Genomic DNA, 288,358 nt, shown 5'->3' on the forward strand with positions numbered 1-288,358 from the left:
AGCAAGTGAGCACAGGGCCAGTTTGAATCAAGGAGAAAGAGGAGAGAAAAAGTCATTTTAAAGAAGGGAAGATTTGCACAGTTACAGTGCCACAGGACCGAGTCAACGTGGATAAGCAGCATCTAACGGAATATTCATAGATCTGGATTCTGAAAGGGCCAGAACAAGGGCAGACAGCAGAATATAAAATTGGATAAAGAAGAGAGTTTAACAGTACGAAAGCACTTCCCCAAGATACAGAACATAATATTATGACAAAATCTCAGGAGCCAGTGCAAATATGCTGCAAGATGGCTTTTGAATGCTTGAAGAAGTGATGGCCACACTAAGTGAAGTGGAAATGTCACATCCACCACTGTGGGGAGTGGAAGTGTTCAGAAGAAAGTGGAATGCTAGATAAGACCAAGAAATCCATCAGCAGAGTATATTATGTTGTAGGGCCTGAAGGACAATACATTTCCCATAATGATTAGCAAAATGCAACTGACAGGGGCACCAGCATCACTAACAAGCTCATTAGTGGCTCTCCTCTAAGTGAGGGCAGAATGCATGAGATGCTGTCGCAGACTTGGATTGCCTCATAGCAATGACAAAACAGATCTCTGAAATCACAGAGGTCAGGAGGTAGTGATTACTCATCAGAACTAAGATGAGCAAAATTATTTTAATGAGTAGCAGCATCGGATTGGCAACCAGGGGTACCTGACCTGCAAAGAGGTTGGAGAATGGTTAAAAAAATAAAAGTTGATAGATGGGTGATGATAGATGATAGATAGATGATACATGATAGATAGAGAGATAGAGAGATGATAGATGATAGAGATAGAAAGATAGATATAGATGATATAGATACAGATACAGATGATACAGACATAGATGATAGATATAGATATGGATGATATAAATGATACAGAAATAAATGTAGGTATAGATATAGATGTCTAGATAAAGCTAGAATATATTTATATGATAATGTAGATTAGATTAGATATAGATATAGGTACAGATATAGATAGATATAGATGATACAGATGAGAGAGAGAGAAATATATATAGCAACTGTGGAGCAAGAATGATGTGTATTCAACAAACGTAGTGCTCCATCTATAGGAAGAAATCAGGATGGAAGGTCAGGAGATAGAATGCAGCTGAGCCAACTAAAAACAATCACAATAACTTGTCCAGTTTTTTTTTTTTTTTTTTTTCCGAGGCAGCTTTCAGACTCAGAACCCAGCGATAAAAGGAGAGTTCAACTCCTCAGGAGAAAGGATCGTACAACGCCATAGCAAATGATAATGATCCAACTTATTCTTTCCCAAAGGGAAATATAGCCTTTACGAGAGTATCTGTAAAGTGGGAAAAAGTAAATATTCAGATATTTTATAGACTGTTAATAGAGGGTTAAAGCTGACATTACTACACAGGGAACAAAATATCACAGTCTGCCAATAAAGGGGTATATTAGTTTCTAATGGCTGCTATAACAAATTATTACAGTCTCGGTGCTTAAAGCAAAACAAATGTATTATTATCTTACAGTACTAGAGGTTAGAAGTCTGAAATAGGCCTCAGTGGGCTAACATCAAGATTATCGCCAGAGCTGTGTTCCTTTCTGAAGGACGTACGGGAATATCCATTTCTTTGTCTTTCCATCTTCTAGAGGCCACCCGCATTCCTCAAATGGTGACCCTCTTCTACTACCTTCAAAGCCAGCAACTCATGGCTGAATTCTCAAATCAGCCTGACCTTGCTCCATGACGTTGTCACATCTTCTCTGACTGTGACCCTCTACCTCTCTCTTCCACTTTTAAGAATTCTCATAATTACCCACCCAGGTAATCCAGGGTAACTGCCCCACCTCCAGGGCAGCAAATTAGCAGTCTTAATTTCATCTGCCACATTAATTCCCTATTACCATGTAACATAAGAGATTTACAGATTCTAGTGATTAGGACATGCATATCTTTAGGGTGTCTTTATTCTGTCCACTAGAAAGAGGTAGCATATCGATCATATCTAGTAACAGAGAAGTGTGTCTGGTCTGTTTTATGGGAGTCCAGTATGTCCATGGAACTGCTCGGTGGTCATTTTCCCGGTCTCCCAGGACATAATTGGAATAGACACCCTGTATGGTTGGCAGAACCATCACGGAATTGTCTTGGCCTGTGAGCAAAGAGTTAATGAAGTGTGCAAGTTTCCGGGGGAAAAGGCTCTGTATACCATTAACCTTAAAGGCACATGTGACTGAGTTGGGGTACACCCCCCATTGCGGCTCCATTTAATCCACTCTTTTAGCTTGTACAAATCAAATGGCTCTGGAAGATGACAGGGTACTATACAAAGTCAACCAAGTTGAAGTCCTAATAGAATCTTTTAACAGAATCTCTGTCAGTCAATATAGATGAAGCTATGTTGTGTACAGTCATTCATCTTTTCTCTTCCACTGAGAAAGAATGATCAGAAGCAGTTCGAATTCGTGTGAAAGAGACAGCAATATACACTTATATCGTTGCCTCAGAACCATGTCAACTCTCTCACCTTTGCAGAAATTTAATTCAAAAGGAGCTAGACTATATGTTCAGTCCACAAAATAACACAGTGGTCCAGTACTTTGATTTTATTGTGTTATTTGAAACAAATGAAGAATAATTATGTATAATAAAGGTATTACTGAAATGATGTGCTTCAGAGATTGAAAGATAAACCCTAAGGGCATTCAGAAGATCAAGGAAGTTTTAGGGGTTTGGGAATGCTGAAAAATTTTATCCAAATAAAAGCCAAATCACTGCATCTCAAATTTCCCTCCACTGAGAAGAAAGGGAAATTCTTGACTGATCTCTTCAGGTAGTGGCAGCAACTTATCATATACTGGGGAATATTGCTCCAACCCAATTAATGCGTGTCAAAGAAGGCTGTCAGCTTTCAGTGAGATGCAGAGAAAAGCACTTTACAGCAGGCCGAGGCTGACGTGCAAACACACTGCCTTTTGAGCCAAACAGCTTGGCAGACACTGTTATAACTGTGATGTCTGTAGTAGGATATGATGCAATTAGAAGGACATTATTTCAGAAAAAAAAAATAGAGCACAAAAGATCAGATTTGTGACTTCCATTTGATAAAATGACAACAAAATATATGAAGAAATGCTTTTCAAAGATCTAGATGTTAAAAGATGAAGTACAAAGATCCTTGAGAGGAGGGAGTCAAACAAGGTGGGACTTATAATTGCCTTAGCTTGTTGCCTTGAGAGATTTTGTATTATATATCCATCTAAAGAATCTTACATGAATATTCATAGTAACTTCACTCGTAATAGCCACAAAGTGGAAACAATGCAAATTCCAATCAACAACATTGCATGAACAAATTGTGTTATACAAACGGAATACTACTTAGCAATAAAAATAAATGATCTATCAATACACACTGCAAGATGGATGAATTCTATTATAATTGTGTTGAGTAAAAAAAAGCTGACAAAAAGAGAACAAATTCTATGACTCTATTTACATAAAATTTTAGAAATGCAAACTAATCTAAGGTGACAGAAAACAGATTAGTGGTTGCTTAAGAATGAGGGAGGCTGGGAGAAATGAGAAAGAGGAAACATAGGGAGATATGAGGAAAATTTGGGGATAAAAGAAATATTTATGATCTTGACTGTGGTGATGATGTATGTATATGTATTTCAATTATTTTTCTAAAAAAGCTACATGCTATAACTATATTTACCAAGTTAAACACTTATAAGTAGTTAGGCATCTGTTTATTCAGCATTGTAAAATAAAATGTGTGCCCCCAAGAGCCCAGATTTCTCCTTGACCACAGCTATTTCCAGAGTATCACTTCGAATGGAATGGACACTTATTCTTTATGGAGGATTTGACTTATAGCACAATGCGGGTAATAAATTAAACAATTAGTCTTTTCCAAGGGCTCTTTCAGGCTTTTATTCTGTGGTAGCTTTAGCCAGTTTATTTCTCAGAGGGCCGTCCCAACAATATGTTGCACTCCCAACAGCCCAGCCATCGATGTGTGAATCTGATGCAGAGATTCTCATGCTGCCTTCCCAGATCCTCTTCATTGGATCGGAAGCTAGCTTAGCAAACTCACCCTTCTTCTCCAGACTATTCTACATAAATGGGAGGAGAGGGTGTTGATTTGTGGAGCGAAAAAGAGAATTTGAGTAAGACTATCTCTTTTTCACTTATCTTCTAAATATCCTTCTTATTTGGTGGCTAGTGGCTTAATAATTAATGCATCATATTTGGAATGATTATTTTAGTACACTCTAACCTCTTCTATTCTGGCTTCCTTGATGGGATTCAAAGTTACACATGCAGTGTCTGACCTTAACCTAGGTAAATGAATTTTTTTCTTAAAAAAAAAATAAAAATAAAAATAAAATAATCTCAAAGAATGATTTGCATACAGAGTCGGCCACTTGCTTTATGTTTTTCAATTCTATCATGATCTCAAACAGAACTTTAGCCCCGCATTATGCTAATGCTGTATAATTGCCAGGTGACTCTGCCTCAATATTTGCACAACACAAAAATCGCTCTTCTTCCATCAGTCATGATGGTGATGTCTCCTCAAGGAAGAAACAGAATGCTATATAATTCTAGATGAAATATTACATTTCATCTAGAATTTCATTTCATCATACATTTCATCTGAATATTCATTCCGACGGCACATTGATATAGATAAATTTGATGGAACACCTTTTCCAGAAGACACCAACCTCTTTCTCACCAAAATTTCTTTATTTTGATAGATTCAATGGCATATATCTCTCTATTTAAATCAAGCTGCAATGATCTAAATCCTTAGAAGATCTCCTTGGTCATCTTTAAAAGAATATCCTACTTCTTTAGAATTTAAAGAGTATCTTGGAAACCTATTAGGAGTGTGAACCTGAAAAAAAAAATTAGTACCACTAAATTGGAATTTTCTTATTTGTGACTAATTCACAGTATTATTGTGAGATGTCGTAAGAAAACATTTTTAACTTATAACTATTGAAAAGGAAAGGGCTCTCAAATTGTGCCCCTAAATATCCATCCCTATGTTGTTTATTTGCCTAATTGGGAGCATTTATCAGCAAGGAGAAATCGGTTAATTAAGGAATACATTAAGGACAAATAATGGAATAGGTAAATATAATTAGAAAGCTTGTTGGAGTCATGGCCTCTCACTTCTATGATGATTAAATCAAGAAGAATTTGGGGTAAAGTCTGTCATAAATGTTTCGTGGCAGCTTATAGACTCTCCCCATGCCCCTGCTCCACCCGCTAGTCTCACATTCATTTATCTGACAGCAGACACTTTTTTTTTTTTATAAAGAAGAAAAATTAAAGATTTTTAAAAATCTCTTTTTGAATAAAGGTACAGCCAATCATTTGTAAATGGAATTTCTTTCGGTAATTTAGTATGTTAATATTTTAAAATAGCTAGACAGGTAACATTAAACATTATAAGTAGAATATGGTAAATGTAGCCGATGAGACAGAAATCTTCGAGTTTCCCCTTTCTTTCATTCTTTTCCAGGTTACCTTAAGGCAGAAAAGCTTGAGCACACTAGCATATATCTAATGGACATTACATTTTCCCTCTTCTTTTTGTCTTGTTCATTAATTTCAAGCAAGTCTAATTAAACACATATGTCTGATAAATTATTGCCTAAGTCCCCTCCCCCCCAAAAAATTGAAGGAAAAGTACTATGTTTATGGGAAGATTGAAGAAAATAAGCATACACACATTCACACATATAGATAGGCATGGAAAACCTACAGTCAAAACATATAGAAAACTATAAATTTCCAAGCACGATTCTAGAGCACCTGCAGAAAGAGAACCAGATTAGTGCGGCCCTTTCAGATAATCTTATTTCTATCATTGATATTATTAATGGATCACAGGAAGAAAAAAATTTGTTTTGTTTTCATAGAATAGTATATCAATTTCTCTATGGAATGAACATAGAAAAAGGAAACAGTGGTCTGCAATAAATCCTGCAACATAAATGGTTTAATTAAATTGATTTTGATGCACAGAGAATATCCCCAGGGATTTGGGATTTACCTGACCAAGTACTGACTGCTTAAATGTATTTACAGATGAATTGAATAAACATCAAGGGTGAAGAATCACTAAGTATAATAGAAACAATTAGAGTCCTAACAAAAAAACAACAACAACAAAAAAAGAATTGATTGTACGAACACCGGAGTATGGGAAACGTGGTCAGGAATAAGCACAGGGCAAAGGGGGCAGTCCCAACGCAACCCATGTTCATCAGGAGTTTTCTCCTAAACTACATAGTCTCCATCCACCCGTGTACATAGAACAAAACAGGCATACGTTAGGATGTGGGATTTAGCTTAGTCTTCAGTACACACTGTCAGAAAAATTCAAGGATATCTTGAAGAGAAACATTTTCAGACAAAAGAAAATATAAATTCTTCAAATATCTTTAAGTATCTCTGTTATTACAAAGAGAGGTTGTCTCTTGACTGGTCTTATGGACATAAATTAGAAATCATGGAACAAAAGATAAAGAAATAAAACTGGGCACCATAAGCAACAATTCAAGGGAGGATATTGGCAACTTAAAATAGAAATAAGAAATTATGCATATATGTGTCTTAGAAATAAATTGATATAACATCATATATATATATACATACATATAATATATACATATATATTGTCAGTGAAAGTAAAAGAGGACAAATAGCAAAATGGAAACAACTAAAGATCAGATCCGCAAACAGGTCCAAAAGCAGAAGGAAATAGTAGTCAGGAAAAATCTTTAAAAAAATCTTTAAAAAAAATAACATAAAGAAGTACAAATGCCACCGTCAAGGAAATAAATGACAGAACAATCAAATGAGGGAGGGAAGGAGTTATTGAGTCATAAAGTTCTTCATATATCAAAATAACATTCTTTGTCAAAACCTTTTTTTTAAATCTTCTCCTAGCCTGTAACTTCCTTATTCATTTTTTTTAAAACAGTATCGTTTGATAAGTAATTTTTTTAAGGTTTGATAAAGTTAAATTTTTAATTTAAGCCTTTTGATTTTGTTTTCGTTATTGTTTTTTGTTTTGTCTAAAATACCTTTTGTCCACTTCCAAATCCCAAAGATATTCTCCTGTGTTTCCTTCTAACATCTTTCTGTTTTTACTTTTAATATTCACATCTATACACCATTGGAAATTTATTTTGCATATGGTGGGAGAAAAAGGCCCAGAGTCACTTTTCTTTAAATATGAATAGCCATATTTTGGGGCACCATTTGTTGAAAATACTTTCATTTCCGCATTGTATTGTATTGGGGCCCTTCTAAAACTTACTTTGACCACATAAGAATGAACCTATTTCTGATCATATTTTAACATCGTAGCCAATGACATTGATGATACCTGTTATTAGTTTAGTACTTACTTTGCAGTGTTTTTTAATTTTCTACATAAACAATAAGGAAATCTGCAAATAGAGAGTGTTTTACTTCTTTGAATATGAGCTTTAAGCACATTATTTTTTTCTTTCCTTAATATAACAGTAAGAATCTTGTAAAATTGTCACAAGAAGTAAGGGGATTGGGAATTTTTACCTTCTTCTTCTGCGGTTATTCAGTGTTAACTATTGTGTATGATGTTACCTATGAGATGGTTTTATGGTTAGTATTTGGAAACAGAGAAAGACTTTTAAAAGTTTTTAGGAAGAATTTAAACACAATTATAAGCAAGAATACCTGGATATCCTTGTGCTTGAGTGTGGTTCAGAGGTCACTGGTTGCTCATCTTACTAAAATTGCAGAAAGAAAATAAACACTTGTTAAACAATAAAACCACAAAGAAACCATTTGAAAGGAATGAAATATATGTGATGTGACCTTATAAAATGACACCTTTAATCTTCATTTTAATGATCTAGTAGAGCAATTCGCTATCAATTGAATGATTTTTCTTTTTTTCTCATAGATTTTGTGAGCAATATTTTGGCTACATTGTATATTTCATATTTTATTTTTTGTTGGAAAAAAATACTGTTGTATCATTAGTAGTTGCCGAAGAATCATAGGATGATCTATATTAAAATCTATGAAACATAAAATATGAAAGATTAAATTATTATCTCTTGTACTTTGAATTAGCTGATTTATATCCAAATATCTTGTTTCTTCAACAGTATTTTCTATTTTTCTTTTCTACGCTCCATCAGCATATTAGTTAAGCTTGCATTACTCTCTTCAGTTACTTTTCACTGTGGAAATTAAAGCTATCCATGACTTTTAAAATCTCCTTATCAGTGTATATACATCAGTAAACCTCAACTGCAAGTGTCTGGAACCAAGCTAATCAAGATTAATGCATTCATTTAACAGATGGTTACAATGTTATTAAAATGCAAATGATTGGTTTCTACTAATTGTTCAACATCAGAAACAATTAATCAGGAGATTTTTTTCATTTTCTAATAGTCTTTGTAGAGTTTACCTCCAGAGATTAACATAAAAGACAAATATGTAAATTTCTCTCACTAATCCCAGAAGAGTCAATCAACTTGAAAGAAAAGTAGAATTGTGATTATATATTTATAGTAATGGGAAGAATCTTTTCAGTACTGTAATTTGCTCCTGAATTGTTTTTTACTCAGTTTAACTGATCTTCACGTAATTGTACTTACTGGAATATCTATCTATTCAAACGGAATGGGATTTGGTATTTTACATTGAGTCAAAAAAAAAAAACAATTTAACTGCTCAAATATCTAAACAGAAATGATAGTGGTTCTCCCTAGAATAGTAACATTGAGGTAAAGAATATTTCAGATACACTAATAAGGTGACGTTAAAGCACTAAGTATTTCATCCATTCATTCTTTCACTTAATAATATTCTATAGAATGACTCATTGTATCAACTTATATCTTTACTTTCAAACCCTACTATAATTGCTTTGAGAAGTAAAAAAGATGCAGAAGAATGGCTAGGATAATTGCAGTTGAATCTGACATAATAGTTTCAAGGAACAAGTAGACACTTGAAATCAACATGGAGTTTTAAAACGAATCAGTGTCATACAGTTTTACAATGAAAACTAGTACTCCTGCAAGCAGAGAGCATATGAGGGTGGGCGTTGGGTCACGTACTCTGATTCTCTCAGAAAGTCTATAACGCAGAAATCTGGATCCCCACCAGGTGGTGAGTTATTAACGTGAAATTAAAATAAGAGATTTAGACTTATTTTAAATATAATCTAAAAACAGATCGAGTCACTGAACTGACATAAAGAATCATCTTAACCTTAAAAAAAAAAATCAAACTACTTTTTCTGTGTTTCTTACTAAGCATCCATGACAGATCTTCTGATATATTCTTTGTTTAGGTGTCTAAATATTTCAAAGTAAATTTTCTCCAAAAGCCCTACAAAGATATATTTCTATAATATAATGTCTATGGATATATTTAAATTTGCATTTTGTTTTTTATGCTTATCTAGCCACTTAAACAGATACTCAAGTATCACAAAAAAACATATACTGAGTCCTTTTCACCTAGACTATCACTTTAAAATTTTAAATATTTGCATCTTCCTTTGTATTCATGGCATGTGGTATCATTTTAATTGTTTGGAAATAATGAGAAACAAAGATAGGTGGACTTATTCAGTACAGCAAGCATTGTTTCCAATAAAAGCTGAACAGTGAATGTCAAGGCTAACTGACAATAGTTCAAGTTCAGCAGAAATGGCAGATCTGTAGCCCATGAGTTAAAAATATCCCCAGCTGGTTAGTTTAACTTACACAGGATTAAACAATCAGTAATAATTAGTTGCATGCATATAAATATAAGAAATTTCAAGAAATATCTAAATTTCTGGTGTAGCTTAAAGAAGTAAACTGTTTGTCAACATTGATTCCTTGGGAACAATGTGCTGGAACCGAGTATCGGCTGCTCCGTTTATATGGTTGAGTGTCTTTAGTTATCATCACTTTATGGATTGCTTTATTAATTTTTTCTATAGACGTTTGGAATGATGAGCCACTAAATGAAAATAAGAATTTAGAACACCTAACTTATATAGCACACTTGAGTTCAAGCATGCCATAGTAAAAGCAAATTAGTATTGCTAAATAATATCATCCATTTATTTTATTTTTTTTTATTTTATTGGTTTTATAGTTTTGTTTGATATTAATATACTCTTGTTTTGGGGGGGAAATTGATGCTTACTTTAAGCCTATGGATTCTATTGAGTTTCCTGTAAACAGCACATACTTGAGCCATGTTTTGTTTTGTTTTTTAAATCCACTCTGCCAATCTTTGTTCTTCATGTAGTATATTTACACCATTTACATTTAAAGTAATTATTGCTCTCAGGGCTTAAGTACTCTATTTCATCATGTGCTTTCTCTTTGTTTCCTCTATTTTATTTCTGTTTCACTTTCTTCCATTTCCTGTGTATGCGAAACTTATTTTAGGACTCCTTGATTGATTTCTAGTATTTTGTGTGAATCTTCTTGTAGAGTTATTTTTCAGCAGTTGCTCAAGATATCTGTCTACAACAAATTACTTACCATAAGCCAGTTGGCTTAAACAACAAACATTTATTACAGAGGTTGGGAAGTCCAGGTTATCTCTGGGACTGCAGTGATAATGTTGGATCTCTTTTATTGTCCCAAATGCCCCCGAGGCTCAGTCTATTTTTATTTTTTAAAACATTTTTGTTATTGTATTTTCTAGTTCTATAATTTTTTATTATTTAGCCTATTTCTTTCCTGGAGTTTCCAGAAGGTCAGTTGTTGTTGTTATTTGTTGTTGTTGTTGTTTCAAGAGAATTTATAACTGCTTTTTTAATTGTTTTATGATAGCTACTTTAACATCCTAGTCAGGTAATTTCAACATCTGATCCATCCCAATGTTGGCAGCAGTTGATTGTCTTTATTAATTCATGTCGTGATCTTTCTGTTTTTTGGCAGAAAGGGTGATTTTTAATTATATCCTAGACATTTTAGTTGTTTTTTAAGAGGTTTGGATCTCATTTATTTTATTATTATTATGTTTTAATTTTAGCGAGCATCTACTCTTTGAAGTTTTATCATGCAGGTCATGGTCTACTTTTGTGGGCTATTGTGACAATGACAATCAATTTTGGTCTAGTTGGTGTATGTCTTGCAGCTAGTTTTGTTCATGCTACTTGAGAGGGTGGAAGCAGCTTCTCCAAGTCAGCCCAACTGTTACTTGTATGTGGGGTAAGAGTCTCCAACTCAAAAATGAGAGTGCTTCCCCAGCAGGTACCTGTTGTAGAAGAATACCCTGCTGTCTGTAGGGGACAAAGAGCTTTTTATGAGCTAGACACTTGTGGAGGTTGGATTGCACTCGCCAGTACCCTGGCTGCATAGTGTCGCTGTGTTTAGGAGGAAAGTCTCAAGTGTGATGGGGAAGAAAAGTGTTTCTGTTAGCTACTTATTGTCAGCAAAGTGTCCAAAGTAAGTCCTCTTTACTCATTCTGGTATTGTCATCAGGACACCTATTCAGTCCAGCAGATTAATGAGTCTCCTGGGTGCACATTCTATTGCTGGGTTAGGTGGCAGACATGCCAGACCTGGGTCATCTTCTTTTGTTGGTTATATTAACCTTTAGAATGCAGAAAATATTTTTAAGATGCCTTTCCATTACATTGTTCCTCCAGTCTTTGGGTCCCTAATGGATTTGCCATTTTTCCATTTGTCAGAGTTCTCTTTTGGTTGCCTCTCTCATTATTTCCAGGGCTTGCATTTGTATTTAAAGGAGAGGAGTAGAGAGAGACTAGTCTATGCCATCTCACATGGACTGGATACAGCTTTGTTTGAATATCATTTGCATACAGATACTTTTTCTCTTTTTGTGTTGTTCTGTTCATTTGGTTGTGTTGTTTTTATTTGTTTGCTTTCATTGGTTTATATCAAATCAGATTTAAATATTTTATCAATATTTAAATTGATGCTAGATACCCATAACTGTTTTTTGGATTTTTTTTTTCTTGTTTGATTATTTTGAGTTTTTAAAAAGAATTCATCTATTACTTCAATGTGAGAAACATTACATTAGATAACAGTAGATATATTAAAACCCTTGCTTTCTCAATACATTAAATCATACTACAATAACATTTTGCCGACCTAAGAGACACTTAATCTCTTTAAGGTGACTTAACATTACTTCTCAGTTCTATCAAGAAAACATTTTACAGTTGAACTCAAAAATCAATAATACTTTCCTCATTTCAAGTGTCTTTTAACTCATATTACTGGAACCATTTATTATATATAATACCATGTTTAATCTTAATGATCACTCTATGTAATAGTTTTTGTTACCCATTTTTCACAGAAGTTCAAAAAGGTTAAATAACTTCCCTGTGGTTGTACAGAGATTGATGTACATCTTTCATTTTAATAGTTTTACGTTTTTCCATGATATATTTTATAAATAAATCTATATAGGAAATTTCTTAAAGTTTGTGATTATCCCATCTTGAGAAACTTGGAAAAGAGAATAAATACCAGTTTTCTTTGTAAATAGTTATTACTATGATTTAAAAAAAGCAAGGACAATTTTTCTTCATAACATATGCCAACTATAATATTTTGCTTCCTAGTTTTAGTAATCTTGCCCTGTTAGCAAGATAACAAAGGTAAGCAGTATAGAAAGTTTTTTCCTCAATTATATGATATTGCCTCTTATCTTCAGAGACAGAAGAAGCTAATAGTAATTTTTGATTAACAGTTATTTCAGTGGACGCTCTTCATACCTACTTCAAGCTCTTTATGGCTTCTGTAACACATATTTACCAGTCTCCTCTAGTAGTAATTTTCCCTCTGGTACACCTATGTAATTTCTCCCACTAGTTATATGCTTACCAAGAATCAGCTGTGTTCATTCCCAAACCTGGCTATGCAAGTTACCCATTTTATTGCCATTATATATTTTAATTAAATGGTAGCAAACTCAGGAAGGATGTGTAAAAATAGTTAACTTCTTTAATAATGAATTTAATGCCATGTAAATATTTATAAACAAAATTAATTGCTATTGAATTAGGTATCTATAAGACAATATTAAAATACGAGAAAAAGGAACATAAGTCTATAAGATTATGCTCTTAATTGGCTTTCTAGATGCCTTTAATATATTTTTATGATACTCCAAAACCATTGAAATTATACTTTGCATTGTTGATGTGGTTTAAGCATGAAAATGAATTATATGAACCAATGAATCTGTCTTAAAAATATTTTTGAATTAAGAGACAATATTAATGTAATTGAGCATCCTTATTGAAGATACGTCATTTATTCTCTCTCATTAATTAAATTCAAAAAGTTGTCTATTTTCTTTCTGTTTTTCACTTGCATTTATTGTGTGTTCACTTGCATTAATTTTCTCTTTTTAACTATTTAATACATAATAAATTTCAATGCAATAAGTTTGATTTGCATTATTTCTATAATGCTTATTGATTAAGAACAATATCAGCCATTCTTTATATATATAATAATTTGATAAATATTCTATTTGGTATAAAGAGTATATTCCAAAAAGATGAAGTTTCAGCATCAAAAGATACATGTATTTTTTGTTTTAATACATATTAACAATTCTAACTTTCAGGAAGTACATGCCAGTTTACACTGATAGTAATTTATAAAACTGGTGATTTAGAGTTGGCATCTAATAACTTAGTGGTCAACATGGTTTGTTTCCTTTATGATTTTCTGATTCTCATTAAACCCAGCGATATTATTGAACCTCAAGACAATCAATTAAAACATTCCTGGCCTTTTGAGCCACGCTGCTCTTGCTCAGGCCTGCTCCCACATCTGGAAATGTTCTTTCTCTTCTAATAAAACTTTTCTTTTCTACTGTTAAAAAAAAAAAACAAAAACAAACAAACAAACAAAAAACCCTTTCCCTAAACTCCTCTGATATTCACCTAAACCATAAACTTGCTTTTCTTTAGTTCTTCTCTCTGTAGTCTGCATGGTTATAAAAATCTATCTATATCCAGCCAAACTATCTATTTTTTAAACTGACTCCAAATATACATCTTCCATATTTGTGCTGATAGGAATGTCTTCATATCATGAACAAAATGATACATAGAATCATATGTCAGATTATAAACTGTCGACTCCCTCCTATTGAAGGTACAGGCATCTGTGCTTATCACCTAATCAATTATCATTCAAACCATGTAGGAGCTTACTGTGCCCATCAGACACTGTGACCTTAACAAATTCCAGTTTCACCGTGTGCAACTCTGTCAAAAATCTAATTTCTCTTTTCCAAACATCTTTCCACATTTTTGTGAATGAATCATTCTTAGGTCTTCCTTGATCTCTATTCTTTCTATCGTCTCTCATTGGAAGGGGATCCACCTTCCTCCTAGCAAGGCTTAACTACAAATAAAGGTTCAACCTTAGATCCCTTGTAAAAGTTCATGAACATTTCAAATCTAAAGAATTACTCAAATATGCATATAAATTCCTCTTGTATAAAACAGATGCTGGAATTAAAAATAAATACTGGCTTCAGATATAGAACAGTTCATGGCTTACCAGATATTAACTACCACTCTCTGTCCTTCTGGTTTCAATACCCTCAAAGGATCAAAACTTCATATATGATGGAAAATAGTAGGCGAACATTGCACCACTGGAAAATATTACCTTACAATTAGAAATGTGAAATGGATTTTAAAACATAACAAGAAATAGTGAAATTAACTTACTCTAAGGAAGAATAGTTCTCCTCACTTTCCTAAATTCCCTGTTTATTTGGCCCATTAAATTGTCAATCGGGGTATGTGAAGATATCTTCATATTTAAAGATTCTATTCTAATCAGCTGAAGGATAATGTCAGAATCACTGCTCTGGAATATCAGCCAAGCCTTTCATAAGTACTTTCTTTAGCTTCTCAGCCTACAGGTTGTAGCGGATTGCTTCAAATCAGCAACACTAGAGGTAAGGACAAAAAGAAGCACGTTTTCACATTCAACATAAACTAAAATCAATCTGTTAGTCACAATCCTCCATGAACCCACTCTAATTTACCCTTCAGTGTTGTCCCATATTCCACTCATTTACCTTCAGTTTTACTCATTATACATGAAGATTTTATAAATTCTCAATTTCATACCAATGCTCATCTGTTTCTTGCCTTTTGACAACCAAGTGCCATGTGATTCATTCATGTCTTCGACACCGATTCATTTATTCTACAAGCACTTTGAATCCTTATTCGATAGTAAACACATATCCAACGAAAGAGAAAAGAACGCTAATCGATACCAACATGTCTTGCTCTCACACAGTTTCTATTACAGGCCGTGAATAGAAGTAACAAGAAAACATATCACGAGTTAAAACTAGTACAGAGAGAATTGAAATAGCATGGAAATGGCCAGGTGGCTGATTTTTATTCTTGCCAAGAACTGATTGTCTTTCACATAAGTTTGCTAGATCAAATATAGAATATTCAGTTGAATTTGAGTTTTAGATCAACATGGTTTTTTAATATGAGTAGGTCCCACATGTAATGTGGGTCATATTTGTACTTAAAATATTATTTCTTCTTACCTGAAATTCAAATTTAACTGGTATTTTTATTTGTCAAATTTGACAACCCTACTTATATATGCTCTCTTCAATGTTATGTTATTCAAGAAATGGTATTAACCTACATGCTAATAATTTTACATTTTTCTCTATTATATTACAACTGATTTTTTAGCATATTTCAAATTCGGAAACTATGTTTTACTTATTCGTGTGTTCATCAGTGTACCAAGCACGGTATCTTAGTAATAACATTTAGTAGTCCAATATATATTCTCTCATAAAAATGAAATAAAAATACAACCAAAACAAGTTTAAGTCATCCATATATTGATTATAGATGCTTCAATTTGCAGAATCTCCTGTAAGTCTGAAGAAGGGTTGTGTTTGAGGGTCTACTAGGTATTAGCACTGGGGTAGGTGGCAGGACAGAGGTTGCAAGGCAGCTTAAAGTTACACAGAGACAAAATGAATTCACTACAAGCAGCCAAAGAAAACAGAAAGCAGATTGTTATTAAAGCAATAGTAGTTTGATTATGTACTTGTAAGGGCACTAAATCAACACTCAAACTGTTTTGTTTTCATCATGTTTCCACTACTTACTACACCATGACTTAGGACACTTCGGTTACTCTACCTGGTCCTTAGAGTAATAATTTTAACATAAATTACTTGTTAAAGGGTAACACTTTGGATATACTAAATTTAATATGCTATATTACTAAAACTCACTTAATTGGTTTTGCTTTACCTTTTTTTTCAGTACGGATATTAGAAAATTCACAATTATACATATGGTCTGCATTATATGTCACACAGGACACTGCTGTTTTCATAGTGTTGAAATTTAATTCTGGAAATCATAACTCAAAGTATCTATTTTTATTTGTCTTTTAACATTTAGAAACTTTTGTTTATTTTTTTTCTTTTTTTGGTTGTTTTGATTTTCTACCTTTTCAAAGAAATAAAGCAGAAATTATAGGAACTAATTATACAATAATAAATTTATTTTCAGAATATATTTCTCATATTTATGCATAAATTACTACTAATTTGAAATTTATTTCAATACGGTAATTTACTGAAAATGTAGCAAACTAATAAAAAACCAAAAAACATGTATCAGCTATTTTAACCATCCATAATTTGCCCTCTAATATATCTGTTCCTCTGAGAAAAACATTTACATAATGCAGTTTAAATTATCATACTAAACTAAGAGGAACATTTATTCATGCTTTATTTATAATGTACTTGACACATAAATACTTTAAAATAAAGAATTCTACTATTAATAATATTTCTCTTAGTTAATAAAAGTTTGCTTAATAATCTTGTTAACATTCCTTCTGAAAATGAGAACATTATTATTTAATAATTTGTATATATTAACTATTTCATTTTCTACAAACTAAACCTCTACATGAATCTTATGATAAAATCACTAGCTGCTATGTAGCAATTATAGACAGACTTCGTGACCACAGAGTACAAATGCATCTACGCAAAGAGAATCAAGATTAGGTCCATCTTGTCTCACTTTCCAGTTTACTTCAGGCATTGGAAGAATTCAAAGATCATTTATTATTTCCCATCCCCCTCTGCTGCTGTATACATCTCATCCAGCCAAAAGCCCAGAGATATGGCCCCACTGCAACAAAAGTACTTAACATTTATGTGAGTTTAGCCTTTATTTATATTTTTTCTTTCATGTAATTAATCATTTTAGCTTCCTAACAGTTCTATCAGGGGAGTACTATTATTATCATATTACTGATAAGAAACTAAGGCACAAGAAATTTTAACTTGTCCCGTTTTAAACTTGGAATTCACAGACGTAGAACTTGAACATTGGCAGTTTGCTCAATCCTCGTGGTCCTAACCACTACATGACAGTGATTTATGGTACCATAAGTGTTATTTTGTTTGTCATTACATTTTACCTAACATCCCAAATCTTTGTGGATATTTTACGATACTCAGAATTAATAACTGTTAGTAAATTCTAATTAATTAAGATGTATCTTAATAAATATTTCAGTTACTGTCTATTCTGCATTTTATAGTTATTTCATTTAATGATAAATATACAGATAATAATCTTTATTTATGGAAGACTGTGGGTCAAAGTAGCACCAGTATTTGTTACTATACCAATAAGACCCTCATGTTTCTATCTAATTACTAGAAACATAAAATAACATTTATCATATACTGATTCTTTGGTAACGTTCTACCAGTGATTGTTTTTTTCCAGTGTATAATGTGATGTTATTTAAGTAATTTATGACTATAATTGAAATTTATAGGCCTATAATTTATTAAATATTATTTTCCTTCCTCTATCTTCTCTTCCCCTTCCTTTACATGTTAACGTAATGAGAAGTTTTATAGCTCTGTCAGAATTGTTAAAATATTTAAGTCTTTAAAATATTAATCAGGAATCATTACATATTCACTTAAAGACTTTCTGACTAAATGACATGAAGGGAAATGAAAAATGAAATATCTCCCATAAAACCATTGAAAGAAAATAAAACTGTCTATAAAAAATCTATTACATAAAATGAATCCTCACGGTCCTCTGGACTTGAACTCATCAACTTCTTCCTGATGAACATTGCTTTGTCTTTTTGAGTTAAAAAATGTATAGTTTTCAATTATGGAGTTTTAATTCACTTTAAAATTTAAATTGCTAATTAATCAACTTCAAACACTAAATTTCTGATGCATTGGGAGTTTTCTTCTCCTATCAAAAATATATATGAATAAGTATGGTAATAAAGAATATTCATTTATATTGAGATGACTATTTGACTTTAATTCCCAATTCAGATAAACTTTTCCATCAGAGAAATTTCGCATCTCTATGATTTTTTTTCTTTGTAATATTCAACCATGATGGATATCACCATGCCCCAACAGTAATCAATAAGTACTTTTCATTGCATGTGGAAAGTAAAAAATCCAAGCATGTGTTCCTTTCTGCATAGGTCATCTTGCCATTTATGATATTCTCATTTCAAAACAAACACTAGGAAGGAATGAGCACAGATATGTTAAGTGTCACATTCCTGCACTGTTTCCATCACAGATCCCGCTCAGAATAGCATCTCTTTCTCTTCCCTGGACGTCCCCATCCTCGTCTCGCTCTATAAGAAACTTTCCTCTCCCTTCAGGACACTTATTGTCATGTGGACTTATGGGATAGTTATTTTATTTATTTGTTTTTCTACCTCTCAGCCTCATGGAGGTATAATCGACATAAAATAAATTGCGCATTTAATGTGCTCGACATAAATTTTGACACACATATACACCTGTAGATCAATCAACACAATCAAGGTATTGAATATATTCATCCATTTTCCCCAAAAGTTTCCCCAAAGTTTTCCCAAGGCCCTACGGTTATAATTCCTCCCTGCTACACCCACATCCTCTCTACTGTCCCAGGTGACACTGATGAGCTTCTGTCAGTCATGTGCTTTACCTTATCATTTTATTTTATATTATATTATTTTATTTTATTATTTTCCTTTGTAGACTTCATATCACGAGACTTCGAAGTGGGTGAGCCATTGCTACTTCCAGACACCCTCTCTCTGTTCCTCTCTCCTAAATATTTAAACAGATGTCCCTTTCCTGTGTTCAACGGTGTGTTCTCAGAATCTTATGTTTATTTTAATATCTTTATATTTTCAAATGAAAAGAGTTGTTTTTGACCAAAGTTGCCAAGAGAAAGTGCATAGTTTGTTCTCGAAGCAGCATTAATTGCTTCTCTTTCCCAGACACACTGCCGTACAACTCATGAGGCATTCCTGGCCTGATCTATGCTCCTTCTCCTTCCCACGACCACGTGTATGCTGACAGTGAGAATAGGCGGCCACCATGAAAAAGGCTAAATTTCACTAGGCTCTGGCTCAGAGTGTGGAGACTGTGTTTCCCAAAATTCCAAGTAGTTTTTATTAGTCTTCACCTATTGTCTGCCCATTCATTTGAGCTATCACTCATGGGTCATCGATGTACTTTTTTACTTTTATAAGATTTCTGGTTTGGGGAAATCTCTCTGAAATTACGAGATATTACCTGTGACTCTTAGTTATCAAGCAGTGAAATTTTGTTTGCTATCCCTCCCCTTGGTATTTTAGTAGTAACCAGTGAAGAATATGACAAGTACCACTTGTCAAAGGTCATTTGAAACAATAAATCTTGAAAACAACATTATATACTATTTTTTTGTAGTGAATTGGTGCAGTTTAATCTTGTTTTACCTCTTTCAAGAGCCAAGGGACTGCACTGAAGCGTGATTTTCATAAGCCATAGGTGTTCAATTCAAATATCCACTGAGTCATACCGTTTCTATTCTATATGTGTACACTTTCTACTCATTGATTTTTACCGTGCATAGTCACAGAAATTGAGCATATCATACAAAGTATATTATATATATGAACATATAAGCAAGTTTTAAATTTTAAATATGTTCTATGAATCTTCTAATAATTAATTAACCTTTACATACATTCTCGAGGGCAAGGAATATTTTAATTATGTCAAGTAATAGAATAATTTACTCATATTTAAACATATTTTAATGTTTACATTTATAAGAAAAGATACAGCAAAAATATTCTTGTATAGTATAAATATTATTTGCATCTCTAAGAGTAATTCATTTTATTACATACCCTAGGAAAAGGACACACTAACACAAGACTTTAGATATGTCTTTGAGTATGAAACTAATTGAAATTAATAAAGAAATAATTGTCCCTCTCCCTTGCTACGTGTATTACCTAATTAAAGAATGAATAAAATGTCACAGCAAAGAGAGCGACATTTGTTTAACAAGAAATCTTTAACAATATGTCTTTTCCTATTGAACTGAGGAAAAGTTACACTGTTGAATACCCCTCATAATCTAGCAACTATGTTAGTTCACTTTTATCCTCATACCATGTGAAAAAAAGCCACACATCATTTTATACCTATTCTTTGGAAGTATAACTGTTTATTTCTCCTGAAAAATAAATAATTAAAACAAGAGTTAAGAGATAATTTCAAAAAATAATTGTATTTTATTTACTTAGCATTTTCATTGAGATTGTTAGCCAAGAGGCTTTACCTATACGTTTTACTATTAAATCTCTAATTGTATTTTATCATTCATTTATGGTCCAGATTAATTATTATACATTAAAATTTTTAACCATATCATTTCATTAAGGTCGGTGATTATCAAATTATCATTAGTAGAATATGGAGTTGTTTTTATCACAAAACTTTAAAATACGTCTTAACTTATTTTTAAGAATTGATAGTAAATTTAAATTTCATTACGATTTTTTTCTCTATCAAACATTTACTTGATTACCCAACTAAGATCAGAAGATCAGACAAATCATATGTAGAGTCATATATTGATAGTGTTTCTTAATAATCCTACAATTTTGTTCCCATCCTTAAAAAATGTAATGACTATCTCACTCCTTCCTTCATCCTGGAAGCATATGATCATCAGCTACTGCTACTTCCACAACCCTTCTTCTTTTGTTTCTCACAGCTGTGTCCTTTAAGTAAAATTTGGTACTCGTTATTTTTCAGGATTATTCCTATTAACCAATAAATACATTACCATTGCCTCTTTTTTGTTTTTATTTTTTATTTTCTCAGAACTCTCCATTTCCTACAGTTAATTACTGCTAAGGATAAATGCTTTCTATATTAACAGTTTTATTTGTTATCTTTTAGCTATTTGTTTACATTTTTTTTTCCATAGATCTTCTATATATGAACCGGATAAATAATTTGGGAGTTTTAGAAACTACAACAAAAACCATCAGTATATTTTGGAGCTAGAAATCTTTAATGGACTTGAAAAATTCAGTGAAAATAGCTGATCCTATTCTACATTTACAAACATTAAGATAGATGAATAGTTTCTGAACAGAATAATGAGTGTGGCCATAGCCTTTATTATTAGTTTATTAGCATTTTGTATTTTTCAAAGCTTTTTCATGTGTGTTTTGTTGTTAATTCTTCACAATTACCCCTTATACAAATGTTATTGTAATTTTATGATAATTTCAATGTTCTGGTAGCATGCTAATTCAGAGGCTTTCTTTTGAATCTAAGTTCATGCAGAAGCCTTCCTTTATTCACCTAAGTTGAGATGGCATTTCTTGCCTTACTAATTTCTAGACATTTAGTTTCACTTAAGAATTAAGGTAATATTATTATTATGAAAATATTCATTGGCACCACAACTAACAGATGGGAAATATAGACCCAAATCTACTTTTGCCAATAATCCCTGTATGAATCAAGTGAAGTAAAATTTCCTTGAATTGAGAAGTTTGGGTGAGAATATCTCCTTTTTTTTTTTTTTTTTTTGGTGAATGTGTGTACCAGATTTAATTAAGCTTCTCCATTTTGTTTGGCCAAGTCGCCTACACGCCTACAGTGACCTTACAGTGACGCTGTAAGCGTCACTGTAGCCCCTTCATGCAAGTGCATGCCCTAGAAAGCAGCCTACAGAGTCACAAGCAAATGTAAGTTCCTGATATGATTTCTCCAAAAACTCTTTCAATCAACAGTCTCCATTGCCTCCCAATGCTTTCCTCTTGTGTGCCCTTCGGTAAGACCCCATGGGACTTACCAAAACTCTTCTCTTTTGGTTTGAATTGACCAATCATCCTGAGCCTGGGAACCTCAAAAACCCCACCCACAGATCCTAATAAAAGCATGTGTACCAGGTCTTTCCTGCCTCCATTCTGCCCTGGCTTCCTCATGCAAAGTACTGTAGAATATCTCTCTTAGACATATGTCCTTAAACATCAACATGAAGGTTTTAAATACCCTTTCAAATGTTCTTTCCAATATCCTAAAGCAGATGAACATCTGTAATGTTCTTTCTGAATGATCACACAATGGATGGTGTAAAACCCCATCAGAAAACTCTCATAGATTCTACAGCCTACAAGAGGATCAAGCAAAGCCTTGCTGAAGAAGTGACATTAAAATTCTAAATCTATCTTGTCACAAGCTCAGAGATTCTTACGGAGGCCAGACAGTGTGTATTAATGGATTTTGCACCAGTGGCAAAAAACCCAGAGTGTTGGGGGTAAAGGTCAGAATCATAATGGAGTCCCCCTCAGCCTTGGGTAATTTTGTAACACGGGTAATAGGGCCCTATGTTATTAGATAGTTGAGTTTTTCAAGACGACTTTGATATTCGAATTGCTTATGAACAATTGCTTAACTGTTATAAGTTGGTAGCTAATTAAAACTATTTAAAATCAAAGTTCCGTCCAACAAAAGACACCAGGTAAAGCCTGTGGCTTTGGGATCTTTCTCGCAAAGAAGGATTGGGATTAGGGCCAACAAAGCCTGTATGTACCAGGAGAACAATTTCTGGCCAAAAGAATGTGTGCCAATGGCTGTGTATGGGAAATAACAAACACATTTGAAATTTTAAAAATTTATAAAATACTGTTTGACTTGCAATTGATTGATATGTCTTCATTTTTTTACTTTGAACTTTTTTTGTTGTTTCTTATAGTAATCAATATAAAACTGTGTTTTGCTATTTATCTCAATTAGAGAAACTATCTTTTAATATAGTTAATGTGGTAATTTGTCATAGTTAATTTATGTATAATATAATAATATAGTTATGGTATTAAAATTCTGTCATAACATATTTGATTTTATGTAAATAAAGGTATTAATAAAAGCCAATTCTTGTGTGTATGTGTGTGGGTGGGTGGATGTGAATTTCTAGAAGTAGTGAGTTTTATCATAGTGATGGGAGTCATTGTTTACAAATGCGAAGGGGATAATTAGTATAATTCTCTAGTATATCTATGCCCTGGTATTATTAAAACCTGTAGCTAAGAGGGGCTTAATGACGTCTCGGTTCTCCATTTTTCTCCTATCTTTACATTTTAAGGCGTATCATGCAGATCTGCCCATTGCCTTGATTTTGCAATAGGCATATTATTATCAGTACAGAAGGTTTTACTATGCAATAAGTCTTACTTCCAGAGACAGAAACTTATCCAAAGTCTCTTGCTCTGAACTTTGCTAATTTATATTCTCTCAACTCATACAAAGTTTAACACCAAAGTCATTCCACAATGATTATTTTTTCTAGCTGTAATTGCTATGGCCTTGATGAGAAAAAATGATCATTGCAGTTAAGTTGTATGTAGCCCTATTATGTTTTTGCATTCTCTCATTTAGGATAGATATTGGCGAAACCAATCTCCAGTCTGGCCTTTGGCATCTGACACTTTAAGTATTGTATGGATAATGTCTGCACTCGAGATGATGTACTCACAGCACAGCTGCTATTAGATACGGTATCACAGTTTCAATGACTCCATGAAGATACACCTGCTTGTGAATTCTGACTTCTCTTTGCAGCCTATTTTGTTAAATGTTAGACTTGAACATATCCAGTTGATTATTTGACCAAGGCTTTCGAGTGTGTCAGTAGTAGAGCCAAGGGTCACACCGTTATGATGGTCCCCAAGTTTTCACTCTTGCTTCTATCCCATACTAATACTCTAATTTTGTTCTGTTTAATTTCCCTCTATTGAATTCTTTCTAAGAGTTTCCAAATGGCATTATAATAAACTCCAAAACATTTAACAAGGCCTATGGGCTGCACGTGTGCCTTTCTGAGTCTCTTTCTCTGGTCTCGTTCCACAAATCTCTCCTCTCGCCATCTCTGCTCAGCCACGATGGATCACTTCCTGTTTGGGGAGCGTCCCACATGTTAGGCTGTATCCGAATCTTTGCATATACAGTTTCCTTTGCCTGAGAATTCTCCATTACGTAGCAGGACCTCTTATCCTGCTAAACTTAAACTCTTACGTTGCTCCTTAAACTCTTAAATTCAGCTATCCACCTTTCAGGGCTGGAGTTAAACACGGGCAAGCGGGCACTCTTAGTCCTCTGTCCTGGTTACTTTCTCCCCAATTTCACATGCTCCAGCAGTGACCGATCCCCCTTCATTTAACCTCATTGATCTATCTCTAATACTTTCAAAGTCCCAGCATATTTCTGTAATTCTGTGAAAAACAAAATGTATTTAACATTAAGATGTATGAAATCAGAATGCTATTTCCAACCAGTGTGCATGTTTATAGAAGTAGCTGGTTTTATTATAGTGGCTCCAGTTTCCCGAAATGCTCTGTCAAATAGGCATATCTTATATCTTAAGAGATATTAGAGTTAAAAAAAAAAAAAAAGCCTGCAGGGATAGTTCACAAATGTCCCTAAATAGCCTTCATATATCTTACGAGGCTGTTATTAACGGGATAGCTACTTAGTAAATGGGGAAACTGAAGCAGAAACGGAAGGTGCTAGATACATTATGCTATGAAGAACAAATGAATAAATCCGTCAAGTCCTTTATGGGACTGAACCGCCCCTCTGTGACAATTAGTTTGAGCTTGCATATGTCAAATGACTCTTGTAGCAGTGCCTTCTACCCCCTCTAATGTCAATGTCCCTGGTCCTGATGGAGTTTTTTATTTGCTTCTCTGACCTTCCTGCAAGACTGCTTGTCTCTTCGAAGCCTTTTCTTTCAAGTCAGCCTGTGGAAGCCTCTGGTGCCCTCTGCTGGCTGCAGCTAGCAAACAGGATTCGTTCTTCAGATTCCAATTACATCTCAGGACAAATAGGAAAAAGAAACAAAATCAAGAGATAGCCAATGACAATACTAAAAATGCTGTGTTTGATCCTCAAAAAGGGTATTACATTTGTCATATGAGATATTAATTCGATGTTGTTTCTTTCCCTTCGGAACATATTTGTGCCCTGCATCTATTTAGAGCAGGACTGGCATTTACCAGAAACCCATCCCCTTTAAGGACTAGATGGTTAATGGACTGTCTTTTGCTCACGCTATCCTTAAAAAATAAATTTTTTGAACGACATATTAAAAGGAAAGGCATTCCAAAAAGCTGTTACTCTAAAGGTCGAATTTCTCTTCCCATCTTTTGACCTGGTATATTCTGGCAGAAAAGGCACACCGTCCAGTAAATCTTAATAGAACAATAAGCAACTGTAACCCAGGAATCTGTGAACTGGCAGAGTTTCTGTTCGCCTGACTGAATGTAACCTACTTGCCACCAACGTGTTCCGCGTTGCCACCCAAATCGACATATATCCCTGAAACAGGCCATAGTTAATTACGAGGTCATTCTCTCTCCCCGAAGGGAAAAATGTTGCTTCTATTATCCTGGACGCACGTCTCCTCTTACGTGAATTTTCTCTCCGTACACAGGTTGGAGTCCGCAGACATTTTTTTTTTTCCTAATTCTTTTTTAATTTCTTTGGATTTTCTAAGTTTTCTGTAGCAAACAGTATTACTTTTGTGGTCAGGGGAGGAAAAAAATTCTATACCAATAAAAATTTATTCTAAAATTAAACGAGCTAAGTTAATTAATTAATTATTAATTAAGGAAAAGCCACGTGGAGTCGGAAGAATAAATGTGGCAAAGGAGAGATAGCTTCATTTTTTTTTTTCACTTCTAAAATGGGGATGATACAACACACATTACCACGTGGCTTTCGTGGTGTCAATATGTCTATCTCCCTTATTTTTTAAATTTATTTTTAAGTATACAGAAAAAATGTTTACTTTTGATGACTAGTTCAGTGAGTTATGAAAAATGCATATGGTTGTATAAGATACACAAGTTACATCGCCCTCTAAAATTTCTTCTTGCCAGCCCTTACAGTTAACCCCTCATCTCGGCCTATACTTCTGGCAATGACAGATTTGTTTTGGTCCCTTGTAGTTGTCCCTTTTCCAGAATGTCATATGATTGTAACTATAAATTATGTAACTTTTTTCATCTGATATTCTTCACTTCTTATACTTGCACTTTACATTTATCTATGTTATTGGGCATATCAATCATGTTTTTTCTTTCTATTACCAAGCAGTATCTCAGAGTATGGATGTATCACATATTATTTATCCATTCTCAAGGTTGTTTCTAGTTTTTAGTGATTAAAATAATGTTAAAATTAATACAGATTTTGTTTGAACATAAGTTTTAATTCTTTTGGCTACCTGCCTAGGAGTAGAACGAAGTGTTCATGCAATAAGTGTGTATTTAACTATAATTACCTGCCAAAGTTTTTAGCAAAGTCTGCGTAGTATTTTACATTTTACAAGAAATCTGAGATACTTCAATTGCTTTATATCCTTGCTAGTACTTATTATCTTCACATTTAAAAATAATTTAGCTATTGCAATAGTTTTATAGTGGCATTCCATTGTGGTTTTCATTAGTATTTCCCTAATTATTAATGATGTTGATCACATTTTTATGTGATTATTTGCCACCTGTATATGTTCCTAGGTGTAGTGCATGTTCAAGATTTTTATCCAATATTTATGAGGTCGTTGACTTTCTAATTGTTGATCTTTAACTGTTCTTTATATATTTGGATGCGAGTATTTTCATTTTCTTAGCATCGTCTTTTGCAAACCAAAACTTTGATGAAGTCCATTTTATCATTGCATTCTTTGATGAGTCGTGTTTTGGGTGTCATATCTAAGAACATTTTGAAAAAATATGTTACAAAGTTTTTACCAAGGTTTTTTTCTCAAAATTTTATAGTTTTATGTTCTACATGTCATTCTATGCTTCACTTTGAATTAATTATTATATAAAATATGAAGTATGCATTATTTCATCTTTCTTTGCATATGGATGTACAAATGTTCCAGACCATTTGTTGAAAGGAGTGTTTTTCGTCATTGAATTTTTTCACCTGTATCAAAAGTAAACTGACCATATTTGTTTATTTCTAACCTCTATTCTGTTGTATTTATCTATGACTTGATAATTGTAGCATTAGTGTAGGTCTTTAAATCAGGTAATTGACTCTGACAAATATATTCTTCCTTTTCACAACTACTCTGTTTATTATATTCCCTTTGCATGTTCATATCAATTTTAGAAACAGCTTGTCAAAATCTGCAAAAAAAGTCCTGCTGAGTATTTTTTTATTAAGGTTGCGTATAGGTTGTATGTAGACTAATAGATTGTCTGTATCTTTTCATTTTTTAAGTGATAACTCTAGCGATTACTAAATACACAACTAATCTTTAAAATTTGAATTCAAGTTAGCATTTTACCATTTCAAGTAAAATGTTAATTTTAAAGCCATATAGGTATCTTTTTCCTCCTCATTTTATTCTATGGTCATCATAAATATATTACATCTACATATTTTGAAATCCCTACCAGAAAGGCTTATACATTTAGCTTTTAACATTTATACTTATTTTAATTAACATGCTAAGAAAATAATCATATTTATCAAATACTCAATATTCACCTTTTTTTAAACTTCATTCTTATGGTTTAAAGTTTGCCTTCGTGATATTTTTTCTTGAACCTAAAGAATTTCTTTTAGCATTTTTTTGAGAAAGACTGTTGACAAATCTTTTCATTTTCCCTCATCTAGCTGAGAAGATCTTTATTTAACATTTATTCCTCAAGGATATTGTCGCAGAATTTAAAATTCTGGGTTGAAAGTTTGATCTTCTCAGCCTCACCCAGGCAATTTAAATACGTTATTTCAAAGTCCTCTAGACTCCATGTGTTCTCAAAGAAATTCACATCAATTTGAATTGTGATTCTCCTATGTTCCAAGTATCCTTTTTCTTTTTTTTACCCCTTTTTTGTCTTTCTGCATTCAGGATTATGTATTTTTTATCTTTGGTTTTCAGATCTTTAATTATGAAGTGCCTGGGCATGATTTATAGTTTTAAAGTTTGCTGAACTCCTTTCATCTGTATGATCATGATTTTTAAACCAAATTTGGGGAAATTTTACCATTATTTCTTCTTTTCTATTCTGAACTAATCTCATTTCCTCTTTCTTTCTAGGACTCCAAAGTAATAAATGTTAGATTTTTTTGATTGTCCCCCAAAGCTCTGAGACTCTATTTTTCCTTTTATTATTTTTTCTCTGTCCTATTAATGTATCATCAAGTTCTTTGACATTTTCATTCATCTTCTATATTCTGCTATTAAGCCTTCACAGTGAATTTTTACTTCAGATATTATATATTTCAGTTCTAACATTTCTATTTAGTTTTTTTTTTATAGTTCTATTTCTCTGATAAGAATTTTATCTTTCCTTTCAAGAGTTTTCACCTCTACCATGTGGAGCACGATTATAATACCTTATAATACTACTTTAAAATCTTTCTCAACTTGAGGCCTGTGGCTGTTAATTGGTCACATTTTTCACTTTTTATTGTGTCAAGTAATTTTGAATTAGACTTTGGACATTTTCAATATTATTTTATAGACACTTGATTCTTTTAAAATCATTTAAAGACTGCCTGTTGAAATTTCGTGGGGTTTTTTAAAATTATTTTTGTAGGCAATTAACCTGGTTAGGTTCATTCCACAAATTTGTCTTACCTTTAAATGGTGATTCCAAACAAAGTCTGGTTTTCATAGCCTTTGCTATGCTGTCTGTGCCACTCAGTGTACCTGTCATTTAGAGTTTTGCAAGGGATCTGGACTATTCTAGGAATTAGTAATTCTTTTCTGTAAAGGTTAATAGATAATATGTTAGGCTTTGTGTACCACATACAATCTCTGTTGCATAGTCTACTTTGTTGTTTGCTCACTCACTTGTTTTACAGTTCTTAAAAATATAAAAATTTATTCTTGGTTCATGGACTGTACAAAATCTGTGTATTAACTGGAAGGTTCTGTGGGATGTAGTTTTTCCAACCTGGTTTATAGAATATTTAGTCCCCGAAGCCTCTGCAGTGTTTCTTGGAGTCTGTTCTGTGAATGGCAAGTTCAAGAGTAAGCTAGAGATATTTATTGAGTCCCACAGGGAATTACAGGGTTAAGGGATTAAACTCGCCTCTCACCAGGATCTCCTTCACACTCTCTGAATTCCAGGAGGCACTGGAAGTTGATCATGAAAAAATATGACAGCAAAAAATACTATTTCATGGTTTCAATAGCTTTTGCATTGTCAGCCTTTCTAAGAAATGGGTCCATGGTGCATACATTCATCAATAGAAGGATTTTTTATGGTGTTAAACCGAATTGGGCATGAATAAGTATAACTTTTCAGATATCTAGAAGGCCATAAAATGTTAACTCATAAAAGTGTCAAAATGAGCAACATCTTATGAAAACATATATCTCAATATTATACAGCACAAAATTTCTGTAGTAGTCACCAAATAATAAAGAATTTCTACAATGTTTGCAGTTAAATTTTTCAAAATGTGTTTATATGTATAGAATCATAATTTCTTCAGTCATAACACTTTAAAGTTAGTATGCATTTTATAATTACAGAAAACATATGGAATGAGAAGTAGATGGAAAATTCAGACCATCTACTTAAAATCTGTTGCTTTGAATAACAATGAAATTAAACTTACTCCTTAAATTTCTTTATAAATCATTTTGCTTGTGGTAGATCACTAAAAAGTAACATCTTTTAAATCACAGTGGAAGCAAGAAATCCATTTATTAATTAAATAAACATTTATTAAGCATCTATTACAGTTTCTAATAAGTTAGAAACCACACAGAACTTCAAGAGAGGAAGTTGAGAATAGAGAATTATTAACTATAACAGGGAATCGGCATAACAAAAGATTTGTAAGAGACAGAAAGAGAACTCTCACATTATAGAAATAGATAGAAAGAAAAGCACTAATTCTAAGGCCTAGCTAGAATGCCTGAGGAAGAGCTACCCTAGACCTGTCATCCAGGCCATGTTGGCAGAGATGATTGTGGTTCCAAGATGACGGAACCTGGTGGAAGGCATCCTCTCTGGCCTATCCCTGGCTGCTGGTGGTTACCAGCAATCTTCAGTGGTCCTTAACCTGCAGCTTGCAAGTACTTCAGTCTCTGCTAATGTCATCACACCATGTTCTTTCTCTCCCTTTGTCTCTACCCTCTTCTTATAAGAATACCAGTCATCATATTTGAAGCAAAATCACATTGTCAACACTGAAACCCTAAAAGCAATGGGCAAGGCAGGTAAAATCTCAGTTTTATTGACAAGCACATTGAAGCCCATAGAACCACATGACTTTGTACTGCTAATAAATAAACAGGAAATGAGATCTCTGCTACAACACTCCAATTCTTTCATGTTATGTTAGTATGGACTATGAGATTGCCCTTATTTTTCTTAAATTTCACAATTAAACAATGAGTCAATTCTATCAAACAGCACATGGTATAAAAGCAATAATTGGTTTGCAAGCATAGATATAAATGTATGTGCTAAGTTTATTCTCTGTTACTTATTTTATTGGAAAACCACTTTTCCTTGGCAAGCATAGCATGAATTTATCCACCTACCTGTCATCATCATCTATTTATTTTACAAAGAAAAGGACGTCTTAAGATAATTATAGATAGAAATTGCTACACTGGAATGCATGGGTTTTAGATTTAACTTTTTAAAATTTTAGTTCAGTATAGATATATTCGTTTCCATTCTAAAAAGTATCCCAGGCTTAGTATTTCTATTTTAGTATGTTTTTATTTTATTATAAATGAAGAGAAGTTCATCTGTCCTTTAGATAGTAGCTCAGAAGCCATAGAAACCGCCTGTTTATATTACCTCTTCTCTCCTTCCTCTTCATAAACCTTTCCAACAGAATGAAGGTACATTTTAGTTTTATTAGGCCATAAAACTTGGTGCAATACATTTCATCCTTTTACGAATTGTCTTGAGAACATTTTAATTGCATTTCATTGTGCCTTGGTGTCAGATATGTTCTTTTATGACCTACTCTTCAAACCTCACTCATTACTCTTCTCAGTTCCTCTACTAATGAGCAATATTGTATTTCTTAAGATCTTTTGTCAGTTCCAAAGCTGTAAACATCTTTGAGTAAGTATTTTTGCTTGTGTTTGCTTGTGTTTAACCACAGACTTAAACCTCACTTCCAATTCTTTTCCTAATTCTTTTATATATCTCTATTTTTTACTATGACAAATTTCCCTTGTTTATTTTCTCTTGCCTGAAAAACTCATCTACAGTCATTTTGAAAAGTTATTCTCAATAAAATAATCTATATTAATTTGTGCAAGTTAAAGATTTGCACAAATTAATTGTACCAATTAAGATGTTACAATTCTTTGATAGTTAACACTGTGGAAATTTTGTTATTCCTGATAGAATACAAATGCAAATTAGCTTCATATAATAAACTGGTAGTTGTATATAATATGGAAATAGTGTTATTGGGGGCCAGGGTGAAGATTAAAGGTGCTTGAGAAAGGATTGAGGACAAACAGACCATAACTAAGTTCTGAAAGGCAATGGAAATCTTTGCTTATGTAGGGTAAGATAACTTATAGACAATAAAAAACTAAAGCTATGTTGTTTTTGTTATTGAAGTTGTTTCTCTTTCCTCTCCTTTTGTATCAAGCTTATAGAGGTTCTGGAAGACTTTTTTTCTTTATGTACAATTTTTTTTTTTTTATGAGGTGAAACCTGAAACTTCAGGAAGGACAGTCATGGAGCAGTGACAGAAGGAGATGTTCCCTTAGCGCTCCAGATGAGAAGCATAACTCTTCAAATAATGAACGAGGAGTCTTGAGCAATGCAGAACACCCCGATCGTCCAGGATGGAGATATGTGTGATCAATATACTTTAGAGGTAGCTGCAGAGGGAAGCCAAAGACTGGGTTATTCTGGAGATAATAATTACATACACATAGCCTCTTGACTGTGACGTCCACAGCTGAGGATTCAAGGAGACAGAAAAGCCAGGGAAAGAATTCGGTTTATATCTCTCTTCACGAAAGTGAAGGAGAAAAACTGATAAAACAAAAATTGGGACTTAGTTCATTTACTTCATGTATGTGTGTGTGTGTGTGTGTGTGTGTGTGTGTATACCTATATCTATATATCTATATTTATGTTATTTTCCTAATTTTATACATGTCTTAGAAATAGTCTTAAAAATGTGGGCGGACTGTTTAAGGCAATGACGGAATGATCGAAAATGCACAATTGTTTGTAACTGGTCACAGGGAGAACTAGTTAAAGGCTGCACAGTCAAGAGTTGGACTACTTTGCTCAACACTGTTTTACTTTAAGTACATTTAATATTTGGTTAAGTGTTAAGTCTCTCTTTCGGGTCTATTGAGAATATAAAATTGTTTAATATAATTGTTATTCTTTTATTTTTCTTTCCCACTTTTTATTAATGAGGATCCTAGTAAATGCAGAAAAGCTATACTAAAGAGATGATGTGATTTATATTAAAATTGATCTTAGTTTTCTTTAAAATCATATCAAAGTAATGTCTTTCTAGAGGAAAATAATAAAAATAGAAGACTCACATTTACTTGTATAGTATATCTTTAGTAATATAATTGTCAATATGCTGTTAGTTATACTCGTGGCTATAATATCACACTTCTACTTCAAAGAAATTGCTTGCTCGCTATGGATATTTATTTTTTTATTTTAAAATTTTAACTTTTTAATTCAACTAGAAAGCTATAAGTTAAATAAAATTTCTTTGATATTATTCTTCCACCTTTAAAAATGATGTTGTAGAAAGATAAATAAGACTCAACATTGACCTCAGAGAGACTGCAGGCCTTTAGGTTTAAAATCAGTCCACGATTACCAGAAAATAGTCTTTAAATTAAAGACAAAGTAGTATGAACACAATTTAATTTTTAAAAATGGAGACCTATTTCAAGATCATTTGGTGATTTAGTGCATCACTTAGAATAAGTATACTTGTGTATATACTGTATGTAACTTTGCTCTTAAAACAAAATCAAAGCTCACAGCATTTCATATAACTATATAATCTTTCTTTTTATAATGTTAAATAACATATAAATTTACTTTTAAATTCATTTGGTTGAATAATTCACACATCGAGTATTATTTATTATGTACCTACCATGGACCAGACACTGAGTTCAGTGCTGAGGATACTTCCAAGAAGAAATTAAATTCCCTTCTCTCTTGGAGCTCCCATTTTAAGAGAGAGAAAGAGATAATGATACAACACATTTCTAATATGCCAGGTGGAGCTGATGATATAAAGAATCATAAAGCCAAGTCAAGTGTTAGAAGTAAGGGGGAATAGAGATATGACATGAGTGTGTGTGTGTGTGTGTGTGTGTGTGTGTGTAAGATACATATTTTCACATAGCATGTCAAGGAGCAGTATCTGTGGAGCAGTCATATTTGAACAGAGAGCTGAATGACGTGACCATGCTGGCCATGACCATAACTAGGGGAAGAGTACTCTCTAGGTAGAGGGAACAGCAAGTGCAAAGGCCCTGAGACAGGAATCTATTGAATTGCATGTAGAGTATCAAGGGACCATCTGGCAAGAGCAGGGAATGTGGAAAGTGACAGGAGGTAAGTTCGGAAGATAAAGATGGGTGAAATAATAAAGATACTATGATTCAGATTAAGTGTCTTGATTTTGATTTTGGTTAATATGAATTCTATCAGATGTTTTTGAGGAGAGGACCTTTCTGGCTGTCTTGACACTAATAGACTGAAAAGTACCAAAAGAAGAAGCCAGGAGATCAATTAGAGGTCAATGCTATAGTCCAGGCAGGAGTTTGTGGTGGTTTAGACTAGTGCTGCAGTAATAGAGAAGGTAAGAAGGCAGTCAGATTTTTAACTAAATTGAAGACAGAGCCAAGTGAATTTGTTTATGCCTTGGATGTAGAGTATAAGAAAGACAGAATCATCAAAGACAACAATTACATCTTTTAGTTAAAAAACTTGAAGGATTGTTATCCATATCATAAATGAAGAATGATGGCTTTATTTCTCTAAAAAAAAAGCAAGGTGAAAATTATTGAGCTACATATCATATATATCATATATATTATTGATATATATACAATATACAAAAAACATATATACACACAATATCCAAAATGATAAAAGTTGATTATATTACATAGGAGAACTCTTTAACCTGAAATAAAATTAATAGTTATTTTTTTTCCTAAGATAAGTTAAAATAACTTATAAGGTAAATAAACTATTAGTATATCTTCACTTGATATGCCACAGGGAAAAAAAAACGCATTGGGAATCCAGGCACATATACAAAAATATTGCTTAAAGTGCTCTAAAATTATTTTGCCAATCAAACAAAATTACCCAACAATTTATAGACACTGATGGGTAGTTAAATCAAATCAGAACAGATGCATCATTCTGGAAACATAATCATACATTGCTTCTTATGTACATAATAATTGATAGTCCTAATTTGTATAATGAGATCTCAAAGATGCACAAAAAATAATTATTTTGATGATGTTGGTAACTTCAATTAAATTATAAACTACTTTAGTACTATATATCCATAAGTTTCTGAGAATAGTGTTTAAAATGAAATGCACTACCAATACTATGAATTTATTCACTGTAAAACATTTGATCTATTGTTTAAAGGTAATTCAGCTTAGCATAGCCAAAAAGAATGCATTAGGTGATTTAGAACTGTTATTTATTTCTTCTGATATTTAATGTTTGTTTTTTTTATTTGTTTATTTTAATTAATTTCTTGTTGCATTGTAACTTCAATGCCTGGCAATAATATTATTGCAACACTTTTCTCATAAATAGAGATACTAATTACAAAGAAAGAAACAGTAGTGTAATTTATGATTTACTTATAGGTAGTGGAATTTTTAAACAAAATAAAATAGTTTTATAGGTAAATATACAAAATATTATATTTTGTACATATGGTTTTTCAAAGTCCAATGTCCTAAAAGATGGAAGATCACAATACTTTTCTTTATAACTTCTTTATAACAGCAGTGGGATATTTTTTCTTCTATTTTTATGAAAACTGAAAAACAAGAAGTAATCATTTATTCATAGTTCCTGATGGCATATAGAATTTTTACTTAATATTGATTATTGATGTTAACTGTGCTCTGTGCAAGGTTTAAACTAAGGAAACAAACTAATGAATACGAGAACCTCATCTAAGAAATGGATCCATTTGACATAGGACATAGGAAATTTGACATTATCAATATATCAATTCTTTCTATCTAATCTATCATATATTTATCTATCTATATCTATCATCTATCATCTATCTATCCAGTATTGCTAATTCTAATCTTTCTTATGAAAATGTGATATGATAGGAGAAAATTATCTTTAATTGCTAATATTTTATTTAAGTTTTTATACTACCTTCTTGTTCTAAATACATTTCTTCATTCAACAATTCATAACAAACAAAACAAGCAAACAAAAAATTTGCTGAATAGCAATTTGGGGTCAGTCTAAAATGTAAGCCCAAGATTAATAATGAAGAGCAAGGTAAACTTTTCCTCTGTAATATTGAACTTCACTGTTTACAAATGCCAATATTTGTTATTATTTTAAAGAGGTTTGGAAACTGATCATTAATCAAAAGTATTTTAAAGAACCATGCTTTTCTATGCTAAAATGTTTACCAAGTATATGAAGTAGCCACCCAATGCATGTGAAGTAAAGGAATAGAGATGAAATAATTAGTGTATACAGATGCAGGGATTCTATTTAATGAGAAGACTGATAAAACAAATATTTTGACAAATTATGTTCTGCTAATATTGAGAAGATCAACCTATGAAGTGTCGGGGGAGGGGAGGTTTTATAATTGTCGGTACTTCATTCAGAATTTATGCTGAATGAAAATAATTTAAAAGATGTAAACACAATGAAAGAAAAAATAAAAGCTGGCCACTGTGATGATTAAGATTAATCAGGTAGATATAATTTTCAAATCTATTGGCTCAGATTTTTGTTTACTTGTTCTATCAATTGTTGAGATGGAGTGTTGAAATTCTAACTATAATTGTCAACATACATTTTTCTCAGGTTTTTCAGCTTTTTCTCATGTTAATACATACATATGCATTTATAATAATGCCTTATAAAATGATATTGTTAGCATTATAAATATCATTTTTATCTCTGGTATTCTGTATTGTCTTGAATTCTACTTTCTCTTTCATTAACTAAATCAGCTTTCTTATTATAGTTACTTTTGTGGTATTTATTTTTCATTCTTATACTTTACATAGTAAAATTTTCCAAACTTTTTATATTTTGCTTATAAGACCTATTCATTGATTAGAAAAACTGCCTCTGTTTCAATATAAAGAACAACTGTCTTTGTTCTTTATATTTAAAATGTTCTTCTTTTGGACAGTGTATACTTAGATCTAGATTTTTTTCATATATTCTGACAAACTGAATTTTTAGTGTAGTGTTTAGAATATTTAAATGTAATGTGTTTTTCAAATTTATAGAGTTTAAATTGACTACGTTAGTATTTGCTTTCTATTTGCCACTTCTGTTTTATTCCCTCTTTTCTTACCTTCTTTTGGATTAATTATTTGTTAATATTTTAATTTATTTCCCTTATTGAATTACTAGCTACACTTTTTTCTTTATATTCTTAGTTGTTGCTCTTCATCTACAATGTGCATTTTAAAAATCAAAATCTACCTTCAAATAATAAACATCATCATATATAACATAAGAAATATTCAGTACTTTTTTAAAAATCCATAATGCATTATTACCACTGCTTTACGCAATCTCTTGAAGAAATTAGAACATGAGAAAACAAACGTCATTACTATTAACCTATATATTTCCCATTTTGGAGGTGTTCATTTTCGGTGCTTTAAAAGATGTCATTCCGCTGTCCATTGACTCTCATTGTTTTGAATAAGAAATCAATTAACTTCCTTATTGTTTTAGAGCTGTAATTTGTCTTTTCTGGGTTGCTTTTAGGTGTTTATTCTTTATCACTGGTTTTCAGCCATTTAATTATGAAGCGTCTTTGTGTCTTTTCTTATTTCTCATTCCTCCAAGGTGTGTCAAGTTTTTCTTTCTTTCTTTTTTTTCCTTTGAATTTATGGCCTGATATTTTTCATCAGATTTGGCAATTTACAGACTTTTTTTTGTGAGTGTGCTGCACAAAAAAAGTGTTTATTTTACATAGTAAAAATTTCCAAACTTTTTATATTTTGCTTATAAGACCTATTCATTGATTAGAAAAACTACCGCTGTTTCAAAAATATCATCTGTTTTCTATATAGCCTTTAGAATGCAAATTTTATATTTAAAATTTTGATACAGTCAGAAATTATCAGATATGAATATTAACAGAGATATATGTTTATTTTACAAGTAAGAAGATGATTTCCCCAACCCCATTTTTGAAAAATCTGTTTTTCCCATCTGATTTCATATAGCGCATCTAATGAAACACATTTCTATGCATATCTCTCCTATACTAACTCTAAAGGTCTTGAATTATACCCAGGATATACTATAATTCACAAAATAAATATGTGCTAAAGAATATGCAAATCTTTCAGAGTATTTTCATTTCCTTTGAATAGATTTCTAAAACTCCTAGATTGTAATATATATGTGTGTGTGTGTGTATGTGTGTGTATATATATTTTTTGTCATATAATTTGTCACTTATATTCCCAAACTGTCTTCTAGAAAATAATAAGACTCTACATCTCTACCTGCATATATTAAGTTTCTATTTATTCACTTCACCAGCACAGGCTGGTCAGCCAATTGGTAGGTAACAATTGCCTAGTGTTTTAACTGGCACTGATTTCATTAACTGGTCTCATTATTGATGATGCCACATATTTTATTAGCTGGAACTAAATCTTTGCTGATTTGCCTTTGTTTATATTGGGGGGGAGGGGCTATTTTCCATTTGTCTGCTATCCTTCTCCTTGATTTATAAGACTTTTTCATATATTAGTAATATTAATCCTTTAGTTGTTATTTATATGGTAATTATGTGGCCTGCTTTTATTTGCTCTTCAATTAAGGTCAGTGTATTTTTTTTTCTATGTATAGCTTATTTTTGTAGTAGAAGTAATCATGCTTTCTGTGTTTGTCCAGCCATCTTCTCTTTCCTGAAGTTTGTCCCTATTACCTGCTCTTTCCTAATGAACAAGCACAGCAATGATATGGTATAGAATTGCATGTGCTCAGAACAAATTCAATGTCATATAGAGCCTCAAATAGGTATACTGTCCATTCAAAACCATAGGAAAGGTAAATTTACAGTAGAATAGAAACCATGAGGAAACAGCAAACCATGATCTTCAATTACCACAGTTCTTTATCCTTTTTCATTGAAGAAAAAGAAAGACAAGTTCCAGAGATCACCTAGCCCTTGAAAAAGATATAGTGATATCCAGACATTTAAGTTTCTCTAAGTCTGTCTCTTATTTCTGCATCTCATCTCAATAAAATGTTCCTTTGTCCTTTTATTATCTTAAATTAGAAAATTCCGTGGAAGTCTATATATTGTAGCTATAGCCACAGCCACCATGTGCATTTACAAATTTTGTGCTCTATCTAAGGGTCTGTTTAAGGAAACTGGGCACTAAATCTGTACTCTGTACAAGAGAACTCTGCACTACCACTGGGAAATGTTGGTACTTTTTTTTTTTTAAATTTACAGAAAGACGTATAAACTAGCTAGTGATGGGATTCATTAAATGAGCTCTGGTTGAAATGAAAATAAATATTAGCAATGAATCATAATGGAGTGAGAATAGTGAAAAATTCCCTGAACTGGTTTGCAAAGAATTTATTCTGTTTTGTGGTGAGAAAAGAGCTTAATAATAAATTGCTTCCATCACTTTATACCTCATGCCCAATTAAGGTGATAGATTAGTGAGATTTGTAGCCAAAGATAAGAATCTATGACTGTGTGGATCATTTATATTGGACTTCAAAATAAAAGAAAAAAAATCCTTGTATTCTCAGCTAGAAGTCTATAGGGAAAAAAAATTATGCAAAATTATAAAATTCCATTTGTCTAAAGCAGAAAGCAAAACTATTTCAGTAGGACTACTAAAATTTAAATATGGAAAGTAATGGTACTTTTTGAATAACTGTGGTCAAAATTTTTGTTGTCTTAGCTTTTTGTGACTTAAATGCCTTGATTTTTTTTTAAAGACAGAGAATCTGACAATTGGAATGGGAATGTTAGGGAGGTAAAAGAAATTCTGGCATCTTATAGGGTATTTCTCTCTACATCCAAGTTTGCACCTCTCAGCACACTCTGATCCAGTGATGTTCATTGCCATTCTGAAGCTGGGAAAGGTTGCAGACTGGGGGTGATATGCAAATGTTCCCTGCAGCTCGTCTCTATCATTAGTCTTTAAGTAGGAGCCCAACATGAGAACTCTTACATGCATAACAATGCAGGAAGATGGAGTTCTATACTGTATTGTGTCCAAGCAACAGAAGCCCACCCTCCATTTCTCTTCCATGCCAGACACCCTGTTTAGTACGGGCAGTCTAACTGTGCTGAAGATGGAGCAAGTGAATGAAAAATTGCAGGATTATACCCACTCTTGGTTTTAACATTGATTCCCAAGTATGAATCTAATAGAAATTTCATTGAAGCTTGAGGGAGACCATATTGCCAGGAGACCCCATGGTCTATTGAAAATGGGTTTCTCTGCCTATTCAAACATCTATAGTGTGAAATCTCCCTCCAGAAATCTGCCCACAGACTAAGGAAGTCAGCAGTGCTTTACCTTAAATGTCCTTCTACGGCACAAATCAGTCCCATGCGAGTGAATCTCTGATCTGTTAAACAATTGTTGAGAAGGGGTATCCTCTTAGCAGTCATTAATTGTCATGGTAGGAATTTCAGAATATAGAAATCGTTTCATTCACTGATAAGTACGTGAAAACTCTCTTCTAGTATGATGATTCACAGTTTAACTGCCACCTCATGAGTGGCTGTCCTCAACAGATGTATTACATCTGTAAGTTGCTAGACAGAAGTGGTATCTCTCTGTTCTAGAAAGAAAAGTATCATCTCAGTCTGGAGAATTCTGTGTATTCCACTTTGATTCTTTTTGTTTTTATTTGCTTGCTTATTACTGTAGTTCTATTTTTCATCACTGTTACACATAAATCATGTTGACATTATTTAATCAACAGATAAAGATGTGAGAATTGTGTATGTTTGATCCTGATTATAAGAGCATTTCTCTTAGGCATTGTGGAATCTGAAAGAAATGATCCCGTGGCATCAAATCCGCATGCACTAGAGAGATGAGATGCTGTGATCCCTCCCATTTTGAAAGTCTGACTGCTCTAATGACTACCTATGTCGGAGTTGGTCAGGAGGACAGGGACTTTTGGGACTCGATGTATAAATGTAAAGTTATATGTTCCCGGAGGGAAAAATGTGAAACATAGTATATATGTTTGAAGGTATTTTATATTAGTTAGCTTTGCATTTGGCTGCATATATCAAACCCAAATATAGTTTGCAGTTTGCTTAACAAATAGGATTTATTTGAAACCAATGTCCAGTGGTAGCTAGTTTCAGGATGATATAGCTACTCAAGAAATCATCAAAGATCTAGGTTTCTAGCTTTATTCTCTGTCATATTTTTTCATCCGGAAAAAAGAAAAAATAACAGCAACAAAAACAAACTTACTTCCTAGAAGTACCATTTAGTACACTTCTGTTTCCTTTTTACTTGGTAATATGCAATTAACATGTCATGTGCTCATCACTCTCTGCAAAGGACTTTAGAAAGATAAATTTATGGTCATCGCTACCCCACACAATATTAGAATTTGTTTACTATAGTAAAAGAGAAGACAGGATGTTGTTTAGAAGATTAGCAGTGTTTGTCACATTTCTCAAAAAGAATCTCTTCACTGTGCAAACTCTTCAGCAATAGACATTGCAGAAAGCATTATTTTAGGAGGTCAGATACTACTTAATATGAGGAAGAACATACAAATGTTTCAACAAACGTTTCAAAGGAGTAAAATTATGAGAGATAGAAGCTTTAATGCAGAAGGGTATATGGAGTAGAAATGTTTGGAAACCAGAAATGGGAAACCATATCATGCCCGAGAAAGAGGGAGAGAGAATCACTGCAGCATGCATTTTCAGTTGTACATGTTGTTAACCTTTGCGATATCACCTTATCAACATTATTTATAATATTCTTCTTCAATTAGCAATAATTTTGAAAATGGAAATCTTAAAACTGAATTCTCCTTCACAAAAATTAACTCAAGATAGATTAAAGATTTGAATGTAAAATGCGAAACTATGAAATTATTACAAAATAACATAGGAGAAAATCTAGATGACCTTTGGTATGGTGAGGATTTTTTAGGTATACCAAAGAAACAGTCCATAAAAGAAATAAATGATACACTGGACTTCATTAAAATAAAATTTAAAAAAAAAACTGACAACACCAAATGCTGGTGAGGATGTGGGGCAGCAGGAGCTCTCATGCATCACCGGTGAGAATGCAAAATATTAAGGCCACTTTGGAAGACGGTTTGGAAATTTCTTATAAAATAAACATACTCTTACTCTATGATCTAGCATTATCTACAGGAGTCCAAAATGTATGTCCACACACAAACCTGCACAGAGATGTTTATAACAGCTTTATTCAAAATTTCCAAAACATAGAAGCAACTCAAACATCCTTAAGGAGGTGAATAGATAAGCTGTGTTACATCCAGACAGTGCAATATAATTCAGTGCTAAAAAGAAATGAACTATCAAGCCATGAAAAGACATGGAGAAACTTTAAGTGCATACTACCAAGTAAAAGAAGCCAATCTGAGAAGTCTACACTATAGAGGCATTAAAAAGATCAGTGATTCACACAGGCCTGGCAGGAGAAGAGGAGATGCAGAATTAATAAGCAGAGCAGAGAGGATGTTTAGAGCAGTGAAAATACTCTGTATAGTACAGTGATGGATACATGTCATTATGCCTTCCTCTAAACCCAGAGAAGGTACAGCAAGAGTGAACCTTTAGGCAAACTATGCACTTTGGATGATAATCATATGTCAATATAGGTTCACCAATTTAACATCTATACTCTGGTGGGGGATGTTGATAATGGGAGAAGCTATCATGTGTGGGGTCAGTAGTTGTATCTTCTCCTTAATTTTGCCATTAACCTAAATTTGCTCTAAAAAAATAAAGTCTTAAAAAAATGAATTCTCCCTTAAAGGAAAAAGGCATGTATTTCCATTTATTCGCATCTTTCTTTTAATCCCTAAGTAAAAATTTACGGTTTTTAAGAATAACTTTGGTCTTGCACATTCTTCAAAAAGCTTTTAGTTTAAGTGATATTTTTCTATAAAATATTTTAAATCATTATTACCATTAGAGTAGAGATTTTATGCTGCTCACCAAAATTCATTTCTCGTATTCCTGTGCAGACATACTACCTTCCCAGACTCATTTCCTGTCCTATACAATAAACATTACCCAAGCATGTACATTATTGCTCAGTCTTCACTTAATTCTTTGGCTTTTTCCCTGCGAATAAGCAAGCTCAAAAATGTAATCTGTTCCTCTTCAATCCAGTGGTGTATTTTCCTATTATTTTTTTGTTAGATTCTGATTGCACTCTATTTCAAATCTTAAATGAAAGTGAGAAAAATGACAATCCTTGTGAATTCCCAATTTTAGTGGAAATGTATGTTTATGCATCAAGATCGTCAGATATTGGTTAGAGATTACTGTTCTATATGATGTTAAGAAAATATCCTTCTATTTACAATTTTTAAGATGTATGTAATGAATTCATAAAATGTATTTTAAAAGTATATATTGTTATATATATTGTTATACATATTCCCAAATTCATAAAATGTATTTTAAAAGTATATATTGTTATATATATGAGAGAATATGTAGAATAATCTATCTCTAATGTGCATCTACCTATTTATCTATTTATTTATGTGTTTTATATTCTAATACTTATAAGGGAAATCCTTAAATATAACCTCATATATATACATATTTTGACTGTTGTTAGGCACATACAGATTGTGGATTGCTATGTTTTCTTAGAGAATTGACCTCTTTATAATTAAGACCCTCTTTTCCATGATAATTTACCTAGCTCTGAAGCCTGCTCTGTATGAAATTAATATAGTTACTTCGAGCTTTCCTTTGATTAGAGTTAGCATGGTATATCTTTCTCCATTCATTTACTTATACATATGTAAAGTGGGTTTCTTGTAGACAACATATAGCTAGGTCTTGTTTTTTGATCTATTCTGACAATTTGTGTCTTTTCACTGATATCATCAAATTTTGAAATTCTGTTATTATTGTTTCAAATATTACTTCATTCCTTTCTTCTCCTTCTCAGTGTCCCATTATGCATATGTAATACCTTTTTTGTAGCTGTCACCTTTTTTGGATATCCATTTCCATATTTTTTTAGTTTTTTTTTTCTCTTTGCCTTTAAGTTTTGGTAGTTTCTATTGACAAATCTTCAAACTCAGATTCTTTCCTCAGCATTATCCAGTCTTATAACGATTCTTCATTTCTTTTGTTTTTTATTTCTATCATTTCTCTTTGATTCTGTCTTAGATTTTCCAGCTCCCTGCTTATATTACTCCTATGTTCTTGCATGTTGTCTAATTTTCCCATTAGAGCCCTTAGCATATTAAACAGGGTTATTTTCAGTTCCTAGTCTGATAATTTCAATATCCTTGTCATGTTCAAGTATGATTCTGATGTTTGCTCCGTCTCTTAAAACCATGTTGTTTGTACTTCAGTATGCCTTGTTTGTTATTTTTTCTTAACAGCTGTATATAATGTACTGGACAAAAAGAACTCTGGTAAATAAGCTTTTAGTGGTGTGGTTGTAAGGTACGTCAGAAAGAAAAGCATTCCATAGTTCTTTGAGTGCTCCTGTGCTCCTGTGATGTGACCTCAAAATTCCTTCTCCCCGCCACCTTCAGGGCCTTCAGGTGGGACAGAATGGTGAGAGGGGATTGAAGCTGGGTTTTTCCCTTTCCCCCAGGCTAGTCAAGTTCTGATAAAACCCTTTAAGTCAGGCTCTGGTAAAAAGAGGTTCTCTTAGGGCAAAACTTGCTAGGAATAACATACTCTGGACATGTTGGAAAATGTCCGCTTTTTCCCTCCCCCTGTCGGATGCACGAGGATTTCTCGCTTGGCTTCTGGAGGTAAAACTCACCAAAGGGTGGGAAACTCCTAGTAAGAGTGGGCTTCCTTGAGGGTTTTAATTCTCAGACTTGTCCAGAGTTTTACAGCAATCCTACAATTACAGATGAGGTTTTCCTACCCAGTTTTGTTTCTCACAGAGGTTTTTGGCTCATGGGTTTGTGCTCCAGTATGTTGTGATCCTCTGTATCTGCGTGTCTATTTCTCTAATTCTTTGGGTAACCGTTTGCCCTGCGATCTCAATTCTCTTAATAGATCTGAGAATAGTCGTTGATTTTCAGTTTGTTCAGATTTTACTGTTAAGATGGAATGATGACTTTCAAGATCTTTACATTCCGGATAAGAAACTGGAAGTCTATTTTTTTTAACTGAATCTCTATAGCATAAATATATTTTGTAAAGGTCCACAGTATAGAAGTCGATGAGTATGTCTTAAAAAAAAAATACGTTCTCTCATATTCCTAGGTAAAACGTGCATTAAAAAACCTCAGTAAGATATATCACAAAACACAAATAAAACACTGATATCCCTTAATACACTAACAACTTCTTTAAAAGCTACTATCTTACTCTGCTACAAGCATAGACGCAGGGAAGTATTTTTAAAATGTAATTCTTGAGATTTAAAACTTTCACCTTGGCCAAGTTTTAATTCAAGTGTTCACAATTTCCATACACTTTAACTTAATCCAGCAATTGTTCTGGCTATAATACACAAGCACTCAAACATTGACACATACACAAACACACACAATGATGGTTAAGTTTTAAACTTAGGTTATCTTAGTTTGACATTAGTTTAATGATATTGAGATTCTAAAATGATAAATCAAAACTTATTCATATGCACATTATTTAATTTTAAATGCAGATACATAATTAAATGCTAGTAATTTAAAATACCCAGCAAATTAATGTTACCTATAATGTCTCTAATTAAATGATTAGGTAATAGCACATTCTAAATGTGATGATGTGCAAAGGGTAAAGCAAGTTGGATTAGCATCTGGGAAGAGACATGGTAGCAAATATTGATCTGTTTAGCGTAGTTATTGAACATTATGCCAGTTACACTCCAAAAAAATAAGGTAATAATTATAATATTTTGCCTATAAGCAAAATATTTAACTGATCAAACACAAAAAGTGAGGGGGGGTGGTTATTGAAGCTCTTTTGGGTAAAGCACATCCCCCCCCCCACATCCTCTCTCTCATACAGTGTTTCTTTTTCACAGGTTATTTCTCCACTGACTTTTCCCGTTTCTTTTCTCTATTGATTAGTTTGTCTTTCATTTTGTTCTGTATATCTTTCTTCTATCTAGTATCTGCTTACTCATAATGTTTTCTTATAAACATAACTTATCATGGCCTTTCATGAAACCGACTCGAGAATTTGCCTTTTTTTCCTCTACATTCTTTCACGTCCAGGTCTATTGTTGAAAGTATCATTCAACTCATGTTTTCCAGTTTAAATTTATGGGCACAAGAATATAATTTATCCAGATTAATTTTTATGCTCAGTTACATCATATATTTTGTTAGTCTATGTAATTTGCTAATGAATCGCAATTCGACTATGGTCAGATCAGCTATATTCACAATCATCATGGCATCCGACTCCTCAGGTAACAGATTATGATGGGTTGGACTAAAATTTTGCCAGAAGAGATGGAACAAAGTGGAAGTGATACCTGCTGTAATGATGTAACACTGGCAAGACTTGAAAGATTGGTCAATTGATGATGACTTACAATTTTCTTTCTCTCTCTCTCTCTCTCTCTCTCTCTCTCTCTCTCTCTTATAACCTGACATATGGAAGTGTCTTCTACTAGCAACTCAAGCACAAGAATAGATTTGGTTTATGCAGTCAAAATAGTTTATAGACTTGCAAAATTTGTGATCCTATTAGACATGCAAATTGACCTGCTTAGAAGATAGATGTCAATGTAAAAAAAAAAAAAATCAAACTTGTAGCAAATTTTTATGAGTTTATTTGAGCCAAACTGATGACACATTCTAGGAAGCAAAATCTCAATGGATTGTGAGAAAATGCTCCAGAGAATGGCAGTTTTGCAGCTTATTTTATACATTGGAATCAAAGGAGGAGACACGAGAAAGACAACATGAAATCCACTGATGGTAGATTAAAGAGGTGGGAGAACATATAGCAGGGAACTCTCTAGTATTGGATGAAAAATGAAATAGAGAAACACGTACTGCTTTTATATTCATGGGTACAGGATAGTTAATAATTAACATAGCACATAGAGATGGTATGAGAGGCTCAAGACAGCAATGAGGGGTACTGTGGTCTTGTGCTCTATGCCAGAGGTTGTGCCTTTGAGAGGTAGGAAAAGAAAATTACTCTGACATTGCAGAGATGTGTTATCCTAAATGCATAAGAACAATGAACTGGGCTCAATTAAGGTACAGATTGACCTTCACTAAGGAAGCTATAGCCTGGGACATGACTTCCTGCTGTGATCTGCCCTCTTAGGAATTTGGGATCAGACCATCCTATGTGGTTACTTTTTGTCTCTGAGTTTGTCAGGTCTGCCATGTGGCCCCCTGAGTTTGTCAGGTTTATTGCATAGCTCCCTTTTTCTTCACAAAGATATCTCAGATATGTAGAGATTTCAGATATGAATTTGAAGTCAGGAGCATACGGTTTTATTTGAAATCATGGGTAGAGATAAATAGGAAGAGTTAGAAATATTTTTCAAAATGCAAAAACAAGCCATAGAGGACCCATAAATTTATAGAGAAGAATATTCAGCACAAGAGACTGAGACTAAATGCCCACTGAATTCAAAAGGAAACTAAGAATGCAAAGAAAGAGAAAACAGACATCCATGATTAAAACTTCTAGAATTTATAATGTAATACAAATAAAATATTCTTTATTAAAATAGGTAACATAGAGGTCATTGATGACCATGTAATATGTAGACTTTTGGAGGAGTGAGGTAATCAGATTCCAATGTGTTAAAACATGGACTAAAAGTGAAGAAGTAGAGATAACGCAAGAGAGCAAACTCAAAAGTTTTGCTGTGAAGGGGAGCACACAAAAAAAAGATGAGTTTATATTTGATATTTTTGGCTGCTAGTAACAGAAAAGCCAACTAGAAGAAGCTTAATTTAAAGAAAATTTAAAAAAGCTTAAATATCAAGGGAAACATGATTATGAAACAAGAAACCTAGAAAGAGGGTATCTACAGAGTGGTAAATTAGTGATTCAAACATCTGAGACTTTAATTCTTTATAGCTCTGCCCAGATAATCTCAATAGGTAAGCTACTCTCTCTGTATCTGCTGATAGCTTGTGGCACCTCGAAGTATATCGCGTCTCTATACAGTCATGGCTCTTCCAACTCTTTTACAAAACCAAGTAACTGTTCTGAGACATTTCAGGGTAGACTTTGCTTCATGTTGATTGACCAGATCTGCACAATATGTCTAATTCTAAATTAGTCTGTTCAAAGGAACAGGAGTGCTTGATTGTTAGATTTTTTTTTTTTTCACTTTGTAGGCTGCCTGTTAATTGGTAGCATGCTTCCAAGCTAATAAGATTAATATATTTATTGATTTTCTAATTGACTCAAGGTTCTGAGGATACTTAGATGGAAAGTTCCTGACATCATGGAGCATCTATTAGGAAGTGGAACAAGCAATATATTTATATATAAAAATAATTTAAATTTTAAAAGTGCTATGGAGGAAAATAAAACATTACGATGTGATAGATAACTCCTAGGATAGAAGACAGAGGTTGCTTTAGCTGGAATAGTTTTGAAAAGTCTCATTAATGAGGTAATATTTGATCTGAAATCAAAATCATGAGGAGCAAGTATTTATAAAAAGAACTAAGAAGAGAACATTTGAAGAGTAGGAACAAACAATAAATTTGAAAGTGTTAAGATGGATCATAAAAATTTGAGTATATAAACAAAACATAGAAAGAAGATCATTGAGCTGGTATGTAAAGACTAAAATGAAGCATTGCAGGAGATGACATTAGACAGGTAGACAGTGGTTAGGACCTGTGGGTTCTGTTAGAAAATAGAGAGGAATTTAAAAGTTATTCTGGTTAAAATGAGAAACTATTCACAGGTTTTAAGCATGAGGATGTTATGTCATTACCTAATTTTTTAAGATATCACTCTATTTTGTTGACATTGGATTGTAGAGGGTAAGAGTGATTGGTGAGATCTGGTTAAGAGGCTGTAGAAGTTCTCCAAGAGAGATGGTGATGTCTTGACCTAGGTAGATGGTAATGAAAGAGTGAGATCTTAACTGTCCTCAGAATATATTTGAATAATATTGCAAGACTTACTGATATTGTATTTTGGATGTTAGAAAATGTTTATAATTATATATGATCCCTAGATTTTGGTGTTGGGCAACAAGACAGTTAATAATTACCTTACTAGACAATTGAATGCTTGGAAAAGAAGACGTTTGGAAAAGGTGGATAGAAATTATCTGTTTGAATAAGAAATTGGTAACGTTGGTGAAAATGAAGACTATAGAAGGATTCAAACTATTTATAAGATCAAGGAAAATGTTTTCTAGATAGTGAATTCAATGATACTTCTACATAATTAATTGGGAGGAGTAGAAAGTTTGAGGAGAGAAGAGAAAATTCAATTTTGTTACCCCAGAAAATCAAAATATAACTTGCTAAGCCATCCAGTTAAAAACTGCCAAGGTAGGGTACAGTCATGTGAAGTTTGTGTTCAACTTAAAGCAGATTCAGTACGCAACATTCTGTTCTTTTAGGTCACATGCAAAAAAAAGGGCAGATATTTATGATCAACTGGTACTGAAGTGTTACCTGTTATTTAGGCCAAAGGAAGAGAAACAGGAATTATATATATTTAGAAAGGAGCAATTTAAAGATGGAGTATGGGGATTAAACTAGAAAAGTAAGTTTAAACTAGAAGCAAGTGAGTGAATAAGGTATATGTAAACGGTGAGATGAGATCAAGACGGTCAATTGATTAGAAGCCTCATCAAGTTTCAATAGTTATACCAATAAGTATACAAGAGCTGGGAGGCTGGAAAAATAAGAGACAGAAGTTGATGAATAACATATTTGAAATAAGTTTTCAGAAATAATTGTCCTCAGTCAAAATGTACAAGCTGATGACAAAAAGGATGACACCAACCTAAAGAGTCGCTTTGATTTGTTTTGGTTAAACAAATCTACAAGAAATTTTAATTTTAATTCTTTTAGACTATTCTGTTTGTCACAGTTCCCACAATTTCCCTTGGCCGTAGGCCCATTTTACCTATATTATGTCTTACCTGACATATTCCTGAAATCATCTGAAAGTGAGCTGTTGCCTAAGGCATGGCTATGAGAATAAATGAAAAAAGTAAGGCTGAAAATTAAAAAAAACAACAACAACAACAAAAAATGAGGTTCCGAGGTATTTGGGTCATGCAATGGATTCTGAATCTTTGAGAGCTTTGACAGAAATAGGAGTGAATAGAAAGACAAATCAATATTTAAATTATCCATGGATGAGTGAAAATTAATGGAATTCTGTAGGTGACAATTTTGAGATAGGGAGAGGACTGTAGTTGAATAATAAAAGCTGCAAAGGGCAGGAAGTTTTACTCTCATGTTCCAACTTCTGTCCTTTCGGTACATGGAATATAAGAGAGACAAGCTCCTCTTGAGTTGGTAGCAATCAGATTAAAGAAATCAGCTATATCTTTCATAATAAAAATACATATATATGCATATATTATATATGTATATATTATGTATGTATTATATATGTATATATACATATATAATGTATTATATATATAATATATGTATATACGGGTTCTTTTAGGTAGTAGTGAGATGTCACTTAAAGAAAGGAGATGAAATGGATATATTTAAAAATGGTTTAGGATCCACTTTTAGCAAACAGAGAGAATTTGAGGCAGACAGCCCATAGTTCGTTAAAGAAGTATAGGGAAATGCATGGTGAAAGAGAGGACAAAACCTATGAGGAGGAGAGTTTAAGTAATAAAGAATGAATAAGAAGTAATAAAGAATGAGTACACTTCAGGAAGTAATTGAAGTGTATAGGTATGATATAGTGAGTTGTGATCATTACCAAGAAGAAGCAGGGCAAAGTGGTTTATCATGATTAGGGCAAAGATTACACTTAGCAGTCATGTAGCTTGCGTTATTGACTGCTTCCTCAACTTCTCAGTGGAGTACAGATAAAGGAGGAGTTTAATCAGTCATAGCATCGGAGGAAAGGAATAAAGTCCAACATAAAATTTGGATTGAATTTGCCTGTCGAATGACAAACTCTTAAATCAGATTAAAGAAATCAGCTATATGTTTCATAATAAAAATACATCAACTCAAAGGTAAAGCAAAGAAGAAAGGGCATGGGATGGTCACATATATATCAGATAAATGCAAATAAATCTGTGAGGTTTGCAAAACCAATATCCAGTAAAGAGGAAGAAGAGACAGCTACCTTTAAAGAAAAGCCCAGGAGTGTTTTTACTAACCAAATTTCCATATCCTGAGAAAGCTGGATCAGCTATAAATCTTAATGAACCAAATATAATAGTAATAAGTTACATAAAGAGAAACTCTTAAACTACAAATACAAGGTTACAAAATAGCAACATAATGGATGATTTTGATATACATCTTTCAAAGGCGATTGGTGATGTAAATCTAATTGAAAAATCATGTATGAGTTTTAAATAGCATGACCGAGTTTTATTAAGTAACATTGTCTAGAACATTGGACCTTTTTTAGATGCTCCATACTTACCGTGCTTGAAAGAGTTTACAAAAAGAGAAATTTTATTATTCTCTTGGAGAATATAAACTACCACAGTACGTTTAGAAAATAATCTGACAAGGAACATACCCACTTACAGGCTCCCAATTACATTCTGAAGGTTTTATACCTATTGTATAAGGCACAGAATTTAAAGTGAAATCCACGTGCGTATTAATTAAAGCAATATTGTAATTGCAATGAGAGATAGAAACTATCATAACGGAGGGATGTTTAAAATATTATTGAATACCATGCAGCCATCTTAAGAATTAAAGGAATGTGATGGTTACTCAATCAAGGAAGATTGACTTTGGAAGAATTTCAAAATATTTTCAGGAAAAATGAAACACATTTTAGACTAATATGATTACTATGTTCTAATTTTTAAATTTAGAAACGGTTTCTCTGGGAATGTGTGTTTCAGTGACACATTTATAAAAGCATAACATTTTGGTCAATGCATACCAAACTTGTGTTTGCCTCAGGGAGTTATCATTGGAGGTGGTAAGTAAAAGACTGAAACTTTAGAGGCTGTAGACAGAATGAAGACGACAACGCAACAGGTGTGGCCCACCCAAGGCGAAACAGTACTCACAGACTATTGATTTAAGCATGAGCTCAATGCCTGCAAAGCAGGGAATCTAGCCTCCTTCTAAGCTACCTTCAAGCCCAAGATTCCAAGGCATTACATAAAAGGCAGACTTACTTTAAGAATTCTTATGTTAAGAATAAACCTGTAACAATGCTAAGAAACAAGTAGAGTTCTCAGTATAAAAAAAATTATGTAGTGACATATATTCTATACTTCATAAAACTGATATCTCAGTATGATGTTTACCTCTTTTTCAGCTAATACACTTTGGTAGATAAAAGAAAGCAAGTATAACTTTAAATTTTTGCAATACAAACTTGGGTTTTAGCTTCAAGAGGAATAGAAATTTTAAAGGTAAATAAAATCACTTTTAGAAATTGAATGATGGAATAGCAACCAATTAAAATTTGATGACAGATAATTTTTTAAATATTGAAAAACATAATTCGTGATTTGGAATGCTTTTAGCCTACCAAGCAATATTATTACAGCTTTACATATATTAAATTATTTAATTCCTATAACTCCCTGTGGAAAAGCTGAGGCATACAAAGCTCGTCACTTTGCCTGGGGTCACGTGTGCCCTAAATGGAGCCAGCAGTTCCAAATGTCATGTAACAAAGCAAACACACTCATAATCACCAAGAAATGTTAATAGTTTAAATAAAACACCTTCGAGATTTCTTAAAACAATGGCAAGGAAGTTTATAACTGGCAAAAGAAGTACCTATATTTAAGTAATAAAGAATGAATAAGAAGTAATAAAGAATGAGTACACTTCAGGAAGTAATTGAAGTGTATAGGTATGATATAGTGAGTTGTGATCATTACCAATGATCACAAATCATACAAATGTAAAATAAAGTATAATTCAACAAAATGATATAAAAAGGGAGAAAGTGATCTCATCATAAAGCTTACACTCCATCAATGAGGTTCAACAGCTGTTAATTTTTAGTAATAACACAATAGAAGCTCAATGTGCAAAAGGCCAAATTTGAACATCAGATGAGTTAATAGTAATTGTAATAATCATTAAATGCATTATTTTAGAAATTGTAAAATAAATCACCTACATTTACATAAAGAACTAAAAAACCAATACATTGAAACAAAATAAAGTACAAGACAGGCGATAAAGTTAAATTCAGAAATTCGTATAATTAAAAGAAATAAACATTATTTAAAAATATATATAATATAGATAAACCACAATTTTCAAAACAAAATATATTTCCTCAGTCCTATGTTCTTCTTTACCTGATTGATTTTTGTAGAATTTTTCACATTACAACAATTACATATATTTAATTTTTTTATATTTGGGTTTATTTCTATATTTCACTATTGAAATGTTAAACTTTATGTGTATATGTGTGCATGAACATTTACTGATGTATTCCATTGCCTAGAACAGTGCCTGGCATGCAATAAGCATTTAACAAATATTTTAGGAATAAATAATTACTTGCAGTATGATAGAATATAAGAAATAAATATAAAAAAGGTATCTATGTACAATATATCTTTATATTTATGTACAACAGAAAAAAAATGTCTGGAATAAAACTTATCAGTTAACACAGATTTCATCTGATGAAAAGTACTGAATTTTTAGTGAGTTAAAAAGAGATATATCGTTTACTCATATTCTTTTGAAGACTGAGTTGTAGTACTCTTCAAAAGTCTTAGGATCAAGACAGGCAAAGAAAGACCAAGGAACACCCTCAGAATGTAATAAACTAAAGAAATTACACTCTAAAAGAAATAAGGTATCCTGGATTGGATCCTGGAAACAAAAAAGAGTATTAGGAGCAAAGAAGGTAGAATCTGAATAAAGTTTGTAGTAGAGGCAATAGCAGTGCAACAAAGCTAATTTCTTAGTTTTGAGAATCGCACCATAGTTATAAGATGTTCACTTCAGGAGGAGCTAAGAGGAGAAGTACAGGAGCTCCCTCTACTATCTGTGCAACTCTTCAATCAGCATAAACTTATTTCAAGATAAAAAGTTAAAAGAACATTTCAAACGACAGAAAAATCTCTGGCCCAACGGCTTCGCTGGTGAATGCTACCAAACATTTAATGAATAAATAATACTAGTGCTACACAAACTGATTAAGAAATTAGAAGAGAAAATAACACTTCTCAACTCATGTTGTGAAGTAAGTATTCCTATGGGACCAAGATCAAACAAGACATTGGCAATAGAGAAAATGACTCATCAGTATCCCTAATAAATATAGACAGATAAACAAATAAGAATATGACATCTTTATCAAAGTATTAGTAAATAAAATTCATCAGTATATGCATGTAAATGTATACATTAACAAGTTGGTTTAATTCCCAGCATGCAGTGTTGGCTTATCATTGAAAACAATCAATTAATGTAAGTCACCCAATCAATAGACTGAAAATGAAAAACCATATGACCTTCAAAATAGATGCAGAAAAATAGACATTTGAATAAATTCAGCACCCATCCATGATAAAAGTAATAACAAAATAAGAATATAAACGAACAAGCTTAACTTGAGAAAGGAAATCTATAAATAACCTACAGCTACAATTATATTTTGAGATAAATGCGATGTCTCTTTTTTTGCCTCTTATGACAATATATCTTTGTTTTCTATCTCCCACTGACTCTTCATTTTTATTTTTGACATTCTCCATCAAGTGACACAGGTTTAGGGACATAAATTCATATTTTTTCTATTCAATCCTAATTGCACTACTCAATTGTGCCTTGTACAATAGGTATATAATCATACTATTACAAAGATTAATTTTTACCTTTTCAATTACGGCATTAGCCATTTGTCAAAGCATTTTAGAAGAGAATGTAAACGCAATAATTCTTAATGATTTAAAACTTAGAAAAAAATTGGCGTGCAGAGGCTGGGAGATAATGCTGCAGAAACCAATAAAATAAAAATAAAGGCATACATTTCTTCATCTTCCATAATGGGAACAAATAAGACATTGTTTAAAATTGATGGATTAGTAAAAACAACTTTACATATACCATTTAAACTTACTGAGATAACTAATAAAACAGCTAAAAATAATAATGTCACACTTGCCGTTGCTGGCAACGAAGTGAAACATACTTCTGAGGAATTAGATTTTGAGATAAATTTTTTCTTTCAGCAAAGGTCGCCAATAGATAATGCTTAAAGTTGGTAACTTAAGAAGCAAAGATGTTCACTCATTGAATCACAGGAGAGAAAAATGGTCTAAGATAATAGTGAAACAGACTTTGAGTTTTCAAGTTCTACTCTCATATTGTTTGAAATAATTATGCATAAGCACACAAGCATGCATGAATATACACATGAAGAGGGAACAGAGAAGAGAAATAAGAGTCAGCTTCTAATATATTTAATTTAATTTAACTTGTGCTCTTTTGTGGAATTTAGATTGCTTTTTATCCCATTGAAAAAAATTTTTTCCTAAAGCCGTATGCATGCTCTGTGTGTTTGTGTACATATGGATGTGTTTGTGGGTGTTCTGGGAATTCAATTCTCTGGAATTTCATAAAGTCTCTGACATGGCAAAGGTGATCAGTTCATGAATATAAACACAGTTAAAACATTTAGACTTTGTCCTCTCTGCTGGCTTAAAAACTATGACTGCCAGACATATTTAAAGTATCTGTAATGACACTGATCATCTATCTATTCAACAGAATACAGGGACCATCTTTAAAAGAGATATTGCTGCACACTTTCAGTTCAATTTTTCAATTAAAACTTTGTATAAATGTTCTATATATGATTTTGCTTTGACAGTTTATATAGTCTAACAGTTATCTTCCGTTAATAGTCTAGATAGTTTCTGCTAAGTGTGAAATAATGTTTATGTGAATCTATATGCCTGGAGATACTCTTTATTTTCTAAGTTAGGTTAGATGAGGATTTCCGACAGCTATATTTCAGTCTTAATAGTTTTGTTCTTTGACTTAGCAGTCTTTTCTCCCAGTCTTTAGTATTACACAAAATTTCCAACATATATGCACCAATTCCTTTGGTCATTATATTTTAATAGAAATATTCACTAGCTTTTGAACTGTTAGCTCAGGTTTGTTTTTTCAAAAGCAAGTTTGTAATATTGTTTAAAGAAATGTTTTTATTTGTTATTTTTAAAAGCATTAACAAATTTATTCTTACTTTTGAGGAGTCTCTGAGCAGATCTAAATATTTTGTTTTGTTTCGGAAAAGCAATTATTATCGTACACCATATCAAACAAAGAATTATCATTGCATTTTCTGATCTTTCACATTGAAAGAATCACAAATGATACCCTGTTTTCTTTTCCAAATTCAACAAAGTCTGGTTAAATTTATTTCATGAAAATGCTGTTGTTTTCTTAAAGGATACAAAACACTGTATAAAAACATAACATCCAGGGTCCAGGAGAACAGACACATAAACGAAACCACTTTCAGCTATAACAGTAGTGATAATCACACTTTGGTTTTGCAATAAAATATTCTGCAAAATCTAATAAACTGAGCAGACTACATTTGTATGAAATGATCATATTTCAATATGAAGGTATCTCAGGATGCCTCGGAAAGAAACAGGTTCATGTAAAGATATTTATGTCACGGATTCTCGAAGACCCTCAATGCTAACTAGGCAAGCAGGATGACAGCTGCCTGGTGAGTTGTACTTTACTGAACAGACAGGGAAAAGTCCCCAGATCTGAGCTTCATAATACACTGTATATCTAATCCATACTTTCAAAATTGACCTTGCAGACTCATAAATAAAAACAAACAAACAAAAAAATGTGCAAGAGTACCCCCTACATCCCAGAGGATTCGGGAGAGAAAGGGTGAGGAAGAGAGGGATTCAGGAAGCAGTATACATGAAAACTGAGGAAAAGAAAATTTAATACATCAAAATGATCTAACTCTGGAAAGACTATCTCTGGACATGCACCTTTCCCCTTTGAAAGACTGCTGGATTTTAGTCTTGGTTCTTAGAGACAAATGCCTTTTTTGAGGTTCAGTTTTGGGTGCCTTATTTTAATAACGTCTTTGTGATCATCTCTTAAATATGTTTTTCAAATTTTTCTTCTATTCCATTTTGTAGTACTTTGTCAAGTGTCTGTTATTTTTTGCCTTTTGTTTTTGTTTCTTTAGTCTGATTAATATATTTTATTATATGTTGGCACTAGCTAGAGGTCTCATACTGCCCCCACTCTCATTATTACTTAGTTTATGTGGAAATTTTTTTGTTTGTTTTTGTTTTTTAGGATCTGCTATATTCCAAAAATTACCCTGAGATACTGACTAAGAATCTACGTTACAGCAAATGTACATTGAACTTTGTTGTTTTCCTTAGAATGTTCTCACAAAGACAATTATCCTCCCTGGGGAATTCTTTTCCCTTTCAAATGCTCCATTTGCCTTTGATTAAAAACTCTGTAAATCCAAGGCAAAAGCTATGAAATGTAGCTCCCCAATATAGGGACACGTCAACAAGTTGAGGAAGGATGCTGAGAGCTGGCTCACACCTCTACAGATCTTAGCTAAGATATGGATGCTCCCATTCTCCAATTCTCCAATTGTCATCAGCAGAGTATTATAGAAAAACATCTTCCCTATCAGATTCAGAGTATAAGTATGGATGGAAGAAAAATAATGTGTGCCAATCAGCCATCTGTCAGCTAAAAAAACAGTAAAAATAATATAAGCGACCTGGCTTACAGAACTTCAGCAAAAGACCAATAAACATTTGGTATCATGAATTTTCTGAAGTAGTGTTGCCAATGTAGCTTATTTTATCATTGGAGGTAAGCTTTTATTTTGTAGACCAAATATTGTGTGTGTGTGTGTGTGTGTGTGTGTGTGAGAATTTTTCTAGGTTAAACATAGATATATGAAGAAGGTCAAAGGAAAAATTAAGCCTCCACCTCTCCACCACAAACAAAAAAGCAAAAAGATGCCTTAGAAAAAGTTTCTAGCTGTTTTTGAAACATGGGAATGATTTTGAGTAGAGGTTAGATTTTCATGAAGTCTGTTTTAGATGTCTTTCCTTCCAGCCTATATTGGAATCTCATTTCTTTAGGAAGTCCCTGATTTTCTGAATTTTTGAGGTATATGAACAGAAATGTTTAAACTTTCTTCAAGAGCTGATGTATGGGACAACATCAGGCAACCACCAACACTCAAATTAAAAAATAATTTGCACAATCGATATATTCCCTTTATTTTACTTTTCTTCATTTTGAACTGTATATCATTCAACTAAGATTCACTTTATTATTTTTACCATATTACTGTGAAGTAAAAGTTTTTATAGATATTTCTTTCTTTAATATTCTTGCATCTAGCTAAATTCGATTCAAATGAAACGTGTATCATATATTAGATTCAACAATCGTTGCAACGGTCTTTTCATTCTCTGTGCTATATTAAAAATTATATTTTTCACAAAGTAATTGCTATTCTATTCAGAGTTTCTGACCATTTTATTGTTATGAAGTTTTTTTTTTCAATTATAAAACTAGTTACAGTATTTCAGTTGTGTAACTAGGAATACCTGTGCTCACAGAGATATCAAAGGGTTGTATTGATTATAATTCTTAAATTGAAACATTGACATAATTAAGCTACAGCATCCTTAAAACACTGAAGTCTAATAAAGGACAATTGATGTAGTAAGTATAAATGCACTATTAAGTTTTATAAAGGTTTTATATTAATTACACAACAGTGATTAAAAAACTAAGACCTAATAGTGAAATAATTATTTTTGTCTCTCTAAACTAAAATAACAAGTGTGTAACATCAATTTTCTCTTCTCAAAGAAATAATTCCACACATGTAAATTATCCAAAAATGTAGTTCCCATCTTCCTAAACTTGTAGTCTATCTTCTCTCAAGATTTTAAAGAATGTTAAGGAAAATTAATATCAGTTCGAAGAGAGGAATTATTATACAAAATCTTCTGTCTGTGTGCTATTTCACATTATTGTGGTCTGGTAGGAATCATTGGTGACTTTGATACACTTCGTGCTCTCATTTGCAAAAAAAAAAAATGTTGTTGTAACCAACTAAGCAAAATTGTTTGCACATTTGGATACTTGAGTATTACAAAACACAACTTGCTAATTTATTTAAAATGTATTAATTGTTTTCTGCATGAATTTATATTTATTAACATTATGATAAACTTCTGCTAAGAAGAATGTTTGAGCAGAAGTAGGGCCCAGAAAAAATTTTTGTTTTGTTTTTGTTTTGACAACTAATGTGAAACATACACCAATTGGTGATAATCTCAGTAACAACTTTGCTGCTTTTCCTATTAGAATCAATCATTTAATAGTATCCAAAGAACTATTCATTTGAATCTATATTTCTTACTCAAATTCTAGATATTACAAAACGAAGCCCATAATCTCCTGGACAAGCCTGCCAACCACACCAGGCCACATAAGCCATATAAAACAAAATATATAAGCACCTGTAAAGAGAAATATGGACACTAAAGGCGGCTCCTTAGTACAGAACCTTCACCAAGAGCATAGGAATTGAACCGATTTGAGTATAAGTATCCATCATTCCAGTTCTCAGTCTCCCCTGACTGCTAGTTCAGTGGAAGACAATTCAAGTTAGAGTAAGCAGCTTCAAGCACCAAATCTGAAAAGTAGTTCCTTAAGTAAGAGGTGATGGAGTCCAGAGGTCAGACACCCTCATTCTTGTCAAGGCCCAACACAGTGCTCCAGTGATTAGTCTCTCCTTAGCATCAACAGTTGTCCTCACTCGACCAAGTTGTCCACATCAGCTTTTCAAACATGTTTTACTATCTCACAAATTAAGAAAAAAATATTCCTTCTGACTCTACATCTGTCAGCTTACCACACCATTTTTCCATACCTCTTTACAGCCAAGTAGCATGCAACAGTTCTAAATAGCTGTTGTGCACATTTCTTCTCTTTTAAGTTTTCTTGAATTCACTTCAATCAAAAGTGCGTTTTTCAATCTCGCCAATAATCTCCAGAACTGTATCTAATGTTCAATTGAATTGTATTTAATGTTCAATTCTTAATCCCTATCTTATTGAAATGATCAGTAGTTTATGAATCATTAACTGCTTCCTTCTAGAGTTTTTCCACCCCGTCCCCCCACTGGACTCCTGGGATGGCACATGCTTTGGGTTGTGTTCTGCCCTCAGTGGGCCATACTCCCCATTCTTTTTTCAGGTGTCTTCTCACCTTTCCAAATTCTAAAGATAAGAATTCCCCAGGATATAGTCTTTAGCCCCCTTCTCATTTCTAGTTACATTCAACCCTATGGCTTTCAAAATCATCTATATCTTCTTCCATCAACTCTATCCTACTTTACAGACTCAGCTACCTAATACTTTTCACCACTAATAGACAGCTCATATAAATGACAATAAAATTTCTGCTTTCCTTCCAAAATTACTAATTTCACAATATTTTCCCTCTTAGTATATGGCATTGCCTGTCTACAAATTCTTAAAATAAGTCTTGGTTTCTATATTAAACTGCCAACCCATAGGCAGTACCTCACCCAATGTCTACCTTCAAAATATATACAGAAGGTAACTATTTCTTATCAGTTCTCAGCACCTTCACTGCTACTATCCTGAACCAAGCCTCTGTCATATCTCTCTTAGAGTCCTGCAAACATTTCTCCCCATGTTTCATATTTGCTTCTCTATATTTTATTATCAATGTGCCAGCCAGAATGGCCCATTTAAAACCAGTTAGTTCTTCAATCAACCCCACAGTGGTTTCCAATGGGACTAAGAATAAGACACGATGCCCTTAAAATGACCTCAAAAGCCTAACTTCTTATACCTCATACCATTCAAATTCCTCCACTGTTCACTCTGCTGCAGCCATAGTGGGCAAAGAGTTTCTCACAAAAGTCTTTTGCATTTGTGATTCTTGCCTCCTGAAATTTTCTTTCTCAAGAGTCTTTTGTTCATCTCATATCTACTTTCAAGTCTCTGCTAACTTCACCTTAGAGACTTTCCCTAATCAATCTATATTAAACAACACTCACATAGTCAGGATTCTTACAGTCACATACAAACATCATTCCTTAGGCAGCTATGTATAAATGGTATGCTTTCTTTGAATACTATGTGTTTCTCTGTGCTTTGATTTTCTCAGTTACTAAAATATCATAAAAATTTCTCTCATTTAGCTGTTATAGATCAAATTCATTATTTTAGTGGTTGCATAATATTTCACAGTATAGATATATTAAAACATATTTAGACAATTCATACATATTCATTTTATTTCCATTATATTACTACATTATAAACATGCTTATATTAATTCCTATGTTATGTATAGATTGCAACATCACATGGTGGAAATAAAGAGAACTTATACATTAATAATCATATTATTGCCAGATCTCAAAGGCTGTGAAAACTCACATTTGATCTGTAGTCTGAATGAGAAGCTACCTGCTTTGACCACCCACTCCTGAGATCTCAGCACAGTGAAAGGTTTCTGTTTGCTTGCTTGCTTGTTTCTCACTCAGGTAACACTCAGATGAAAGTCAGGCTCTCCTGGGATGCTCTCTGAGCTGCTTCTTTATGTGATTCTGCCCTCTCAGAGAACTTCTTTCCAGTGAAGCATCTGAAAGTGATAAATGCTGTTTGGTTCATTCCATAAACAAAAACAAAATCATGGTCAGCCTAACTGCAAGGAAGGTTGGGAATATAGGGGAACATAAGGAAATTGATGGGCCACTTTCTATGAAAATCCAAGCTTAAATATGCTTACATATGTTAAAAACAAAAAGAAGAAAAAAGACACAGAGAACAGATTAAAAATCAGTCATTAGAGTTAGAGAATGAAGGGCTATCTCTAAGATATATGGCATAATAATTGAAGTCTTTATTAAACGCAAGTTTCTTACCAAATGATGAAAACACGAATGCCTTGATAGAAAAAGTAGCAAAATCCATGAATAATATATGCACAACAGTATTACACTTAGGTTGAAAAAGATAAAAATTAATTACTAATTACTATTACCAACTACTATCAGTGCAATTACCAACTACTCTTAATTACCTAATTAATACCCACTACTCGTGAATCAGCTTTAAAAACATGAGCAAGACTTATGAAGAGAAATAGATATGAGAAGCTGGATTAAAGGGGGATGAAGAAAGGACATAGTCAGAAAAGATCTTTTAATCTACCTAATAATTAGGGGGAAAGCAGAAGGAAGAGAGTTTATAAGGCGAAGTATGAAGTAGAGTTTCAAGAGAATATGTTGAGTGAGAAGCTCTAGAGGGGCTACATGATGAGATTTCACACAGGTATCTCCAGGCAAAATGGTGCCCATCAGCCAAGAGCAATTCTGTAAGCAGAGTGCAACTGTGAGCCATTGTCAGCTAACTCTACAGCAGCTGGAATATGCATGCACAGGCTCAGTGGCAGCGTCCACACTTGAGATAACTTAAAGGGAAGGTCTATGACAATCAGACTCACACAAATCAAAGGCATTAGCCAAAAACATATTTTACAAATAATGTCTAGGATACAAGCAATCAAGAGGCCCAGGAGACGTAGAGAGAAATCCAGGAGAATCCAGACAGCTCCCCAGATCATTTCTCTATCAGACACTTGTCAATTGCTGAGAATGAGAATGAGTCACTAAATGAGGATAACAGGCACCTTTCAGGAGGAATCGCTTTAGATTATGAACCAATTTTATTTTATATCCAGATATTTACATTGTTCATCTAACATTTTCCCTGGAACAATTCCCTATAAATCCACAGATTCTAAGTTCATTTACCATAAGCAATTGTAACCCAGACACATCTGGCCAAAAGCATCCTTTGCATAAGGATTCATCTCTGTGCAAAGTCAATAGTTTACGTATCAGAACTTCTATTATCAGCATATTTACACGAAGATAAGACTATGGCATCTGCCTTCTTTCTTGGAGAGAAAGAGCTTGCAAGATATCTGCTTTCCAACCTAACTACATATATATACATACCTTCATCAATAGCAGAATTTATAAACTGTATTCTCAATTATAAAAGTTTTAGCCATTGAAAATGAAGAAATTTTGCATGCAGTCACATATTTAAGTCTCTCAGAAAATTTTAAACACACAAAGTAAGACATTGAAGAAAACCTATACTATCATTAAATTAAATTAAAGTTCCAAAACAGAGGAAACAAAACTATAAACAACAGCAAGGGAATGGATACCATCAAAGTTAGCTTAATGGTTACTTCTGAAAAGGAAAGTATATAAAGAGATTGGGTGCGGGAACACAGAGCTTTCTGGGAGACTGGCCACATTTTAACAGTGTGGTTTAGAGTTATTTTTATCCAGCACATACATGCTTCTGCACTTTCTGTGAGCTTGGTCTCACAATGAAGTAAAACAAAATCAGAAACAAAACAACAAAACTTAAAACATGGGGTGTTTATTCCCCACATCTTCCACCAACAACCTTTCTTGGAATTTGACATCGCTATTATGGTTGTTGCCTTTCCTTCAACACTCTCTACATTTCCAAACTTAATGTTCTTTTCTATTTAAAAAAAGTGAACTTTTTTTTTAAAAAAGTGAACTTTTCTATTTAAAAACAGTTTGCCCAGCACATCACAGCGGTGTGCTCATTTTGCTTTTAAAATATTCATAGGAGGCAATATAGCCTTTTTCTCTTGATTATAAATAAATTTCAATGACAACAAGTTGTCTCAAATTTTGTCACATAACTAATGGAGGAATAGATCAAGACAGTACTACTTGAGAAATAACACGTTTTTGACCCTGTCTTAGACGCCTTGGGCTGCTATAACAAATACCACCGACTATGTAGCTTAAACAATGGACATTTATTTTTCATAGTCCTGAAACTGTGAAGTCCAAGCTCAAGGTACCATTGAGTCCATTCCTGGTGAAAGCCCACTTCCTGTTCTGCAGAAGGACACTTTCTTGCTGTAGCCTCACAGAGTTCAGAGATTATTCTCATTCATGTCTTTTATCCTATTAATGAGGGCTGCACTCCCATGTCCTAATAACTTTTCAAAGGCCCCGCCTCCACATATATCACATTGGGGGTTAGGGCTTCAACATATGGATTTGGGGTGAGAAACAAACATTGAGTCCATAGCACATAGTAATCTCTGTTGTAGTTTCAGAAAAGAATTGAAAACTTTTGAAATTAAAAACACATTTTTGAAAAATCAACTAATATAGGTATTTTTCATAATTAAGTATATTTGCCTATATAGTATTCAATTAATATATATCTCATGGTTTTAGGGGAATCAAAATAGGATCTTTATACAATACAATATTTCTTGGACTGGTCATTTTTGATAGAAGCACTTTAAAATAATTTTTTGAAAGAATTAAAAACTTTAGTATCAGTTTTCAAAATGTCCTTCAGATTTTCTGTCGTATTCTGAAAGATTTTTGTTGGTAATTTCTAAATCATATTTAAATATAAAATATTGATGCTATGTTACCATAATAGCTCAATTTCTGAGAACAATCCATATGGTTAAAATGCTTTTACTTTGAAGAAATAAAATAAAATATTGGCAACTCCCTATTTAGAAATTAGTAGCATTATTACAACTTAAATCAGTTTAATTCCTTGAAAATTCAATTGTATTTTATAAAAGAAAAATACTACTGGAGGTGGAAATCTGAATAAAGAATGGACTTCGGCTAATGTGAATATATCGGTACTGGTTTTTTAATGGTAATATATGCACCACACTAATGGAAAATGTTAATAATAGCCTAAACTTGGTGTGTGGTGTGTGGAAACTCTTTATGCTGCCTGCACACTTTTTCTGTAAATCTAAAATAAAGTTTATTTTAAAAATACCATTAGAGGTCATTGCACCACGAAGTCAACCAGTATTTTAAAACATGTAATACATGGGAGGTCAGCTATTAGTCACTTTCCATTATGTACTGTCCCACACTGAAATGGGTGGTATCTGGAACATGGAAGGATCTTAAAATGATTCAAAGATGTAGTTATGCCTTTCAAGAATATTTGGCCTGAGATCAAGGAGAGCGAAATTAAAAGCCCCCCTCCCCACCAAAAAAAATGTAGCTTGGCACTTCTAAGAGTCATTTTCTGAATTAAAGACAGCTTCTCCTTTTAAAGGTTTAAAAAAATCTTGGCAATTGATATTGACATCTGGATCCGTGAAAAATATAACACCAAAGAATTTGCTATACCTTTCAACCTAAAAATTCTGTTTACCCAAAATAATACTATGGCTGATATTGACAAAAGATATACTTAGGTAAGTTATTGTACAAAATATCTTATTTAAATTAAATTTGTAATTGTGTACATCAGCTAATAGGTATTGCTATTGATGCTTTTATGAATGCTATCGTAATGAGATTCTTAAAAACATTTTAAGTTGCTTTTTCACTTGTAAACAAGCATATCGTATATGTTGGCTCTAATGGTTGATTTTTTCAAATGTAATTATGAATTCATAAAAAAGTATAACAGGAACATATCTTATCTGTGGGAAGAAAATATTGCTCTTAGTAAGTAGGTGTTGATAATATGTAGACTTTTCTAAGCATTGTGTAAGTGGTGTTTTCTCAAAGTGGGCTTCAAAGAACAGTTTCAGGGCATGCAACCAGAGAGAAGAGGAATTTATTGAAAGAGAGTTTGGGTAAAGAGAGGGGAACTGAGCAATGTCATGTAGGTCAGTAGGAAATGAACTGACATATATGATAGAAAACCCAATTTTGAAGTGTGCTTTGCTAGGCTGTGCAGAACGACCACTGGATAAATACAACCCTTCAATAAAGCTGTGTTGCAAACAACAGCTCGTGTTAGGGATATGCCTCATTAGGCATCGGAGGTAAAGAGGTAGTGGCTTTACCAGTTGAGCAGGACAGCAGCTATAGCAGCAGAGAACAATTAGAATCCAAGTGACAGTAGGTAAACAAGTTGTGGGATGGGTTTTGACGGAAGCACATATCAGGTAAATGCTCTTCCAAGAGTTCCTAGATTGGTTAGAAATTTTTCAAGCTGAAATATGAGTGCAAGGAATGATGAAGATAGAGAAGAAGTCTGTTTGACTTCTCAGGTTTGTGAGTTTCTAGAACTTGTAATGTGGTTATTGAAATAAAGGATGATACAAGTAATTCGAAACTCATTGGTTAAAAGCATAAGGTGAGAAATACAATATAGGTAACTTTCAATTATATAGACCCTCACAGGACAGATAATGTAATATCATCCAGCATGGAAGTTTCATTAAGAAGAGTACTTACGCTCGCCATTGTTTTGTTTTGAAATTTTAGATCTTCAAAACATTTGTTTATTTTCTCACTCGTACTTCTTCACAGTCTCTTAAAAGAGAAAACTAGTACTTATAACGATTTATCATAAAATTACTAAGAACTAGGCACTGTTATTCATTCCATATTTACCATGTTTTTCAATTTTAGGCATATATACTAATCTCATTGATTGATGCTGAAATTCCCACATCCACATTTTCCTGCTTTTTTTTCATCCTATGTCTTTAAATATAATATTAGGAAATTTAGAGTAATGAAGATGATGATATACACATAAAATATATAGACAATTCATATGCAATAAGGGATCTATAGCTATTAAATGAAATAGGTTTGATACCAGATAATACTATTTTATTATATTTTGGGATGTGGATTCAGAATGCATGCAGCTTAATACAGAATTCTAAATTTAATTCATTTTCTTTTCGACTTTCTATGCAGTTCCTCTAAAGAATAGAGAACGATTCTCAAAGCAGTTCAGACAATGACTAAACTGGAATTCTTGTCAGCACAAATTTAACGATATTTAACGATATTCTCCTTTCAACATTGGCTTAATACATTTTAACGGCCTTATATAAATTGCTTCCAGAAATTTACACCAAATATAAATAACTCTACTTCCCACGTAAAGATTTCTGTGTTTAAATATGTGTATGTTATCCATATAGCAAGGTGGAAAACGAATATGAAAAAACAATATATCAAAGTTATAATAAAAATTTAAGGTTAGCAAATGTGGAAATTCTAAGAAAAATACATTATTGCATACTTGCTGGGGGCCTGGGATAAAAAAAATAACCTTTTATTTTAAGCTCACATCTTATTAAATAAGTATACTTTAGCCCATTTAACAACAAAATTTGTGACCTCCTTCGCAATAGGTAAAATCCAATTTCCTTTCCAGTCAACAAAGTATTACATCAAATGTGTTTCTTCCCACTCTGTTGCTCTCCTTTATGACTTGGAGTTCATAAAGCAATTCCCTCTCTGTAGAAGAAAATAAACAAGCAAATGGCAGCACTTAAGGAGCCCTAGGCATAACACCTAGAATAATCTGCAATATAACATTTATCAAGCAATAGTAAGTTACAAAACATTTGAGAAATTTGTTTCTGGAGGGAGTTGAGAGAGCTCATTTGAATCCACTTTGTCTCATAAAGGAAACATTGTGTTCATAAAACCACAGGAACATTAGGAAAACAGCTGTTTCCTTTCAAAATAGAGCAGCCACATCAGCTATAAATTTCACCAAAGGTATAGCTTAATCAAGTATCCCATGTTATGCAAAATACAATCCAGTCCATAATTTCCAAATAGAAGATATTACAACTTTATATTTTCTTATCACAATAAAACCTGTTACATGTTCACAAAGATTTGCCATTTTTAAGTAACATTTCACTTTATTAATTTATTTATTTTATAAATTGTGCAAATGACATTACTCATTACTTGTGAAAACACGTTGTGAAGAATCTTATGTCTGTTGTTGCTCACATCAGTAGTTGTATGGTCTTGACCCTATGCCAGGATTTTAGATCTATAATCTTGCTTTCATCCATACTTTGATGTGCTACGTTCTAGAGAAAAACATAAATGAAAATGATAGCTCATCATTTACTTACTAACTTACTAAATAAAATATTTAGCATTCAAAAATACATATTAGGTATACACTATATCCTGGACATTATACTAGGGGTTGATGGATATGAAGAATTATTTTGGGTCTAGAAGTCATAACGATGTAGAACTTGAAGACTTTTTACATCTCCAACATCATAAATCCTTCCAGTCCTTAAAAAAGCAATCCAGTGCTCTGCAACTACTTATTCAAGTTGAACGCATATTATGTATCAGGCATTGTGTTATGCAAGAAAGAGAGAGAGGATGATAAAAATCAGGCTCCCAATCTACTTGTGTATCAGTCGTGGTTCACCAGAGAAACAGCCAATAGGATATAGCCATCCTTCAGCTAAATCTCTTTATAAATCTAGTGTGTGTTCTTGCATACCTGTAAGGGCTCCAATTCAATTAATGGGGATTTGCAGTGGCGATGAGAAGTTCAAGTGGTCTTGTGGGGCCCGGAGGCATATTTAAGGAATTTTTGTTGTATTTCTCCATTACTGAAGGTGTAATCTTCCTATTTTCTACCCGGCTGCCCTTCCCATCCGCTCAGTGTAAGAATAAATTTTCCCAATTTTCTTGTAGTCAACACGTGGAGATCTCCTCCCCACTCCCACCCCCTTCCCGCTGCTCCAGCTGAAACAGTGTAGAAGCTCAGGACGAGAAAGAGGAAGGAATCATGGCTTTAAAGATTTGCTGCTGAAACTCCGGGAAGCCATTTCCCAGGAGAATAGCGCCACCTGCCTGATGAAGCCCCCCAATACAATGAAAAAAATTTTAAAAGACAGCTATCACTTGCTTTATTGAAACTGAGCCTCTCTGACTCTTCGAGTCAATTTAGGAGTGAGTCGACTCAGATTCAACAGCTAACAAGGTAAGGGCCCACTCGTGTTCAGTGGGAAGTGGAAATTCTATATTCATGAGCACAGCCAACCTGGATAGAGCATCATCTCAGTTTACATGGAAAATGGCAGCTTCGTCTTTTGGGAAGCTTTAACCCTCACTCTGCAGAACCACTAGCTCGATGATTTAGAGATTATCCTAAACAGTTGGGCCTAGTGGACTGATGGCTTGGTTAAGGTAAAAGCTGCTAGTGTCATCTGGGTGGTGGCAGCAATCCAGCCTCAATGGGAACCCTGGAAGGCCAACCACTAAGGGCCCGTCAACACAGTGGCATGAATGACGTCGCTACTCTCCCCTGCCTGAGACGACGCTCCTAAGCACCTGCCAGGTTCCAGTACTAAGACCTGGACTGTGACCAAGGGCACAACCACCTGGTCTGCCTTTTGGAACAGTACAGATCAGCGGTTCTGAACACTTTTCTTTGTCACGATCACAACAGTCTGAGTCACTCACCGATGATGCGGATGAGACCAGCTGGAACCAGCTTGCTGATCAAGCCTGTGTGGGCCGCTGCTGCAATGGTTCCGTCATCACACCATGCGAGGCACCATGTCCCCCTCACAGACTGGGCAAAAGTAAAGGACTCCATGTTTCTGATGCGAAGCCACCACTGTAAGCCAGACTTGTGACTCCTGCAGCAAGTTGGCTCGTTTTTCTTGTGGCAAGTGAGGCCACGTCACCTGGGGCATTGTCTTCACTGGCTCTTGGCAAATTGACTATAACAGATTGAATCAAGTTTAACAACAAATCCCAAACTGGAGTGACCTGTGCCCCTTTAGGTTATATGTTTTTATATGGAGCAAGTGGTCCATGGACTGTTTCCACTGGGGAGGCCAGGTGCTTATTGGGCCATTTTTCCTTCCCTGTCATTATCGGCAAATACACTAAAGATCAGCAGATCACTCAAACGCTCTTCCTTGGGTCACGATGAATATAGATTGACCTCACATTATCTTGATTGCTTGAAGTAAGAACTACTGGTATCCCTTTAACTTAGTACAGTGATAGAGACCCTGAGGGCAGGAGAGGGGAGTATTTGAAATCAATGCTGCTGCTTGCAGTCCTGTTGATAGCAGCTCTTAACTTCAGAATGAGATGAATTAGTCCCAGCCTCTGTGTGCCCCTCAAAACTGAGAAGTTAAGGCATTAAAACTACCCTTCTTATATTACTAATATGTAAGTATAATTGTCTATGCGTATGTTTTTACTTAGATGCTTGTAGGGTTCTCTCTTTATCTCTGGATTTTAAAAATTCACAGTATTTATTATGTAGCTTTGGGGTATTTTCTCCTGTATCAGTGAATCCTTTCATCTCCAAATTCAGGGCTCTAAATTATTTTTCTATAAAATATATGATTATTTTTCAGTACAGTCTGCCTGAATTCTTCTTGCTGGACCTTTTATTCCATTTTGCGCACTTATAATTATTCATTTCATCATCTTCTTTATCTCATACTTTTGTTTATAGAAGAGGAACTCCGGTGTTTGAACTCGATGCCACCAGCTTACCCTGCTGTGATATTAATTTGTCTCTTTAGTGCTTTTGGCACACATTTAAGTTCCAAGGTTGCATTTTGACTTTTCTAACAAATACTGTACCCCACAGGGATTTTGAGATGGTTAAATAATTAATATATCTGAAAACGTTTTAATACAGTTATTTCAATTTTTATCATTAATAGCACCTTTTTATTTCTTTATATTACAAATTCTCCCCATTCGTATATCTTTAATCTCAGTAAAAGAATTCACGCTTCCAATTTTCTTCTCTTGTTTTTTTGCAATATACATTTACCTGATTCTTATAATAAGATAAATGTAAAGTCTACGAAAGTTCTATTTATCATCCTTTAAAGTATCTTTCTCTGCAGTGAGAATTATGCTTCATTTTAACTTACTGTTATGCTGTGTTTTTGTTTCATGTTTTGAAATCAGTGTATTTCTTTTTCATTCTAGAAGCAGAAACACCCAAAGTGTGGTTTTTGTTCATGATCTATATTTGCGGAGTCCCGTTGAATAACAACAGAGCACAGATATTTATAATTTAGGTCTCAGATTTGACCCACTCTTTTGTGAAAACCTCACTGACTCACTTAAATTGAGATATGTGCCCCAAAAATGTGCTTCTGAACACTGTGCATTTGCACTATTAAAGCCTTCCTGAGAGTTTATTGTAATTGTTTGATTACTATCATTCTATAACATGAATTACGCTGAAACGACAGGAGCTGTGCTTGTTCCAGTCAACATTCCAGCCCCCAGGCTTACTACACTGACTGGGCTATCGCAAGCCCTCTGACTGCCCTGTGAAAATGGTGCAACTGCCTTGAATCGAAAAGAATGGAATTTGTTTGATGTGGTAGCTAAGAAAGTCTTAGATAAGAGGACTCTATGAAGAGGAATTTTATTTCTGCTCATTGTCATATGGGTGTGTGGTGGGGGGTGGGTAAGGGAGCTTAAACGAGGACCAGATTTCTCTCAGTTTTGTTCAACCTGTCCTTTAAATGGAGAGAATGAAATGAATCTCGAGGTGGATGTTCTTACCTGCCTTTTGGAGCGCCCCCACTTTCACTGTCCTTCACCCCTATAAATAACGAGTTAGGGAGGTTGTGACATGACCTCTTCTCAATTCTAGTTAGAACATATGGATTTGTTGTTACTGTTATTTTTACTCAACGCCTTCCCTCCTTTCTCCATCAGAGTAACCGGCCCAACCAAATCCTTCTATATCCTGCATCTTTTCCCATTACTCACATATACACAATGCAACTAATTTTATGAATGCACATTTTCTACTTTACAAAAATTGTATAATAATAACTAATTATATCATGCATACATTGCCACATCTTGCTTTTCTCATTTAAAAATACATTTTATTCATAAATTCTATCCCTTTTCACTCTTGCAAACTGGTCCTTTCTTTTCTGTGCTTATTCTTCTTGAAGACCTTGATAAATGGAGCCAATAGGAATTAACTCCTACTGCTACTATACTACCGCCTACCTTGTCCCTAAAGCTACAAGGCAATAAGGAGGAATGATAAGTACTAATAAAATGTAATGTGATTTACCCCCCACCATAAATATTTGTATTCTGTCCTAAAGGCCTTTTTGGTCAATGGTAACATCGAAAGTCCTCATTATTCTAAATTTATTATCTAGCAAGACAAATCTTTTTTCATCGTATTTTCTTTTGAAGTATTTTTGATTGTTTTCCAACATAGGTTGTCTATATGAAATTGAAATCATTAATGAATTTAAAATTTGAGATGCTCTATAGGATAGCATCAAAAATATTTACTACTACTAATTCATATAATTATTATTGAATATTTTATTTACATTAAATTTTCAAAATTATGGTATAGATTTTTTCTTGTTCGGATCTTCTGTTAAAAGTTTCAGTAAGATTCAATACTTTTTTAAAAGTCCAGTAGCTTTACTATTGAATTTAACTCTAAACATTTTAGAAATTGTTTGTAATTTTGTAATGAGATCATTTTTATAGTTCATATGAGTTCATCATTTTCAACACAAAAAATTGTAATATTTGTATATCTATCTATATTTTTCAGCTACCTTACCAAATGCTCATGATTTTTCTGGTGTTTTAGTGTAATTTATCAGAAAATGGATTGCCTCAAAAGCAAATTTAACTTAGCAAAAATTAATGATTGCATCTATTATTTTTTAAAGCTTTTAAACCACTTATTTGATTTTATCATCTTATTTTATCCATCAATATTTCCAAAGTAATCATAAATAATTATGATGTAAGGAATTCCTTTTTCTCTCATTTATGAAAAAAAATGTTATTTGAATTGTGGAATGATCCCATGCCGGCTTTAAAAGTAAACCCCCTCCCTTTTTCTATCGAGTGATGTATACTTTCTAGTCCCTCTGATTTGTTTTAGCCAAGAGTTGTGCTTTGGACAATGAGAAGTGAGTGGACACAATTGAAGTAGAAGCTTTAAATGAGATGGTGCGGTGGTTTGCCTTGTCCTTTTGCAGGCTTGTGAGTAAGAATCCACTGCCCCTTCAAACCGAGCTTGGGGTGAATTCAATTGTTGTAGACCTGAACTCAAGAGAAACGGAACCAATGAGATATATATATCCCAGATATATTTCATATATATTATTATTTAAGATATTATGCACACACACACATGCATACATATAGGATGCATAGAGGAGAGAGGTGAAGGATGAAGACAGAGAAAGGAATATAGAGATTTACTGTGAAGATTTGGTTCATGAGATTATGCTGGCAAGTCTGAAATTTATAGGGCAGGCCAGAGGGCTAGGAACTCAAGGAAGATTTCTCTGACAGTTTTAAGGCAGAAATCCTTTTTTGGGAAATTTTAGTCTTTGCTCTTTAAGCTCTCAAATGATTGAATGAGGCCACCCGCATTATGGAGGGTAATCTGTTTGACTTAAAGTCAACTGATTGCAAATGTTGATCACATCTATAAATACCTTCACAGTAAATCTAGACTAGTGTTGATCAAATAACCATAGTCTATCCAAGTTAACACATAAAATTAACTATCACAGTAGGAAAATAATTGTGGTTGTTGGAAGCCACTGAGATTTGAAGTGGATTTTAATAAAGCATTAATATTGCAAGAGGAGCCTAATTATAATGTCTAGAAATATTATATGTAATGTATTTCTTCTATCTCTATGCCACTTAAAACTATTATTAAGAATAGTTCCTGGACATTCCTTTTACATGTCTTTATTGGATCACAACTTTTTTAAATCATTAATTTAATGATATAATAACTTATTTTGATAATTTTTCTAATATTGACTCTATTCTTCCAATCTAAAAAAAAAATTAGATTGTAATAATTCTGACACTCTACCTGATTTCATTTGATAATAATTTATTTCCAATTTTAATATATATCTATAATTTAAATGATTTATCATTTCCCATTTTAATGATATGTATTAGGTTTTGGTATAAAGTCTTTCAATCTATATAAAATGAATGTTTCTGAGGGTAATTAAGTAAAATCGCCTTTTCAAAGATTAGGTAGATCTCAGTTGTGAAACCATGATTTATAAGTTAGTATTAATTTATCTAGTAATTAGTCCAGTAAAGCCTTATATTTCTTTTTAAAAAATTATTTTTTTATTTTTTATTAGTTTCAAGTATACAGTACATTAGTTAGATGTTTATATAATTTATGAAATGATCCCCCTGAATACTCTGCTTCCCTCTTGCTCTCTACCTAACCATTACATTACTGCCGACTGCATTCCCTATGCTGTGCTCTCCATCCCTATGACCATCTATCAACGACTTCTTTAACCCTTCACCTCTTTCTCTCAGCCCCCCAATCCCACTCCCTGCTGGCCGTCTCCTGATTGTCCTCTATATTCATGGATCTGTTTTAGAGTCATTTGTTATTTCTGTTCCTTAGATTCCACATATCAGTGAAATCATATGGTATTTTTCTTTCTCTGTCTGACCTATTTAGCTCAGCATAATCACCTCGAGGTCCAGCCATGTCTTTGCAAATGATAGGATTTCATTTTTTTGTTGTTGTTTATGGCTGAGTAATGTTCCATGGTAGATGAGAACCATAATAACTTTATCCAACCATCTGTTGATGAGCATTTAGTTGCTTCCTTATCTTAAGCCTTATACTTATTTAATAATCCAGTCATTTTTGCTGGACTATGGTGTCACCGATTTCACTGGTTCTTAAGTTTGTTTCCACAGATTCACGTGTAGTAAACTCTATCGGTATGATTTAATCAATCATTTCTCTGCTTTTGGATATATATTCTTTCTCATTCTCAATGTAATTTACTTTTATATTATGTTTAGCTTTATTTTAATGATTCTTCCCCAGTTAATTTTGGTTTCTATTGAGTTTTTTAATGTAAAAGATATGAAAGATTATTCTATTTTTCAGAATCTTTCTCCTCCTTTCAATCCCTATCAGAGAATGTAGTTTTTCTGCCCTAGTCCTGAGAATTTTAATACATCCAGATAAATAATGTGTATATCACTGGTCACATCCTCAGGCCTGACCATGCAATTTGTTTGGCTAGTAACAGCTGAGTGGAAAGTACAAGCAAATGCTTTAAATGCAGTTGTGTGGTTGTTGCTTCCCCTGGGCTGTGAGAATGGCTCTCTCCACGTAGTTATTGATAACTCAGCCTGAGTCCCCCAGACTCACTCTACTTCTTCTGGAGAAGAGCCACAGCCAATGCAGTCCTCATATAACATAAGCGAGAAAGAGATCTTTAATGGAAGTCACTAAGATTTTAGCCTTATATGTTGGTCCAGCAAAGCTGGCTATTACAAGATGAGGATTTACTCCAATTATGTTCAGTCAGTTTTGAATATGAAGGACTTTAAAACGTTTTCAAGTGAGTGGTCCATCAGTTTTGTTTCTAAGTATACTCTCTTTCATTTACTTTTCTGAAGATTGTAATTATAGAAGTATTTCCTTTTTGTATACAGGAGGTAAACATTATTTATGAGAGTCTTCCTTATATAGAAGTAATTCAAATTTTTTTTACCATATTTTTATAATTTATTTCTGTTTATTGAATTTATGGCAATGGTTGTAGCTTTGAAATATGTACTTTTTAAAAAACTTTAAGACTTCCCTTAGAGCTAATTAAATGATGTATTTTGTAAATGTATCTCAGATACCAATAATATATATAACATATTCAACATGAACACAATGCAAAATCAGATATTTATGTGAGTGAAGTTTTATTACAGTATCCAATTTCTATATGTTCTCATTTATTTACTTCTACTAGACCTTTCTAATTCTGAAAGAGATATATTACACTCCCTTAATATGATTCTACTTTCATCAAGTTCTCTTTGCATTTCTAATAGATTAAGTTTTATGTTTAGAATGCTAAGTGGTTTGGTGCTTATAGTTTTATGAGAAATGTCTCTTTCAAACAAATTATCTTTTATCATTACGCAAAATACTTTAAGAGCTTTTAACCTTAGAAAAACATTTTCATTTCCCCTTTCCCCAGCTCACCTATCATACTTAATTTTTTCTAAAAATGATGTTGTACTATTTATAATAGTTTATCTTTGTCCTTTTTGTTTTTTTGCTCTATAAATACTTCATGTCAACAATTTTGCTTAGCCTTAATAGTACAAAATTTCAAGCACATTATCACTGGATTAACTACATATAAAGTGTCATCACTCACTTCTTTTCTTCTTTCATTTTTTTCTCCTCTTAACATATCTATTTGAGTCCCTTACAGTTGCTCAGAGCATTTTCTGAAGTATTTTTCATAGATGAGATAACTAAAATTGAAAGTCTAATTTTTCTTTCAACTAAACAGGTAAATGATAATTTATCTGCTGATAAATTTCTGTGCTCCTTTTTGCCCAGTCATCTACTGACATTTTTAAACTACCAATTTTAATATATTTATTTGAAATATAAATAAATTGTTTCATCTATTTGGAAGCTTCTAATTTAAAAATAATGCTTAAAATTCAAAAATCATGGGAGATTGTCAGTCTGGCCCTCATCACCAAGACACACACACACACACACACACACACACACACACACACACACACACATGCACACTCAAAATTTATTCTCTTTTTTCCTAGAACTTCTTTTCTAGCTTTTCTGGTAACTAGGCTGAACCAAGTTTCTGCCAATGGAGCATGTTTGGAAAGCTTCAGTTTACACACTTAGGAAGAAAATTGTTGCCCATGATTTTTTCCTTCTTCCCATGAGCTGGAACATGGAAAGGGTGGCAGCTATGCTGATGAGGACAGCTTCCTCGAGGATGCTGATAAGCACAAGACAGCAGAAACAGGCTTCCTGATGTATCTCATGAAGCAGACTTTCTCTTACAGATTATATTAGTCAGATTGGTATATGAGAGAGGAATGAACTATATTATTTAACTTTTCTGCTTTGTTGTGGGGGGTCGGATGAGGTGAGTGGGATGTATTCTTCTTCAAAGTGTGTTCTGTGGCCCAATGAAGGTCCCAAAAGTACTTTCAGGGTTTTTGTGAGGTCAAGCCACTTTTCAAAATAATACTAAGATGTCACTTGTCTTGAACAATGGAGTTTAAAAGTGTTGTCAACAGACATTATAGGTTGTGATTTTATTGTTCATTGCTATGTACTCACAAGGGAAAACAAAAGGGCCAGTTTCACTCAAGAATGTTCTTGGGGAAACAAAAACAATTATTAATGCTATCAAACTTTGACCTTTGTGTATATATCTTTTAAATATTCTTTGTGAAGACATAGGAAATATGCATGAAACATTTCTACTACATATTGATATAATTGTTATCTCCAGCAAAAATACTTATATGATTATGTGAGCTCTCAGCTGAACTAGCTCTTTTTTTCATAGAACATAATTTTTAATTGAAAGAATGACTGAAAGGCAAACTATGGTTATTTAAACATAAATATTTAGCAAAGAGAAAACAAATGACAGCATTTATTGATGATAAAATTTGAGCTTTCAGGAGAAAATTAGAATTTTGGAAAACTTTTGTCCCCTGTGTAAGCTGACAGTTTCTCAATAGCCAAAAATATTTTAAAGATAAATGCATGTGTGAGTGTGTGTGTGTGTGTGTGTGTTGTTGTTGTTGTTGTTGTTGTTGTTGTTGTTGTTAGTGTGTAACTGTTTGGAAGATCCACAGTTAGGCAATATTTTCCAAAGGATCAATGCATCATGTTTCAAGTCTGTGCATGGATAAAAAATCTATTCTAAGTGCAAGATAGATCAATGGATTTTAATGTAAAAGAGTACAAAAAGTTTATTGATATAGATTTAGATTCAACATAGCAGCTAACCTTTAAAAAATTATTGCTCACAGAATTTTGATGCAGTGACAAAAAGGAATATCAACAATTATCTGAAAAGGTTTAAAACTTCTCACTTTTCCAAATATATATCTGTGTGAAGTCAAATTTCTTTTCATGTGCTTCAACCAAAACAATGTATCACAACAGACTGAATGTAGAAGCAGGCATGAAATCAGCTATCTTTCGGTAAGCCGAAATTAAAGGGATCAGCAAAAATATGAAATAACATCTTTCTTCTGCTAACTTACTTTTTTGGAAAAATATAGATTTTTTCACTAAAATATGTTTTTATGTCAACGTGTACTAAATTGTATTAGTTTATTTTAAATAAACTAATAAATATGTTTTTTAAGCTCCATTTTATTTTCTAAAACAATGAATGTGTGTAAATAGATATAAAGCACATAAAGAAAAGCTCTTTTGAGTCATTAATGGTGTTTAAGAATGTAAATGGTTTCTGAATCCTGAACTATTAGTTTGCCAAAACCAGTATGTTTGAGAATGGCTTACCTAATCTTTATCAAAAATAACACAAATATTTTTCGAGATAATTCTAAATATGTTCCATTTGTCATCAACAGTTACAGAAGTTAGTGAGCCTATGCAAAACGACTCAAATGTGCCAGGGATTTTTTTCCTTTCTCACCTTGTTTAATTATTGCCACTATATCATCTGTTCGCTTTTCTCCTCGAACAACTCCTGTAATCCCTCATTAATTCCATCTTGCTTTTGTTTTATTTTTGATGATTTGAGATATTTGTTTTAACTGTACTGCATTTCAACATTTTTTTTAAATTCAGTACTATGATTTTTGTATATTTATTGATTTATTTTAAAATTAAAAAATAATTATTGGGTTGCAAAGTGTATATTTATGTTCTAAGGAAATATCCCCATGTGTTCTCTTGATTTAGTGGACTCGGTCGATTGTTCTGTCATCAATCTGCTCACCAATTCCTACTTCACTTGGCTCTTTCTACTCTCCACTGGTACTTTATCCTTCTCTCCCTTGTCAGTGGATTTTCTTAGGTGAGTTGATACTTTGCCTACTCTTGGCTTATTGCATTCTGGGAATTTAGTGCAACATGTTGGTATTTCATTGAAAGGCAGCATTTCCTTATGTGTTAGGAGTTGAGCTCCCGTGGAACAGTCATGTGCCAACCTTGCCAGTTTTCAGTATTTGTTTAGAGCTATTGGAGACATCTTCTCCACTCTAACTGTCCTCGCTTTTTGCTGAACTTAATTCTGCCCTCAGATATTGCAAAAAATTTAGCCCAGAGTATTTCCAGAGCTTAAAAGACACAATAGGACTTCCTAAGACTATAATATATGTCAAGAGAAGGTGCTGCACTTTTTTCTCACAGAGGAGTCCAGCTCTCTCTGAGAACCATGAACTTATAATTCTCACCTCAGGCCTCTCCCCGTCGACAGTCCTGGGATCAGGCAAAGACTGGGTTAGAAGAGATCCAGTTTTTGGTTTATTCTTGTACCTGCCTGGGATTTCTGAAAAATCCGGGGCTTTCAATTTTTAGGCACTGCTTTGCTCGAGAGAACTCTATGTTCACATCTTTGATCCATAATGGTGAAAATCCCAAAAAGTCTTTAACAGCAAAACCTGACCTAGTGAGAAGATGTCCAGGGTCCAGGGTAGAACTACATACATGTTTGAGGACATCTCTCTCCCATGGTTTTATTCAATGGAAATTACATGCCTTTGTAAAATTTGAAAATTTCTAAATTTTCCAATATTCTTGACCCATTTAATGTTGTGCTTCTGTACTCGGTGTCCTTGTTGTTCTCTTTGATGATTGGCTCTGAGCTGTGGCTTCTCCTTTTCAAATACCCTCCTCCAGCCACATTTGATGGGAAAGCATATGCCCCTCTTTGATGTAAGACTGACTTTAAATTGGCCTTCGTTACTCAAAGCATTCATTTGTAATTTTATGCTTGCTACTTAGACTTGAGAAAGAGTTTTCTTTTCAAGCCACTGAGTCCCTCAAATCATGGACTTTATTATGTTTTACTTCTGCTCACCATCACAGGTCGATAGGGAGCTTTGCTTATTGTTGGCACTCAGACACTCAGGTTAGCACCATCTTCAAGATTACTGGCTGCCATGCCAAGAAAACAAGGGGACACTGTAAGAGCTCCCACCAGTGGGTGAGTAAATACTCTAGTCAGTTCACAAGTATTGGCCTGAGTTGGGAATGTGGCCTCACCAAAGCCCACGGGAACCAAGAGTACATGAAACATTTGCCCAGAAAGGAAGCAACTGAAAATATTAGATGAAAGGCATTAATGAGTACCTCAGAGGATAATCAAATATGTCCTACTGATTCTGAAAGGCAGAGAATTGATGAGGAAGGAATTTTACATATTAAGCTCATTCAAGCATTTGTGAATGTGAAGATATACACTATCAGCATAATTATCACCATCTAAAACTCATAGTGTATAATAGATATTTATTAGATAACTTAATGTAAAGTGTGATGCTAAAGATAGGATGATACATTATAATCCTCATTTTAAATTATTAGATAAAAGTCTTTACTCACAACAACCTGTTTAAGCACCAAGGTGAAATTTACGTAATTTCTGCTAATGATATGGCTGGATGCTGTGCAACATCTGTTGTTTATAAGTTTCAACCACCTATTGGGTAACTTGTAAATTCTCACACAGATTATAAACTATATCATTAAGATGTAGGAGAATAAACAATTTAATTGAATAAATTAGTATCGTTTAAGTTAGAAAATTATATCATTCATTATCTATATTAAATCTTAAATAATTAACCCTCTCAAGAAAACTTGCATTAAAGTGAACCTTGCAGCTACCACATTGGCTCTCCAGCTGAATAATTAAACAAAAAATTTCCAAAGTTCAACCTGCAACACATTAAATAAATCAAATGAACCAATTTTATTGTTCTTACAATGTGAATTTTCTCATGAAAAGAAAAATCAAGCATCTTCATTACTTTCTGAAAAATACTTTTCTTTGATTCCTAGCATTTTTTCCAGCTCTCTTCACAGAATGATTATTAGCTTCCTTTGAATGATTATACATAATATAATCTACCAGCATCAAAACCAGTTTCTAGAAATGGCATAATATGAGTACAAATTCTTTCTATAGAAGCAATAATTGGCAAAACACCTATTATTTTTCTTAATCTAAAGATACATTTATAAGATACTTTTCTTAGAAATCTTGGAAAGAAGGAATACAATCAACATTATAAACATATAATCACATTCCATTATGTCCAATTATATAACAAGAACATTGCACTGATAACTATATTTAAAATTGAGTGCATAGTAATTTAGAACTACTATTAATAGAAATGCTACTTTTCTGTCAATTGTTTTCTAAAGATAAAACAGATTTATTTCCAAAAGTTAACACATTTATTTTCTAATATAGTGACATAATTTGATTTATGAAGTATACCAATTAAAAAAGTATCCAGTATATGATGAACATGCCACATGACCTTCTGAAAATCCTCCAATTACTTCCTGCAAATCTTTGCACCATATAAGCCCTACTTCATGACCCAGATTACCTTGTACCTATTATGTACTCTCTCTGGGGCTCAATTTTACTGATCTTCATTCATATTTTTACTACTTTGCATGTTTGCTCAAGTTATAAGAGTGTTGGCATTTGCTGTTTTCATTGCATCAAACTCTCCCTGACCCTGTTTGCCTAATTACATTTTAGTAGACGATTCACTGTTTTTGAACTTTTTCATTCCCAGTTCTCTGGGAGACATAGTCCAGAATTCCACCAGGAATCACCTATTTACTTATCCTCAGTCTATGTGGTTTAGATGATGTTGCACCCCACTCCACAGTAGAAGCACGTGTCCCTAAAGTGACTAGTCATCATGATTGCATCCCTCTAGTCCTGCAAAGACTGTTGCAGGGATGGAAGTATGACCTAAGTTGGTTCAATTAGAATAATTTTCAGGAATTTTATGAGAGTGCCTAGGACTTAACATCATGATGCCAGGGGGTCAGTGGACGCAGAAGAGCTACCTGGGAAGGAAGCTAACTGGAAAAACGCAGATGGAAAAAATGTAAATATTCAAACCTAACAGACTTGTTTGGGCCTTGGATCCATGCAGCCATACCATTGTGCCATATTGTTCTCACCCAATTATCACTAGTGCCACTGGCATATGCTAAGCAATTAATGTAGTTGCATTGATTTCACAAATGAGTATCAAAATTGTTAAAATGTTTAAATATACTTATGCTTTGTACAGACATCCTCCACAGCCTGAATTATTATTTAAGCAATCAATTCATTCATTCACCAACAAATTTTCACTGTGAGACTACTGTATGCTCAGCAATTAGCATACAGTAGTGATGCAGTGATGGGCCAGACTCTGACAATTTGTTTACAATGTAGTTAAGGAAGACAGAGCAGCAAGCCAGGTGAGTGCTATGAAGACACACAGAATGACATGGAAGGGAATGTTAATCTGGTCTGTGTGATGAGAGGATGATGGAGGTAGGAAAACCTCCAGGCACTTAAACTAAAACCTAAAAATGGAAGGATTGAGAGGGAGCAGAGTGGGTCCTCTATGAACTGTCTATGGGAAGTCTGAGAGGAAGGATGGCTGCAGAGGAGAAAAACAAGAGAGAGTATAAATGACAGGGGGAAGATTTACAGAAGTTAGCACATGCAGGGGTTTCTAAGATACATTAAATTTTCTGGATTTTAGCCTAAATGCAAAGAATTTTATAAAATAGTTTAAGAACGGAATTTTTAATGATAAGTTTTGAGAAGAATGAATTAATGAATGGACAATAGTGAGACATATTACGAGAGTGCTGTAAGAAAATCATATTAGGTTTATTCGAACTATACTTTTGGCCTATTGCAATGGTTTGGTCCACAGATGACATTTCAGTAATGTTCGCATAAATGAATGTTTCTGAGTTTATTTTATGAGGGACATATTTAGTAGTGAAATGTAAGACATATTTGGTATTTCGTAAGTGATATGAAGTGAAAAAGAATGGAGAAATAAATATTTCCAGATTTCAAGTATAAACACGTTGTTTCCATTTACTACAAAAAAAAAAAACACTTATAAAATTTGAAGGGAGGGAGTTATGGAGAGATGATAATTTTATAATTATTCTTTAAAAATGGCACTTAGAGAGCCATTTTAACTTTGGAGCACCACCAAAAATTAATAGTTTAAGAGATCCAAAATGTTTCCTCGAACAGTTTACTTTCCTAATTTTTGTAAATTATACATAATTTACATAATCTATCACTAAATTTCATTGTGTTGACAACATACTAAAGTGAAATTCTGAAATTTTATTCAGTGCATATTAAGTAAACTCATTTACCTGATACAATAAACTATGTCACTTTGTCTTCAAACATTTAGTGTTCATTTCAAGGCCAGGTAGAGGAGTGAGCCAAATAGAAAGTATTCAGTAAGACAACAAATGATTATGAGATATCATATGACAAATACAGATTGTACGTACAGATAGAAATCTGAAGTGAGAATGAAGATTTTGGTCCATAATGTTAAGTACTGAGAGATTTACCCATAGAATAATGAACAGGCTTAGAACTCACCAATACAGAAGAACACAGTGAAAACTGTAAACAAAACTTCTAGTCATGTCTTGAAAGGTAAGTCACAGATCTGTTGTGTGTGCTTCTTTTTCACAGAAACGACATAAAATTAGGAATACACACACACACACACACACACACACACACACACACTGCTGACCGCTATCAGTGTTGCTCCTGGATGGCTACCCCCTGGATGGTCTAGAGGCAGAATGAGCTGTGGGCCTCCATACATGGCCACTATTTGATATTTTCTCCTTTATTTCAGGTCTTCATGCAAATTCTGCCTTCCACATCACAACACATTCACCTTACATGTAACATGATATTTTAGACAGCTCATTACCTGATCTTCTTGCTCTTCCTGCTCTCTCCCTGCTGTTCACCAGATTTGCCAGCCAGATTCTACTTCAAAGCCTATGTACCTATTTTTTTTCTTCACCCTGGAACATTCTATGTCCAGATATAAGCACAGCTCATAATATTCTTTTATTTAAATTTCTGCTCAAATGTCACCTGACTGGAAAATACTTCCTCTCTGATGTGGATACTCGGGACAAAGGCGTGATTAATGCCCCGGTGGGATAGAACAGGAAAGTGTGAGATTTCATCATGCTACTCAAGAAGAGAACGCAATTTAAAACTTATGAATTGTTTATTTCTGGAATTCTCCATGTAAAATTTTCAGGCCATGGTTGACTGTAGGTAACTGAAACCACAGATAAAAGAAAACTATTATAAAAAGATCTTACCCTCCCCCCAAAAAATTAATGAAGCCTATTTTTACTCTTGGTACATGATTATTAAAAACATAAAAAGCAATCTTATTGAGTAAATCCTGGTTTCTCAGCAGATATACATGAAAGTAATTTGTCTTAATTACTGTGTCTAAAAATGATTTGTTGAAATCAAGATTTATGTGCAAACACAGCCTTAGTTACATATTCTTACAGAAAGTGTAATACAGATTATAAGTAAACCACAAATTACAGAAAAAAAGTATTATTTTTAAGAACTAAAGGAAATTTTATGATTTTATTTTCAGTAATATAGTTATTTTAGATTAAAACAAATCATCTAGTAATCACTCCTTTTTAAATTACTTCTCTGTGACAGCATACATGTTATTGTACATGTCAATTTAAGCAAATATAATTCTATTTAGGGTTTATATTATAATACATCTCCAATAAGATATGTGCCTATCACAGTCCTATTAAGAAATTCTCCATTTACTAAAAATGAAGATGCTCATGAAAATAATGTTTGCTTAAAAATGTACAGCATAACTCTCCAGAAATTCTGGTATGCACACATCTGACCACCTTTAAAAAATTGCGCTTATAAACCTTCACTGCTATAAATAATGTAAAAGATATACTCAAAAAAAAAAAAAAGAATGCCAGGAATGTAAGTATAAGGATATTTATTACAGTATTTTTAACAATTTAAAACAAAACCTGACAATGAATAAACTGTCAAAAACAGGGATTTGATAAATTGTCATTCCAAAAAGTGTAATGAAACATTTTACTTTTAGAAGGAATATGGCATATTCACAGAGCTGACGTAAAGAGCATCACAAAATATATTAAGTCAAGAAGTACAGAACCAAAAAGTAGTATACTGAAAGTTTACAAAGCAAATGCAAACGGTGATTATCCCTGGGGTTGTGGACTGGGAGTCTAATGAGTTCAAGAGATATTTACTTTGCACATATATCTAAAACATGTACTGCCTTTATTAAAATATTAGCAAGGGTAATTGTTATTAGAAAATTCAGAATGTTTTGGGGGTAGGAAAGAGGAGGATGTGTGGTTGGGAATCTGTACACAGGCCCACATGTTCTTAAAGTTCCTGAAAAAGTCCTGTCGCTTAACCTGAGTGGTTATTATGCATTCAGTTATTGTTTAACAGTTATCCTGAAAAATGTGAATACATTGTTATACTCTCTCATATGTGTGTGCATATGACATGTTTCACAAAATAAAACTTTATAAAATGCAAACTTTTATAAAACAAGTTACTATATTTCATCTGCATATCTATATGCTATTTAAAAACTGAGTTTATCTATCACTAAATTTTCTGCCCCCAAAAATGTTAGTAGTGAAGTTTCTCTTGACTTTATTTTTTTAAGTTAATTCATTACAAATTCTGCGTCTGTACTCTAAAAGATATAATTTCTATCACTGAAATATTGTCACATTTTATCCTTAAAATATAGTTTGCTGTGAATATAATTATTACAATTTGAAAAAGCTCTAAGATAAGCTTAAAATCTATACATATATTTTGCCTCTTCTTATACTTCATTTTCTCTGTGCTTTGAGCCCTATTTACAAATATATATATATTTTTATATGCTCATATTCCTGTGATTTGAGCACTTTTTACATATATATCTATATATTACAAATATTTCTGTGCTTTGAGCCGTATTTACAAATATATATTTTAGGTACATATTCATTAAAATTTAAATTCCACTACTGGTTTGATGCTAAATATTTAGTTTACCTCTGGTTCTCCCCACATTCAGAATTTTTAGATGTTATTCTGAACATTAGTTATTGCCTTCTCATTCAGGTTATCTGGGGACACTGTTACAAACTCAGCACTTTGAATTTTCTTTATCACGTACTGTTCCTGGCCTCAAGTTAAGTTTTTCTGCACATCCTGGGTTCTATTATAGCATCTAATCTTTTTTCAAAATTGGTATGAAACTAACATGTGAGCTGACTTAAGGAAAATGTTTTATTGAAATTACCAAGGATAAGAGATGAAATTTCCTGTGTTTAGAAGGACCTAAAATATGGGTTCACTACATTATGACAAAAGATACTTACTAGCTATATATAGACATTATATGTTCGTCATGCTCTAGTGCCTTCCTGAACATAAAGGAAAACTACATTGCCAAGCTTCCTCTACTATTTGATTTTGGAGCCTTGTTCCTGAGTTCTGGTCAATGGAATGCAAAAAGATGCAATCCCCTTCTCCCCTGCCATGCAACCAAAGAAGCTACATTTTTATTACAGCAAGCATAGGCACATAGACAATAGAAGGTACTCAGACCCTAGATCACTGCCTGGAGGAGAGGTGTGGGCAAAAACTGGTTTTCTTACATCACACAGTGAGGTGAGTGAAGCATATACCTTTATTTTATTAAGCTGCTGATATTCCAGTGTGACTGGTGACTTTCATAGAACCCACTTTCCTCTATCCAATACAGAAATAGGTATCTTGAAGAGAAATACTGGTATTAAAAAAAAAAAAGTCTTGAAATGTGAGGAATAATGAGGAAGCTGATTTCAGAGCCTTAAAACTTGATTTTTGATTTAGTAGTAAATATTTGGTAAAACTCTTACCTGCAGTAGCCTAGAAATATTGCAAGAGCAAAGAGCCAGTGAAATAATTGGCCAGTGTAAATGAGAGAAAATAGTGTTCAGAAATGTGAAGATTTGTAGGATAGGGGGGCGGGGAAAATGCTTTTAGACCCCAGACAGTGAGGGATTGGATTTAAAAAGACTTTGACAATAAAAGCCCAGTAAAAAAAAAGGGTGGGCTAGGATAAAGATCACATTTAAAGTGAAACTTCCTACCTATTTTATTTTTTTCCAATTGTTTCTAGGCGTCTTCCATTAGTTTGAGATAAAGAAATGTGAAAGTGAGAAAAAAAAAAAGTAGTTTTTAGAGTTACGTCACAAAAAGAACTTTTGGACAGGACAGTATTTGAAATCAAAGATATACAAAGCCAAGTTTTTGAGGTGACTCTTTATACATATACATGTATAATATACATGTATATACATAGCTATGTAATATCTATCTATATATCTATACCTATATCATCATCTATCTATACCTATGTCTATATCTATCCTTTTAAAGCATAGGACCTTTCCTCTCCTTAAAAAAAATCTTACATTGCTTGATATTTACTGAAATTCTCAGTGGGATTTGGCCGTGGGATTGGTGGATAGAGGAATAAAGACAAAATCATGATATCAAAGTAGATTTTCAATCTTAGCAAAACCCTCATAAAAGGTTAAAGGAACTAAGCAACTATAATAACAAAGCAGAAAAACTCAAGGTAATATCTTTTTTAAAAAAAGTGACAAGTATTCTCATAAAGTTCAAAATCAAAGAAGCCAGGCTACATTTGGCAAAAATGCTAACATGTTATCAGGAACTGTGTGGGATGAAACAGAAGTCAGCAAAACCACAGATCATCCTGAGAGCCAAGGAACTCAAAAATCCCTAACAAAAAGGGAAATCTTTATCCACAATAGAAACCTGGTGGGATGACTTTAGAACAAGAGCTAAAATTGGGAAGAGATGGATAAAATTTGAAGGATTGGAGGATAGCTTAGGAAGGGCTCACTCATGAAAGTAAAGAGCCCAAGCTCTGTTGCAGAGCAGAAATTATCAACGATGAGGGCAAACCATTGGGAGAAGAATCCAAATGGTGAAGGACAGAAAGACTAGGGGCAAAGGTAAGAGGGGATTCAAACACATGATGGGAAGAGGAATAGAAGATAAGGTCTCAGAAAATAGAAGCATATTTTTAAAACACTCTTTGATGACAACGAAATAGAGAACTTTAGAATCATGAAACTAGAATCATGAACATTTATCCTAGCCCACCCCCAGCCACCTACATAGAATGTGCAGAAAGTCATTGTGTTCCAACATAAGATATGAGTAAGGTACCATTGAAGCTTACCCAAAGATCAAAAGGGAAGAAATAGGTTGATTAGTTGAGTGACATTCCAATAGACATGAAGGCACTAGAAAGACATGGTCACAAAGCATACAAACCAAAAATATAATACTTCAAACTAAGCTAATAAAAATCAAGAATGCAATAGAAAATATGAAAGAATAGTATAATCAGAATTAGAGAAACTCAAATATAAATTATTAGGCAAAAATGAAAACATGAAAAAGAAACTGACAAAGGGAAAGAATTAGAATTCGGTAGGAAAGAATCAGAAAGAGAAGGAAAAAATGTGAGAAAGAAAATTAAGCTAAAAGTAATGCAGAAGTGAATAGAGAGTAAAGAGATTTGAGAGACAATGAAGGATGTAGAAAATATAGCCAGAGAAAATTCAACAATGGGGACAACACAAAAAAAAACTGAAGCAATGAAAAATAACAAAGACTACTATCTATACTTAAAATAAACTTTCTTTATTAAAAAGTATGTTTAAGCTTATATATTTAAAATGAATACATACTATGTATCTAGGGAAAGCATCCCATAATAAGAACTCTGATGTGTTCTTATAAAACCACTAACCTTAAAAAAATGTAAAAAGAAAGTATCATTGGGCATCCAGACAACAAAGCCAAAATTATCGAGGAAGGAAATAAAATCATGCAGGTAATGAGGTGTTTTAAGTTGTCTGAAAGTACTGAAAGGGAAATGTGAAGGGTGGGTATGTAAACCATAAAACACGTCCTACACACATGTGCTTAAAGAGAATACTCTTAGAAATTACACATTGGAATAGAGACATTCACAACTTATTGATATATTTTTCCTGTAAGATTAATGCTAGAATTTTAACCAAGTTTCAAGTATAAAAAACACTTTTATTTTTTATAGATTACGATTATTTTAAATTTACATCTGTGTCATTTAATGTATCTCTCAGCTATAAAATTCTGGCAAAATAAAAACTTTTTTGTCTCACCCTATCCACCTCTAAAATACTTATAAGATGTCATTATAACATCGTGAGTTATATTTATCAGATTTTCAATGCGCTGCAAGCCGCTCTAAAAATAATGGTGCTTAATTATAAGGCCTCATGATATTAATTACGTGAAATTGATACTTAACTACTTTCCCTCTAAAAGATCATTAGGGTATGAAAGAAGAAACTGTGCTAAATATTAACCTTAATCCTGATGGAAAAATGTTTATAATCTAATTAATGTAGTAAGGTTGTCAGTTGCACATGAGGCAATGACAGTGGCTTAAGTCCCCAAACGAGTGGTGGCAGACACCTCCCACCATTAATATCCCATCAACTTTCAACAGTCATTATATCCATATTTTTTCCTTTAAAAATCAAAGGTTAAAACAAAAGGCTGCATGAATTGTTTTTGAAAATATAAATAGCTAATCTATTAGGAAAAAACTTTATCAAAGAAAATCTATAAACAAGATGGAATATTATATTTTTATTCTGAAAAAAAATCAGTCCTAGGACAGTGAGCAGTCAATAAAACAAAATATTTCAAAATGTAAATAGCCACTAAATGTTATTTTTTAAAGGTCAGAGAGAAATTAGTCTTTATTAAATTGGTTTCAGTGAGTACTATTATGATGAGGAATATCATAAAACCAGTAAAATGTGAGATAATTGATATGGGGAAGTGTACTTTTTTATGTATGTGCTTTTTAATATTTATTGGGGTAACAATTGGTTGATAAACTTATATGGGATTCAATAATATACCATATGTATATTGCATTGTGCGTTCACCACTCAAAGTCAATTTTCCTTCAATAGTAACTTTTATAGTAAAAGAAGATGTTTGTTTCTATTCAATAAAACAAGAACACAGAAAAAGCTTTTATGGATGTCCATAGGGAAAATGATACAAAAGGATCAAATTTAAGAAAATCTAGCAAATGGAATAATATCTGTGAAAGTGATTTGTGGTCTTAAGAAGACAATTTAATGGGTACCCAAGGTAGATATGTATGAAGTAACAAAAATACTGGTTCTCCTTTCGTATGAGACGTGTACAACTAAAATATAAATTTTACCAAAAGTACCAAAAGCATATTAAGCAAACAAAATATTTTAAAATACTCTCAAGCTTGGGAGCAATATAAACCTTAGATTTCTTGCTAAGTAGAAATCAAGTAAACTAAACAAGAACATATTAGTTTGTCAAAGTTGCCCAGGATCAGAAGTTAATATATCCTATATTTTGAAAATACAGGATTAACTGCTTTCACATTCATCCTAAAACAATGGAAAATGAATCATAAGAACTATTATAAGAAAGTGAAAATAAAACATTATGATATCTACCAACCAACTTATCCTCTACTATCACTCTGACTAAATGAAATACACTTGATAACACACACACATACACACACACATATATTATCCCTCGTGTCCAACTGGCACTTATTTTTATATAGAATGAAGAAAATTTTACAAGTACTTACATCTTATCCACCAGGAGTGATGCACAATTTATCAAAAAGCATAAAGTTTCAATATCAAAAGGTCAACTTAAAACTAAGAGAAAGAAGAGCATCACAAAAATAATGTTTTAGATATATGTATATTTATTACGTACATTTTATGCAAATAAATGGAGCATTTGAATCAAGAAAAATGTTAAGAGTAAAAATGTGCCTGATTGCTTTGGAAGTTTAATATAGAAATGCTTGAAAATTTTTTTAGAATTTAGAATTCTATCTAAACACCTCTGATAAACTGCCCTGGCAAAACTCACCTTCTACTGCATATACCAGTTTTATATTATGATTTCTTTTTTGTTGTTTTTTACCTTTGTCATGTCATTTTTTTAAATTAAATTTATTGAGGTGACATTGTTTAGTAAAATTATCTAGGTTTCACGTGTACAGTTCAATAATATGTCATTTTATATTTCATTGTGTGTTCACCACCCAAAATTGGATCTCCTTCCATCACCCTATATTTGATCCCCTTTACCCTTATCCACCTCCCCACTTCCCCTCTTCCCTCTGGTAACCACTAAACTGTTGTCTTTGCCTTTTGAGTTTTTGTTTGTCTTGTTCATTTGTTGTTTTCAGCTTTATATCCCACATATGAGTGAAATCATATCTTTCTCAATTTTTTTCTGTGACTTATTTTGCTTAGCATGATTATCTTAAGATCCATTCATGTTCTCACAAATAATAATATTTTATCTTATCTTGTGGCTGAGTAACACTCTATCGTATATACATACTACCTCTTCTTTAGCTAGTCTTCTATCAAAAAGCATTTCGATTGTTTCCATGTCTTGGCCACCGTGAATAATGCTTCAGTGAACATTAGGGTGCATATATCTTTATGGATAAATGTTTTCAAATTTTGGGGGTAGATACCTAAAGAGGGATTACTGGGTCATATCGTAATTCTATTATTAGTTTTTTGAGGTACGGCCATTATTTTCTATAGTAGCAGTACCAATTTACATTCCCATCAGCCCACAGCCTCTCTAACACTTGTCACTTGTCCTGTTGATGGTAGCCATTCTAACAAGCGTGAGGTGGTATCTCATTGTGATTTTGATTTACATTTCCCTAGTAGTGAACTTGAGCATCTTCTCGTATGTCTGTTTGCCATTTGTATGTCTTCTTGGGAGAAGTGTCTGTTCAGATCCTCTGCTCATTTTTCAATTGGATTGTTTGTTTTTCTGTTGTTGAGTTGAATGAGTTCTTTATATTTTTTGGATATCAGCCCCTTATTAGAAGTGTTCCCATTCAGTTGGTTGCCTCTTTGTTTTATTGATGGTTTCTCTTGCTATGCAGAAGCCTTTTAGCCTGATATTGTCTCATTCATTTATTTTTGATTTTACTTCCCTTACCTTTGAGGTCAAATTTATAAAATCCTCTTTTAAACCAAGGTCCATGAGGTTAGTGCAAATGTTTTTTTTTCTATGTATTTTATTGTTTCAAGCCTTATATTCAGGTCTTTGATCCATTTTGAGTTAATTTTGGTGTTTGATGACATATAGCAGCCTAGTTTTATTCTTTTGCATGTGGCTTTCTATTTTCCCCAGCACCATTTCTATAGCGATTAAACGGTTTTTCTAAGGGTTCCTCAATCCATGCTTATAAATCTGCATGAAATAAGAAAACAAGATAGGTGGAAACGTTAAAAGTGACAATTTTCACAAGCAAATGTATAGCTTTTAGCCACATATTTCCATTTGTTAAATTTCAAATATTTAAAGGAAAACATAAATGGGATCTATATTTTAGAGAATCAGAATATAGGAGATAAATCATTATGTGATGAATTGGGAACTTCCTTATTTTATAGAATTTGAGTAAAAACAAATGACAGATAAAAATACATTTATTATATTGACATTGATGAGGTTGTTTAATGACTATCTCACAAACAAGTTCTTGCCTATATCTTCATTCAGGAGTGTCATAAAAATATAGAGTAGTTCATAGACTCTAATTATACTGTGATCTATCAACTCAGTTTAAAGACCAGATATTATTATAAAATATACATGATTGGCAGCACTTGTATGCACGCAAACATCTTTACCATACTATCTCGTAAAGCATTGCACTTTTATCGTAATTAATATAAAACAATTATTCCATTCCACATAGCATTACTAATTAATTATGAAACTCTTGGTAAAAATCAATATGAAAGAATATGTTTTGAAATAGTGGTTATATAGTGGAGCAGGTTGAGAAGCCACATCCCATTGTCTTTAGCAACACTGAGTGTTGTACCTGCCTTTGGTATGATTGTGACCAAAATGCCTCACATATATTTTCACTTTTTGTGTGTTTTGTTTAGAAATTGCTTTCCCTGACATTTAATAGCATTAAGAGCCGTGGCTCTGAAAACTTGAGATTCAGGGACAGAATCAGGAAAGTGTGACTGGATATGGATGACTAATTCACACAAAGGCAGGGTCGCGCAAGCTCCTTTGAATCTGTTTGGAATTTGAAAACTTTTATTGTGAAGGCAGCATCGAAGCCTGAGGATCCAGGAAGACTGACTGCATAGTATGTGATACTAAAGCAGTGCCCATATGTGGCAATTTTACTTACAATTTAATAGAAATTCTGGTCTGAGAAAATGTCATACCAGAGACATTATTTTTGTATCTAAGTCAAAATTTCAGAGATGCAAACGTGAAGTCAAATATTTATTAATTCCTCATTCACTCACACATGTAAAAAAAAAATCAAGCAACTTCCTTAGCAATGGGATACCAAAGAAGAATGCTGCTCTTTATCATCTTTAATAATATTCTTTGAAATTTTGCTAGTCCTAAGGGAAATTGATCTCTGTGGCAAGTCTCAGTTCGCTTCAAGCAGTAGCAGACACTACAAGGTGCTGCAGATACCCCATCAGAAATGAAGTCTCATTTCCCCAGCTATTGAGAGTGCCGTCAGCAAACAGCCCTGATTTATTTCCCCTCTTGAAATTGCCTGATTGGCAGTCTGTGTCCAGTGTCTGCCTAGTCATATGCTATGTATAAAATCCTATGCAAGTATTAGTCTAGTTTCACAGGTGACTAGTTTCTAATCTCTAACTCCATCATAGATCATTATTGAAGGCCATTTTAGTCTCACAGTGCCTGTGAGGTTATCTGGGGTCTGTCACTCTAGGGCAGCCCAACATCTCCCAGGATCCTCTTCTGTTTCCTTATGCTCCTGTACACAGGTTTTCATTCTTGACCATCTTGGCCCATGAACTAATACCTATCTCAAATGCTCCTTCCCAAGTACAATACTCGTGATAAACCCAGTTCGTCTATATCAGTAGATAGTCCCCTCCAACAGCTCCTCTCCCCGTGTATTTGGCCCTAACTACCTATTTTGCTTCCTTTGAGTCACCTTTGCTAGACAAATAGAACAGTGATAGTAGAGTAACACAAATGAGCATCATGTCTCTCCCACTTATTCAGAACATAAACTCCAAGGAACTGCAAATTCATGTGCAACCAATCATGGGAAAGAATTCAGGACCTGGATTTAAGCTGTGTGGGTTACAGTCCTCATAGAATCTGCACATGGGGTGTTATGAGAGTGTTAAATTAAATGTGTTAAACACCTCGGACATGGTAAGTGCCCGTTAGAGTGAAAGTTGCCCCCATTTGTTTATGACTTTCCCATTTTTACCACTGAAAGACCCCTGACTGGGAAACTTCTCAGTCACAGGGAAACTGGGACAGTTGATCATCCCATTGCCAAAACACACTAGCCATTATTATTAAGTATATAAAAGCCAGAGCAGTGACTGAAAATTTTGTTGCCTGTGGCAGCTTTCACTGAAGGTAGCTCAAACATATTTTGAAAGCTCATGTGATAGATCACACGAGATGTTATTTAAAAACATGAGTCTTCTCACGGCTTCCTGTTCTCACTTATTATTCTTGAACTGGAAGTATAACTTCTCATTCCGGTTTTTAAATTGTGCATATTTTAAATGTTAATGGCTCAATGTCCCTGGGCTCCCTAACTTTTGAGGCTCATCTCAACCATAGTTATCACCCCATTTAGAAAGTTTTCCACTACAACTTTCTGCCACACTGGGTGTATTTCTCCTCAGAAAGACACTGAAGAAATGTGAAAACCTATATCTGCGAGCAATTCATCTGTGTGTGAAGTTATATATATTTATAATACTGACTGCAAATGAAAAGACATTTCCCTTAGAAAAAATAAGCCATACAATTCTTTCTCAAATTTAAGTATTTGAAATGGTTTTATTTTACATTAAAAAATTTATTTTATAATTACTCTTAGGAATTTTTCTCACTGTATAGATTTATGCTTTGGCAAACATTCCACCTATACTTCTACCCCCCAAAATTATTTCTGGCTTCTCAGCAGCATTCACATCATGATTTGTCTCTCTTTTGAAATTTTAGAGTCATTCTAAACTCATAATACCAATTTAAGCATGAAGAAAATACATCCTTGAAACTCAGATGATGTGAAGAAGTCCAAACTAGTCCACGTAAAGAAACAGCATAGAGAAAACCACGTGGAGAGGAATTAAGGTGCCCAGTTGACAGCCTGGACCACAGTACATGTGAGTAAGTAAGCCTCCAAATGATTTGGACCCCTGCCTTTGCTTCCTTTAACTGAGGCTATGGAAATCACAAAGCAGAGGGAGGACACTTCCATGGCATCCTTTTGAATTCCCGGCATACAGAATTTGTGAGCACAGTAATTGTTAAATGTCATTTCATTTGAGGTAATTTATTAGGCGTCTATAGTACCAGGGAAAAAAACCTCAAAAAGATATTCAATGAAATAAGCAAGAAACCAAACAGTAAATATGATTCTGGTATAGGCAAAACTAGTCTATGGTCTATAAAATCAGAATGTTTGCTTGCATGGGGGCAGTTACTATAAGGAGCATGAGGGAAGTGTCTTGAGTAATGAAAATAGCTTATGTCTTGTTTGTGGTGGTGGTTACATATATATTCATTTTTTAGAACTCATCAAACTGTATCCTTAAATCTATTAAATCAACTGATAGTAATTATAACTCAATAAAAAGTAGTGAGAGTTAAAGATTGGGACTTGCATTTCTAATGATAGCAAGACAGACTAAAAAATATCACCAGATGAAAGTCATTCACATTAAACACTCAGATATAGTTGATTTACCTATTTTTAATTTTTCCTAAAACCTTAATACTATATAATCCAAGTTAGTTAAATAACACAGCTATAGGAAGCTTCTGTTTCTGCTCAAAGTACATATATCCAAATGCTATGGCAAGTGTTCACAATTGTATGCGTTTCTGCTATAGCTAGCACATAGACTTGCTGTTTTGGATTGTTTTTGTTTTGGGCCTAAAATAATTTATAAATTTTAGAAATGTATTTCCAACATTTAAAAAGTTAAGAAACGTCACGTACAATTTTGATTTCCCCCTTGGTTAAGCAAATTTTGTGACATCGTGTCCTCATTCTTAGTAACGACAATTAGCTGTATGTGTGTTATGTGCAGTTGAGCCAGCTTCAATGCCCAGTAACCCTAAGAACGAGTGATGTCCACAGTGCTCTGTCCTCACCAGCCCTGCTCAGCTCATGCCGATGGCTTCTTTTACAGAGTCAATCCATCTCCTATCTGGTCTCCCTCTTTTCTCGCTGCCTCTTTCTTTCCCAGCATTATTAACTTTTCCAAAAAATCCTGCCTTTCATAAGGAAAAGAAAACAAGTGTCTTCTCTTTAGGGAAAGTCTATTCCCTTTAGTTCAATAGTGCATTGAATGCATTCATTTTCCTTTCCTTTCTGGCCTTGGAGGCGTTGTGAGTTGGCTTCCTTTGTCCTAGGCTTTCCATGTGCCCTGAAGAAACATCACCACGTGTATTGCTTAGATACCAATGCGCATTCTTCGAGTAAGGATTGAACCCTAGGACACTGAAACAGCAAGCATTGCATCTGCTCTTATGTAAAAATGAGGAAGAGATGGTACTTCACTCTGCCAGAATTTTTTTTAAAAAGAAAGAAAAGACCCTGGAACTGCAAAATTTTAACCTGAACGATATCAAGATTTCAGATTTATAATTCTTCCTGTGATGGGTCCTTAATTTCAGATTTTTCCATTTTTCATCTCAAATCCTTTCAAGAATGAGATGTGCTAAAATGTTGTAAAAATTAAAACATCTGTGACCTTTCTTGTCTTAAAGCAATTTTCTCTTTGATTTCTCTGTGATATAATAGACTTGATAAGATTCAGTATTCTAAACAAGGCTTTATCCATTTCACTGTGCTTTATTTTTCAAAACTCTTCCCTGATTTAAAACAGAAAAAAAAAAATGACTTAAGAATGTTTGCTATAAAACGATACCAATGTCATTGCCTGCTATCACATTCAGAATGTCACATGTTTGGGAGGCAAATTGGCCTGATTCCATATGTCATACCAGTAGTGTACCATTAAAAGGTCCACTTGGCGAACACCTTACCTGTTGCATTCAACATTTATTCAAGAAATACTTGATTGCACATCTATGAGGTAACAGAGTATCAGAAGCACAGGAGAGAGAAGAGTGAGCAGGACAGGTTCCATTCTCTTCATAGACTACAGTCGGTAGTTAAAACTATGAGTTTTTAAGGTATTAAGTATTTCACATCTAAGTTCTCACCTTTCAAGCTTTCCTGTTGATACTGATGAAGTGTTTTTGTAGTGTAGTTCACTACAGGTTCTTCAAAGACATGTCAAAGGCTACAATCCTTTGATAAACCTCAAAGCTGATGCTTTAAACTGAAGAGTCAGTGACTTGGAAATGAAGTTATATATATTTTTTAAATCTCTTAACTTTTTTTTCCTACAGAATATTTTTAAATATTATGTAACAAGATACCAGGGGCAAACATAAATAAACAAAATTTTATTTTTCATCTCGAAAACCAAAATTTAGATATTTGTGTCTGATATTGCTATGCTAATTCTAAATTTTCAATCAAAGCATTAATATAAGAGCAAATAAATAAAATGAATGTCTATAGGCTGGAAAAATGTATAATTTTATAAAATTATAATTAAGTATGGTGAGTTAAATTTTAAAAATCAAACCTTGCATTCAACAACAGTGGTTCTACCCAAACTATAAAATGTTATATCCTCTTTGCCAGTATTCAGTGCTAGTTCTGATTCTGCTTGTAGTGAAATTTGAATAACCACGGACAACGAATTTAACAAATTCGGAGAGATAAAAATGTATATTTGGTGAAGAAGTTTTTGTCATATAAATCTTGAATTCTAGTCTTTAAAAATAATTCTGTCCTCATGAAGATAAATTTAAAAAGAAGCTATGTATAACATGTGTATATCTATAATCTTAAATTTTATATAATGGGAGTGAAATATTATTTTTCTATTTAATTTTATACTTTGACAATGGATCAAGAATACTTGGTGAAATTCAAGTACCAGTACTCAGGAAGAATAGTCACTATCAAATAAACTATCCTCTCCCTAGAGATCAGAAGTCTATTCCTGTCTTGTGCAATGACAAAGCTAAAAGGTAGCATGACAATCACATTACATCCTTTGATGGCTGATGAACCTATCTCAGACACCTAGATGTTTGTGGGGAGTTTTTTTTAGTTGTTTTTTTGATAATTTTATGAACACTGTTTCTAACAGGTTAAGATTTAAAATCTTATGACTCAGTCGTTTATTCAGATAACAAAATTAATTTTGGAATTAACTGTTTTTGGAGAACTCACATTTGTAGAAAGAAGAGTAGCATTTTTTTACTCATTGGAAAGGTCATGAAAAGCAGGAGCAGCTTGACTCTTCAGTTGTATCCAAGTGCTTTTCCTGGAACGAAAAATTTTCGAAGTTAACGCAGGTAGCGTGAAGCACTATACTCAAATAGCAATTCTCCAAATTTCCAATTTTCTTTATGATTTCACATATTCACAGAATAAAAGCAAAGACAAAAATCTTTTTTACTCTATTTCCATTTAAATGGGACCTTTTGAGATTGAACTTCATTTTAAAAAAATTCTCAAGCAAAAATGTGGAATGTAGGACTCTTGGCTGTTTTTTTTTTTTTTAAAGTTGTAACTCATTTCAAACTGAACTTCATAGTTTTCTCAAATGCTGGAAAACTCATTTAACTATGTTGTATGTGAACTTGTCAACAGATTTGAGAAAAGCAATTTTAGGTGACAGAATGAGAAAGCACTAAGGGGGAAAAAAACAATCTTTTAAAATGCAATCTCTGTTAAGATGCATTTTTATTCCCTGTAATGTTACCCTTTGATGTACATATAATTCCTAAGGTAGTCAATTAAAAGATTAAAAGAGCTCCTGGCCACATTATGAATTATAATTATTTGAGCAATCTGGTGCTCAGGTAGGTAAAAGGCTATATCTGAAAAATAGTTTGAAAAGAATGATGTTAGTACAGAGGGAAGTCAAAATATGTTTTTCCTGTTGAACTCAACACTGCAACATAATTTCCTAAGTATTTTGTCTTCCGGTGTCAGCTCTTTGAGCCACAGGTTACTGACGTTTAAATTTTTTCAGAAAAACTCTGAGGATAAGTATACCCATTCCTATTTAAAGTCACACCACAGATAAGAATCTTAGTCTATAAAAACAATCTGCCCATAAGTGCTTAACAGACATCCCTTTAGAAAAAGCTTCAAAGCGTTTTCTCCTGCTTTCAAAATCAACTGTAACAGTTCCAATCTGACCCTTTTCAAACATGATTGCCTTTTGTGCATTTTCTCTCGTTAGTGGGCACCTAGCGGTCACCGGCATCCAACCCGCAGCCAGTGGACACTCCTCTCTTTCAGGTTTACAAGTATCACTTTCGTCGTAAAAACTTTACCAGCAACAACGAATACCTCATCCCTCTGGCAAATCCTCCCATTCTACCTAAGAATATTTCGTTTGGAAGTTAAAGGTACTTTCCCAGTTAAATGTAAGGCTTTTATATCCAAAAATTCAATTTAATATTCTTGATTACATACTCGGTTCACAACTTCTACTAATTCAGTATGAGATGTTAAACAATAATCCTCCTAGTAAAAACCATGATAGACACAAATCGTTCAATGAACACCAAGAAAATTTACTATGGAATAGAATAAAGCACAAGTAATTAAATTTTATTAGAAATGCATGAAAATATTTTAGACTTAGCATGTTACAATGCAAAATACAATGTCCAAATCTGTTCTATTTGTTTATTCAACAAATGTTTATTAAAACCTGCTTCATAAAGATTAAATTAGTCCTTGAGGTAGATACTTAGATAATTTTCAAATAATTCCAACCTGAAATACCAGTCTCTGAAATGATAATTTAGCCTTAGATTTAATTAACTTTATAGTAAGCATAATTATTTCTGAAATGTTATATATGAACCTAAAATGATGATTGTTGATATCTTCTTAATTCAAATAATATTTATTGATCATTGTTAAAAACTACATATATATATATCACATGTATATGATATGCATGTCACATATGCTTTATATAATATATTTAGATATATAACATTTCCTCAATATCTCATATAATATTTTGTAACTTTATTCAATAGACAGAATGATCTATAGGTTCTTAGGCTTTATTATTAATAAGAATTATATAAACTTAATAAAAAATAAATCTTTTCAAGGTGTCTCAAAAAAAATTTAAAAAGAATTATATGGGTATGTTCTTTTAAATTCAGATTTCAGAACTCCATCCACAGAAGCTTTGATTTAATAGGACTGATTCAAAGCCTAGAAATCTGCAGTTTGATAAATACTCCACATAGTTTACATGAATAACACAGATTAACATCAGTTTAAGAAGCCACTGGATTAAGTGTCCTCATTCTGATTTCAGTCTTCAATCAAGATTTAATGAATAAACCTACATCTCTCGGCTCAAAAGACCTTAGGCAACTCTACCACCCATACAGCTGTTCTTTTCATGCTTTGTCAAAATGAACTATATAAGCAATTTAAGAATTTTTTAAATAGGCATTGTTGACCAAATTATAGACTTTTCTTGGAAGAGGACAATAAATTATGTTCTGATATTTATAGAATACATGTTTTATAATAATTTATGATAGATCCAGGACATTATTTCAGTAGTTAATGTCTCTGAATACTATAAAAACAGAAATAAAGGTCAATATACTCTTTTATGAGGTCTTACTTCATTTGGATATACTTGGTGACAGCTGAATCACTTTGCCTCCATGGCAGAAGCATTTATCCTCCTTAGTCCTTGCCTCCCTGCAGAGATTTCTTTCACTTCATAAGATAGGATGACTCCAGTCTCAATGACTCCCTGGATTTCTGACATATTTGGTGGCCTGAATGCTCTTCTAGAGATATATACCAAAATCAGATAACTTGACCCTACGTGATTTTCAAAGGACTAACATGATAAATCCCCTGGTGCTATAATTTATCTAGACAAGGGAATAAACATGTGGTAAATAAACTCATATTATGTGAGAACAAGAAGCAAGAAAATGGTACATAAAGTTCCCCTTTCCTCTTTCCGCTCTCTAGTTCAAAGTGGATAAACACTTGTACACTTTAAGAAGAGAGACACATCATGACCATGGGTTTTGTTCTCTGAGTCTCTAGCTTGTCCTAACAATATGGGAACTGAAAATCAACAGATGCTGCTCACAGCTCATCTATTATCTATTAATTTCTATTGAAGATTTTGTCTTCCGATCTCTAAAACACTAATAAAATGGCTGAAAAATATTTATTTAATTTAATAATTATAATATATAATGTATATGTGTGTATTTAAAACAGACAGGTTGAATAGGGAATATAACCATTGAGTTATTTGGTTACGTCCGTTACACCCATTTTTTATTAACTATTTGGTTGTTTTTGTTACACCCAAGTCTTGGAGGTGGTCTTTTCAAATATAAAAGAGATTCAGGTCTGCAAAGTCAAATGTTTTTACTAGCATTCCTGCTGGGCAACACTGCTATATTTTTGTTCTTTATAGATGTATTGCCTCTGGAAGAAGTAATTTCAGAAGCAACACTAAAGTGCTACAACTTTAAAAATTTCTTCTTGTGTTTTGTTTTAGAGAAAAGAATATGAAAATCAGTGCTACCATCAAGTATCACTTTTGTCCACCCATAGGAAATTCATCGTGAACAAGTATGCCTCCAGATATGTCAGACTTCTAAGTTCATGTAGCTCCTCCCCGTGGCTTCCGAATCTGTCACAATTTAGAAAGTAGCACCACCGAATTGCATTCAGCCCAAAAGAATAACACAGTGTCTGCGGTGCAGACGTAGCTGGCCTACGGTCCAACTCCATTTCTACACTTAGAAATTCTGTAATTTTGAGTATCTGATATTTACTCTTCTCATCAGTTAATAGAGATAATTATGTTGCCCAACTCAGCAGGATGCTGTGAAAAATGAATTTGAAAATGTGCACAGATGCATGTTAATTTTTAAACAATTCCTTTATCATCTATAAGTATCTGTACCATCTATCCATCTATATCTGTATCAGTGCAGATGCTATGGAGAGAGACGCTCCAAAAGTATTCTTCACACATGTACTAAGAGTTTATGGACAAGATCAGAATATCTTCTCTTTTTTTTCACTATGGCCATGGCCGCTTCAGAAGAACAAATATCTGTACCATGAACCAAGCGAAGGTCTCACTCTTCTGAAAAGGCAGCAGAGGTTAGCACTGTCTTAACAGCTACGTGACAACATACCTCAGGAGAGTCTGGTGGCCACTGCAACACTGCCATGAGCAGGCTCGTGCAGTCTCCCGGAGGCAGAGGAGTCTCTCACAAGAGAGAAAATCACACGCCTCTTTTTTTTTCCTTTTCGACTTTCTTTTTTCTCCTGGAATAATCTTGTAAAATATTTGCATTCTTTTTCGGAGACGATCCAAGTTAGAGCAGTTACAGAAAGTGTCGTCTGCTCAACATCAGCAACATAATACACACTTAAGCTAAAATCAGCTAAAAGCGAGACAGAGCAAACACTTCATTCATTTCTCTTCATAGAGATAATAGATTATAAATTGTTTTGTGTTTCTGAACTAGGGAGAAAACACTTAAGAGCTTTTAGTCATTTTCCTTTATGATACATAAAATACGTTAAGCAATGCCCAAGCATGATTGCTGACTTTCTCTGACACATAGGCAGAGGACATAAAACAATAATAATGGGCTCTGTTGTTTAATTTTCTGGGAAATAAACTAACTAATTTAGGTTAATCCTAAATTAGTTTCAAATAGATGCATAAGACTGCATACTTTAGAACATGTCTGGAGTAAAATAACTCATTTCAAAGATTTATTTCAAAGTGTTATGCCTAGGACTACATATTATAAAATATATCTGGAGTAAAATAATTTCCTCAAAACTATGTACAGTATCATTCCTAGCTTTTTTGGTTCTAATGAGCTAGCATACAGAATTTTAATATTAAACAATTGATGTAATGTAACTATCAAGTTAATAATTTACTTCAAATTATGCCAAGCAGCACTTCATATATTTTGGGTTCTATTAGAACAAATGTTATCAATTTAATATACTTTTTAATAAAGTATAATATTATATCCAAATTTTGGTACATATAGTAATAATCTAATAAAAAGACAAAGGTATATAAAATTCTAAGAGAGGTAACAGGGAAGTAATATTGGCCTCAAGGGGAAGTTGAATGACTTGGCTAGTATAGCACAGGAAGTAATTACTGACAAAATTTTGGCCCTTGTATGATTATCATAATAAAGTCCATAACTGCTACCATACCATCCCACTTATAACCAAGTACTACTACTCAGTCCACTAGTGGAATTAATTTTACTATAAATTTAATACATATTTCATAGAAGATATTAATAGATAAGGATCATTTATGGCAATGTATTTTAATGCTAAATTTTCTGTAACATTATATTTTGATAATTTCCATTATTTTTTAGCATTCTTGAGCTATTGAGCTACTGTTTAAATCTTAAAATCTTATAGAAAGTAGTATAAAATTTATAATTTTGTACAAAATTTTGGCAGGACAATGAATATTTTTAAGTATCATGAGGAAAGCTAAGCAATACATTTTAAATATAAATCACGAAGAGGAAAATCACAATTTTTATCATATTTACCAGCTCTCTTTCCTCACTTGGGGATATTTAATATTTTCTGGCCAATTAACTGTATGTAAGGGGATGTAGTGAATAAAATGGTCAGGATAGCTCAATATCTGGTCCATCTTTTCTTTATTCCCTCCTTCCCTACACTGAAGACTTTTAGCGGGGGCGGGGGGGGTAGATGTTTAGAGTAATTGTGTCTGGATACAAAGATCCTTGATTCCTGGGTTAAAACTACCCAGAAGAAACCAGTCAAAGAATATTCGTGTGTGTATAAATATATATGTATTTTACATATATATATTTATATAGATAGATATGTAGATATATAGATATAGATATAGATAAAATAGGTATATATAATATATACAGTAATCACTACACAAGTGCTCCTTTACTTATGATAGGGTTACACCCTGATAAACTTATTTTGAGCTGAAAATACTGTAAGTCGAAAATGCATTTAATACACCTAATCTATCAAACGTCATAGCTTAGCCTATCCTACCTTAAATGTGCTCAGAACATCTACCTTAGCTTACAGGAGGACAAAATCATGTACCACAAAGTCTTTTTCAAATTAAAGTGTTGAATATATCATGTGATTTTTTATTATCACAAAGTAGAAAAATGATAGGTTTGACCATTGTAGGTAGGGCACTGTCTCTTTATATCTATCGGTCTATCTGTCTATCTATCTATCTATCTATCTATCTATCTATCTATCTATCTATCATATAGTTATCATCTATTATGTTGTGCTACTGAGATTCTGCAGTTAGCCTACCAGAGTAATACAAAATTTTTAAAAGTGTGAAGAATACCTGGACCATGGGATGAGGCCAGCACATAGCAAGCATTCAGTTAACACCAACTATTTTTATTATTACTAATGGACAAAATAAAAAATTTTAATTGGAACTCTCACTATACAAACTAGACAGAAAAGGAAGATATTAAAAATAATAGTATTAAGGGAAGAATGCAGGAATTGAGAACATCTTGCCCAGGAGAGCATTCAAAGGAGCATTGTGAGGAAGATTTCAAAAAATGAACTTGTGTTTTATGTTTCTAAAAATGAGAAGATTGGGACCACACAGAAGGTACTTGTTGGCTGAGAGTTTTATAGAAATCTAAGGTAGTGATGATTAAAAATTATAAAGAAATATTTAATAGCAACATAAAATTTAAGTCTAAAGAGAATTTTCTGAAGAAAAAGGACCATAGAGTAAACTTGCTATTTCTTTAAACATCTTGTTTTTAACTAAATATTACATTATATAAGGCAGGCTTCTTTCTCATAAGTTCATAAACAAGGTTTTCTTTAATAACAAACCTTTACATAGATAATGACAGAGAACCAGACCCTAAATTTTTTCACCATTTATTAAGCTCTATTGATCAACTTGAGTTTCTATGGTAGTTTAATTGGGACTTGCATTATGTTAAACATTTAATGGTATTCAAAAATATACCACAATAAAAATGTATGAATTATGTGTTTCGTTACCTTAATTAATTACTTTTATTTAAGAGATATCCATTTTACTCTCTGTTCAATTAAAGTTGGGACATTAAAATATTTTGAAATTGAAGCAATTGAAAATATCTGTATTTCAGCTTTGTTAGTATGAATATAAGAACAGAAAAAGACAGTACAGCAGACTTACAGTGACATCTACTGAACAACCAAATTCTCCCTTTAGCATTAAATATAAAAGGAGAAAGTATTTCCATTTGAAAAACAGATGAATATGAGTTTTCTTGAGTTTCTAAACAGATTTAAAATATGAGATTTAAAATCAGACAACTAGATATTTCTTATTTAACGTAACAGTACAGCTAGATCAACAAAAATCTTGACTCCGTTAACACATCACGAAATATAAATTATTGCCAAAGTGTGTTGCCAATTTTCCCTACTCATGATCTTCCATTCTACAAAAGAAAACATAGCTTTAAGGATAAAAAGGATTTCTTATAGCAGAAGCTGCTGAAAATGAGCAGTGCATATATAAAAGTCTCAAGAAAGTTCGAGAAAAGAATAAGACATAGGAGTCATTTATGAGAGCAAGCAAGATGAGAAGATTTCTGATAAAAAAATGGATTTAGAAATTGTTCATAATATATATATATATTAGCTATATTAATAAATTAATACCAGATAAGTAGATGACATGGTCAATGACTAGTAAAAAATATTAAATATTTTTAATACTAGCAAAATATATAGACTAATAAAAACTTTTAAATAATATTGCATTAAGTAATTTTCTTACTATATATTTGAGTTCAATCACTCAAGTATTCCCCAGAGATGGGTATATGTTAGTTTAGCTGGCAAGGAAACCATGGTGGCATGAGCTTAAGCAGCCAGCTTCATATCACAAGGTGGGATAAGGTTATAAAACTTCAAAGATCAAATGTGCAAAATCTAAGGAACAAAAAGAGCGAACTAATCAAAAACAGCCTTATAAATATAGAGGGCAATCTGGTGACGGCCAGAGGCAGCGGGGGATGGGTTGGGGAGCTGGAAGAAAGGGGTGAAAGGTTAAACAAATACAAATTAATAGTTGATAAATGGTCACAGGGATGGAGAGCACAGCATAGGGAATGCAGTCAGCAGTAACGTATTGGCTAGATGGAGAGCCAGAGGAGAGAAAGAGCAATCGGGGCGACCATTTCATAAATTATATAAATGTCTAACCAATGTACTGTATACTTGAAACTATAATAAAATAAAATAATAAAACAATACAATACAATATAATACAATACAATACAATACAATACAATACAATACAATACAATACAATACAATACAATACAATACAATACAATAGATCGACTCCAGTGCTCTTTACAACACCCAGCTTCCGTTTAGAGGAAATACTACATTCCTTAAAGGCTGAGGACACTAACAACATTTGGCATGTATCAAAAATAGAGCTTTTAGAAATCATGACTTAAAATAGTATGTCGTGGCCTTGGGGCAATTGCCTGCATTATTTAATTGGAAAATAAAACCACCACTTTTTTTTTTTTAATTTCTTTTATGTATAATTGATTTTTTTCTATAATATTATCTTAAATATTTAATGCTTCTTTAAACATTTTGTTGGAACATATTGGTTTTTGGTTTGTGTTTATGATTATAAATTATGGAAGCAATTATGTGAGGAAACAGCCAAATTCTGTTTATGATACTTTCACCATTCTTGTCAATAAAGAACAGATGCTTTTAAGAAAAACTTTGTATCAGTAATATCGAAGTCTTAATGACACAGAACAGTTCTTTTTAAATTTGTTTGAAGGTAAGTAGAAAAAGAATTGATCTTCACGTAATGTTCTTAACCAACATAAAATATTAGTGTAGATGCTTGCTCTAACACACTCAGGATGCTGCTGCCTGTGTGTTGATAAAACGCTTTTAAAAATTCTGGCACCAATTAAAGTTCATTGTGAATTTCATCACTAGACGATAAAATGCTCTATCCTTATGATATAGTAGGTAAAATTAAATGTGTTCTTTTTTTTTCATCAGCAAGCAAGTTTCCAAACAGGATGTCTGAATCAAACTTGTTTGTGAGGTTTACTCTTCCTCATGGCTTATATTTTCCTCTCTAGTACACTCGTTTTCAGGAACAGATTAAATACAACATAAATGTCTATGATGTGGATGTTGATAATGGTGATAATGGTGAAAACTGATGACTCCTATAAGGAACATAGCCCATGCACTGCAATCAAAAAAAAGAAAAAAGAAAAAGAAAAATGTAGAAAAGAAAGAAATGGAAGATTACAAACTATCTCTTCCAAATTGCCAGATTACATAATATTTTTCTAAGATGTACACTGCATACCACTCTACTAACAAACAAAATCGTGTGATTTTAAAATACATTTTACACTTTTAAATAGTATGAATAATGTGATGGTATCTGATTACCCCACTTGTACATGATATATCTTAATTTAGCAATCCTACCTATTTCATGAGAATCTTCTCTGTCTCCATTTACCCTAAAGAGTTTAAAAAGAAAAATTCCTCCTTAAAGCATATTTAATTTTTAATAATTTTAATTTCAAAAATGCATAAATGAGTGAATTCAAGACTAAATAAATTAATTAGCAAACACATACTTCTCAACACATTTTAAAATCGAGAGAAATAGAGTGCAATATTATCAAGAAGAAACGATGGTGGGTTTCCACAAAAGGCATATGTATATCTCTTATATACAGTTCTCTTTCTTCTAACCTTGCTAGGAATTCAAGCTAGGAATCCTGGAATACTCACTCATGTTTCATTTCCAAAATATTAGATTTTTAATGTGCAGAAAGCAAGAATAGAAATCCATGCCTACTATATGCCTTCAGATAGTTGAGGTATTTTTGCACGATTTATAAGGTGGTAAGATGGGCCACAAAATCTGAGTAACTAAGACAAAATTGAGCAGTTGGTAAGAGGGGAAATCTGGAATCCAGGTAAAATAAAATATTCAAAACCACAAACTTATTTAAGTGATTTTCCTCTAACTCAACTTTGTCTCTAGGAAAAGAGAAAATATTAGTTTCAGTCAACTGCAGGATACCTGGGTCCAACTCCTGGCCTCTCCTCTTTTCCCCCAAGATCAGCGTAAATTTCTAAGTGTGGTTGTAATGTCATAGCATGAGCTAGGCAACTGAGGGTGTGATGTGACTCTAGGAGTAATAGTGACTGTCTACTCTGAGTGGCCATGTCTTATTGGATAACTAAAACCATAAGTTACAATTTCTACAGCCCCTACTCTATGCCAGACACCCTTCTATATACTTTATTTATGTATTACTTAATCATCCCCCGATTTTATATCTAAGGGACCTGAGGCACAAAAAGTTAAGTCATTTGCCTACCATTCTACAACTAGAGCTGGGAGTATGGCTTTGTATGCTGAATTCAATCACTAGACTGTACTGCCTCTGCAGGCTCTCAAGATGAAAAGTTTTATCAGTCCTTGGGTGTGGATGTATTCATGTTGGCATCACAGAGGCATCTCTGCCCACCCCACCCCCTCTGTCTCTAACCCCATTATTGTCCCTTAGGAAGATCATAAGAGTCCTTCAGTTCACTCAATGTTGTATTTGTGTGCGTGTGTGTGCGCTTGTGTGTGTGTTGGGGGTGGGTAGGAGAAAGGATTGGTGACTGTGCCTCAACAGATATTCTTTCTAGATCCGTTTTACAAATGGGCTAAACTTTATTGAAGCTTAATAGCCAACATCTCTAGTTGACAATATCCCGCAGAGAAGTGGGTTGTAACAGAGTTAAAGATTCACAAGGGCTGAAAGAACAACAGCAAATACTTTATAATGTCCCATCACCACAATAAGGGTAAAAATAACAAAATACTGTATTCTGTACTGAGAGAGTTTCAGGGACTTCAGGTCCAAATCTTTACCTTCTAATTATTTGTGATTGCTAGAATATTTCACAGGTGTTCTATAAAAGTATCTACATTTTGCCCTCTCCCCATCAAACACCAACATGCTTCTTCTTCTTTTTTTTTTTTTCACTGCAATGATGATCTCTGAAATGTCATATATGAGGCTTCTCTTTAGTTCAGCTCTTTAACGTACTACAACATCACTATGATGGTTTAGATAAAATACTATCCTGTCCAATTTATGTTACCTTCTTTTCTCAGGAATCATTCTCCATTTTTTAAGCTTTATTTGATGTTGTTCCTTTGTATTTCTCATTCTTTATTATAACCTCCAATATGCAAAAAAAGAAAAAAGAAAATCGCTTCCTGGAGTCCCAGAAAACTGGGGGAAAGTTCAAATTGAGTGGCACATACAGTGGTGTACTCCGATCACATACAAGCAGCACTAAATTGGAGTGATTATGAGCACTCTGCTAAGAGCCACTGGGGAAAAGATGTGTAGAGAAGGTGTGGAAGCAAAGAAAGGAAAATTTTTGATTGGGTATAATTTAAAGCCTAGTTTATGATTGGTTGTCTGTAGCGTTTTTATTTTATTTTTTATCTTGTAAACTTTTAGCATTTTATTTTATTTTAGAAGTATTCACAGGCTTAGATTTGTGGTTGCTTACACAGCCAACCATGCCATGAGAGCCACTTCTTTCTGATGGCCTTCTTGTTTCATTAACTCAAAATGGCTATAACATCTTAATTCTGTGGTGGCAAAATAGCCCTGATTTACATGTACAATGAAAAAAAAAAAAAGCAAAGCCTCACACCACATGTTAAAACAAATAGTTCATACGTGCACGCAAACACATTTAATGCATTTAATAGTGTTTCAACTAATCTTTCGACTACAGTGTCAGATATAGTTAAAGAGGTCAACCTCATCTAAATGACCCCAGCCCACATATGTATTCTCTTTTATGGATCCCAGAGTCCACATATCAGGCGAACAATGTCCCTCTTCACTTTGGGGTAAAGCAACTCAGATGTTAGTGGGTGGGAGCCAGACCAGTGGGAAGAGGAACACCAGTTCTGAACACAGTAGCAGATTTTTTTCTGTCATTATAACAGATCATCGAACAGCTTTTATACACAAATGGAACCAACTTACATTTCACAGCATACATATAGTTTTAGTAATATTTTTCATATCAATTAAATCAAAATCTCATACTCCTTTAGGAAGTGCTGAGGGTATAAACATGCAGAATTTTCTTCCCCCCAATCTACAGTCATTTAGTTTCAGAATAGAAGACATTCTTGCTTGCTGATAACAAGTCTTAGGAAGATATTAGACAAATACCCATTGCTTGATTAAGCTACCACAAACAAAGATCTTTCTTTGAATAGAGTATTTCCTAAGAACGGTAAAACATTGTTCAGCTTTAAGATTTAAATAACCCTGAACATTCATTTGAAATGATAAGCAATTTAGAATTTGTGTGTGGTTTTGCATTTTACAGCATGGGACCGTGAAGTTCAGATAGCCCAGGAGCAGCAGAAGGTAGGACTAATCCAGGCCCTTGCATTTCAAGTCCTGCCTTTTTGGCCTTTAAAAAATGTCACGTGTGAGGAAGAGATGTGGTTCTCACAGACCTAAGCCAGCGGGCAGCACATTTTCCTCCAGCAGTCCAGGGGCACGGTGGCTCCGTTTTCACAGGCTGAATGCAGATGAGGCGGACGGTCTGCCTTCCGCTTTGTTTCTAAGCGCTGAGCGATTTCATGCACTTACCCTTTCTTTTCTGCCTGTCTGGTTTCCATGGCAATGCAGGCCTCTTGGAAAAAAGCAAAGCCTCGCACCTCATGCGCAGGCAGCGGGTGTTATTTTTGGAGTCAACTGAGCAGTGAACGCATCCCGAAATGTCAGTATGAACAGGCCCCAGCAGGGGCGGGCAAGGATGCAGATGGAGGGTACAACATCCAATTGTCCTATTATAGAAAGAACTTCACCTCCAGCGGGGTTACAGCTTACCTGTCATTCCATAAGAAATACAAGATTTATCTTGGTAAACATTAATCTAGACAGAGAGGGGAAAAAAAACATAACATAGGGCAAGAATTCAAACAGGTTTTTGTGGCTTCGCTAAATATTTATTTAATATGTGCTCAGTAATTATAGGGATGTAGCTTTTACTCAAGTCAGGCTTTAAATAAAATTTTTATAAACTTTATATCTATCTACTTCTCCACCAGAAAAGATAATTTCATGAAAAACTTTCCCTAATAGTAGTTAAAATCTATTTCTCCTTTCATATACTCTCCCTTTCAAAATAAAATAAAACTCGAAAATAATTTAAGGGGAAATATTTTTTTATTAAAAAGAGATAATTGAAAAAAAATGATTATGGTATATAATGAGAAAACAAATTTGTATTTCTCTGAATTAGATACTGATTACTGATAAACTAATTTTAGTACCTACTCCTCAGTTTTAATTCTTGATATGTTCATAGCTCTACATTACAATTGATTTTATTCCTATCAGAATTTTTAAAACCTCACATGAAATCATGGGCTTTTAAGAACTTCTCAAATATAAAATGTTAATTATAAAAGGATTGGTTAATTGCACAATTAAATTAATACTCTGTGCAAGGCAAAATTCAAAGAACTGTGCAAAGCAAAAATTTTTTAACGTTTTCCCTCTTCAATTTGCTCACCATCAAACGTTACGTAAACATAAGAAATAATACATCACATATAAAGTACTGTAGGATAAACAAATCAGTGTATATTGGGGAAAATTTTTCTAAAGCCTTGCTTATGTTCATGGAGGGGAGTGGAAGGCAAAAAAAAAAAAAAATTGAGAAAAAACATAATTTGGCCCGAACACAAAAGTCAAAAATGTATATCCACACAAATCATTTTTAAAACTTTGTTTTGTATTTCCAGGAAAAAGGAAGGCAACATTTGCAAATGAAACAAACAAAAACTAAATAAATAGCTTAGACCCCAAGAGAAGGGAAGAAAAGAAACTTTTCTTATGAATTAGTGGTAAAAGTTTTGGTTTAACCATAAGACAATGAGAAAATAAAATTGTGACAACAAATGAATTTTAATACTTTATTGGCTACAAACTACAATAAACATATCATCTTTCCAGCTTTATTGAGATATAATTGACATGTAACATCGTGTAAGTTACAATAAACATATAATGTAAGTTATAGAGCAATTGTAATAAATTTCAACTAAGAATAGCATCTTGAGATTAGTTTTAAATATTTTTATTCTTAATAAGAAATGTGCATGCTTTTGATTTCACACATTCCTCAAAACTGTGCTTCTTTCTTTAAAATATAAAATCTCATCTCAAGTATCTAGAGATAGAAACAAATGCAATTTTCCAAAATCAGCACTGCCCATCACTAATCATGGCCCTTACAATTTGATATTATAGAGATTATTTGGGACTGAGAATGAATAACACGTTAAAAATGCCACTGGTGATTCAAATCCTATCTCAGAAAAATGTATAGGTACATAATATTCATACAACTAAAAATGTAAGTGATTTTTATGATTTTGTGCCATTGTCTTTTAAGTCTTCTGCTCAGATTTAATCATACATAAATAACAGGAAAATGCTCCATTGAATAAGTATTGCTGTATTCAGAGTTCAGATAATGAAGCCTACAGAACTACTCTAGTAAGCTGTTAATTCCATTCTTACCTTGTGCAAAATTTTCTGTTTGTGCTCCCATTATACTATCTTGTACTTCTCTGTTCACAATTTGTTTATTGCTTGTCTGTGCATGTACCTAACTGACAACTAAGGCAGAAAGAAATGAGGTTTCCAGACATTGAGTCGTTCCTTTACATGTGGATCTTTCTGGACAGTACACTCACCCACCTTAATTTTTCAAGTGCTTGCTATTGAATAGAGCGAAGTTTTGAAAATGCCCTGCCACATATGGCACACAGCTCTGTCTTTCATTTTCGCCTTACCTAACAGGATAGAAATTGAGTTTGGTGAGTCTTATACTTAGTGAATTTATGTTAGTTTCTAATGATCACTCCTTTTCTTTGTGAGTGTTCCAATACTTCCAAATACCTTGTTTAGTAATTAGCTTGGAAATTTTGCCTGAGAATGACACAATCATTTTGCAACTTGCTAACATCTCTACCAGTCTGCACAATTTGAATCTTACTGAGACTGACTTAGTGATGACAGCCCTGGATTCCTGGAAAGGTCACTCTACTATGTGTTGGGCTCTAGGAGCAAGTCCGAAATCCACGTCTGGAAAGTAAATGCAAAGATGTCAATCAACTGGCTACCTAATAACCATTGAGATTCTGGAGTTAGGCTGCGGAATGTACTACAGTCTGTTTTATGAATTCTTAAAGGTGCCCGGCTTGTGTACAACTGAAGATTTGCAGATACTTTAATTTAATCTTGATATTGTCAGAAAGACAGGCTAAGGACACATCACATGCTCTACATTTATATAAATGGGATTGCCGGCATATCTTGAAACTTGACAGCTCCAACCATTACATAATAACTTCTTTGTCTGGGCACTCTTAAACTACTTTAAAAGGTGGAGCACAGAGGATTTTTAGGGTAGTACAAGTACTCTGCATGACATTATAAAGGTAGATTCATGCCATTACATATTTGTCAAAACCCACAGAATGCACAATACCAAGGGTGACCCCTAATGTAAATTATAGACTTTGGGTGATTGTGATGTGTCGGTGTAAGCCCTCGATTGTAACAAACATACCACTCTGGTGGGGAATGTTGATAATGGAAGAGGCTGCATATGAGAAATCTCTGCTTTCATTCAGTTTTGCTGTATACCTACAACTGTTCAAAAAAATATATATATATATATATATTTAAATTGTTTTATATCACTTATAAAATATATATTATTTCTCCATAGAGAATCGCGATCATGGAACCAGGCATCAAGTTTTATTCATTTCTTTGATGAAATCTGCTATATCTACACTTGCTAATAAAAGATTCACAGTAATTGTTTTTGAATAAGAACTCTTTCCTCCAAGCCAGTTTTGTGACTTGTAGTCTAATTATTGTTTATAAAGCTCATAGTCAAAACACTAGGCTGTGGGTACACAAGATATTTTATTCATCTGATTCTTTGTCCTCCAACTGTTGAATTTCAATTCAAGTATCTTCCTTATGCTAATTTATCAGTAACGATTATGTCTATTAACTCACAAAGAAGCATTTTGGAGATACGCAGTTTAAGAAAGATAGATCATATTTATCAGAGATAACAAAACCTGAGTTTCTACTCACAGTCAGTGTTTGATTTTCATTCTCAAGGTCACCTCATGTTTCAACATGGCTGCTGAAGTTCCTGCCATCAAGTTCATCTTTCAGGCCAAAAGAAGTAATTTTAAAAACCTCCTTCTAAAGAAACGAGCATTTCCAGAAGCCACATAAATATCATCTGCTTAGATTTTATTATCCAGAATTTAATAATATGGCCATACCAATTTGCAAAGAGGACAAGAAATATTATCTCGTCCTCCTTGCAAACATGACTCTAAACATCAGAGCTCTGCTACTAAGGAGGAAAGGGGACTTGGTATTGGGTTAGCCATAGCAGTCGGTGCCTCACCAGTCCTCAGTCATATCTGAGAATCTCTCAAAGGCTGGTCCATGAACATCCACGACACTTGCCTCTGCTCTTCCGGATTCCTTCTTGCTGAAGTCTGATATCCTGGAAACCCCTCCCTGGCACCATCATGCCTTTTATTGTGCCATCACAATGTGAACCTCACCACCAAACCCCAAGCGTGCTGTATCCAGTTAGTCCTGAAAGCCAACTCATTTTCCAAGTTCCACAGCAGATCTTATGTCTAAGCTGTACTGCATGAGTAGTCTCGCCCTAAATGAATGCAGCTGGTTTGTAATCTGGACAAAAGCTAAACTTTTTATGCCTCAGGTCTTGGAAACTTATGCAACTCTGAACATACGTGATCCCCCTTCTCCTCAAAGGCTCCACCAGAGCCTCAGAAACTAGATGCTTCTCTTCAGTGAGGCCCCTTCTCTACTTTCCTCCTCAAGCCCCATGTTACCAAAAGAAAGCACATCTCAAAAATGCCAGTGCTCTCGGTTTCTGATAGGATATCCCACTGGGAACGCTTCCTGGTTTTGTTTTCTATAGAATATAAATGAGTAAGTGATTCCTTCCATTCTGTGTGTGCTTTAGTCACAGAAGTTTTCTTACAGGTCATAAAAGCAAACTCTGTAAGTAAATACGTTCCACTATGTGTTAAAAGTTCAAACATCAAATTGGAAGGAGATTGCCATATGATTAGACTAGATTTTGGAGTCAGATTTAAACAAAGACAGCGAATACATTTTATTGATAAACGGGCAATTAGAGAAACACGAAAATAAATGTGAGAACCGGATAATATGTTCTTTTTTAGATGTTTAAGGTTTTTAATTATCACGTTTAATCTCATAGGGCATTTCTTAGTCATATTAATGAGTCACGTATACATGTTAGCATGTCGAGAATTACTTGTTTATTATTGTGGAGAAACCCACCGACTGACTTGATTCCTTCGAGCCAAATTTTTAACACTACCTCATGTCAGCAAAAGGATTGTGAAGATAAATAGAGTTAGAGAAATAACTACAGTAGAAACAGAATAACCTTTATATTTAGGGAGAGGAACTCTGGAGCCAAACTACCTGAATTCAAAGGGCCACCCAAACTGTCACCAGGCTCTGTGATTCTGGGAAAGGTAATTAATTCAGCTCTATGTACTTCACTTTCTCAATCTAGCAAGGAGAAATAATAACATTACATAACTTCTGAATTATTATCCATAGATATTTTAAAGCAGCACCTAGTATACAGTAAGTGTTATATATGTGTTAGCTATTATTGTGATTAACTTGAAAATTTTTCAGAGTACAACAAAAATGTTGTGAATTGACACATTAGCAGAACACTGGAGTCAATGACATTTTTACCTCATAGAATGTATCAAAGATACCCCAGTTAGAATCTGTTTTTCCCAAATTATAAAACATTAACAGGCACCTGCCCCCTCAAACAAAATCTTATGAAAATATGAAGAAACTAGCATGCATCGATATCAAATATCTTCTCTGTGCCTGACACTTAGGGCCACCATATGGCACAACTAACTACACAGACCATAACTCATCATGTGCTACTATATGAGATGAGTGCCAAGAGTGCCATTAATATAGACCCCAAGATAACGGGTACCCTGCAAGAGTTGTGCAACACAAGAGTTGTGGGTATCATGCCAGCAACCTACATTATACAAGTTTGCTGGTGAGGAAACATCCTCTGAGCTCAGATCACTTGCCCAGTTTAGTATAGCAGCTGAGCCGCACCATCTCTTCAATGTCAGCTACAGTAAGTCTCTACTCAACCTAACCTATATGCCATAATGGTGCACCTATATAGTATACTAAACATAAGAACTTGTAGGTGGACTTTTATATTCAGAGTTCCTGGCTAGGCCAGATAGGGTCTCTTGAACTTCTGGAAGTGTCCACAAAACCAAAATACCCCCATCACCTTTCCTGACTGGGAAAAGCTCTTTCAGATACAACTGAGATCTACTGAAAGAGAAAACTGAGTAATTTGTGAGTCATTCCAGGACAAAAGCTACTCATCTCAGGCCGAATTCAAATGAGGGGAGGAAATAGAGGGGCAGCCTAGGGCTTCAGCGTCATGCTGTCTGTGCCTTTTGTGCCTCTTGATGCTTTCAGAGTCTGTTTTCTTTTCTGATAGATCCTGTGTTTAATGAGCGAATCACCTGGCTATTGAGTAGGCAGGCCCTAATAAATCATACTTTGTGCTAAATTCTGGGTGGAGGGAAGAGAATAGGATCATTTTATCTTAATGTAAGGTCATATCAAATTGTGTAAAGAATAGTTAAGAAAATAATGAACCAATATAGGCACATATAGATGGATTTTTCATTCCCTTATATTAGTCAGAACAGGCTACATTATTATAAGAACATATTCCCCAAATCCTAGGGGCTTAACCTAATGAACGTTTATTTTTGGCTGATTCAAAGCCCTCTTTACATCAAGGCTTCAGATCTCCCTGCCTCAACAAAATGATTCAAGCGAATTGAGGCCCCAACATGCCATAGCTACAACATCTGGAATATGTGGCATCCTGGATCAATGCAATAGAGTAAAAAAGTATGGACAGCTCCCATGCTGGGATGAAATGATTCAGACCCAAAATGCCAAGGCCATTGCTAGTTATATAGCCTTGCCTAATCATAAGATAATTACGAATAGCAATCTTGCCTAGAGCAAGAGAATAAGATATTAGTGAGCATCAGAATTGCCTACCCACACCTTTTCGTGATCAAGGATTGAGTAAACATTTTATACATTACATACTTTCCTCTAGTTAAACTTACATAGTACAAATTGGAAAAACGTTGCTTTCAGAACAATTTTCATTGTGTTATGATGGATTATTGTGATTCTATTAAAGAACCACTAAAGCCTGTACACAGTTCTGTAAATTCATCTGGGTTTTGTTTGTTTTTAATTCAAGCACAGTATATTTTTTCTACCGCAGTAAGGTATAGTGAAACACTTTTTAATATGTTCTTATTCCTCTTCTATTTTTAAGTGTGCTCTTACTTATTTTTCAGAAAAAAATATTTGCTTCATAATGAGTCCCAATATGTGTGTATGCACAGGTAAGTATACCTGTAACCAGAGCTCTATTTAGTAATTTCTAATTTGTTTTATTGGCTCTCAGAAAACTACGGATAACTGGGGCAATTCCTACCTAGTAAATCATGACCATCTACGACCACTGTGCTGACTATAATTATTATATTGTAATTATGCTACATGTTGGTTTTTATTCCAAAATATATATTGTTGAGTTTAAAATGCACATTTGACTGAACTAAAAGCAGAAATCTCTTTAAACATTTTGAACAGTGTTATGAAATTATTTTCACTGCTTCTAACAAATTGAATTATCTAGGAAGAGCCAGGAGTCCATGAAGGGCGAACTGACTGACGTTGAAGCTGACTCACCGACCAAGCGCTCCTACATTGTAGGAAAAAGATGCGAAGCCCCAACCAGTCACTGAACTGGATGGGATGTGAATGAACAACCATACAGATTGAAAGTAGGTCACAGGTAGCCAGAATCCAAAGTCAGTCGGACAAAATCTTACTCTGAGCATCATCAGGTATGTTAGTAAGGCCAAGTCTGTGCTCACAGTTCCCATCCAGTCTGTGCCTTACCTCAGGGATGAAGTGATGGGTGAGTGCTTTATGCACATCTGCAATGGGCTGTGTATAATATCTTGCTTTTATTCTAAAGGAAAACTGTGGAGACAGTAGAAAGATCAATGTTTACCAAAATGGTTGGGTGGAGGATGACCAGATAGATTACAAATGATTTTTAGGGCAATGAAACTATTTTATGTAATACTATAATGGTGGCTACGTGTCATTATACATTTGTCCAAACTCACAGAATGTACGCCACCAAGAGAGAACCCTAATATAAGCTATAGACTTTGATAATGATGTGTCAGTGTAGGTTCATCGATTATAACAAATATCTCACTCTAGTTGGGAGATACTGATGATGTGGGAGGCTGTGCATACGTGGAGGCCAAGGGCCTGTGGGAGATATCTATCTGTACCTTCCTCTCAGTTTTGCTGTAAACCTAAAACGGCTTTAAAAGATAAAGTGTTATAAAAATAAAAAAATTTCAACCAGTTTAAAAAATGCCTAATCTAAGAAAAAATATGATTAAACTATTTCCTAACTATATTATAGGTATTAAAGACAATTATGAAATTTAACTAAATTTTTAATTATTCTTTAACCTAGAGCATGTGATAATGACAAACATCATATATATTTAGTTCATGATGTAATTTATGTTTGCCTTGTATGTCCATTCTAAAAATATGAAGTTGTTCAACTTATTAATATAAATTATGTCATTTCATATAGGCACATGATAGGATACACATCATGAAATATATTTTTGTGAAGACAGTATTTAAAAGTGTTTTCTTTTTTTTCTAGGTTGATGTTAATATCAATCAAAAAAAAATTCTCAAGTAAATTACTTAAAAACAGTTCAGAGGGCAGTATTTATAAGTAATTACAGATAGTATTTCCATGATGTTCATGTTGGATATATTATGTTATGCTTTTGCGGTCATTCTGGCCTACTGGCCCGGAATACAAAAAAATAAAGTTTAAAATTAAAATAAAATAAATAAAATAAAATAAAATAAAATAAAATAAAATAAAATAAAATAAAATAGAATAAACAATAAAATAACCAAGTGACCACAAGATGGCAGCATTACATAAAAGACAATGCAAATGAAAAAAATTTACTTTGGGGTAAATGCTGCTAATGTATATGCCTTAATTTCATCTGATCAAAAGAAAAATAGCAAAAGAAATCGCTTCTCTAGTAAATACTTAATAGAAATGGATCAGTAGGTCATATACCATTGCATTTTGCACATTTTGAAGTAAAAATAGCATATTATTTAACCATAATTTCAGGAGCATAGACCTCTCCCCAAAAGGAAACTTTGCAAAGGCCTAAAGAGTTTCCCTTCCTTAAATAAATGAGACATGTCAAAGCGAAAGCAAAGTAGAGAGGTTACGCGTACTCAGACACATTGTTTATATCCACACACATAACAAGCAATATACAGGGAACTATAAATGAAGTCTGAGAATTTCTGTATCACCATGCTCAAAGACTATCTCTACTATTTATTGAAATACTCAATCACGTCGAACTTTAAATATGGATTTATTTGAATCAATTTAAAAGTTATATGACAAAATAGGAAAATTATGTCAGTTTGTTATGAGTTCTGAATAATTTTGTGACTACATAGTCTATTGAATTAAAATTTTAAATCTCAAAGTTTAGGAAAAAATATCTTTTACTATGGGATATTCTAATATATTTTACCCATAAAGTTGGAAACACTTTACTGTGTGAGGAAGTACTTGAAAATATAAGGTCACTGATTGTGATTTGTTTAAGTGAAAATAATGCATGCCTCTTCCTCTTTATATAGTTCAGCAGTGTAAGCCCAAACATCAGCTCATCTGAACATTAGAATTCATTCATTCTTATAGCTGACGATTTATCTGAAACACTTTGATTTCAATTCTCTTGTTTCAAAATCTCTCTAAATGCACTAGTCGATTTTCCTAACTTTGCCATCGAAATTCTAAATAGAAAGTAATAGTAATAATAATAATAATAATTATTATTATTATTATTATTATTATTTTGATTATATGTTGTCTGTGCTTTGAAATTATTCAATGATTACCAAACAAAACTAGCCACAATATTTGAATTTGATGTAAATATGTACTGACCCTAAGTCGCAAATTAAAAATTTTAAATAAAGCATGCATAATGTATTATAATAAGTTCTCAACTTATTTTTTTACTATTTGAGAGACATTTTAAATGAAATGTGCATAATATCATCTTATAATAAGTTCACAATACTGTCTTATAGAAAATTTCCAACTTTGGTTTTTTCTTTGTCCAAAGTGTTATAGACAAGAGAAATGTTTATAACGATCAACTAATTGATTTCACATTCCATCATGTTATTATGCCAGGTCATAATATATTCTAATATACTCTAGTATTATATCTTTACTATCATCTTATTATCACAACACAGCTTATCCCTCTGCTCTTTATCTCCCTGCTTAGTTGGTTATTTCCTCTCCACCTACCACTCTGAAAACATTTTCTCTGTAACACCAATTTTGTCATTGTTTTTTTTGTTTTAAGATGATTTTAATAAACAAGGGGATCTCTCTAATGGGATTTCTACTCCATAATTTATTCATTCAGCAAATGTTTAACTAGGACCTATGTTTCCTGCTCCGAACTTAGTGCTGAGAGAAAACAATGAGCAAGACATGGATCTTTCTAACCTTTTGGTTAGTGGGGACCCAAATATAGATATGTGCATCGCTGTACATACCTACTGTGATAGGACAGGGTGCTCTGGGGTCACCTGGTCCTCCACAGTGCAAACTAGAGAGGTGGCGTGCAGTGTCAGGAAAGGCCTTCAAAGCCATGCTGAGAATCAGTAATTTTCTCCTGAGGGGACCGGCCATCTCAGTGGAATGTTCCAGCAGAGGAGGAAGTGTTCACCAAAGCACACTGGTTCTTCCTTCTCAAGTCCCCTGTCCCTTCCATGCTAGTCTCTGTTCTTTCTAAAGTGGAATGTTTCTAATGCACAGCTAAGCAAGTTAATTCCTAGTTTCGAGGTCTTTCAGGAAAGTGACCCAGATCTATTACCCTGTTACTTTCTTTTCTAGACCTAGCCTCTCTTACAGCTCCTCTCTCTCTTGCTCTCCAAGCAGGATGCATTCTATTTACCAGCTGCTTTATCAGCAGTTTCCAGCTGGTATCTCACTGCCTCATCCCCTCCCGCCTTTGTGTGTAAATTTGCTCTCTCAGCCTGAAATTCATTCTCCCCACTCCTTTGGATTTCTGTCTCTAGGACAATTCCCTTTGTTGAACTCTAATCACTCCACGTTTTCTGCTCTAGTATAGTGCAAACACTCCGCATTACACACTAACCAGTGTTATAATCATCCATTTTCTTATCTGCTGGTACCCTCCTCCTGAGGACAGGGGCGTGTCTTGTACTCAGTATCACACCAAGGTGACTGAATGAGAGAGTTGAATGGTAAAGTGCTGAACAGAAGAAACAGAGGCCTCTTCTCTGCTCTGTTAACCTGTATGATGGGGATTTGTCTGTACAAAGACGCTCTGCCCGCCAAGAATTCAATCTAGGTAGTGTCGGCCTATGTCTGTACTTCTGTAATTATTTTACTCTTTTGTTGTATCATGTTGCTTTTATTTTAGAAAAATTATTTTAAAAAAGGAAAGAGGAGATAAGATGATACATGTTTGGATATTTCCTTTGTAATTTGGTGTCCGAGATAATCTTAAACTCCGAATACCTGTGGATGTTGCAGAAAGCACAATTACAGATAACACTGAGAAAGGAAAGTGTTCTTTGCAACATGGCTGAGGAAAGGGGACGTGAAAGTGTCCGGCACCATCTCAAGGCCACGTTGTCGCTTCTAGACCTTGGTAATGTGTGGAGTTAACACCTCTTAGACACAGCGGGAAGATGAGATGGAGGGCAACTTTCACTTACGCCCTGATCTTTGCTCTTGATGTTTGAAACTTTCATGTATGAGAAAGAAGCTGGGGAAAAAAATCTACCAAATTTAAAACCCAAAAAAGATTTATCGAATAACTTAAATCCACCTTTAGTGCAAACAGCCTATTTCTGGGGAGAGCTACAAAAAAGAAGAAAGGAAGGAAGGAAGGAAGGAAGGAAGGAAGGAAGGCTGAAGGAAGGAAGGAAGAAGGTAGGAAGGAAGGAAGAATAATAAAGGAAGGAAGGAAGGAAGGAAGGAAGGAAGGAAGGAAGGAAGGGGAAGGAAGAAAGAAAGAAAGGAAAGAAAGAAAGAAAGAAAGAAAGAAAGAAAGAAAGAAAAGAAGAAAGAAAGAAAAGAAAGAAAGAAAGAAAGAAAGAAAGAAAAAGAAAATCCCATTTAGATTTGCAAAAGTAAAACAGACAGGAGAAAAAAAAACAGCGAAAAATCTGGGAACCTGTGTCTAAACTCTTTTATGCGATGATGCAGAATGGTTCTATATTGATATTGAAAGTCGTGTCTCTAGTCTGCACGGACTTTGGAGAAATGTGTTGAAATGTGTTCTTTTAGTTTACTTTTTTTTTAAGTTATGATGTAGACTGTGCTGTTCCTGTAAACGGTTGTTTGTGTAGGAATATAGCTGCTGTCATGAACAAATAGATGCCCATAGGATCAGGAGCTGAGACACCATGTAGAAGACAGGCACGATGTGCCGCAGGATGAGCTCGCGCTGAAGCAGAAAGAGTTCGCCCACCCCGCGCCGGCAGAGCCAAACACTAGACACCAAGAATTGCAGTGGAGAAATAGTGGCTATCTTATTGATGAATGGCGCCACTCAGGAGAATAAAAAGCCAGTGCTCAAAAGCCCAAACTTCTCGATGGCGTTTAGGTTACAGATTCTACAGGGCGAAGTCACAGGACCCCGTGGGTGAGGGGCGAGGGGCCGCGCTGGGAGCTGATTGGCCAGAGGTGAGGTGAGGGTAGTGAATCATTTCTTCAGGTCTGAGGCGTTTTGCACTATCTCTCTGTCCTGTCTCATGGGAAAGTAGCCAGAGGGTCGTTCCACCTTAGGGCTCAGGAGCTAAAACATAACTTAAGACAAAACGTTATCTTCAGCCTGCCAGAGGTCCCTGCCCTGTGACCATTAGGTCCCTGCTGTTGTGTTCTGCTCCCTCCAAGGCTGCTGATCACTGGGGGAAAGGCTGGGGCTCTGAGGGGCGTAGAGAGAGAGAGGGATGTGATTTCTATAGCTAGGGATTAAAACAAAATGTAATCCAAGTCATAAAGACCGTCAGTGCCAGAATGGCAAGAACCAAAGTGCTCAAACTAGTACACCGTCTAAGACAACCGAGGGTATTCAATTCCGAGGAACCCATGCTTTTAGAACATTTTTAATTTAAAGTGGTGTTAGTAAGTAGCAGAAGAGTGTCTTTCGTAATCCTGTCCTGTCTTTGAGCCCTGCAGGGGTTGACTCGTTGGAGTCACAGATAGGAACACAGCTCTGTGAGGAAGGGTTGACTCTGACTTGCTGGGAGGGGGTGAGGTCTGTACTTAAGGATGGTTCTCAGACATCGTGGGGAGAGGCAGATTCTGGGGAAGGAAATGGAACTTGGCGGGGAGGCTTAGGGTGGGCGCATCCTAAGCTGAGGAGGGGAGAGGGAGGAAAAGTCATCGTGTTGTTCCTTTATGCCTTTTTCTCCTGAACCTGGGCTCTGAAGACTTTAGAAATGTGAAGTCCCTGGCTGAGCGGTAGACTAAAAAAAGCCTTATGTCTCAGACTGTAACCTTATGAGTGGCGGACAAGGCTGGTTAGTAGCAAAGAAGTCTGCAAAGCAGAGGTAGCTTAGAGGCAGTCTCGAGTGTCTGTCTCTGTGTTATGATTCTCTAAATCATTGATCAAATTTTGCCAACAGCATGATTGGACTCTGTGCTGTAGGGAACTGAAGGAAAGTTAGAACAGGGATTGTTTCAATCTGGAACCACAGCAGTCAAGGGGTGAACCAGACGTTCGCAGGCCAAATTGTGAGAGGCAGCTGCCACCTGAGGGTGTGTCTGCGATCCTGCCCCTGAAGAAAAAAAAATTGTGGATGCTTCAAAGACAAGTACTGGCCCAGCCCAGCCCAGCAGCACCTTGATTTGATTCAGGAAGATTCCTGGGAGATTAAAAAATCCTCTAAAGTTTTCATATCTGCTTCTTGACTGTTCTAAAATAAGTCCCAAGGTCTTTTAATTCGGTCAGTAATTAAAGAATTAAACAGCACATGAAGCATTTTACCCGCATAAGTGATATATATGTAACTGACTAAAAGTGATCACAAAAGAACAGCCATGTAACTACCATTCGATCTAGAAAAAAGGATATCTCCACATACTTTAAAGTGTCTCGTGGTCCTCGCTTGATTATATCTATCTTCTTCCTCTCCCCCCGCCCCAAGGAAAATACTCTTATCTTTAAAATCATCTCTTATTGAGAGAATACATATTAATTCTCTTATTCTTCGTTTTAAATATCAGTAGTAATCACAATATGTTTTTTTTTGTTTTGTCACGCATTAATGAGAATTTTCCCCTAACTTCAACATACATCCAATTTCAAAGGGTAGGAAAAAAATAATATCCCTCATACACAAAGAGCATATTCTTTTCTACTATACCTTATAACCACGGACACCTTCAGAATTGCAAACGCGAAACTTAATTTCAAATTTTAGTGTGCTGATGATACGTTCCATAGTACTGATATCACTTGATAAAGGTGAGCAGAACTACGCTTTTATCTACTTTTTGATTTTCCTTTTTCATTAGCTTCTTAAGCCCCTGATTCTTTTCAAATGATATTCTATCAAATTCAGAAAATGGAATAAAATTGGCAGCTGAAGGAAATAAGGGTAGAGGAAAACGTCAGTGAGAGTAAGGAATCGGCTGGCTACATTTAAGTAATCTCATCTCGTGGTATTCATTAATTCGCTCACAAAATTTTACTGAGATTTTACCATGTGCCGGGAACTCTGTGCATTAAAAAATATAGTCCAGTTTCTACATTCCTTGAAAGAAATGAATAATGGAAGAGCTTTATTGTCTCGAAAACATCAAGGATGGTTTATACTGATCTTTATATATCGACCCTAGATCTAGAATTGAATACTGTTGTGGGCTGAATTTTGTCCCACTAAAATCTATATCTTGAAGTCTCAGCTTCCAGTACTTTAGAATATAACCATTTTGGCCAATAATGTCTGTAAACAAGTGCTTATGTTAAAATGAAGGCCTTAGGGCGGGCCCTAATCCAGCATAACTAGTGTCCTTGTAAGAAGACAAAAAGCCCCCAGGGATGTATGCACACAGAGAAAAGGTCATCTATAAGCTAAGGAGAGAGACCTCAGGAGACACCAAACCTGCCAATATCTTGAACTTATCCTTCTAGACTCCAGAACTGTGGGAAAATAAATTTCTGCTATTTAAGCCACCTAGATGTGATATTCTATTATGGCAGCCCTGGCAAACTAATACAAATAACTAGTGACAGCCATTTCATAAAATACTTTATATAATTTAGATTACTGTCAACAAATTTAAAAATGTGCTCTTATTATTCGTTTTTTTAAACGATTTTTGTTACTCTCCATAAATTTAAATTTTACCTTTGAATGTAGTATTTTAGCTACATCAACAGCAGGGGGCAAACATGTGCTGAGCCTCTGTTTCTCGTTTGTTAAGCATGGACTCTGCTGTAACCAAATGACCATCATGCGCTTACATTCGTGTGTTCTCTGAAACAAAGCATAGGCAGAAGCTTAGACTGCTAAGACAGGAAAGTGGATGTGTACATCAGAAATGAGAGTCCGCCTCACATGAATCTTCTCTTTCCATTCACTGTCAGACATAATAGGAGCCTTGGTCTCTTTGTTCTCTAAAGGATCCATCTATTCTCTGCGTTTGTAAGCCAGCTTTTAAAAATGAATTTGCAGGCACAACACCATCTTGCATTCGTCAACCTTGACATTTGAACACATTTTATTGAAAAGCATTCAAAATGTATTTTTATATAATAAAATACAAAACTCTTCATATTCGACAATTTAATATTCAGTTAATATTTCAAGGTTTTTGTGGTTTTTTGGTGATGGTGGTTAGAAATGGCAGCAGAACACCAACAAATTTCCCCATCTCCTTGCTTTTGAACCCCATATTCCAGGATTGTTTTTCAAAAATTGTTGTCAAATCATGACATCTGTACAACCAGCATTGTAAAGGATATATATTGACTTTGGTTTCTACTTTTATTTCTCAACAAAAGGAAGAGTATCGACGTCTCTCAAATCAGCATTGGTCATAAGTCAAGTTTTGAACAAAAATTATGTCATTAGAAGCCAATTGTCTGTTGGCACAGATTTCAAGATATTTGCCTCATTTCTCAAGGCACAAAATCACAGTTTTATACTAATGTACATGCAGCTCTTCTGGATTGTCATTCTCTGTGGCCAGGTTACATATGAGTCCGTATGTGTCCACGTATATGTAGTAAGCTTAGGAGTATTAACATAGTGGGTAAGCAATTAAGTGTCCATGAAAATTACAGGAAAGTATTGTATTAGAGTAGAAAACTAAGCAACACACTGCACACTGGTCCTGGTAGCCTCCACTGATAAAAACATAGCTTATTAAAACTCTACAGGATTCCAGAGAGTCCAGCTACAGTTTAAAATGATTGGTTTATTGCCTGCTCACTTTTAAGACACTAAAGACAATCTGGGGGTGGGGGAAGAGTTCACATGGGGATTTACTTCCGTCACCCACAGAAGGGGGCGGGTGGAAATTTCAGGCAGCCTTGCTTATGAGTGGGTGCAGAACTGGAGCTTCACTTGTCAAGAGAGATCAGATCTATTCAAGGGCCGAGAGGAGAAATGAGGAGAAATGGTAAGACACTGAGTGGGGCTGAGGACAGCCTTGCTGTCCCCGAATTCAAATCCCAGGAGTCACCTGCATGCCTTCTGTCCACCAGGGAACAGGCTCAGCACAGACATCTCACTGATGCTAGAAACAGTGGCCACCGCAACACCGAATGCTGGAGGTTGGCTGGGATACAAGAGCACCCCTAGTTGAGTCTCTGACTTTCCTGTCCTTCAGATGAGTAACGGCTAATATTCAAGTTCAATGTATGTCATTAACTCGGGTGCACAGGAACCCTGTTTCAGTGCGGCTCTGTTAAATCAAGAGCTCTGTGTGAATCTTGCAATTCTGTCTTTAGAGCTGAATTTCCATTGCAGTGAATTTTCAGTTGAACAAAACTTTAAAGAGTTTTGTATCTGTTTAGATTTAGAAAGAAAAAGTAGAAATTGCAGCCTCGGCTCTTTTCTTTACTTGATACCTAGAAAGATATCTCCTCTCTCTCTCTCTCTCTCTCTCTCTCTCTCTCTCTCTCTCTTTCTCTCTCTCTCTCCCCTTCCCTCCCCAACCCTTTGTTTGCTGGCTCAATTAATAATTTAGTGTTTTAAATCATGGGAATTGTTATACTGAAGGCAGAAATCATGGAAACGCTGTAAATTAACTGTTTAAAAGGAAAGAGCACACATGCACATCTGTAAACATTTTTTCTACTTTACTTCTACTGCCAAAACAAATACAATGTCACATTCTCAACAGAAAACACTACTGAATTTTTTTTTAAGTTTCAGCATACAAAATTGTCCCATATTACAATGTTTGACCGAACAACAGAACTGAGGTTGTAATACTATATAAGAAACTACTACGATCTTCACGGGCTCTGAGAATTTCTCAGCATTAGCAAATTAAATCCTCACCACAAACTTATGAGGTAGATATTGTCATCATTAGTTTACAAATAAGGCATAAAGGGTAATATATGCGAGGTCACAGGGTTGGATAGCTAAAGAGTAAACCCATGCGCTTTCTCTAAACCAAGTGTCTTTCTGAGGCCACAGACAATGTTTGCAAACCTAATGTAGCACTGTGTCCCACAGATTACTGTAATTGTTTACGTTTCCAATAGTATCTGCATATCAAGTTTCTGTAAAATCTGTTTTTATCTCTACGATTCCCTTTTACTTATTTGAATATCTGTTAGGAATCTTAATATGAGGATATTAAGTTGTACTTGTTTTTGTTATGTTCTTCTAAAGATGTGATTTAAAAAAAAAAGTCTGCTATGACCATTCAGATCAGGAAAGGGCAACATTCAAAGATATACTCATAAATGATAGTGTTACATATTTTAATGGGAGAAATAGAATTTCTTTTTTAAAAATTTCCATTCTATTCTATAAATTCCCTCTTTGTGAACCCTTAAATATTTTAAACCATTAAGAAAGTGCCCCCCATTTTATATTTTAATAAGTAAATATTGCTTTAACTTTATTTGGGTCAACCTTCTATCCAATGTGTTATCACTTTCGAGAATTAGTACATTATGATAACTCCTGGCTGCAGAACAGTAATTTCAAATCTGCAGAAAATAAACAATGGTGGTGGTGGCGGGGGTGGGGAGGGGGATTGGCATCTCTGAGTGTCCAGATTAATTTAAAGTTTTACTTTAGATATCACCTGAGGTCATTCCTTTCCTTCAATACAGGCAATAAGGTATTTTATGATCTAGAAAACACAATTCTCAAAAAACCAACGAATCTGATACAATTAAGACTGGTTTAATCCATCTATACCTGGGCAGACACAAGAGCTTTCAGGTGGTGCTTAAGATACCGATTTGGGGGTATATATTCATAAGGACACAGAGATTTTTTTTATTAAAACCTAGAGTCAAAATGAATAATCCATATTAAAATTAGTAAATGGATGCTCAGATGTAAACTCTTGAAATTCAATGAGGAACGAAGGCCACTCAGGTCAGAGTGTCCTTTGATGGAGATATTGTCCACTTCCTTGCCAACAACACTGTCTTAAATGGACCTTGCTGAGAGACAAGGGGGATCATTCAATGCCACCTACACATGTGCTATCAAGTGATGCAGCTTTCTTACAAGTTTAAGGGAAGTAGTGTGCAATGGAAACTTCAGAGTAATTTGCTTAAAAATTTATCACCCCCTCAGAGTTACCTAAAAGGGAATTGGAATTCTTTCATTCCTTCATGCCCTTACCTTGAGTTGGGGACATAGACATGGGTGTGGTGACTCTTAATGCCAATGTGTTTATCGAAAAGAGGGAGAGAATATTGACACAAAATTTGGATATGGAAAGTACAGAGCAGATATAGTTTATATTCTACAAGAATAACTACCTAAACTGAGAAATAAACTATGCAGTGACAATCAAATATCTTGGTTCTCAGCCATGACTACGCATTAAAATCACCTGAAATGATTTTTTTAAAAAATTCCCATTTTTGAGCCCTGGTACTAAGGATTCTGATCCATTTAGTCTTGAGTGGAGCCTGAGATTTAATATGTAAATTTTAAATTATCTTGTTAATGTGCTGCCGGAAACGAGAATCACTGCTCACACTTCTTGATAAACTGTTGAGACCATGATACCACTACAGTTTGCAGGATAAACCGACAAGATTTTATTTTCTCTTCCTAATCATTTTAATACTGTTCAAGAGGAGACCACAGGTCCAAAATGGAGTCACTTGTGCTAAAGCCCATGACATTGAATGTATGCTTAACACCTGATTTTTTCCAGGAATATAATCTTAATTGTTCGGTCTGGAATTTTCTGGCCAATACCAATAAAGCCATGTCACCTATGCCCTCTCCTTCTCTCAAGACAATATGCTCAATGAAATACATGCCCAGGGGAAGGTGACCTTGCTTGAAACGATCTTTTCTTTTGCTAATAAATTTCGTGTTCTGTCCATTTTCTGCCTATGAAAGCCGCCTCACCTTCTCAAGGCTCCTCTCTGCTTGCCAGATGGGATGCTGCCTGATTCATAAATCATTCGATAAAGCCAATTAGTGCTTTAAATTTACTCGATTGAATTTTTTGTTCCTTAATAATATGTTTTCCCCTCTTCCAGATCAACTTGTAAAATGAGGGAAAGAGGATTTATGTTGAATATTATGAAATGCATTTTTTCCCTTGTCTTTCTCTTTTTTGAACAAGATTAACACCTGTGGAGGAAGCACATCCTCTTTTGCACCATTATCTATCTTTCATTGGTTAAAAGATTCTGAGGATCAAAAATGATAATCTACTTCTCCATAGTACAGAACAAAACCTTGAGCAAAATAAATATTCATTACTTGAAAGTATAATTCAATTCCCATTTTGTTACAAATGGAAAATACTTCTTGGGAGGTAGCCTTAAATAGGCAGCTTTTGCAAAAATGTAGATCCTGTTAGAAGAGAAAAACAGATTCCAGAGGCTTAAGGGATCTGCCAGGATTGCTATGCAATCCAGAAAGGAAAGGAAAAAAAAAAAAAACAACACTATTATAATATTAACACAATCTTAAACTTCAGTTTTGAAATTAGATATATGTTTTCCGCATTCTTTTCAAGCATTTCAAGTTGCCATAGGCTATCAGGAATCACCTCACACCAGGCTGTTTATGAATCCACGATGCTATTCAAAAGTTTAGAACAGGCCCTAAAAGTTCGCACTGTTAAATTACATTTATATGCTAAAAGTATCCAAATAGAGTACATTTATACAAACTGAAAACTGACCCACGGTTGGAATGATGCTGGCTATTTATAATAGTAACACAGTTATTGGTAGAATGAATATCCTCTGTCTACTTTCATGCTCATAACCGCAAACGCCACACTGAAGCATTCATTCAAAGAGCTAGCAGATGAAGCCCCTGCGACTCTTCCCAACTTCCTCAGGTGTTCTTTCGAGCCTTCTGTCCTCCCTTAGGGACACTTCCCTAATGTGGAGCTTTCTAAATCCCCCATAGCCCTAGCCGAGAGTAATGAATTTCTGCATATACCTTGTTATGAGGCTGTTCGTGTAACATAAGAATTCCAGAAAACGAGGAGATGTGTTGGAAGTGTACAAATTGCTGCCTACAAAATTAACTCACGTTACATTGTCTTTGGCTGAATTTTTATAGTCAATGTGATTAACTCTTACTGGAGTTATAGTCAACGTTATAGGCATGACACAAAGGAACAAGAAAAATAAAGTCTCGGTATTACTTTTAAATCCAAGTAACTTTGTGCACTGCCATGAAGGAGCAAGCTTCAAGAAGGGAGCGAGCTTCAGGTCCTTTAGTGTTTGTATGGGCTCCGTTTAAGGCCCAGGGAGACACCGCAGCAGTGTGTGCTGCAGCCATGAGCTTTTTGTAAGTTTACAAGGGTGCAATGAATTTTAACTGCACTGTATAAAGTCCATTTTATCCTGTCATTTAACTCTCCTCATTTGCTTTCATTTTTCCCCACCTGTGCCGTGCTGTTGGAATGACCGCAAGTATTAATGAAATCCTACAAACGAGAGGCTGAAATGGGGGCGTGCTTAGTTTAGGTTTCGCAGAGTATATTTACATGGGTCACAGTCGCTTTGGGCAGAGTTGATTTATTGCTTGACTTCCTAGTGTGTTAGGGCTTCATGCATATGCCTGTGGTCCCCATGCCAACTCACTTTGCACAGGCGCATGCAGGCGCTGGCTCAGAGGACACCTGTGAATGAAACATACACCACAGCCCCTGGCATCGAATGCATGAGGACTCTCAGGAGCAGCAAGGCTTGGGATGGATGGAGTCAGATGGCAGCCAGTGGAAAATTCCTCCTGTCATCGGCAACGTAAAAATGTAATGGTGGTTTAGTTTCTCAACAAAACCTAGTCAAAACAGAAGTTCGCTCCCCTTAGAAATCTATTTTGAAATATCGTGCATGGAAGAATGTGCTAGACATTTTAAAAAATATTTTTGATGGGAATATTGCAAAACAGAATTAATTGGAATTCCTGTAAGTATTGTGAAACCTGCCACACACTTGAAAACAGCTCACAGGTGTAAAATGAAAAGAAAAGTTTAATAGAGATTCCCTTAAATTGGCAATTTTAAAATTATATATGACGTTTTCAATAAAAAGGTGTGAAGGTGAAAATTCCTAAACTAGCAGTAATAAAAATTAAATGGTGAACATGTATAATACATGATAATTATCATACAGAAAGGTTATAACAGAGTTTCAAGCCAAACTATTAGGGGGGAAAAGTGTAGAGAGGTCAGGCAGAGATTAATAAAATATTACAGTATTTTTCTGGATTTAATGATTCTTTTGTCCATCAGCTTATTACAAATTGTAATGCCTATTCCTTTTCTCATTTGCTTCCACAAATCCTGAATCTAACCACGTATTAGAGGTAGTATTGTTGTTCTTGTTATTTTATAATGAGAAAACCCAGTTCGGACAATGAAAACTGTCAGTGTGGAGCTCTGGGTCTCAAAACCATTTTTACTTGAAAAAGAAATGACTTTTATGAGAAAATTAAAATTCCAAATTAAAATGCTATGTTACATAATTAATTTGTTTCTGACATGATTTTATTTAGACAGCTCGACTGGTGCCAAATGAGATAAAATGGGAAGATGGCAATAACCCCAAGCAAAAGTTACCAGAAATATATTTATTCTTCAAGGCTACAAGTTGTAGAAAATAATATGACTGTATTACCTTCTGTTATTCAGGAATCTAGTCTTGAAGCCAGGGCCTCTACGTCCTCTAAGCTGAGGGAGGAATAAGGGCATCTAGGTGTGATCTTTCCACATGTTTATTTAGACTCAGAGAAATGGAATGAAGTTAATCAGAAAAGAGAAGTTAGTGAGCCAAGATCTAGTGAAAAATACGCATAATGTTGTCCCAAGTCCCCTGTATGTGGGCAGGGAGTGCCAGGTATGTGCCAGAGAACTCCAGACGGGGAATGAATAGCATTAGCTGGGAAAATTTCTAAAACTGAGCTCCTCAAATGAGAAGCCACATGAGCCTGGGCCCCAAGGATATAGGAGGAAGAGAGCAAGAGCTCATCGGGTTCTTGTGTTGTAAGGCTACAACCTTTTTTGGAAGTGACAGAGGAATTGTCTTTGGTTGGGACAAAGCAGAATTTATGCAAGGTATGATAGTGACAACTTTCTTGCCATAGTGCAGAATTACTGCAGTCATAGAACATTCCATGAAAAATAAAATGCCCTACTATTTATAGCCCCCCAAAATTTGGTAAACTGAAGCAAATACATTCCTGAATCTGGCATGGGTTGAAGCACATGTCACATGTCACAGACAGTTACCCCACCCAGATGCAAGCAGTAAGCCTCTATCTGTTCAACTTGTTTTTATTTTGGAGAAAACATCTGCCAGATGTGGAAATCTAACTGGGCCATGTCCACAAAGATACCTGGAAAAAATTTATTTTGTGTTTCTTTGCTCTGTGTGTGTGTGTGTGTGGTTTTATTTTTGTTTTGTTTTTTTTGAGAACTTACTTAAAGGATTAAATAACCACTTCAGAAAATAAAACAGTGTGCAATACACAATGGCAGCACTCGTTTTTGCTACCTAATAACTCAGCTAAGACATACATGTAAACCATACACAAAATTTATGTAATAAGGAAGAGTGTGATTAATCAATTATTGTATAGAACCATATGAAATTGCTAACATTCAATTGTTTTTGACCTACGAAAAATGGCAATTCTTTATGGTTTGATTTAAAAAAACAAAAAACAAAAAACCTACAATGTTTGCTTCAAAATGATAAACTGAACACACTCTGCAACTTCTCTATTCCTATAAATCTGTAGCAACAACAGTAAAGTATAAAAACACCTATATACAACCACACATGTGTATGTTCATGAAGTTGAACTAGCAAACAAGAAGTAGAATTTGTCATATAAAACACAATACAGAAGAGAGAAACAGCAGCTTAGAGTTGACAGCCAAATACAGCACTAAGCATGAGCACAGTCGCAAAGGGATTCAATGGGTAGAGGAGATAAATGTGGAATATCAGGGAAACTTCATGGGTCATACAACAGATGGATAGGTTCTGCCTTTGATCCAGGAAGTAGCAGCAAGGGTTCCTGCAGCAGAAGGATAACGCATTGTCCCTGACGAGTGGGGGGCCAAGGGAGTAAGAAAAGTGTTCACTCCTGGAAAAAATCCTGCTAAGGTACTTCATTTGTGGCATGCTCTCAGACTATTACATCTCAGACTATTATATCTCAGGCAAGGATGTTAAAAATAACTATAGCTCCCAAATTGTCCCACAGGTGGATACATAAGAGATAATGGACAGTCTCACTACAGAAATAAGCGCATGGTCAGTAACCAACAGATATTTAGGCAAAGCTGACGATGTCACATACAGACAAGAAGTTCAACAAGCAGGAGAACCCACATTCTAAAAAAATTAATGGAACCAACAAAATAGGACATTGAGTTCAGAATAAGTAATATCTTCAGAAAGATAATGAAGATGTCACATTCAAGAAACAAGATAAGGCTGCCAATAAAAACTAATGTAGGTATTGTATATCAAACTTTACATATACACATCCATTACCGATAACTTTTTAAGCTTAGTAAATGGTCTAAATAAGTGAATAAGAATAAAAAGAACTATCAGCTAGAAGATCGAGCTGAGTAATTTTCTCAGAATGTAATGCAAAAATGATAAAGAGAAGGAAAAGAAAAAAAAGAAAAAATGAGTCAGATGAAGCATGCTCAGAAGTCCCTGCATCTCTTTCCTAATGGAATTAAAGAGAAATGGAGAGAGAGAAGTATTTTAAAAAAGAATTGTAAGCAAGAATTATGAGCACTTAGATTAAAAGGGTTCACTTAGTCTTTTAATTCTCTTAATTTCTTTCATATAGCAAATATTTTGATTTATAAATATACATATACATATACATATTTCCTTTATTTAAAACAAAAGTACATAAAATCTAGAATATTTGGTGTAAATGTCTTGTTACTAAACTTAAAAATTAAAAAAAAAGACCAATAATTTTTTTTTTTAGTTTGGTGGAAAGGAGCTTTTTTTAATTTTTTTAGTGGAAACATTAGTGAAAAGATACATATTAGATTGAAAATCTACAAGCTGGGAGGATGTAGTCATAAAAAATATGTATATGGTGAGTAGGGCTTACAAGCAGAAGTGACCTTTTATTTAATCATAGAGAACATGTTGATCTCTTTGCATGAAAAGGCAATACAAGTTAAAAGATCCATAGCTTTATCCATAACTACTGTTTCATGGAAAAAAACAAGTAACACCTGAGATAATTTAGGTATATACGTACTTTTGCAAATAATATAGTGACAGCTTCTTGCCATCCCATACCACCTAGTTCTACTGCTACAAAGAGAAAGCTGTGCTGTGCATCCGAAATTAAATAGCAAGGTGACCTTGGCCAAATTTTCAGAGAACTAGAAGGATGTCCTAGTACTCTAAGTAGAAATCCAAATCATGTACATTTCCAAACTTTTGAACTTTTTTGATATTTAAAAATGCATTGTTCTAAAAAATCCAGTAGATGGCATAAATACCCCTACTTTCCAGGTGTTGCCTAGCATTAGTAATCAAGAGAAGGATGCTGTAGCTTTCCAGACAGAAGGAGGAGGGGTGAGATGCTCTCAGACGCTGCTGAAAAAGCTGCTATAGGTCTAGATTTGGAAATAGGCCTCAGCTTTTGTAAACACAAATGATTGTCAGGATACGCTTGTTGTTGGTAACCAGAGATTTTATAGGAAAGGAATTAAGAGTTACTGCTATCCTTATATATGTATATATCTTAAACAATATTAACTATTTTTATACACATGTATAATTTTGAAAACCAGAATGATGAATATGGCATAGTCTCATTAGACTCATGACAATTATTTGCTGCAGGCTTGCAAATAACTGATAATTAAGTAACTCAGTTGACACAGGATGAAAGGCAATTATAGTTGACTTGGGAAAGAATTTTTGTTTTGGCCCAAAGACATTGTCCAGGTTCATGACGATTTCTTACATAAGAAATTATCAAACAGATCACATAATTTTAGCTGGCCTCATCTACTTGGGTTTTCCTTAGTCATGTAGCTCCACCATCTCATAGCATCTAAATATCTGAATCCTTTTTAGACTATAATTCTAACTCTTCATACCATGCTATCTACTCTAAAAAAATATTTACAGTCAATGTAATAAGCAATGGTTTCCGTAGGAGACATCTTTTTTTGTGTGTGTTCATAAAAATGTCCACACACACACACACACACACACACACACCATTGGATCACTTCTGTATCAGTTTTAGATGCCAAAGATTTGAATAAGAAGAAATTTATTTCTTCTACAGCAAAAAGTCAGACATAGACTCTTCTTGGATTGATTCAATATTTAATGATGCCATTGTTTCCACTGTTCCAATTTGTACGCAGCTATCCTCATGGTCTCGGGTGGCTGTAGCTTCTCCAGAAGTGGCCTGTTCACATAGCTCAGTGTCGGAATGTTCCTCCCTTTCCGTTAATGAAGAAAATTTTCTAAAAAAGCCCTCATTAGATGCTTCTTTACATTTCACTGTCTAAGGCTAGATGTGGTATGTGAGAACACCTAAACCATCAGATTTTGCTTAAACTAAATAATATTTATTTCTGGTGATGGGCTGAACCCCTATGGCAACTGTGTCATAAAAGATGCAGGGCAGTTAAGCTGTCAACCACTTGGCAACTTCTTCTATATTCAGGTCTCAAGTCACGTAGTGCCACTTTAATGAGGCCACCCCAGACCACCCAGATGGCGAGCATTGCATCTCCATTCCCGTCACTGTTGCCATCATGCTCTTGTCTCTCATATCTGACTTCTTTACTCTAAGAACCTCTTTACTGTTTCAAAAATCTGTCTCTCTACCCCTCCCCTTCCCCTGCTATAAAGGAAGATCTATTAAAGATGCCGCCTGTCACCACCACTTCCCCTGTGCCCAGCATGCTCCTTCACGCACAGTAGATGTAATTATTTGAGAAATTATGGATGGATGTAAATATTAATAGAGGCGTTCTGATTTTTACAGGCTCCTTTTTTTTTAAAAAAAAAACATTATAGCAGAAATTAATTAGGAAGGATCTTTTCTCTTGGAACTTGGTTCTGACATGGGATGAAGATTATTCTGGAATTTAATAAATACCAGAGAACAGTAGTACTGGAAAGAGAAGCTGGGAGGTAGTGGCTGGCCATAGAAAGAATGTCCATTAGGAGGCTAGGATTATCTGAGCCATAGCTGGAGAAACAGGAAGATTTTCTCAGCTAATGAAAAAGTATACCTGGAAATGATGAGCATTTGGGTTTAGTAAAAAAAGTAACCTTCCTGTGAAGTTGCTCCTGGCTTCATCACTTAGGGGCTGTGCTACATTGGGCAAATCGGGCATTTTCTACGAACCTCAGTAGCGCCATCTGTAAAACACAGATTTTCAGGGTCTATGAGAATGAACACAGAGTTGGGGTCAAAGCTCTGAGTTGGAATGCTTACTCCAGCAATGGTAGCTTCTTTTCTTCTTTAACTGTACACAAATTTCTTGGCTTCTCTGAACTTTGGCTGTTTTAAGTGTTAAATAGATATTTAGCATACCAAATAAAACAATGAGTTCTGTTCCGGGCGATTGTGTTTGGCCATGTGGAGCCAACTTTCTCAAATTTTAAAAGTAGGTAAGTAATTCATCAAACACACACACACACACACACACACACACACACACGGAAATAAAACGGGGAAAAAAATACTCTGAGATTTTTCTAGTCCATAGTTTCCTCATTGAAGTATAACTGATAAGATGTTTGGGAGAGAATTTATTAGTAAGGGGGAATGGAATCATCATAAATATTTGTAGAAAGAATGAAATGGAAATTGGTGGACTTATAAAAGAAAACATGGCTATTAAAAGGTAATCTAAGTCTAGTTATATAAATAAATTACAGCAATGTAGATCGAACTAACTTGGTCTTTTTAAACCTCTTTTGATGACCTTTGAGCAATGTTTGAGAACGAGATATACATCCTGGAGGCTTAAATGTCGTAAATATCATTGCTAGCAGGTAATGGGTTCTACTCTGTTCAGGTCACAGCATACCTGGAATGCTTTAAAAGGAACAAAGATGAACTAGATCTTGTGACAGCCAGGTCATTTTGTCTAGAACACAAATTAGTATTTCTTTCTAAGATGTTGCAGTTATATTTCCAAAGGTGGCTTCACAAATATATGTATTCCATCCCTCCTGCTCTCTTCACAGTGGGACATGTTCTCTACTCTATCAAAGGGTAGGATCTGTGTTGCCTGCCATTGAAGCTGCATGGACCTTTTGTAACGTCCTTGACTAATAGTATGAGGTGAAACTGATGCTTTATGACTTCAGAGAGATCAGAAAGGGTGAGACGTCTCCTACCTTTCTCTGTCTCTCTGTCTCTGTCTGACTGTCTGTCTCTCTCTTTCTCTCTCTCTTTCTCTTTCTCTTTCTCCCTGTCTGTCTCTCTGCCTTTCGCTACCACCCTAGTCTCAAGTCAGAGAAAAAGACCAGGAAAAGAGCTCTCACCAGAAATTAAATCGGTTGGCACCTTAATCTTGGACAGTCCAAGCTTCAGAACCATGAAAAAATAATTATCCGTTGTTTAAGCCACCCAAGCTGTGGTATTTTGTGATAGCAGCCGTAGCAAACCAAGACGGGGACTAAAGTTAATTAAAGGCCTACCACATGTGAAATAACTTCATTTAATTGTTATAACAGACCGATAAAAGAAATCTTTTCACATATGAAGAAAATAAAATGCATAAAGATTAATTAATCGACTGTGGTTCAATTAATGCAAACAGCATAGAGAAAATATAAAGCTAAGTTGAAGCTCCAAATTCAATTTTTTTCTCTGTACGAGCTGCCTCTAGGAGTTTTAATGAGCCTAGGAAAGTATAAAACATTTCTTTAAGATATAAATATGTGACTTTCCTCTGTTGGTTCATATGCGGAAAGTTTCAAGAGCCCATTACTTTTACCCTAACACCCAAACAATCTAGATAAGCAACAAATAGTGCTTTTAAAAACTCAACACAGATCTGAAAATGCAAATCTAAATAAAGCAAGTGACAGAAAGGAAGAAATCCTTTAAGGAGACACTTACCAGCAGTGCTTTCTTCCCCAGGAGAACTGCAGAAGGAGGAAGAATCTTTTCTAGACAGAGACTAGACGAAACTAGCCAACCATTCACAGAACAATGAATGGCTGGCATGACAGATCAGAATCCCAAGGGACCTAGCCTCGACGAGAGGGCACCTACCCGCCAACTCTTTCTCGTGGACTTTCCTTGAGGTCTGCAGGGAGTAAGCCAAAATCTGCGGGCTGGGGAAAAGGGCTGAGAAAGAGTCACTCTGAGCAGTGCAGAGTGAGCCTATATGCAAAGCAACCACCTCCAGAAGCTGTGGGGGAAGGCAGAGTGCAATGTGGAGAGACATGGAAGTCCAAGAAAGGAGGCATCAGAATTCAGTGGAGGAGATGAAGCTACAGGATAAAAACCTTCAAAGAGTTCATGAGGAAATGTCCGTGTAGGTAAAGGGAAAGTCATCAGATTTATAGACTGAAATCACTTTTGAAACATGTACATACAGGGAGACTGCAGAAAGGCAGTACGTGTGCTGAGCACACGTACACTGGTAACTGTATCATCTGAGTTCAAGGCCCAGCATCCTTGCTTTGTATCTAAGGTGGCAATGGGACCCAGCTGCTCTGCCTTCGGGTCGTTAAAAGTCAGTAACATGAAGCTAAATTTTCAAATGGACTTTATGTTCCAGCACATAAGCTTTTTTTGAAATTGTTTATGCTTTTGGACAAAGAGCTAGAATAAAGGACTTTAATCAAACAGTTACAAAATTCGTAAAGTTTTAATATATTTCTTGTGAATGTAGTATACCATGACAAAGCATACAGCAGAAGTCCACTTATGAATTTTTATATCATTTCTCTTCCCATTTCTATAAATCTGACTGGGAACACAATCGTCAGGGTTATATCACGGGTAATTTTTTATCTGAGGGATTTTTTTGAGTATAATTAAAGGAATTACCCCCAAAGTTTGCATTGTCCCAAAGTATATATTTTACAGCTGCTGAGTTGTTGAAAAATAGATACACTGGCGTCTGATTCATTGCCTTCAGTTTCTAAGAGTAAATTTCATTACGTCATAATTAGGTACTATCAAGTTTTACAAATAGGATGCATCACAGTTAGGTGTTTTTCCGTCCTTCCAGAAAGGCAACTGAATAAATGTGGTAGAAGAATAGAACGAAATCAATTCATGAGGATACTTAGGACAGAAGACAGCAGCAGGTGATAGAAAGTGGTAAGGTAGTACGGCAAGACAAACTATCGCTTGGTTGAGCACAGATGCAGGAAAAGGACTGAAGAGAGAGAAGCTTTTCCTCTTTGGAGGACAAGTGTCAATGAATCGCCAGACTGGGAGTGAGCAGGAAGTGAGAAGCTAAAAGGTTGTCTGTGCAACATCTCCTCCAGCTCTGGTCTGCATTCCAACATAGGCAGCAGACCGATTCCCCCAGGGCAAAACTAGATAACCCACCCCAAATTCTCCAGACACTAAAAATCTGTCTGGGAAAGGCTATGACTTGGAAAATACCATGTGAGCGCTTTCGATCTAAATCAGAAGTCATTTTTTACATTAGAGAACTTTCTTTGATTATCACTTTCTATCATTCCTCTCTGTTCTCCCTTTCTGGAATTAATATTAAACAAATATGGCAGCTTCTGTATACATCCTCTAGCCTTTCTCTCTGTCTGTCTCTCTCTATTTTTCTTAAGGGTTTAGGTTTTCTTTTAGGGGTTGTTTTATTCACTTTTTCTTTATTTGACTTCTAAGCAAATTACTCAACTCTATCATCATGATAATCCTTCTACCATATCTTTTCTGGTATGGAGCATTTTGATTTAGTTGTTATAATTGTCGCTATCAGTAATGTATAGAAATTTTTTGATTTATACATTAGTTTGTTATTTTTAGGAGTTTCTCATTTTAGAAGTGTGATATTGACTAGAGTTTCTTCTAGTATAAAGCACAGATTTTTAGAAGTTTTCTATTTCTTGCAGTAGCTCTTTTTATCCCTCTACACGTGATCACTTATTCTTTTCAAAAAGTCCTTGACCCTTGATCTGTTTATATGTCATTATTAAAAATCTAAATCTGTATTGGAAAATGGGATGGATTTCCTTTGCTGCTACACTGCTCAGTGTCACCTGGTGGTCCTACCAGTTGGTTTCAGGCTGCAGTGAGCAGCCTGGCCTGTGAGGCTGGTCAGAATCTCCCTAAGATTTGGCGGGGATCTGGCTTTAGGTGAGAAAATGCTCCTACTTTATTGTGGCAGGAAATTACCTGAGATCTTCCTCTGTTTCTCTTTCTGGCTTCAATTTCTCATGTTGAAAGTAGCAGGTGACCTACTTTATGTATAGACCTGCTTTTATAGCTCTACCTAGGGCAGACACTGATGATTGGTGTCTGAGCCTGGACTCTAGACAATCGTTCTAAAGTCTTCTGTCATGATCTCTCTCTCTGGCCAATAGAACACACTATCTTAGGTCATGCTGTCTCTAATTAAAGGCTGAATAAGTACACATATCTCATATTGCTCTGCAGGTTTCAGGTTCAGCGTTTGAATTACTTTTTCTTTCTATCTTTTAGACATCCTTCTGATACCCATATTGGTTTTGTAGTGGCTATAGATTATCTCTTATTTTTATAGTTATTTTATTTTTATTGGGTAATGAAGAAAGATGTACTCATCAGCTACTAAATCCGATGTCCAAATTCCATCTTCAAAATTTACACTCACCTGCCTCTAATGGAAAATCAATCAAAATAAAAATGATAGAAAAAACCCAAATGTATTGATGAATATGAGAATTATGATAGATATGCCCTTGGCTTTTGACTAGAAAATTGGATTATATGTTGAATGGAGATTGTTGTGATGGGGCAGGAGTAAAGGAGGTAGATGGACAGATTTCTAAAAATAGTCATTTACTGTGGTAAAAAAGCATTAGGCTATACTGTTGCAGCTCAACTCTACAGGGCCTTAAGAGAAATAAAAATAATAATATTCCATCACGACATCCTTTATCATCCAAAAACTCATATAATAAGCCATTTCCACATTTTTTACATATAAATTAATTTACAAGAGTTTCAAAAAAAACCTCATTTTACAATTAATTAATCATGAATTATAGAACTTCAAAATAGAGTATTTATTTATAAGATTCTTTAAGAATCATAGTAACCCCAGCGCTACTCTTTGATGTTTCTCTCTCTTTTTTTATGCTGGGATCTTGGACTGTTTCATTGCTTTTCATTGTTGACCAAACTACTAGTATTTTATTCAGAAAGTTGATATAAACTGAACATAGACTTTTAACTTATTTTAGGTAAAATCCAAATATCTTTTATCAATCAAGATTTACAAAACAACATTTTTCAACTCTTTGTTCCTTGTTTCAGAATGTTTCTGCTAGATTATTTTCATCCATACACTAGCTTATTTTAATTGGATTCTTAGAGTGTATACATTCTAAATATAATACCCATAATAGTGACCTCAGTCTCCAGCATTCAATATTGTATCTCTTTGTTCTCTACCACAGTGAGAATTACAGTATCATTTTCAAATTTATAAACGTATCTGTATTTTTGTTTGTATTTGATATTCTTAATGCTGTTACTCTATCTTCTCCTTCTTACTTCTTTCTCCTGCGAATGAGAGGAATATCTGGAAGAATCACAATAAGTTCTATCCAGTCCAAAAATGCCAGTCTAGACCACAAGGTTCTCGCCTTAAAACATGACTCTGCCACTTCTGAGCCACTTCTCTTACATTGTAAATTTTTGGTAACCGTAACACAAACAAAAAAAAACCTTTACACTTTATTACCTAATTCACTAAAGAGTCTTATATTATCACCACTTTGTTCCATATTTAAATCTAAGCACACGTCTTTCCTTTACTGGCTCACACAATAGATAGATTGTGTTATTCCATGAAGCCTCCTCCATCAAATTCTGTACTCACAGTAATTGTCTTTGCCAACAATTTCATTTTCTGCATTTTCCCTTGTGTAATGTCCTCACAATTGTGTGCGGTTCATTGCTCTATCCAAATGGCTTTCAAGCTAAACACATGCCTCAAATTCACTTAAGCACTTGGGCAGCATGAGAATTACCTATTACTTAGGGTACTTTCACAGACCTCATTTCTATTAGTGAGATAATTTTGCCCTAATCAGAGAAAAAAAAAATGGTATAAGGTTGCTATGTGTGTGAGTTCAAAACAAATAGCAATGTATCCCGAACATTTAAATCAGTTTCTGCCAGTGTAGTCAGAGCTTTGGAAATTGAGTTAAAGTTGGTTTAATTTAAGTATACTTCTTTCACTTTGATCTTCATGCATCTCTTAATTTTCCCTTCCCCATTTTATTTATTTATTTATGACAAGCACATAGGAAATGTATATTTTAGTGATTATTTTTAAATGTTCTATAATTGTTATAATGTCTAAAATTATGGACATTATGACATCGGACTGTTCCATATGTAAAAAAATACCTAAAATGTTGATATGAAATATTCATATTTTACTACCTCTGAGCCAAGGAATAAAAATCAGGATGATGAAGACATGTTAAAATACTTACATTTTCAACATTAAAAATGTCTATCGAACAAATATTTAGAGGAAATGAAGAAATAGAAATTTTAAAGAAGCATTCATTGATTATCTTCAGTAAAAAAAATAAACATTTTTATTCTCACCAAAAGAGAATTAAAAATTATATTTGTCTAGAACCCCTCTATCCAGATTTAACCTCCAATTACATTCATACTTCTCTCTCTCTCTCTCTCTCTCTCTCTTCCATCTCTCTCTCCAGCACTCCAGTAGAGTTTTTCTCTTACAGAATGCTTTATGTCTTTTACTTATTCCATTAATAAACAAATGTGAAAAACTTTCCTTGATGTTATTCTTTTATAAATGAATACATACTATTTCATTCTTCTAAATAGATATTAATTTCTACCACTGGATATTTACATTTAGGAAAGAGATTTCCGGTTGTGCCTGAGTATCCTTTCCCCACCCCCATTCTTATATGATGAAGAATTTTTTAGCTGCATATGTCCATGCTGTGGCTCCTTCCTAATTCCTGTGTTATGGATGTAGAATTCACCACGTAGGTGAGCACACCCTCTTAGAGATGGTTGAGTGCCCGTCTTGACAGAACCTGAAACCCTGGAAAATTTTAAGGGCAGAGTAATTCTATCAGAACTAAATTTTCCAGTGCAAATATTTTTAAGGAAACCTTCATCTGTGAAGGCACTCCATATCAACCTAATCCAAATTGGACGATAGTTAGGAGGGTCCACCTTCCTGTCTTGCTCTCATTTTAATGCTATCAGAAATTCTCATAGGAAAGCAATGACTCACCTTTGCATTCCGATGGTCCAAGATATTTACCTTCTTCTGTCACTGATAGGAAGTTCTCACATCATCCGTTTCTTCACATCTTATACTCAACTCTTGCTCTGACTAGAAAGGACAGACCTTCCTCCTTAAGTACCCAACACTTTCGCTCAGCCTCTGGGTAGAAGCAGTAAAAATTCAGCAGAGTGGCCTGAGCTGCTTGGTAATGGAGTTCTTTCACAGTGGTCTGGGACTTGGGCTTCAGCAAATTTAAATACTGACTCACTCTACATTCCAAAACAATCCTTCTCAATATTCAGGGAGTGTGGCTTTGTCTAGCTAAAAGCTACCAGACTATTTCTGGACATTATCTACAGATAGGTTTCATTTTTTCCTTCTTTGATTCCTCTTAGTCTCCTCTCCAGACTCCAGCCCATTGGTGATGCCATTATATTTTTGGAACCTATTTGTGGACCCATTCCAGTTCTTTTCAGTGGGCTTCCATGAGTCTAGTATAAATACTAACTATAACTGGATATCTGCTTAGGTGGCCTCAGGCATTCTATAGAGGTTAAAAAAATTATCTTTCCCTCTCCAAAAGAGAAACTTCAGAGATGCATTGGTCACACCCCTGGACCAATAGATATATGTGTGTATATATATATATCCTGTTAAAGATGTACCAGGCCTGTGTCTCACACATAATGCCTGGGTGTGCAAAAATGTTATTTAATTTATCCCTAACTTAAGTGTAACTACGATTCTGAGTTCACAACTCGATCTGAATTAAAGAACATAAATAAGGGCATTCCAAACATACCAGGTTCTCTCTGCCTAATTCTATTTGTGGATAACGTGACTAAAATGCCCATGATTATCTACTGTTCTCTTATTCCTTAAGAAATAGGACTCGGGAGTTAAATTTTGATATGCTGACTGCCCATCTAAAGGTTACATTAGAGCCTCTTTCGCAGTTGAGCGTGTATAAATGTTGTTAGGCATTTGAATAAATTTCGGCAGGATGCGTGAGAGTAACGTGTGTGATCCCTGAGCCATCTCTTTCAGTTAATGTCCAAGTTGATAATGTCACGTAACATCAACCAGTGACACTCGCTACATTCCCTTCACAGTGAACTTCACTTTCTTCTCCACCAGGCCTCGGACAGGAATGCCGTCTTCCTCTTCCCTTCCTATTGCCACCATCTCCTTTTCCAGGAAAACGCTGCTACGTTTTTCTCATGTCTTATTGTCATGAAATCCCTAATGGTGCTCCCTGCTTTCAACATTTTACCAGAGAAAAGCAAGAGTCTGTGTTTGGAGACCCCGTTTTCATGAAGAATCCTCTTCATGAAGAATTTTCATAAAGAATTCTCTTTTTTTTTTTTTTTGTCTTTTTTCAGGTTTGTCCTGAGAGAGTCTGAAGGACAAAGATGCAACCCTGCTCCCTCTCGTTCTTTTCTTAAAACTATCAGGCTCCTCATATTGGAGCTTGTTGATGCCACATTTAATACATGGCTGGTGGGAGCAGAATGTGAAGATGACAGATGTCAGGATTTCAGAGTTATATACATTCTCTAATCTTTTTTGACTCATATTTTGTACAGTATCTGTGACCTAACATTTCAAAAATTTCACCTTCTCTTCCCCTCTAGAAGGACGTGTACAGGGTGGTTTTGAGGAAACAAAAATGCCTTCTCATTCCACAAGTCATTAGACTGTCACAAATTATTTCGTCATGCCATGTCGAAACAATGTGACATGGTAAATTAAAAAGGAAAGAAAGAAAGGAGATGATTAACGTGTAATGTCCCCACTATAACTCCAGCCACTGGCTGAAGGAAAGTGGTTTGCTTCCTTTGTTTCCCCTCATTGTGTGTCTCTGTGTGTCTCTCCCCTGTTCCGTTTCTCCAACTATGGGCCCCACTTCTGAGCATGTGCTCCCCTGTCTGCCGCAGAAATGCCTGCCTCATCAGCAGACAGAGAGGAAGCATGAGGTAGAAGAGCTAGAAACAGGAGAAAAGCACTTAATGAAAGAAGGCGCGTCTATTCGCATAGTACAGTTGAGGGAAAGGAAAACAGGAAGAGGAAGAAAGAGAAACTGCTTGAGCTGAGAATGGAGAAAGAACATTTTGAGAAGAAAATTAGAGGCTCACAAGCATTGTTGATATGTTATATGAGAAGACTCACTGGGATAGTTATTCATTTATCTCTTAAACTTATTCTGAATGATGCAAGGTAAAGATTTGAAGATGATGAGAAGGAGGAGGAGGAGAAGGGGCAGGAGGAGGAGTTTACTTTGGAGTGATTGAGAAGTATTTCTTCAAATGGAGATCAAAGTGAGGCCTATTAATTGTGAGTCTGGCATTCATTTGGTCTGCTTGAAGACTTCCATTTGGGTTTTGGGTATGAAGGTGTAACTTTTAGTTCTGCTTTCTCAGATCAAGATCATCATATTAAACTTAAACTAGCTCCCTTAGAAATGTATCTAGATTCTCACCACTTTTTACTATCTCTTCTATTTTCCCTTCCACCCTCAATCAAGATTTTTCACCTCATTTTTAGATTATTGCTATGGATTGACAACTGGCCCACATTACTTCCTGCCTTGCTTTCATAAATGTATTCTCCAAAGAATTAATAATCTTTTTTGAATACATAAACCAGAACATGTTATTAACCTTCAGAAAGCTCTGCAGTAGCTTCCCATTTCACTCAGAAAAGAATCCAATGATTCGTATAATGACCTGCGAGACCCTGCATGATTTACACGCTGACATTATGGCTTTTTCTCCTACACTCTGACTCTCACACATGACCCCTCATCCACAGTGGACTTTCTGCTTTTTTTCAGTTCCTCAAGAATGCGTTATTAGCCTCAGGGACTTCTGGCTTGCTATTTCCTCTGTCTGGAATTTTCACTTATTGTGCACCCAAGAAGATAAAGATCCTTTTTCTCACTTTTTTCAAGTCTCTGTTTAAATGTCAAACTACCAAGGAGAGTTTTCACGCCTACCTTATTAAAATAACAAGCTCACTTTCTCTCTATATTCTTAATTCTGCATACCTAGTATTATTTTTTTCTTCATAGCACTTATCATTGTCTGACCTATTGTATAGACATTCTTTTTTCTTTCATTTGTTTTTTATCTCCTACAAATAGAATGTAAGCTTTATGAATCTTGTTCTTTTCTAAATATCCTGCGCCTAAGAAATTCCTGGCACCATTTGTTCAGTGAGTGAATGAACAAATGCCATATCTTGAGAAAAGAGTGCAAAATAGTTTGAGCCATGTAGCATTCAGAATATAATATAAAGTCTATGGATAAATCCTGGGTAGATAGTGACAAAAGCAGCATAATTTCTGAAAATTCTTAATCTTTCAATTAAAAAAAAAAAAGATAAAATAAGTTGGCTAGCAAGATCAAAAAACCCGAAGATGACATCTACAGTAAAACTAGTGGTGATATATGGCTTGGAAGGGACAAAGCGAGGTGGCTGTAAGATTCATGTGCTATGGTATATGTGCATGAGGAAGCAGGGCAAAGCAGAGGTATCTAATGGATGCAAGATGAGAAACCTCCTGTACTAGGCACACAGACATCTTTGAGAACAGCAGCTGAAAATAGGAAGGGTTTCAGGAGAATCCAGTTGGAAGATGGAATACAAGGGGATCATAATTAGTTCTGAAAGTAGTCTGGGCTCTGGTCACTTTTAAACTAACAATCTGAAGCTTTCTTCCAAAATAAAGTCCAGTATTGAAGGGAAAACACTATGTAAAATATTCAGGACAAAGGAAACAGATGATACAGATGACAGTGATGGAGGAATCAGAGAAGGCAGACCTCAGAAAATAAGGAGTAGACGTGGAAAAGTTATCTTGTTCCTTTCCTCCCTTCTAAACATACCGAAAAGCTTATTTCACTTAAAATCTTTAACAAAACTAATTGCGATTAAATTCTATATACAAATGTCAGGCATAATAAATAATGAAAACACCTCAAAAAGATAAAACCACAAAGCAAAAATTATGACCTAAATTTCAAAATTAGTTAAAAACATTTTAAAAAATAATGGAAACTATGAAAGAATAACATAATTCAGATTTTTTTCAAATTGTTATTCATTCATAGTTTCCAGCATGTTCATAGTGTCCTTGAATAATGGCTGAAGGCATGTGTAATTTTTAAATATTTGTTCCATCATTTAAACTAAAAAATAAGTTCACATTTTTTAAAAAACTCAAAACGAAGAGTTTAATCTAAAGAGTGAGCTCAGAAAAGAAGAAACAAAACAGGAAAAATTAAGAGAAAAGAAAATACTTCAAAACTCAAGACAAAAATTAGAAAGAGCACAAGAGCAAATATAATGTATACCATTTTTGTAAGATAAAAGACAACTTTTAAAAATTTTAAATAAACTAAGAAGAATAAAAGTGGAAGTAGATTCCAGATAAAATAATAGATGCAAAAGAAAGGCAAAAAAAGAAATCAACATACATTTAACACAAGTCCAAAAATATAAAACCAAAACAATGGAGCAGACTCATACTAAAAACTATTATTCAATAGAATATTCATAAAATAATAAAAATAAATGTTAAACTAAATATTTAAAGACTGACTATATAACTAAAAATTTTCCGAATCTTACTTTAATAAAGTTCATATTTTTAAAATGATCCACTATAGATTCAAATAAATGGAGACATATTACATAATATGAATAGGAAGATTCAATATTGTCAAGATGTCAGTTCTTCTCAAATTGATCTATAGATTCGACAATTTCAAACAAAATCCCAGCAAATTATTTTGTGAATAGCAATAGCTGACTTTAAAGTTTACATGGAAAGGCAAAAGATCCACAATAGTCAACTCAATCTTGAAGAAGAACAAAGTGGGAGGATTGACATTCTTCAACTTCTACATTTATTATAAAATTACAGACAGTGTTGCATTGGCGAAATACCCCTCCCCACACACAAATATAGTCAACTGATTTTTGACAAAAGATAAAAGTAACTTGAAGGAAAAAAAAAGTGTTGTTAGAACAAATGGTGCTGGAAAATGGATATCCACATGCAAAATAAACAACTAGATAAATAAATAAATCTGGACACAGACCTTATATGCTTTACAAAAATGAACTCGAAATAAACCACAGACAAATATACAATGTACAGCTATAAAACTCTTAGAAGATATATAGGAGAAAATATAGATGACCTTGAGTTTGAGGAAACTTTCAGATACAACATAAAAAGCACAAACCAAAATAGGAAGAAATTCTGAGATGAATTTTTTTAATTAAAAACTTCTGCTCTATGAAAGACTGTAAGAGAATGAGAAGACAAGCCACAGACTCAGAGAAAATCTTTGCAAAACACGTATCTATTAAAGGACAGTATCTAAACATATAAAGAACTCTTAAAAAGTTAACAACGAGAAAACAAACAACTCAATTTAAAAAAGGACAAAAGAAAGATGTGAACAAATACTTTGTCAAAGAGACATACAGATGGAAATTAAGTGTATTAAAAGATATTCAACATCATACGTCATTAGGAAATTTACAAAACGAAGCAGCAGTAAGATGCTACTACGCAGCTATTAAAATGACTAAAATCCCAAGCAGTGACGACACCAAATACTGTGAGGATATGGAGTGACAGGAACTCTTGTTAATTGCTGGTGGGAATGAAAAATGATGCAGCCGCTTTGGAAGACAACTGGGGAGTTTCTTACAAAACCAAACATGCTCTTACCCTGTGATTCAGGAAACATGCTCTTTGGTTTTTTTCAAAGGAGTTGAAAACGTATGTCAACCCAAAAACCTACACATGGATGTTTACAGCAGCTTTATTCATAACTACCAAAACTTGGAAGCAACCAAGATGTCCTTGAGTATGTGAATTGATAACATGTTGTGCATCTAGACAGTGGAATATTATTTAGGACTAAAAAGAAATGGGCCAATGAGCCGTGAAAAGATCTGAAGGAAACATATTTACTAAGTTAAAGAAGCCAATCTAAAAAGGATGCATGTGTGATTTCTACTACATGACATTCTAGAAATCATAAAACTATGTAGACAGTAAAAAGATCAGTGTTGATCAGGCATTGGAGAATAGGGTAGATAAATAGGTGCCGCATAGATTTTTACAGCGTGAAACTACTCTGTATGATACTATAATGGTGTTTACACGTCATTAGAAATTTGTCAAAGTCCTTAGAATGTACAACACCAAGAGTGAACCTTGATGTAAATTTGGACTTTGGGTAATTATGATGTGTCAATGTAGGTTCATCAACTGTAATAAATGTACATAGTACCCTGGGGGAGGATATTGATAATGAGGAAGGCATTGTGGAGACAGGGAAATCTTTGTGGAGACAGGGGTATATGGGAAATCTTTGTACCTTCTACTCGATTTTGCTTTGAACTTAAAGCTACAACTAATAATTTGCATTAATGTATTACATTTGCTATAACTGATGAGTAAATGTTGATATATTATTATTACATTAGCCTTCACTCTTTGTGTTGTACATTATATGAGTATTGACAAATGTATCATGACATGTACCCACCATTATAGTATGATACACAATAGTTTTACTGCCCTAAAAATCCTCTTTGCCTTGTCTGTTCATGTCTCTCTCCCTCTCTCTCCACTGATCTTTTTACTGTCTTCATAGTTTTGTCTTTTCTAAAATGTCATATATTTGGAATCTTACAGTAGGCAGCCTTTTCAGATTGGCTTCTTTCACTTACCAATATGCATTTAAAGTTCTTGCATATATTTTCATGCCAAAAGTAACTTGCAAATAAAAAACACAACTACCTCAATGTTTTGCCATGAAGAAAACAGAAAAGCTGGTGGACAAGGGATCTCAGGTAGGTGAAAAATGAAGGTCATTGCCATTCACTTATCTTGGTCATTAATCTTTGAGCCTTGCTGCATATCAAGTTCCATCCTAACTGAAGACATTGATATGCACAGTGATTAGGTGAGGTAAATATGGGAAAAAGAAAAAAAAATACTATCATTAATTGTTTCAATAAACTAAGTCTTACCAGGGACTACCACATTTCAGTTCTTTCTGGAAGAACTACAGTTAACTAAAATATGGCTCCAGCTCCAGTAACTGAATGTAAGTTATATTTAATAGGCTGGCAGTTGGGTTCTGTGTTAATCATCATGGAAACAAGATGCATCCAATCACTGGGCAAAATTTATGAGACAGTTATTGCTGTATCTGTCAAATCTCATGCATAAAGACAAATTTAAGTTGAAATATGCCTTCAATGGGATATATGCTTTTAGAGGGGATATATGAATATGCATGTATGGAAAGAAGACAAAGTAAGATGTTATTATAAGACTTAAAGTATGTTAGTGCAGATATTTTTAATTATCTTTAAATTAGGCCGAATTTGTTTATGGCAATTAGAATTGACACTAGTCAATCAATTATTCCCACATAGGGGCTTTGAAGCAAGGTCACCAAAATATATATTATATCCTGCTATGTGAAATGATGTCCACAGCTCCTTACTACATTATGTCTCACATAGCTCCTTATCTTCAAATATTTCTGAAATAAAAATGAGACTTCTAAAATATTTGGCGTTCAGTGGGCATCTGTATGCTGATAACTCAAATGGGTGTAAATGTCCAGTGGAGAACTTAAAACGAAAAAACTCACATAACTTTATACTAACACTTTATATTTCATCTCTAAATCCGACTAAGAAAAATACTGCAATAGAAGAAGACCACGTGATTGCTGGTGGACTTTGGACTTAGTAGTTAAATCAGTGCTGTAAGCTGTTGGGATTTTATTGCCACTGTATTCAGTGGATGGAGACTTTTTCCCAAAATGCATAAAATAAAAGGTCAAAGGGTAAAAAAGTCAGTGAAAATACAGTGGAGAGTTGCAGCATTTTTGAGTTTATACATTTTATCAATTTTTTTATTTTGTAATAGAATAAAATAAATAAAGTCACATGGCGATAAAAAATTTTAAAGGGATAATTCTAATATGAACGTGAATGTTTAAGGTCGCATTTCTCCCTTGTGCTCCTGGAAATTTAAGGGAAAAAATAACAAAAAATACGCCATTTTAAATGTTGACAAAACTAGAAATAAATTCAAAATTAATGGCAAGACTGCAAGAGTCAGTTGAGTCTCTACAGGAGACATACAGTAGGGAGAGCTGAGGGAGAAAAACAGTATCAAGAGATTTCTGATATATTTACTGAAGGTGAAACAGCACAGTGTAAAAAGTATATGACGTGTCAATGAAGTGGGTGTGGGAAGTGGAGTGAATAATAGAAACATCCTTCGAGCCAGTATATTTTACAAATACAGAAGAGGTGATGCCGTGCAAGTTCTATTTTTAGAATCCAGCCTGTCTCTGAAGAGAAAGAGGAAGAGATCATTAACATTTTCTGCTCCTTACTCTATCACAAGAAACTCCAACAACTAGCCGATCTAGAAACCCTGTCCATTTAGTAATGAAAAGTAAAAGGAGTTGGTAAACATCTATATAAAAATATTTTATTAATAAGGAAAAGAGTGAAAGAGTGAATTAACAGATAAAGAACGACATGTTGCCATGTAGGAAAAGACAATTGAAATTACATTTTTTCCCCCATGAAATAGAAAGTAATCAATTCTAAAATATAAAAACACAAGTAAAAATGCAAGAATTCATGAAAGAGTTAGAAGACAGCAGAAGTAGTTGAATTTGAGCTAGCAGAACTCAGAAAAGTAGTATGAAAAAAAGAAAAATTATCACAGAAATAAAGTAAAATTGGAGTGATCACAGATGAAAAGGCGTTAAGGAAAGCACGATAAGAAATATATAAGCTAAAAAAGACAAAAGTAAATAAAATGTGTTGGAAATAAATTTTTCCTTTTAAATTTGACAGGAAATTATAGATATAAATCACAAAGTTGATTCAATGGATGTATAATTGGAATTCCTGAAATTAAGTTCAACTATTATAAAAAACAAATATTTTTCATTCAGGAACATTTTCTAAAATAAAAGATGCCTTGAAATACCACAGAAAAGCATCCAGTATTTCAGGAAAAATTGATCCCAACTTGTGAACACTGGGCTACGCATTATTTAAATTACCGACAGAGCTTCAGAATTAAAATGAAAAGTCTAATGGACAACCAAGCAAAATTATCAAGCCACATTTAAAAGGAGAGAAAAAAATCAGGCTCTGAAAACTCCGTAGTAAAATTCAAGAACAGATAACAAATGGTGTGATAGTTATAAGATTGTTAACAAATTAAAGTGTGAGCCGAGGACAAACTTAATATTTCTCAAAAACAAATGCTATAGTTGAATAGTTTTGAACATTCAAGGTTTTCTTTGGGGGGAGCTACTAAAGAACAACTGCAGTCAATCCAAGCTTTTTTGATGAAACTATAAGAAAATTTGGTGCCAACAGATCTGCACTATGGAAAATGCAAAAGGAAGTTCTTCATACAGAAGAAAATAACACCAGATGGAATCTTGGAAAAAATAGCTCCAGAAATAGCAAGTTTGTGTGGAAGGATAAAAAAGATTTTTCTTATTTTAAAATTTATTTAAAAGATAAATGAAAGTTTAAAGCAAAATAATAACGACGTATGTATTTATATCATGTGTAAACTAAAACGTAATATAAAAATCATACAAAGGTGTGAGGGGGTAAATGGAGGTACAATAATGTATAGTATTTATATTATATGTGAAGAGCTATGTTATTATTTGAAGATAGAGTATGATGTGATGAAATGCATATTATTCACATGACAGCATCCACTAAAAATTAAAACAGAAGGCTTTTAATAGGCAATATTGAAGATTAAATAGAATATTAGAACATACTCAATATAAATCCAAAGAAGACAAGAAAAGACAGGAATAAAGGAAAATCAATCAGAGAGAATACAAATAAACAGATGGTGTATTGAAATCCAACAGTATGATACTTAACATTAAGTATAAATGGACTAAACACTCCAATTAAAAGATAGACTTTTTCAAACTAGATTAAAAAGCAAAATCCAACTACACACTGTCTAAAAGAGCTCCCTTTAAATTTAGAGACCAAGATAGATTATAATAAAAAGAAAAATATGGTATTTAAAATTAGTCATAATAAATCCATATAGTTATATTAATAGCTGGAAAAACAGACTCAAAACATACTATTATCATAGATATTGAGGGAAATTTCATCGTAATAAGTTAATTATTAATCAAGAAGATATAATAGTCCTAAATGTTTATTTACGAACTTAATAGCAGAGTTTAAAATACATCAAGTGAAAAATGACAGAGATAAACACACAATAAACAAATCCATGATTTTAGGTGGAGACCTCAACACTCCTCAGCAACTGATAGAATGTATAGACAACATAGATATGGAATGCTCAGCACCATTAAACTGCTGGGATTAATGGGGATTTACAGAATGCTCCATACGATGATTTCAGAATAAATACTTTTCAAATCCACATGGTATGTTCGCCAAGATAGACAATAATCAGGGTAATAAAATAACTTTCAACTAATTTAAAAGTTCAATATTGCACAAAACAGGTTCTCTGACCACAATGAAATAAAAATAATTAAATAAAGATATTTGGAAAAACCTCAAGTTATTTGGATATTAAATAACACTTCTATATTATTATGCTCTACACTTGAAATATTATTGATATGCAGTGCTTGTATATCAATAATATTTCAATAAAACTGGGGAGCGATAAATAACACTTCTAAATAAAATAGAAAGAAGAAATAGCGTGGGGAATGTTAATATATTTTGAACCAAATGAAAATTAAAATGCAACTTATTAAAAATTATGGGTTGCAGTACTTTGCAACAAATATTTAGCTTTAAACATTTATATTATATAAAGCAAAGTCTAAGGTCAATCATCTAATTTGCCATCCTAAGACACTAGAAACTGAAAGCCAAAATATATCTAATGTAAGATGGGAGGAAAGAAATTAAAAATAAGATTACAGTCAATAAAAGAATAAATGAAAAAGAATAGAAAAGCCAATAAAATGAAAACTAGTTCTTTGAAATGCATTAGAAAATAGATAAATAGCTACTTATTAAGATAAAAGAGAGAATACATACATTACTGATATCAGAAATGATAGAATGTGACTATAGACATTAAATTATTATAAAGATTTACTAAGAACTTTCTACTAATAAATTAAATGCACTTGTCCATTGTTGCTCAGTTTATATGAGCTAAATATGTGATGTAACTTAGATGTTTAATTTCATAGCTTATGCTCCTAATCATTATGCTAATTGTTGCCAAGTTCATTACTTTCTTTTTAACATTTTCGAATGCTTTATGATTCAGAGAATGGCTGAAATGGTAGGAAACTTAGATATTACCCTTTCTAATTCTTTATTTTGCTTATGTATAACCATAGCTTCTATATAGTAATTTACATTATCTTTAAATAATAAAACAATTAGAAAATTATTCAAGTCCCATATCATTTATTCATCATCCCAAGTTTAGATCTTTCTGCCAAAATGAAAAAGACTTGAAGTCAGTGGGATAGAGAGAAGCAAAGAGAGCAGAAGGGACAAAATATGAGAATTATCTAATATTAGAACTGAACCCTTTTTTATTTTAGAAATTTATCATTAAATTAATGTTTACAACTTTCGGATTCAAAGAGGACACTAAAGATAGTCTGTGTCCTACAGCAATATCCAAAATGTAGTAATAAATTTATCTTAGTACAGGCCATCTGACTCATTTCAGTGGCCCCATTAAAATCATTGATTTTTAGGACACATAAATGAATGAATAGCTTGTGTCCATTTAATCATGACCTAAATTGACTAATTTATTTACTTTCCTCCTCTGGACAGAAACATTGTTTTCTCTCTCATATCTGTCCCTCAATAAGTTAACTAGAACTAATAAGTACTCCTCACATCAGAAGATTTAATTAGAACAAGAATATCAACTGATAGAGGAAGTGCTAATACACAGAGAAATCTAGGCAGCTGTATCGTCTACCTTACAATGCACAGCGTGTTAGTTTAAAATCCAATTGAGCAACCAATAAGTGCTGTTATAGTTGCTGTGATGCAAACACTGCATAAAATGAGCTTGTAGGAGAGAGCTTTTACCAACAATTAGTCACACCGTATGATTAGATACCACAAGTGTTCTAAAATGCCACACGTGTTGAAAACGAGATTATTTTTCAAGAGAGGAAACTGAATATCCTCATGTAAAGATTATTGTTTATATGGAGCGTCTTATGAACGTCATGTCCATCATACAAGACGTCATGAAGAAATGAAGCACCGGGCAATAAGCTGAAGTATTAATATTATATATAGGCATGCATATACAAGGGTATGTGTGTACACACATCTAAGTTTAAGGAAGTGAACAACTCAGTAGAAAAATAAGCAATGATTTTGAATAGGCAATTTAATGAAAAAGAAATAAAATTAACTGATATATTTATGAAAAATGCTTAACCTCATTAATAATGAATTGCAAAGGGAAAAGAACATAAACTATTACTTTTGCTTTTTAATTGTTAAAACTTGAAATGCCTGAAATAAGCCAGTGTTGGTGGGATCACAGGAAACCAGACAAATTCCACTGTGGAAGAGAATCTAAAACAGTATTTTTTAGACCAATTTAGAATCTGGTATTTATCAACATCTTCTATAAGGTATTTGATAAGACATGTGATAATCTGTTAAAATGAGCACTTTGAGAGAGAAATTAGTGGCAAGCATTCAGGTGGAAGAAATTTTTTTAATTCCTCACCTTCTACATTTTACCTTAAAAATATAATAGTATGGTACATGCAATATAATGGTTTATGAGAAAAAATATATATTTGGTCATTGGGATGATCAAACATATATTTCGCTTATATGATATTTTGGTCATTGTCCAAAGTTCTTGGCTTACAGTTCCAAAACCCTTGGAATTTTCTAAGTGTTGAGAGTGATAAAGCTGTCTCTTTTTTTAGGTTAATAAGGTGGCTTTTGGAAGGCACTTGAGGATAGGGGATGCTTTCTAGAGGAGCCAACCTTGTCATTAGAGGATTGGAACTTTTAGTCCAAACCCCTGATCTCTGTGGAGGGGAAGAGCCTGGAGATCAATTAGCAATGGCCAGTGATTGACTCAATCATGCCTACGTGTGAAGCCTCCATAAAAATTCAAAAAAGAATGGGTTTCATCCATTCTGTTGGTGAACATGTGTCAATGTAGGGACAGTGGTGGGCTGGCGATTATTTCAACAGCTTGTTGAATGTGTGGGAAAACCCACCTCACACATACACACATTGAAATTGGGTCCAAAAACCCAATTAGTGACCAAAAATAAAGATAAATGCACTATAGGAGTGAACATTTTCTGAAAATTGTAATTTAAACAATTTTTCAAGATGAAAAAAATGTCATTTTTTTATTTTGTAAATTTTAATAATCAAATATTGGGATTTTTTAGAGCAGCATGTAGCTCTAGTGTACCCATGCATAGAAACACGAAATTATAACTTTAAGCCATTTCCTAAGACAGAATGTGAATTATAAGAAATAAAGACTTATAATACAAAATAAACACATAGCTGGATATGCACTGTTACACTATGTCATAGCCAACCATACATTATATTATAATATGCTTTCATAATATACAATGCCTTAGTTCATGTCTCTGAGAAGATGTTAACTTTCCAGAGAGTGCTATTCTGTAGCTGGTAAGAATGCAGATTCCAAATTTCTTAAGGAAAGGGTTAGAACTTTGGCTCCCTCATTTACAAACCGAGTCACTCTGAGTGATCTGCTGATAGCGGCTTTGCCCTTGCTTTTTCTTCTATCCGAAATGCTCTTACTTAATTAGAGCCATGGTTCTCTTCTTCACTTGACTCAAATCTTTACTGGGATATGAGTACATTAGAGCTGTCACCCCCAATCACATGTTAAATATAGCAACATCGACTTTTCTGTTATTAACCACTATTCTTTACTCTGCCTAAAATTTCCTCTTAATCCTTACCAAGGCCTAGAAAAGGTGTTTATTTTTATGGTCGATCTACCCTGCTAGACTGCAAAGGCCATGACCTTAGGGATTATGCATGTCTTTGTTCACTGAACGAGATAGTCAAAGAAGCAGACATTCAATAACTATTTGCTGAATACATGAGTGAATGAGAAGTAAACAGTTCTGAGTTTCACTTTTCTCATTTATAAAATCAGAATAATAACTACTTCCTGTGGTTGTTTCAAAGATATTTAAATACTATTAAATGTTTAGCACGGTTTCTAGTACATAGTAATCACTAAACATGTGATTGAAAATCTTATTTCTTATGTTGGTTTTCTACAATTTCAGTGATTTTTCCTTTTGAAGAAACTAATGAAAATGATTTTTAATGCTCCCTTAAGGCCACTATTTTCCCTAAGTTTATTGCTTATGTAATTTGATTTCATAAATCTTTGTTTTCAAATTTTTAATTACAGTAGGTCCTCATTAGAAAATTATACTAAAAGGCATTTGGGGGAATAAAGTTTAAAAGGCTATAGTATAAAGCTCTTTATTCAGTGCTTTTATCAGAATTAAAGATTGTAGTGACTTAAGGATACAGACTGTTTATATAAACAATGCATATATTTCCTTATATGAACAGTAGAATCATTTTGTACCAAATGACAGAAATTACTCCAAAGTACATACAACAGTAGGCTCACTTTTTCTCAAGTAGAAGAGTAGGTTTACAACATGTAAAGTTTGGCGAAGCTTGTTATATCAGATCTTGTTACATTATTGGATATCTTCAATGTTTGTGATAATATTTCTTCCTTAAGAATTGTCATTATGGTTAAAATGATCAAAATACAAATATTTGTTGTTACATTTAAGATGCTGGGAAATGTTCAAGGACAGCTGCATCTTTCTGGAATTCGTTTCAATAAAAATCAGATAGTGGTAAAGGAACTTAAGCGTAATCGCATACCTAAAGGATATTGGCCTTTACATCATTCTGTGTTCCAGTAAGTGAACTTTGAGAGTTAGGCCACCCTAGAGAGGCTTTAAAACCTCAGGCTGACTCTAACTTTGCAAAGTCATTTCCTTTCAGTCCTGGTCTCTTCATCTATCTATGTCCACTCCTTTATGTCTTGCTCTTAGGGCTCCATGAATGGAACAGTCAGTTCTGCAAAGCTACCAGCAAACACTAGTTAAAATTTTGGGAATTTCTTGAGTGATTCATTAATGTATATTGTCAAGGCAAATAACTTGTAAAAGCAGGTTTTCTGTTGCGAAATTTAAGTGGCAGTTTAGATAAATAATATTTTTCTTCTAAGGAATACTTAAAAATGTACTTCCTCTTTTATGTTTTCATATTAGTCATATTACATTAGTTAGAATTATTCTCTTCTGTTAATTCTTATAGTATTTAAATTCATGCATCAATCATATGGAAGATTAGAAACACTGCTTCTTTTGTCTTTCTAGTCCTAATTATTATATTGGATCAATAAATCTTTGTAAACAAATTGAAGAGAATGTAAAATATATTTATCCGTTCAAAGTCAAAAATTGAAAAGGAGTTCCTTTGAAGCTAATATTGACAGAATTTACAAATCTTATCACAATCTTAAAGATAGTCAGATTTCTTGAAACTTGGAATTAAACATTGTCTCATGATTGAGTATCAAATACTCATTTTAAAAAACCAGTTTCTTATAAATCTGACAGGAAATATTTACCTGAACATTTTAATCATCCTATTAGTTCTTGGTAAAACTTTATGGCAAAAAGCAGGATAGGAAAATATTATGAGTGAAATCCCTCCAGTTTCAATGGCTTAAAAAAAGATTTTTAGCCCTTGTATTTTGGCACTCCAGAGCATATTTCTCATCACTAGGAGGAGTGAAAGGCAGCAAACCTTAGCTCATGAGGAAGAACCACAGCCTGCTAGACGAGAAGCTTTCGAGAAATACTATAAATCTGATGGGGCAGAGTGAATAAATGTAATGTCTTGTGGTTTGGAGGAGAAATGGGGTTTTCACATTGGGCAAGCCAATTAACTGAGGTCCAGGTGACTAAGCCCTCCTCTGGTGGGTTCCAGGTTCGGAAAGACACAGTGTTCCTTAAAGGGACATGGTCAGGCAGCGGGCAGTGAGAGAGTTCAGTTCTCAGGTCCCCAGCATTGTACACCGTTCTTTTCATTTCCACACGTTCTTTTCATTTGCTGACAAGCAAGCTCTAAAAGATGTGCTTTTGTAACAAAGAATGTAGAAAGGTTTCTTCTGATTACTGTGAAAGCTAAAGCTTTTACCATTTCAGGAGATTTTTATGGACTTCTTAAACTCTGATGTTTTGCCATGAGCATTTAGTTTCCCTTCACATCCTAAAAAATATTCTGATTTTCCCTTTCACTCAAGAGGATTATTCATACCTTTTCCCAAATCTTGATTCTGCCTATAAGTACATGTATGAGAAGAGGAAGTAATTTAGGGGAAAAAATTTAGTTGCTCTCCTAAGGTGATAAATAGGGGTGCACGTATGTGTGCAATCTAATTTCTGGCCTCTCTCCTATGTTCTTTGATTGGTTGTCTGACTACACAGAGTGCATTTTTCATTATAATCTGGAGTCAACCACATTTGTTCCCTTGCCAGAAGTCACAAGTGAAGATCATAAAATACTAGAACCCACCATTTTTATTGCTTTGCCCGTCCTATATTCCTACCTATTTCCCATAATCACAAAGGAGGCAACTTTCTATCATGTATCTCTTTCTTTTCCTTGATGTTTTGCATTAATGTGACATGTGTATTTCTAAGTATTTCATGGGATATTGAGGATAATAATTAATCATTATCACATAGCAATCATCATAATGGAAAAGGCTCTGTGTGCATATCAGTTTTTCTTTTCTTCTCTTTTTTCTTTTTCTTTCTTTTCTTCTTTTCTGTTCCTTTCTTTTCCATGCCTTTCCTTTTTTTTCTTTTTTTTTTTTTTTTTTTTTTTTGGTTCTACAATTCAGTTACTTGTATGACTGGAAGAAGTATCTTCCAAAATCTGTGACTTTTAAACAGCCATCAGAATCAAATCTTTCCAAAGCCTTAATGCGCATAGGCAAGATCTCTAACTTTAAAGATTCTAACAGATGTTCTTATTTTCACATAATATGATAGACTTTACAATTTTATTTTATATGTCCTAAATTATTTTTCCAGCTGAGTGAGAGCATGATCATTATGCTCAAGGGATGAACTAAATGGATCGGTTTCAAGTCCAATCCATTTAGTCTTCCTTTAATATATTTTATGTTCCTTCCAACAAATCTCTTTTTTTATATATTTATGAAATGCCTTATTATTTACAGTCTCTAAGACTTCCAGTTGCTCTTGGGTGTTTAAGAATACGTTTTAATTACTTATTATAGATATGTTATCTCTTGATTAAAGTTATCTTAACAAGAGAAAATTTGCTGAACATATGTCTTTGGAAAGAAAATAAAGATTTATTTTTCTCTATTGAAGTTACATAAAATTTTGTTTTTCTGTATAAAATTAACATAATATAGTACTTTTCTACTCTTGTTCATTCAGTCATAAAGCCTTACATCCATGGTCACACTGATTTGATCAAATGGTTATCTTCTACCCCAAATCAGGGATATCGGGGACCTCTTCAGCTTTATTTCAACCTGGATTAGAAGTGTTACTCTTTACTCTCTTCTAGTGGAAAAATTCCAAGTATGTGAGTCTGGATTTACATATAGCTATAACTCTGTCGCAGGAATAGATTCCAGAAGGAGAGGCAGAAGAGTCTTTGGAGTTGAATTCATGAACATCCTTGCTCCTTGCAGTGGCTTGAAACAAAAAGATTAATATTATACACAAGCAAATTTCAAATGGTCTTTTGTCCCTTTTAACCAAAGAATTCTACAAAATATAAACTAAAAACTATTGAGATAAGAAAGTTAGATATTTTTCATCTTTAGAAAGATATACTAAAGATTTTTTTTTATTCCTACTTTTTTTTCTAAAGAAACAAAATAGTTATTGGTGTATAGGTGCATTCTACAAATAGTTACCAGTATTCCCCAAAACTGTCAAGGTCACAAAAAAAGGAATCAAGAAACTGTCATAGTCAAGTGGAGCCTGTGGAAACATGATGACTCAATGTAATGTGGTATCTTGGATGAGATCCCAGAATGGAGAAAGGATATTAGGTAAAAACTAAGGAACACTGAATAATCTATGGAATTTAATCAATAATAATGCATCAATGCTCATTAATTTTGACAAATGTAACATGCTAATGTATAATATTATTAATAGGGGCAACTGGGTATGGGGTATATAGGAACACTCTGTACTATTTTCTCAATTTTTCTATAAACTTAAAACTATTCTAATTGTTTAAAGTTTATTTTTAAGTCATTATTAATGTGTAAAGTATATTATAAAAAGACATTATTATCACAGAGCCTGGAGAGAATCCCTTGCAAAGGGGCTCAACTCAGAGTAATACTCATGCAATATTGATTCTAGCATCGGAAAGTTCTCACCTGTCCCCTGTTTTTTCCTATATTTGACAGTAGGCATTCCTAGTGTTACCTTGTTCTGTCTGGCTTTGGCTTCAGCTTTATTATTGTTGCTGTTGGTTTCAGAATCCAGTCATGACTCTAAGGCCTGGGATGGCCTATGGATGAGTAGTTCTCAGTATCTCTCTTACCCAATATTGCCAGCCTCTTAACTATCTGATTTCCTGACATAAACGTTGATTTTAGAAATAAGCATTCCCTGAGTTTCCTAGATGCTAAAAATAATCTGAGATTTTAAAATGCCAAGACTATGTTGATTCTGCGTATAAGAGTTATCTAAAATCGCCAAATTATAGTGGGTTAAATGATTGCAAGACAGTATTACAGAAATATAATAAGACCCACTGTTTCCATCATCTATTTTTCTAAGTATATCTTTGGTGCTTTATCATTTAATTTATTGTTTGATTGAAGAAATATTTTTGTGAATGTAACATCTATGTATATATGTGTGTGTGCATGTGCTATATAAATGCATTATATATGAAATATAAATATGTATGTTTATAAACTAATTAAAGTAGCCTATCCTTGCCATCTTTTAGAGGTGTTTTTCTCACCACACTTTTACCATAATATTGAAGTAGTTCTTTATGTGATCAACATGTATATGGGGAATTCGAGCTTCCGGTTACTGCAAAGTCCTCAAAGTGTGCAGTGATTTCATGTCCTGGAGTGTTGAAAAAAATGTAACTCAAAAATTCTTTTACAAATATACCCCTTAATTTAAATTAACTCAGCAACCTCTGTTGTATATTAGACATTAACTTTCCATAATGTGAACTATGGAGAAGGTTCACATAGAGTAATGAAAGGCATAACTGTTTGACAACTTTAAGTAAAGTTGTATAAATTTTTTTTATATTCAGTATAAATTAGTATAACAGAATTCCTTAAGAGAATTCTCTACGGCATTAGTTAAAAATGATGTTTAATTTAATTTTTTTGTTGTTGTTTTTGAAATCTTTTTTTTATTAAGTTTATTAGGGTGACATTGGTTAATAAAGTTATATAAGTTTCAAGTGAATAATTCAATAAAAACATCATCTGTATTGTGTGTTCACCACCCAAAGTCAAATTTAATTTAATTTTTGTACATTAATAGTTTGCATGTGTAAAATTATTAAGGAGACTGTAAATCAAATAAGATGATTTATTTAAGATGTTTTAGGTTTATTGAAAAATTGAGCAGAAAGTATAGAGAGAACTCTCATATACTGTCTATCCTCTTCACAGACACATTATTATTAACATCTTGTTTTAGTTTGGACATTTGTTACAATTGAATTATTATTATTAACTAAAGTTCATACTTTACATTACGGGTCACTCTTTGTGTTGTACATTCTATAGTTTTGACAAATGTATCCACCATTACAATATCATAAAAAATTAGTTTTACTGCCCTAAAATTCTGGGCTCCACATGTTCATTCCTCCCTTCCTCTCTCCCCTTGAACATCTGGCAACCGCTGATCTTTTTAATGTCTCCTAGTTTTACTTTTTTCAGAATGTCGTATAATTGAAATCAGAGAGTGTGCAGACTTTTCAGATTGACTTCTTTCACTTAACAACATACATTTAAGGTTCCTTCATGTACGTTTGTGGCGTGATAGCTCAATTTTATTTTATCACTGAATAATATTCTATTTCTCAGATGTAGCACAGTTTAGTACTTCAGTTTCATGTACATCAGGTGGTTTGATTTTGGCCCTTAGGTCACTGAATCATCCAGTTTGCACATTTTCTAATGTGGTCTGTCTAATTTACTGATGTTTTCTTTGGCAGTGTCTAATCTGCTCTTAAGCCCATCTAGTAAACTTTTTACTTTAATTAATTTAATTTTATGCATTTAAATTTGTTCCTTTTAAGAGTTTCCATTTCTCTTCTCAATATTTTTATGATTTTATTTTAATTCTTGAACACGATAATAAAGCTGTACTTAAGTCTTTTCTAATAGGGTCATCTCTGTCATTTCTGCATCCATTTCTATTTATGTATTTTTTTCCTAGTCATGGTCCCATTTTACTGCTTTCTTTAAGTTCTAGTAAACATGTGAACGTTATCATTTGGATGTTTGGATTTTTTTGTTGTCTTTTAAATATTATTAAATATGTTTTGATAGACAGTTAAATTACAGATCAGCCTGATCTTTCCAAGTATATTTTAAGTTGTTGATTTTTATTTTATTTTATTTATTTTATTTTTGGAGGACCTAGAGCAATCATTATTTGAGAACTATTTAGCCCTAGTACTAAAATATAACTATTCTGATGTCTTTCATGAGTACCTTAGGTATTCCTGAGGTCTCTCTACTCTGTCTGGTTAGAAATGAAATATATTTCAGTAGTTTGTGAGTTCTGGGAATTGCTCAGCTTACAATTCCTTGGGAATTGTTCTTTGCCAACCCAGACTTATAAAGATTTGTGCTTGCTTCAGATGGTATCCCAGTAGTTTAGCACAACTCGGACCATTTTTTGTTTTGTTAGTACCTCATTTTGACGTTTTTCTTTTAGATGTATAGAGTTTCATCTGTATATATATGTGCCAACCTATCACAGGCTTTTTTAAAATTTATTTTTCATTGTTTGGGTGTATTTTTCCTATGATTCAATTTGTCGTGTGTGTGTGTGTGTGTGTGTGTGTGTGTGTTTAATGGATCATGCTTTAGGTACAAGTTTAAGAATCTTTTCCTAGAATCTATATCCTGAAGATAGTCTCCCTTTTTTTTTATTTTTTACTTTTCTAAAATTTATAGGATTTTATGTGTTATATTTTAGTGTGATTGATTTTGAGTTATTTTTTATAATTTGTGAGCATAGGTTAAAATTCATTTTTTATGCCTATTGCTGTTCATTTCCTTCAGTATTTGTTGAAAGCCTCTCTTCCCCCCATTCAACTGTTTTGGCGCCTTTGTGAAAAATCAGTTGGGTATATTGTTATAATAATTCTGTCAAACATGTCACTGAAAACATCACAGTTAATTTTCAGGAAATATGCAAATAAATTTACTTCTTTTTGTATTTTATTACATCTGTCATCTGTTCCATTTCACATTTATTCACATTGGCTAGCACAGTACCTGGCTAGTAATAGACACTTAGCAAATAAGTACTGAAGGATTAAATGCTTGTATCAAACAGTGATGTCTAGTCACATGGTTACCTTCTAAAATCAATCATTCATTGTATTAAGTAAATAATTGTTGTTTTTGTCATCTTTCCCAATCATCTGGCATTCATTTAATTCGTGATTAATATTTAAGATTAAGTAAAGGTCTAATGGATATTTAGATTATGTTTTACAGCTTGAACTACAATGTAAGCATCTTGGAAGTGCCAGGGTTCGGTTCTTCTTCCTACTTGTTTCCATCCATATCTCTTAAGGCTACATATTAGGCTTAATCAGACCAATTTTAAAGCTTCACTCCTCTGCCTTAAAAAGCTTTCATTTTCCTTGCTATTTCCATCATGACAGCCAATCTTACTATTCGACTTTTAAGGCTCTTCAAATTCTAGCCTCCATACACTCTAATGCTTTCTCTTGTACTAATCCACCATATAGATTAATGCTACATAAATTGTTCTTCAGATCAATCATATGTCAATTCCAAGCCCTAGGTCTCACTAGCTTCTAATAAAAAAATATATAGTCCTAATTTCTCTTTTCATTATAATCATTTTGAAATCTTACCACTCCAATTTTTATAAATTAGCAGTCTTTTTCCTCAAATTATTCCCGCAGAAACTCTTAAGCATTTCCTAGGGGTCTGTTTCAGAAATACTTCGAGATGATCCTGTTTCTCCTGTTCCAGCCTACCTATCCTGCCAAAATATCCACATTCATAGTGTTGCTGCAATTCCCAAGACCCGCTCCTGTTGGACATAGTTTTTCTCAGCATCCAACTTCCAGCGTCACCTCTTGCACCACTAAGGTATATGCCTTCTCCAAAGAAATATGGTTGTGTCATCTCTTGGCAAGTCATCCTTCCTCTAAAAATATTTACAGTACAACTGTAACCAAGTAGTACTTCTAACAATATTTCACTAACACATTATAGATTAAGAGTAGGACGTATACTACAAAAAGGTAGTTTACATATTACTTCTCTAGCCAACCCTGAACTAAGATTTGTATGCAGTTAATTTTGTACCTTGTTTTCACCTACACTTCCCTGGACAGCCTCCTCATCTTCCCACAGCAGGTTAAGTCTAGTCTAACTCTTCTTGGACTCAGATGAAGAGTGAGTTGGAGGGGGAAGGATTGTAACTGTAAAAATATATCTCTTTTAAATTATTTGTAAGGGAAATACAGCTTATACTTTTATGTTTAATTACAGGATTAAGATGTATAAAGTTAGTGAATTCAGAGGAACATATTTCATATGCCATTTAGTTGGACATTGAAAGAAACAGGTAAGAAAAGAGGAAATACCTGTAGAATTTTAGATTGATTGTTTCATTTTGTTTTGCTTTTTTTTTCTTCCCTTATGAAAGCAAGATTTATGTGAGAGCACAGTTGGAGGTAACCAAGGAAAGCAGAAAGTCTGACAGTCACCAAATCTGGTTGTCTCAGTTATAACAAATCCCCAAGAAGGTATCATGTATGAATAAAAACATATGAAAATGAAGCAAATAATTACTTGAAGCAAAGTGAATTTGCGTAATTCCATCTTGATGGAAGCTTTTGGTAGGTGTTTGGGAGTTGTTTGACTTGGACACAGAAGGGGATCTTAAGCAAAGGGTGTGGGTGGCCAATTAGTGGTGTTTACCCAACCCTTTGCTATCCTCATGTAGATCCCGCTTACTTGTTCTTCATTTCTTACTCCAGAATCAAGTTTCCCTGAAAGACTGAACACAAAACTGATCAATTCTTTGAAAGGTCAAACCCATTTTTACCCATGATAACAATTTTTTTTTGACCCCAAGAAAACTATCTAAATATATTCTGATATGGTACATTTTCTAAAGTACAGTTTTCTCTTGTTGTTTCATTCATAGTCGATTTGTTAGGCTTGCAGAGTTAGTATCTGCTTTCAGTTTCTGGTCTAGAACCCTGGAAGAAACAACAGAGTTAGAATCAGAGACTTTAGTTAAAATCTGATACCACGTTTAGCGATAAATTAATATAGACTTTCCTCAACTTAGTTGATTATTTGATTTACAAAATTGAATTTTAAATGAATTGAAAATGGTTTCATATACATGAAACTGTAGATATGTTGAATAATAAAGATTCAATTATTTTTTTTTGTCGATCTCCTAGTATATTAGTCTCAAACCGAAATATCAGTCTTCTTTTCAAAGCTTCGTAGATTAGCATTTTAAGTTTAAATTTTCTTCCAAGAAATATATATTTTATCTTATATAGAGTTATAAAATAAGGTATTTCCTTCCACATTAAAGATATAGCAAGCTACCTAATTATAACTACTATTTTTCATACTTCAGAATGCATTTAAGTCTCTTTCATATCAGTAAATATCACGAATTTTGACATTGTAAAAAATGGTAAGTTGTACATCTTTTGCAACAGCAGTTACTAGTTGTAACTTTTGTTTCGAGATCAATATAATTAGTTGCCACTTTTTAAATGGTCTTTTAGACTTTGATTGAAATTTTAGGCCAAACAACTCATTTAAAAATTAGATTCTGAATCCATGCTTTGCATACATTTTAATTTACACAGAAAAATGCTATTAAATCATTATCACTGTGATTTTAATTCTCTTTTACATATTCCTATAATTCACAATATGTTTAATGGTTGAAGTTTATCTGCAGTGAGTTGTAGGCTTTGGTCATCTTCAAATTTTTAAAATCCTTTTACTCTTTCTTCCTAAACTAAACTTTTAGAATTATACCTTGATCTTGCAGACTAGATAACTTTCTCATCATAAATATTCTTGAAATGACTATGGAGCTCTGAATAAGATCTTGTCAAAAGCAGTGAAATAACTGAACTAGACCATAAATATGAATACAGGGTGAATAAATTGTTCTACCTAATTGAAAACAATCGCTTACTAATGTATGAAGGGTATAGAATTTAACAAAAATTATGTGGATGAGAAGTACTGATTTGAAATCATTGACTTATTGACTGCTAGCAGAAACACCTGTCTATAGATAGTTGAGAACTTCTACTCTGGACCATATAAGGAATCAAAAAAAAAAAAAATGCGTCGAAAGAAACTTTCCAGCTTTGCTCAGCCCCATACTCTCTCTTCTGCATGGGAAGAGTGATATCTGATCAGATTTGAGAGAAGATCTTGAGCATGTTTTCAAGATGAACTCCTGCAGCAAGGATGTGGTGAGAAGAACAAAAATGTTGAGGTTGTCCAGTTTGATAGTCATGTTGTGGATATGTCTGTCTAATTTAGAGGTGAAATACTAGCACCTCTAATTGCATATGGATATCTTCTCCAATCAGCTTTATCAAAATAAAATGGAAATTTTATCTCTATATGTCTCTGCAATTTCATTTCTCAACTAACTTCACGACAATGTAGATATGACCAAGTTCTTAATATATTGCCTAAATAGAAAATTATTTTTTAAAAATTGTCAACATGTTTGGCAAAAATGTTCTTACTCAAGAAGTTTCCATCTCTATTCAGCATGTCTTTTGTGATTTTTTTAAATCAGTGTAAAATATATAAAATAAAGACATAGGTATAGATTTTTCTAAAGTATTATGTAACATGTAAAATATCAACATTCTCCAAGAATTGTCACTCCTATCTACACCTCGGTCCTGGCTCTGGGCATGCAATCATTGTCATATGAATTCCTTGGTTGGAATTGTATGAAATCATTAAATTATATCCTTCTTTCCAAAGTTAAAAACCTTTAAGAAATAGACACAGAAGTAAGTCAGATGGTCAAAATGTTAGCTCTATTAATCCAATAGCACATCAGAGATTGTAACTTTACCTCTGTAGAGAAATGGACTCGCCTACACTTTACCTCTGGACTACACGAATTGTAGGCCATTAGATACTGAGAATAGCCTTTCCTATGGAATTCCCAGTGGCTCTTCAATAGAACAGATTCAGGCATTTCTTCCAAATTAGATTAAATCACTCATCAGATAAGGTAATTTTTCCTTATTCCACCTAAAAAGAATATGAGGGGTATGAAGAGAAGCCAAAAGTATTTTTGTAGTGAACATCATTCATATTTCCAGGAATCTAGGAAAATGAAGGTTATTCACCAACTTGTAAATAAATTCCTGTTTTATTTTTAACGCCAGTGCTTTGAGACTGTTACTCAGTCACCTGAGTAGTTCCCTAATCATGAACTCCTGGCCAGACCTTGGCTTGCCTCCAAAAATCTAATACCTCTGTGTTATCGCCCAATTTACAGATTCCTAATCTCTCTGTAGCGACTCTGATCACTCTGGTCTGATCTAGATTTTATTTTATTTTATTAATTCCTTGACTATGTAGATCCACAGAATCTTCTGCTCCACATTGGATCGTAGTTCCTAAAGGTGACCTCTAGGCCTCTTAACTGCTATAACTCTACTTCTCTAATTTTTATTAATTTTCCTCAATGCTATTTGACTATTGATCTGTCTCTTCATAACCCAAGTCCCACCATAATATGTATTGTCCGTGTGTTAGTGTAGAGGTGTGTGTGCATGGATATGTGCATGTGTGTACATGTGTTTTCTAATTCTGTACTTTTCTCAAATTCTTATTCTGCTTTTCCTGATACTTTGTTTTCTTTATTCGACCTTTTTTAATTTTACTCTTTATTCACATTGCAGCTGAAGAGATATCAGGATAGTAAAAACTGTGTACGAATTTTGAAATTATAAGAACCTATATTCGTGTGCTACCTCCACAGACTTCAAAGATGTGTGATCTTGAACAAGCTACATACTTTAAATGTCAATACATTTATTTGAAAAAAGTTCTCACGACGGTCATAATTATTAAGTAAATTATTATAAAATGTTTAGCAAACTGTCAGGTTCAAAATGTCTACAATGTTAGATTCTTATAATTTTCCATGAATTTATGTCATTTAAATTTTTTCTCCTGTAAAAATAGAATATAATAGCTCAGTTTTTATGAATCAATGGTACATTTACCTAAACTACTTCATTTTTGTCCTGCATCATTTCATTACATTTTATTTTATTTTTATTCACTCATGCATTCATTCATTCATTCGTTCATTTCATTTTTGGATTGGTTACTTCTTATATTACTTAACATTTTCTATATTCATGCCTTATTTTCCTACATTCTCATTTCCTGTATCCTCTAGTATGAAATCCTTATAGTTAATTATATGACCATGAATGTACTAAGTTCAGTGGATTCTATGTCATAGAAATTTATTTAGATTATTTAAATAAATTAATATTTCACAAAAAATAAAAAGATGGAAAACTAAATGAATTATGTTGTAGTATTCTGCCTCATTTTTTAGGATAATTTAGGCAAACTACTTTTTTACATATTTATTGGGCCCTGGCATGAACACTAAAAAGATGGTGTTAACAGAAAAGGTTGTAATTATATACTTTTCTCTATCTTTGAGAACAGATTACCTTACATGTAAGAAAATAATTATGATAAGGTGAATTAAAGGATTTAAAAATTAGAAATGATTAATTACTCCCTAAGCAGTCAAAAGATAATACCAGAACATTATTGTGAAGCATAAGGTTAGGAAGGATACACGCTAATCTTTCAAGTAAGATTTCTAATTATGAAAATCTTGTTGTAACTTTTGAATTATGATTAACCTATTATATATGGTTATAAGATTATATGGGTAAATATTTCTGAGATCTTAAATTTCTGTTTAAATATCATATTCTCACAAGACATAAAACAGAGTTAGTATTAGTTTAAAATGGAAAATGAATATTTTCCTTTTTCTGTTTCTTTCACGCAAATTCAGTCTCATAAGGGAACCACCATCACACACAACATAATTTGGAACCAGGAAAGTTATACTGGCAATCTTCATTTATCGTATAAGTAGACACCATTTGATGAGGAATGAACAGTTTGCATAATGGTAATACTTGCTAACGTTTATTAAGTCTATGATGCAGGCTTTCTTCTAGGCATTTCATAGACCTCAACTCATTAATCCTCACAAAGATCCTCTGGCCTTGCTATTCCCATTGACAAATTTTTTAAAATTGGGGGCACTTAACACGGCCTCTGTATAGAGAAATTAGAATATATAGTTTCCAGATTTATGCAGCTCACAGTACAATGGAAGGGAAAATGAACCTGTGATTCTAATTCAGAGCAATAAATCTGATTTACACCATTCAAAGTTCTCTCTCAAACCGGAAGACGAGACAAAAAGGCTCTGCTGGCACCAATACATCTGATGAAGAAGGTTAAACCCAACATGTTAGAAACTTGGTAAACTGTGTTTCAGTTGCCCTGAGTTCTAGCAATATATCATCCAAACATCTTACAGATTTACTTCCTGTTCTGCAACATTCACATCCATTTTGGATTTTATTGCTGAGATATTTTTTTTTTCCCTCACACACACACACATACACACACAAAATGGTTTCTTTTTTCCTGCTGTACTTTCATGTAATCAACACTGACATGAATTTTTTTAATCACTTGAAGTCAGGACTTGGGAAATTTGTTCAGACTACAAATCAAAATGAATTAATCATGTATTTGTCTTGAAAGAATTTCACGAAAAATTCCAATAATTTAGAATTTAAATCTTTGCCTCCAGAAAATGAAAAAACACAATATTTTTATCACTGACAGTTCTTATCTCCTCTCTGTGGCTTTTCTCACAGGGAGAAGGAGAAAAGATGAGGGATTGGTTTTGTCAGCCTCTGAAATACAAATGAGGCTACAGGTTGAAAGGACTTTTGAGTGTCTCTATGGTTTCCCACTTTTTGTCCACAAAGGCAGACACAAATAGGTTCAAAATTTTGGTGGACGGATAAGTACATTCAATATTAGCACTTTTGAATGAGCTAAATAAAATGCTTTTATACTTCTACTCATCTCTTTTCATATATTTTCTTAGCCTTTATCAATTTAGCAGGAATTGAGTAACCTTAAACTTTAAATTTACAAGCAATGCCAAGCTGTCATTGGTGCTTCAAAAACCAGTTAAAGTTGGTACTTTGATGAATTTCTTTCTTTGCTATCTTTGCCCTAGGCAAGAGTCTTTTACCACCTGTTTGAGAAAATTAAGTGAAGCTATTAGTTTCAAAGTTAACAGCTATCTAAGTGCATTAGTATTTCAAAAACAGTGTCAAATATCTTTTAAAAACACTTTTCCTTTCGTTTTTATTTTGTTTTGTTAGTTTGAGTGTTTTTCCTAAAGTGATGCCAAATGATTATAAAAAGTTAAGGACATAAGTGTAAGTTTTTGTGAAAGGGCCCCAGAATCTCTCCTAAGTAAAATTACCATTATCTTTGATTTCTAAGTGAGGTTAGTATTCAATATAAATAGTACAATAAAAGCTTTAGAAAGATTTTTTTTCTTTGCTGTAAATATTTATACAGAAATGCAAAAAGTATTGAGAAAACAATCGTATACTTAAAGTATTTTAGTAGATAAATTAAAACTCTTTTACTCACGACACAGTGCAATAAATACAAGAAAATTTATTTTACCTTTTTAAGTGAACTAAAGCAATAGAGCATGTAAAATTCTTCCATAGTTAATAAATAATATTAACTATTATGTAATATACTATTCTCTTGGAATACAGATTACATAGATATACATATATGTGTGTTTGTGTGTGTGTGTGTGTGTGTGTGTGTGTGTGTATTTAGTCTGTTTTAATGCAGTTACTGGGGAACGAGACTGACATTAAACAGCTCATTATGAGATATGTCCATGGAAAGATTGCATAACTTCGACCCTAAATAAAGGCATTGTGATTATATTAATAGAAATGGGTCTTTTCATGTATAAGCAAAAATCCTACCCACACCTAGTATTTTATTATGCTTTTCTATATGTTTTGAGCGATTGCTGTTTATTTTCAGCCTATCTCTTATAGCCGTTTTTGTTTTCCTGCCAAGACTCTCTCCCTTCTATTGAGAAATCTGCTCTTCTACTTTTAGGGAGCTATTTATTCCTCATTACCCATTTTACTTATGCTATTAAAAGGAATTGTTATCTTCATGCATGATTCTGACCTCTCTGAAAGAGTGGTTGATCTAAGAGGAAGCATGCATACCAAGTCAGTCTATCAAGGTCCTTTCTTGGAAGTTTTGACATAAAGAAAGCTATTTTCCAGAAGATAAAGGTAGAAATAGGTAAACCCCAAGTTTCTGCCAACTAATTTCTGGCACTTTGGAGAAAGCAGCTTTGTTATTGTTGTAGTCAGTGTAGCAAGGATCCTCATAGAAAGGAAAATTTGATCATAACCGCCCCCCACCCCCCAGGACAGTTCTCCTAAGGTATAAAGACATTGTATGTATTTGTAAGTGTGTATTTTGTCATGTTGAATAAACCCTGTAAATCTGAACATGCAAAGACGTAACCTATTAATTTGATGTGCCCTTTCTATGTCTTATGTACAAGGACCTGCTATAGTGGAAGCTCTTGGTGAGTGATTCTCAGATTTTCTGGGCTGACCAGATCTCCCCAGGTCTTATGAGTGACCTTACTAACCAGTCAAGGGTCCTTAAATCTCATCCAAATCCTCTGGCCAGTAGTTCCTCAAGGAAAAGAGGATCTAGAGATTCTGTACAAAGCTTCATTTCTGCACCTAATTGTTAAAGCTAAGTAAACCATTTACTTACCTATTCTAATATTTCTGTGGAACTGGTCAATTTGCACACAAAATAACTACTTTCTATTACAGAGAATAAAGCCAATATCAAAGAGAGACAAAGATGAGTGATGGAGTGAGTCATGACTAAGCTCATGTCTTTTACAGTGTCTGCAGGTAGCTGTTTTGTCTCTATCTTTCCTACACTTGAGTGCCCTAGTTTTCTTTTTTTTTCAATGAATAACACTAGCAACTTCCCAGTTAACTTTATTTTATGCTTAGTTTGAGTTGTGTACCTTTAAAAATCAAAAGAGCCTGGATTGATAGAGAAACTATCAATAGAACTGGGACATTGCAAGTGATAGACTTTAGAATGTGAAAATGGGACATTAAAGTAAGTTTCTGAGGTATAAGACATTCAAGATTGGTAAAAGGGCATGAATGGACAACATCCTCATACATTTGTTTTCAATTTGTGCTGTTGTTTTTCTACAGTAAAACATAGTGGTCTCCAATATTTTACCTTTACTCAACCATAAGTTCAAAATACATACACATTAGCTGCTTTTTGAAACATAGCAGGTGATGCACATTTATTTTTTTTTTTCAAATTTCTAGCAACAACAGCATGAACAAAACACATCTTCTTTTTGTATGGTAGATTTTAAAGTCTGGGAAGATTTCAAGATGCATTTCAAGGAAGTTAGTTTCTCAATGTTGCCGGTAAAGATTCTTTTCCCCTGAATTAATGCCATTCACTCCTGTCGATTTAATACTCAGTTTATGATAATAAATAGTCAAATAGAAAGTAACCATTCAAGTCAGAAATGTTAGTAACTTTAAACTAATAAATTTATCTTGTACCAAAAGAGTTTCTAATCACATACTATTTTCAGCTAAGGATCGACATTAATAGAAAACTACTTCAAACACAACTGTCATCAAACAGTGCATGGAGTAAAGAAAGAATCCCAGAGATGTTATAACATAATATATTATTTTATAGACAAGAAAGCAAATGAGTTAATTGACCTGTTCAACTTTACCAGTGAAATTCATGAATGTGTTTCAAATATCCTAATCTAATTGTGTACTCATTTAATAGTTCTTGAGATTGTCACATTTTAAAAATATATTTTTAGATTCATACATATGTATATGTATATATATATTTTTTCAGAATATATATATATGCATATATATATATATATGTATCTGTATGTGTTTATATATGCATATATGGACACAGGCATATATATGTATGTATACAAACATATCTGAAAACACAACATAAAGCATAGAATGAGTGTCTTTGAAAATTGCCAGATAGGCACCAGTGTTGACAATTAGGCTGGAGAAACAGAGTAATGAAAGGAAGAGAAGCCAGGACAGATTGTCTGGAACTACAGCCAAAAGAATTATCCAATCACGGTGGTACTGCACCATTGAGCACTGGAAGAAACTGCTGGAACCATCACTAGAAACACAGGATAATGTTTTGCTAGAAATAAATCATCAGCAAAGTTTTGTTTCTTTGTGTCACTCAAGTTAGATTAAACATCCCCAGTGGGATCATTCAATTGGTCAGTGAATGTGCTGTAATGCTATACTACCCTGGTTCATGAAAAGCAGATGTGTAGCATCTATAGATTCCATAAATAAAATCAGACAATGGTATGGTCCCTAAATACAGAAAGTAGATACAGTATAAGCTCAGATTAATTTACCTCAAAGATCCACTTTGAGAATACCTCCTGATCATTTCACAAACATGTACCCACTTCTCATACTTCTGCCTCTCAAAAAAATGTCTTGCTTATCACAATTCAACTATTCCTTATAAAATTAAAAACACACAATTTCATTTGGAGACAATCCAAATCTCATCTGTGACCGCATTCACTTTCATATCTAAAATCTTGATTTATTATTCTTTTTCCTTGAATTCATCTGATCCTGTCTCTGTGTTCTATTATCTCTGAGCTCAATGATAAAGTTTACTAATTTATCTGTATATAGTATGTGCAACCTCAGCTAGACCGAGGGCTGTAAGCAGTGTCTATGCCTTTGCCCTTACATGATTCGCCTTGCGAACATTTTGCCTCTTGTAAGAAACATAGCTGTTTGGCTTCTGCTACTTAACTGTGGTTTTATTACTTTGTGTCCTCATTTCCATTTCTGAAGATTCTCATCGTCTGTAGCTCCTTTTCAGCATACGATTGAACAAACTCCATTTTGCAGCAACAATTCTACTTCCCTTGGATAGGCAGGATAGTTCACCAAATCTTTACCATAGCCCACTTTTTTTTCCCCTTTGTTTAGGTGAATTAGGAGCTTAAATTTGCCAGGTGGCAATGTTAATTCTCAATTTAATAATACCACTGTTGTTCAGCAGGTAGAAATATTTTTTTTTCCTTTGGGGGTAAAGTCTCTAATTAAGAGGGTCTCAAAGGACTGAGAAAAAATATGTTTTCATGTGGAACAATAGATGTAATAATAAGAAATATTGTTCACTGATTTCAAGCATACCCTGCACCCTATGGGATGGCATCCCCATCTCGTGAATTTTAATCTTCCAGCTATGTCTGCACCTAAATCTTCTTGAGCTACCTTACTGTTTGGTATAAAGGGAATTACTTTTATTTAATGAGATAATATTAAAAGACCAATGGGTAATGCCATGAGTATCACACTTTTCCTTATTATTTTGTTAGAAAGTAAGTTTCTTGGCAAGTAGCAAGATTGTGTGGTAAGTTCTGAGGAAATAATACATACGTGTGTAAATGAGAATAATAGAAATACAAGAGCTGTCTCATGTAGACACTTGGTGCTAGCTACAGTTTCTTCAGCCCATCAATCTGTTGCCAAGAACTGACTAGGTCCTCTTTGGTCTAATCTTAAATGTGAACAACAAGCTTTTATCAGAGGTCGTGCATGTTTGCAAACAATACAATATCTGCAGTTTAAAATAAAATTAAAACTAAAAATTAGTATGAAAGTGAAGAAAATCTGCATCGGAGCTTAAGACTATAGATTAAATGCATTTAACACACACAGTTTTTCTTTATTTCAAAAATATAACAATACTCTTACGAGAAGAGAGGCTAGCCTTTATCCTATCATAAATCACAGTGGTTTCCTAAGACTTCTAATGGTTACATTTAGAAATACGAGGAAATTGGCAATGAGATTTTCAGAAGAATTAGGATAATGTAACTTCCACTGAGTGGAAGGGGTTTTAGTGTTTCAAATTATCGCTATTTCCTGAAGACAATTTTTTTTCCTGCCAACTACTTTTAGGAGATAAGAATATTTCATAATTAATTCCCAGTGTTTCTTTGTGTGCTTCTAGTAATAGATTTTTGTACTCTAATGGGTTGAGGATTGTATTGCAAAACAAATGTAATCCACAGTTTCTATTTGTCAAAGCCTTCTCTTTGGAAACAAAAGTTTTGAGTTTAAAATTGGAAGTTATATAAATTACATCAAGAGAATAATTATTGTTTGGAAATTTCATGTCTTTGACTCTGTGTTAGTTTTTCCGGTAGGAAATTAATTCCTGTTTATATCAATTAGCCCCTGGTAAAATTGTTTTTTTTATACGTCAAACCTACCCAGAATGTTAAGTGAGGACTCGTTGTACTATTCTTCTGTCAAGGTGATATCATCGGGGGTTGATTCAATCTGTTCAGTAGTTGAGCTGGATTTTGCTTTCTTGTTGCTACCATTACTTCAGTGATTCATGAGCTTTAAAGCTTTAAACTCTTCCAACAATGTGAGGCCACTAGCTAGGCCTTTATATTGGGGTGGTATCTTAGGCTTAAGACTCAGATGAAGACTGTCTCTACCTTCTCTCCAAATCAGTGGATCTTTGCCCAGTTCTTGTGGATAAGAAGTTTACTGCGCCTTTCCCAGGGCTTAAGTCTTTCGTTTAGTATGCAAGAATATGTCAAGCAGAGGAAACAGGGTTTCCTGACTGTTTTGCCATAGCAGCCAATCACCACCTGTTTGTCTCATTCGCCAACTCATTGCTTTCAATCTTTCTTATGAGCATCTTATGGAGATCTGTTTAAAAGAGCTCACAAGCAATTGCAATGTCTCCTTGTGTCTAGGCTCTCAGTTATTCTAAACTGATATGTTTACGGGATTGGGTTGAATAGTGGCAACTGAAAATACATGTCAACATCCTAATTCCCAGAGCCTGTGAATGTTACATTGTTTGAAAAATGAATCTCAGCAGATATAAGTAAGTTAAGAGTATTGAAATAAAGAAATCATCCTTGACGATCTGAGTGAGTCCTAAATATAATGACAGGTATCCTGACAGGAGAAAAGCAGAAGTTTGAAAGAGACAGAGAGGAGAAGATATGACACAGGAGGAAACAGAGATTGAAGACAGAGGCAGAGATTGGAGTGATGCCATTACAAGCCAAGAAATGCCAAATATTGCTAGTAGCCACCAGGAGCTGAGACACAGGTGTGGAAGAGCTACTTCCTCGTAGCCTCCATAAAGAATCAAGCCTACTGACACATTTTAGACTTCTAGCTTCCGGAATTGTGAGAATAAATTTCTATCATTGTAAGGCATCGGTTTTTGGTAATTTGTTACAAAATCCCTAGAAAACTAATACACTTGCCTATAATTGGCATTGAGAAATACACAAATATGTTAACTAAATGCTTACACACTGCCGTGGTGGACATCTCTTTCTCTGTACTCCGCTAAAGGCATCTTGTTTATCTTCAGAGGTGCTCGTCACTCTTGTAATTCTGTTTACTTATAACATAGGTTTCTTTAATAAATTAAAGAAAAATTATGATATCATAGTTTATGTGCAGTTTTCATTTTGAATGATAGCATCTTTTCTTGCTGCTTCCTGTACCTAAGAGCCATTCTTTTTAATGAAATTCTCATGCATAATCTCTAAAATATCTTTAAATCAAAAAGTATATCCATGATAGATTGTAAGTTTGAATGGGAATTAATAAGATATAACAATTTTTTATTTTTTCTTTTACACTGTAAATGCAAAAATTCCAAATATATCAATCTTGTAGGGTGGCGGCGGGGGAGACAATGTGTGCTCCCACAGGAAACGATGGTGTTTATAAGCAAGTATCTGCCTTAAATATGAAAGTGTCCTTCACTGGTACACTAGAAACAATAAATTTATTACTTTACACTCTATAGCATGCTGCCTCTCATTAAATTAAGATTTCTTATAAAAAGTAACAATCTAAATACACAATAAAACAAAGTAGTTTAAGCTAGCAGTAGGTAAGATTTTGACCAATGGGATTTCATTCCCAGTATCCATACTCTGTAACTGACAAAACCAAGTAAGCTTTGGGCTGTGTGAACAGCCTTAGAGGTATGAAGACTGGAGAGCCTTAGGAACCACACTGCCAGCTACTTAAGGAGCTTTTTGCAAAGCCAAAGCATCAAACTCACAGAAGAGCCTGTGGCAATGACTCCTTTAGCACCATGCTAAGAATGGATTTTACTTCCTCTTGATAAAAATAGAAAAGAAGTGAACTAATTTCACATTTCAGGCAGATACCTTTAACATTGTTTTAAAATGTTAAGTGAACATTGCGAAATCAGGCAGATAAAGCTATAAACTGTTTTCCTGGCACTTGTTTAGAATTATCTTAATTTTGTGGCTAACAAAGTAATTTATATTTGTACATGATCTTTTACCACATTGGTATAGTTGTATGAAAAATCAGTGGATATATCACAGATTGCTTGCAGATGCATTCATTTAGTTTTAAAATAAGTTCAGTTTGACTCCTAATTTTCAGTATCAATTTAAGAAGTTAGCTTATTCCAATGAGAAACAGAAACATAAACTTTATGATTTGAACTTAATATGTACTTGTTGCCTCCAAAAGAGGGTACCAAGTTAAATAAATTTGTGATAAAAATAAGTATTTGAATATCCATATTCACTTGGGAACAACAAATGGCAAACTTATTTCATTATTAAAAAAAACTTTAAATACTCCAATAAAAGGAACTTATTACAACAAAACTTGTGCAAAAGCACAAATAGATTTTATATACCCCCAAAATTTCTCTTTTGGGAACTCATACAACCCAACAACAACAACAACAACAAAACAATCTAATTAAAAAATGAGCAAAGGATCTGAACAGACATTTCTCCCAAGAACACATACAAATATATATATATATATATATATATATATATATATATATATATATATATATATATGAAAAGATTCTCTTTTCAATTATGAAAAGATGCTCAACTTCACTAGCTATTAGGAAAGTGCAAATCAAAACCACAATGAGATACCACCACACATCTGTTAGAATGGCTATTATCAACAGAACAAGTAATAACAAGTGTTGGAGAGGTTGTGGGCAAAAAGGAACCCTTACACACTGCTGGTAGGAACATAAATTGGTACAGTCACTATGGTAAACAGTATGGAGGTTCCTCAAAAAATTAAGAATAAAATTATCATATGACCCAGCAATCCCTCTTCTGGGTATGTACCCCAAATTTTTGAAAACATTTATCTATAAAGATATATGCACCCCAATGTTCACTGTAGCATTATTCATGGTGGCCAAGACATGGAAACAAACAAAGTATCCTTTGACAGATGATTGGATAAAGAAGAGCTGCTGCATATATATAATGGAATATTACTCAGCATAAGAAAAAAAGGAAATACTCCAAAGACAATTTGTTACAACATAGGTGGATCTTGCGATTATCATGCTAAGTGAAATAAATCAAGACAAAAAAACTTTAGAATCATATGATTTCACTCATATGTGGGATATAAAACTGAAAGCAACAAACATAAATAAATAAACAAAAACTCGTAGATGAAGAAAACAGTTTGGAGGTTACCAGAGGGAAAGGGGGAAAGTGGGGAAGTAGATAAGAATAAAGGAGGTGAAATATGGTGACGGAAGGAGATTTGACAATAGTGGACACACAACACAATATACATATAGCATATTACTGAACTGTACACTTGAAACCAATATAATTATATTAATCAATGTCACACCAGTAAATTTAATTTAAAAAAGGTAAAAAAAATTTGTTTGCATATGTAAGTTAAATAAGCAAAGTACCAACAAGTTCTGAGACATAACTTAACAAATGTGTATGCCGAGCATTCAAATACTGGGTTCATGGGCTTTATTAGCTATACAGAATATAGCACTTCAGTAATTTGAATGTACCACTATACTATTCTCATCATGTATTTCTTTGTAAGTTTTCTCCCATCTTTTTTCTTTTTTTTAAAATTTTTTGTCTACAATTATACCATTAAGCACTGCTTATATCATTGTTCTAATTAAAGTTTATAGAATTCATAACCATGTTTTGTCAGATGAAAAATTGGGGTGGTGCAATAGCCACAATAGCCACCTTCTAGTTCTTAACAATCTTGAACTAGTGCTGGTCTGAGTAGACCCACAATGCTTGATTTTGGTAATTGAGACTGTCCTTTTAATACTTGTTTGTTTTTACTCTGTGTCACCAAGGCTCCCTGGCTCAACCTGATGTCAAGCATCTCACATTTAAGTACTTTTTTCATAGTCCTTATTAATATCGAATCACTCTCAATAAAGCAGATTGAAAAAGGTACTCCATTCCTAAACTGTTGAAATAAATATTTGATTGTTAAGATTTTAGCATGAAATATTACTCTCAGTTTAATATAGGAATAAAAATTTGACTTTTTAAATTTTAAAAGTTGAAGGTTTTTAAAATGAAAGCCATATAAATGTAATAGATTTAAGGTTTCTGCTATCTCATAAATTTCTTGCTCTACTTAAAAAAAAAAATCTTGTTCTGTACTTTACAAAACATATTCTTACTCCACATATAATATAATACCAGCAAGCTCCATGTGCTCTTTTAAGAATTTGACATCAATGGAAATATGCCTTACTTGCTTGTGTTTTAAGTCATATAATTTTTGTTTTATAATAGAAATATTCCAACTAAAAACATCTGAGTGAAGCAAGAGCTCCTTTTAAGTGACATTTGAACACATAAACGATTTTCGAAAAGTGCCAACAAACTTTCATCCCATACTTAGTGTCAAACACATTCACAAAAATTCTCTATGTTTCCTAGATAAAGTCATTTGTCAAAAATAGAAGTAGAATTCTTGACACTATGATTTTCTCAGCAGTTTACTTAGGAGAAATGGTTGATAACTAGGCACCCAACTCTGCTAGAGTGGCCCGAAGGACAAAGAAATGGCAGATTGATGCTGCGGAACATTGGCTGAGAAGGTGAAGCATGGCTATGTGTACTCTGAGGGTGAACTTTAAATAACAGAAAACGTTGGCAAACCGGTATACAGTGGCTCTGTTTCAAGGAAAAGGAAGGACCATCTGCGAGGCTCAACTGAAATGACAAGCTTTTGTGGCAGAGAGAGTAAATGTTCGATCCATTTGGCAGATAAATCATGTCGTGGATTGGTTTATTTAGCACCAGTTTCGCATAAACAGTACACAAGCAGAAGCAATGAACCGTTGCTAAATCCAACAAGAAATTTCATTTGAGGTTGTATCTATGCTTGAGCTTCAAATGGTCTTCATTCTCCCACTGCATCTCTTTGTCATGTTTGTCTCTGCCATGGCTGCCAAAGTATTTTGGTAGTTTAGAGAGCAGAAACGATTTAAACAACACATGTTCTCTAGTAAGAGAATAATCTGAACCATCATCATTTCAAATCTTACCTAATTACATTTTCGTAATAGAAATATATGTGTAAAGATAAAAATGTAAAGAATGCTTTACACATTTATGAAAAGAATTATTGATATATATCTATATCTACATCTACATATGATATAGATATATGGATATAGATAGATATAGAAATAGATATAACTGTGGAAGAAATGTACTTTCTTAGCATTTCATGGCATGTGCACATAGCAATTTTTAAAAGCCCTCAGCACCCTAAGCAACCAACCACCCACGGAGGGCACCCATGCATAGCTTCTTCTGCTTTCAATCTTTAAGCAAAATTTTACTTTGCACTGGTTAGTGTAATGAAATACTAGGTTCCAGTTCTGCTTGACTTTTTGTATCTATTTTATAAAATTTCGTGCTATTCTAGAGAACAAAGGCTTATTTTCTTTTTTTCAATTTTGATAAAAGAATATGAACTGTGTTTCACCTTCATTCTCTTTGTGAAGGTCAAAGGTCAATTATAATAGAGTATTAAATCAAAATTCTTTTTCCAGCATCCTGTGATCTAAAGCAATAAATTCAGCTTAACAACTTAATTAAAATTGTCTTTTGTCTTTATACAATCAGAACACTTCATATTACTTGGATTACAAGAAAGTAATACCTTTATAGAAGCAGAAAGGACTTGTTTACTCCCATTGCAAAAATCTTAAAGAAAAAGATATGTGTTCTTTGGTGTCCCCTGTATTTTGACAAGAGATTTTAAGAGAGTTTGCTTCTCTTTTCCTGTAATTGTTTAATTATTTTGTTTTATTTTTTAATCTAGAAGATTATTTAGCAATAATAAGACCTATAAAACCCTCAATTTATTACTTATGTGTTTTGCCAAACTTGAGTATCAAAATATTTACTGAATTAGGTATGATCAATTTGCACACTCTGTTTTGCATTATATAATGATTTGTATTATATAATATTTTAAATTATATACTTTGTATTTATGATATTTTGTATTATATGTTATATATTAATATGTAATACTTTGAGAACACTATAATTGAATTCAATGTGAAGTCGATAAAATGATTTGTCGAATACGGCATTATGAGATCTATGCATGAGAAAAATTTACACATTCAGCAACTCTTTTAATTTAGTGAAAAATGTTGATCCAAATACAATTAATATAATTGATTCTGCACTGGTACAGGCTAAATTCATAATTTGTTCTCATTTACCTCTTATGGTGTCCTTAGCTGATTGTAATAGACTCTTAGCTACATCATACAGATCCTCCTCCAGGACTGAAAGACTTATTCTTCAGATATTGGGAGGGCCGTGCGGACTGCCCTCAGCTATTGATCTTCAGGACTTGCCCTCTGTTGAAGAGAGCTGTCATGCCCACATTGATGCTACCCTCCAGGGGGCAGCCACCATGTAACTGGCCAATATGAAGCTATACTACCCTCTCCTTTCTCGCAAATGCCAGGCAATTCTGAAGAGCAATTCTAGCTTCAGAGCTCGCTGAGTGATCTAGGGCTTTATTGCCATGGTGCTGAAGTCTTGATTCTTCTTCTGCCAAACCTTATTTTTTTTTTCCCTTCCTTCAAGAACTGTGGAGGCTGAGAATATTATCATAGAAGATTCCTTTACTCTAATCTTTGTTTCAAGGGAACCAGTTTGTTACAAGAAAGTAAGTGTTGCAACAGGATGTTGGAGCTGAATTACTCAGCATCAGCACCACCCAAGTGACAATGAGGACCTCATCATGCGTAGCATGTGGAACATGAGAGTCTCAAGTCCCCAGATTAAAAGTTCATGCTTGTGGAATGAATTACACTGATGAATATAATAAGAAGTATAGTGGAAAGAATAATACATAATTATAACACAATGGAATTGAATGGTCCTTTTTTAGAGAGATTATTTAGGATTTAATAAAAACAAATGTGGAAGTCAAAGGGCCTCTTTTTCAGCATTTGAAGAGACTCTTACCCTCTGGAACTGGAAAGTAAAGAGAGCCAAAGACAGAACATAGAACTCAATCATATGAGCGCCAAATAAGAATAAGTTTTCAAATTAGGCAGGTCCACTATGTTGAGGCCAGCACGGTGACAGAAAAAAAAAGAGATCCTGATACAGATGATGGTGACACCTGAATTAATGCCCGTAAAAACCTTGCATTCCTCCAAACCCACCCTGTCGAGGGATAGTGAGTGATATCTTCTCTGAAGGTGATGCAGAAGACCTCACCTTGAAATAAAATGAGAGTCCCCTCAGTATCTTCTCCTACATTTCTTTGTGTTGTCATGACATACCAGGGCAAGAGAAACTCTAGACTTTTTTGGGGGGAAAAAAACTATAGCAGAAAGAGTTAGAGGACCTAAGCAATATTTGACAGCAAGAGGCTGGCAAGTGTGTATAGGATTGGATCCTAAGGGTGCAAGATCAAGGAGTGGAAAATAAAATTGGACAAGGAAGAGTTTAGCAAATTGAGAAAACTTTCCTGGTATACAGAATCTATAGTCCTGGGAAGGACCCTGAAATGTGGAGTAAATATGTTAATAGGATGGGTCAAGGCAGTTTACAGAAAATGATGGTATAAATGTCTGAACTACCATGGTAACGATAAGAGAAAGTGTCCAAAGATTTAGAGAACTGAACATGACAGTTTTTATTCTATGGAAAGCCAGGAAGTCCACATGGTGAATATAGACCCTGGAATGGGCCATAGGATATTTAATTACCACAGTAATAAGAATGCACAAGTGGTAGAGGCACCAGGACCACCGGGCACCTCAGTGTGGTGATTGTTTATAGGCAGGTCAGATGGTAGGAGATACTATCTAGAAATAAGACCCCACTAGCAATGGAGAGGTTGAAAAAATGATCGGGAGGCTGACGACAATTGCCCTAGTAAACAATTATGACCTTTTGCCCAATTTATCACTTGAACCTATTTTTAGACCTAAAATCCATTGTGTGAAAGAATGTCATGTCCTCAGGCAAAGGGCTCTGAAACACCAGAGCAAGTATATAAAATAATGCCCCAGTCTTCCCAAAGGGACTTCCGGTGTGCTACTTGAGTAGTACAGAGAGGGAAAGAGAATGTCCAGACTTTTTAAGGACAACTGGACATGCACTAAAGGTGATGTAGATTCTCTGGAATTCAAAGCCTTACCATGAATTTCTTAGAGTGAGGACACATGGAGGCCAAGTAATAAAGTTTCGATGCTAGTATATACACATGGATACACCCAGTGGTAATATCTCTCACTGCCAATGAATTGTTGAAATGGACTTTCTAGGGAGTTAGCAGAATTCCCATATTGTTTTTTGTCCTCGAAGGTAGAAGTTTCTCATTAGAAAAAGCCAATCTGAAGTCTTTGAAACTCTTCCCCATACTCTGAGAAAGATGGTAAATAAAAAACAATAGTATATCTCACCAGACTAGCAGATATTAGTATTACCTTGTATTAGTTATCTATTTTCACGCTGCAGAATTTTGTAAAAATTATTACATCTGCCTGTAAGTTTCTTTTCTTCTATTTCAACACACAAATTACTACTAGTGCCTCAAATTTAGTTCAATCCCTACTTCCTTCAAAAAGGTGTCTTATAAAGAAATCTAACAATGGGATGTGAACGCACAGTGTAAATATATATATGCCTTACTGTTAAAGTGTACAGCTGAAACATTGGATTTCATTTACCGAGTCACCATAAAATAAATAAATAAATTGTAAAATTACAAACAAAAAGTTGTCTTATACTGCTTTCATTAGATCATGTCTTCTTTTTTATGCTATCCTACTTTCACATACTTTTACTTTGTGGAACTTATCTTTCAAAATGTTTATTTTGATTAATGTGGATTCTTATATTACTAGAATATAAGCTCCATGGTGTTAACTTGTATCTCACAATGTAAGATGAATTCAATAAATATGATGAATGAATTGATTATATCTAGTCTTCCTATAATTCTAATACAGAGGATTTTACATTATTGTGTAATTGGATATATCCTGTAGAAAAAAATGTTTATCGAAAACATATTTCATAGTATTTTCTCAGGAGAAAAAAAATTTGTCTTAAAATTATCTTTGAAATAGGAAAGAGAAATTAATTTAAAACTATCCTAACAACTAAGACTACCTCCAAGAAAATTTAAATGCAGGTTAAAATATAAGTATTATATGAAACCTTATAAATATACATATGTATGAATGGATAAATGGATAAATATATTTAATATTCTAGCAGAAATTTATGTGCACTTTTATGCAACTGCAAAAATACGTAACTCTGCCTTAGCTAGGGGTGTTGGCTTGGGAAAGATTTTGAAGAAGGAAACAGCATCCAAATGAATTTTAAAGGATGAGATAAGTTTTACCTGTAAAATAAAAGAGGAAGAGCAGGAGAAAGTATCATTTACTTAGTGCAAGGCACAGTCTGAATTGCCTTCTGTACATAATCTTATTTATTATGCACAACAACTCTGTAAATTAGTCATACTTCTACTTTATAGAGACAGCAGAGAAGGAATTAATATTTTTACTATCCAACAAGTACTATGCCAGCTTGATATATGTTCTTTGTCAACACTCACAACAACACAGAAACATAGGTTTCTTTACTAATGTTTTACATATAAAAAAGCATAAGTTAAAGAGAGTATTTAGTTTGCTACAGGTGACAGCAATAGTCAAGTCAGAATTTGAATCCAATTCTGTTTATTTCTGCTTCGCTCATGTGGAAAAAGTCCTTTCAGGGTCAGAGAAAATTACTTATGAATTTAAGGAGTTAGAAACAAACTCTACCTGCTATACCTAAGATTTCTTGTGTAAATAAATATATGCTTTCTATGGGGTCTATAGAAATTAGCTACATCTTGGCATTTGGAAAAAAATATGCACTATGATGGAAAAGTGATAAAAATTATTCAAAGTCTTTATTTCACTTTTTGCAAGTGTTTTCAATTTTGTATGAGATAGAGTTAGAAAAATTGATGTAGAGAAAGATGATAGATTCAAATAGAAAATTACCCACATATTTTCAAAAAGCATGTGATTATTTTAATGTTTTTGTTTTCAAATTACAATGCATAAGATCTCTATTGAAGAGTAATGTGCAAAATAGCTTATCTATTAAATTGTGTTACTTTTTACTTTAAACTTTTATCAATATTATATGAGTTTATCTTACCATAGTCATACCCAAGCAGTTAAATGTAAGGCAAATGGAATAGCCTAATATTTAAGAACTGGGGATCGTGAATTCTAAATGACTTATTTATGAGCCATCTGGTTATAAAAACATGGTAGAATGGTCAAATGTGGTCTAAATGCATGGAAAGAAAGAATTATTCAGAAAGAAATAATTAGGTTTTATGAGTGTAATCCCAAGGCAAGATGTAAGATTTAAGTAACAGACTTTTCTTACAAGTAAACAAAAATTGTATAAATATATATTATAATACATATAATGGAATGTTATGTACATATAACAGAATATCATCATATATAATACACATATTACAGGCCTATTGCCTGACTTTGCCATTGCAAGAGACTTAGAACTATAGCATTTTATCTAGGTGATTATGAATGCAAACAGACACAGTGAGTATGACTCATTCTGGGTTCTTAATGGATGGCAGGGGAACCCAAGGGAGTACCATCTTCCATTTCTGTTATTACCACCATTAATCAATTTTCTCTCCCCATCTGTCTCATGTCTATAGTGAACATGCACAAATGCATACACAGGGTTATATGTGGGATGGGGAGAGGCATGGGGTGAAACCGTTTCAGTTTTTGTTCCATGAATTCCTAATTTAAGTACTGCTTATATATGGATAAAATAAATTTTTCTACATGTTTCCATCTAAGAATCAGTTTAAACTTGAAATAATATGTGCTATTACATTTTTGTTAAAATAACGTGCGTACATGTACCTGTGTTTAACATATTTTCCTTTTAAACTCACTTTTCATTTATTTACTTTCCAATTTGTGTGCATGGAGATAGGAAGTTAATGATAAAATATCCAAGCTATATATTTTCATTATTTATAACCAAGGCACTCTAATTTTCTTCTTAGTCATGTGGTAAATTCTTACCAACACTTTCAAAACAAATAGAAGGGACATAAATATAACAAGCCCAAAGTCTTTTTCATAATAAAAAACATGACTTTCTTGACTATAGCCAAACATAAAAATAAAAGTATTCTCCACTCTGTAATGCAAGCCAAGACAACTATGATTAAAAGTGAAATTTGGAACAACTTGAGGATATCATGGAGGCAACTTAAATAATAAGTTGGAAATATGCTACACCATAACAGTGTCAATATGTCACAAACTGTCACACTATACAGTTTCATTATGCCATTCATATTTTACTGCAATTTTTATGGTAATTCTCACCACCATCAACTTCCATAACATGGCAGGTTTACTCATCTACATGTTATGGACATCTATTTTATCTATAGCAATGAAAGCAAAAATTTATTAAAGTCTATGGAAGTTTCAGAATCTTGAGTTTTATACAACAATAATCACGAATGTCATTAATCTTTCTTCTCATCTTAATGAATTATCTTTTTGTTGCTATGCCAACAAATAATTTTACCGTCAATTGAGCAATGTAAACTTAAATAATCTGTATAACTAAATAGATGTATAGAGAAAATATTATCAATTCTCACTTAAGGAAAAATAGTTGTTTTATATATCCAAGAATCTTGAGGTGGAAAGAAACACATATATTTGCAAGTATTTATCATTATCTCCAAACGACCTTATGATTCAAATAATTTATATTAGTATGCATATATATGGTTAATATCTAATGATAAACCATAGAGATATAGTGCAGCACTTATCAATAACACTATATTCCTGTGCGTTTATTTCCTGTAGAGTATAACAAAACCATCGACAGCCCTCACTCCACTGAGTCTCTCATTTGTTTGTCCTGAGATCACTTCTTCACTCCAGGCCATAACCTTTCTAATTTTAAAACTACTGTGCAGGATAGATCTTTGATTCCTAATCATACCTACCAACTCTAGTGAGATGATAAACCTCCTTATTAAATAATGTGATAAATTATGCATATACCTCCCTAGAACCTGGGCTATAAGGGCTTTAAATAGAGTGAGAACTATTGAAGTCATGAATGTAAATTTATTTCAATAAATACTTCTTTTGTTTGCATATTATAAAGTTTATTAAACCAAGTGTCAACTGAATATAGAATATTATCATTTTCCTAGATGGTCTTGATAATTATATTTTCTTATTTAAAAGATCATGTATATTGTATACAGATAGCTTTTAGTTTCAAAATTTGAATAAAAAAGGGTTTAATCTACAAAAGAAAATAAGTCAAAGAAAGTTTGTAATGAATTTCAGAACTCTCTAAATAGATCTATTTACATTGAAGAGACACATGGGCAATTCGACAATAATATTTGAATACTTCAATACTGTTTCAATAATGGGTAGATCTGCTAAGTATAAGATTAAAAAAGAAATATTCCAACATTAGAATATACATTCTTCTCAAGTGCAAATTAAACATACTTCAGGGTAGACCATACATTAAACCATAATATAAGGCTCAATAAATTTCACAGATTGAAATAATAAAACTTATGTTCTTCTACCGCAACGTTATTAAATTAGAAATTGGTAACAGAGGAACTTTGGGGAACTTACAAATATGTTGAAATTAAACAACACACTCACTTCTAACAAAGAACTCACTTGCGAAGTCAAAGAACTCACAAAAGAATTAGAAAATACTTGAGATGAATAAAAATGAACACGACACACCAAAAACTTGTGGAATTCAGATAATGCAGTGCTTAGAGGGAAATTTATATCTATAAATGCTTATATTAAAAAACACATAAAGATCTCTAATCGATAATTTAGCTTTTCACTCTATGAAACTAACAAAAGAAGAGCAAATTGAAGTAAGCAGAAGAAAAGAAAAAAATAAAAATTGGAAAGGAAATAAATAAAACAGAAAATTAAAAACAATGGGAAAAATAAAACCAAAACTTGGCTCTTTGAAAAGCTCAACAATAAACTCCTCATTTTAAATTTAATTTCTAATTGAGGAATAGACTCTTTAATTTCTTGTTTTAAAAATTTTACGTGTGAGCTAGCAGGTGGAAAAATATGTTTTTGGATTCTTGGATTCTTGGAGCCCGAAATGGTACTCTCAAAAGCATATCGCAGAGGAAATTTATGGCTATGTAAATATAGAAAACAAAAAACATTTTGGGCGGACTGGGTTTATTTGATATCCTTAGGACCAAAGTCACAAAAACAAATTTATTCTAAATATGGAAAATAATTACCATGGGAAAGCATTAGTTATAGGGACAGTTCTACGTGTGTCTTCTCGCAGTTGGAGAGAGTAATGTGGGATGAGGCGTGCAAATGCACATAGCTGGCTGGATTACACAGCAGCTAAGAGGTAAGAGAAATAAAATTTTACACATTTTTTTATGGTTTTCTGGCTAACAAATATGAACCAGTTTTTTTCTGAAATGTTGGTAATTTTTTCATTAAACAAACATCATTACAACTATCTTTTTATTACTATTTTCCATAAATAAGATTTTTATCAATTGAGCGATGGGGAAAATCTATGTTTCCTTGGTCTTATTATTTTATCCATACTAGATTAGAGCTATAGATAGGCCTATAACTGTCAAATATTTATCAATATCACCAAAACATACTGATTGAATTAGATCAATTGCTAGTACGTAAATATTAAGGCAGAAAATTTATTTTAATGCTCTATATTCAACACCTGGGGAAGTGCTTGGCATATAGTAGGTACTCAATGAATATTGATTGAATAAATTGATGGACCCATGATGTTGGTTCAATATATATAGCACAGTGGGAATATGGTATTTAAATAAATTATCAACTAAATAATGAAGATTATCATCTAAAAGGCATAAAATATTTCAATGAGATGTAATACCCTCAGATTTGTTAGGTACTACAGACTGGTTACCGTAATTTTGTCTGAATTCATGTGTTGCATTTTATTTATTGTACCTAGCTATACGACATAAAACTATTGCCACAAACTTAGTAGCTTAAAACAACACACATTTATTATCTCACAGTTTTTTTGTGTTAGAAGCTATGGCTTAGGTGGGTTTTCTGCCTGGGGCTGTAGTCATGGTGTCACCTAGGACTGAAATTTCTATCTGGAGTCTCCTCTGGGTTAGATATTCTTTTTTGCTCACATGGTTGTGGGAAGCATTCTATTTCTTGGATGTTGGACTGAGAGCTTGTTTACTAACTGTCCTCACACTCTCAGATCCTAGAGGCCACCTGAGGTTTCTTGCCATGTGGGACTCCATAGCATGGTTGCTTGCTTCCTTCTAGCCATCAAGAGAGAGACTACAGCAATGCAATAATATCACATAATATTACAACATTCTGTATGCCAAATATGCAATTACCTTTTACATTCTACTTGTTAGAAGCAAGCCATAGGTTTCACCTGCCACTAAATGAAAGAGATCATACAGTGGTTCTAACACTACAAGGCAAGTAACATGGTGGCCGCCTTCAAAGTTTGTCCATCACATGAGTGTAGGGGAAAACCTAAATCTCCTTATAAATAGATTTCTGTGATACCGAAAGAAGAATAACAAGAGGAACCAATCATATCCATCTTAGAAGTTATAGCTTACCTTAAAGTATATATGAAAAAAAGGTTTTTAAAAAAGAATGTTGTGATAGTTAATGTCAAAATCATTAGCAAATTTGGAACTTTTAAAAGCCAAAAAGCCAAAGAATATAATTAGCCCAGAAAATGAACAACTGAAAGGTAAATAACTTGTTTACTTCATTCAGCCACTAATGACCCATTGCTCATGGACATGAAGAGACTGCTTCTCTTACAGATGCCCACTGAAAATGCAGAAATGAGTCAAGAATAAGGATTAGAAAAAGAACGTTAAGTTGCAGAGTGAAACTGTTAAGACTTAGCTAAGCCTTTAATCAGAGGAAAAAACTATTCAAGAAGAAAGGGAGGGCTCTTAGTCTCCATTAACAAAGCAGGAAAAAAATATGCTAAAAAAAAAAAAAGATGAATTAGAACCTTAGTTAGGTAGTCTCCCCAAAGTGGGAGACTTGGAATTTACAGTTAAAGGAGCCTCAGGACCTAATTAGAGAAAGAAGGCGCCCCTGTTGAGAAGTGTCTTGGCTGTGCTGAGAATGTGGGGGCCCCTCGCTGCTGCAGGCTCTCTTCTGAGGAGAAGCCGCTTTCTTCTAAGGAAAAGCCGCTCTCTTCTGAGGAGAAGCCGTTCTCTTCTAAGGCCGATCTCTGGCTTCTTTTAGATGTACAGGCAGAATGGTGACTGGCTGTGCTTTCAAGCCTGTTTGAGAATTCATGAGCATTGTGTTTCTTAAATCAAGTGATGGAAAATTCTTACAAAAAAAATATTTTGAATTTGAAAGCAATCTAAGCTGTTTGGAGGTGTTTAGTTAAAGTGACATTAAAAATGGGACCATTCATTAAACTAAGACTTCTTAAAACTAGTTACATATTTATGGATTTATAAATAGAATAAGATTTATAAACTGAACATTACTTTTTATAGAAGAGCTAAAGCTTTAAAGGTGCATTTTAATAAATTTAATATCGAATATCAATAAAATTTAAAGTAGTCTTTTATAAAGTAGTAGCTGCTGACTTTTTAACTACAGGCAGGTGATTTAAGTCATTGAAAATTACTTTAAAAGGAGCAAATCTCTCCCTGGATTAAGCCTCAATTACAAAAGAACTTTATTCAAGATTAAAAAAAATACTAGCATAACAGGAGGCATTGGATAGATACTGAAAGGTATGTATGTGTAACTTTATCTGGAGAGAATCGTCCACATTGTTTCTCTCCGTAGGCCTATAACTTTACAGAAGAAACATCATTATAACACTGCCACATGTGATAAAGTCAACGCTTAAAATATGGCTTCAGAATTACAGAAAATGTGCTTGCATATCAACATTGGGCTACTGTAGCATTGAACAGATATTTTTCCTCGAATGCATTAATCATCATATCAGAAGTAGTGCTCCCTCAGTGCCAGAATACTGGGATAAGGCTCCCAATCACAATTGCTCATTAAATAATTAAAAGTCCATTATCAACTGCAATGAGCTGTCCGACTTACTCAAGTCTGGTATGTAAGTATATTAATTAATAACTATATAGCATTAACTTTGAAAAATATAGAAAAGCTGGAACAAGAATGCCAATCTCTCTTTTTATTAAGAAACTGTGGGTTTTTAAGATCAGTTGTCTACATCACAGTTATACTTTGAAGTATCAAAAATATTTATTTTTCGATAATGGAAAATCTTCAAAGCTCCTTTATGCCAAGAGTATAATACTGTTCTCTTAATTTCTCATATAACACATTATACATTCTCCCTCCAAAAAAAAAAAAAAAAGAAAGAAAGAAAGAAAAATAAAAGAAAAGAAATGTGAAAGCACTGACTAATTTAGATTTAGATTTCTCCCCCTCACTGTTGGTTCAAAGTGTCACTAGAAATACAACAGCTACATTTTAAACACTTTTAACAGAGTTAGTTCTATGATGCCCTTCAGATTCAAACTCAATAAGATCTCCACTAAGATGTGACTACAGTAGTGACAATGAATTACAGTCTGCTTCCATGATTAAGTCCTTCCAGTGTTTTCTCAAGTGTAACCTGCTCAATGGGGTCTGCACTGACTGGGCTATTAAAAAATACACTCCACATGTGGCATTACAATCTCCCTTGTCATGCTCTTTATCATTCCAATTTTTTCCAATGCGTTTCAACTTCTAACTTAGCATATTCTTATTTGTTGTGTTTGTTGCACGTTGTCTATATACCCCAATAGAATATAAGCAAGCTCTGATCAAAGACATTTTTGTTTTGTTCATCGATCTCCCAAGTGCCTAGAACAATGCCTGGCACAAAGTAGGTTCCTAATGTTTGTTGAACAAATGAATTAAAGAAAGACCATAAAGTTCTATATAAACCCATTACTAAACAGAAATCCAATTAGCTGACATCCTCGATATTTGGGGGCAAATTATTTTTAAATAGGTTTGAAAACTAGAGTGGAGTATGGTCCTAAATCATGAGAATCCCCAGTTTTCTGAATGTAAATATTAATGAAAGATAAGATACTTTAATAAACACATATACATGAAACAAGGAAGGGTAAATTCTCTCTGTGGCTACAGGTCTATATATTCTCATCAATAAAGCAAGAGCCAACCTTGCTGCCACAGGCAGGAATTAGGAAGGAGAGATCAAGGAATTTGGGGAAGAAATTTCGTGGTTTTTTTTTAATTAACCTCCGTTTTCAAATCTCAGTGTGACTTTGGTTAGGATTTCCTTCCTGGACTCTGCAAACACTTATTTCTGGAATGGTCAGGAGGCCTAGGAATTACACTGGAGGTTGGTAATATGACCAGCTATTATTTCTAGTATTTGTGGTGGTTTTTTTTTTTTTTTAATTTGGCAGCTAAAACCTGAATGGGTTGACAATCATTTTACATACTTTAGACTTCATGTTTTAGTAAGGGAGATAATAAGAGAACTTGCAAGTCATGGTCCTTGATTTGGATCCCCAGGCTTAAGATCTTTGTCTCTCAACTACATGGCTGGTGCTCTATCCATCCTCTTAATCTTTGGTTTATCCGCTTCCGTCCTGAATTCTGTTTCTTAAAAGCCATGGTAATAGGGCAGAATAATCTGCTCCTGGTTGCCAGCCTCTCGACCACTAACAAAGTGGCCACTTTGCTCTGTTTCAGTAAAGACAGCATAGCATTTTTCTAGTTTAGAGGTTGGCAGATTTTTTTTAACGGGTCAAATAGGAAAAATTTTTGGCTTTAAGGGTTGTAAAATTTTTTCTCACAACTACTCAGTTCTGCCATAACAATACCAAAGCAGCCATTGACAACATGGAAAGAATTGGTGTGGATATGTTCCAATAAAATTGTACTGGCAATAATAGCTGGCTGGATTTGATCCCCTGATCAAACACTCTTTAGTATAAAAGTAAAGAATTTGACTTCCACCCATCTGTTCAATGCACAATAATCTCCATCTCAGTCCTTCTGGAATGTGACTAACTGGCAAAAAGACCACCCTGGCTGTCAAATTACTCCTTATGTGCCTCTCTTAGTTCTAGGAAAATCTAAGACTCTAATTATGATTTGTCTTTTTAAGAAAAAAGAGTGAAATATAGTGTTTCTCCCAGCCTGATTTGGTGTATTTGTACTAAAAACATTGTTTCTCAAATTCTTGTCACTCAAACAAAAGCTGATAAATTTCTCTATCCTAATGAATTTGATAGTTTCTATTTTGTTAATCTTATTAAAGATTTTTTGTGTTATATATGCTTATGAAAATATTTTGGTAATTAAGTGTTATAAATAAGGGTAAATATATAAATTAATATCGCTTTTAAAATTAATATCAAGTGATATAAACATTCAGCTCTCAGCTACCTAAGATTTTCTTAAATTTATATTGTTTCCCAAATCTCAAGATTTATAGTTTTTTTTAACAGTGTTAAGATTATCGGTTTATTTGTTCATCTTCTTGAAAGTGAAATTATTACAAATAAAAGTAAATCTGGTGTTCATGAATCTTAAGCAAATAAAAAAATATATATTTGAATGATTTACTTCGACATCCTCCTTAGATTGAAGAGCGTCCCTTACTGCAGGAGCTAATTGCAGAATGAAGTAGACAAAAATTACAAAATTCTGAAACCTTTTTACCTTGTTCATGGTAGATAACACGACTTGAATAAGAATTTATTTAAAGCAAGTACTATGGCACCACATAAGAGGAACTAATAACTTCCTAGGTAGGAATAAGAAATGTATTAGTACTCCACACTTATTCTTGACTCAGAAAATTCCATACATTTTAGATTGTCATTATTAGTGCATACTCCTTCTGCTGCCCCTCCCTGCCCCCCAAAAGAACCTTTCACCTATCAACTACTGTGGTCCCTGGAATTCTGTTATTGCAATTGAGTAAATGAAACCTAATTCAAATTAAGTTAAACAAAATAGGAATTGGGGGCCTTGTTAAACTGAAAAGGCCAGGGGTAAAGCTGATTTTATGCATAATTGGAATACCAGGGTTTTAATGATGTCAGAAGAATACTGTCTTTCTATGTATTTCATATTGTTCTTCAATCACACATAAAGACTTTCAGCTACAAGTAAAAACATATTCACCCTATAACAGTTCAATACATAACATATGGCATATCTCATGTGACAAGAAGAAGGCCAAAGGTAAGGTACCACTGGCCTTGGTTCAGTAGCTCAAAAATATCAGAATCAACGGCTTTGCTATTCTCTTGGTCTTTCCCTCATGACATTAAGATGGGAGACAAGCTGTAGATATTACAACCATATTCCAGGAAAAAATATAGGAGGATAAAGGTGTTTGGTGACATGACTTGTTTAAGAATATAAAAGTTTTACCAGAAGCCCCCTAGCATTTATACATTAATGTCTGGTTGGCTAGAACAATGTCACATAAATTTACTTGATGATAAAGGACATTGTGAAAGCCAGTTATTATTCAACCTTTTTAAAGGAACAGAGGCTTGGGAAAGGGTGTTCAATTAGCTAATCAATAGGCTCTAAAAATATGATATTGCTGGCCACGGCTCACATCATACCAGATTAGGTGGGAAAAAAATTTCTCTTTACCAAAGCTGACAAAAAGGCCTAGAAGGATGCTGATTGGTCAAGCTTGATTCATTTTTTAGAACTTTGAACTTATTGTTATACTCAGAGGTATGGGGTATGCTGATAAGGATCAGTTTAAGATCAACTCCAACTGAATCACACAAAATAGTTTCTATATTAGAAAGTGGGATCTAAAAGCGTAATGAGGAGCACAGAGTATATTAGTTTTCTGTTACTGTGAACAAATTATCATAATTTTAACAGTTTTAAACAACAGCTATTTATTATCTCAGGTTCATAGGTCAGGAGTTGAGGCATATCTTAGCTGAGTCCTCTGTACAGGACCTCAAAGGACTGCAATCGAGGTATTGCTTGGGGTGGCCATCTCATTTGAGGCCTGGGGCCTTCTCCCAAACTCATACAGTTGTTAGCAGAATTCACTCACTTGCAGCTGTAGAATTCAGGGTAGAATGCTTCCTCCAGGGAGGAGAAGGGTGACTGATTTGAGAGCCAGAATAATCTCTCCTTTGACTAACTTTTAATTCTATTGATTAGGGATCTTAACTGCATCTTTAAAAAATGTCTTCACCTTTACCATATTATGTTACCCATAGGGGAGTGATTTCCATCACCTTCCCAATACCAGTCCACGCTCAAATGGAGGGGCGGGGCTATACAGGACATGGATACCTGAGAATGAGAATCCTAGGAACACTCTTACAATTCTACCTATCACAGAGAACCTCCTTGTGAAAATCACCAGAGGAATATGAATGAAGAATAATGACCCTGTTTATTCAGAAGTTTACATTAGGGTTATAAAAAAAATTGAGAAATTGAGTTTATATGGTAATCTACTTCACTTCGTTATGCTTAAATGACCTAGAAAACAAGAAAGTTTCCTTAAGAATTCAATTTTCCCTAAATTATACATTTATTTTTGTAAGACTTGGTGTCTTCTGCATAACTGGTATTTCTAATGTTGATTAAACAGATTTGATATTATAATTAGTAACAGTCTATTTGTGCCTAAAGGAAAGTAAAATTGCCACAGTGTATAAATTTCAATGTAAAGAAAAAAAAACTACAATGGTTAAATGGTATTTTTTCTTATCACGAATAAGCTCAGAGATAATCCATAAGGTGGAATATACCAAAATCTAAAAAAGATTTAAAAATTTAACTTTTTTTAGTACAAAACATGCTTTTCTCAATTCTATTTTTAAACAATCACTGTTGAAATGAGTGTAGAAGTCTGAAAATATAATATTTATTGAACATAATAACCTACCACATTATAAAGATACTAAAAAAATGTATACAATATAGTGGCAGAACATTTTAATAAAGTTTTATGTCTACAGGAATTTGATGAGGGGAATAAAATTTACATTTACTCAGAAAACGGATTTTGCATCCCGAGTTTAAAATGTCCCAATTAATATATGTACTTCTGTAATATAAGTCAAATAGTTAAAAAAAACATGTATGTTGGTAAATCTACTAACCTGAGCTGAATTCCCAGATATTGGTAAGTCATCTCTGACACTCCAACAGCACTCTGCATTTGATTAGAAGCAATGTTTTTGCACTTCATTCTGAATACATAGTTTTAACCTGGTAAATACTGCTCTAACAGAGAATGGCCCTGTGTACTACTGAGGATCAAAAGCAATGCTTGTCACAGCAAAGGAAATTGAGTGGCCCGAATATGACCAGTTAATTCTAAAGCACAGATCACAAAAGGTTTTTTAACTAATAGAACAAATAAGCAAAAGAAAAAAAGTTAGAGAAGGGTTAGAAATGTCTAATAGACAACATGCATGTAAAACAAAGTATTTAAAGGTAGTCTGATCCCTTGAAAACAGAGCAAAATAGAATTCCTTCTATAGATAAGGTTTAGCAGACTTGAGAGCTTTATCCTTGTAGCTGTGTCACATCATTTATTCACTTTCAAGTCATATTCCTTTAACTGATGCAGAATTTACATATGTCCCCTCATTCAAATGTGTCATTAAGATGCAGGCTATGTTACAGGGCTTCAAAATCATGTTTAAAATCTGTCTCTGGAAAACTTAAGGAGCTAGCGACTCCACACAGGCCCTGGACACTTCCCATCAGAATATGTCTCTCATGCTCGGTGTTAGAATAAGAAATAACTTCAAAGCAGAATTGTGTCATTGTGTGAGTAAGGTCAGCTCTGTCAAGTTTATAAAAGCAAAGAAGCACACATCTGTCAACTCTAGAGAACAATGATCCTATTTTCCATTGTCATACATAACACATTCAGGAAAAGTAAGAGAAAGATGGAATTTTAATCTAAAAATCTGAAATCTTGATATAGGAAGATTTCGCTTGGGGTTAATTCATAGTATCATTAGTCTGATATAAGCGGGGTTGGGGAGGGGAGCTATATAGAACAGGAAGCAGGTTTTAACATTTATGGTAATTCTGTTTTAAAATAGTTATTTATAATATCAAATAGAGAAAATCACTTATGAGTTACAGACACAAAGAAGTCTGTGAGTTTGTGTGCCTGAATTACTGATTATCAAAAATATGAAGAAAGCTGACACTTTTGCCTAAAGTAAATGGTGATTAAACACCCTGAACTTGATGTTATCTCTTGTATGAGTTTTCTATCACTGCTGTAGCAAATGATCACAAACTGCAGCTTCAAACAATGCTCATTTATCACAGCTCTGTAGGTCCATGATCTGGGTGGGCTTGACTGGGTTCTTAGTGAAGGAAGTTACAGAGCCAAAATTTCTCCCGTAGCAGGGATGAGTTTTTACCTGGAGGCTCTGCAGGGGAGAGTGGGGAGTCTGCTTCCAAGCTTGGGATAGTGTATTTATAATTTGAAGTATACATTTGGTCTTCCTCCCTATTTCTGGCCCAGAGCTCCTAAAACCATTGGAATTTCCTAAGCAATAACAGCGATAAAGTTGTCTTTTACGTTAATAAGGTGATTTGGGGAAAGCCCCTAGGTAGCCTGAGGATGGAGGCTGGTTGCCAGGGATTCAAGGGTTTAAACTTTGAGTGACTAAAGAATTGGAAGCTTTTTATCTCCACCCACCTCCCTACCCCCTGCACCTCTGGTTGGAGAATGAGGCCGGAGGGTGAACCGATCACCGATGGCTGAGACTTTAATCAATCACACATGTATAATAAATTCTCCATAAAATTCTGAAAGGGCAGAGCACAGTTCAGAGAGCTTCTGAATTGGTGAACATGTAGAGATTGGGGACAGGAGCAAGCTCAGAGAAGGCATGGACTTCTGTGCTCTTTCCTCATACCCTGCCCTATGCATCTCTTCCATCTGGCTATTCCTGAATTATATTCTTTTATAAAGACCAATGTTTCTCTGAGTTCCGTGAGCCTCTCTTGAAAATGAGTTGGACCTGAGGAGGAGGTTGTTGGAACCTTCCATCTATAGACGGTAGGTCAGAAGCACAATGACAACCTGAACTTGCAATTGGCGTCTGTGGGGGGTAGGGGGATGGTCTTATGGGACTGAGTCTTTAACCTGTGGAATCTGACACTATCTCCAGGTGTCAGAATCAAGTACAATTTAGGACATCCAGCTGGTGTCATCTCTGACTTCTGCCATTGGCTGCTTTCAAGGGTTCGTGTGATTAAATCAGGTCCATTCAGGTAATCTATTTCAGGGTTAACTGTGCCATGCGACATAATAGAATCATAGAAGTGATAACTCTTTACATCCATAGGATCATAGGATTATGACTGAACATCTCTGGGAGGCCATTTTAGAAGTTCTCTATTTAAAGAATTAGTACTCCCAGCACGAGCTGTCCTGTTCTGTAGTCCTCAGAGTTACATTTACCTCCTAATTCTCCAGCGTCAGATACTACACCAGCTAATGCATCCCCTTCTACCAGTATCCCATCCCAGTTCCCTACTGGTGAAAGTTTTAACAATTGCATCATTACAACTTGCAATGCAACTATTCAGCATTCATCTACCATCAGTAATGGGCTCCTCATTGCTGGTAGGGTAGTGAGTGTTTCAGCAATAAAATCCCATTTTATTGTCAGATTCTTAGAACCATTCCTGGTATCAATTGTCTTAGAAGGGCTTCACTGGAAACAGAACTGAGAAGGAGATTGAATATAAAATTTTGTTGGAGAAAACTCTCAAGAGATACATTCATGAGGAAGTAAGGAAGATAGAATTGGGCAGAGGGACACGCTGATACTCATTATAGTGGCAAATGAGGTCCCAAGTGAATCTAGAACAAGTTCTGAAGCTGAGGTGGCCCTTCATGGCATGATGGCTGGGCCTCGGTATCCCTCCATCAGCCAGCTCTGGGAGGTAATTCCTTGCAGAAGTGAGTGATTTCCAGTGAGGTACCAGCTGGGAGTCACGAGGGCTGATAAGGCAGAACACTATACTATTTACTAGCAATTCAGTATTTCTAACCCTATCTTATTATTAACACTATAGTATTACTTCTGTATTTGCTAACACTGAAGTATTTAGTAACAAACACCACCATATCTACTAACACTACAGTATCTGTAGCATTCCTACCATCGAAAGGGAGAAAGTATATTCTTTGTTCAACTAGAAGATTCTTGAATTCTATTCTATATTGGATAAAATATATTTTTTTTAATTTTAAAATGCTTGTTTTATTAAAAAAAAAAACCAACAACAATGATTCCTCACACTTGGTTGCCATTAGGATAGACAAGGTACAAATAATAAAAGATATAATTTTTAAAAATTTTATTCTATCTGTTAAGAACCTGGAAATTTAAATATTTTATCTTTTCTTTAAAGTTTTTTAAATTTTAAATTTTTTCTTCTCTTTAATTCCACCTATTAAACTAAATAGGTATCACTTTCTAACCAAGTTGGTTTATTTTACGTTTAAGCTCAATGGGGCCAATGCACCAATAAAAGAAAAACTCCCAGTGCTAGCTTTAGCTCTTCCTCTGCAATGTGACCTTGAAGGGGTCATCTAACTTCATCCTTTTTTCTCATTTTTAAAATGAAAATATTGAGATAGTTAATCTTCAATGTTCTTTCCAAGCCGGAAACCATAAGCTGGATAATTGATTTCATTCTCCTTGTAAAAAATTCTTCTCCCTTGAGCTTAAATTTCACAATCTGTTTTCCCCATTTGTCATCTTCACCACTAGAGCAGCCTTGACTTGAAATATAAGGCCACCCCCAAACAAGCTGTTCTGATCTGCCATGCTGCCCACTCTCCACCCTACCACTGAAAGTGAGTGTGTGTATGCGATTGTGTGTGTCTTATTTACATATCTTGGCAACAGAAATTCAGTACATTCTTTTATTTAAAATATTAAATAGCCATAGAGAATTTAGAAGCTCCAAAATAGGAAAGCTGTCAATGAATATAAAGTTAATGTAATGTAAATATATGTTTATAAAAACATGTTTACATTAAATAGGCAAAAAGTGTTTTGTTTTGTTTTTTCCTAAAGTGGTTCACTGAGATCCGAAAAAATTGACTCATACCTTGACTTTCACTAATTTTTAGGGAATTCACTGTCTCCCAAGAGAAAGTCTTTCCTTGGCTCTGCATGTCAAAATTTTAGTATTAGAACTGGTCGCACATGGCTTTACTTTCAATCATGTGTTGCTTTCTCTTATGATTTGAAAAATGCACTTATAAAGAAGAAATAATCTCATCAGAGATGAACGCTGGTAACATTTCAATGTGCTTTTAATATTATGATGCTTTATCACAAGTTCGGTTTTTAGATTTTGTGTCATCAAATATCTGACCCTTTTGAGATATCATTATTTTAATGTGGAAATATTTTTATTATTTCAAAAAAATAGTTCTGTGATAAAATCAGATTGAGGAACATAATATCCAAGATATGGCTAGAATATAACTCTCTCTCTCTCTCTCTCTCTACACACACACACACACACACACACACACACACATTCATATAGCTGAAGGGACTTGATAGAGTTGATAGAGATTAAATCTCCACTATACTATTTATTTCAGGGGCAGAATATCATAACTGGTAAGACTACAACTTTAGAATCCGAGAACATTGGCTTCAAATTCTGGCTTTGTCACTTATGATATGTCTGATTTCTGACAAATTGCTTAACTTCACTAATTAATTTCCACATCGATGAAAAGAAAATGTATATTTCTTAAAATTTTTATCAAAATATTTATGAAGCTTATATTATAAATCCCAAGAATTAAAATGTGATCACTATGTATTTTTATCAGAGCAATAATCAAAAGAAAGCCTCATACTGATCTAGCACTTGCCAGATGACAGGCACTGTTCTAAGCTCTTTACATAAATTACCTCTATTAATCCTCACAACATTTCAATGAAGCAGTTACTCTCAGAAATAAGCCCCATTTTACAAATTAGGGAAGTGAAGAACAGAGAGGTTAAGTTATTTGCCCAAGATCACATAGCTGGTAATTGATAAAGCCAGAATTTGGATGCAGTCTGTGCCTTTAATCACTAGTCCAAATTTCAGAAATTGTGATCAATTTTATTAGCTTCATATTTGAATAAAGCTTCATATATTTAAGGTAGAAAATATGACCTAGTAAAGATGGTTTAAGTTTATCCAGTTTGATGACTAGATAAGATAAATGTAGATTTATTTGTGCTTTGCTAATCATTTTTATCTTCTGCTTTCTAAATGTTTAATGTAAATGTTCAGGTATCACATCTTAATCTAAAAGTATTATTATGCTATTAATATGTACTTTTGTGGAGATATGCCTGTATAATCATCAATTCTACATAATTGAAGCCCATATTAATAAAGGGTTGAGAGCCAAATTCTAACTTCAAGGTGTACCTTTAATGCAGGGGACATCTGTGAGTGTGAGTAGTGGTCTAAGACTTATCATTTCCTTTTGGTAGCAGCATCATCACTTTTCTTTAGGAAACTATCTCTCTCTTATTTTGAGCACATGTGGTTTAGGTGAGGCTGAGCCTACCTTCTGGACATGGAAGTGGACCTGTGAACCATAGAGTAGACACAGGATATCCTATCTTCTGCTCATTTTTGTCATAACCCTACTCCACTGACACATTAATAGGCCAGCAGACCCATGACCTAAACCACGCAGTGAGATACGTTGCTAGACATGTTGAAATTGTTCAGAGAGATGCATTTGTTTTCCTGCGTTTACCAAAATGGAAAGATGTATGCTGGAGATTTAGGAGTCCACTACTTGGAGAAGAAAGCAGAAGTCAATCCTAGAGATCTAAGATGTATGTAATAAATAATTTTTTTAATGAATATGTGATAAAATAATTAAATAAAAATAGAAAATTCTGAGCTTCCGAGTTCTGTACTTATAGTGGGGTAGAGCCATTTCAGGCAGGCACGGAGGACTTGAGGTCAGGATGCATCGCTAACTAGTATAAAGAAATCTTGTTTTCATACTTGCAATAAAGTGTACAATCTTGTGAGCTTAATTTATTGTATGCTAGACACTCACAGAAAGGTATATGTCAATCTTTCTCGGTAATTATTTGGAGAAATATTGTTTGATTTATTTGGTGTTCTAGAGACATATACTGACACGTATATTCTTAAAGTATAGTTTACCTAAGAAAATTCTGAGTACATTTTCTAACACTTGATAAATATAATTAAAATTATAACCTAAATCACACTGTGAAATTTGTAATATAGTGACAGCAGATGTGTAATGATGACTAAAAGAAAGATAATTTTGCTCATTTCCCAATGAAAGACAATAAAAATGAAATTTAAATAATTCTAAATATTTGATTACTTCAATCTATATGGCAATTTACTGCAGTTTTAGAGAGAGTAGGAACATCTAAAATAAAATGAAATTGTCATATAACCATGCTTATACAGCCTGGCAACAATTTTTATATTAAAGTAATATTTTTAATGAAAACTTGCTGTGTATGCGGTTTGTGGAAAAATATCAGTACTACATTAGAATGTGTTTCTATCCCAAAGAGATGCTCATCAATCACTTGCCTTACTCTATTCTCCTCTCACAACTGAGTGGTTTAAACTACCAATAGGATTTCACACCCTCCTAGAGCTGCTAGTCAGTCCTGCTTACGAGTGGGGAGAATTAGAACAGTGGTTCACCTGGACTAAGGGACACAGCATCTGTCCATGTTGCTGCTGTATCTGGTCTGACCTGGCCTCTGACACCAGGTACTATCCTCTACCTTACCTAGGCCACAAACCTCCTCTACCACAACAATCCCAGTTACTTGGCCCTGCCTAATTGTCTGTTAACATTTCTCTGACTTAAACTACTAAATAACCCAGTTACCTAAAGACCAGTCCTCTGGTTTGCTTTTGCTGGTGCATCCTGCAGTCCTAAACAATCACAGGACTGGAGCCTCATGTCCTACTGCCTGACTTCATCAATACTGACTGCCATCCTAGTAACTTGTTTAGTGCTTTGTAGAAAGCAGATACTTGCCAAGGAATAAGAGTATTAATTTAAATAAATGTAGATTATTTCTGATCCCAAGAAGGTCATTATCTAATGTGGAATAAAAATCTTACAAAATGAGAGGTCTGCGACAAGTATTGACTGAGAACTGTCTAATATGCAACCACCTTCTATGCTTAGTCCATGAGTTGATTCAATAAACTGACCACCATAGAAGGCTATAGTTGTAGAACAGAATATTTTAAAACTCGACATTATAAAACTAGTAATATGAAAGACAGAAATGGGAAAGGAGAAAAGGCAACAGAAATACTTCATCTAACATAGAAGCAAGTCATGACATAAAGTCTAAAGTTTATGAGTACAGGAAATAGAGAATCAAATCCACCAAGGAGATCAACCAATTTAACCAAGAGAAGAACTAAAAGTAAAAATGTCAACTAACAGAAGGATGTAGCAAAAGTTGTTTTATGCGAATGGGAGTCTTCATGTTTCATAGATGGAGGCAATAGGTATTGGTGAAAGTTGATAAATCATGAAATGGAGATATGAGCATATTATTTATACTTAGGAAGAGAATCACCAGAAAAAAAATAAAACAGAAATGTTTAAAATTGAAACCCCCTGAAGACTGAGATTGGAACAGGTTTTGCGCAAATGAAAGGAGACGTTTATTTTGTATTTTAATATCCTTCTCAACTATCATTTGGTATCAATGCATGCAGTACTTCAAAACTATCATTTGGTATCAATTCATGCAGTACTGCAGTATTACTGGGACAGTGAAGTGGGTAAAGGAGATCAAATGTAGGTAGCTGAAGGAAACTGGACTTTGTGGGGGTAATCACACAATAGAATATATAGATGTCAAATTATAATGCACTCCTGAAAATTATGTAATTGTATGAACCAATGTTATCTGATAAACTTAATTAAAAAAATATATTATTAACCTATTAAAGTAAGTTATAAAATAATTATAAAATTAAGTTATGGAAATAATCTAGGAACACAAATATCTAAATTTGAAATAAACTGCCTTGAGAAGGAAGTATTTCCAACCACTAATGTAGATATTCTCATTATTAACATTTTATAATTTGAGAAACAGAAGCTCAGAGATTTTATGTAAATTGTCCAAGGCTCAAAAAGCAACGAGAAGGATTTGCACTGATGGTCTTCCCTTCCATTCTAAATTCAAAACCTTGCTGAAAGGGAATTAAGTGAGTGGACAAGCAAAAGTGTAGCATTTCCAGCTACTATGTAGAAAGCTAGTCTTTGCTCCTCAGATTTATATAACCAGAGGATTTCTTCATCATAAAGAGAAGTTAAGATTTCAGGGGTTATTTATTCATCCACTCATTCATTCATTCATTCATTCATTTTACCACAGGGATCACCAGCAGGCAGGCCTGGGGCCTGGTCCAGTTGAGTGGAGTGGGGTTTCCCAGGAAGGCAAACAAGGTGCAGTTGGAGCCCATGGTGCACGATGCAACATTGCATGTGTGCGGGGAGCAAGTGAGAGTCCTGATGGAGGAGCAGAGAGAGGATGGGCTGGGATGTGCTGAGCATCAAGGGCGGCTCAGAGAATGGTGGAATGAGGTCCCAGGTGCTGCAGCCTTGACTACTCTTCCTAGAGGAAGCCAGATCCCCTGCGATCTCAGGAGTTCTGCTGCCGGCAGGGGAGCCCTGGTGAGGCCCACGACCCAGATTCCCTAGTCAGGCATCTGGCTCACACCACCTGTCACCCAAACTCCCGTGTGTATGGACACCTTGAGCCTTTAAATATTGAATCATTATATTGTATACTTGAAACTAATATAATCTTATATGTCACTTATGTCTCAATTAAAAATAAAAAATTTCAGAAGCCAAGTGAAGGACATATGTCCATCACAGGTGGAGTCTACGCTCATTTTCATTTTTTAAATTAAAATCCGAGTCTTCAAGAAACGTACCCAAGTTCATACAGTTATTAAGGCCTAGACCTGGCATTTAAATCCAAGTTCATATTTTTAAACAGCATTCGTACTGTCCATGTTCATCTTTGATCAATCACTTGACGAGCAGTTCTCCAACCCTTGTAGTTCCTCAAGACATACCCATGGGACCTGCTCCTAAGTGAGACTATCCTCACAGCAATATTAACGTGTTATTTCCTTATTTCATTGCATTGACATTTGTACCAATTATGCAAAAGTGATGGTGGATGAAACTTCTGACGCTTCAACCACAAATCAAAGCATAAGAACCAACGTGAACTAACAATCATCGTTTACTCCACTACTGCAGATTTTTAAGAAAAAGAAAGTTTCACTTAAGTATTCCCCTGACGAAGCAGCAAAGTTATTAGTTTAATTAAATGTCTACACCTCTGCACACATAGTTCTAATATTCCATATAAAGAAATGGAAGGTACGCCGAAAGCCCTTCCACTGTGAACTAATGATCGTGGTGAGCTCAAGGCCAAGTCCTTGGTCAACTGTCTGAGTTGTGAGCTCAGCTAGCTGCTTTTTTCATGGAACATCATTTTCCTTCAAAAACAAATGACAAACTATGGTTATTCATACTTGGCTATTTTCACCACAGATATTTTCTGAAATATTAATGAAATGAGCTGTCACTTCAAGGAAAACTGGTATTTTTTGTTGCCAATTATAACATTAGAATTTTCAAGTGAAAATCAGTTTCTGAAAATGTGTACCTACCATATAAGTTGGATGCTTCCAAATGCTTGATTAAAAGTCCTCTCTGATGAGATATTTTGATATCACATAATGAAATATGTCAACATTAGGATGATGTATATATCCCAATGAATCAATATTTTCAGAATGGTCAGTTAAATGATAGTACAAAATCACACATGAGTAGATCCATTCAAAGTGCAAGATAAACTAACCAATTTTAATTTAACAAGAGTAACAAAAGTTGATTGTGTGGCTTTAGATTCCACCTTTCAGGTAAAGTTCAACTGACAATCAAGTTTTGGTGTCATATCAAAACAAGAATACTCACACACACAAAAAAGTCTATCAAATACTCATCTCTTATCTAACTATATACTTGTCTAAGGCTAGATTTTCTTCATATACTTAAATAAACCCAACATGTTACAGTAAGTTGAATATAGAGCATATGAAAATCTGTCTTATATTAAGCCAGGTATTGAAGAGATTTTCAAAAGGTAAAATAATACCAGTCTTCTCATTTTTTTGTTTTGAATAATATGATTATTTTAATATAATTTTTTATGTCAACAGTACTGGGTTTATTGTTATTTTAAATTATTTAATAAATATAAAAATTTCTGTTTTAATTTCTAATATAGTAAATATAGATGCATATAGCGCATATAAATAAGAGATGTTTTAAGTTCTCAATAATTTTCAAGAGTGTAAGTTTTCCCGAAAAGAAGATATTTAAGGACATTACCCTGAACCATCACTTTCCTTGTTAAGCATTCCTTTCTTGTCTCCAACGGCCTCTGCTTGGTCTTTTCATACGTCTTTAAGTGGTTTCCTTGAAAATCAGTATCTGCACTTCAGACTGATATCTAATGAACATCTCAAGGTAAACATTCTCAAATTTGAAGTATTTGTTTTATTCTCTTTAAAGGTTTTCTCTTGATTTAATGGCTCCACCAATTACCCAGACAAGACAACTGGGTCATTTTTTATTCCCGTTTGTGCCCCATATCATCAGTCATTAAGTCCACTTTATTGGTATTTCTTAGGTTTATCTTCTCCTGTTTTTCCTCACAGAAACCACAACTCAGCTACTCATGATTTATTTTCTTAATATTTTTCTCCTACAAGTCTTCATTCCTTTAATTCTCTCCAGGCTGTCCACAAAACTACAACTGGTTCAATCCAAACTCTGGCTCTATTACTCGTAAGATCTATAACCTTGAGTAAGAAACTCAGCTTCTCTGTACTTCATTTTTATCATACGTTAAATGGGATGACAATGAAATCTATCTCAGGATTCATGGAAAGATTACATGAGATTAGCTCACTTGGAATAGTACCTGGCACCTAGAAAGGGTTTGCTAATTTTTATTAAAACTATCATTATTAATATTTACTTTATCAATAAAGAGCACTTATTTACACAAACATGGCAAAGTATAAAAAATCAAGGTAGTATTCCATGTATTTTCACTATTTATATTTAACATAAGGTTGGGATTGTGCCATTAAGTTATTTTATGAAGTGGATTTTCATTCATCCATTCAATAAACATTTCTTAAGCTCCCAGTTTGAGGTAGACTCTCCCTTTGACATTGAGGAGACAAAGCTTTATAAGATAGTCCCTACCACTAAGGTTTTCAATCTAGTCAAGAAAGACAAGAAGAAATTGGACAATTAACACGTTAGGTGGTAAGTGCTAACATAGACAGACGAAATGCAAAGGTAGCATCCAATGAGGAGGTGAGACAAAGGTTATTTTTTTTCCTTTAATACCTAAATTAAAAACAAAGACTTCGATCTTCATATTGTTAATTTATTCTTTATGGTAAAGAGCTAATCATAAACTGAGCTAAAATGTATCTAATATAGCAAAGTAATTTTACGGTGAAGATTTGACCTTAAAAGTAGAACTTCGTTTTGATAAATGAAATCCACAAATAATGGAAAGGCTACTTTATCCATTAATTTCAGTATTCTCCATTATCAGTGCTATTTACCATCTGTAAAATAATACCTACAAAATTTATAAAATTTTAACATGCAAAAATTATAAAATTGAGTTTTATTTCTTTTCCTGTATGTTATTTATACAGAATTAAATGTGTCAATACACACAAGGCAGACAAAAGAGGGAAAGTTTAAAAATAGATGAAGTTAATAATTAAAACCATTAAAAATTTAAGAATCTTAAAGATAATTTAGTACAAATCATTTATGTTAGAGATGAAGGCATTGAGTTCCCACATGAGCTTGGATCAATGTCACTCAGCTAGTTGGTTACAGAGCAGGAACTATAACCCAGGTGTCTAAACAGTAATGCTCATTAATTTATCCTAAAGAAAATGACAGCTGTGCAACATTTCAGACACATAAGCTTTTCTCTTATGCTCTAATGCATTCCACAGTTCAAGGTCAGTAATTAAAGGAAAACCTTTCCACCAATGCATTCATTTCTGGAGAAAATAACATAGGAGACGGGTGGCGGGGAAAGAATGGTAAAATCCCAAGGGATTAGGAATTGGTTGTATAATATTCAAGAGACTAACAAGCACAAATTTTAAATTAAGCTAAGTCAACAGAAGTGGCATTAAAATTTTAAAGAAAGAACTAGGGGATGTTTCAAATATGGATATATTTTCAAAGCTGATATAGCAACTAATTTTCATTAAAATAAATTTACAGTTTAATAATGAAAAGCGTTGAGGGTCTAGAAAGATTATCTTCTAAAATTATATAAATACTAGTATCTACAAATTAACAGGTTTTTCTTTTCTTTCCAGTTGGAAAAATGTTAATTTTCAAGCAAGTAAAACAATTTGTCTCTGATGCTCACATTCAAAAGGTAATACTTAAAAAAAAAAAAAAGTGACCTCTAATATACGTTGTTTAAGCTCATATAATAATATATTGAAAAAGATTTTTCTAGCGGTGGCTTTTTTTTTTTTTTGACATCTGAATAACTTTTACCATTTTCTTGCCTGTTAATTGGTTAGTTTATATTTTAGAAAATTGAAAAATTAGTAGGGATTTACAAGATCCTATGTATTTGCAGATCCTGTGTATTTTGTAGGGATACTGAAACACCACATAGCTTCTTTACTCAAAGGCACTCCCCAAATCCAACTTCGTGATAATTATATTCTTCATGAAAATGGCACATGACGCCTTTTTTATTTTATCACTAGTCGGTTGATGGGTAATTCTTCACATGTGATTGGTAGGATCTGGGAAAGTCTCTATAAGTAATGTGCTATGTCAAATTTGTGTTTTTATGCTACCAGTTATACAACATTATACTTAGAATTAAACTTATTTTGAAAGGTACTAGAGACCAAGAAAGTAGATCAAGCATAAAGACAAATCTGGGCTTATCCCAGGAATTTAAGGTAAAATTTACATCCCCAATAATTCAACATACTAAATTTTAAAAAAAGAAAAAAAGCTAATAAATATATAAACCTTTTAATTATATTCAACAATTTATCATATTACTCTTAAGAATCATATCACGATTTAGGAATATGAAGAATGAATTAATTATCAAAAATATGGTAAAATAGGTTTAATTTCTTAGTAAACCTGAAAATAGATTGCTTTGTATTCCGAAAGATACTTCATTTTAGCTTTGGTCATCTTTAAAAACTTAGGCTTTCAGAGGAAATGGTTACCAGCGAAGACATATCAATATATGTCTTCATTTCATTCTATATTTTCATATCCAAAAATTTCTACCATGATATTATCCTTCCACTTAACTGGGTGATTCAAAGTATACTCTGTTTATTTTCCAGTTTTATGAGTTCCTTTAAGTGGCCAAGCATCTGTGTAAAATTCACTGGATTCTGTAGGAGAGGAGTGCCCTAATATTTGTTTTATTTTTTTAGCAATGAGCATTTTATATTGAACTGTTTCTCATAACTGTATTTGTCTCAGCTTATCTCTTTGTTTTCTTTATCCATTCTTCCTATGGCCCTCCCTTTTGATTTTGTACTTCAATCCATCCATTTTTTTCTGTCCTCCATTCATTTAATTTTTTAATAAATAAATTGCAGTCTGTGGAAAACGTTAAAAATGGTAAAAACGTAGCTAAGACAAAATAACTGGCAACCATAGAATGAATAGAGTGATCACCAATAGTTTTTTTCTTTGAAAGTGACATTGAAGCCTGAAAGATGAGCAAGAGAGATAAGAATGGCAGGGCAAACCGTTTATTAAAATTTGCTAGCTTACTTCTTTGCATTGATAGTGTTTCTTAAATTTTGCTATGCTAGCCGAGGTGGCTTGCATAATGTCTTTTTCATTGTTATCTAAAGTTCCAAGAATGTTATATGTCCCTTGGTGGCTCTATGCCTCTCTTGGACTGGCCAATATTTAAGGGAAGGATTTGAATAGATAGCTTGAGTTTGTAAAATAATAAATCTTTTGTAGAGATACAGCTGCTACCAAAAATGATGAAACCAAACATCAAGAATTAGAAGCAAGTAACTTTTGTGAAAGGAATGTAAAAAAGAAAACATTGAGTTTGGCTATAGCATAATTAGGGTGGGGCGCACTAACTAGATTCTCTGGTTTTCAAAGATTTGAATGTAACAATTTTTTTTGATGTGCTATTTCAATTTTTAGTAGTAAATAAATGTGTATAGGGAATCTTAAAAAAAAAAACAGAAAGCAAATAGTTCTTTGTTGAAAGGATATTTTCTCCTCATATTGTTATTTTTATTCTGCTATTAACAGTAGTAAAACATCCTTGTAGAAAACAAGAAATATAGCAGGTAAACCAAAAAAATACATACATAAAAGTTCACCAAAGAAAAATATCATTCATATTTTAGTATATATCTTTCATGAAAATTTCCTATGATCTTCTATAGAAAATGGATGATATCGTTATAACTGCATTTTCACTTAACGATAGCTATTTGGTTTCATCATAATAAATATACATATTATCCTAATGAAATGTAGCTTTTGTTAACTAGTTTTCTATTATCATTTCCCCTCTATCTGTTTACGATTTAATAAGGCTGCAAAGAAATACACATACATATTTACACAACTCTCTGATTATTTTCTTACTAGTAGTTCTTAGATTTGGAATTTTGGATCAAGTAATGAAGTAAAAATTTTTTAAATATTAATAAAATGAATTTCAGACACTTCATAGAACCTTAAATTTTCAATTGTATGAGTTTGCTTATTTCGTCAAGTTATACTCATCATAAAATTTGTGTTTTTTTTAAATTACCAAATTGACGTGTAAATATATACTTCCAATATTGTTTAAAACTGAAGATTTTCTTTTAAAATTTCTAGTTAGTGAGAATATTTTAATGTGCTTTTGCCACTTTATGGCAACTTCCTATTTTGTAGGTTATTCATTACTTTTATTATTAATTAATATTATTACATCTTAATAAATTAAGACCATTAAACCTTTTGTGTTTTAAAATTATCTTCTGTAACTCTTTCTTCATTTAATTTCAGATATGGCATTTTTTTTACATGTTAAAGTTTTAAAATTTTTAAGTCAAATCTATAAATTTTCTTTGTTTTTTGTGTCATTTAAAAATTTTTGTAAATATTAATTTATCTAAGTCTTATTTTTTCACTTTTAACCAACATAATTTAATGAGCAATTTACATATTCCCAATGATCAAAATATTATCCTAATTATATACAAAATTTATATATGTGCATATGTATACACATGCGTTTATAAAAATAAATGCAAATATATTCATACTTTGTATTATATATACATTAAATAAATATAAATACATAATAATTTCTTACACTTATTTATCTGTCTATTCTTTGTCACTACAATAATATTTTTAACAATTAATGTTTAAAAACATGATTTATAACTCAATCAGGTAAATTTACTCTTCTTCCTTTGTTATTTAACTACTTAATGGCTCCTCTCACCCATTTATGTTGGCAAATTAATTTTAGGATAACTTTTATATGATTCTTTCTTTCACAAAAGACTTTAACTAAATGTTTCTCAGAATTGTGTTAAGAATGTAGAACTTTGGATAGAATTTACATTTTTACAAAACTGAGTCTTCCAATATGCTGATGTGGCAAGTCATTTGTTAGTTACTCAAATCATCTTTTAAAGTTCCTCAGTAATGGTGAGCATGAATGTGTGTGTTTGTGTGTGTGTGTGTGTGTGTGTGTGCGTATGTGTGTATGGAAAAATGTGTATTTATGTGTATTTATCACATGTCTTCTTAAGTTTATTCAAAGTAACTTTTCTTTCATATTATGAATAGTTTAATTCTTCCATTCTACTATCTACTTGGCTATTAATCTTAAAATATTATCGCTTCTTATAATCTACATTAATTAACATGATTGTTGAATTGATTCTCCTGAGTTTTGTACATAAACAATTATATAATCTAGAATTAGACGATATTCTTGTTATTTATGCTTTGATACTTAATTAGAAAGAAGGCTAAACTTCTTTCATAAAAATTACATAGTCTATCCATATGTGTCTAAAAGTATGAAAGACCCATCTCAGCCTGGAGCTCTGCTGAGAAACTCCCCTCGTTGCAGGGCAGGTTTTCATTCTAGAATAATCTATGGTTCTCCGTTAAAGCACAAATGGAACACGCTCTTTATGTTTCCCTTTAGCTATAAAGCCCTATATTTCTATTCTTTACAAAGTATTTCCTACACCTCCCTTCCAAATATAAATTCTCCTTTGGAACCTTAGTACAGCTTTCCTGGTCCATGACATTTATTTCACTCCTCATTGAATTCCAGGTTGGTGAACAGTGTGAGTAACGTCAGTGAAAAGCAAAATCTTTAATGACAAAACAATGTCAATTGAAATGGCTTAGGTTTCTTGTTAGTTTGTTTGATTTTCTGTCTGAGGGCCCCAGGGTACAAGAGAAGTCCTACAAAAGGAAGAGAAAAAGAAAAAAAGCATACATGTGTTTAAAATCTACGCTTCAGGCAATGCCCTGGACTTAAAATGGGTTGAAATGGCATTTGTTGGCTAATGGACAGACCTCTAAACGAAAACACGTTTGTCACCTTTAATCTGACCAGTAACAAAATCTATCACAGACTTTTTTGCTTTCCTAACCCACAAATAGGACACATTAGTGATGCCTAACAAATAAATACATTTGGAATGTGAAAATAATTAAAAATATACAAACATACACTTACAAATGCACAAATACCTCACATTATCTCCTCTTTATTGGCTGAGGGTTGCATACCTCTTTGAAAAAATATTATTAATCAATTTTTTTCAGATGGCTAAATAGTATGAGGGTTCCCTTTTCTCCACATCCTCACCAACACTTGTTCTTTGAGTTATTGATTTATTGATGATAGCTATTCTGAAAGTGTGAGGTGGTATCTCACTGTGAGGATTGCAAATTGGTACAGCCTCTATGGAAAACAGTCTGGAAGTTTCTCAAAAAATTAAAAATAGATATACTTTTTGACCCAGTAATTGCACTTCTGGGTATTTATCCAAAGAAAACCAAAGCAATAATTCGTAAAGACTTATACACCTCAATGTTCATGGCAGCAAAATTTATAATAGCCAAGATATAGAAGCAACTTAAATGCCCATTAACAGTTATGGTTCATATATACAATGGAAGATTACTCTGCCATTAAAAGAAAATGAAATCCTATTATGCGTAACAGCATGTATGGACCTAGATGTTATTATGCTGAGTGAAATAAGTCAGACAGAGAAAGATAAACACAATATGATTTCCTTTATATATGGAATCTAAGGAACAAAAAGAACAAACTAATCAAAAACAGACTCACAAATATAGAGGACAATCTGGTGAAGGCCAGAGAGGAGGGGAGTTGGGGGCCTGGGAGAGTGCAGTGAAAGGTTAAAGAAGTACAAATTAGAAGTCGATAGATGATGACGAGGATGGGGAGCATGGCATAGGGAATGCAGTGAGCAGTAATGTAATGGCTAGGTAGAGAGCCAGAGGAGAGAAAGAGCACTTAGGGGGATCATTTATATATAAATGTCTAACCAATGTACTGTGTACTTGAAACTAAAAGTAAAATAAAATTTTAAAAAAACATATATTTTTAGAACAAATAATAGTTACTTTCTTTTATAAAGACAGAGAATAGATAATATCATGAAATAGTTCACTCTGAGAAGTAGAATTTATATTTTATGTATATAAATGGAATCAAGCAATCTGTACTCTATTTTACATATGTACTTATTATTGTATATCAACCATAGCTCAATAATCTGCTTTAAAATAGATTCTATTATGTAAGACAGTAGAAAGTAAAACAAAATAATAAGTTTTATGAGAGAATAGAGAATGATGGGACGTCGTCTCTATTTTAGAAGGTAGTAACTTTTAAAACACACCTTTAATCTGTATTTAGGTACAATTTTATAGGAAATACCTCTGTGTATTTCTAAACCATATGTATAGCAACAGAATTCTGCATTTAAACATAGGAAGAAAACAGGCAATAATTTTCCTTTGGTCTAGTCTATAATTATATAATGACATCATAATAATAATAAATATGTATGTGTAAGACATATACATATGGAGAATGCTTGATGCACTTCAACAACATGGGACTTATAAGTAGGCCTCAAATTATCAAGAAAGGTGTGTACTTTCACCTGCAACTATATCTACACCTTGAATGCTTTGTACATTAAAAATTTATTTAGTTAGAGTAAAATGAAGGTAGAAAGGCTTTCAGCATCATTAATACTAAACTCATCTCAAAACCATATTTCTTATACTATGTAGAATACTACATCAGTGCCTTAACCCAAGGAATGCACACAATAGAACTAAGTTACATGTGTAAAGACTGTTCTTACTTTCATTTATGTATTTATTCAACCAAAACATTGTTAAAAATTATTATGAATCTGATATATATCGATTATGCTTCGTAGGAGAGGATAATTATATATTCATTTAAGTTCACTGCATTGTCGTAAATACTAAGATAAGATATACCACGTGCAGTAGAAGTTCCAAGACAAGAATTTACTTATTTCTTCTGGAGATTTGGACATTCATCTTTGAGGGCAATAAACCCAACAAAAAAAGAAAAATGTATATTTTTCAACAGAAATCAAAATTATTGGATTATTAATTCATAGAGTTATAAATAATACTTATTTCTATATATCTAATGACAATGTAACTGGAGAAGTGTTGAACAGACTCATTTTATGAGTAGGCAAAGCTTGAGTAAAAGATAAAAGTGAAAAAATTTCTATATATATATCAAAGAGACAAATGTCTCACTTTATTGCTTACAAAAGCCATTAATGCTATCCTGAGACATCAGAAAATACAACTTGATAAAATGTTTAATTTCAGATTGCTCACTAAATGGCAATGCCACTTAACTACTCTCCTACATACTCTACTTCTCCAAATAATTTATTATAGTTTATATCTGAAGTTTATGCTAAGGACTTTGTGCTTTGTTTGGTAAGCACTAGAAACCATTTAAATGTTCTTTGATCTAGGAAGTGATGTGATCATAACATATAGTACCTTGGGAATATTATTCCCAGAAAGATTTAAAGAATGGAATTAAAGAGAAAGAGAGAGAAGGAAACCCAGAGCGATTTGTGTTCTCTTCCAATTTATCATTTGAAGATAAATTCTCAAGTAGGCTTAGGGAAAGAGTCAGAGCTGATAAATGCATAGACTTCAGATAGAGAAAAATAGTTGTATAAGAGCAAACAGAGCAGACGTTCTTAACAGTGGCCAACTTATGGCTTTATAATCAGATTTATGGATCTAAACCCTAAAGATCTTTGATCGGTAGGTTTTGAGTATAAACATTTTTATTTAGATCTACAAAGGATTCTGATTCACAGGCAGGGTGAGAATCACTTATGTAAGAAGGGAAATGTAGAGGGCAGAAATGCAACCCTTGAAAATCATCTACGTGCATTAGGAACACTAAATTTTGTCATTAATTCTGTACACCATCCCTACATCTCAAGTTAACCAAGGATTAATCAAGTTTAAGCTACATCTAGGGACACACAACTTCTAAGTGTTGAGACAGGATTCAAATCAAAATCTGACTTTATAGTCTGTATTTTTCTGACTATTGGTGTTTCTTTGAAATTGCTTTTTCAGAGCCTGACAGTTCTGAGATCGCCTTGGGGCCATCTTGGTGGAGAGAAACTTGGTAGACCAGAAAGATACAGAATAAGAACATCTTGGAGGCTCTATCCTCTATCTTCTTATATTTCAATCACAGCATCTCTGCCATTATAAGTGGAGTTTTTAATGTAAAAGGGGGTCTGATGTCTAAAAAGAGTTTGAAAGGTACTGAGCTGACCAAGAGGAGAAAGTAGGAATAATGACAACAGACAGAGGTGTTCAGAAGACATTAGCACTATGAATGTACTGGAAGATTCTATTTTAATCAACTTAAACAAATCATGAAGAATTGAAAAATTCACAAATACTATCAACTATGAGAGTAATTGAAAAAATTGAATAAATTATTTCTAACGAAGCAATGCTATTGAAACTATTTCTCTTTTTCAGAGAAATGACATTTCTCACATTAAAATTTGTTCACAACATGCTTAAGTTTTAGGATAGAATTTTTGCTAACCTGTCATCATTCATCACAATGAGGAATCCTTAGTACTGGGATTTCAAACCGGCCCCCAGATCGAAATGGATTCCCTTGCAATGTTGAATTTGTTAGTGATTTAGAATCTAAACTGAGACAATTTTAAGAGTGACAACAAGCATGAAACATAACTGTCCCAGGCATGCAGGGATGTATAGTTATATTATCTACTTAGCTACTATGAAGGTGAAAAAAAAAAAAACAATCTGAACACTTTTATATGAATCAGGCCCTCCAGGTCACCAGTCCTTAATTTTCACCCTTTTTTACCTACCTGATTCCTGTATTATACAAAGGAAAAATACAGATAGAATATAATGAAGGCTGAAAGAATTACGTGTATGTGTATGTGCATGTGCATGTGTATGTATATGTTTTAACCTTTTCGTACCATAGTTCTTCCGCATAATAGAAAATCTTCCCTCTGCCTTTACTCACAAGGATTCTCATTCCTTTTCCCTCATCATTCCAACTCAAAATCATTTGCCTCCAAAGAAGCAGAATTCTAACTGACTATACTATCAGTTAGTATTATGACTTCCCGAATTCTCTTTTACTGGGCATAAGAAAAATAACAACATACCTGTAGCTGGTGAACAATGAGAATTATATACCAGTAGATGAATTAAACCTTGGCCAACTTCCTGCCATCTGATCTATTATACTTGCTTTTTAAGTGGAGTCTCATTAAATGCTAGGTTTGGTGAATATACTTATCATAAAACAAATGTGGTATTATTAACAAAATTGCCAGTTTAGAACACTAGTGGCACATAGAATTGTTGAGATTGCTTTATTGCCAAAACCTGTTTTGTTTTTGTTTTTTGTCATTGTTGTTTTGTTTTTGGAGTACAAAGTCACAAACAAGAGAATAAGAATGAGAATAATACATTATGGAAATCAAAACTAATTGTGATTTTAGGGGTTTGATAGATTATTTTTTAAAGGAGAGAGAAGAGCTGATGTTTTGTTTGTACAATGCTAAGATAAATTACCCATGACCTTATGTAAACTGAAAGCTTGTACTGACCTGTTGAAATAGGAAAGCTTGTAACCATGGCAACAGAGGACAAGTAAAATAGGTTTTTGCTGCAGTTATAAATAAGGTAAAGAGACCAGTAGACTTTTCCTCCCTCAATCTATGATAAAAACAACACAGAAAATAAAATCCTGCATTTTTCTGTCTACATATATATTTTTTTCTAATAATAAAATGCACATTCGTTACATTTGGGATGAAAATCTCCACAGAGGCAGACTGTGATCTACAATCCCTGTGGGAGGAAGGGAAGTTAGGGTGTGAGGATTTGAGAAATGAAGAAGAGTGAGAAAGATGCAGACGAGCATAGGCAATGTCTCTGTTTAATAATTCATTCTTTCTTGGATGCATGCCATACATAATCGCAGTCCTTAACCCAAGGTAAAGGAGACAAAATCATCAAGCTGTTTCAAATTGTTATACTGTCTCTCTCTTTTATCTAGAATAAAAAGATATTAAGTATAGTATATTTGCAACTATATCCATTCTTATGATATTATAAAATCTATGATAAATAAATATGCATACAAGGCTTCAAAACATAAACTTATGCAGGCTTAATGGAACTCTGGTTAATTCTGTTAATTCTTTTAAATAAAAATTTTCATCAAATATTTTTCAAAAATTTGAACCTCTTTCACCCGACACTTGGTGGCACTACTACTTCATAAGGCAAGTTCCTGCAACCAATTCCCAAATCTTGTTTCAAGGCTTTAAAAAACAACTTGTCTTTCATTCTGCAGTGTAACCCTTCAGTGATAAGGCCTTGAATAAATGGCGTGAGACGTTAATAATGTGCCTCTGCTCCTCTCATGGAAATTCTACTGTGACAACTGGAAAAAATAATAATAATTTGTTACAAGCACTAATTTTTATTACACTAGGTTCATAGGGATGAAAGGTGGAGAAAAGACACTTTTACAGAATAGCAATTGGGTTGATGTTATAGAGCCTACACTGATGGAATCACCTGGGATGATGGAAATATCCCATGAAACATGGAAATATCGGAAGCATATTGTCTAACATGTAGCCACTAGCCACACAGGGCAATTGAACCCTTGAAACTTAGCTAGTGCAAAGGAGAAACTAAAATTTTTAAAAATTCTTGTTAAATTCAACTTACATTCTAATAATCACAAGCGACCCAAGATTACCATGTTGGACTACACATGGACCTTGCTATGCATGGACCTATGCTGTGGCTCAAGAAAGCTGATGCGAGAAAGAGGCAGGAAGGAATGTAAAACATGGTAAGAAAGGCAATGGCAGCACCCGCTCCTCAATCGGTAGGGACAAATAAAATGAAATTAAATAAGCCAGTCTCTGATATAATAGAATTAGCTCATTTTCCTTTCCCTTGTCATCAAGAAGGAGTGAAGTGTTTTGGATTTGTTTTATTTTTCTTGTTTTGTTTTTCTTTGTTTTTCTTTCTTTTCTTGCAGTCATACATGAACTAATTAAGTTTCCTTCTAAGAATTTTTCATTTTGTGTTTTTGTTTTGTTTTGCTTTGCTTTGGGGGATTTGTTTGTTTGTTTGTTTTCACTTGAGTAATAGTTAAGGGAGAAGAAACACATTTAGCGACAGTGACTCTGAATTATGACAACCTAAGGATGGTCCCATGGAACTCAGCCCCATCCCCAGTGATTTGGACTAAAGGGCAGAAGGAAGTTTTTCCACTTAGTTCTTCTTATCCCTAAACACTTGGAAGAGATGGAGGGCACGCAGTCACTTGTAGCAGTGAGAGTGGTGACAAAGATACAGTTTGTCCCCAGAAATGAGGGCATATTTGGAAGAAGAATGAGAATGGTGACAGAGAGCTGCCACTAGTGTGCCCTGGACTAGACCATCCCTAGTTCCAGCACTAATTTCTCCCTTTGCTTTCTCATGGGGATTATTCAAGTTCTATTAATTTGCATTCTGTCTTCCTTATTAGGAATTGGGCTCTTAGACAAAAGGGGCTGGTCTTTTTGTTTTCACTTTTTTGCAACCCCTGGCCTCTAACCCTATCTCTCTGTGGCGACTCTTTTCCTATTTGGCAGAGTAGGTGAAGGGATTAAGAAAACTGAGATGTCACAAATGGAAATTCCTCTCCTACAAAGCAATGTGCCGATAATAACCTCCTAATAGTGACAATGCAATTACTCTACTGACAGTTACGGATGTGTGGGAATTACTGCCAGAGTCTTGTAGGAAATCCATTTTGGGTTCTAAATTTGAGCAACTGTATTGCTGTGATAAGAAATACTGCGGCATATCAAGAGCGACTTTACAGGTGACTGGTTATTTTTAAAAATTTTATTCTGCAGTTCCATCACTTGCATTTATAAAAATATCTTTCTGGAAAGATATTATGTTTTTCACTCATCTGCTTCCTGTTGCCTTCAGCTGGTCAAAATCTGTACTCTGTTCCTACAGACCATATGCCAAGACTACACCCCCACTTCCATCACACGAAATTTTCCTATTTCTCTTCCATTTTCTTATAAACGATCAATTCTGTTTGAAATTCATTTCTGCTTCAAAATAGGTACAGCATGGACTTGATGATTTCTTTATGTCTTCGCAATCATTTCTCATATTTTCACAGATATTTTTATTGATCATTTTCTGTCTTTATCATGTCCCCAGTCACACATCTCTAAGAATCACCAAATTTTAGATCAACATGGATTTAGAGATCCACTGGCTAAGTACTTTGTAACCTAGGATCATTTACCCTCCTGAAAAGTCAAGAAAAAAATTTTGTTTGAGAATATTTATCGGTCAGCGTCTATTGAACTGAAACCACACCAGCTACTTGAATGGAGAGAATTAATATAAGAAATTACTAACTAAGCGTAAAGTATACTAAAATATACAAAGAAAATGCTAAGTACCTATCATGGAAATTACTATAAGAAACAACCAGGAGCACTAGTGCAGGAGACAAGGTAACAATGGCAAAAACTTAGAAACTTAAAGAAGGGGCTCCTAGGAGCTGAAACTGAGACCACGCAGAAGGGCTGCGCCAGCGTCCCTGCAAGAGACTGATTCTGCCGCCATTGGCAAAGGAGCTGACTGAGTTCAGCTGCTGCTGTGGAAACAGCTACTCCTACCAGTGTGTGGAAAGGTAGCAGCGATTCCCACAAGAACGACAAGCAGACAGGAAGCAGACAGAAGAGAACGAGTCTCTCCTTCCTCCTCCAGCCCTGCAGTCTCTCTCTGATACCTTTCATTGGCAGAGCCACACAGGAAGCCAGTGCACAGGGAGGCGATCTGAGCTCCAGCTCCACGATCAGAAAGCGGAGCATAGAGGGCGGGCCTGAAGCTGAGAGACCATAGATCAAAATTGCCACAGAGTTCACATATACATACGTACATGTATATACACAAACAAATATACATACATACATGGCTATTTATCTTATAGAGAAAGAGCCCACTTTTTTAAATTAATTTCTCAATGGAATACGTGACTCCCAAATGATTAAGAATCATTGGGTCGTCAGAAAAAAACAAAAGGACCTCACTATAGCCAGCCTGGTGTCCTTTCCACTATTTTACACTGCTTCTTCCATTCCTTGGTTGGTTACACTCTCACCAACTAGGAGGCATCTTAATGCAAATTTCAAAATATCATTAGTGCTCACAACATACTAGGTGCTCAGATGTGGTAACCAAAAAAAAAAAACAAACCAAACCAAAAACAAACAAACAAAAATTGTTCATAACCTAATTGATTTTTATGTCCACGTGATTTCCAGATGTCCCAAAAGTCAAATAATGATTTTAATTATTATAAAGTCTACAACAACTTGTGTTTTGTATTTCAGCATTATTATTACACCGATACACTAAAAGCATATTGAACATAGGAATCATTTAAATAACTTGATTTATTAGAATATATTTTAAATTAGGAATTAGATAATACTCTGTTTTTTCCTACTGATAATGCCTGAAGCAAGTTCGTGGGCATGATTGTTACTCATGCCCATACAGACACTTGGGTTTATTGGATACTCAGAGGCAGGTCAGAGGAAGAGAGAGAAAGCCAAGAAAAGAGTCAAAGTTGGGAGTGTTCGACAGTTTGCATCACAAAGACCAAAACATCATATTGAAGTCTTAGATGGTATGGAAACCTTGAACTTGATATTCAGATAGGTCCAATAAATTATGTGTAGTCAATTCATAGTTGACATTCAAATGAGACCAATATGATACTGTGGAGTATTAAACAGATCTTTCTAGAAATAGATTCTCCAGGTAAGTTGTAAGTGCTGTTTTATTTTGGAATGATCTAATAATTTTAGAAATAAAGCAGATGCTGAGATGCTGGGAATAGGGTTGTCATTAAGGAGAGAGCTGGCAAGAGTTATAAAGTCTATTTGGACTCAAGAAAATGGATGCCTCATAATAGCAAGTCTCTAGTCCCAAGGTAAGTACTGTCAAAGAAAGAAAGAAAAAAGTCAAACAGAAGTGCTGTCACACAAAACAAAATAATTTAGGGCAAATTAAAGGGAATGAGTGCAACTTGGCTTTCACTCAACTGCACAGGTACTGGATATGGATTTTAGCACAGCAAGATTAACTTATCCACCACTAGCGAAGAAAGAGCTTCCAACACACAAATTAGACTGAACCTGCAGGTGACAATGAACAGAAATGGAGGACAGGACTCACAATCATAACCTCAGATCCCTAGAAAAGTAATAGCTAGACTGATAGGTAGATCTGCATATAAAATAGAGTATCTCATTAGCTGAATTCAGAAGTGAAATACCCTAGTGATTAGAATTAGAGTGTTATTTAGTTTTGCAGCATTGGGTAAATTTCTCTAAGAACATTCCTCTATCTCACAGGCAAAGTAATTCCACATGGACATCTTTTCATTTATTATGTCTAAACTCTAAGTATTCTTCGTATTATAGATACGGTGCATATATCTGTTTGCCATAGGAATCTCAGTTGCCAGATTATAAAAAGCCCCAGGGTAGGGCATATGCTTCTTTCACCTTGGAATCCTCTTTACCTGGAACTAAGCCTGGCATGCAGCAGGCATCCATACAGTTGAGTGAATTTGTTGAATATCAATCTGTTTTAAAACAGATTCAATTGAATCAAACAAGTGAAAATGCCCAGTTGATCTCAGTGATATCTCATCACTCATAGACAATAAATCCAACTAATTCAATTCTGTATTTCAAGGCTGGAAAGGGTATAAAAAGTCACCTATTTACCTGTCTTTGAAATATAGAATGTTTTTTCTTCATGTCCCTGTATATGTACATACAAATACAAATACAAAGTAAATAAAAATATATACACATACATTCTACATTTATATGTATATATGTGTTAATTCGCATTTTGTTGTGTTTTTTCATAAGTTTCAATGATTTTGGGTTTTTTTGTTTGTTAAACAGAGAAAAACTGTGCTCAAATTTATGTTTAAGAAGTCATAAAAAGTCAAAAGAAGAATTAATATTCATTAGATTTTAAGTAAATATCATAAATACCTAATTGTTTTTAGAGAAAAGACAATAGTTAATGCAGGATATTTTATTACATTATTAACCTACTATAAGATACATCTTTTTATACTCTGTACTCACTTATAAAGACTACAGACAACAGTAGTACTGTGGATCCAATGAATGAATGAGTGACAAACTAACATGTTAATGAAAATGCTACTTTAAAAGTAGAATGTCAAAAACACAGAGAACAAAAATAAAAATTAGGTAAACAATACTAACAAGTTTGGCATTTACTTAATTCCAGTTTTTTTAAATTGGAAATTTATATGCGAATTGATTATTCTTTTTGAAAGTACTGTCCCAAGCAATCTACATTATGAGCCACTTACTGTCTCATAATGTAGATTTGTCATTCATTCAAGAAGTATTTGTTGACCATCTACTAAACAATTTGACATGCAAATAAGACCAATATGATATTTTGGAATGTTAAACAGATCTTTCTAGAAATAGAGAGGCTCAGGGTAAGTTGAAGTTTCTGTTTTATTTTGGAACAACCCCATAATTTTAGGAATAAGGCATATGCTTTATTGTATGGTAATAGCGTAGTCATTAGGGAGAGAGCTGGCAAGTTAGAAAGTCTGTTTGGACTCAGGCAATTGGATTTCTCATAACAGTATTTGTCCCTTCCTCCTCAAGTTCTGTTCAATGTCACCTGCAGGCTCAGTCTAATTCATGGACAAAGTTCAATTGCGTATTGTTTTAAGTCCCTTCTTCACCAGTGGTGAATAGGTTAACCTTGCTGTGCCAAAATCCATACCGGACTCTAAGGATAAAGTGGAAAGTAAGGCTAATGAGGTTCCTGAACTCATTGAACTTTCATTTTAATGAGGGGAAATATACAATAAATCCGTTAGCTTTATATGAATTAAGCTCTACACAAATTAAGTTCTAAAAGTTATGGGCACTATGAAGGGTGCTGTAATATTGGACAAGAACTTGTATAACTCTAAGTAAGGAAGTAACAAAGGATTTGAGCTAGGAAAAAATTGGGGAGTATTTGGAAAGCCTGGATATGTTTGAAGCTTAGAGTACAACATGCGAGATGGTATAAAGTGAAGATGAAGTGAGACTGAACAGAGCATGGTAGGCAAAAAGAACAGAAATTACATTATCTGACGGATGTTTACAAATATGACTTCCAGATATTTTGTGAAGAGTAGATTAAAGAAGGATTGGGGTGGATCTAAGGATACGACATAGAAGGCCATTTTAGAAACACTGGTACAAGATGATGTGACCTTTAATAATATTCTGGCAGTAGAGATAGAAGTGATTGTTGGAATTGAAATAGATTTTGGAGATAAAACTGAGAAATGGTTAATTCATTATAGAGCTTAGAAATAATGAAAAATCAGAGTTAATTCTTGAATTTAAACTTAAATATCTGGATAAGATGATAAGGTAATACTGTGAAATAAATAGATTTAGGTATTGATAAAATAAAATGGAGATAAAAGAAGTTGAACATAAAAATTAGGAATGTCAAAGTCTGGACTGAAATACATTTAAGATTTTTTAGCATATAAAAATAGACATGATGGTAGATTTAAGAGGGAGCTATCCTAAACCCAGCCCAAGCAATTCCAACATTTAGAAGCAAAGTAATGCAAGATGCACGATCACAGAAATTTGAGAAGGGAGAGGATCATTGAATTAGTAGCTAAACAAAGGATCCATGGTGTTAAAGACTCCTGAGTGATAGATTGTTTAAAGAAAAATGAAGGTTGAGATAAGGGTAAGAGATCACAGCATATAAAAAATTGGAACCACTGAGGTCAAATGACCTTTACCACAAGTCTTGGGAGTGCAACAAAACGAGACTTTGGACCTTGTAGGTTAAAGAGTGGATGGGAAATGAAAAAGTGGGAAGAGCAAGTGAAAATAACTTTCTCGAAAATATTTTTGATGGCCATAAAGTGAAATTGTGCAGGAGTTGAAGAAGAATGTGATGGGACAAAAGAAACGCCAACTCGTTGTCCAGCACAAAGCTCTCTAGTGGCTTGCAGTGCTTATAGCTCACGTTTCACATCCAAACTATGTTTTTCAACATTTTCTCACACTATTCTTTATAGGGCCTTAAATACTGTATTAGATGTTTTTCTTCTTCTGTGCTTCTTTGAATCATCTGCCTTCACTTCTGGTTCTATATCTTAAAATACTCTCCCGCCTTCTATTTGCCTATTCTACTCCACAACTCAACTCTTATCTCCCGTCCACCATATATGTAATTTATAAAGCAGCTATTCCAGAAGCATCTTTGCCACAATGAAAAGCATTTTCAACCACAGGCACAGAAAAATTTGTATTCATTCTTATCCAATTGCTATGAGTTCCTCACTTGTAAAATAAAAACAACTATAATTTCTACCTTGTTGAATGATTATGATAAATAAAAAATATATGTAAATATTATTATGTAATGGTCCTTATATTTTTGACCCTATTTTATATTTTACCACCTTCATACGTTAACTAAAAACTGGCTTTCACTCTATGAAGCTGGGTTTCTGTTTGTTTTGTTTATTTCCATATCCCTTCATGTCACAAAGACAGAAAATACGGAAAGCGTTCTCTTGGCTCTCAGTTTCTTCTTCCAAAAAATTTCTTCCTCTAGTTCCTCTTCTAGGAGAAAAAAAATTCTGCCTCTTTGAGATATATGTTTTCAAGCATACTATCCTTCTCCTTTAATCCTGATATGTACCAACATCCTTGCCACCTCCTTAAATAGAGACTTTAACTCCTGACTCTTGGTGAGCCCAAAATCCGTGTGGGTGTCTCTATCATGTACCTCTTCTCCATCCTGCACCCCTGGATGTCAAGTAACTTTACTTCCGTTCAGTTCCAGGTTCTGCTCCTATAATTATAACATATATATATTTTATCACCATATCTTTATTTGAAATATCCAATTTCTATACCCTTACCTTTCTAACTCACTTCTTCTTATATCTACACATCAACAATGCTTTCACCTCATCAAGATATCCAAGGCAATGATCCTATCAATTTCTTACTATTAATTTCTTACATTATCTGATTTTCATGTCTCTTCTTGCCCAAGGATTATATGGTTATATTTCATGATCAATAGTTATAATTGCTCCCCCGAAGGATTCTTAATTCCCTTACCTTCTTCTTTGTCCTTTAAAACTCAGTAAAAAAACAAAACAACAACAACAACAACAACAACAACAAAACCCTGAAGAAGACCAAATATCATCCTTTCCTTTATTGCAAGAAAGTATCTGATTATTTCAAAAGAAAATCAGACAACTAGCTGAGCAGTTTCAATTTACCTGCTTGATCAAAATCATCAAAAGTGTTTCAACATTTCTTGGAAATGCTTTACTGTTTCTTTAGTATTGTCTCTTTCTTATTCTCCTTGAAAATTCTACATTTACCACCTTGTACCATCCCTTGTACACACACATTCAGTTAACGACCTTGTTTATTCTGTCTTTCCAGTTACAACAGTTAGCTTCCTTCTTCTAAGCTTGGTCAATAATGTCTCTCAGGCTCTGGGTTCCACCTTCTGTAACTTTCTTAAAGATTTCACTTTTACAATCATCTATTTTCTGGCCATTAATCTTTCTTTTCTGGATTATTCATATTGGAACCAAATATGCTATACTATGTCCTATTTTAATAAAATTCCCTCGTGTCACCATATCTTAACCTCCAGCATCTTTTTCACACCAAACCAGATCCGAACAAGAGCATTTTCTAAATACTAGATCTTCAATTTCTCACTTCCCATTCATGCTTAACTGTGACTCCACACAAATTCGTATAATAAAAGTTCGGGATATTGTGTCAAGATCTCTAGGCATCTCCATGATCTGCATGTCCCACATCCAGTGGAATTATTTTTGTTCTCACTTTCTTTGACTTCTCAATAACCTTAGACGTCATTGAATACTTATTGGAATCTTCTCTTTTGACTTTTCTGATGCCCATTTTCCTAGTTTTCCTTCTGCCTCTTCATCCTTTTCTTGGTGTTCTTTACATACTCTTCATTCTTGATCCAACATCTAAATTCGGAGGTCCTCGGCAGTTGTTCTTTGCTTTCTTATTATTTCTCTCACATAGTCTCCTCTATGATCCCATTCATTCACATGGTATCCACTCTCATTTACATCTTCATGACTCTTAAATTTAATATACCCACCCAATCCAGACATTTCAGTGAAGTTCAGACTCATATACCCAACAGCTCTTTTGTCATCTTTACCAGATTGCCTTACAGACACTTAAACATCATTATGTCCAAAGCAGAGTTCTTGATTTCTCCCTTAAATCCTAATAATATCTCTTTTTATTTTTCCTACCTGGATTATATAACATGTCCATCCAGGGAGTCATGCAAACCAGAAGCCTTAGAGTTATTTTGTTGCTTCCTTTCCCTTACTCCAACATCTCATCTATCAGCAGCCCTATTAATTATTTCTGTACAATTTGGAATCTCCCCACTTTTTCAAAGCTTTACTGTCACCTTCCCCACTCAAAATTTTATCTCTCCTTAGCCCCGCAAAAGCCTCCTTATTAGTGTGTATGGTTCTACTCTCACACCCCTTCAAATCCATTTTCCTCCCATATCAAAACGATGTTTTAAACACATATCAGATATTCTAATATTTTTTTATTTTTCAATTAGAGTTGACATTTAACTTTATTTTATATTAGATTTTATATTAGTTTCAGGTATACAGCATGTTGGTTAGACATTTATATAATTTAAGAAGTAATCCCTTTCGATTAGTCTAGTACTCACCTGGCAGTATACGCAGTTATTACAATATTATTGACTACATTCTCTATGCTGTACTTTACATCTCCATGACTATTTTGTAACTACTAATTTGTACTTCTTAATCTTTTTCACCCAGCCCCCAAAACCTCCTCCCATCTAACAACCACCTGTTTGTTCTCTATATCTATGAGTCTATTTCTGTTTTGTTTGTTCATTTATTTTATTCTTTAGATTACACATGTAAATGAAAAAATATGGTATTTGTATTTCCCTGATTGACTTATTTCATTTAGCATAATACCCTCTAGGTCCATCCATGTTGTGCAAATGGTAAGATTTCATTATTTTTTATGGCTGAGTAATATTCTATTATATATATGTACCAAATCTTCTTTATCCAATTCTCTATTAATGGACATTTACATTGCTTCCATATCTTGGCTATTGTAGACAATGCTGCATTGAACATGGAGAGTGTATATATCTTTTCGAATTAGTGTTTTGAATTTATTCAGATAAATACCCAGAAGTGGAATTCCTGGGTCATAAGGTAGTTTTATTTTTATTATTCTGAAGACCCTCCAAAATGTCTTCCATAGTGGCTATATCAATTTGCAATACCACCAACAGTGCACAAGGAGCCACATCTTCTCCAACACTTGTTTATTAGTCTATTAATGATAGCCATTCTGACAAAGGAGAAGTGATATCTCACTGTGGTTTGAATTTGCATTTCTCTGATGATTAGTGAGGTTGAACATCTTTTCATATGTCTATTGGCCATCCGTATGTCCTCTTTGGAGAAAAGTCTATTCGGGTCCTCTGCCCATTTTTTAATTAGATGTTTGTCTTTCTGGTGTTAAGTTACATGAGATATTTATAAATTTTGGATATTAATCCTTTATCAGATGTATCATTGGTGAATATCTTCTCCCATTCAATAGGTTGTCTTTACATTTTGTTGATGGTTTCTTCTGCTGTGCAAAAACATTTTAGTTTGATGTAGTCTCATTTGTCCTTTTGTTTATTTTTTCTTTTGTTTTCCTTGTCTGAAGAGATATATCAGAAAAAAAATTACTAAGAGCAATATCAGAGTTTACAGCCTATGCTTTCTTATAGCAGTTTTTTGGTTTCAGTTCTTACATTTAAGTTTTAATCCATTTTGAGTTTATTATTGTATACGACATAAGAGAGTGGTCTAGTTTGATTTTTTTGCATATATCTGTCCAGTTTTCCCAACACCATTTATTAAATAGACTGTCTTTACCTCATGGTTTATTCTTGCCTTTTTTGTCACAGATTAATTCACCATATAGGTGTGGGTTTATTCCTGGGCTTTCTATTCCATTCCATTGATCTATGTGTCCATTTTTATACCAGTACTATGCTGTTTTGATTTGTAATATAGTTTGCTTTCAGGTGGCGTGATATCTCCCACGTTGTTCTTTCTCAAAATTGCTGTGATTCCACATAAACTTCAGGATTATATGTTCTAGTTCTGTGAAAAATGCCATTGGTGTTTTGATAAGAATTACACGGATTCTAAATTGTTTTAGGTAGTATGTACATTTTAACAATGTTAATTCTTCCTATCCATGAGCACAGTATATGATTCCATTTATTTGTATCTTCTTCCATTTCCTTCTTCAATGTCTTATAATTTTTCAAATATAGATTTTTTTACCTCCTTGGTTAAATTTAATTAGATATTTTATTATTGTTGATGTAATTGTAAATGGGATTTTTTAAATTTCTTTTTTTGATAGTTCATTATTGGTGTATGAAAATGCAACTGATTTTTGAATATTTTGTATCCTGCTACTTTACTGAATTCATTTATCAGTTCTCATGGGTTTTTTTTGGTGGAATCTTTAGGATTCTCCCTAAACAATATCATATTGCAATATTCTAGTATTTAAAAGCCTTCTTTAGTTTATTAGTCCTCTAGGATAAAATAAAACTGTTGTATAGGATCTTGCTTAAATGGGGCTCAGCTTATTTCTTAGTTTATCTGGTGATGTTATCCACCCAGTTCACATCACTCCTGATGCACGGACTTTTCATCAACTTCATCAATGATCAATTCTTTCCTAACTCAAGATTTCCGCTTAAATATCCTAATCTTCTCACTTCCTTTAGGTCTCACTTCAGATGTCAACACTTTAGAGAAAACAAGGCTAATAAACTGACATGCGTTGCTAGACATCCAAGCAATAATCCATTTAGAATGATCAATTCCATGACCTAAATAGAGAATAGATTGCTTAGCTACAATTCTTTTTTTCATTTTTCAGCATATTCATCAACTTTGTGCCTTAAGACTCAACTATGCTTCCTCAAAGAAACTACACAAAACCTCCATCTGCACATCTCTTGGTAATATAATAATTTAAACCCCATTGTCAGCATGAGCACTGGCAGAATTCAGATATAGGGCAGTTCCAGGTAAAATTATGTAATAGTAATCTGGACCATCTAGGCAACTGCCTTTTAACTCAGTGCAGAGAATTTGCAGACCTCTCAAAATACATCTCAGCATATGCCAATATTTTAAATTGTTATTTATTTGATATGTCAGTGAAAGAATAAGATAAGAATTTGTAGCCAATAAGCTTTTGCCAAACCATGGCAGATAAGATCTGCCTTAACATTTGGATCTTACAGAATCAAGAAAAATGAATCTTCTTTTATATGCACTAACCCAAAGTCATTATTTGGAAAATAAAATGCTACATTATTTCACAGAATTTCAAGTCTGAGGAGGTATCGGCAAGGCGAGAGACTATGCTTGCCAATAGAAAACATAATTTCAACATATCAGATTTTAAAAAAAGAGTGAGAAACCCAAAGTGAAGAAGGATGTATATTTGAATGAGAATCTGTTCCATCTTTTAATTTTTGACAGTTAATCTCAAAAGATAGTGGCAGATAATGTGAATAAGGAATGCTACAGAGGAAATCAGTGCTCGTGATTTAAGCCTTTGATTGGGTGGTAAAGTAAGAGACTGGGACAAAGTGATTCAGGAATTTTGACAGAGCTACTCAAGGCATGCCAATAACAGCGCATGGCATGAAAAGGGATGGGGGTGGGAGGAGAAACTGATGATGTAATAGAAACACCAGACAAGCTGTCATTCCAGTGTTCTTGGCAAGGAAAACAGAGTCGATTTGATTATAATATTTTAGAGAGACTGCCCAGAAAAACAGGGGATATGAAACTTGACAGAGCTTTGTTACTCACCTGAATTGCATGGAAATGTTAAGAAATTCGATAAGAAAAATAATGTAATTATTAAAATAATAGCTAAAGTGCCAAAGAAGTTAAGTATAAAGCTGCCATTATCAGTTTCTACCCTCTAACCTCTCTTCCTCCTCTGGTTATCTCTGCTAGCAGGCTATATTTTTATAACCTCGTAAATATCACATAAATTGATTTCTGAAGTGATAGCATTACATGTAAAATTTCATTAAAACCAAATATTTCAGATAACAAACATAGTGTGACAAAAGGGGTCTGGGCAAGAGAACAGCTGGATGAAAGAGAGAAGTGACAGTTGAATAAAAATGAATTCAGCAGGAGATAGTTTGTAAAATTTTAATATGAAAGAGGAGCAAATAGAAAAACTAGAAATCAGAATGAGGACACTTTGCTACTATTTCATAATAAACAATGGTAACCAGCTGCTATTTACAATGTAGTTAATTCTATTAAAATCAATTTTTCATTACCTCTGACATTCATTTTAGCCTTTACCTGTAGCAGTCTGGCGCATGAAGACACATCAAATCTAGTTTTGTTTTTTCTGTGATTTGATATCATTAAACGTTTGAGAGTTAGATGTTATTCAGACAATGTTATAGAATTTTGCGATTAATTGTAAATGAGTTTGGGAAAAGGAACTGCCTCACTACCACAGCTTCCTAAATGACATCTATAAAAAATTCCCCAAAATTGTAACTTATTACATGAGTATCTAGCGTGTAGCAATACGTAAAAGGGTTGAACGAATAAACATTAGCAAGACTATTATTCTATAATAAACTTAATATTCGTTTTTCTTGTTTTCACTAAAGACCCCATTGAAGTTATTTTTTAAAGGCAGTTGATGCCTAAAGTGTGAGCCTGCAGTATAACCATTTAGATCCATGCTCCTTTTATTTACCGAGTAAACCATTTCACAGACATTTATATAAATAAGCTGTAGACAATGGGAAGAAAAACCATAAATATAAGAACAGATTCTTATATTTTTTATTTCTATGAGAAAAAAAAAAACTTTCTCTCTGTAACCATACATGCACAAAAAAGATAGAGAAACGGGAGAGTAATACCTTATACCTGACAGATGTAAGCAAGGTAATAGTACATTTACCCAGAATGTGAGAATTAACAGTGAGTGGTAAGGTTGCTAAAACTGTCACAGTTTTAAAAGTTTTATGGATGAGCATAAGGAAGGGTTATTTTCATTGAGATTTGAATGGGGCACTCACTTATACATTCACAGACACGGGTCTTTATATTTTACTTCTTTTCTACACTTAACCTCTCAGGAAAAACAAGTAGAGATCATGCTTTCTCTTGAAAAGTTCTGCAACATTACCTATCAAACAAAAGCTCAGAAATATTGTAAAGTTATATTTTCAAAATTTTAATCTGAGTAGTTAGTTATAATAAGTGACCTTGGGTTTATTAGATCCTGAGTCATGTGTATTAAATATATCAGAGTTTCAAAAATGATCAGGCATCTAAACACAAACCAAAACAAAACAAAACAAAATTTGAAAAATTCTGCTCTTTGGGCTTTATAATACTAATTTTGTTTTATGCCTCTTTTCAATGATTTGTTGACACTAGGTACCTACCTTACCCTATTTAAGCAGCCAGTAGAATGGACTCTTGTTTTGGCTGGCTTGCCACACTGCCCACTCTGTTAATCAATGTTGTTTTCCTCTGCAGCACTAGCTGCTCCCTCATTCCAGGACATCAGGCAGGGCTGATCAATCATACTTCCCCTGGGATGTAGACCTCAGCCTCAATCCAGTCTAATTCTCCATCAGAGTAAAACAGAATTTGTTTGAGACTCACTTCCAAAATTCTATTATTGCCTTATTATTTGTCCCAGCCACGGTCTAGCTTATCAGAGTATCCTTTAAGTCTACAAGTTCTTCATCGTTCTTCCAACATATTCACCTTTTTTCTTAAATTAACTAGAGTAGACTTTATTCAAGTTGAGCCAAAGAGCTCCAAAAAGTAACCAGTATTCTGCCTCTGACTCTTGCGACAAAATACTTTGTTATAATAGTAATTACCCTGGTTACACTGTAATAATCAATGTAGAAAATGTCCTACATCTACTGAACTTCCTTAAATGACTTTATTCTAAGTCGATGCATTATTTATATTTAGCATCTTATGTAGAACTGAATAGAATCCTTCATTTAAGTTTTAAAGGATAAAACCTAGTTCTAGAAGTCTAGCTCTGGAATAAAGAGTATATATCTAGTTTCTCTATGTTCTTTATTACATTAAAAGCTAAAATTGTACTCATCCTCAATAGTGAACAGAATGACTGGCATACTACAAATTTCAAATTGAGCCCCAAATGTATTTGAATGAATGGAAAACATTATCTGTATTTAGAAAAGATGTGTAAATCTAGGAAAAGAAAATGCAAATGTGTAAGGTATATAGTAGCTACATAGTATATTCAAAAAGAATTTCAAACAAGGTGATGCTTACTTCCATTAAAGTCATTTTTAATTTTAACAAAGAAAAGTGTTAGCATTTTATAAATATTACCTTCTGCTCTTATTCATTCATTCATTGAGTGTTGATTGAGTGTCATTATGGGCCAGACACTACTTCAGCGTGGCAGATAGAGCAGTGAACAAAGGGACAAAAATCTTCCATCTTGGAGATTATATTCTGATTAAAAATATAGTTAGCAATACTGTAAGAAAAGCAATAGTATGTTTGATCATGAAAGGTCCCAAGGGGGCCAAAGTAAGAAAGGAGATGCATGTCACAGAGAAGCCAAGAAAGGCCTCACTGAAGATCTTTTCATTAAAGATCTGAACAAAGGCAGGGACAGAGCTATGGGGATATTTAACAGAAGAGCGAAAAGCATGCATTTTATCCCTGCCTGGTTTGTTAAAATATCTCCAAGTGCTGATCAACATGACCATTTAAAAGAGCACTTCAGAGATCGCTTCTGAGAGACTAGCAAGTGCAAAGACCCTGGAGTCACAAAGAGTTTAATGTATTTGAGGAAAAAAAAGGTCCATGTGGGAACTTAGTGAGGATGGCATCTTAGTGAAACAGAAGAAAAAGTAGGGTGAGATCAAGTTGGAAAGGAAGGAACGTCTACATAGCAAAGATCCTTGGAGGTCTTATTAGAATACTATATTATATTCTAAATGAGAAGTCACACAACGATTTTAAAGCAGGGAAGTGATACAACTCCAATTAAGATTTTCAAAAAAGATGACTCTCCCTCTTTCAAGAACTGGAAATGAGTAGATGAAGAAGAAACACAACCAGTTAGAGTCTGTTTTCTTTAAGCCAGATTTGGTCAAACTCATGTGGATATGAGGTTTTGAGGAAAACTCAACGATGCCAACTTCTTTTTTGAGAAACAGCTGATATTAGTTCAACTTAAATATACAGAGAAGCTTTCTTTAACCACGTCAGTCCAGCACTAAACCATTATCAATCGAGATAGAGTATATGTACTTTTCTCAAACTCATAGTACTTATCACTATCCATTATCATCTTTTTTAGTCACTGTTTACCTTTCTTTGCCATAATGTAGGTGCCATGTGGGTGGACCTGGTCTATCATATTTATGTTTTTATTAATAGATATTGTCTTTTAGAGAAGTTTTAAGTTTACAGAAAAATTGGGCATAAAATATGAAAAGTTCCCATATATCCCTCTGCACACATGTTACATTAACATAAGACATCTCATATTGTTTGGTACATTTGTTACAATGATCAGCCAATACTGAATCAGTATTATTAGCCAAAGCTCAAAGTCTAGATTAGGGTCATTCTTTGTGTTGACATTCTATGGGTTTTGACAACTGTACAATGGCATGCAGCCACCACTACAGGATCATACAGAATCATTATACAACACTGTGTTCCACCACTTTATCTCTGCCTTCCTCTCCACAATCTCCTGGCAAACACTGACCTCTTTATCGTTTTCATAGTTTTTGTTTTTTCCAGAATGTCCAATAGTTGAAATCATATAGTATATAGCCTTTTCAGGTAAACATCTTTCATTTACCAATACTCATTTCAGGTTCCTCCATGTCTTTTTATGAATTGATAGCTCATCTATTTTCATCACTGAAAAATATTGCATTCTATGGTTGAATCACAGTTTGCCTATCCTTTCATCTATGAAGAACATCTTAGTTGCTTCCACGTTTTGATAATTGTGAATAAAACTGACATAAACATTTGCATGCTGTTTTTGTGTGAACATAAGTTTTCAACTCACTTGGGTAAATACCAAGGAGTACAATTGCTAGAAAATATGGTAAGAATACATTTAGTTTTGCAAGAAACTACAAACCGTCTTCCAGAGTTGTTTTGCATTCCTGTCAGCAACGAATGCGAGTTCCTATTGTTCCACATACTTGCTGGTTTTTGGTGTTGTGATACTTTGGGTTGTAGCCATTCCAATAGATATGAGTGGTGTCTCATTATTTTCATTCTTTTAATCTAATTATCTAGAATGATATGCATGAAGGTTTTGTGGAGGTGTGTGTGCGTGTGTGTGTGTGTGTGTGTGAAAGAGAGAAGAGAGAAAGAGAAAAGTTAACTGAAAAACTATCAGAACTAATAATGTGAAGTTTCAGATATGTTACACTCAAATCGAAAGTTTCAGTATAAACAGCAGGATACAGTAAATAGAATTATCAGAATATTGAGTACAATATTTGAGGAGGATAAAATAATATTTGAATATGTAAACAAGTACATATAGTTTTTAGATAAGACAGCTTTAGAGAATTCTCAAAATAAATTTACAAGATAAACTTTATTTGAATAAAAATTCCAAGTTCTTTTTACATTTACATAGTGATTAGAGTCGACTGGAAGACTATATCAAGGAAAATATATTTTAATGATATTATAAACTGTAAACTATAAAATAATAGTATAATGACACTATAACTTAGATAGTCTATATCAAGCAATATTGCCTTCCTTGAAGGAAAAATATCTTCATCTCATCTTTCTTATTGCTTCTTCCTCCAAGACTGAAATGGTATTCTCAGTTGCTTTTCCACAATGTCTAAGTACAATCTCACTTTATACCCATTTCTGAAGCATCTTGTTGGCATTAAAAGTATTTTGCCCCAAATATCCTTTTACTAAAGTTAAAATTAGTTAGCTTCATCCAGTTTTAAAGAGTTGTCTTTTATCAGTAACATTCCTAGTCTAAGGGACTTGTCAAATAACTTACACTTAGGATGAGTTTCTTTCTTAGCGGATGGGAAGAGAAACCCACTAGTAACAGAGATAAGATTCTGAATTTTGTGCCAGATACAGAGCTAAATGTTTTGCCTCCATTATCTGATTAAACCTTCACAATAATTCATTATCTCAGTTAATTTCTGTAATAATCCTAGTTTTTACTATCTCTTTTACGTATGAGATAATGCTTATAGAGCATAAATTGCACAGAGGCACACATACGTACTAGAAAGTGTTACAGTCAAAATATGCGATCAGGTCTGTGAACAATACTGACATTTTTTGGGAAAACAGTCCATATGATATGCAATGATATACACAGAAAAGCATTTGGACGTGAGCCTTATTCTCGCAAACTTCCCAAACGCTGCTCCCATGTATATAGCCTGTTCTGTTAATCAAGGACAGAAAATCCATTTGTAGAAATCATCTATCAAGAAGTTACATATTAAGATTATTCACCTTCTATGGATCCTTTCATACAATTCCAACAAAAGGAACATGTCACCCGCCAAAGCCTTGACCAGGCCAGGCGAACCCCAGAGCAGCTGCTTCTATTTTCTTGTTTCACATCTGTGTCTAATAATTCATGCTTGACTTTGATGTAGTCCTTGGCAAGTGAACATTTCTCCAAATCCAGGGTTTAACCCAAGAGTAAAGCTTTGTACTTTGTATTTCTAAGAACTTAACTCTTTCTCCAACTTAAACCCCTTTATTTCTCTTAATGGAATTATGTAGGACCAAAATGACTCAGCATACCCCCACATGCCGGTGTACATCATTTGTGCAGGTAATCATATGCCCATTTGTTGCTGAACATTCGTAGATACTCATAAATTTATTCTTATAACAGTTTATTCTGTTAGATCTCTCCTAACGGGTAACATTTTATGACTGTGTTCTTTTATTTGAACTATCTACTCTCATGTAAACTTCATACCATTTATAACTAGGATGTCTTCTCATTCATTTATTCACTCAGAAAACTTTTTCAAAAGCCCATAATTTCTCAGACACTGATAGGCATTGAGGATAAAAAAAAGTAAATGATTCCTATCCCTAAATCCCTGTCAAAGGGAAAATGAAAATATTAAAATTAATAATAATAACTTTTAATCAGTTACCTCAATAAACATAAAATAATAATAATAATAATAATAACAACTGTAAAATTAGAACAATAACTATCATTTCCTGCATCTACTATGTCTCAGATATGTAGTAGAGGCCAGAATTTCAACCTTCATCTTCCAGAACCCAAACATGTTTCCTCAATTCCTCCAGGCTTGGTTATCATTCAGTAAACAGTGAGAAAGTGGAGGTGCCAATTTATAGGACACCTGGGAGGGGACTCTCAAGAAAGGGAGATGGAGAGATTGAAGGAAGGTTCTCACATGTGCAGAGCATAATTTTGATCTATTTTATTCTTTCTGCACATTCATATTAATCTGTCTTTATATTTCATTGCTCTGTACTTTTATTCCCTTTTCTCAAATAAAATACAATGTTATACATACAAAAGTGTTGTAAAATATTGACAAAAATAAGGTCTTTGAAATGCCACTACAAATCTCTCTACTGTTGTCGCTATTCAGAAATTATTTTTCTTTAATTACGATTCTTGAATATTATCCTCACTGCACAGCATTTTAGCCTTTATTTCTCTGCTTTATATATAGGACATGGATAAGAAGCCTTGTCAAATCACTTGCTTTCATCTCTGACTTAGCCTTCGTCTATTGGTTTCATAAAAGAAAATCTGGGTTCTCGGTGATTGACGTCTTCTCATTTTACTCCCACGAAATATCTCTTCACTAATACTTCAGATTCAAGCTCTATGAGGTTTTCTGTGTCTGATTCAATGTTGAAACACCATAATTAGAAGAATGTCTGGCACAAAACAGGTGCTCACCCAGTGTTGGCTGGAATTAATGAAGCCTGCAGTAAATTTATTCCTGAGCACAAAATATTAACTTACCTAACGTTATGAAATATACCTTCCTGTTCATTTTGAAAATCAGAGCCACTTGTTGTTCAAGAAGGCTCTGATGCAGGAATCAGAGAGATAATCCCAGACTTGAATTACAGGTGGCACAAAAGCAGAGTAGGCAATAGAAGCCCCGACGAGAAGGACTGTAGACTTGTAGACAAGCCAGAGACATCCAGAACATTCTTCTTGCCACTAGCTGTGAGCCTTATCCTAGCAGCCACGACAGACCTCATTTCTCCCTAATTTACCCACAGGGGCATGTCAGATTTGTACTCATTTAAGCAAAGCGCTTTATTGGGATGAAGTGGAAAGGCAAGCCGTTTTCCTGAGTTTTTGACACGGGTAATTGGAATGGTCAGTCACACTGCGGCTGATGCAGGACGAGTCATGGCTTCTCTTAGGTCTTGCCTCATTTGCCTTTTTAAGGAAAGTCAGAGAGTCAAGTTGTGTTAAATCATCATCTGAATAAGGAATATAAGCACCCTGGTCTGTGACAAGGGCTGACCTTTTCAACACATCATCGGAGGTAGAGGTTTATTTCTCACTGACCTGGGGCCTTAAAAGTTGCTGAACAGGCTTGAATCTTCCTCTCTTTTTAGTACAACTGACATTGGTAACCTTGGATGCTGACACATTTTGCAAGTCATAATCATGAACAAGAAGAAGGTTATGCTTATTTTCCTGAGAAAGTGCTTAGAGAAATGGTGTTTGCCCTCTCTAGCTTATTTCTAATAGAGAAGCAATCTTCTAAAGAAAGCTCTTGCATATTTGTCCACTTGCTAGTGTCCTTCAAATTTGCAAAATCTTTGAGAGCACTGATAATGATTGGCATTCATATTTTCAGATCCTACCAGTAACTAAAAGGATATAGTTAATCTCAGCCAATAGAACAAACCAGTTTCTCACATAGCCCCTTCAAGGTTTGCAGGCTTTGGATCAGAGTAACCAATATTTACCCTCCCTTTTTAAATCTGAGACTCCAGTTCCTAAGAAGATGAAAGACAATAGAAGCTAAAGAGGATTTCTCTCTCTTATTCATCACCTCATAGTATTGGTTTGGAATGTCCATTTTTAAATTCCTTAAAATGTATTTTTTTTTCCAGCAGCCTTTAAAACCTGTTTTTATCCTGAGTAATTTTTAAAACATCAGCTCATTTTAAAATTTAGCGTGCTTGACATAATTTTTGTAGACTCATACCACAAAACTATTAGTTCTTGACTTGGAGTCCAACTTTCCATATTGCAGATGAAAACACCTGACCCACGAGCTAGTTTATCTCAGGCCCTGCAAGCTTTCTGGAGACTCCTCTGCCATCTCAGCGAACGCCTCGCTCCCAGTTGTCACCAGAAACTATAATGATACATTCTAATCTCTTCTCAGAAATGAATCCTGACAGTCTGCCCCAAGCTCTGAGATTTTAAACATCATCAGTCAATATCTTGTTAGAAATGTTCTGTTATACTATGCCTCTACCCCACCCCCTAAAAATCATCACTTGAAAAATACGGTAAGTTAGTAAAGTCAGAAAAAAAGTAATAATTATTATTTTAAATTATATAACCAAAACAGCTGTTTGAAAAAAATCATTTTATAAAACTTTGCAAACATTGGATTTTATTTTTAATATGTTCTTTTAGTCTCTTTGCATGGTTACAGATATAGTTTTGTAAATGATACTTCAAACTCAGAGGGTCCCCTTGTCGGAATTGAGAGCTTCGATGTGGTTTAATGAAACACTTTGATATTAGAGTCTCTGGTTTAACTCTCAGTGCTGCCCTTACTTATGTGTCTCCAAGCAGTACAGGCTGTATGTAAGAATTAATTCCTTTAGTTTCTCTGGACCACACGTGCTTCCGCATCCTCTTACTAGTTCACACTTGACTCTTTGTAATTAATTAAAATTTTTAATTGAATTCTTATCCGTGTCTGGCTGCATCTGACCCAGGCTAGCAAATGCTCACTTCCAGTTTCTTTTTGAAGGTGGCTGTCTTTCCTTAGATTATGACTCGCTGGTGGCTCTACATCCTCAGCTCTCTGATGACTTTAAGAAAAGTTATGAATCTGCCAATTGCCCATTTTGAGCTGGATATTGTTGTTTTTGTTGTTTTGTTGTTGCAGGAGGACTGTTCTCTCCAGCTTTCTATTTCCTGAACTGAAGTTGGAAGTCCCCGTGAATTGGAATTTTGTCATCTTTAAAAAAGTTCACTTAAAAAAAAAAAAAACAAACAAAAGAAATAAAACAAGCAATGCTTTTTCCTTTGACCATCCTTTAAACCTGGGTTTTTCTTTCCCCTCCTTTACGAGTTAAATATCTTAAGAGTTGACTATTGTTTTCATTCATGTCCACACACACACACACACACACACACACACACACACATCAACACACACCAATTCAGTTCAATCTGCTATCTGTTCAATTTTTTCACTGCAATAATCAATGTTGTCACTTTGAAATTCACTACATGCAGTGGACATTTTTCATCCTCACCTTACTTGGTCTCTTACCAACCTATGAAACTAAATGATGTCTTTCTTTATGAAACCCCCTTCCTTCAGCCTCACATTGCCAATCTTCGAGTTTCCCACCTACATCCCTGGTTACCACGTCTGAGTCTCTTCTGCAAGCCAACACTCTCCCACCAAGGCATTAAATTCTGGAGTTCCTCAAGGCTAAAGTGAAGGTCCTGTTCAATTCTATTTCATTTGCTCCTATGGTTTCAACTGCTTTCTTTACACTAAGGATTTCCAAACTTATATATTTAATCCAGGCCTCTATTCATAGGTCTCATTCATCTTTCCAGTTTTATTGAGGTAAAATTGACAAAATGGTGAGATACTTAAAGTGTACAGTGTGGTGATCTGATATACATTGTAAAAGGATTCTCCCCATTGGCTTAATAGATGCACCTCACCTAGTTACTTTTTTTTAGTGAGGACATTTAAGTTCTACTCTTAGAAAATTTCAATTATACAATACAGTGCTATTAACTGTGGTCGCCACGTTATGCATTAGATGACCTTATTCATCTTATAACTGGCAGTTCGTACCGTTTTATCATCCTCTCCCTCTTTCTCCACCTCCTCTCTCCCAGCCCACGGCAACTACTTTTCTGCTCATTGTTTCTTTCATAGCTCTCATTCTAATCAGTATTCCTGTCTGGATGAATTTCAGGCATCTGAAATTTAAAATGTCCTAAACTGAACTCATGTTCTTTCATCCTCATTCACTAATGAGCTCCCATTGAGCTGTCTTCACAAGCTAGAATCCATGTAATTATACTTAGTACATTGATGGATGACCAGATGGAGGTCTGGGCTCTGTTTGGTAGTTTATGCATGTCTTCTGGTCCTGTTCATGTCCAACACCAAATGAGCCACTTTCATTTGAGATGCTTTGTTGTTATGGCCACTCATCTTCAGAACTTAGTGGGTCTGACAGAATCTATCTTTGACCTCATAGTCATTTGCTATCTCATAGTCAAATAAGCCATTCCTACTATCAGCCACTGGCACACCAAGAGCTGGTTTTCAAATAGAGTATATTTATATGCGACAGATGATATGACTCTGTCTGAGAATTCTATAGTCTCTATGTTGTGATTCCCCCAGGCGAGGCTGGCTGTACAAGTCACACAAGCATCTTTTTTCACCATGGATATCTCTAATACGAGAGAGTAGGCCGGTTTTATTGCTCAATCAGCAGTGCTCATCATCTCACAGCCTGGATTTGGGACCCATTCCTTCTCTATCTGGGTCCAATTCGAAACTGGCAGACCATGTCATTAAGTAAATGGGTTGAAGAAGTGCAGAACATGCTGCCTTCTGAACTGAGACATGCTTACTAAGCAACAGGCTTCTATCCTGGTGGCAGGAGGTGTACAATGCAATACTGTGTGCTTTATTCAGAGAGGATGTCCCAGCATACCTCAGCCCACTGGACCCCCAAGTACATAACTTATATGGCAGGTCCGGAATCTTGGTAGGGTTTACTTCCCACATTCTTAGATTTTTGTTTTTGTTTTTGTTGGTTATTTAGCTTGTTCATTTGTTTGTTTTATCTAGGCTTTGCAAACACTGATCATGTCTTGTTTCTCATCTGGTCCAGTTCACGCGATGGCAGCAACAGAGTGGAGTGATAATGTCGTTCTGCGGAACGTTCAGATTCCTTCGAACTGTATTGTGGCAGAAAGCAAGAGAGTGGCATAGTCCATAGTCCTTGTCAATTCAGAACCAATATTCTGCAAGGTCTTAGAATTACGTCAGTACTTTGGCTGTGATGTTACAGGTCCTTCCTCATGACATTCAGCCTATTCTTCAATAAGTGGGCAAGTTCCAAGTGTGAGAATTTGTTTGGGACTATGTATGAGATCATGACTTTTAATCTGATTGTATCAATTGCCTATAAATGGAGTGTATTCTGGATCTGCTCATGGAACAAAGTCAGCGGATGAGTCTTCTGGCCTTACAGAGGATATATGCTCTAGCGATCCCATTTGGGACCCATTCCTTCATCGTTTGGCATTTCTACTTAGCGTGAGCCATTGTTTTTCAAACAGCCATCCCAGCAGCATATTAGAACCGTCATCAGATCTCCTTGCCAAGGTGTTAAATCTTATATTGCAGGAGTACTCCAATTTCCATAAATTCTCTTTTATCTAATTTAATATTCTGCATCCATTTTCCAGTATCTTAGGATTCTTTCCTGTGTATGCTGCCCCAGCTCTTACCAGCACGTTTCGGACATATTCTGCAGCTCTTTCCATGTATAATCCTTCTCTTCTCTTAGAATGATGAGATCTCCTCATTCATACTATGCTGAGATTTTACCTTTGTTCCCGGTTAGGTCGACAACAAGGGAGATAAATACTGAAGTATGAGCATTCTCTTGAAAGGCACCTGCATAACTTAAGTTCTTTTCATGCTCTTCAAGCAAGAGGGCAGGGCCAAGGTAGGTTGAGGTGAGTGAGATGCCTGAAGGAGCTCAGGGTCCTAGGGAACCCTGCTCTGGCATAAATTTAAGAGCTAATGCCTCCTTAAATTTTGTCCCCTATGTACTTCACTTGCCTCACCTTAGTCCCATCCATGCAAGAGGAGAAGCACTATCAACTCCAACTGTGTGTATATGTGTGTGTGCTTGCAAAGACGTGTGTGTGTGTGTGTGTGTGTGTGTGACTTCTGCAGACCTAATGGGTTCAGTGGAATCTAAATCAGCATCTCATCTGCATCTAGTGAAATATCACCTTCTCAATCTTCACGGTTCCACTCCCTCCCTAACATTCACCGTGAATTTGGTGTAAGAGAAATGTCTAGGCTAAGAGCTCAACCTTCTCTGAAGCTCTGCGATTTTATGTAAATCCTGAGCTAAGTCCTTCATTTTCATTTGCCCTCCAGCTGCAAGAAATTAAAGTTTCCTTAATTACTACTAAAAAGAATCCCCTCTTTTAGTTTCTCTTGAAATGGTGATTTATCACCCAGGCCTGTCATTTTCTCTCTTCAATGAATCAATGGTACTCAGCAAGAGTCACCCAGTTCCACTGTCCATAAGTATAATTTCTCTCATATTTCCCAAAAGTCAGAGATTTTACACCAAAAAATGAGTTTCCTTCTACATACTTCCCATGTAAGTTCACCGCCACGGTATAGTTCAAGAACTTTACTGCTAGGATGTGCCAGGTGCTATCCCATATTGCCACTTATCGTCAGTGATGGAGTCCTCCATGCCAGCCAGAGAATAAGTGACATCACTCTAAAATTTTTCTCTCTATGCCCCCTCTTGGTAGAAACCATCTTAAGTCAAGTTCCCCAGAAACAGACACTAAGGTAAAAATTTCATGTGGGACTCAGTCAGGAATGTTCTTGGGAAACACACTATTTAAGGAAGTGAAGAACTCAAGATTAGGCACAGGGAGAAATTGCTAGATATAGGTTGCCCTGGTAGGATGTAACCTACCTTTCCTAAGGCTGAAGTTAATTCTCAGTGAGGAACAGAGATGTGAGCCATCAAAAACATGTATTCCCAGCAGCACCTGAGGATGACTGTATTGGTCTTGAAGAGGAACTGTGAGCAGGACACACCAGTTTCCACTATAGGGTACTTCATTTAGTTAAGATAATTGCCACATCCAGAATGTATTGCAATGAAATTGCATTTGAATAAGTTTGCGTGTCTCCCCGGGGGGCGGGGAGGGAGGTCGAGGGGTTTATAGTCAAAGGAAATAGCTTAAAAGAAGATATGAGCAATAGAAAAAGTGTCAAGTGATATAACTTTTGAAATTACAAGATGACTTTAGGTACAAGGCGGTGGTTGTGTTTGGTGTACCTTCCAGTAAATTTTGAACTTTAAACTTGTTTCAAATGACCACGTCCATTGTGTTTAAACCACTAGACTATGTGCATGGAATATGAAACAAGTTAGTGTTGGTCTACTTCCAACACGACAAATCAACATATTAGATAGATAGATATTAGATAGATAGATGATAGATAGATAGATAGATAGATAGATAGATAGATAAATAGATAGATGATACAGATATGTTACATAGATGTTATGTAGGGAGGGAGGAGGAGAAGTAGGTAGGTAGGTAGGTAGCTAGGTAGATAACTGTTCGATCAATAAATAGACACCTAACTCACTTCTACTTTTGTTGAATCACACTTCTTTCAATCTGCCAAATACCCCATACTGAATATGTAGGACTGCAGTTTGTTTTGATCCACAGCTACACTTCAGTGAGAATAAAGGTCATAGTACTGGATAAAGTTGAAGCATCCTGTCTTTAGTTTTTCACTCCCAAACCCATTGATTACTACCACCAATATATCAGACAGATTAGAAAAACATAGATCAGAGTGCCGAAAATGATGTGTTGTGTTTGAGAAAAAAAAAAAAAATCTTTGATTTTCTTGATTTTTTGGAGTCTCTATAAACCACACATTTATAAGAAAGAATGCTTAAGTAAGCCTAGTGCTAAACTTAGAACTCTTTTTCTGTGAAACCCTTTACTAACCAACATTCAGTGGAATTTAATCAAATTAAATAACTTCCATACAGTTTTTAGAATATACAAAGGGAGTAATAAATAGAGGAACTCCTTCCTTAATAAACATTTGCTACCTAAATTAGGTAATGAGTAATTCCTGACAGTTATTTTAACTTCGGATGGAACATTCTGAGGTTAAATACACCCCTTCTTTCTCTGAATTGAAAACCAATGAAGAAATAGAAAGAGACAGATGGGCTTCCTTTGCTCCACCACTGCCATGGATTCATTTTGTCACCTCATTTCAGGGACGAGAGACCTTGCTCCAGTTGCCTGATCACGGGAACATGAAACAGAACAGATCCATTTTGGAGGCAGGAAGACACAAAGGAGGGAAGCCACAGGTCGTAAGGACGCAGCAAACATCACACTTCACTTTGCCTTAGGGGAACTGCACCAGTGAATGTTGGACTCCTGCCAACATAAAAGTCAAATTAATGATTTTCTGGGGAATAAGAGGTGCAAACTTGCAGGTCTAAAACAATTAAGTTATGGGTATGTAGTATACGGCATAGGGTATATAGCCAATAATATTGTGATAGCGTTGTATGGTGTCAGTCAGTTGCTGGACTTGTCGCGGTGATCACCTCTTTAGGTATACAAGCGTTAGGTGACTGTGGCGTACACCCAAAACTGGTACAGTATTGTATAAATTAATAATTCTTTTAGCTATAAATTAATAATTCTTTTTTAAAAATTAATGATTTATCTTCCAGGGAGAAAGAGTGTATAAATACATTTAAAATGGCAAAGTGTCACTCCAACAGTGTCTTCTCCTGGAAAAGATTAGTTTTCTCATGAAAATAGTAAGAGAAGGTCGGTAAAGTTTTCCTTTAAAAATGATCTGGAAAATAGAGCTGTCGTTTGCATCTAATATTGAGACATCACCGAGCATCGATCCAATAATATACCCCAGATATCCCAAAGTGGACGGTGAATAGTGAGTGGAAGAAAAATTAAAATTTTAACATAGGGAAACTGATGATCTATTGTCATTCTAATTGCTGTGCTATTTGTGTCATTTTTTAACACGAGTTGTGTTTTTCAAAATATGCTCCAAATTTAACATTAACTAAAAATTTCAAATGCATATTTAAATACTATCCTGTTGGGAAAACAACAGTAAGAAAGTTCAATTTATAAAGTGCATGATGGTAAGTTATAAATATATTTATGACACAGCATTAGGAAGTTAGAAAATTTTATAGCTTATTGAAAAAAGTGTCAACATTTTTGAGTAGACAGATATTAAAATAAAACTATGAATCACGGTATGAGTTAGATTAAAATTAAATCATTTCAACTAATAAAATATTTATTTAAAACTCACTTCGAAAAATAGAATATTTCATAATAAAAATGACTTGAAGTCTGTTTTACCAATGTAGTTAAACTAGTTCTAGCCAAATTTGCAGTAGAACATAGGAAAAAAAACATATCAACAAAGATCAAATGTAAAAAAGCATGCATTTCTCTTTGCTGGGGGATCAGGATTTCAATGTGGATTTCTGGAGACATGTTATAGGAAGTATTTTAACCGCTGAAGCAGTAAGATCCAAATTTACTCCCCAATATAGAGATAAATCGTGATTGTTAAGTTGAACCTAACGTAAGATATCTATCCTTGAATTTTTATTTTTATTTTCAGTTGTGTAGACAGTTGATTCTGTAGTACTAAATGAGAATTCCAAACATGAAATGTAGTCATAAAAGTAACAAGAACTCATATTCATTATTGGTGGGAATGCAAAATGGTACAGCCACTTAGGCAGACATTTTGACAGTTATTTACAAAGGTAAAAATATTCTTGCCATACAATTCAGCAATCACACTTCTCGGTATTTACCCAACTGAGGAGAAAACATGTCCACACAAAATTCTATACATGAATGTTTATAGAAGCTTTATTCATCATTGCCCCAAACAGAATATAACCAAGATATCCTTCAATAGGTGAACAAATGGTAATAAATCCTTACAATAAAACATCATCCAATTATAAAAAGAAATAAGCTATCAAGCCATGAAAAGACGTGGAGGAACCTTAAATACATATTATTAAATGAAAGTAATCAGTCTGTAAAGGCAACATACTGTATGGTTCTGAAAAAAAGCAAAAACTATGAAGACAGTAAAAAATATCCATGTTTGTTAGGGATTTGGGGGAAGGGAGGAAGAGATGACTCGGTGACACGTGAAGATTTTAGGGCAGTGAAGCTATTCTATATGATATTCCAATAATGGTTATATGTCGTGATACATTTACCAAAACCCACAGAGTACACTACAAAAGAATGAATCCAAGGTAAACTATGCACTTTATTTAATAATAATATTAACCATATTAGTTCACCAAATGTAACAAACGTACCACACTAATGTAAGACATTAGTAATAGGGAAAACTCTGTGTTGGCAGAGAGAGAATATATGGGAGGCTGACTCTGTAATACCTATCCCATTTTTCAGCCAACATAAAATTGTTCCAAAAAATGAAGTCTATTTTTAAAGAGTAGCTGTGAAAACATTCCAGTACAGTTTGCTGTTTCTCTTTGTTTGAAAGAAAAAAAAAAAAAAACAGGGATAAACTTTCATATCTTCTAAAGACATATTGTGTTCAAATATTATTCCTGTTTATTAAATTTGAGTTGTAATAAATTTCTTGTTTTCACAATTATAAGGATAAATAAAACAAATGTAGTAGGGAGTCCAATTAGAAAAGAATCTATTTTTCTTTAGTCTCTAGCCAAAAAGCTGTTAGCTGCTAGCTATGCTGATAAAGAAGGTCTCTTAAGACGTTCTTGAGTAGCTCTTTTATTATGCAGATAAGTGTCCGTTCAGTCTGGGGAAGTTCAGCACATCCATAGTGTGAAATGCTTTGGGGAGGAAATCAACTTATTTACATATGGGGACAATGGGTGCAGTAGTATCAAGGTTCCCAATACTTCTCAAAGGTTCAAAGCTACAAAAATCTAATGGAATGGAATGTCACAGCTCCCATCACGAAAGGGAGAGCAGGAAGACCTCTGAAAGAACATCCATATAATGGTCCAATAGATCTCTAACATTTAGATTCAGGATTAAAAATGGCACTGGGGCATGGATCCTGATGTTGACTAAGAAGTGCGGAAGGCAGACAGTGATCTAAGTTTATCATGTGCTTAATGTTACAAATGATCCTTTTTTTAACATTGCAATTCGTTCTGTGCGAGATTTGAAAAAGCTAATTAATAAAGCTGTCACACGTAGCGTTCATAGCAACTAGAGTATTGATTCTCTTTAAGTAAAAATTACATAGGGATTGTTTTAATTTGACGGACTCCTGCAAATGGATGAGATAGCAGCCACACAGTGTTCTTCTTCGCTGTAGCCAGAATCTCATTAAGAAACAGATGTCCCACACATGCTACCTTGAACTTGCACTACATAAGTGTGGTTGGCTGAAATATAAGCATTGACCTTGAGGGTATTCGCCAATTTAGCTGGAAGCTCATTATTCACTAGGACATCAAACTGAAAAGTAATGCCTGTGAAAAAGTACTGCAAACGTGGTAATATTTTTCCTAGAAACAATAGTAGTGTCTGGAAAATGAAATTCATTTAAAACTTTAAATCAAGCTCCATTGAGAACTGCTACTCAGTAGATAATATCCTTCAGCCATCAGTGCATGAAAGCGAGACCAAACTGGGCTCTACTCCTTTCTGGATGTGAAGAAGCCAGAAGCCTAGGCATTTAAAGAGGAAGAGACCAGGAACTTGAAAGTGTCTTAAATGAACTTGCAAGTCCTACAGCTGGTGTCTGCCCAAGGATTGCATCTGTATTGGACCATTATTTATATTCTTTGCACTCTGCACTGAAAAAGACAATCCATGATGCACATGAGTGGTAATATGTTCAGGGTATTCATAAAGTTGGCACGAATTTAAGACAAATCCATATACTGAACAGATTTTCAACTTATAGTCACTAATTATGCAGAATTCTAAATCGCAGACATGGTCTTTAGAGGATTTTAGTTTAAAATTTCCTATTATCTTTGACTGACTATTTCTCCCAAAAATCCATCTAGGAGGCAAATATATCCTGATAGATCAAATAAGTTAAATAGATCTCCAACATTTAGATTCAGGATTAAAAATCCATGACAGTAAGAAGCCATTGAGATCAGAAAGTCTTATGTTGCCTGATGTCTCCAACGTAGAAAATAAGACTTGGAGACATATGCCCACGAATGAAGAAGGTGCAGACACCTGTGCTGGGAAGTGCTGGAATGCAATGAAGTTAAAATGAATTTTCAGTATTTCAATTTAATTCTAAAGAAAATCAACCACCTTTATCCACAATAATTCACGGGGGCCAAAAAACAGTTTTTTGAAATCCTTGACCTATCAGATTCTTGTTCGTATGTTATTTACGATAGTCTAAGTAGATACATGATGGTACTCAAAAGGATGAAAGACAAACATTTGCACAAATCTGATTCCTCATGTAGCCATTCACTGCCCCCACTCCTGACCAATACCTGCGACTGCTGGTAATGTCACACTATGTTTAATAGTGCAGATCTTCTTTTACTTTAAACCAGCATGCTAACGTGTATGGGGTGTTTGGGAAAGCATGTCTACTCCCAAATCTATTTATTTGTGTCCTAGGGATAGAATAAAACAGAACTACGCCTGACTAGCTGGGAAGCCTCAAACATGGTTCTCATTCTCTTTGGGATTTAGGTTCCTCATCTACTACATGAAAAGATTGGATTGGATAATGATTTATAAGATAATTTCCAGTTTTGGCATTCTATGATATTTTGAATGTAATCCAAGCCTTTGAATCTGCTGAGGCAATTTTTTTCTTCCACTTTGAAATGAATCCAGACTTGTCTTTCCTCTTTCCCACCATCCTCCCAAAGTACTTTGTCTGTCTTTGCTGGCTAAGCTAGTGAGGAGATACAGCATATGCGCACTTTGGTTTTGGAGACGATTATCCAAATTTCCCAATAGAAATATCATATTTTAATATTTTAAAATATCAAGAAGCAAATTCCAGATACCAATGGAAAACTAGCAGACTAGCTATGAATACAGAAAGGATTGCAAAGGAAAATTTATTTAACTATAAAAACTATTATATCGCTTTAGATTCAAAGATGTCAAATGCCACCTAAAAATGAGGATCAATTACTCGTAACTATTATTTAATGAACATAAAGAAAGCACGATTATTTTGAGTTTCAATATTGGCTCTAAATAAATGAACAAAAAGACAGCTATCACTAAAAAGGAATATTCAGATTGTAAAATTATTAACTACACATGTAACATCTTTGGAATTTTTCAGTCAAAAAAATATGTTTACCTAATTTTATCAATGTATTTCCAAAGAATTAGAGTAAGATCTTTCTTCTGGTACATTCAGTGATTAAAAGAACTAAAATCTCTCTGAGCTAGATTCAGGCAATGTGAAAATACAATTTTGATTCTAATCCTCAATAATCCTATCACTTTTGGCCTAGTTTTCAAAGAGAATATGCCATTATTTCTACAAAACTCCTTCTTCAAACTACCCCAATCATCTTTGTTTTTTTCTAATTTCAACCATGTGAGTTTGACCTTGATTTGGACAGATCTCAACCTTTGGCTCAGGGTCTGTGTCTCTCATCATTTAGAAGTGAATTATCAATTAAAACTTCATATTGATGTTTATAAAACATAATTATACTTCATGAGCTTATTCAATTATAGACTACTTCTGTACCGGATTGAATAGTGCTCCCCCCAAATTCATGTCGCCCAGAACCTTGGAAAGTGACCTCTCTTAGAAATTGGGTCTTTGAGGATGTAATAAATTACAGTGAGGTCATACTACATTAGAAGGGGCCCTAAATGCAATATGATTGCTGTCCTTATACGAAGATGATAAAAATTTGGACATAGATACATAGACACAGAGGGAAGACAGCCATGTGGAGTCAGAAGCAGAAACAGAAGTGATGCAGGTGCAAGCCGAGGGATGCCAAGAATTGCTGGCAAACACTAAAGCTAGAAAGAGACAAAGAAATATTCTCCCCTAGAACTTTCAGAAAGAGCATTTATAAAGAATTGATTCTAAAAAACTAGCATCCTATTACAGTAAATAGAAGTCAAGTGTACTTTTTATAAAAGCCTATTTGAGGCATTTATTTTAAAGAGATGGCATATGGAGAACAGGTGACATGCCTGAAGAATTCATAAGAACTTTATGAATCTATTGATATTTTAACATTAGTTATTTATTTTATTATAGGCCGATGCCTTAATACTTTGATGACAGAGAATGCAGGCTTCAAAAAAGACGTTAATCTCTCAAACATGGTTAAAATTTTATGCTTTGAGTTTCTTTGTTTGTCTAAAGATACTCCAGCCATCACTATACAGAAGTCTGGGAAGGACAAAAGAACCTGACCAAAGCCATCCAAACCTCTCTCTAACAAGAACGTGCTGGTTTTTTTTTTTTCTTTTATTAAATTGAGATTTCTCATTCACATATATCTGAAAGAACAATTGCCACAAGTAAGAAATATTTGAAAACCACTGGTGTCTAAAAAGAGAAAAGATTCTCAAACATGCTGATCAAACAATATCCATGCTATTGTAATAAGATCTGAACACTATACTTCTAAAAATATATTCCATGGAGAATTATCTCAGTTAATTCTAAGGAAACCTAAACCACATTATAGAAGAGACCATTTATTATGGATTCAACAACTGCTTACTGGGTTTTGACAAGCCCACGGGGCACTGCTGATACAAGAGAAAAGGGTGACGCGGTGTCTTGGTTGATGAAGTTGACATTACAGTGGATGAGTTAGAACACAAATTTGTAATGAAACAATGGTAAATATAATACTAATACGATAATAATTAATATTGTTCAAACCGATGAGTTAAAGAAGTATTCCAGAAAAGGAGATGAAATTTCTAAACTATAAATGCAATTTCAATATATCTGGATGTATTGAAAACTTTTTAGAAAAAAGTTTTATGAAAGCCAATTCCTACTTTAATTTAACAAGTACATAAAATTTACTTAGGTAATGATGCTTAAATCTGCAATTGAATCAAAAGTTAATATCCATGAATGGGTTTCTTCATCTCTACATTCCTTCTTTACCTTCATATCACACACTTTTAAAATTTTATTTTCTTGTTTTTTCTACTTCTCTTTAGCTTTTGTATGTTTATCATTTTCTCTGTATACTACCACAAAGACTTCAAAAAGAAAAAGTTAATAGGTAAGAGGGTAGGGGCCATGGAGCTTATTAAAATAAACTACTTTTCCTTTTCATTTTTTAGTTTGCAAAGCATAAGGACATTCTTTGTGAAATATAATACTTCTGTTTCTTTCACTTTATTAGGTCTTGCCTCTGGACAACAGCAAGAGTAGACAACATTGGAGAAACCCTAAAAGACCTCTCCCCTGCCAAGTCAATGAAATCATTCGCAATCTGGGAAGAGCACGTCACCACGAGCTGGCAGTGGCATCTGCTGCAGTATTGATTGTCAGAATTTGTTCCAAAGCTCTGTCCAGCTGCATGGGTGTCTTCTTTCTGCTCACCTCTCCACACGTGTTCCCCTTCGGCTACGTTCTGGCTGAAGACACTGGAGGTTGAAATTAAAAATATCACCATTCTTCAATGCCAGGACATTACTAGCAAACTTTCCGGGTACCCTAACTGCTAGCATAATCAGACAGAGGTCAATTTAATGAGGATAGTAGAGAATGGGATAGAAGTAGAAAAATATCAGATAATAATGCACTAACAGGACAGCCTACTCTTTTTCAATTAATTTAAATTGGGGGGATAGTTTTGTGTTTTTATTTCATTTTTTTTTTTGGTTGATAAATTAGTAGAAATGGATTTTTAAATGTTTCTTTCTCTCTTTTACCTATCATTTTACTTCAGAGATCGAAAGTGTTATATGAGATTATATAAACTTTGTGTATATGCGTATATATAAAATACCTCAAACTCTTTAGAATATTTTTAAAAATTGTGATTATGAAATAATCCGATGTAGTAATATTGATTTCATGACTGAATATTTGAAGTTTAATATGTACATACCCAAATGTAACCTACATAATCTGAACCGAGATATTTTCCCATATCAATTGCATTTTTGTATGTATGTAAATGCATTAGTATAGTATCTGGTATATTTTATCACCCGACACTTTAATTCTGTCATTTAAATGCTACCGTTTTCAGGGTAAAATTTTTTGGAAAGAAATAGTATATATAGCTTATATGAGTTTATGTTTTAGATAACATTTTAAAAGTCTTATGATATGCTTTTTTTATGATATTTTTTAAATAAATTTATTTAAATAAGTTTCAAGTATGCAGTACATTGGTTAGACATCTATAATGTTCATAAAACGGTCCCCCCAATTGCTCCCTCCCTCCTCTGACCCTCCACTTAGCCATCATATTAATGCTGACTGCATTCCCTCTGCCATGCTCCCTGTGCCCAACTATCAACTAATAATTTGTATTTCTTTAACCATTCACCCCCTTCTCCCAGCCTCCCAACACCTCTCCCCTCTGTCTGTCACCAAATTGTCCACTATATTTGTGTCTGGTTTTTTTAAAAAAGCTTTGACCACAAATCGTGCTATCAAGTAACTCATATTTTGAAACTCTATTTATTTATTTTTATTTATTAAGAAATAAACAAGTGGTTCCTAAAGGCATCAGTATAAAATATTCTGTGCTGTACCATTTAATTCTATTAAATTTTTTATTCATTATATTACAGTAAGCATGATACTGATGAAATCTTATATCATGATATAAATCCATTATATAAATCACATAAATCACTACATAAATTAAACTACAGAAATATATGTAGCCAAAATGTACGAATTAACAAAACTACATATAATACATGCTAAAATATATTAATGCAAATACTCAATAAATTTCATTGGGGTATAAACATCATTTCAGTACTGGGAACTTTCTCATGAGAGAGCTCTCAATAATTATTTTTATTTTACTACAGATTTCTTATCATACATTTACAGATTTCTTTGTGGCGTCTAGGGAGAATGAAGAGTATGTCCAGCTGAGTGTCACAAAGTTTCAAGGATCCAGGGCACAAGCTATGGAGTGGATCAGTAGCATGGGTCCTGCTCATTGAACAGAGTGATCAATAGCAAAGGAACATGAGTGCAAGTTATGTCACAGAATATTTTCCCTGGAAGAAAATCCTCACCCATCTGCGAATAGGAAAACTAAAGGTCAGTGAAGATATGCAGCCAGCTCAGGACTGAGACTAGAAATCAAACCTCCAGGCATGCAGCCCTATTAGTGCACCGTGCAGTGTGTTTGGCGATTGAAATGGCTCCTTCACCGCCTTTTAAGTCAGAATTAATTTGGTGAATTTTACTTGGCCGATCCTTGCTGATTTACAAGATCCTTCGAGTACCTACACTTTGTGATTGATTTCACTTCGACATATTTTTGAGCATCTAGTATGCCCAAATCAATGTGTTTGGCACCATGAAATAAAGGAGTGTTGAGAAAAACTCATCTCTTCATGAAGCATATAGTCCACTGAGAGAGAAATGAGATATGTAAACTGTCAACAGCAAAGGGCCACACGCCTCGTATAAAATCTACTCTTTTCATTCACTCTGGTTGTAAGGTTCTAGGCTTCATGTTTTTTGTTTGTTTGTTAATTTGTTTGATAACAGTCAATGCCATGATGTCTAACAAAGGCAGGCCATTTGATTTACCAGCATAACCAGCATATGCATCTCCCTCCACCTATGATAGTCTGTGCCACAGATTGACTTCTGGAGCGAAAATGAGTTGGAATCTTGGATGTTGGAGTGAATGTTAAGTCTGAATTTAGATTTGTTTCTTTATGGTTATGTACAAACAAAAGAAGCAAATCAAGTATAGTCTAAATTTTTATAGTTATAGTCACTGTCCCTAAAATAGAGAATTTCTTTCTCATGATTTTTATTTACTAACACTTATCATAGTTTAAAAAAAAAAAAGCACAGAAAGCTTTATCATAACAAAGCACAGTCTCTATTTTAATCCTCAGCACCAGCTCACCCTTTCCAGAGGAGACAGACCTTTTACAGTTTCTGCATTTAGTGTGTTGGTGGTTGTTGCCATTACCTTAAATAGCATGTTTCTCTAGCTCTTTCTTGATTTATAATTTCATATATTACCTATCGACTTCCTGTAATAAAAGACAAAGGTTTATCTCACTTGTATCACTCTCAATACACTCGGCCTCACAATTATATTATTATTTCTCTATCAGTTACCTCTATCTTTTAAAATAACATGCATAAGCTCCTAATTTTGGTTCCATTAATTGAAGACAATGGTTTTTGACTCTATTCTTGATGAGATGACCCCCCCAAACCCTTCTAGCTCCCTTCTTGCTTAGTAGCTGCCAAGTTCTGTTGGCAATAAAATTGCTTTCACATTGCCACGGCTGGTAAGCTTGCATTCTATTCTGTCACATATTTGGGTCTCCCAAGCTCTCTCTTTTGGTTATATGTATACGTTTAAAGTCAATGGGACCATATAAATAATCATATACCAGTAAAATTCTCTAATTACATATTCTTCTCTTTAGTTTCAATATTTTAGTCCTGTGCAACTTCAAAGTAAAAATATACAAATAAATTATTTTTTCTTATGCTACATTAATTACTTAAAAATCAGGCTATGTGTTAGCTTGCTCTGTATCTGGACTATACTTATCTCCACAGTTGATTGTTGCTTTGGTTATGGAGTTTTTCCCCAGAAATATCCAATGCCCATTCTTTCTTGGGATAGAAATGCATCTTTCAGCTTCTTATTCATTTCATCTATTATTGAGAATGCAATCTGACTTCGATGTAAAGTTTAATGGCATCCTATTTTGATGGGGTAAGTTGTTTCATGCTGGGGAAATGCCTTTCTTTGGCCTCTCTTTTATTTTTTCTGAAGCTTCTAATTGCATGTATTTCGTTTGTGCCATTGGTCTTAATTAGATAATAAAGTTCTCCTCACTGTTAAGGAGGCTCTAAGTACAAGACCAAGGTGTCAGCAGGTTGGGTCTCTCCCTTAGCTCCCTTCCTAGTCTTGCAGATTGGTGTCTTCTCACTGTGTCGTCACATGACTTTTCTTCTGTACACGCATCCCTGGGGTCTCTTCCTCTTCTCATAAGGACTCCAGTCATATTGGATAAAGGCCTCACCCTAACCACATACAAATTTTGAGGGGACATAATTATATGTAACTGTATATGTAAAAAATACTAAAGTATTTACGAACATAAAAATATATATTATTCATTTAATCATTTTTTAAACAAAATCTAGTAGTTTTTTAAATTATTATTTGGGGGGGTTTACAGAATGTAGTTTTCAGAATTTCATTTCATATAACCAATTTTTTTCAGTTTCATTGAGGTAAAAGTGACAGATAAAATTGTACTATATTTAAACTAGATATTGTGGTGATTTGATATATGTATACAATGTGAAAGGATTCCCTCACTAATTTAATGAATATATCTATCATCTCACATGTTTACCTTCCCTTTTTTAGGGAGGATAAGAGTATTTAAGTTACAGTCTCATAGCAAATTTCAAGTACGCTATCTAGCGTTATCAACTACAGTCATCATGCTACACATTAGATCTCAGACTTTTCACATCTTAAAAGTTTATATTCCTTTACCAATCTCTGCTTATCTCCCCCATTCCACAGCTTCTGACAACCACTTTTCTACTCTATTTCCATGAATACGACTTTTTTTTTTTTTAGATTCTACCTATAAATGATGCCATGTAGCATTTATCTTTCTCTGTCTGGCTTATTTTACTTAGCATAATGCCCTCCAGATTCATCTATGTTATTGTAAATGACAGGTTTTTCTTACCTTATATATATCACATTTTCTTGATCCATTTAGGTGTTGATGAACACTAATATTTGAATGACTTATGAGCAAAAATATTTCCCACATATTGTCATATATTTTTAATAAAAAAAGTAAGACAAGAAAACAAGACGTTTTTCAAGGAGTCAAGTTGTGGAATAAAAGCCATCACACAAATTACTAAAATCCAACAGAAATGTCAGAAAGGTATAAAGCAATGTGTAAATGTCAAAATACACACGCGCGCGCGCACACACACACACACACACACACACACACGTTTGGTATTAGCCAGAGCTTCCTGTAGAATCGAGAGGAATTCTGAAAGCAAAGAAGACACAGGTAACATTGAAGGAAAGAGTTTCTGTATGAAGGTCTTAGATCAGAAATGAAGGTGCTCTATACCTTAAAAAAAAAAAAAAGTCTTATAGAATTTTTGACTATTAGAATTTATATTGCATAATTTTTTAACCAAAAGCTAAAGTGTTTTAAGGGATTTTTTTTAATTCAATTTATTTTTGTATGCTAAGTCCCATCAGGGCAATTTGTAAAGAAGCTGAATAATTTTGTGAAGGCGCAAGTTGAAATATTTACTATGCTCTCCTCAGGCTCCAAAATTTATTGAAACCAGGGAAATGGAAGGGCAAAGAATTATCTTTTCACTCAACTAATTCTAACAAAAAGCTCAATTTCTACAGGATAAACTACATGAAATTGTCACTATCTGCACATTTTTGACCTTCCAAACCCAAACTCATATGGTTCCACTTAATAAATAGAATTCTATTTACAAATTATAGTTCTACTTTCTAAAACATTGAATTTAGAATATATTGTAAGTTCTATATGCCGTTAACTTTGTAAATCATCCAAGTCAATGACAGAGTAATTAGAACTTAAAAGCAAAGTCTCATTATTCATATATGTTGAGATTAATGTCATTTGGAAAATAATATTCTGTGAATCTAATTCAGGATACCACTGTATTCTAAAAGACATTTACTGTATTCTAAAGGACAGAATACAAATATAATAGTGAGAAAATTACATTTCGGGTAACTCATAGGCTGGTTCAAAGTTTTCATAGAAATGGTTTCAATCTCTACCATCCTTTGTTATATTTTTAGCTAGCTCACATAATAACTGATGACATCTCAATAAAAATATCAGACATGGCATTCAGAGTGCATTAGTGATGTGATGTTATAATACCAATCTCCTTCTTGGGTGCACATTAGACTTTCAGGATTGTGCAGCTGGCAAAGAATGAGACGCTATGAAACAGCTATTTAAATGTGAATTGCGCTTCAAGCTGCCACTGGTAATAGGGGACTCAAAAGAAATTTTCTCCATTTCAGAAAATTAACAATTTCTCTGGAGAGAAATATTCTCAGAGTTGCTTAAGATGTAAGGCACTCTCTTTTAGTCCATGAAAATCACCACACCTCCCAAAGCATGCCACCCCAAGGATGTATCCTTGATTCTTGATATTCTTAAAAACTTTATGAAACTCGCTGACTTCAAGATTTCTTCAACCTTTAAACCTTAAAACAAAGGAGGTGATTTGTTTTCTCTCTTTTAACCCACTTAAGCCCAGGGATAGAAATATTACTAGGTGTATTAACTCTGGAAATTGCAATTTTACAATCTCTACCTTTCACAGCTTACATAATAGTTCATTGCTAAAGGAGGTCAAACTCAATTATATATTTTCAAATCTGAAGATGTGACTTAAACAATAATACGATACTATCTGAATATATGAACTTACTGCAGAAAAAGAAAAAAATAAGTATAGAGAAGATGCCCTGAATAAAAATTCATTTATATTAATTTTTTAATTACTTATAATGGGTGTGTTATCATTATATTTTTACCATCTTTATTTGGAAGCTATATGATTCTATATAGCCATACAGATACCCTATTTGAAAATTGCTGTTATTATTTTAAAGGAACAAACCATCATGATTAATTTGTGTCTTATTTGAATCATTTTCATGTTAAAACTGGGCAGTGATTTCTTTTTTAATTTTAAAACACTTTAGTGGTCACTTTGGAAGACTGCCCAATATATGTCTGTTTGAAGAATCCCTCTTCCTTTATTAGTTTGGGCAATGGACGGAAAATATCTCTCCTGAGTGTTGAAAATTCCAGATAAGTGGTTTCCCAACTTTCTCTGTACTTGATATGTGGCCATGTGACTCAAGCTTCTTGGAGCAGATACAACTTGCCTGACTTGGTGTGACACATGTAGAATAAGCTGCTGTGGTATCATTCTCTCTATATCTTACTCTCTCCCCCCTCCTCCCTGCCTCTCCTACTCACTTGTGCTCGCTCTCTCTCTCTCTCTCTCTCTCTCTCTCTCTCTCTGTCTCCCACAGAGACCAGGAGATCAGGCTCCTGGAACAAAAGAAGCACCTCAGGAATTGCAAACAATGAGGAAGTTCCAAGCAAGGAAGAGGGAGTATGTGTACTGTAGTATCTAGTGTTTAGTGGGAGGAGCAATTTTCAGACAGCTTTTTGCTGTGTTTGGGGCCATTGTTCTGGAAGCATTATACTCTGTCATTCCTCCCACTTTCTCACTGATTCAGAAGCTACCCAAATATCCTTTTATTAAATCCCCTTTCTCCTTAGTCAGCCAGAGAGGTCTTCTGCTCCATATAGCTGAGAAACCTGTTATTTCTCTATATTCTTTGCCCATTTGGGGCCTCTATATGTCCTAATCCACTTTATGCAATAACCATGCTATTGGTTCTCAGTAGTGGCTTGATTTTTTGGTTTGTCTGTGTGTTGGTAGGCATTTTTTAATCAAGACCTATAAAAGGGCCCAATATCTAATACAATTACTTAAGGAGCGTCTCCCATTAATGCTGGAATAGTGGCTTTGAATATCTGACCTTTTCTTGACCCACAATAGCATTTCTAAAGAAATGTTGCTGAAGCCTCCAGATCAAGTTAACATCTTCAGAAACCACTGGCTCATCACGGTTTCTTAAACCCAGCACTACTGACATTTGGGGCTGGAGAGTTTTTGTTTGTGGGAAGCTTTCCTGTGCAGTTTAACAGTGTCCCTGGCCTCTACTCGCTAGGTACCAATGGTGACCTCTCCTCTCCAGTCGTGAGAATGGAAAATGTCTCCAAATATTGCCAAATGCCCCACAAAAGTAAAAAAAAAAAAATCACTCCCAGCTGAGAATCGTTGATTAAGATATATAGGAATTAATTACTCACAATGGTTTATGATCTTGTTAAGTTATTTAGCAGAACTGTGGAACTCCCACTATCAAAGACTTGAGAAAGAAAGAAAAATTCAGCTCCCACCCTCAAGATTACGCAATCTTGTAAAAGCTTTGAGAATTAACAAGTGAAAACCTATGCAAACGTTTTATAACAGATTAAGTTAACAATACAGAATAGGACCCAGGAGTAAATGATAATAGCAATTTAGGTTGAAATAATTTATTGAAGGAAGTCATTCCATCAAGTAGAAGTCAGAGTAAGTTTTTGTAGAAAAGGTGGGATTTGAGCTGAGTTGTGAAGAATAGGAAATATTTTAGCAGTGGAGAAAAATTGAAATAGTATTTTAAGTATTTTAAGAAAATTCAAAAATGGTTTGGGAAACGATGACAAATCATTGAGTTTAAGGCACGATGTTGGGTAGAAGAATGCAGAAAGAATGGCAGAAATTTTGACTGGAGATCAGAACAAAAGTGGTTCGATTGCACCAGAGTTTCACATGAGAAAGAAAAGTGACAGCCTAGACCCCATCTTGAGGCTAACGTTGATTGCAAACACCTTACTTTACTTTGGAAAATTAAGATTATCCTCAAGCCTCTCCTTGGCACTACTTTGTGTCAGATAGTGAAAAATTTTGAGGGTCAGGCTAAGGAATTTGAATGTGACAGAGTGATTAAATATTTTTAAACAGAGGAGAGATATTAATACTGTTTTAAAATTTTAATCTGGTTTAGTGTGCAGGAGTTAAAAGGAAGAAAGAATGTATATTGAACTTCCACATAAGAGATTACAACAATAATCCAAATACAAGATTAAAATAGCCAAAGTTAAGAGCATGACACTGAATACTGAAAAGGGGAAGAAAATAAGACAGAATCAAAACGAAGTGTCAACCGAAGTTGAAAATTCATAACAATTTGGATAAAGTAGAGAAAGGGCTCTAAGATTTCCATGAGGTTTTGAAAATGAATGCCACAAAAGCATTTGCACCAATAGGGAAAATAAGTCAATAAGAATAGGAGTCAGTATTAGTTAAAAATTGAGGTAAAAATATATCTCTGAAGTTTTGGATATAACATAATGTCTATCAGTAACATAAAATAGAGAACCGATGCCTAGGAGATAGCACAACGTTGGAGAAATAAATTTGGGAGGAAAAAATTTTTTTAATGACATGTTAGTGATAGATTTCACTCCATAAAATTTCCATAAATTTAAGCCATTAATGAGTATTTATCAATTTGAATATGAACAATATTCAAAGCCACATTGTATACAATGATTGCGCTGAACAGAAAAGCAAGTAATATGTCAATAAAATTGTATCTTTCAAGAATATTCCAAATGTCAAGACGAGGAGTAATTCAGCCCCATGATAATCAAAATAATTTTGTCCCCCCTTTTAAAAATTAAAAGTTCTAACAACAAAGAATATCCTTAATATTCTACTCCCTTGAACAGCTTTGGTGACCTCTTTACAGATCTTCAAAGTCATAAACTCTCCCACATTCCCCTGAATTAATATCTGACTTTCTTTACAAACATATTGAATTTTTAAATACATATTTGGCCTCTTTTATTGTGTCTCTTTGCTTTCAAATTCATATTTAAAGATCTTTTCAAATGTGATAAGCTTTTAGGAAATTTACTTACATGTGTATAAAAGGACCTGTTTCCCAAGAAGATGCGGGGAATATATTTAGGAGAGAAGGGTGGGAATTTGATTTGTTTTCTATGTTTAAGATAAACTATAAAATCGATCCATCAAGTACTTAAGTGTGGATGTCTCTGGCCTCTGGCTTAGAGTTTTTCCATTACTTCTTCATGCAGTTTCTCAGTAAATGACAGAAGTTGTATTTCAAATTAAGTCCAACATTTTTTCCCCACACAAGCGAACGTCAAAAGGATTTTGTTTTTATTATCCATTAATTACCCAAATTATGATGCATTTTATTTTTTTGACTTTCTTAATTTTTCTACATTTTGCAATTGACTTTTTGTTAAAAAATAATGCGTATGCCTTTTGTATGACATCTCTAAGATCACCTAATTTTCTAACGATACTGTTTCATCTGACTTCTGATGACATCTTTTAGAGAGCTCTTAAACTTTCTAATTTGAGCATATTGCTTTCTAGGACTGTAGCACAGTGCCATTTATTTTCATTGTCCATCTTAGTTCATCTTTTGTTAGATTCTATGTCTTGTGCTTTTAAGGATCTGTATTCCCTTTTTTCTAGTTTATTTCTTTCATTCTATGTTATTTTATTTGTTTTCTGAGTTTGTAAAGTATGCTCTTGTAGACATCTTGAACTTCTGAGAATATTTTATCTGCCCTATTGTAAAATGGATAGTTTGGCTGACAGGAGAAATCTACATCTATTTTTATTTTTTTGCCCTTAGAACTTGGAATTATCCAGTATCTAGCACTGCTAACAACAAGTCTGATTCTTGAGGTGAACCTATTGATTGCTTATCTATGGAAAACTTTACAATCTTCCCTTTTGTCATCGTGCACTCAAATTTTACAAGGACATGTCTAAGTGACAGTAGTTTTACTTCATTTAAAAGATGGTGCAAAATTAAAAAAAAAAAAAGTCTACTAGTTTCTAGAGGAATTCTATCTCCTTTGCACACTTCCCCAGAACTCTATGAAGAAAACATCAGTTCATAGGTACAGTTAAAGCTCAAGATGATGGAAATCATAGAAACCTACATTTATTTTTTGCCCTCAGAACTTGAAAGCATCTACCATCCAGCATTGCTAATAACAAGTCTGATTCTTGATCTTTTGGATTGGTTGACTGGTGAAGATAGACATTCACTAAACAAATATTGAATAAGGAAGAAATAAATGTACTCATGAATTAAAGACAGAATAACAAGCAGATCGATAGGGATTCAGAACTATGCTTTTAATTTGATGAGGGGCATGAGATGTAGGAAGGGATGCCAGGTCAGGGAAATGGCTTATGGGAAGAGCTTCATTAGCAAAACGTTTTTTAAATTGAACCGGAAGAAATCAATGATATTGTTAACCACAGAAATGACAGCTTCATGTTACTCATTTCTTATTGATGGCTCATCATTTTCACTTACTTGATTTACCGATACTCTTAGTTGTATTTGTCAAAATCCTATGAAAATCTCACTGAAGAATGAAACTTATAATGCAGAGATTAAATTGTTTATTTTAAATTTTAAAATATTTCTGTATATACAATGTTAAAGTATTACATGTTCGATAGAATAAATCTAAGGTTGTGTTCCTCAGGACTAAATCTAAGCTCATTTTTAACGCATGCAAGTTACACAGCCTTATGTTATTTTACTGTCATGTTTTTCTGTGACTACACAAGTTTCCCAAACTCAGCTACAGTAGCACAAATGCGTCTTTGGATAATTAGGAAAAAATGCCCCTTCCTTTGGAGGACATAGCTTTACAAGGGCAAATGGCTTGAAGTGTAGATCCCAGGATTAATTTCAGTCCCTGACTTGCCTTTTTGTCCAAGTGCGCATGTGCAGTGAACAACCTGAACAATCGTATTTGGAAAACCTATACATTATATTAAGTATTTGCCTCAATCAGAGAAATTTTCTTTTCCTAACCAGTTATAACTTCAGTGCCTAGCTATACACCATGAGGCAACTAACACAAGGCAAGAACATATCTAAAAACAGTCAAAAGGTTACTCTATTATTTATTATGTAAAATGATACTAAATAGGACTCGGGTAGTACCACAGTAGATTTAGCTGGTAAAATTACTTTTTTGTCATATCTCCAAACATGTCTAGAACCCCATTTTTGATATGTGTGTTGTGGCTAGGCAGGGAGGGATCCAACTGAAACTTGGAGTCGGCTTCAAATGAGATCTCCTTTATAACGTCTCTTAGAGCAGAATTGACCTTGAGATGCAATAGTTACCTCATTTGAGGCCAATTAAGTGGTGAAGTCCTTACTCAATTTTGCAGCAATACTGAAGAAAATTCTGGCTACTGGTATTGACCAGAGAGGACTCACAGGAGTTCTGTGAGAATTTTGTGAAATGTATCTTTTTGAGACATAGATACAGAGATTTTGGTGCCACATCCGTGAAGGTAATACTGAATGCGCACAATTTATTAATCTCAAGTTTTCCCAAAAAGAAAAAAAAAATAAGTAATTAAATAAATAGATAGATAATTATATAATAAGTATGCAGGAATTTCAGGCATAAAAAAAGCAAAGGCTTATGAATCAACCAAACCACCAGAAAGCAAAGGTTCATATCCATAATCTTGAATGTTGAAATAGGTACAATAATTTTAGAAGTCCTAAATTGTTTTGAAAATTAATTATTTCATTTTTATTAAAAGTTGTATATCATTCAGAAACTATAAACACTTGCTTCCTGATATCAGTGTTAATTTATTTTCTTAATGACACTTAATAGCCCAATACCTCATCCATTTAAATTAGCTCCACAAACTTTAATATTTTAAAAAAGAGATTATGCTATTTAAAGAAATACTAAATACCCAGAGAGAAAAGCCACAATTCCAGAAAACTTCTGTAATTTTAATTATTGTATTTTATGAGTATAATATTGTCATGCACATTTATAGCAGAGAAACTGGATTTTAGGGGGGAAACTTACAATCTTTAGTTTAAGACAAGGCAGAATGCACCCACTCATCTGCTCCTCTGCAATGCAGACCTGTGTTAATCTTGAAGGTGTTTCTGTGTTTAAATTAACGTTTTATTACAAATCAACATTTCAGGGTGCTGAGTAGTAAACACCTTTGCAATCAAAAGATGTGTAGGGAGAAAACTGATTTCAAATATCTTTGAGTAGAAGTGTCTGGTTAGACTTTGTACAAGACTTACAGTCTATTTACCAAAGTTATAGTACAAAAGTAACCTCTTAAATAATTGAACTGGCTTTGTTCTTTCCTGTAACCATCTATTAAGAGAATAACTACCAGTCTAGGATAAGTTTTAGGAAGCGAGGAAATAGACAACAGTGGATTTAATCTAGAGCATTAGAAACATGATCATGTTGAAGAGATGATTTTAAATTTTCACTAAAGCAAGGAAGAAACCTAAAATAACTACAATACTAGACAAGGTAAAAACAAAACTGCATATAGACAGAGAGAATCTGATCTCCACAGTAGCCCCTGTATTGTGTAGCGGGCATTGGTATTTTCCTTTTCCCTTCATAAAAAGAAAACATTTGGCTTTCATGTTAACTATTAAAATTAATAGCTAATTTTAATTTTGCTTATAATATGTATGTCTAGTTTTAAGGTTGAATGTTTATAAAATAAACATAATTTGTTGAGTCCTTCAAAGAGAAAACTAGCTTTTATATTGTTTTACAAATATTTTTCATATAACAATTTATGTATACAGGTTATTGAGTTTATATACTAATATGGACTTTAAATAAAGATTAATAAACGAATAAAAATTCAAGGTCTATAGAACAAGAATTTTAATTTGATTGAGTAGAAAAACAAACATTATTACGCCAATAAATCATGGTGCATTTTTTTAATGTGCCTGGTGAAGACAGTATTAAGACTTAGTCATATCGAACCATTTTGGAGGAGAACAATTCAGTTCTGTTGATAACATTCCAATTCATTGAATAAAAGAATGCTTCAAAAACATTTTACAGAGCTTCAATATCACAGTTTATATAACTATTATCAAACCCCAAGGAAATATTCAAATATAAACCTAAATTTTACTTATAAATCAAGGTGAAAAAAAATCATAAAATATAATCTAAGAGCATATTAAAAGATAAATACTCCATAAATCAAGGATACATTCTAGAAATGTAATAATGAAGTAATATTAGAAAAATCTAACTATATAATTCATCACATTTCTAAATTTAAAAATTTTAAATAGCATTTAAATATATGAAAAAAGGCATCTGAAATTGGAAAATACATTTCCAATTAAAATTCTTAGAATACAATACATAGAAAGATGGTTCATTTTTATTATAAAGGGTATTTACCTCCAACTGTCACCGTTGGGGCCGATCAGAATTCAGTGTCACCCCAACAGGAGCGGGAAAGGAGAGGGTTAACAACAGCGCAGATCTGTAGGTAGCATTTTTCCTCAGTTCTTCTTTGGTTCTCCCTCAAATGATGGCAGCGAAGAATCATAGGTCATTGAGATTTAATAGTTTTATTGCAAGTATATTTTAGAAACACAAAGAATGCCCCAAGAAGGCACATGTTCCCAGTTCTGTAACCAGCACAAAGGGGCCAAAATGGCTACAAAAGGGCGAAAAGGCCACAAAAGGCCACTAAAAAGAGAGAGAACCCAGAAGAGCAGAAAGGAAGGAGACCCAGAAGGTCATAAAAAAAGGACCCAGAAGCGAGAATGTCTGCCTTATATTTGGGCCATGATGGGTGATCAGCAAGTGAAATCATCTCGATTGACTCTTGATTAACATTAGGTGATAGCTTTGCCTAGTGAGCATGTGTGTACCCAGCCACCTCACTGTCTGAAGATGAAATAAACCCACGAAACTTGGAGCCACAGCATCGAGACTACCCTGTGGCCACCCTGCTACTGCAGATCCACTTGTTTCAGCCAAGAAGTCAGTTTCTGTTGAATTTTCTATTTCTTATAATTTTCAGCAAGAGTTAGTAAACTTCAGGAGTGATCCTGATAATAGACATTTTAGTCTCTGTGGACCGTATGATCTCTGTTGTTTATCAAGAAAGCAGCCCTGGGCAATACGTAGACAAAGAGGCACGGTTGTGCTGTAATACACCTTTGTTTACAAAAATAGGTCATAAAGATACTCTCTTATGTTTTCTTCTATAACTTTCGTAGTTTTATGATTTACATTAAGGTCTTTGATCCATCTGAGTGAATTCTGGTATACGAGACAATGTATGGGTATGTTCCAGATCTGTTTATTTGTTGAAAAGATGGTCTTTTTCTGCTGAATTGCCTTTGCACCTTTGCCGCAAATGCACGACCACATATGTACAGATCTACTTCTGGACAGTATTCTTTTCCATTGATCTATCTGTCTATCAACATCACACTGCTGATGACTCTAGCTTTAAACTAAATCTTGAAATTAGGCAGTGTAAATTCACATGATCTAGGATAATCTTCAGTAAATAAAAGCTAGTAAATAAATTTCTGATCATTTCTATTGTACAGATTTTTGTATGTTGATCTGTGTCCCATGACCTTGCTTAACTCCCTTTTTAAGTAGCATTTTTATAGATTTCACAGAATTTTCTATATAGAAAGACAATCATGCCCTCTATGATCTCCTTCATGTATTTTTTCTAACCTTACTAAACTATCTAGGACTTCCATTACAGTGTTTAATAGATTTTCCATAATCTCTCTTATTTTCACACTTTTCAAAGAATTCTCAAGAAACCCCAGATTTGGAATTTAAAATTAACGTTTCTGTTACAAGAACTGACCAGTGTCAGTTGGGAGGTGTTTAAATAAACAAATTAATGTTCAGCTTGTCCATAATTTGGCATATTATTAAATAGAAAATTTGAGTCCCAGAAATATATATTTGTGTGTGAGTGTACATGCGTATGTGCAAAGTGTGTCTACGAGAGTGTTATCTGTGTTAATACCTCTACTTGTCTATCTTTCCATCTATCATTTATCTATCATCTATTTCTCTCTATCTTCTATCTATCTAACTATCATCTACCTATCTTCTATCTATCTTTATCTGTCTAGAAGAGCAGAGAAAAATGTCTGAAAAGATGCGCAGTGTTTTCCTGTAAAGACTGGGCCTAGGGAAGGAACTCATATTTTCTTACATATAATTTACTATATATAATCTTTTGACTTTTTTTGTATTACTCGTGCAATTAAACACACATTTAAAAATAAAAGCAACAAAGTAGACAAAATATAGGCAAAGATTGTAAAAGTAGCTCTCTGAGAAATGCATTATTATACTGTTTTCCATATATTTCTGTGTTCTTCTCTGCATTTTATTTTTTATTCTAATGAACGTGTACTGTGAAAAGATTTTTTATTCTTAAAAATGTGCCCATAAGAAAGTGTTAGTACACCAAAAACACTATCAAAGGTAAGCAATTTCATCAAATCAATCCACACAAGCTGACTAAAAAATTAACTAAATTCTAGATTACTCAAATAAACTGCCAATATCGATTTTCAAAACTAGAAATACTTTCTCTGAAATTCAAAGTAGTAAAATAGTATCTTAGATTCTTATGAAGATTTATTTTTAGTAAAACATACTGACCATCAGTCAATGTTTGTTCCCAGTACTCTTTTATGAAGGTTTTAGAATCAAGATATCAAAAATACGTAAGCAGAATTAACATTTGCTACTCATATTTTGAGTGCTCATGTCTTCTAAATATATCATTTAAATCTTAGAATACATATGATTTTTTTACTGCTTACTGCCTCTAAAATGGCAAGTCAAATAAAAACTAAAGGCTGTCTTTTTCATTACAGGGCTTAGCGTTAGTTTTTTTATATTCAAATGCACACACACACACACATACATTCATTAGTTTTGTTAATTAGGGTCAATCAAGATTGTCCTGAGGCAATGCTAATACAAGCTGACATGATATCTCTATTTTTGCACATTTTATCAACGCTCTAAAACCCTTTGCAGTCTTACTCTTTCCACACTATACCTTTAAACTACACATTTCTTTAACTTCATATATAGCAGTATTTAATGCTTTTTAACGTTTCAAATTCCATAGAACCAACATGATGAAGAAATTGTTTCTAAGTCATTCTGTATTCTGCTCTTGGCGTCCTAGGCTATCTATTGCCCCTTCTGGACTATGCCCCTTCTGGACTATGCCCCTTTGACATTGGTTCATGTGCATGCCATTAGATAATTTTTAAATTACAAACGTTATATGGTGAGGAACACCATGAAAAGCAAAATAAAAGTGTGAATCTTTTTCATTTACAAACCTGTCTGGTAGTCTATGGCCATGCCACCCTGAGCAAGCCCGATCCCATCTGATCTTGGAAGCTAAGCAGGGTCAGGCCCAGTTAGTACTTGAATGGGAGACCACTTAGGAAGATCAGGTGCTGTAGGCATAAAAAATAAAAAATAAAAATAAAAAACATTAGGAATTGTAAAGGGATTGTAAACTGACAAGGTCTTTGCAATCTGCGAGGTCAACCAAGTGTTGCCTTGCCTAAAATAAATAAATAAATAAATAAATAAATAAATAAATAAATAAATAAATAAATAAAAAATAAAAACCCGTCTGGGCCAGTGCTGGTCTGATGCTGTTCTCCACAAAGTTCTCAAACATTCTGACTCCTTCCAGTTCACCGTGCCCCATCCCCAAGCTTGGCCCATTTCCTGATGGTCTAACTTGGCAGTTTCTACAGTGCAAACAGCCATAGTTGAAGGAGAAATGATGAAGAAATGGAGCAGAAAGTTTCTCAGACGGCCATATAAATTTTCTCTGACACCCCATAATTCAGTCACATGGCCACATCTAGATGCAAAGAGAATTGACAAATGTAATTTTAATGTTTGTTGTCTATCTGCTTAGCTAAATAAATATTCTACTAAAATGAAATGAGGGGGGATTAGTATTAGGGAAAATTATTACCCTGTCTCATTGACCTGTTGTTACTTCCAAGACTTAAATGTCAGTCAACCTACTTATTTAGCGATACAGCCTGTCCTATTTCACTATACCTTATTTATTTCAGTTTGATGCGGTCTGACATGTGATTGCCTGCATACCAGGACCATCTAAGGCTTTTTATTTATTATTATGAATTATTATTATTCAGCTACTTGAATCCTGCCCCAAATCTATTGAATCAGAATTTCTTGAAATGGGGACTCATTTTCCATTTTTCACAGAAACCAGAATGATTCTTGGGCCTGCCAGGCACTCGTGCATATAATAAACAAGCAAAAATCCATAAATATATCATAATACTAAAGAAAATGAAAAAGCACATTACCATCTTCTCATTTGTAAACCATGCCTACTTTGGACCAAAACGTATTTCCTACCTCCCTCATTTTGTTCCATCTCTATGGGTTTCTCATTCTTCCACTTTCAACTAACCAAAACGTGAACCCAAGGAATTCTCTTGTCTCCACATAGACTACTTTTCCAAGGACTTTCGCTTTCTAGATCTCTCTAGTCAGCTAGTGATCCAGCATCGGCCTCTCTCCGAGTTGTCACAGGTGCTGGTCAGAACACGGAGAAGCACTGACACGTGGGCCATCCGGGGCTTCTCAGGCCCTACCAGAATTGATTGGACAGTCACGTCCAGAAAGAGGACAGTGTGAGGACTTTTTCCTCAAAGTCCACTGTTTCATAGATGTAGATTTTTTAGTGTGACAGTTCCCAACATAAGGAAATGTCATCTCCTTGCAAAATTCTGATACAAGGCAATAGTTTCCTGAAGATGGAATAGTTTCGCTAAACTTCGTGCCATGAATAATTTAATCTGAGAATAAATAAATGGGCATAAAGAACAGATCCCCTCTACTATGCTACTACCCTGTGTCAAAATAAATAATTTAATGTGTTCTTTATGTGGCCTTTTATATCGAACTGGATTTACCTTGCTCTTCTCAGGCCCAAATGAGAAACAGCTCTAGTTTAAGCAAAATTGGTATTGAATCTTACCAACCTACTGTTCCTACTGAGTTATACTAACTCCTTGATTGAGGAAGCAGTGAGAATAAAGAAAAAGGTTGAAAATGTATGTTTTAAATAGACCAAGGAAGATATTTTTCTTCATTTTATTAATACTCCATGCTGGAGATTTACTCAAAACTCTGTGGTCCTCTTGTTATTTTATGATTTTCAGAAAAAAAAGCAGCAGGAATCACCGTCAGACTTTTTAAAATGATTTCATTCGGTGAATTGCTTCAGGGTCCAAATACTTAGTTAAGCAACAAATTATTAGAAATAAAAACTTTTTAAATAATAATTTTTAACAACAATATTATGAGCTCACTTTTATTTAAATTGCTAACCAAACTCGTCATTGATATTCTATCCTCTACCCAATACGATCTATTTTATCTTCTATAGCTAATATCCCATATCCTACCTTCAGATTTTCCTTCTCTCTGATGGGGGGATGGGGGCAGGGAACAAAAACAAAACAAAACCACAAATATCAAAAATATTGTAGCTAGAGGTTGTAGGTAAGGCAATATTAACAAAATAGACTGTGCAGTAGGGGACTCTGAGATTCTTTGGATAAACTGTAAAGTCTGAGATCCAATAAATTTACAGTTTATCCAAAGAATCTCAGAAGCACAGTACACTATTCTCTTATTGGAGATTGTCAGTGGGCATTGGTTGGTTTATAAAAGGTGACATATTTTCTGGTAGCACAGAATCCAGACTTCTGCTTTGGTCTGCTTTGACCCATACAAGTTCAGTTACTGCCCATGAAAACTCAGGGAAATTATATAAGCTTTCTAAGTCTAAATGTCTTTAGCCCTAAATTGAGAATAATACCTACCTCATAAAACCGTTATGATGATCATGTGCAGATTTTATCATTGGCCCACAGCGAGCACTCAGTGATGTGAGCTATCATCTATCATATTAAAAGCACTGAGAAGTCTCACAGTTCAAGAAAAAAGTCTGCGTTTAAACTAACATTTTCCAAATTTACGAATAACAATGCTATTTTTAGTTTTCATACTGCATCTAATAGCAACTTTGGAATATAATAGATTCACCTAACTCCTGGACATTTGGGGAAGTCAGTTAATATACTTCGCTGAAATATATATTTCCCCAAAAGAAAATAATTTCAATACTTTACTCTTAACAGTTCCAGAAGATTTGTATATATTTCTCCTCTAAATATCATGTATTAGAAGTATGTTATTGTCAAGAAAAAAAACCCATTTATATCTTCTAATCTATATTTGGCATTTGAGCATCCAAACTATCTAGACAGCAGCATATGCAAACTTGATTGAATCCCACATATTTTTTCTCTTTCCTTTTTTAAACCAAATGTCACATAGTTGAGTTTTTACTAATGTAGCCTGCATCTTCACAAATACATATATTCTTATCTAAAAAAAAAGCCCTAGTCCTTAATTAATTCTAGTATACTTCCTAAAAGGTTAATTTATAACATCTAAAGGTTATTTCTCATTGCCATCAAACTGATATATGCAATTTTTTGTTTTGTTTTGCTTTGTTTTTTTTTTGTTTGTTTGTTAAAACCTGTTTTATTTGGAGATGACTGCTTGAAAAATCCTTGAAAATGCTTCCTGTTTTTAATTAAGGAGCTCTCCGGAGCATCGCCATGGGTTTCCTAGTGCTCTTCCCGTTTACATTGAATTCTTCCTCTCACACCACATTAAAACCTAAACCAAATCATCAGCCCTGCGCTGCGGGAGGGACTCGGGGGTTCCTCTGTCCTCAGAGGACAGAACGAGCACCGCCCGTCCCCAGCTGCGGGCTGACCCGCAGGATGGCACGGCCTGGGGGCCCTCCAGTCTCGGCAAAGGTGCTGCGTGGGATTGTGTGAGCCACGCACTTTCGGATGCAAGGAACACGGCTTCTCTCGAGGGCTGCGGGCTCTTGGGAATGGGAACAGCCGGCCTCGGGCGCCAGGGCAGCCGCGGAGGAGGCCAACCGGAGCATGGGGGTGGGGAGCACTGCTCCGGCTCCCGGCGGCTCCAGGAGCCCAGCAGCAAGACCTGGGGACCTTCTCTCTCGGCTCCACCATCAGTACAATTCTCTGGCCTCTCACCCTACTTGAGGTGTCCCCCTCACCCCTCAGCGTAATGCTTGCTCACCTCGGCTGCACACGTCCTGCCAGCTCAGTCCCGACCCTCCAGGCTCCTTTACAAGTTTCTGTCCCACCTCTACCTGCCTCATTCTCCTCGCACTTCCCCCATCGTGCGTGTGTTTGTGTGTTTGTGTCCACGTCACATCTTGTCCCATCTAGCCGCGTCGCAGGTTGCCCTTGGGGTCAAATCCTGGCCTGGCGGGAGGCGGCTTCGTCCCGGAGGGCTGCGGCAGGACCCAGACCCCCAGCCACCCGCTGGCACAGGGGTTCACGTGCCTAAACCTTCGAGCGTCTTCGATTTTGAAGCTCGGCTCTCTGACCACACATGTCCACATGCCCCCTGGTCTGGTGGGGTCACTGTTTACAAGTTGATAAATAGCTATCCCACCCATTTCGTCCTGCGGGTTAGCAGCTGCGGGGCCGGACAGGCCGCTGTGCAGCCCCGAGTTATTCGCGCACAGCAAAGGCTGTCGCTCCCGCGGCCGCCGAGAGCGGGGTGGCTCCTGGCCTGCGCCCCCGCATCCTATTCTTTAGAGCCGCCTCGCTCACTGAGGGGGTTAGACATAAATGGTGTGGCAGGATCTACCAGATGTACGTTTATGGTTTTTTTAAAGCAAGATGTAGAATGGGGTCGAGAGCTCCTATTTGTATAAAAAGAGGAAGAGGGAGACTGCGCACTGATGTTCGCTGGGCCCCTGGCAGAGACGTGAGGGCGCGGACGCTGGGGAGGGGATGCGGTGGCTGAGTGACAGGGCTGGGGGCGGGAGGTTGTCTTCCAACTGTATGTTTTCTATGTACCTCTTGGATATTATAATATGTAAATCAATTTTTACACTTATTTTTCCTTTGAATAAAGTTATTCTGGCCTTCTTGGAGTAACTACTTCAGCCGTGACTTTTTTAAAATGAAAAAAAAAATCAAGTTGATTTCTTCTAAATGACTGCTTATTTAATATGCTAAAATGTTAATGTATCACTGTTTAGTTGAATTGAATACTAACGACCTGAATTTTTTTTCTTTTGGTGTGTTTGTAAATTTCAACTCTTTTATTCACGTTTTATTGTACTACCTCAGTTCCTTTATCTAGTGCAGTTTCTGTGTTTTACAAATTAATTTTTGTGCATCCTTAATTCTTAAAAGTGGATAGAACATCTGTAGCTGATGGTCTCCATGTTCCTATATTCCAGAGAGTGGGTTCCACTTAACGGCTGTTGCCAGTTCTTCCTCTGCTCTGACCCGCACCTCCTCGGGCCTCGCCTCCCCCGCCCGAGGTTCCCACCCCACCTCCACATAGCTGAGCCTCCAGCGTTGGAGAGCAGGGCCCAGCCCTGGCTCAATGCCTGCCCAGGCAATTTCCTTTCCTCTCCCTCAGCGTGATCACGAAGCCTGGTGTGTGCATGCGTGTGTGTGCATGCCTGTGCGTGCGTGTGTGTGTGTGTGTGTGCGCGTGCGTGAGTGCGTGCAGGGGAGCAGGGCGCTTTGCATGTCTCACCATGCACAGGTCCTGACATCACCAGAGGTGGTGGCCGTTGAAAGCAGTTCCATCCACCTGGTGGCACATTCAGAAAGACTCATCTTTAGGACAGGTGGCCGGGGAGCCACTCCCAACCTGTCCTGGTCATGCGTGGTCCAGTGGCAGGGGCAAGTCTCACGCTTCCAAGGCTCTAGGGAGCCATAGGCTAGGTGGGTAAGAGCCCAAGCTGCACCTGTTAGTAGAAGTCCTGTGCTTTGTTTTTCCCATTTGTAAAATGGGGATAATAATAGTACCTACCCCATAAGGCTGTTGTGAGAATGAAACGAGTCAGCACATATAAAGTCTCTAGAAGAGCGTCAGGCAATAATTAGTAGTACTATTGTTATTATTTGCAGAAAACAGTTACAACAGCAGGTGACAAGAGCAGAATTTCAGCTACAGCAACCAAGTGGATGAGCATACCGCATCTGCTCTAATATACATGACTTCACCTTATTCTGCTTAACATAGTCACAGAGTGTAAATCATATGCTTTCACAGAAGTGTTGAAGAAGAGAAAAAATATCTATGTATCCACATATGCTCAACTGGCAGAATAATAGGATATTACTGGAAATGTATTATTCCATTCAAAGAAAATTAGCATTAAATTTTTTATATACTTTCCAGTCTTTATTATGCAGAGATGTATACGTGATGATGCACATACATATATACAATATACACAAAGACATATTCATATTATATGTGTGTATACACAGATACAGGTAAGTATACATATAAGTATGTACATGTGTATATAATTATATTTTGTTTACAGAAATTTGTGTCCTGTATTACAATATTGTCACAACCATTTTCTCACTGTTTTGAAATTTATAAAACAGATGTTTGAAAGATGCAGTATATTTTCTCACATAATTTAAATATACTTTATTTCTAGGGATCTAGATTATATCAATTCTAACTGATATATATAACACTGTGATGAACATCTGAGCATAAAAATCTTTATTGTAGTTTCTATTCTCGGTGAGGTTTCCTTAAACAGTAATTATTCATCTAAAATTACTTGTCAAAAGGAAGTTAAACTTCAAAATGCATTTATTGAGAAATTGCTTTCAAGCAATGATTATTTCATATTTTCTTTATCACTGGAAAAGCAACTTTTGTAATCTTTATAAATATTGAGTAAAATAATACCTATTATTAATGATTTAAGAGTTTGAAGAAAAAGCTCATTATCCTCTTGATTTTTATTTTCTACTACCGCTATAGTTAAATACTTTTACAAGTTTATTTTTTGGTAATTTTTTGTTTGTTTTTTGGTTTTTGGTTTTGTTTGGTTTGGTTTGGTTTGGTTTGGTTTTTGGTGTTTTGTTTTGTTTTACAAATCTCTATTTTCTTCGTCTTTTGGGGAAGATGGAGAAAATTTAGTTTTTCATTTCTATGAATTCTTGTAAACATAAAAATTGGGAGTCATAGTGATTAAAAATACCTATCCAGTTATTATATGGCCTTGTTTTTAAACATGACATGACTATGTGGTGATTTTACAGTTTCTTTGTTTTTCATTTGATAGAGTTTTATTGTCCTTTATTGTCTTCTTTATTTCAGTAGAGCAATCTACCTTGTGTAACATTCAAATATGTTCCTACTTAAAGGTATAAATGACCCCTGCTGATCGGAAGCTCAAAGTTACCCCAGAATGGGGGGCAATGTAAATCTCAAGTTGGCAAACCTAAATTTTGCTCTAAGATACCCCAAACATCTCAGTCAGCAGCTACCTATATACATTCCAATTTCTAAATGGGATTCCAAAAGCCCTTATCTAAACACAAAATGTAAATACAAGAGAGTTAATCCTAGATTTTTTTTCAATTACAGATTCAGTATCAGTTGTAAACTATTTTAAGTGCAGATCTCTATCTCCGGTCCTCTTTATCCAAGTCACATGATTCATGCTGACTAAAGGGTCCTAGGATGACTAGCAAAAACACTGTATCTCAAACAACAGGTTTTTTTTCATTATTTTACCTTAATACTGAGAGCAAACCAAACCAGTTTCCCTCAGTAGAAATGGTCTCCTCCTTTCGTTCTTGCTTTATTTTTAAATATTTTTATACTGAGCTTTATTTTTTTAGATCTTCAACTGATTTTTAAGGTTTTTATTGTGTTTTATTCCATTCGTGCCAGTGCCCGGGTTAATTTACTCTTCACTCTTCTTTACCTGTGTTCTGACCCAGAGGGCTGTATTTTGGAATTATAACCTCCATGTACTTCACTCCCAGAACTAATTGAATTTGGCCAACGAGAGGCACCAGCAGCAAATCAAAAGACAGGTATAGAGAGAACTTGGGGTAGTTCTTTGAGGGACTCCTTCCATGATGGGCAACTTGCCAGATATTGTGCCCCTTTAACATGGGCCACAGCTGCTGTCAGGTAGCACTTTCAATAACTCCAGGGCTCAACAAGGTCTGAGAACCAATTTTTCCCCTGACCTCTTCAGGCTCAGGAGTTATAGTAGTTCCTGCTACAACTGGCCCTGGGGTGCTGCGCCATCCTCTGATGGCTCCCATCAATCCTGCCCAAACCAATGTAAACATCCTTCCATTAAACACTCTTTAATTTTAGAGGTACCATTTGTTTTCTCTTTGACTTAGGTTATAATACAATATATTCTGATATAAAAAGTATCTAATGTTATTTTTAGGTACTTAAATCTATTAATGTCAAGAATGCAAAAAATATATATTTACTGAATACCCCCCCAAAAAGAGAGAATTTTATCGAGGTTTTGTAGTGTAATTCCTCCAATCATTTTTTTTATTGTTGATATCATCTAAAGTTATATATTATTAAATTACAATATATAATATTGTGACTATTATATACATTACATATTTTATTACCTTCGAAATTATTAGTATTTTTCTAAGTAATTTAAGAATTATGTATAATATTTCCATTTAATTTGGTAATGATAGTTATTATTTAAGTCATGAAAGATGTTTAACCAGCTTCAGTTTTTATTGCGACTCTCTTTAAAGCACTATTTCCTTATTCTTGAGTTTGTACTTTCACTTACACTGTTAGTAGACAGTAGATTTCAATAATTTTTTTGAATGTATATGAATAATATGCAGTAGAAACATTTATAAAGCAAGGAAAAAGCCTTCGTTTGCTTTCATATATGATCTACATAGCTTCTTATAAAATTCTTGCATCAAGAATTTTTCTTCTCAAATCTCTCCAGACATTGTGCCATAGTTCTGAGAGATAATGTTATAACAGAAAAAAACATAACGTCAATTTGATTTGTTTTCAAAGGAAAAATATTATATCTGAATGACTTTAAATTTAAAAATATAATATGCAAAAATACTACCAGGATATATTTAATATGGGTTAAGTTTTACTTATTTTGACTCATACCACATGGTGAGTGCTTCCCTACTTATTATATTAATTTACAATTCAGAATTTCATCCCAAAAAAGTTATGATTAGATATATATTTTTAATAATTGCTTCTTTTATACATTTTCTTTCTCTTTTTCTCTATTTTCTGGTTTCCTGTGTGTGTGTATCTTCCTTATAAGGCATCTTCTTCATCTTTTGTATTTAGCAAATAACATTACATTTGTGTAGCTGAATAATAAATCAATTCATATATTTATTTTTTATTAAATGTATTGAAGTGATATTGGTTAATAAAATTATATAGATTTCAAGTGTACAATTCAACAATATATCATCTGTGTTCACCAACTAAAGTTAAATCTTCATATAAGTGGAAAGTTGTATAGCAAAATGATGACAATTTTGTTAGAAAAGTATAGTACCCACATTACGGCAAATTTCGAGTCCTAATTTAAGGAGTTTGGACTTTCGTTTTTCTAAGAGAAAATAATGTTGTCTTTTCTCCACTTGGAATTATTAAAATGCAAGAAGAATTCCATGGAAAGTAAGGAGTTGAAAAAGAAGCAACTGAGGAAAAAGCTAGAAAAATGGATAGTATTTGGCTACTTATAGAGAGGAAGTGACATTGTTTGAAACTGGGATAATGAACTGTAAATTGATGAGAAATTCCAATAACATAACATACTGATAGAAGGTCATGCTCTTCTTTGATGTCTTTTCAAAGAATTTGAAAGTTTAAATTTCTCTTCTGGCACTTAGTTCATATAATAATCATTCTAGTTGGATGCAAGTGATCATTTCATAAAAACAGTATACTCCTCATTGAGCTAGATCATATCTAAATCATCTTTATATCTTTCAAATGTAACAATACGTTTTATAAATGTCTCCAAAAAGTGATAGAAATATACAGTTTTAGAAATGGAATTAGGAGTTTGTTAGCAGTAAAGAACTAATCTCACTCCTTCATACTAACATAAAGAAATTGAGACTCAGAGAGTGTCGATGCTTTGTTCAAGGTCACAGAACAAAAATAGTAAACTGGAAATTTCTAAAGTTTTCTAAATCATAAGAGAAATCAATTTTCATTATAGCAAGCTGGATTACTTACTGAGAGAATAATAAAAAAAATAGATGAAATCTGAAACTGAGTAAAATTATAAAACATTTTTTAAAATCTGGATGTTTGCCTAAAAAACAGCTTTATAAAAGAGTTGTAGCATTAAAATAACCTCAAATATTAGCGATATGGCAAATTCATTTATAGGTAAAAACTTACCTATAAAGCTCCACAATTAAAGATGGAAAAATGTCTAATTTGGAAATTTAGTAAGCAGAATTATCTAGGGCAAAATACCAAAAGTGGCTGCTCTCACATTTATCCATTCATTGTTTTAAATGGCACACTGTATAAACCATTATAGGAGGAAATGGTATATATGTCAGTTGCCTTCCTGGGAAATTACTCATTTAAAAAAAAAAAAAAGCCTTTCTGAGCACTTATTCATTCAGTAAATACAATTCTATAACATAATTTCAATATCAAGTTCTATTTCATAATTTTTATAGCTCCTTCAAACATTGTCATTAATACCAATAATGTTTAATGTTTGATTTGATTTTTATATTTAATGCCACATTTTTATAGTTAAGAGTGTAAATGCTATAAATCAACAAATGCATTTGTGGAGTCATAATTATTATATTTGACGTATTTATGAAAAATGTTACAGAGATATGATGGCAGGAATCTAAACACCATATTTTAAAGTTCAAGAACATTAAACAGTTCTTGTAACCCCCTCAAAGGATACAAATACTTAAAAATGGTCAAATTTGTTGGAAATATTAATTCCACAGACTTATAGTCAGATAGATTTGAATATGTTTACTTTAGCTTTCTTATTAAATACACTCATAAAGTAGGTATTTTACCATTTTATATATGTAGATATGTATATATCAATTCTCATGTATACATTTTAATTATAAAATAATTTCAAAGGCTATATATTTTAATACAATTTTGAATAGAGAATAAGAATTATAACTAGACATAGCAAAATCAACCTGCCGTTTCTTAAAAGGGAAGACAACAAACTGACAAACACTGCTGCCAAAGTCGTTCTTCCTTCTTTTGAGAAATTGCTTCTCTCCCATTTCACTCTTTCTCCTCCTGAAAGCTAAGATGTGGAAAAGAGGCAAGATCCTAGGGAATGGAAGAGCATCAAGAGAGAAGGAGCCTGGATTTTGGAATGATCATATGAAATACAGCTGCCTACCCACCCTGGACTATCTACCTAGCTTTGAATCATTACATAAGGGAAAAGTAATTGTCTACCTTATTTGAGATGCTATACTTTCTGGTCTCTTTATTACTTCACCTTGGGCTCTACACTAAATCATACAAACAACACATAACACTGAAAATGCCAGAATGTTTGGCAAGCAGAGTATGGGACAACTGGAACCATAAAAGGCTTAAAATATAACTTTCCTTGCAAGCAATAGATCATAAATATCTAGACCACATTTATTAGAAACAAATTAGATGTTTCAAGTCACGTCTTATTAATGTTAAGAATTCTTGACACGTAAGAATACTCAGGTTGAATATGTTTAAACTTAGCAGAAATATTATTGAGAAAACTTAGCAAAATGAAAATTTTATTCTCATGGAGACAACCATAATGGATTTCACTGCTGTAAAATTTAAGATAGATTCATCTGTGAGCACCATTGAAAGCTGCATAATAGCAATGTAAGTGACTAAGTGACATTCATTATTTTCTCCCTCAGCTATAGTCACAAGAGATTGCGAGTGGGGGTGGGGTGGGTCAAAGTTTCATGATGAATATAGTCATAGCAAACTTTTTAGATAAAACTTTGAATAATTTGCAAGTCCCTAAACTAGTTTTATGTTAATGTGACTGGCAAAAATGTGCACTATAAAAAGTCTAAGAATCTCTTCATTAGTCTTTATTAATTCTAACATATATTTTGGGAAACTAGACATATTTATACTGCCTATATATTAAGATGCACTCTGTTTTAAAGCCATTCTTGCAGAAAATTTGTTATAATAAAATTAGAAAGGGATTTAAACAATTCAAGTGTGCTTCCAGAAGTCTTAACAAGTTCTAACTAATCCATTCAGTTAAACAATTAGTTTCAGTTTGTAAAATACATAGCGGCTAATCAATGTTTTGCTAGTGTATCATTTTAGATATGCAAAGATGCATTAATAGTGTTACCCAGCATGCATGACTAACAATTCCATGGAATGCTTTAAATCTTAAAATTTGCATAAGAGATAAATAGAATGTGTGAGGAGAATAAATATAATAAATGTCAGCTCTCGAGGAAGATACCTAAAGACAAGACATAAAAAATGGTTGGTTTCATACCCTAATTTCATCTTTTCCCTTTTGGGCTTTTAATTATATTGTAAGCCATTAAAAAATTAAAATAAGTATGTTAAGGAATGCATTCTCATAAAATCAAAGCTAGGTAAGATAATGTGTTTTTTGTTTATTAATGGGAATATTACATAAGACAATGGATATATGTAGCTCACATAATATTGGATATAAATTGCTTAAATAGTAAAATCCGTGAGCTATTGCAGCCCAGAGGATAATTACGAAGCATCACCATCCCAACGTTTCTGGCTGAGCTTTGACAGTGATTGTTATCTTGTCCTTGCTACCGAAGAATTAACACAACAAAACAGTCAGTCCCATTGGACTGCTTGGCTGTTCCCTAAAAGGTGCCTAAGGGAGGGACCGAAAGCTGCCTGTTGGAAAAATAGAAGAGATATAAGCTATTTCCAGATTTTAGGTCTTTAGGAGTAGAGGAATATTGAGGAATACTTTAGAGGATTTTTGAAAACTCAGTATTTATAGCAATGTGAGAGAAAAAAAGAAAAGACAACAATCCCAAAACCGAGTCACTTATGCTAAACCCCAAGTCACCAAACCGCATCTTAATTATAGTTCCTACTCTTCCAGAAATGGACTCTTAAACCAGTCAATCAAGAATCGCTAGATCAGCATCAGTTAGGTCATCTGACTGACAGTGGCCGCCCCCATTCCAGCCATCATCCGAGAAAGGAAGGTAAGCTTGCCACCACCAACCTACTTTTCGCCTAGTGTAACTTCTTCTTTCCTGTTCTCTTTGAACTATAAGTCTCATTTTGTACAGCTCCTCAGAGCATCTCTCTATCTGCTGTATTGGATATTGCCCAATTCCAATCGATTTTGCTCAAATAAATTCTTAAAACTCTTAATATCACATTGACCAACTGCAAAAAAAAAGATGTGAAAATTGCTGTAAGAACTCTAGCAAGGGTACTCGTATGCTCCTCTCAAGCACATTAGATGTTAAAATGTAAAAATAAAATAAAATAACCTTTTATCCACACCGAGAGCTAGAGCTAATTGCTTTTATGGTTCGTGCATTCTGTGACTTGATAACTAAAAGACATATGATTCAAATGAAAGGTACTCCAGAAAGCAAAAACCAGTTTCTAAGCAATGAGACAAATATTACTGAGCTCTTAGCTTAAGAATTGAGAGAAGGAGTTTGAAGGTGTCCCTTGAAGTGTCGAAACATAACAATAAAAGCAGAGTTTGTTTTTTGGTTTTTTTTTTTATTCTTACAGCACCTGGTCTTCCTATGTGGTCTCCAATCCGAGTACTAACCGGGCCCGACCTTGCTTAGCTTCTGAGATCAGACTTGTTCGGAGTGGTATGGCCATAGACACAGTTTTATCAGACATCTAGCAAGTCATTGCAAGGGTGGAGATTTAATAGTGCCTAGTCAGTTCAGACAAGAAAGGCACACAGTAGCTTGAGCTTCATGGGATAAGAAAAGATTAGCAGAATTTGAACTACCAAAACATAAAAATCGAATAAGCCTTAACAGGGCTTCGGATGCATGCTAATGTTTAAGGACCACTGCTTTGTGAAACACTGCCTTAGACTTTTTGGGTTAGTAACCAATTAAAATGCACAAATAATTTCCTTTCAGTGTTCTGTATAAAGGCTTTTCATTTTCATTTAAGTGTGATGCTTACCTAACAAAATAAAAATTTTCATATCAAAATGAAATGGATATAATATGGTTTCTGGTAATTTCCTAGAAACACTAAACATTTTTAAAGAACCTCGAAACTTGCATTATGAGATAATTAACATTTTGGCCTCATGGGGGTGACTCTGAGAGGAAGTAGCTAATTTAGGACTGACTTACTAAACACCGTGGACCTTCACTTACTTGATCTAGCACTACACCTGCTGAAAAACAGACCTGCCAGTCACAGACCAAAGGTGAGTCCCCAGTGTGACGGCACCATATCTCAAGGAGACCAACCAACCACTTACTGGACAGTTGGTAGCTGAAGGACCAGCAGGGAGGCGGTACTTCATGAGGATAATATGCCACTCGTAGGGATGATGTATATTATCTCAGAAGCTTTGTATAGCATTTTCTCCTTACAAGGAAAAATTCACAAATCCATGAGTCCCTGAGTATGAGTAGGATGGATCCATTAACTTCTATACAAATGATCTGCTGAGGGAATTTGTGTTCCCCACTCATGCAGTTCTTGGATCCTGTTACTGAATGGGGCTGAGGGAACAGCAAAAGTCCCACTTATTAAAAGCTAAAGCTGCTACCTAGACACTTTAAGATCCTGTGCTCAGAGACAAGCAGGCTAGAAAGGAGTGGCTATTTGCCAGTTGCCATTTGACCAACAGGAGGATGTACACAATGTAAGCAGAGAGAAAAACATTTAGAGCCAGGTGACTTGCTGGGTGCTGCTTTGAACATCCTTGTCCAGCTGTGACTGTCAACCTACATGTATAGCGACCGCAGCCTCAGAAGGATATGGTGACCAGGGATGAGAATCCTTTGAGATGAGAGTGTGAGACCATAAGACATTAATACAATTTTAAAAGACAGAAAACATTAATGAAATGTGAAAAAGCATAAGAGACGTAAGACATAAGAAACTTAAAGAAACAACAGAGAAGTTACAAATAATAAAATTA

General features: G+C 34.1%; 1 pseudogene; it reads left to right on the forward strand.

Moving 5' to 3' along the window:
- Positions 1-273,579: 273,579 nt before the first annotated feature.
- LOC120586361 (uncharacterized) lies at positions 273,580-273,698 on the forward strand (annotated as a pseudogene).
- Positions 273,699-288,358: the final 14,660 nt, after the last annotated feature.

This window comes from Pteropus medius, unplaced genomic scaffold, assembly GCF_902729225.1.
Source record: "Pteropus medius unplaced genomic scaffold, Ma_sr-lr_union100, whole genome shotgun sequence".
NCBI classification, from domain to species: Eukaryota; Metazoa; Chordata; class Mammalia; order Chiroptera; family Pteropodidae; genus Pteropus; species Pteropus medius.